This window comes from Balaenoptera physalus (genome assembly GCF_965194825.1).
Source record: "Balaenoptera physalus genome assembly, chromosome: 16".
In the NCBI taxonomy this organism is placed as follows: Eukaryota; Metazoa; Chordata; class Mammalia; order Artiodactyla; family Balaenopteridae; genus Balaenoptera; species Balaenoptera physalus.
Window position 1 is genome coordinate 12,493,062 of NC_138898.1, and position 233,932 is coordinate 12,726,993.

At 50.3% G+C, this 233,932-nt stretch overlaps 1 protein-coding gene across 2 annotated transcripts; it reads left to right on the top strand.

The window, feature by feature from the left end:
- The first annotated feature begins 10,372 nt into the window (after nt 1-10,372).
- PREX1 (phosphatidylinositol-3,4,5-trisphosphate dependent Rac exchange factor 1) lies at nt 10,373-202,752 on the top strand. 2 transcript variants are annotated; one of them, XM_082430786.1, is made up of 40 exons: nt 10,376-11,144; nt 90,608-90,679; nt 96,136-96,258; nt 104,843-104,947; nt 111,386-111,487; nt 128,230-128,391; nt 135,702-135,835; nt 141,609-141,727; nt 143,256-143,405; nt 145,012-145,159; nt 152,151-152,251; nt 152,789-152,892; nt 153,085-153,134; nt 155,399-155,474; nt 163,347-163,419; nt 168,005-168,147; nt 169,844-169,936; nt 170,871-171,019; nt 172,714-172,799; nt 174,596-174,732; nt 175,429-175,540; nt 178,814-179,001; nt 179,291-179,452; nt 180,124-180,334; nt 180,775-181,051; nt 183,637-183,843; nt 185,202-185,290; nt 186,581-186,663; nt 186,824-186,914; nt 188,845-188,973; nt 190,617-190,658; nt 191,871-192,088; nt 193,997-194,096; nt 195,863-196,006; nt 196,099-196,213; nt 197,674-197,740; nt 199,027-199,199; nt 199,636-199,738; nt 199,997-200,064; nt 201,858-202,752. In XM_082430786.1, exons 1-40 carry the CDS (start codon nt 10,932-10,934, stop codon nt 201,898-201,900), a joined length of 4,962 nt encoding a protein of 1,653 aa, XP_082286912.1. In that variant the 5' UTR covers nt 10,376-10,931; the 3' UTR covers nt 201,901-202,752. The 2 variants fall into 2 exon arrangements, 1 of the variants encoding a protein (XP_082286912.1); XR_014254955.1 differs by lacking the exons at nt 199,027-199,199; nt 199,636-199,738; nt 199,997-200,064; nt 201,858-202,752 and adding an exon at nt 197,296-197,423 and having other exon boundaries at nt 10,373-11,144; nt 197,674-197,725.
- The last annotated feature ends 31,180 nt before the right edge of the window (nt 202,753-233,932 follow it).

Genomic DNA, 233,932 nt, shown 5'->3' on the forward strand with positions numbered 1-233,932 from the left:
TATAGCATTGCTTCAAAGAGTTTGTAGTAGTTTCAATAATAGGAAATGAATAAGTAGAATATAGTTTTATCGGTTAGGGTTAATATTAGCTATAATAAATAGACCATAAAGTATGTGAAGTCTCAGACCCCATGGACATTTCATTATTTGCTCACATAAGGTGCTCTAAGGTGAACGTTATTGATCAGTGGTCTGTCTCCCCTCGGTGCAGACATTCAGACCCGGACTGAGGGTGGCTCTGCCACCTTCAACCCATGGTTTCCAAGGTCACTCTGGGGTCATCATCCCAATCAGTTTAGAAGGGAAAAGAGCATGGAGGAAAGGACATGGGAGAGGTTCCATGGGCCAGGACTGGAAGCCACGCATGGCATCTGCCGGCATCTAAAGCTCCGTTATGTAGCTCCACCTACCTGCAAAGGATGTTGGGAAATGTAGTCCTTCAGTGTGTCCTGGAAGAGGAGGAAACCACATTTGGGGAACAGCCAGCAGTCTACCACTGTGATACATGCACATAATGGAATACTAAGCAATAGTCAGAAGTAATGAGTTATATTTACAAAGAGCAACAAGGAATGATCTCAAAAAAACATGATGCTGCGTGAAAAAAGTAACATAGCATGAATGTATAACTGTACCATTTATGTAAAGTTTTAAAAACAATCATAAAACAACACTTTATCTCTTTATATATTTTTTGCTCTGTCTATTTGGATACACATATATCCAAACAAATATATGGCAGATGGGTAGAAAGAACACATTTTAAATATACCCTGGTGGGTGTCCCTGGGTGGGGGGGGGGGAGGAGGAGTAGAGATGGGTGATGAAGGCAAAAATAAGTGAAAATAAAACAAAGTAGAGGCCATATTCTGATGTCACTGATGGTGTGCCATGGCCTGAGGAGTGTTATTAACTAATCGTGTGCATTTGAGGTCCAAATTAAAAAAAAAAAAGCCGAGGAAGCTTTTTAAATGTATTAAATGTATAATGTATTAAATGTATTAAATGAATACAATGTATTCATTGTATTTAATACAATGTATTAAAGAATAAAAGTAATATATATTCATTATAGAAAATTTGGGAAATATAAGTGTAAAGAAGAAAATAGGGAATTTCCTGGTGGTCCAGTGGTTGGGACTCCATGCTTCCACTGCAGGGGACTCGGGTTCGACCCCTGGCTGGGGAACTAACATCTTGCATGCTGCGGGGAGTGGCCAAAAAAAAAAAAAGAAGAAAACAGATACCCGTAATTCCACTGCCCAGATGTAACTACTCTTGTTATTTTTGTACATTTCCTTCTTGTCTTTTTTTGTATGAATATGTAATATATATTGACAATATTAGGATCACAGTCTATATGTAATTTATTCCATGCTTTTCCTCCCCATTTATCCATGTATCATGACCATTTTTCTATTCCATTAAATATACTCTGATAGCAGACTTTTAAAGGGCTAAATAATTTTCCACATTGTGGATATACCATAATGTATGTAACTATTTACCTATTAGTGGGAATTTAGGTCCTTTCAAATCTGAGCTATTATAAGTAACACTGCAGTGAACATCTTTTTGAATTAAAGTTTGTGTGAGTGTGTGATTATTTCTGTGGTTCAGATTCCCTGAATGAGAATAACTTGGTCAAAGGGTATGAATATAGATGTGTACGCTTATTTTTAAGGCTTTTGATGCATTTTTTAGGTTCAGAAATGGAGAACACAGAGAGAAAAGTGTAGAAGACACACATGTAAATCATAATAAATTATTATAAAGTGAACCTTTGTGAAATCACAACCTAGGGTAAGAAACACAATACAGCCAGGACCTTAATGCCTCTGTACAGCTCATTCAAATCCCAGACCCCTGCTCCCTAGTCTGGGAGAAAAGCACGCCCTGACTTGTACAGTAAATGCTACACTCTTTTCTTTATAGCTTTGCCATCCAAGTGTGCACCTCTAAGTACTGTAGTTTAATACTTTCTGCTTTTGAGCACTGTATAAATGGAATCATACATAATGTGCTTTTTTATATCTGGCTTCACTGGCTCCATATTATATATATATTTTAAGGTTCTCATTAGTTATCTATTTTATACATAGTAGTGTATATATATCAATCCCAATCTCCCGATTCACCCCCCCCTTACCCCACCCCGGTATCCAATACGTTTGTTCTCTACATCTGCGTCTCTATTTCTGCTTTGCAAATAAGTTTATCTGTACCATTTTTCTAGAGTCCACATATACGCGATATTATATGATATTTGTTTTTCTCTTTCTGAGTTACTTCACTCTGTATGACAGTCTCTAGGTCCATCCATGTCTCTGCAGATGGCATATTAAATTTTAAAAATTCATCCACACGCTGTTGCATGGAGCTATAAGTAAGTCTTTCTCTGCCACAACTTTTCTTTTCTCTGAAGCTGTGTATGTTTTTTTCTCTGCTTCAGTTTCACATTTCTGAGGACCTAAATTCGGGTGGTAGGGAAAGAAATTCCTTTCATTTGTGTAGGGCTCTTCATTTTTTTGCAAGCATTTTGGGGTCTGTAAGATTTCATTGTGTCCTCACATTCCCTTGGAGAGCTGGCAGAGCAGGATTCTTAACGTCCCCATTTAACAGATGAGGAAACTAGGCTCAGGACCATGAAGGAATTGACTGAGCTGAGACTGGGAATCTGACTGTTGCTCCATTTCTCGAGGTCATGGGAGACTCCATCACTATGTCCAGTCTTCCTAGGAAAGCCAGGGAATCTCAACAAATTGGAAATGGACTCTCTGTAACATCTGTTCTGGCTGCCCCAGCTCGGAATGCTGGTGGGGGCCAGGCCTCTGTCCTTGTCCTCTTCTCCATCCACATGCCCTCCCTGGGTGATCTCCCCCAATCCCATGGCTTTTAACTATTACTTGTGTCCTGACCATGCCTACATTCTTATTTCCAGGCTGACCTCCCTCCTGAACCTTGAGATTGCGTCTCTGACTGCCCACCCGACATCTCCACCAGGCTATGGAATTTGCAGTCTCCCATGATCAAAACCAAATTCTCCATCTTCTCCCCCAAACCTGCCCCTCCCACCACCTTCCTCATCCTGGTTAATTCTAAGCCCATCCTTTCAGTTGCTCAGACCAAAAACCTTGGAGTCAAGTTGAACTCTGTCTCTCTTACCCCCAGCACTTCAGCAAACCTATAGGTTCTAGCTTTTTTTTTTTTTTTTTTTTTTGGTAAGTCCTCTTTTTTTAAATTTTTTTTAAATAAAAAAAATTTTTTTTGGCTGCGTTGGGTCTTCATTGCCGCATGCGGGCTTTCTCTAGTTGCAGTGAGCGGGGACTACTCTTCGCCGCGGTGCACGGGCCTCTCACCGCGGTGGCCTCTCCCGTTGCGGAGCACCGGCTCTAGGTGCGCAGGCTTCAGTAGTTGTGGCACGAGGGCTCAGCAGTTGTGGCCCATGGCCTCCAAGCCCTTGCACTTGCTGTTCCCTCTGCCTGGAACACATGCAGCGCCTGCTCCCTCACCTCTTTCTTCCAGTTCTTTGCTAAAATGTCACCTTCTTAGCGAGGACTTCTCTCCCCCTCCCCCCTCCCCCTGGGAGATGCTCTTGCCCAGCTCTCCCTGTCATTCTTCTTGCTTTGTTTTTCTCCATAGTCCTCACCACGATCTGGCAGACTTCGTGTTCGACGTATTAGGGTCTTAACTGGCCGTCTCTTTTGCCACTAGTGTCAGCTCCAGGAGGGCGAGGACTCCGACATGTTTTGTTTGCTATTCTCAGTGCCTAGAGCAGTGCCAGGCACTCACAGTGAGCTTTCTCCCAGCCTGGAGTCCAAACACGAGTACTGAGATATTCATTCATTCATTCATTCATTTGTTCAATTAATATTTAGGTGTGCCTGGCATTCTTCTATGATGAGGGAAACAAGATTCTCACAGTCCTCTGGCAACACCAGAGAGGTGGCTTGGCATGGATTTAGGGTCAGACACACCTGGGTGACAAAGCTCTGGCCAATCGGGTGAGAATGATGTGTGAAACTTCCGGCTTGGGGGTGTTTAAAGAACCAGGCCTTCCCTTCTCTTCTCCCTTTCTCTTTCTGCTGGTTGGAATGTGGCGCCAGAGCAGCCATCTTGGAGCACACAGTGGATACCACATGTTAAGGAAGTTGGAAAGAACCTGGGCCCTGAAACCTTGAGGCCCCCATACCTGCCTTGGGTTGTTTATGCCTGGGCTATAACATGAGAGAGAAACAAGGTCTGTTTTAAAAAATTCATTACTATTTGGGTCTTGTCACAATGTCTATCTTTATCCTAACTAATACAGCCACCTTGATCAGGCTCCTTTCTAAGCCTCAGTTTTCTCATCTGTAAAAAAGTGACAATAATAACTACCACAAAGGGCAGTTGTGAAAATTTGATGTCACTTCTTAATAGTGCTTGGTACATAGTGAGTGCTCAAAAAATGGTAACAGTTGGTATTAGAACTTTCTCCCTTTCAACGAAGGCTCCAGGCATGGAATTTGCCCAGGAAATTTGGAAGGCAGGCTGCAGTATAAATGGCATTGGAGAGGGTGTGGCTGTTTGTGTTTCTGCTGGCTAAAGAGGAAACCATAAGTTTTCAGTAAAAGTTACTACTGGGATTGCCAGGTGTCTGAAATTGGACTGGGCAGCCCTATTTTTGAGCTTTCAGTCCAGGAAACAACCTGAAAAAAAAAATAACCCAGACATATAAATGTGTGTCCAGTATGTCTGTTAAAACCATCTGGCATCCCTCGCTGCAGAATTTCAAGATACACCATTCAGGTCAATTTCCAGGCTTGACTAAGTTGTAGAATTTACCCTTCATGCACCAATCTCTTTCTGAACCTTTTTCTTAACTTTTACCCCCAATCCAGGCTTCATGTTACAAATCTTAGATCTTTGCTTCATTGGGAAAGCAATATGGTGGAGAGCAGTCCTCTCTGGGGCATCTGCATTTTAAGAGAGAAGTAGGAAGTGGGAAATGCTTATTTCAAAGGATTGGGTGACCATAATCATCCAAACAGGGATGTTATTAATAATAGTTATCCTGGGACAACAGGTACAAACTGGGAGTGTCCCGTGCAAACTGGGGTGTTTGGTCATCCTATGAACAGAAGATTCAGGTCATCCTAGTGGGGAGGAATCTAGGGGAAGGGAAGCATGTCAATTACGATGCTTTTTGTTTCAAATAAAGGAAACTTAACTGGCTTAAACAATAAGGAAATTTTATTATCTTATAATACAAGAAATGCAGAGGTAGGATGGCTCTACAGTTGGTTAATTTAGGAGCTCACTGACATCAAAGATCCAGGTTCTTTCTATCTGTCATTTTTGCCATCTTCAGCTGGTCAGCAATGTCCTCCCTCATGGTGTCAAGATGGCTGCCACACCTCCAAACATCATGGCCTCACCCAATTATAATAGCTAACACTCAATTGAATATCAGGCAGCATCCTAAGCACTTTGGAGCTATTAAGTATTTTAATCCACACAATAACCCTGTGAGGTAGGAACTCTTATTGGCCCCATTTTACAGATAGATACATCAAAGCCTGAAGAGATTAAGTCACTTGCACAAAGTAACACAATGGGAAATGGTGGGGCTGGGATTTGAACCCAGGCTGCCGGTCTCCAGAGCTACAACAATGTCCAAAGGCTGGAAAAAAAGAAGGTACCATGTCAGTGGCCAAGCCAGGATTGAAACCAAGGGTCCTAAGCATTTCCTTCTCTCTTTCCTCCGGGCTATATTTCCATTGCTTTCTGGCGGGAATATGATTTGGCAAAGCTCTGGAGCCCTGACTTAATCTGATATCTATTATGTTCGAATCAGACTTTGAACAAGAGCCTTCTGGAGATATCTGCTTCTAAGAGCAAGGCTTTCTTTGGAGAAGTTTTGACTTGGGGAGTTGGGGGTGGCTCCACCAAGAGTAGCAGGAAGAGAATTGTATTTTGGTCTGAAGAAATGAACCCCGGCCTGCATGTCCAGCCTTGCGTCGGGTTGTCCAGCTGTTCTGTCCAATACCAAGGGTATTGGGGCTGGGCCTCTCTCCTCTTCTCAGAAAGCTGCTCTTGGTGCTTGGAATGGGGAAAAGACTCTCTGGGCAGCTGGCCTGGCTTACTGAGAACTTATTTGCATTTGAGAAATGATTGGCTGTCCTGGGCAGTCCGATAACTCAGTTCTCACCTGGCTCGTTCAACTTGGGATGGAAAAAACCACCCCTTGTTTTCCCTTGCTTTATCTTAATTATTATTATCATTTTAAAAAGCAGAGCTTGGGAAGGGGGCGCCTTCAAATCCTGAGCCTGCAGAATCTGAGAGAGTCTCATCAGAGAATAAGGAACTATCTGTCTAATGTTTCCAAGCAGCATTAACTTCTTCCTCACAACTGTGAAACTTATGCAACAGAAACGAAATGGTATTTCCCGCTATTTGCAAAGTACGTGGTAACAGAAACTCTAAAATTGTCCCTGTAGAAGAGAATTTCCCTATCATTACCATTGCTTCTTTTTTCTTGCTGAACTGAGAGCCTTTTTTTTTTTTTTTTCTCCTCCTTTCTCTCTGTTCTTTTGGTGAATGTTTCCCAGCTATAGCCTATTTTAGGCCCTGCCCTGGAGATAGACAGGGATCTAAGGGCTCCCCACTGAAGATCCTGGAGGGTAGGGATGGAAGTGATGATGAAGAAGGGAGGAGAGGTCAGGCTGACACAGGGATAGATAAAGGAAATCTCCCTGAGCTTTTGATTCCTTAGTCATGTTCGGTTCAGTGAGTTGCTCTGTGCCAGGATTAGCTGGGAGGCAGCCAGCCCTGGACCAAGGGAGTCCCCATTGATCACACCAGCGCTGAGGTCTCTATCTGAGTAATGAGACCTGGGTAGGCAGTGACCTGAGGCAGAGGCCTGGAGGTGCCGCCAAAGAACTCTGGAGAAGCTGAAAGTATCCATTTATTTGCTTGCTTGTTTATTTTATTTTATTTTTTAATAAATTTATTTATTTTATTTATTTATTTTTGGCTGCGTTGGGTCTTGTTGCTGCGCGCAGGCTTTCTCTAGTTGCAGCGAGCGGGGCTACTCTTCCTTGCGGTGCGCAGGCTTCTCATTGCGGTGGCTTCTCTTGTTGCGGAGCATGGACTCTAGGCACGCAGGCTTCAGTAGTTGCGGCTCGTGGGCTCAGTAGTTGTGGCTCGCAGGCTCTAGAGCGCAGGCTCAGTAGTTGTGGTGCACGGGCTTAGTCGCTCTGTGGCATGTGGGATCTTCCTGGACCAGGGCTCGAACCCATGTCCCCTGCGTTGGCAGGCGGATTCTTAACCACTGCGCCACCAGGGAAGTCCCTGTTTGCTTGTTTATTGATTGATTGTTGATTTGGTTACTGTTTTTCTCCTCCTGCTCTGGATTGAAAGCACCAGGAGGGCAGGAACCTTACCTGCTGTGGTCACCGCTGTATCCCAGCCTGGCGCATAGTAGGCCTTCAATAAACACTCATTGAATGAATGACAGAAGGAACTTGCTGTCTTTAATTCATCACTGTCTGCTCCCCCTGCTGGAATGATGTCAGCTCCAGGAGGGCCTGAATGGTGTTAGTCTTGTTCACTTCTGCAGTCCCAGAACCTCACCCCATGCCCGGCACATAGTAGGTGCTTGTGGCAGACGCTTCTCTCTTAACAACAGAAGTCCAAGTTGCTCAGGCAGCCATGTCCCAGGAGATGGAGCAGGACTATTCTAAGTTGATGGTGACAACCCTGCTCTTGGTCAGGGGGTATTTAAAGGTGGCCACGTGACCCAGTCTGCCTGTGAAGTGTAAGGGAGAGTTTGCTTGCTGCGGGCTTTGGGGAAAGTTTTCTCCCTCTGATAAGAGAGAGGCACAGAGGAGCGCCCCCTTTACCCTCTTCTTTCCTGCTTTGGAGTTGTGTTAGCAGGTGGTGTGGCCAGTGCAGCAGCCATCTTGTGTCTCTGAGGCCCCAAACTTCGGGAGAAAAGCCACCATGATGAGGATAGCAGGGTCGCAGGTGCCTTGATCCTTGATGATGTCACCAAGTGCTCAACCAGCCTGAGGAGCCAACCTCCTCTGGACCTCTTGTTAAATAAATGACGTCCTATGGTTTAACCCATCAGTAGCCCGTTTTCCTCCTCCTCGCAGCCAAATGCATCCCAATGGATTCAGCACTCAGTCCACAAGTTGACTAAATAAACGCCTTCACTTCCAGAGCGCTTACTATCTGCTCTAAGCACTTCCCATGTACTAACTCAGGAATCTTTGCAACAACCTCACGACGTTGGTACAGTTACGATCCTCAGTTCACAAGTGATGAAAACGAGAGCTTAAGTAATTTATTAAAAGTTGTATTACCTTTCACTAGGGATGGGATGGTGGGGGAGAAGTATCCCAGAGGAATCTGAGGGAGTAAAAGAATGTAGAAGAGATGGGGTGGGCCAGAGGTGGGCTCCATGCACGGAAACGCGGAAACGTTAGGCTGGTCTTTTTGGCAGGGCGGGTCAATTCTTGGGTGAAGCATGGGATCTGTGTGTGTGTGTGTGTGTGTGTGTGTGTGTGTGTGTGTGTAATGAATATCTCTGAAGTTGAAGCTAATCTTTCTTGGTCACGGCTGGGAAGGGGACTAACATTTGTTGAAAACCTAATATGTGCTGGCTATCTGTGTCAGGTACTTTGTATCAGTGGTTCTCAACTGGGGGTGATTCTGTCCCTCTGGGGATGTTTGGCAATGTCTGGAGACACTTTTGGTTGTGACATCTGGGGAGGGAGTGCTACTGGCATCTAGTGGGTACAGTATGCCTCTAAATGTCCTACAATGCACCGGATGGTCCCTCACAACTAAGAATTATCTGGCCCCAAATGTCAATATTCTGAGGTTGAGAAACACTGCTTTACATACATTTTTCTCTTACAAAGATTCCCATTTTACAGAACAGGCAACAGGCTCAGAGAGGTGAAGTGTTTTGACCAAGGTCACCCCAGCCAGTTAGATTTGGAATTGGGAAACAAATGCAAGCCAGTTTCATTCCACAGCCAGGATGCTCCCACTATGCTCTCCCCTTGTGGTAGATAGGATTAATTTAAGGACACGGCAGCTGAGGGTCAGAGAGCTGCTGTGACCAGTTGAAGGTCACAGAGCAGAGTTACTCCGAGAACCTCGGGAGCCAATCACCTTTCGGACACAATTGATTCCACTACCCAAACCTGGCAGGTTCATCTACCTCACACGCTTGACTACCTGTGCAGAGGAACTTCAGTCACCCAAGGCCCAGATCAAATGTCATCTTGTCCAAGATCACAAAGAAACAGAGCTCTGAGAGGGCAGAAGACACCCCACTCTCTCCTTGTGTCCTTATGCACTTGCAGTATTTACCCAGAGGCCATTGGGAGACTAATCCTGGGTGTTCGGAACAGCCTAAAGGATGATTACAGTCTACAGGGGGACATTACATGAATCGGTCAATCCACTGCAGAGACACAATCTCTGGCCCTTGAACAGGGGCAGGTTAGGAACTGTGTAGACAGTATGGAGAGTGGGGCTGGGCTAAGAGGGCTGTTCATACATGCAATATTAATTAATAATAAACATTTATAGAGAAATTTCTAGGTGCTGGGCACTGTTCCAAGAACCCCTATGGATTAACACATAACCCTGTAGGACACCATTAGCTAGGTACCATGATTATTCCCACTGTAATGATAACACTGAGGCTCTTGATGTAAGGATACCAGGGCAAGGTCACCCGAGGAAACTAGCAAGTGTGGGAGCTGGGATTTTAACCTGAACAGGCCCCAGAGGAATCTTCCCTTCACACCGTCTAGTGCGGCAGGTAAAGACATTTGTCTAGCAGTTTGCTGATTATCAAGGTCACACAGAGCAGCCTAGACTAGAAGCCGGGTTTCCAAAGGCCTTATGGGGGCTGGGGGTGTATGGAAGGAGGCACGGGCAGAGCAGCTGCCACTTGATTAGTGACTGGAGAGCAGATAATAATTTCCTCTGGGAAAGGTTGGAAAGGGCAGGCTCATCTCATGGGGGGCACAGAAGTTATAAAGAAAGAGAAAAAGAGAAGAAAGAGGGAAAGAAAAAGGAAGGGGAAAGAGAAAAGAGGGGGTAAGAGAGAGAACGAGAGAGCCGTGCGTCTTCCTTCCCAAGGTCGTGGCAGCGCCCGAGGGCACCCAAAGGCCTGGGTGTCCCAAAGGCAGGGGCTGGGGTCACCGCTTTATTCCCGGGGCCGGCGGGGGCGCGCGTGGTGGGGAGGGCTTGCTCCTGAGCGGCTCCGCTGCCAGCTTTTCCAACCGGGTGTTGACTCAGCCCGAGCGGCGGCAGCCGGCGGTCGGACCTGCGTGTTTGTGCTGCGCGCGGTGGGTGTCGCGAGTGTCGAGGTGGGAGTGGCGTAGCCCGCGGCGGACGGGGGGGCGCCACGCGTCCGGGCGCGGAGTTGGTGCGTTGGCCGCGGCGGGCGCGCTGCTTCGGACTCTCGGGGCTCCGCGGGGCCCCTCGCGGAAGATTCTCGCCCAAGAGCCCCGGGCGCCCAGCTCAGGCCGAGCCGAGCTTCCGACGTAGCAGCCCAGCGCCGCGGCGCGTCTCCAAAGGGCCCAGTGCGCGCACGGAGCGCCTCTGCGGCCCGAGCGCGGCGTGGCACTTGGCAGACGCTCCCTTGGCGGCGGGGGGAGGCGGCGGCCTGGCCAGCCGTCTGGGAGCCCCGAGGGCCGGCCCCCTCCCGCCCCTCGTCCAGCCTCCGCGCGCTGCCTCCGCCCTCGGCCCGGGCCGCCCGCCCCCAGTCCCGCCTGCTCGCCCGCCGCGCCATGCGCCGGGCCCGCCGCTGAGCCCGGCCCGCCGGCGCGCCCCGTCCGGGATGGGGTGCCTGGACGCCTGAGTCGCCGCTCGGCGCGACCTCCGCGCGGGGGAAGGAGCCGGTGCCGCGCGGCCGCGCTAGGATGGAGGTGCCCGGCGGCAGCGATCCCAGCGGCGACGGGGCTGGGGACGGTGCCCACCTGGACCCCCGGGCACCCGGCGCCGCTGCGCCCATCTCCGGCCAGTGCGCGGCCGCCCGGGAGTCGGAGCGCCAGCTGCGCCTCCGCCTCTGCGTCCTCAACGAGATCTTGGGCACCGAGAGGGACTACGTGGGCACCTTGCGCTTCTTGCAGTCGGTGAGTGTAGCCCGGGGAGCGCGGGGACAGCCTCCGCTCCGGCCGCCAGCCCAGCTGCGGAGCGCAGGGGCCTCCGGCGCGGGGTGGTCCCCACAACCTGTGGCCACGGCCCCCGGGCGGCGCGGGAATCGCCTCAGACGTGGGGAGGGCGGCCTCCTCCAGAGCTGGGCTGTCGCCTCCCTGGCCGGCCCCGACCCGGGGTCTCCCTCACTCCGTTTCTCCCCACGGCACGCTGCCCTTTTGTCTTTTTCTTTCCCCCTCTCCGCCTTTCAAATAGTTTTAAAATTAGTTACATCCGTGAGGCAGGGTCTCTGGGAGCCAGGCGCCGGGAGCTTGGGTTTCTGCGTTTTTTTTCCCGGGGATTTCTTCGCCACCTAGTGCATCACAGACTACTCATCTAGGACGGACCCTAGAAATCCTAGAGCCCAGAGTCCCTAAGCGCCCAGTAGAGTAGGATAAAACCCAAAGCCCGGAGTAGGGACAGAGTCGACAAAACCCTGGGGTAGGACCCCTCTTTCCCACGCACACGCTTTTGCTGGAGCTTGGGGACAGTGGGTTTCGAACTCACGACTCCGAGGTTCAGTCCCATCCTCCCCATCCCCAACTCCAAGTTGCAAAACCACAGCGTCAGATTCTGTAAAATAACTGAGCGCTTATTATGTGCCAGGAGCCTACGTTTGTCATGAGAAGGTTGAACCTTCACAAGTGGCCCATGAAGTAGGGACGAACATTTCCCTCATTTTTTAGATGGGAGAGTTTAGCTCCAGAGAGGTTGAGTAACTTGCCCAGAATCAAACGACTGGTTAATTGGGGATACCGGATTTTGAACCAGGGCAGGCCCAGCGAGTGCTCCAAACCCCTATTCTCGGCTGCATTTCTTTTTTTGTTTCTTCTTCTTCTTCTTCTTCTTTTTTTTTTTTTCTCTGTGAGAGGGAGGAAGGGGCCACTTCCCTACTCTCCTAGGAAGTGAGAAAAGTGGCTAGGGGGTGGGAGTGGGGTGAGCCTTGCTGGAAATTAGGAGACTCTGAGGTCTTTAATCTCCAAACCTCCTGCTGGGACCTCATTTACTCCCTTCTCTGCTCTAGGAAGTCTTTTAATCCTGGTTCAGGAAGGGATGGTTGGGGGGGGGGCGGGGGCGGATGGTGTTTCCTTCAGAAACCCCAGAGCCAGGCTCTACAGCTCCCAGTCTCCGGGGGAAAGAGGGAGACTCTGGCATCCTCTGGGGTCCCCCGTGGCTTGGGGGTGCAGCTGAGGCTGTGTGAGATCCGAGTTTTAACTCAAGGAGGACAGAGCCCTTCTCTCTGTGAAAAGAGGTGTGTGTGTTGAGGGGTGGATGGGCGGGGAGGAGAGTTGTGCAGAGGCATTGAAAACCATTTGGCTAAAGGACCCTTCTAGAAAGGCCTGTGAGAATGAGGCAGCGTTGGCCTTTCTTTCCCATCCCTCCCTCTCTCACAGTTAAAAAAGAAAAGAAAAGAAAAGAAAAGAAAAGAATCTGCTCAGTTTGAAGCTGGCAGTTTCTGAATTAAAGATGTAGACAGCTCTGGTATCTCTGAGCAACATCAGATTCTAGGGAACTCCTCACTTCTCCTTCTAGCCACTGCCTGCTTCTCAGTCTGGAAGGGAAAGAGGAAAGACAAGCCGATTTTTATATTAATAGGAAAGAAAATATACGTCTTCCTCCCACATCCTTGCTCTGGATGGTGTGGTGCCTTTCAGAACAGATAGAGATGGCATTTGGGTTAACTGTGGTTTTAAATTGTCCATGTGTAGAGTCTGAGGAAGCTGGAATGATGGAAATTGATTGGAATCAACCATCCTTATTATTAAAGAAACAGGAAAAAAAAGATTTCTCTACTTCCATATTATCTCCTTGACACTTTGAATTTGCTGAGCTCATCAGTTTTGTTCTTGTTTTTTTGTATTGACCTGTCAGTTTTGAGATGAGCTGGTTCTGACTTGGACGTCTTGGATCACTCGTGCACATGTCCTGGCCTCAGTTTCCCCACTTGTCAAATGAGGGAAGGGGAATCCAGGCTTTCTTTCTGCCTTGTCCTTTTGGGTGTCCCCAAGCTGGTGCCTTGGGGACACCTGGTTGTGTAACCTGACTAGCGGTACCTCGTTTGTGAGCTGTAGGAGACCTCTCTTGTTTGGCTCCATCAGAAACGGTCCCTAAACAACCCAAGATCTTTCAGTTTTGAAAACCCAGGGCTTAGAGCTTCACCAACTGCTAATTACCAAGGCTTTCCATGGCAGCGAGGCTGGCAGCTTGCAGGCTGTGATTCTCTCCTGTCTTCCCACTCTCTCCTCCCAGCCTTTATACTTACTAAGGGGCTTGTTCCCGCTCGGAAGAATGCTGGGTAATCCCTCCCTGCTTTTAATTCCATGTGGCAGAGGCAGGTCTCGTAGGGTTGCCCTGGCCTCCTTGTGTCCCTTGTTTTAAGGTCCTGTCACCAGTAGAAATGAAGCCTTTGGGGTAGACTGAGCATTGTGCGAAATGCAGAAAAGCCAGTTCTAAGTTCCTGCTCTAGAGGAGGGCCAGGTTCTAGTCAAGGGTGGCGAAATGGGTGTTTACAGAAATCCAAGTATGAGGCTGGGCTCGAGCCAGACTGCTTGGGGTCGGGTCCTTGGGCTGTGTGAACTTAGGCAAGTGGCTTGACCTTTCTGAACCTCACTTTCCTCATCTGTGAAATGGAGAATGATAATAGATCTTATAGGGTTTTTAAGAGGATAAGTGAGTTATATAAATATATATAAAGCACTTAGAACAGTGCCTAGCAGGTAGTAAGGCATTTCTAAATATTAGTTATTATCATTAATTGTTATATGATAATTAAATATTACAGATGATTAAGATTATAGGATTCTAGCATCTAGCAAGCAGGAGTAGTCAGGGAGGGCTGCCTGGAGGAAGTGAGATATGAGTCAGCACTGAAAGGAGGACAGGAACTCTGAGTGAATTTCCTTTTGACCATCTGCACTCCGGAACCAGTGGTTTTGTTTGGTTCCAGGCCTGGGGCTCTCTGGTTCCTCTAGAGTCTCCCCATCATTGCCCACCTCCTTCAGGAACTGGATTGCACCTCCTCCCCTATTTCCGATGGGGACTGATGACTTTGGTGCCGTATTTTGTGTGTTTATTGAAGAGTCATGGAAAGGCAAGGACAGCCCTCTTGTATGGATGCTGGATTTCTCGTGGGGGACCCCATAGAGATTGTGGGAGAAAATGCCCCAGGTTTTGGCTGAACCTTGGATCTCAACATCTAGAAGCCCCAGCTGTGTTGGGTGCACCGTGTATTTTTTTTTTTAAAGATGAGTGGGTACCAAGGGGTAGGGCGTTAGGAGAGATGCACAGGTAGAGCACAAAGGATTTTCTTTTTCTTTTTTTCAAAGGAATTCCTTTATTTTATTATTATTATCTATTTATTTATTTTTGGCTGTGTTGGGTCTTCGTTTCTGTGCAAGGGCTTTCTCTAGTTGCAGCAAGTGGGGGCCACTCTTCATCGCGTTGCACGGGCCTCTCACTATCGCGGCCTCTTGTTGCGGAGCACAAGCTCCAGACGTGCAGGCTCAGTAGTTGTGGCTCACGGGCCTAGTTGCTCCGCGGCATGTGGGATCTTCCCAGACCAGAGCTCGAACCCGTGTCCCCTGCATTGGCAGGCAGATTCTCAACCACTGCACCACCAGGGAAACCCGCACCGTGTATACTCTTGGGCAGTGTTAATAATGATAATAACAGTGACAGTCATTACTGTGTAGGAGCTGACACTGATTCATCGTTTACCCTTCTATCAATTCATTTGATCTTTCCAACACCCCTATGAAGGAAGTGCTGTCCTTATCCGCATTGGCAGATGAGGAAACTGAGGCATAGATAGTTTAAGTGAGCTGCCCTGGGTCATGGAGACAGCTGCCCACCCCAGAACTCATGTCCCTAGCCACTTCGCAGACTACATCTGGCTTATAAAGGGCTTGACACCTGCCTTATTAGGGTGGCAAAACTGGGATTCGAACCCAGGTCTGTGACCCTTACCCTCTGCCTCTGCTTCCTCTGGTTACTTCCCCTCTGCGACTCCTGTTCTCTCTTCCGCACAGCGGGCAGAACTTAGAAGAATGGAAACGTCAGGCTGCTGGGTTCCTCCTTTGCACTCCGTGTCTGTTCATGGCGTGAGGGTTGAATGTGGGGCTCTGGAGCCAGGCTGCTGGTGTTCAAATCCTGGCTTTACTCCGCACCGCCTGTAGATGGCCCTGGGCAGGTCACCAGCCTACTCTGTGCCTCAGTTTCCCCATCTGTACAATGGGCATAGTACAGCACCTGCTGCATCATAGGGGTGTTGTTGAATCCTCAATGAGCCTGAGGTTAACGCTCTTAGCACTGTGCCAGGCACAAGTAGGTGCCCAGAATGCTCTGGTGGCTTTTTGGAGGATGTGCAGCAATGGGGGGCAGTTGAGGTAGTCTCTTTGGGGCTCAAAGTCTTCCCCCTTAAAGAGAGGCCGGGTGAGCCTTGAACCCACTTGCCTCTTGGTTGGATTGGTTTGGGGTCTCTGCCTGCAAGGGGGGTGGGGGGTCTGTTGTCAGGGGTAGGTGCCAGTGGGTCCCCTGATGGGTGAGCCATCCAGCCTGGGTGGATGAGCTGAGGGACTCCTGCGTGGGGAGTGAGTGGTCAGCAGCCCCCCCCCCCCCGAAGGGCTCCTCTTGCCTGAGGACAGAGACCTGTCACTCTCAGGCACCCAGAGGGTCTGCCTGAGCTGGCTGGGCCAGGGTCCCTGAGGATCAGGGGGTGTGGGCAGAAAGCTCCCAGAATATTTTCTGTGGTTCTGCTTTTTGGGGTTAGGAGACGAAAGCTTTTCTTTTCATTGGAGCTCTGCTTGCCAAAACAAGAAACTGTGGTTTTGTGTTGTCACTACTTTTTTTTTTTTTTTTTTTAAGATTTTGTAGTCCTAGTCTGACACTAGGGAGCAGTGCTGGGGAGTGGGGACGGGGGGGTACGTTTTAAATTCCGCAGTCACTGAAACAGAATGACCTAACCAGTGATGTGGGGGGTTTTCACAAGCTTGTGTTGTGCAAAGTAGGATGCTAAGAAGTTCCGCCTTGGGAAAAAAAGCACTAACCATAATATGATGTACGTTGTATGTATAACATTACAGGAGTTTGGAGAAAAAGATGGAAAGATGTATATCTTGTGAAGAAAGGCAAGCAGAAAGATGAAAAAGGAAAAAACGTTCTAAGAAAGGCTGTTTGTAATGCCCTTTCCACGTAAAATTATGCATATGTATGAGAATATATTTTTTACAAATCGCCGATGGAAGGAATTGTATTTTCAGCATGATTATTAGATGAATGCACAGCAATAGTAATAATAATTTTGCTAACACTTACGTAGTGCTAGATGTTTGTAAGCCCCCATATAAAGCATTCTCTGTGTATCAGCTCAAAAGTTCCAGGTATTATTGTGCTTACCATTTTACAAATGGAACAAAGGCACAGAGAGGCCAAGTCAGTTTCCCAAGGTCACACAGCCTGACCCAGCTGGGATTCAAACCCAAGTAGTCTGGCTGCATAGCCCCCATTCTTTACCGCTACCCTTAACTGCCCCAACATGGTGCTGTGTTCATGACCCAAATGACTGTCTTTGTGAGGCTTCTGGGCTGCCCAGGTGGGCGAGAATTAAGCCAAAAGGTCCAAATTATCTGAGCTTCAGGATGCTAGAGGGCCACGACCAGGCCACTTTGTATTGGGCTGAACATTTTCAGGAAGCAAGTGAAAATTTTGTGCTGATAAAAACCTAAGCATCAGCAAGAGTTAGATGAGGCCCATCTTTTGTGTATTGCAAACAGAGCTACGTACAGGTAAAGCCATAAAGAAATTAGACTGTTTTTCTCAGTGTGTATGTGTATAGGGAGCACCTGCTGCATATTCTGGGCAGTGTTTTAGGCCACAAAGATGCAGCCGTCAACAGGGCAAACGTGGTCCTTGTCCTTATGAGAAAGATGACTCAGGGATGCTAGAACTCGTGCATTGGAATGCGAGTGCTCTTCAAATAAGCATCCCGGACACCCATTCACTATTATTCTGGTGTTTGCTCTTGTGACCATTTCTCTGTCACTTTAAGAAGAGATGGATGGGGTTGGTGTCCCTGGCTTCTGGAGGCTTCAAGGGGCATCTCTTTCTTAGAGAGTATCCCCCTTTATCAGGCCAGCGAGCAGAAGAGCTGTTGGGCTTGGGGCCACACCCTCAGATTAAGAAACCCACATCCTTTCTGCTTTACAGCTGCTCCTCTCTTAAAGCTTTTGCAAGAGTTGAGTCTTTGAAGTAAGCCATGCCTTGCTGCAGAACTTTACCTCCCAGATTTCTGTGATTTCTCTTCTTTTTTCCAATAGACACAGGTTCTCTGGCTGGAACCCTAGTGAGAGGTGGGCAACCAGAGTATGGTGTCCCACTGGCTTTGTTTCGCAGGCACCAGGTGAGGTCAGAGCTGGTTCTTGCCCCAGAATTTAGGAGACAAAGAACTTGTGAGCAAGCCAGGGGGTGGAGGGTCTGAGACCACCCCCTGGAGGGACCCCCTGTGGAAGTTGCGGCCCCAAGGGGGAGGTGAGCCCTGGTGAAGGGTGGTGACTCTGCAGCTGGTCAGGGTTCCAACCCGAGAGTTCTGGGGAGAGAGGGCTTGGGGGCCTTCTCTGGCGATTTGTGTTTTAGCCTGGATTCAACATCCTCAAACAGGTTCTACAGGGGGCATTTCCAGCCCTACTACCTGGTCTGGGGTGAATCCCTCCATCTTCCAACCTTCGGCACTATTGACATACTGGGCGGGATTATTCTTTGTTGTGGGGTTGTCCTGTCATTGCAGGATGTTTAATAGCAGCCTTGGCTTCTACCCACTAGATGCCAGTAGCGTCCCCTTCCCCCAGTTGGGACAATCAGAAATGTCTCTAAACATTGCCACATGTCCCCTGGGGACAAAATAGCCCCGGGCTGAGAATCACTGGCTAAAACCTCCTTTGGCCACCAGCTCTGCTTTCAGACCATTTTAGGGCATTTACAGGCCTACATAGCCATGTATAGCATTGATGTGTATGTGTAAATGTGTATGTGTTTACATACATGGCATGGTACGGTTTGTTCTTTTCACTCCGCAGTGTGTCTTGGGTTCATGGTTAAGAGCACAGACTCTACAGACGAATGGCCTGGGTTTGAAACCCAGCCCTGTGACCTTGGACAAGTCCTTTTGCCGCTATGAGCCCTGGTTTCCCCATCTGTAAGATGGTCGTAGCCCTGCTAGGGTGGCTGCCAGGATTGAGTGTAGTCATGCATGCACCTGGCACAGCTGAGTGCTGAGGGAGGGTCGGCCTCCCGGAAGTACTCGCCGCAGAAGGAAGCCCTGAGGAAGGAGGGAAGCCCTCCAGCCTCCCAGCCGAGTGTGGACTTTTAGGTTTATTTTTATTTTCTCGGCTCCTGGAGGACCAGAAGAGGATCTGCCTGCCCGCCCCTCTTTTGTCTTGTGGTCAGACACACAATCTGTGTTTACCCGCCTGGTTCCTCCCCCAGGGTGGAGCTGACAGCCGATCCCTTGTTTCTGGGCCAGGGGAGGTGAGGCTATTTCAGGCTGGCGGGACTAGGGCCACTGAAGGTTGGTAGAGGCAGGTGGCCAGTTGCCACGGAGATCTGAGGTCTTTCCTCCCCTCGCTGGAGAGGGTGGGTGGCTTCTGCAAGGGGCTACTCCCAGGAGGGGTGAGGCCAGGGTCAGAGCGGGGCGTGGGCAGTCAGTGCTTTCATTCACAAATTCACTTGTTCACTCAATAAACGGACGTTAAGCACCTACTAAGTGCCAGACACTGGGCTAGGTGTCGGCATGTGGCCAGTACAAGATGGACAAGGTTCTTGCCCTCATAGAATCTTCGGACAGTACAAAAAGAGGTCACTTGGGAAAGTGACAAGAGGTGTAATAATGATAAACTAATCCACTGAGGCCCTGCTGTGTGCCAGGTACTATGTGAATTATCTCCTTGCAACAACCCTCTGAAGTAGAGACCATCATTATACCTATTTTGCAGGTGGGGAAACTAAGGCCCAGACAGGTTGAGTGACTTGCTCAAGTCCACACAGTTTGAGAGTGGGTGCATCAAGGAGGAAATAAAATGGGGATATGTTGGTGACAGGGACGGTGGCATCTTTTGAGATGGGGTGGTCAAGGGAGGCCTCTCTGAAGAGGTGGCATCTGAGCTGAGTCCTGTGACAGAGAAGGAACCAGCTGTGGAAAGAGTCGAGAGAAGTGTGTTCCAGGTAGAGGGAATGGCATGTGCCAAGGCCCTGAGGCAGGACCATGTTTGGCTTGTTTGAGGAATAGCAAGAGGCCAGGGTGACTGGAGGGGAGGTGAGGTTGGCATGGGCAGCGGGGGCCTGGTGGCATGGGCCTCACATACATGGTGAGCAGTTTGGGTTTGAGTCTTAGTGGGCTGAGGAGCCCCTGGGGGGTGAGATGGCTTCCTGCTTCCCGGGAGGGAGGGGGCACCCCTTGTTTTCTGTTCAAGAAACTGATTTGTATGATTAAAAACTGTTAGGTGGCACCTTGGACTCCACTCCACCCTCCACTCACAGCCGTCATAACAGCACTTTACCTGGTGTCAGCTCTCACCTCTGCCCTTGGGGGAAATGTCTTTTTCAGACCCACTTCACAGATGAGGAAAACTGAGGCACACAGGGTAACTTGCCCAGGGACACACCACCTGGAACTGGCCGTTGCCTCCTCTGCTCTCACCCTTGCCTCCCACGGTCTGTTCACCATACACAGCCCGAGGAGTCTAGTTAGCACTTAAGTTAGGTCATGCCGCTGTGCTGCTCAAAGCCCTCCTGTGGCTGCCACCGCCCTCAGAATAAAAGCCACGTCCTTAGAGTGGCCTGGAAGGTCCTGCATGATCTGCCCCTGTCACTTCTCCCATCCCTCTCCTAGTCATCTTTTTTTCTCATACAGTTTTTTTCCTTTAATTGAGATGTGATTCACACACGGTAAATTTTACCCCCTAAAGCGTACAATTCTGTGGTTTGGGGTGTATTCACAAGTTGTGCAATCATCACCGCCATCTAATTCCAGAATCTCCTGTTGCTCTCAGTCCCTCCCTCACTTCCCTCCAGCCACATTGGCCCTTTCTCAGATGCACCTGGCATGTTCCTGCCTCAAGGTCTTCTCACTTGTTCTTTCTGGAATGCTCTTCCTCCAGTATCCCTGTGGCTCACTCCTTCAGGCCTCTGCTCAAACGTCATGGTCTCCATGAGGTCTTTTCTGACCACCCCCCACCCCACTTCTAATTCGAAATTGTACTCCACCCCCACTCACCACTTCCTTTCTCCTTTTCTCTGGATGGTTTTTAATTTACTGTCTCTCTCCAGCACCAAGAACAATGCCTAGCACATAGTAGGTCCTCATGAAATATTTGTTGAATGACGGGAAAAAAAAGCCTCTCCTCTGTATACATGTTTATATATTTTTAAAATAATGTGATTATCTTGATTTATATAACTGCTAAATATTTTTGTGTGGACTTTTGGGGCCCAGGGTCTGGCCCAGACTGTCTGGGTCTGAATTGTGTCTCTGCCCCTCAGTGGTTGTGTGGCCCTAGGCAAGGAGCTTCCCCTCTCTGGGCCTCAGTTTCCTCATCTGTAAATGGGTTGGGACACTTTGCTCAGTGTCTGGGACATGGCCAGGCTCCAGTCAATGGTGGTCGTTCTTTCATTGAAATTATTATTATGTTTTAAATTCTTAGTATTTCCCTATTTTTTGTACAAGGACAGTTACAGGGTCTCATCTTGAAAAAAGCGCCTCAGATCATTCCTGGGGCTTGAAATAAGCAACTGAATTCATTTTGACCAAGTGGCCCCTTGGCCCGGACTCCTGGTCTCTGTACTCTGAAGGCAGCTGGGAACAAGGGCACCTCTGGGATGACTGGCATTTGGAGCTAGAAGAGATTAGCCATCTCCTTCCATAAGGAATCCACTTAAGGATAGAAAAAAAATGGTCAACTTCTCAAAAATGCGTTAAGGCCCCCCCAGCACCCCACTCTGAAATCCCTCCACAGACTTGAGTAGACATGGAATAAACCATTCCCTACTTCCTGGGTGAGGCTGTTACACATCCTGCTTCCTTTGCAGTCTCACAGTTGTGCAGATGAAGAAACTGAGGCCCAGAAATGTGAGGCCACTTGCCCAGGATCACAAGAGGATGTATCCGTTATCTATTGCTGTGTAACAAATTACTCCACAGTTACTAGTTTGAAGCAGCCCTGTTGATAATCACCTTGCAGTTTCTGTGGTCAGAATTCCGGGCATGATGTAATTGGGTTTTCTGCTCCAGGTCTCACGAGGCTGCAGTCATGGTATTGGCCAGGACTGTGGTCTTGTCTGAGTCTTGGGGGCCTCTGCTTAGGTTCTTGGTCGAATTTAGTTTCTTGTGGCTGTAGGACTGAAGTCCCCATTTTCCTGCAGGCGATTTGCTTGTGATGACTCTTACCTCCTAGAGGCTGCCCTCAGGTCCTTGTCATGTGCCCCCTTAAACATGGCCCCTTCCCATAACCTAATCACAGGAATGAACTCAGCTGCATGGTCCCACCTACTCAAAATGAGAACAGATCCTCCAGGGCATGTATACAAGGGAGCAGGACACCTGGGGGCCATCTCAGGCTTCTGCTTACCACCACGGTAGGTGGTGGATTTGAACTCAGATTGATTCCAAAGTTCATGTTCTTGACCACTGTGTGTTGTTTTTTCCCTCTCTGGCCCTGTCCAGGATGGACCCTAAGTGAGGTGCATTGATTGGTTGGTGGAGTCATTGGGTTCATTTTGAGCGAGATGGCTTAAGTGCGATGTCGGTGGGATGCCACTTCCCTCCCTGGCAGGACCTGGTCTCTCTAACATAGACTCCTGGTATGTCTTGAAGTGATTTGCTGATTGGGTTGTTGAGAATAAGCCCGGAGCATCTGCTCCCCTAGGTCCCCTCCCCACTCCTAGTGGGGGTTTAGGCTCAGACCTGGCCATGGGGCAGGTGCCTGATGGCTCCCTCCTTTAGGAGACATTTGTGTCATATGTTGTCACCCTCAGCGTGGGATAGGGATTGCGGCAGCCATGCTGGTTGGTATTGATTTCTAAATATTGGGGCTTTTTCAGATAACTTATTATTTAGTGATTTTTAATTTAATTCTGTTGTGCTCAGAGGATATGCTCTGTGGATTTCCAGCCCTTTGAAATGCTGGTTTACGACACAGCATACGTCTGCCTTAGTGACCATTCCCTGTGCACTGGAAAAGAATGTGTGTAGGCAGACCTCAGAGATATTGCGGGTTTGGTTCTAGACCACCGTAATAAAGTGAATATTCCAATTCAGGGAATCACACTAAATTTTTGGCTTCCCAGTGCATATAAAAGTTATGTTTACACTATACTGTAGTCTGTTAAGTGTGCAATAACATTATGTCTAAAAAAAACAATGTACATACCTTAATTAAAAAATATTTATTGCTAAAAAATGCCAAAACAATTGCAATAGTAACATCAAAGATCACTGATCACAGGTCACCATAACAAATATAATAATAATGAAAAGGTTTGAAATATTGTTAAGAATTACTAAAAGTGACCCAGAGACATGAAGTAAGCAAATACTGTTGGAAAAATGGTGCCTACAGTCTTGTTCGACACAGGATTGCCACAAACCTTCAATTTGTAAAAAACACAATATTTGCGAAGCATGATAAAGTGAAGCATGATAAAATGAGGTCTGCCTGGACTCCTCTGTTGTTGGGTAGAATGTTCAACAAATGTCATTTAGATCAGGGTGGTTTATAGTGTTGTTCAGGTCTTCTGTGTCCTTACCGACTTTTGGTCCCCTTGTTCTACCAGTTACTGGTAGAAGTCTCCAACTATGATTGTAGGTCTGTGTATCTCTTCCTTGAATTCTTTCAGTTTTACTTTAAAGTCCTTTGTTGGAACATACACATTTATGATTATGTCTTCCTGATGAATTGAGTCTTTTATCATCATGAAATACTGCTTTTCACCCCGATAATGCTCATTGTCTTGAAGTCTCTTTAGTCTGATATTAATATAGCCGTGCCAGCTCACTTATGCTTTCTGCTTTCCATCTCTTTCCTGTTAGCCTCTTTGTGTCTTTATATTTCAAGTCCATCTCTTATAGGCATCACAGAGCTGAATCTTGCTTTTTTATCCATACTGACAGTCTCTGCCTTTTAATTAGACTATTTACCTCACATACATTTAATGTAATTATTGACAGGGTTGGGTTTAGGTCTAATATCCTGCCATTTCATTCTGGTTTGTTTGATGAGGCAATGGCAATCAAAAAGGATCTCCTTCTTCCCCATCCCCATTGCGTAAAGGTAAGGGGAGCAGGAAATTGAGGTTGATTGAATCCAGACTCCTTGCTGTGGCTTACAAAGCCTCTGTGATCTGGACTGTGCTCACCATGCCAACCTCATCCCTCCCTGCATTCACTATGTCCTGGTCCCATCAGCTTTCTTTCTGTTCTTGAACTTGCTAGGCTGGTGAACCTTTTCATTTGCTGTTCCTCTTGCCTGCATCACCTTTTTTTTTTTTTTAAATTTTTTTTTTTAACTTCTTTGGGTTTATTTTATTTATTTATTTGTTTTATTTATGGCTGTGTTGGGTCTTCATTTCTGTGCGAGGGCTTTCTCTAGTTGCGGCGAGCGGGGGCCACTCTTCATCGCGGTGCGCGGGCCTCTCATTATCGCGGCCTCTCTTGTTGCGGAGCACAGGCTCCAGAAGCGCAGGCTCAGTAATTGTGGCTCACGGGCCTAGTTGCTCCGCGGCATGTGGGATCTTCCCAGACCAGGGCTCGAACCCGTGTCCCTTGCATTGGCAGGCAGATTCTCAACCACTGCACCACCAGGGAAGCCCGCCTGCATCACCTTTAACTGTGCCATGCATCAGGGGTCCTTCCCTCTTGTTCAGCTGTAACTCCAGTGTCACTTCCTCAGAGAGCCTTCAAGTCACAGTCTCTGTATCACCACACCTGTTTTCTTCTTGGTCACTGTCACTCCCTGAAATAATCTTGTCTGTTTACTTGATTAGCGTCTGTCTACTCCACTAGGATATAAGTCATATGGTCTGCTGTGTTCACTGACACCCCTGCAGCACCTAGCACATAATGGGCGCTCTGTTAGTGTGGGTCGAGGGAGTGAATGTGTGAGTGAAAGGGATCGAATGGGGTGCACTCTGTGGCAGAGGCCCTCCTGGTTCCTGCCACCAGGCCTCCCTGGTTCCTTGACTTTGGGGAGCATGGACCCCAGCGTGGGGAGTGGCTGCAGGCTGGCAACCTTGACCTCCTGCCCTTACCACGCTGGGAGGGCAGAGGGAGCTCTGTGTGGTCCCAGCCACTAGCTGATGGCGGGCCAGGCTGTCGATTGGGTGGTCTTTTAAGGTTTATTTCCCCTCGATCACAAAGGTAATAAATACAATGGGGGCATGTGTGTCAAAAGCTCATTCCCTTATGTCCGTTCAATTACAGGCTCTCTCTTATGGAACCAAGTATGATAAAATGATGTTTTATGTATGTACCTGGCTGTATATGTTGTACGTTTCTACATATGTTCGGGGGTCCAGACGTAGAACTCCAGTGTGCTGTATTTGTGGACATTTTAATGCATTTTTTCAAAGTTAATTTTTTGGTAACTTTTTATTTTGACATTTCAGGAATATAGAGCACCGTGTATACCTTTCACCTGAATTCACCATCTGGCCCTGGGCTACATTTGTTTTAAAATTCTCCCCTCGTCTTTCCCTTCCTTCCCACTTCCCCTGCCCTCTACATACACACATATGTGTGCATACACACACACACACACACACACACACACACACACACATTATTATTATTATTACTTTGATCCATTTGAGAGTAATTGCAGACGTGATGTCCCTAAATAATTCAGCATGTATCTCCTAAGAACACGGACATTCTCTAATATAACCACAAGACACTGAACAAAATCAGGAAATGTAACACTGATAGTAAATTATACAATCCATGGGAATTCCCTGGCTGTCCAGTGGTTGGGACTCCATGCTTTCACTACCGAGGGCCCAGGTTCAGTTCCTGGTTGGGGAACTAAGATCCCACCAGCCATGTGGTACAGCCGAAAAAAAAAAAAAAAAAAACGTATACAATCTGCAATCTATATTCAAATTTCACCTATTTTCCCAAAAATGTTCTTTGTACCTCCCCTCCTCTCCTTCCCCATCCCCAGTCCAGGGTCCAATCCTGGATCATGCATCATATTTCGTTGCCTTCTTTGGCGATTTTGACTGTGTGTGACTTTTAGCCTTGTGTGGGTAGTAGGAACTCTCCACTAAGATGTGGCTCTGCCAGTGCTTGTCCCAGGCCACTACTTACCTGCTCTGTGGCGTTGGGCAAATGCCTCTTGGGCCTCAGTTTCTTCGGCTATAAAGAGGGGAAATCTCTGTTTCTCCCCCGTAGGCTTCTTCTCGTCCACACATTTCATTGAGTGCCTGGCTTTGTTGTAGATGCTGGTGAGTCAGCAGTCACAGGGCAGGCAAACATCTGGGCCCCCGGGGGGGGCGGCTGACAGGAGAAGGTTAGGTGGAGTAAAATAGTAGGTGCTGGGCACAGAGCTGGCTTCCAGGGACGCCCTCCACGCATTGGCCGTTTTTGCTGTCTCTGCTCTTTGTAGAACATTTGGAAAATAAAGACAAGCAAAAAGATCTCACCCTTCCAAACAGTCACTTCACCTTTTGGTACATTTCCTGCTTGCTCTTTGCGTTCTGTTCGAGCTGAGGTGTGATCACACCGCACACACGATGTTTCGTCTTACTTCTCTTGCCCCTTCTGTGCAGCTCCTCGTGTGCCTGCCAAGCACTCTTCATCACTAAGCCTTTAATGGCTTCGTAGTGAAACGTGGGGCTCTGGATCCGCTCTGTCCAGGTCGAGTTGTTAGGGAACTGTTGACTGAAACCGCCCACCTTGGCCAAGCCCGCTCGCCTGAGCTGTCTCACAACCGGAGGTCCCGATAAGGAACACGGTGCCGCTGTGGAAAACTAACCGGAAGAATTTGGGAGGGGCCTGAAGAGGGAGGAGACAACCATCCTCCCAGAGTACTTCGCGCTGGAATCCATTTTGGCTGAGAGATGCGTGCGCGCCGAGGAAGGACCCAGACTCAGACTATGGGCCACGCAAGGTGACTGGCCAGAGACAACCCGGAAACTAACCCCATTACCATAAAACCTGAGACTGTGAACCACGTGACAGAGCAGTTCTCCTGGGGTCCCTGACCCTGCTGCTCTCTGCCCAGGCGCCCCTTTCCAGTAAAGTCTCTTGCTTTGTCAGCACGTGTGTCTCCTCGGACAGTTCATTTCCAGGTGTAGACAGGAGCCCACTCTCGGGACCTGGAAGGGGTCCCCCATCCTGCAACAAAATCCTGGCTACTTACCGGCTGTGTAATGTGGTCAAGCTGCTTTACCTGGGCATGCCTCACTTCCGGAAATAGTGCCCACCTCTTAGATTGATGGGGAATTAGATGAATTAAGATCCGGAAGATCTGTAAGCTCTCAAAACAGTGCCTGGCACATGGTAAGTACTCCGTATTTATTAGCTATAATTATAATAATTATTTTAATAACATAATATAATATACTAATAAAATTATTATCAGTTAACCATTCCTTTTATATTGGGCATTTACATAGATTTCAGCTTTTCACAATTACAGAGTACATGCGTCTTTGTTCAAGTTGCCAGTTCTTTTATTGATTCAGTAACTGGGGGCTGAAGAAACTTTGGTTTAGGGCCTTTTGGTATTTTTAAAAATTTTTTTTTAATTTTTGGCTGCGTTGGGTCTTCGTTGCTGCACATGGGCTTCCTCTAGTTGCGATGAGCGGGGGCTACTCTTCGTTGCGGTGCGTGGGCTTCTCATTGCAGTGGCTTCTCTTGTTGCGGAGCACGGGCTGTAGGCACGCGAGCTTCAGTAGTTGTGGCACATGGGCTCCGTAGTTGTGGCTCGCGGGCTCTAGGGCGCAGGCTCAGTAGTTGTGGCGCACAGGCTTAGTTGCTCTGTGGCACGTGGGATCTTCCTGGACCAGGGCTTGAACCCATGTCCCTTGCATTGGCAGGTGGATTCTTAACCAGTGTGCCACCAGGGGAGCCCCGGGCCTTTTGGTCTTTACTAACCCAAAGAAATCATTGGCACCTAGAATCCTAGAATCGGGTTGTAAGAGCTGAGAGAGACCATGACATCATCTCACCCATTCATTTCATTTTTCCAGAAGGGGAAACTGAGGCCCAGAACTGTTCAGTGACTTGATCCAGGCTTACCAGTTGAGTTTGTGGGTGAGATGGAACTTGAAATTGAAAGCAGACTCCTATCCCATGATTGTTCTGCTTTTGTCCAACAGCCCAGATGCTTGGAGGGCAGAGAGGGAGCTTTAAGTTGTGTCCAGACGAGTTGGAGGAATCTTGTGTGCCTAGAGGATGCCTTTGGGAAACTTTATTTTCAGATTCTGTAACTTTAGTGACCATAAATGGTATGTGTGTGTCTGTGTGTCTGTGCCTGTCTGTCTGTCTTACTATCATTCATCCTCCATGGGTCCATAGCACCATGAGTTCCAAACTGGGGGTCCTCAAGCCAGCGCAGGCCCGTAAATAGGTTTTGTCAGGCCTGTACAGTGTTTTAAAATTTTTTAATTGGTTGCCAGCATTGAAAAATCAAGAAATTTCATACAAAAATTTATATTTCTGATTTCTTAAATAATCAGAAGATCTGCCCACATCAAGCTTGCATGCCTACAGGCCAACACTTGGCTGGAGCTGAACAGCAGCTGCCTTCTTTAGACAGGGCTTGCAGTCTTCAGTTTGCCACAGTCTCCACCCTTCTGTAATGTCCCTGACATTGAAACCAATATTGGTTGCCATTTATCATTGTGCTTGCTCTGCTGTTTTTTGTTTTTTGTTTTTTTTTAAATACAGTTAAGAAGACATTGGAATATTTTTTCCAGCCCTTGTTTCTATCAAATGGAAAACTGAAAGCCAGACCAAGAGGGTTACATATTTTAAGAAACAAAGGAGGGGCAGGTTTCCCGTTGGAAGAAGGATGTGTTTAATAAGCAAAAAAGTGCTTTTTTGTTAAAAGGATGTGACTTTCATTGTCATCACGAAGGACACCCATCCAGTCCCCCCTCCTCCCCATTTAGGCAGCTGAGTTTGAGATGCATCTTGTAGTTTGTGGGTGGTCCTTCTATTCTCTGAGGTGAGTAGAGGGGGAGAAGGTGGTTGTCTCTTAGAGGGTGATTCTCTTATACTGACTTCATTTCCTGTGGCCTGTGGGCAATCATTCTCTTTTCTTTTTTGCAACATCAGCTGTTGAACTGGAGGTTGCCACATTCATCTGTCCTACTTCCTGAATCTTGTTCTGTACTTATGCTCCTTTGGAAGATCCTGGGGTGCAAATCCCAGAGAGGAAGCAGTGAGCTCCTACAAGGGTGTTAGGGGATCCCTCAGCTACCGTCTGGGGCCTCCTCTTGGACTTCAGGACCCTGGTACCATCCCAGTCAGGCTTGGTGTCTTCCTGCACTTGTGCAGCCCCGTGGAAACCTCTCCCCTGCTTTGTTTCTCCCAAATCTAGAAGGTTTTAAAACAATAATAACTATAATAACAACAGTAATAGCACTGCTCTTGCTCACAAGATCAGCAAATGCTGGTTGTCAAGATTCTTTGGTTGCAAGTGACAGAAAACCCAGCTTAAACTGCCTTCAGCAGAGATGGGAATTGCTTGGCTTGTGTTAAGGAAGGGTCTGTCTGTTGTCCTGGGGTGGCCTCTGATTGGCTGCCTTGAGTCATGTGCCCATCACTGAGACTGACTGGCCAGGTCTGGGTGAGGGGCCCACCTGTACCACATGGCAGTGGGGGAGCCATGGTTTCTGGAAGGGAGACTGCAGGGTGCTGGGACCAGAAGAAGGGGAGGGATGCCAGCTGGGAGCATTTCTCCTCCTCTGTGCTGGTACCATCATCCCAGATTGGAAGCCTTTACCTTCTCCTGAGTCTTGGGTCACAGGGAACCCTGTTGTCACTTGGGCTGCCTGCAGTGCCCCGTGGCTTTTCCACATCCTACCTCAAAGCCTTGCTCATATCCTGCTTCCTCAAGAGGTCTTCCCTGACTGTTCTGGCTCTTTCCGTGGATCTAATAATAGCATCAGCATCCACATGTGTGAGATGTCTTCAGTGGACATGTCTCAAGCAGCATAACCTCCCAGGAATCTGGCGGGGAAGATGTTCCAATGTTGCCTATTTTATGGATGAGGAAACAGAGGCTCAGAGAGGTTCAGCAACCAGAAAGGCTTGAGGGTCACACAGCATCCTTTTCTCTCATTGGAGGCTCCATCGTGTGTGTTTTGTCTTCTCTAAGGCCATACAACCTGGGTTTGAATCCAGGTTCTGCCCCTTCTAGGTGTTGTCACCTTAGGAAAATGGCTTAACCTCTGTATCTGGGGGAAGAACATTCCAGGCACAGGGAACAGCAAGTGCAAAGGCTCTGAGGCAGGAGCATGTTTCAGGAACAGCAAGGAGGCCAGAGTGGCTGGAGTAGAGTGAGCCAGGTGAAGCGTGAATTGGAGGTGAAGTCAGGGAGGTAACAGAAGGGTGGGGGAGGCTGGTGGGAAGATTGTACAGGGTCTTGTGGGCCATTGTAAGGACTTTGCATTTTACTTTGAGTGAGGTGGGAGCCCTTGGAGCTTTTGAGCAGAGGAGGGACAGAATCTCACTTAGCTGTCACAGGATCCCTCTGGCTACCAGTGGAGAATGGACTGTAGTGGGGCAGGGTGGAGGCAGAGGGAGGAGGTTGCATGGTAGCCCCGGTGGAACAACATGGCAGCTGGGGTCTGGGGTGTTCCACAGGTGGCTAGAAGTTAGTTAATTGCCCCTCCTTTGTGCTCCTGTGTTGTTCGTTAGCTGTATGACCTTGGGTCCTGGCTTTATCTCATTGAGCCTCAGTTTTCACATCTGTAAAACGGGGTTAATGGTGTTACTTCTCTTATCAGGCTGTGGGCATGAGTTACATGCGATGATAAATGTAAAGTGTTTCCCGGAGTGCCTGGCACGTTGTAAGCTCTCAGCAAATATTTGTGGAGTAAACCAGTGAGTGAACGACAGGGAGTTTGGGGCTGCTCCAGCTCTGCCCAAGGCATCTACCCATGAGGTAGCCCCAGAGCGGGAAGCATCCCGTCCCCCTGCCCAACTCTACCCTCCTCTTCCCCACACACGGAGATTTGAATGAACAGAATCCAGAATGTTCTGGCAACAGTCGCTCCCTCTTTCCTAGAGACAAAGACATCTTTGTTATGCCTGGGTGTGAAATCCATCTCAGAAATGAGGATGGTGCAGGCTCAGGAGGCAGCTCGCAAGGATGGGGAGGAGCTTGGGAGGAAGACATCTCAGGGCCCTGCAGAGGGACAGCCTGCTTCCGCACAATCATCTAGCCTCATGTGGGTCCAGAATGCTCTTGAACTGGTAGTACTTTGTGGAACGAGAACTACGTGGAGCCGCATTTCTGCTGAGAAACCACATCAGTCAACAGTACCTTCTGTAGCATTACCATTATCTCGCTCTCACACACAGAGAAAGTGATAATACCCAGTGCTGGTGTGCCTGCTGGGAAATGGACAGTTCCATAGGATTGCTGTCAGGAGTATTAATGCTGCTGTCTTTTGGGAAAAATAGTCTGGCCATGTTTTCTTATTTATTTATTTTCCTTCTCGTTTCATTGAGATGTAATTCACATACAGCACTGGATAAGTTTAAGGTGTACAGCGTCATGATTTGGCTTGCGTCATGAAATGATGATCCCAATAAGTTTAGTGAGTATCCATCGGCTCATGGAGCTACAAAATAAGAGAAATAGAAAACATTGTCCTTGTGGTGAGAACTCTTAGGATTTACTCTCTTGACAACTTTCATATCTAATGTACAGCCGTGTTAAGGATATTTATCATGTTGTAGTCTGGCAATGTTTTCAAAAGTGAAAACCCAGGATCCCCTTTGAATCAGTTCCTTTGGGAATCTCTCCTGTAGAACCAAGAAGAAAAAGTATGTAAAGATGTCAGAAAGCTGTTTGTTCCGGTTTTGTTTATCATGGCCCTCCGCCACACAAAAGGCAACCACTTGGGTATTCATTCGCAGAGAAAAGGCTAAGGTTTTTGCTTACCCATGGTTGGGATGTTGGGCAGCTGTTTAAAAGAATGAACTAGATCTCTTCTCTTGATGTGAAGGGCTGTACGTGCTGTACTGTTGAGCAAGAAAGGTTAAGTTGCGAGTCAAGTGTAGAGGGTAATCCCAGTTTTGCAGGAGAAAACCCAACAGCCAAAAGACCCTCTGGATGGGTATTTACGAATGTCGAGAGAGGCACTGTAGGATGTATCCCAGGATATTAACATTGGTGGCCTTGGGCTGAGAATGGGGAGGGTTTTAGAGAAAGATATTTTGTTTATCTTTGTATTTTTTTTTTCATTGTTCACTGGTTATAATGAACACATTATTTTTCAAATTAAGACAAACTGACAATTAAAAAAAGACAGTTGCTGGCTTCTCACTCGTGTGGCAGACCCGTACATAATATTGGGTCATATAAACCCTCCCATAGTCCTTTTTTTTTTTTAATTTTTATTTATTTATTTATTTATTTATTTATTTATTTATTTATTTATTTATGGCTGTGTTGGGTCTTCGTTTCTGTGCGAGGGCTTCCTCTATTTGCGGCAAGTGGGGGCCACTCTTCATCGCGGTGCACGGGCCTCTCACTATCGCGGCCTCTCTTGTTGCGGAGCACAGGCTCCAGTCGCGCAGGCTCAGTAGTCATGGTGCACGGGCCTAGTTGCTCCGCGGCATGTGGGATCTTCCCAGACCAGGGCTCGAACCCGTGTCCCCTGCATTGGCAGGCAGACTCCCAACCACTGCGCCACCAGGGAAGCCCCCCCATAGTCCTTTGAGAATCAGGATAACGGGGTGGTTGAACAAGATTCTGAATCCAGGCCTCTTATGTTAAATCTGGGCCTCAGATTTGACCAATGGACAAAGATCTTTGCCCCTGTGGAGCTGACATCCTGGTCAGTGAAGAACTGTGCCTAGAACAGGGGTTTCCAAACGAGGGCACGTTTTGCTCCCCAGGGGACATTTGGCAAAGCGTGCAGATGTTTTTGTTGTCATAATTGCAGAGGAAGGATGCTACTGGCATCTGGTGGGTAGAAGCCAAGGATGTTGCTCAATAACCTGCAGTGCCTTAGGACCACCTCCGTGGCATGAATTATCTGGTCCTGAATATCAGTAGTGCTGAGATTGAGAACCATGGGCTAGATCATGGCACACATTAAAAGCTCAACAAATATTAGCTGCTGTGATGAAAAGATGACATAAACATGTCTTTGTTTGCCGCCCATCTTACAGACAAGGAAATTGCGGCTTGGAGAGGTGTCGTCACCGAGGTGGGAGTGGGATGCCCCGTCCCTGGGAGAGGGAGGTGGAGTTCGGGGCTCGGGGCTGGCCTGTAAGTCCAAGAAGTGGGGAGACCTCGATGCTGGGGAGACTCTGGAGACCCAGGCCTGAGCTGGGTGCTGGCCACCCCTCCTGGCTCCCCAGCTTGGTGCCAGCACTGTCGTCTGCCAGTCACCACGATGTCTCAATGTCTCGGGCCAAGGTATGTTCTCAGCCCCCTCTCCATGTGTCAGTCTTTGTCACGTCCTCTGTGCTGGCAGCCCCGGAAGGAGGGGCGTTGGGGGGGGATCCTTTTTATTTCCGCTCAGGAAAAGCTGTGTTTGGTAGCAGCACATGGTGTCAACAGCCAGGGGCCTGATTCGGGCAGCTCTGCCAGCTGACAGCCTTTGCATTACCTTGCGACAGCCTTGTCCCTCCCCGAGCCTCAGATTCCTCAGCTGGGTGATGGAGTGGGGCGGGCAGTGCTGTATCCTCCCCTGCCTGTTTCTTGGACACAGGTGAGATGTTGGATGTGCAGCTCCTTTGTCCACAGCCGGTCATTCTAGAAGGAGGAGCTGACGTCATTATTACTCTTTATCACCGGTGGGGGTGGGAGCCCAGTGTCAGGGGGCTGGGGATGGCTCCTTCCTTCTCTCTCTCTGTCATTTTATCCTCATTCTGTGATTGAGTTTGTCTTGTTCGATCACTTTAACTGCCATCCCTTTGCTGACATTTCCCAAATTTATATTTCCTACTCTGACCTCTGCCCTGACCTCCAGGCATCTGTATCCAGATGATGACATCTCTCCTTGGGTGTCTAGCGGGCATTGCCAACACCCCATCTTCACCAGCTTGCCCTGCTCACAGCCCCTTCTGTCTAGGTAGTGGTCCCTCCATCCTTCCACCTGCTCAGACTCATCCCTGGGGCCATCTCGATTCTGTTCTTCCTCTTACATCCTGCATCCAAATGATCAGAAAGTCCAGTTGGCTCCACTTTCAACAAGCATCCAGAATATGGTTACTCCTCACCCCTCTGCGGCTGCCACCATGGTCTCAGCCGCCATCGTTTCCTGCCAGGACTGTTGTGGTCACCTCCTCCCTGGTCTCTTGCTTCTGCCCTTGTCCCTGACAGGTGGTTCTCCACACACATTGTCTGTAAGTCAGGTTATGTTCCTCCTCTGCTCAAAACCCTCCTGTGACTCCCACCTCACTTGCTGTAAATGTCAAGGCCTTGATGATGACCTAGGAGGCCCTTCAGTATCTGTTTTTCCTGCTCCACGTGCCTGTCTCTCTGACTTCACCTCCAAACATACCTGACACATTCCTGCCTCAGGGCCTTGGCACTTACTGTCTGCTTGCTCTAGAACACTTTCCAGGTATTCATGTGGTTTGTTACCTCTTTGGGTCTCTGCTCTGATATCCCACTTTCTCAGTGCAACCTTCCCTGACCTTCCCATGTAAAAGCACACCTCTTCCCCATGCTCCCTCTCCCCCTTCTCCATTGCACTTGATTTTACTTACTTGTTTGATAATTGTCTGCTCTCCCCTCACTAGAATTTAAACTCCTGGAGGGCAGGGGTTTTTGTCTCCCTGCTCCCTGCTGCTCCCAGACCGAGAGCAACGTCTGGCGTACAGAGGGTGCTCAGTGAATATTTGTGGAGTGAAGGAAGGAAGGAAGAGCCGCCCATTCATTGTCCCATATCTCTTGAGATTATTTTGTACGTCAGGCTTTCTTCTAGGCATCAGGGACAGCGCTAAATCAAACAATGGTTTGTGTCCTCAAGGAGTTCTAATCCAGGGGAGAGAATGGACACAAGTAATGACACTACAGTGTGGTAAGTGCTGTAACAGATATATTAGTCAGGACTCTTTGGGTTGTAAATGACAGAAACTCCAAGTCAGAGTCTTAAGGAAAAAAAAAAAAAAAGGCTATTATGGGCTCAGTTGACTCAGGAAAAATGGCTTCAGGCATAGCTGGATCCAGGTGCTCTCTGGCCTGACCCTTAGGATATGTACCCATCCATGAACCAAGTATTGCTTATCTAGGAGCCCAGAACTCGGATTGCCTGGCTTGGGTCACGTGTTCATCCTTATCGATGGAGGTGAGGGATCAGCTTCTCCACAGGTACATGTACCAAGAGCAGGGCTCAGGGTTGGCTTTCAGGAGGTCACATCTCCGGGAGCTGCAGAAAGGGTGGATTCACATAGATTCTAAGCAGTTTTTGGGGTGTGTGGCCCTGTCTGTTGCAGGCGGCTGGGAGGTGGAGGAGGGGGTGCTGCAGGTTTCCTGGTGACAGGTGGCCCCCTGCCTCTCCCTGCACTTACCTCCTTTGCCCCCTTGCCCTATGCTTTGTAAATATTTCCGGCTCACTGCCTCTCCACTGTCCTCCCTTCCCTGTATCACAAAGGGGCTCCAGATGGTGTGGCTCTCAGGAAGTCTGCCACACAAATCTGTTGGGTTCTAATCCCCCTTCTCCCTCCGCAGCCACATATGCAAGGCTCTGGGCTTCTTGGATCCTATTTCGGGCCTGAGGGAGGAAGGATGCTCAGGGACCCCCATGGGCCTCACCACTCTTTCTGGCCTGTGGTGCTGGGAGGCCACTTTTTATATGAGGGTGGCTTCATAGGCCTGCCCTGGGTCTTTTGGTTCCCAGGTACACCCTGAACCAGACATACCTGTTATTGCCTACTCCTCCTGGGGCCTAACCCAGGATGTCTCAAGTTTTACTCTACATAGAACTGCCTGGGGTAGGTCTAACTAAAATGCAGATTCTGGATCAGCAGGTCTGGGGTGGGGTCTGAGATGCTGCATTTGTAACAAGCTCCCAGGAGATGAGATGCCCGTGCTGCTGGTCCAGGGACCACACTCTGAGGGGCGAGGGTCTAAAGTACTTTCTACTCCTTGGCTCGTCCCTCCCCCTCCCCAGGCTGGGTCAGATTCCTGCACTGCCTGTCTTCTCTCAGAGCCCTTGTCACACAGGGAATAGGTGATCTACTGTGTTAGATACATTTTAAGCTCCAGGAATCTTATTTTCTAATGTCTTCATACTGTCAGGAAATACTGATTAAGGTCCTACTAGGTGCCAGGCATTGGAGAAACAACAGAGAGCAAAACAGACAAAATCCTTGCTCTCAAAGACCTGGCATCTAAATAGGAGGAGATGGACAATGAACAAGAAAAATCCTGCAGGTGACAAGTGCTATGAATACCGTAATACCGGGATATAAATTAGATAGTGTTAGGGACTGTTTTGATCTGATGATCAGAGAAGGCCTGTCTGGTGAGATGACTTTTGAACTGGGACCTGGTTGCCAAGAAGCCAGCCATGGGAAGAAGGGCAGGAGGAATTGTGTTCCAGGCAGAGGGAGCAGCCTGTGCAAAGGCCCTGGGGCAGGGATGAGCTTGGCCAGTTTTAGGATCAGCAGGGAGGCTGGTGTGGGGCTGGGGTGGAGTGAGTGAGGGGACAGTGGGTGCGGGAGGAGGTCTGAACAGCGTTGTGGGGTCTGCATCACACGGAGCCCAGGGGAAGAGCTGGGCTTTTATTCTAAGAGCAGCAGAGGGTTTTTGGCCAGGGGGGGGTCACAGTGAATGAGTTATCTTAGAAGAATCCGTCTGGCTGCTGTGAAGAAAGTAGATGGGTGGGGAGAAGGGGAGAGGAGTTGCCAAGTTCAGGATTTGGGCTGGTGTCTGAGCAGAAAGCCAGTTTCCATGTGGCGGAAACTGTTGCCTTGGCTCTCACCTACTAAAGGATCGTGCTTTGGCCAGAACGGATCCCATTAATGGACGGTTTTAGGAGCCTTCTGGGTGCTGCTGCGTGGTGGGCCGGTCTGGACTTGCTTCTGTGGAGACGGCTATTGCTGGGTGGGCGGCTGGGAGGGTCTCATCTCAGTGCTTGTCAGCGAGGGGGAGGGCCCGGCTGGGCCTGGCCTCTGACAGTTTGACGTCATTTATCCACACAGACATGGAGAGTTGCTGAAAGAGGGAGTGTGCCTTATCTTGCTTACATGGTGTCCATAAAACTGCGCTGCATGTGATGTCAGTACACAGTGATACCAGTACCACTACAGCCATTAATAATCATAGCTGATACTTACTGAGTGTTTCCTTTGTACATCATGTTCTGAGCCCTGCAGTGTGATCTCACAGGATGCTCACTGTCATCTGTGAGGAGAGGACTCTTATCATCCCCATTTTACAGACGAGGGAACTGAGGCCCAGAGGAGTACAGGAACTCGCCCAAAGGCCACCCAGTTTTTAAGTGGCACATTGTAAGTTCATATTTTTAGAAATCCTGTGACGATTTGCAGCCACAATAGTTTGGTCCCGTGTCATGTATGTTAAAGGCATCACTCTCATAAAGGTCAGTGTTGAAAGCGGACCATGGCTCCTGGGGTTGTTTTGGCCCAGTCCAAGAGCCTCAGGACGTGGCGAGTGGGACCCTCCTGCCATCCGAGAGGCTGTGTGCCCTCTGCTTGGTGCTGACCGTGGGCAAGTTGTGCAGCCTCCCCATCCTCAGTTTCCTCATCTGTGAAATGGGGGAGGAGGGGAGGCGAACAAAAGCTCCGCCTCCAGGCCTGTGTGGTGAGGAGTCAAGGAAAATCCTGCTTCAGGGGTTTGGACAGAGCCTGGCACATGTAAGTGCTCAGTGGTTTTCACCCGCTGTTACTTTCACTGTTATTATTATCTTTATTTTTATTGATGGGTAGAGTGGTAAATAGAGTGACCAGCTGCCTTGGTTTGCTTGAGACTGTCCTGGTTTTAAAACTAAAAGTCCCGGGCTTCCCTGTGGCACAGTGGTTAAGAATCCACCTGCCAATGCAGGGAACACAGATTCGATCCCTGGCCCGGGAAGATCCCGCATGCCGAAGAGCAACTAGGCCCGTGCACCACAACTACTGAGGCCACATGCCACAACTACTGAAGCCTGTGCGCCTAGAGCCCGTGCTGTGCAACAAGAGAAGCCACGACAATGAGAAGCCTGTGGACCGCAGTGAAGGGTAGCCCCCGCTCGCCTCAACTAGAGAAAGTCCAGCAACGAAGACCCAACACAGTGAAAAATAAAACAAACAAACAAATAAATTAAACCAAAAAAACCAAGAAAACCAAGAAAAAAACCCTAAAAGTCCCTCATCCCAGGAAGCCCCTCAGTGTTAGATAAACCAGGATGGTTGGTCACCCTCTGGTTAAAGTGCTTATAAATAAGTTTAGGCCCGCCCTGGCATCAGCTGAGCCTCGATTTGAATCCAGCTCTGCCACTTGAGCAGGTCACTTAGCCTCTCTGTGCCTCAGTTTCCCCACCTCTAAAATGGGGAGTGATTGTTGTACCTAACTCGAAGGATTTTTGTGAGGTTTAAATGCGATCAGGAGTAAAAGGGTTTGGTGGAACAGTTACACTGAAACTACCTGGGGGGCCCAAGTGGACTGGAGAGAGGCTGAGACCATGGTTGAAGGCTGGGTGTGGGTCTTCCCCTCCCCCACAGCTGGCCCCGGCTTCTGAGTCAGGCCGGCTCCATCCTCCACCACATCAAAGTTCTCCCAGGGCCCCTTTATGGCAGGGGCTGCTGGGCCCCTGGTGCAGCGGCTGATGAGAGCAAGATCCTATCTGCATGGGTGGAGGTGCCCGGCAACGGGGAGGCAGCCCCTGCCCCTCCCACACAGGCCCTCGCTGGTCCTCTTGGGGTGGACAGAAGCCTGCACGCCAGCAGGACCCCAGACAAGCTGGTCAACCTCTCTGCTCCTCATTTTCCTCCTGTCTAAATGGGGATGCTAGAGTCTCCCCATGGGGTGCACGGGAGGGCCCCTCCAGTCTTGAGCTATGTTAACAGAATGCATCTTGGACTAAACTGGGTCCCAGGTGGTGGCGTTTGAAATACTTTACTGTGAACCAACTGATGCTTTGAAAGCACACCAGCTCCAGGGCAGTGGTGGGACCGTGCTGCTCAAAGAAGGGTTACAGGATTTATAGAAGTCGCTCTTTATTCTTAGGAGGCTACAGACAGTGTGTTGGAGAGCACCTTAAAACTCGGTGGTTGCAAGGGTCTCCGTGCAGTGAGCCCCTGCCACCCCCAGCCCAGCGTGCAGGGGAGTGTTGAAAATTAAATGGAAGAAAATAAGTGGCTTCTCAAGAAATGGTAGCTGCTAATTTTTTAAAATTAGACTTTTATTTATTTATGTTTACAGATTTAAGTCAGGGTCTCGCAGAGATCTGAAAAGATTCCAATGTAATCCCAGTAGGAGGACAGATACAGAGCCCTCTGCAGACTCATTTGGTCAGATGACAGTGACTACAGGAGATACATTTTACTGAGCACGTACTATATGCGAAAGCCCCAAAGTCCTTGCTCTCCTCTGGGTTTGCTCCAGGGACTGACAGCATCCACAAGGGACTTTGGACCTACTCCAGCTCCACTGTATCAGAATCTGCTCCTAACAGGCCCCCCGATGATTTCCGAGCACGCTGCAGTTTGAGAAGTGTTGATTCGGCTGTGTTTCCTTCCTTCAGTCCCTCCAACTACCCTGTGAGGTAGAGCTCCTTAAAAAAGGGGGAACTGAGGCACGGAGAGGCTCAGTAACCTGCCCAGGCTCACGCAGCCAGCAGAGTTTCTAAGAGTCTATGACAAGAGGCAGAGGCAGGATTCGAGCTCAGGCCTCCCTGCACCAGAACCCTGCTCTTGACCGTCATGTTACCACTCAGCGGTACAGCAGCTGAGAATGTGGGAAAGGAGTGGGTGATTCTGGCGGGGGAAGGATTGGCCTCCGGGGCACCCTGATTGAGTTGGACCTGCAGAGAGGAGGAGGTCTTGGCCAGCAGAGGGGTGGGGTGATCAGTCCCCAGAGCGAGCCTTCATTTGCCCGTCCCCGCCCGGCACCTGGTAGGAGGCCCCCACCCCTTCTCTCTGCTCCAGCTTCAGGAGCTGTACGGAAACCCTGAAATGCAGACCCTCCTCATACTGCAGGGAGATCTTGGCTGGTCCAGTTAGTAGCCCAAGAGCTGGTCAGTAGCAGTTGGTTAGTAGTGCCTGCTTACTGTAACAGAGCATGAGGCAGCTCTTGAATTAAATGCAGGTAAAGAAGAATAGGAGCAATCTTTTGCTAATTAATCAAATTCCCCATCTTTATTGAGCACCTCCTTTTTTTAAAAAATAAATTTTTAAATTTTATTTATTTATCCTTGGCCTCCCTGGTTCCCCATCGCTGCGCGCGGCCCTCTCCAGTTGCGGTGAGCGGGGGCCACTGCTCACCGCGGTGTGCGGGCTTCTCATCGCGGTGCCCTCTCCTGTTACGGAGCACGGGCTCTAGGCGTGCGGGCCTCAGCAGGTGTGGCTCGCAGACTCCAGAGCGCAGGCTCAGCAGTTGTGATGCACGGGCCTAGTTGCCCCGTGGCATGTGGGATCCTCCCGGACCAGGGCTCAAACCCGTGTCCCCTGCATTGGCAGGCGGACTCTTAACCACTGTGCCACCAGGGGAGCCCTGTTGAGCACCTCCTGTGTGCCAGATGCTGTACTAGGTGCTGGGGACACAGGAGTGAACAGAACAGACAAAGTCCCTGCCCTGGTGGAGCTGATGTTCTAACGGGGGGGGCGGGTGACAGAGAATAACAAGTGCAAAGGAGCAGGACCATTCCAGATTTTAACGCCTGCACGCTGGGATGGGATCAGGGCAGGGAGGATGGTGGGTGTGATGAAGAGCGACCCGGAGGAGGTTTTCCCTTCCGCTGGGTGCTCAGGAAAGGCCTGACCTAGGAGCGAAGCCATGAATGATGTATGGGAGCCAGGTATGTGACACTTTGGGGGGAAGAGAGTTCCAGGAGGAAACGGCAAGTGCAGAGACTGGGAGGTGAGAGAGAACTTGGTGAGTTTGAAGTGCAGCAGGTGCTGGAGTGGAGGGAGGGAGGGGAGGTGATCAGGTGAGGAAGGTAATGGGCACTTGTGCAGAGCCTGGCAGGTAAAGGTGAGTGGGGATGGGGGAGGCCCTTCCTCCTGGCACGGCGGGCAGACCTGGAGGGCTGTAAGCCGGCGGGAGTATGGTCTGATTTATGTTTTAAATGGGCTGCTCGGGTCAGAGTGTGGAGGCTGGGCTGTAGGACCAGTAAGACTGATTGGGTGGCAGTAACTGGCAAAGGATGGTGGCAGCTTGCACCAGGAGGTGGTACAAAGAGAGGGCGACAAATTCAGGATGGTGATAGAGCTGGCTCAGACTTGAATTGGTGGCAGAGGAATGTGGGAGGTGAGGCTTTTCAGCAGAGGGGAAGTTAGACCTTGACTGCTGTAACCTGGAAGGCTTCCTGGAGGAGGTGTAGGCGGTCAGGATGGGCGTTACAGGCTAGGGGACATTCTGGCAGTAGGAATCCATGAACAAGGGCCAAAGTGGGTTCATGTGAAGGGCAGTGGGTTCATATGGCTTATGTAACCTCCTTCCCACCCTTAAAGGTCACCGGCTCAGAGTTGTCCCTGGGGTTTTGAAGCTAGAAGGGATTAAGGGTCAAAGGTTTAGGTCGCCCCCTTGAGTGCAGGCAAGAAGACAGCTAAGGGAAAATCAGGACACCCAGGCGGAGGAGCTTTGAGTCTCTTAGCCCTGGCCCTGGCTGGACGGCAGCCCCGTCACCCACCGTTCCTGGACCTCGGTTTCCTCAAGCATCAAGTGGGGTTGCAGGGAGGTGCAAAGCAATCCTGCGGCAGCCTGGCAGGTTGGAACAGAGGTTGCCATTACAGGGCCTGCCGCCCCCGTGCCAGGGCCCAGAGCAGCTTGGTTTGCAAGGCGGCACTTTCTGGGTGAGAACAGAGTTTTTGAGGAGGGCGTGGAGCGGGAGGAAGGGGGGCTCTTTCTTTTTTCTCTCTGGACAGATCATTGAGGAGGAGCGGGCACACAGAGGGGCAGTGAACAGAGACAGTGCTGTGGGCCTCTTTTTTGGGGGGCGGGTAGGGGAGAGGGAGCTAGGTCAGCTGTATGGGCCACTTAATACCCATGAACTTGCAATTAAATGCGGAAGTGGGAGACAGGGGGGTGGTCAAAGGGGATATTGTTCTGGCTCCGGAGAGAAGGGCGGCTGGAGCCCTGGGGAAATGGCCAGCCTCCAACATGAATGGGCTTCAGTGTCCTGGGGGGGGGCTGGAGGGGACAGGGGGCCGTCATTTGGCCCTTTGTCCTGTTCTGCTGGATCCAGCCACAAAGGCCAGCTTGATTCCCGTTTGGTTTCTTTTGGGGGGCCAAGGGGGGGGTTGCCTCGCAGCTTGGCCCCCTCCCAGGGCCCTAAGCAAAGTGTTCCCTCTGGCCATGGGGGGCTCTCTAGAAATCCCCCTCACTGTGATTGAACTTTGTTTTTTCCTGAAAATTTTTTAATTTTAATTTTTTTAGGCATGTCTTACATGCAAATTTTTTTAGGCATGTCTTACATTTTTTTAGGCATATCTTACGTACAATATTAATGTACGGCTTGATGAATTTTTACATGTAATTTATCTGTGTAACCTTCACCCACATCAGCTAGTAAATATTGCCAGCACCTCAGAGGGTGTTGCCTCCCAAGTCAGTATCCCTCAAAGTAACTACTGTTCTGATTTCAGTCATCACAGATTAGTTTTGCCTGTTTTTGAACTTTATGTAAAGTGGAATCATACAGCATATGCTCTTTTGTGCCTTTTAAATTAATTTTTAAAATATTATAACTATACACATATACATAACTATACACGTATATATGTGTGTACCTAAAAATTATATATACATATACTATATATTATTTTTATATGTATTGTATGTAATCATTTCCGTGGTTCAAATTAAAAAGGCATAAGTAATGCAGATTAAAAAGTCAGCCTCCCAGAACTATGGAGACAGTGAAAAGATCAGTAGTTGCAAGGGGTTGGGGTGTGTGGAGGGGTGAAAAGGTGGAGCACAGAGGAGTTTTAGGGCAGTGGAACTGCTCTGTGTAGTGGCATAGTGATGGTTGCATGTCATTATGCATTTGTCCAAACCTGTAGAATGTACACAACATAATGTAAGCTATGGATTCTGGGTGATTCTTGGTAATGTATCAGCGCACGTTCATTGATTGTAACAAATGCACCACTCTGGTGGGGGACGCTGATAATGGGGGAGGCTGTGCGTGTGTGGGGCAGGGGGTAGAGGGGACATTTCTGTACCTTCTGCTCCATTTTGCTGTGAAGCCAAAACTACTCTGAAAAAAAAAAAGTCAAAAAAAAAAAAAAGTCACCCTCCCAGGTCCCTCCCCAAAGCTAGCCGCTGACCTTGTGCCCTTCAGATAGTCTGGACACACCCTTTCGTTACATGAAAGTGACGGCTTGTTGTACTCACATTTCTGCACTTGGCTTTGTCCCCCTTTTCACCCTGTATCCTGGAGGTTGTTCCATAATAGCACATAGAATTCCACTGGATGGATGCATGGTGGCTTTTTTTAAGCTGGTCTCCTCTTCATAGACACTGAGGTTGTTCCCATCTTTCGCCATTACAAGCGATGGTATGACAGATGCAGACTACTTCACACCTGTAAGTTCATTTCTGGGAAGGGAACTTCTGGGTTAAAGGGTATATACATCTGTTTTAGTATTTATTTATTTAATTTTCCCTTCCAGTTTTATTGAGATGTAATTGACCTACAGCACTGTGTGTTAGACGTACAGGATAATGATTTGACTTACATCCATCAGGAAATGATGCCCACAATAAGTTTAGTGAACGCCCATCATCTCCGGCAGATACAAAACAAAAGAAACAGAAAAAAATGTTTTTCCTTGTGGTGAGAACTCAGGATTTACTGTCTTAACAACTTTCATGAATAACATACAGTGGTGCCAATTGTATTCATCATGTCGTGCATTACATCCCTAGTATTTGTATATCTTATAAGTGGAAGTTTGTGCCTTTTGACCAAATTTTCTCTTACCCCCTGCCTCTGGTAACTATGAATCTGATCTCTTTTTCTGTGAGTTTGTTTTTTGAAGTATAATTGACCTGCAACACTATGTTAGCTCCTGGTGCACATCGTAGTGATTCAGTATTTCTATACATTACCAAGTGATCACCCCAAAGGGTCTGTCCCTGTGTAATTTATCACTCATCTTTAATTGCATGACAGATATGAATGCAAAATCTCCTTGTAGAAAATTACAGACAAGGGAACCTTTTCCTTCCTATCCCTTGTTGCCCCCACCTCTAGTGTCTCTTGTTACTAGTCTACTGTGCAGCGTTCCAGATCTTTCCCTGTGTGTTTGTGTCGTTGATGTACATAAACATGAACCTGTGGAAAAGACAGGGTGTGTTTTTAAGTGTGTGCATTTGTTTAAGTAAAAGGCCTCAAACCGAGGCCATGTTTAAAGCTGTAGGCTCCGGAGCCAGGCTCCTGGTTTAAATTCTAGCTCCATCCCTTTACCTGCTCCCTGAGGGTAATCTCTTGTGATCACCCAGTATTCTGCAGCCTAGTTCACTGTCTAGGGGATCTATTTATGTTGTTTTGCACACTTCCAGCTCATTCCTTCTAACTTCTGCCTACTCTTTCACAGGACGATTATACTGGAGTTTATACATCTGTTCCCCTCTTAATAGGTATCTAGGCGGTTCTTTTTCTTTTATATTAGGAATTCTCAACCTTCACATAATTGATAGTTTGGGCTGCGTAATTGTTTGGTGTGGGGGGCTCTCCTGTGCCCTGTAGGGTGTTTAGCAGCATCCCCGGCCTCTACCCACTAGATGCCAGTAGCAACCCCCCTCCCCCCAGTTGTGACAACTGAAAATGTCTCCACACGTTGCCAAGTGTAGTGCCGAGAAGTGCTACAGGGAGCATCGTTCTTCAAGCCTCCCCGTACGCATGGGCAATGGCATCATTATTGTATTGCTCTCTCACAGATAAGGAAATGGAGGCCCAGAGAGGTCGAGTCATTTGCTTAAGGTCACACAGCAAATACATGGCAGAACCAGGATTTGAGTTCATGCTTCTTCCCATTTTGAGGGCACCCACCAAGTGCCAGGCATGGTTCTCGGCTGAGCTGGGTGTTTCATGGGTGCCAGCACCGACCCAAGCCCCTGCCCTCATAGAGCTAGCATTCTTGTGGGAACGGCAGACAGTAAGCTAGTCATCTTAATAGATACCTGACTCATCTGGTGGTGGTTGATGGGTGAGGGTGAGGAGATAGAGAGTCATAATAACAATGCCACCTGACATTTGATGATATTTTACAGTAATAACTGATGTGTAGTGAGGGTTTAAATACGTCAGTTACCGTTCTAAAGAGTTTCACAGGATTGACTCATTGAATCCCCACCAAAAACCCCTATGACATACCATTAGTCTTATTCTCATATTGCAGGTAGGGAAACTGAGGCACAGAGGTATTGAAGTCCTTTGCCAGGAAGTGGCAGGGCCGGTACAAGGAGCTGGGCTGCTAGAACGCTTAACCATTGTGCAGGCCGCCCTCATGCCTACTCTAGGACCTACTTCCTGGGTGGTCGTGAGGATCACCTGCTCTAAGAGCGTGACTCAGTGTGGTTTGCATGGAGATAAGGACAGAAACTGAGAGTAAACGTTTAAAGTTTTATAGCAATTTCACAGAGTAATTTTATGCCAGTTTAGTCCAGTACTAGAAAAATTAGGCGTGTAGTTGGCCTTTCTACTTTGTTTTTCTAGTAATTCACTTTTATTGCAATTTTCGAAAGCATTAGTCTCAAACGGATTAGAAATTAAAGACAAAAATAGTTCTTCCCAACAGATAGTTGGAGGAATGCTGTGTTAGGATGGGGAAAGTGCTAAGAGCAGGCCCTGGCCCATGGTATGACCTCCGTAAATGTGAGCTTTATGATTAATCTGTTGTTCTGACATTTGGTTCTCTCCATATAAGCTCCTTACCCCTGGGAGCTAGAATAAGCTGAGGGATCTTCTTCCCATTTAATGGATGAAAAAATTGAGGCCCAGGCAGGTTAGGTGTTTAGGATTGGCTGGCAGGGTCTAGATGCTTGGGGATCTTTTCTTTGCCGACCCTGCCTGGGCCATGATTTTCATGCCCCTCTCCAACCCAGGCAGCTGGATAGGCCCAGACCTGCAGGCTTCCCCTTGGACGTGAGGTTGGCCAACAGCCTGGAGCCCTGGTTAAGCAGGTCCTAGAGAGAGACTGGGCTTCCCTGGGGACTGTAGGCGGCTGGGGCCCCTCATCAGCCCCTCTCTTTGTCTCCGTGGCCATGACAACCTGGCTGGATGCTTGGCACATCCAAGCCCAGCCCCCAACCTGACCAGCCGGCTTCCTCCTTGGCTGAGGCCTCCCTGGCAGGCTGCTGCCTGGCTGGGGAAGCCGCCCCCCAACCCCCATTCCCCTCTCTCCCACTGATGGGGGCTCCTGGGCAGGCCTGGTGCTGCCCTTTCATGTGGGAAGGACCCCCAAACGCAGGCCTCTGGGGAGTCCTCCCTCTGCATCCGGGCCTCTTTGCTGCTGGCTTTGGGCACACTTGTGTTCATTCTCCGCATTTGCTTTTTGTCCCCAGCCCTGCCTCCAGCTTCCTCCTGGGCTCTCTGTCAACCTGGGTCTGTCCCTTCCCTTCCCTTCCCTCTGCTTTTCCTCCTCGGTCATATTCCCTGTTTCTTTCTCTTTGTCTCTCCCTCTCTCTGTCTGGCTTCTAATGCATCATCATTTGCAGGTTGGTCCCTGCATCTGAGAATGGGGCTGCCTCAGAGACCCCCAGTGCAGGGCACCCTTGGGGACCCTTCTGTGCTCAGAGAAGGACTGCACTTTCTAGGTGCTTGTTTGCAGAAAAGCTGCAGCTCCAGCCGCCACCAGCCCAGTGAGATCCTGCCGCCCCAAATGGGGTAGGGATGGTCTTCCCATCTTGCGAGGGAGGAGTTTCTGTTGTCCCATGGAGGGGTCTTCCAGGTGAGGGAGGGGTGGTCCTCCCACCCTGTGAACAAGAGGCTCCTCTTGTCTCGTGGGGTTTCCTCCTGCTGAGGGAGGTGGACTTCTAACCCGGTGGGGTAGTCTTCCTGCCTGGTGAGTAAGGCATCCTAATTAGGCAACCGCCTAATGGGACGGTCCTCCTGGTCAGACCCTCTTAGGAGGAGGTGGGCTGCTGAGCCCCCTTGCTCTGACATTTGAGCCAGCCATGTGAAGGGCTTGGACTCAGAAAACCCAGAATGTTCTCTTCCCATGCACCTGGGAGGGGGCCATTTCCCACTGTGGGTCGTTAAAGTCATCATTTATTAATGGCCACAGCTGTCCCTATGGATATGAATAAATAATGTTCCACTACAATGCCCTAGTCTTGTAGGATCCTTGAAGACCTTAGAGGGATCTAGATAAGAGTCATCTCAGTCTGGCCTTTGACTGGAGCCCGGAGAGGGGAAGTGATTTGCCTGTGTGAGGTTGCAAACCCAGATGCCCATGGGTTGACAGGTAGAGTAGCCGGGTGTAGGAAAAATTATATCACTTCACCATCTGTCTTTTTGTTTCAGCATCAGCCTGGATATCTTTAATCTCCGTGTGCCTTGGTTTTTTCATGTATAAAACAGAGATAAGAATATTTGTCTCATAGATGTTTCTTTAAATTTTTTTTAAATTGAGATACAATTCACACACTGCAAAATTTACCGTTAACGATGTCCATACCACTGGCTTTTATATAGTCACAAGGTTGTGCACCATCACTGCTTTCTAATTCCAGAACATTCCATCACCCCAAGAAGAAACCCCAAACCCATTAGCAGTCCCCCTCCATTCTTTCCCTCCCCCATCCCTGGCAACCACCAATCTATTTTCTGTCTCTACAGATTTGGAATTATACAATGTGTGGCCTTTTGTATATGGCTTCTTTCGCTTAGCATGACTTTTTCAACGTTCATCCATGTTGTAGATGTGTCAGAATTTCATTCCTTTTTATGGCTGAATATTAGTCCAGTATCTGGATATATCACCTTTTTTTATCCATTCATTAGTGGATGGACATTTGGGTTGTTTCCACTGTCTGGCTATTATGAATAATGCTCCTATGAACATTCGTGTACAAGTTTTTGTACAGACATAGGTTTTCACTTTTCTTGAGTATATATACCTAGGAGTGGCCTCATGGGTTTCTTGGGAAGATTAAATGAGCCCTTAAAAAGTACAACTCTTGGGACTTCCCTGGTGGTGCAGTGGTTAGGAATCCGCCTGCCAATGCAGGGGACACGGGTTCAAGCCCTGGTCCAGGAAGATCCCACATGCCACGGAGCAGCTAACCCCTGCGCCACAACTACTGAGCCTGTGCTCTAGAGCCCGCGAGCTACAACTACTGAGCCCACATGCCACAATTACTGAAGTCCACGCGCCTAGAGCCCGTGCTCCGCAACAAGAGAAGCCACCGCAGTGAGAAGCCCGCGCACCGCAAAGGAGGGTAGCCCCCTACTCGCCGAAACTAGAGAAAGCCCGCGTGCGGCAATGAAGACCCAATGCAGCCAAAAATAAATAAATAAATAAATTTATGAAAAAAGAAAAAAAAAAGTACAACTCTTAGGACAGGTCCAGGCAATAGCAAGTACTATATGTGTGCTAGCTCTTACTATTACAAAACAGTACCTCAAGCCTTTGGCCTTGATGTTGGAGAGACAGCGATGCTATTTAACACTTATTGAGTGCTTACTGGGTTCCAGGCACCTGTCCTATTGGGTGGCTACTCTTTTACAGATGAGGAAACTGAGGCACAGAAGCAGTAATTGGCCCACGATCACACAGTGAGGACATGGCAGGGCTCAGATAGCAGTGAGCCTGGCGGGCCAGCTCCAGAGCCCATGCTACTGACCCCATGCCTTCTGGAGAACCGGAGGTCCTGTGTCCCATGTCCTGTGTAAAGGGGCAGCTGCTCCTCATCCCCGAGCAGCAGTTCCCGTGTAGGAACACAAGCCCAGTGTTGCCAGATCTGACTTTTTAAAGGTATTTTCCAACAGCCGGAAATGTGGAGTTTTGTGTATGAAATCACTCGATTTTTAAAAGTTGGCAACTCAATCATATTTTTAACAAACACTGTGTTGGCCAAACAAAACACGTCTGTGGGCCAAGCCCGTGGGTTGCCAGTTTGCACACTCTGCCCCTGGGGTGACTTGTTGGGGGGGGCAGGGGCGTCGCTGGGCCCCCGACCTTGACTGTGGGCATTTCTGGACCTTGGACTCCCACCTTCCTTGGGGGTTTTGGGCTCATGTCTGTGCCAGTCGTGTTTAAATCTGGCCCCTCACTGGCATGGTGGGCTTGGTGAGGGCCCCAATGGCATCTGGTCATTTGGGATCCCTGCCTCTCACCCCCAGGGTCGTGAAACCACGGCTCGCTCATAACAGGTGCTCGCTGTACAGCCCCTGCCTTTGACTTTAGGAGTTAACTACCTTTCTACAGCTGGAAGCCCCCTGGCACATCAGGGCCTGGGATCTAGAGTCACTCTCTGGTTCCAACCCCAGCCCTGCCCCTTCCCAGCTGTGACCTTGGGCAAATTGTTTAACCTCTTGGTGCCTCCGTTCTCTAATCTGTACATCCACAAAATGGGGCTAATCCATTATTTCAGGAATTAATACGTCGCTGGTGATCAGTGTGCGTGTGGAGCCTGGCTGGTTGCAGCAGCATAAAGTAGTGACGTGGGTGCAGGCTTGGGACCCGGACTCCCTGGGTTTGAATTGCAGCTCTGCCACTCACCAGCAGCGTGATCTCGGGGCAAGTGACTCTGCCTCCGTGTTTCAGTTTCCTCATCTGTCAAATAGGGGTAATAAAAATACCTACGTTATGGGGTTGATGTAGCACGTAGGACAGTGCCTGGCACATGGCAGGAACCCAGTAACATCAGCCATCGTTAGTATTACACACACACACAGACGCAGACAGACGTGCAGACAGATGCAGTAACCACCAAGGCTCTGCCTTCTGGCAGAAACAGCGCGAAGGTGACTATTTCTGTGCGCGTTTCTCTGTGTGTTTACTGCAGGGAGTGATGTTAGCGTGTGATGCGCGAGCGTGAATCTGCATGGGCCTGAGCTAGTTAGCGGGGGCGCTATTTTCTGCATAGGCATCGCCATGCATCAGTAGAGTGTGTACATTATGCGTGCATGTGCTCGCTCTCTCCTTGGCACCTTTCCGGAGATAAACACACTCTGGGGTTCTCGGGCAGTGAACCCAGCCACCTGAGCAGCCAGTGATGTTTGAGCTGATTGGGGAGGGCAGGTGGCCACAGGTGGTGGGTGGATGGAGGAAGTGTTTGCTGCTTCTGAGGTCGGGATGTGGCAGGGAAAGCGTTGGGGGCGCTGAGGGCTGGGCTGTGGGCTGTGGGTGTGACCCTGCTGGCCGTGGCCTTGGGGGAAGGCTCTGTGATTTGACTTTGACCCTTTGGGCAGTCAGCGCAGGTCTGGCAGGCCCAGCAGACTCTGAGTCTTTCTCTGCTTCTCCTCACCTTCCCTTTCTTCTCTGCGGCATATTGCAGGCACTAATTTAGGCAAAAGCCCCTTGGAGGCTAAGAAAAGCTGAAGCACGCAGAAGTAGCAGAGCAGAATTTAGCTATCTGGAGAGGCAGCCTCGGCTACTGAATTTAGCCTCTTTCTCTCCCCCCCACCCCCCACCTCATGTTCTTTTTTCCCTGTTAAACTTCTCAAATTACCTTGCTGCCCACTGCCCTCCTTTTCCCATCGAGCCTGGGGGCTGTGGAGGCCTTTGTTCACCTCTTTTCTCTTTCATTCCTGGAAAACTTTCTGGGGAGGCCAGTGGGATTTCAGGCTGCTTTTGAAAAGGTGAAGTGGTGAGATTTTGGGTCATTTTCCTGTCCTGGTCTGAGGATGGATCCAATTACTTTTTCTTACTATTAGCTGATACATATCAAGCACTTAGGGTGTATCAAGCTATGTCCTGGGCATTCGACACCCATGAGCTCGCTTATTCCTTCTAACACCTTAATGGAGGTAATTCTTATTGTTTCATTTTACAGATGAGGGAACTGAGGCACAGAGAGGTTGTGTCACTTGCCCAGGGCCCCACAGGGAGGAGAGGCTGAACCAGGATGTGACCCAGCAGTGCAGTGCTAGGGCTCTGGCTCCTCACCACAGCACTGTGCTTCCTTTGCTGATGGGTGAATTCAGTATATTTTTTGAGCCCCTACTATGTGTGTGGCCCATTTTTCTTTCCTCCCTTTCACTTCATTCTTTTTCTCCTTCTTCCCTCCCTCCTGTTCATCCATCCATCCACCTATCCATTCATCCACCCATCCATCCATCCATCCATCCATCCATCCATCCATCCATCCATATCTGTCCATCCACCCATCCACCCATCCATCCGTCCATATCCATCCTCCCTCCTATCCATCCATCCACCCATCCGTCCATCCATCCATCCATCCATATCCATCCATCCGTCCATATCCATCCATCCATCCATCCATCCATCCATCCATGTCCATCCATGCATCCCCCTATCCATCCATACATCCACCCATCCATCTACCCATCCATCCATATCTATCCATCCATCCATCCATCCATCCATATCTATCCATTCATCCATCCATCCATCCATATCTATCCATCCATCCATCCATCCATCCATGTCCATCCATCCATCCCCCTATCCATCCATACATCCACCCATCCATCTACCCATCCATCCATATCCATCCATCCATCCATCCTTCCATCAATCCATCCATCCATTAGTGTTTCCTAAGACTTACTGCAATATCAGTCTCATGATTTTTGTCATATTCATATACCGGCTACAACATGATTTATATAATATTTTTACTTAATCTGACCCTCCTTCCTTTTTTAAAACTTCAGTCTCCTCTTTTTTTTTTTTTTTAATAGTTTTAAAAAATATTTATTTATTTGACTGTGCCAGGTCTTAGTTGCAGCACGCGGGATCTTTGATCTTTGTTGCGGCATGTGGGATCCCCAGTTGTGGCACGCAGGATCTTTTAGTTGTGGCATGCGGGATCCTTAGTTGTGTCATGCAGCTTCTTCGTTGTGGCATGCGAACTCTTAGTTGTGGCATGTGGGATCTAGTTCCCTGACCAGGGATTGAACTCGGGCCCCCTGCATTGGGAGCGTGGAGCCCCTGCCCCTGGACCACCAGGGAAGTCCCTAAAACTTCAGTCTGCTCTTAAGCAAGAGTGTTCATGACTCATGGATTTGATAGGATAGCCATAGTTATTAAGATCAAGATAAAAAGTATTCTTGAGTGCTGCCCCTAGGTCGCCTCTCCCTAGCCTTGCTGGGCCCACCTGGAGAATCCTGTCACGAGGTGAGACAAAGCTCGCAGCTCCACGCCAGGCCCAGGGTGGCTGGGTGTCTTTCTGACCAGAACTTCCCAGCTGGAGGACAGCGGGGAGGGTGCCATGCTGTGGTAAAGAACTCTGGGAGGCCACCAGAGATCACCTCTGGCTGGAGCGTCAGGGAGAGGTGACATTTGAGCTGGAACCCAACATAAGAGTTCAGATTTTGATTCTTTAAATATTTTTCTAGTTCCTGGTATGGGTGTATGCTGGGCATACAGGGTTAATGGGAGCGTTATTCCTGACCTTGTTGGTCTCACGGCTGGGGTGCTTGGGGTGGGTGGGAGACAGACAGAAACTGAAAGAATGAGTCACAGATCACTTCAGACTGTGTCAGGGCTGTGAAAACTGTAACGCAGGGGGTGGGTTGATAGCGTCAGGGGTGGGTCTGGATGGTCTGTGTTAGGAGGGCAGGCAGGGAGGCCCGGCAAGGAGGTGGCATTGTCACTGAGCCATGGGAGGGAGCAGCCGTGTAGAGTACCTAGAGTTGTTTGGGCAAAAGGAATAGCAAGTGCAAAGGCCCTGGGGTGCGAGGTGGGGGTGAGGAGCGGTGTGAGTGGGGGGGTGTCTGGGGCCAGATCTTTCCTGGCGAGGTAAGGAATTGGGATTTGTTTCTAGGTGCTTGGGAAGCCGGCCTTTGGAGGGGTGAGAACAGGGAAGGAACATGAGTGGGTTCTGTTTTTACAGGATCCTTCAGTTGCTGCGTGGGTTGGAGCGGAGGGGCAACAGGCTGACCAGGGAAGAGGCACTGCCGTAGTCCAGGTGGGAGATGGTGGTGGCCCTGACCAGGGAGGTGGCAGAGAGGGGACAGGTGTTTAGAAGGTGGCGCTGACAGGATTTGCTGGTGGTTGGATGTGCAGGGAGACCCAGGAGACTAGGGTGAGGCAAGGGGGGTGTCCCTTTAGGGGCTGACCCCACCTTGCAAGACCCTGAGGGTGAGCCCCTCCTCGCCCACCTCCCTCTCCCCCATAGCTGCCCCGAAGATGACTCCAGGGTTTGTCTGAGCATCTGAGTTGGAGGCTTCAGGAGGGAGAGAGGTCTTCCAGCCAGAGCTCCGTGAAGGAGTCACAGAGCATTTGTGGTTCCCACGGCGGCCCAGGGACCCCCTTCTCTGAGCTCTGCACAGGAGGGTCTTTGTGGGGCCTCCTCCTTCCATTCATCTGTGGACTAATGCTGTGGCTCTTTTTTTCTCTCATGGACAAGTGTTTTCTTCCTATGACTGATCCGTGCATGAGAGAGGCTGAGCTTGAGACAGCCCAAAATGGATTGTGAGGCCACAGAGATGCTCATGCATGCATGCATTCATTCATTCACAGACCTGCCTACCACCGTAGGTGCTATGATAGTGAACAAGGCCAGGAGTTCCCCACCCTCCTGGAACTTGGATATGGGTGGAAGGACAGACAGTGAACAAATAAACAAGTAAACACACAGAGTGCCAGCTAGTGATAAATGCTAGTGAGAAAAACAAGGCAGAGGTGGGGATAAAGGGTGCAGGGGTAGGAGTGAGTTGCTCTCCTTAGGTAGGCTGAGTGGGGATGGCTTCACAGAGGTAGTGATGTTTGAACAGGGGCCTTTAAGAAGTTAACCATGGTAGCATCCAGGGAAGGCATTCCAGGCTGAGGGAACAGTAAGTGCAAAGGCCCGGGGGCAGGGGGGTCATGCTGGTGTGGTGAAGGCTGATGTGGCTGGAGCAGCTTGCACGGAGAGTGGCAGGAGGTGAGGTCTGGTGAGAATGTTGGACTAGATTCTCAGTGAGGTGGAAGCCACTAGAGCCCTTGGAGCAGAGGAGGGACATGATCTAAGACTCAGAGAGGCTGAGGCTGCTTGACTGGACAGCAGAGAAGTAACTGATAAGAACAGAGTGAAAGAGCGGAGGAGCTCTCAGTTGTTGAGGGCTGGAGTGCTCCATGCTGGCGTGGGTCTGGGAAAGGGGAGGGGTGGGCAGTTCCTGGCAGTGGACAGGTCAGTGTTTGGGGTGGCTGGGTGTGGGCTGGCTGATAGCCTGGCCCTGCCACGGACAGGCTGTGTGACCCTGGCAAGTGACTTACCTTTCTGCAGCTCAGTTTCCTTATCTGGAGCATGAGGAAGATAACAGTACCTACCTCTGAGGGTTTTGGGAGGATTAAATGAGATACTACATCAGAGTGCTTATGCCTTATGCTTGTGGCTGCTCAGCCGTCCTGAGCTCTCAGGAAGAGCTTCCTGTTGATATTGCCCTCTTCACCCCCTCCCCTCCCCCTCCTCCCCTCTTTCACCTTCCCTCTCCCTTCTCCCCCTCTTTTTTTTTAAATTTAAATTATTTATTTATTTATTTATTTATTTATTTATGGCTGTGTTGGGTCTTCGTTTCTGTGCGAGGGTTTTCTCCAGTTGCGGCAAGTGGGGGCCACTCTTCATCGCGGTGCGCGGGCCTCTCACTATCGCGGCGTCTCTTGTTGCGGAGCACAGGCTCCAGACGCGCAGGCTCAGTAGTTGTGGCTCACGGGCCTAGTTGCTCCGCAGCATGTGGGATCTTCCCAGACCAGGGCTCGAACCTGTGTCCCCTGCATTGGCAGGCAGACTCTCAACCACTGCACCACCAGGGAAGCCCCTCCCCCTCTTCTTCTTCCTCTCTTTTCCTTCCCCTTCCCCCTCCTTTTCCAGAAAAGCACTGTGGTGAGGACTAGGGGCAGGGTCTGAGGCTCAGTAGGTTGTCCTGGCAGTGAAGGTGGATGGAGACATTGAGGAAGCCGTTGCCAGATTTCATCGCGATGCTGGGTGAAGCTGGACACTCCACGCATGACACATAAAGGACTTGTTTCATTCTGAGTTGGTGGTTATTTGGAAGGAGTGGGCATAGCCGGACTTCTAAGTTCCTAGCTAAGGTCAGGGTTGTATTTAGTCATTGGATGGTGGACTCTCTGTGTGAGTGACTGAAAACCGAAACCAAACTGACTTAAACAAGAGAGGAATGTAATAGCTCATGCAGCTGGGATGTCAGCTTCAGGTATAGTTTCATCTAGGTGCTCAGTATCTGTCTCTGTTCCACTGCCCTTCCCATTGCCTTCATTCTTATGCCCTGTGTGGCTCAGGTGGAGGTCAGGTAGCACCCCCTTAAGCTGCATTGGGGTGCTTTACTACAAAAAGGGGAAACAGAAGCTGATGGCAAAAGGCGAGATGCTTGAAAGAGGGGAGAGTCCTGTGTGAGGTGGGTGTGGGTGGGTCTTTGGATCCAAGCCCAGTGTTCCGCAACTGAGATTTCTGAAGGATATTTGAGGACTGCTTTCATGACTCATTCTTGGATGAATTCACTTTACCCAGGTTACATCATATCCTCAAACATCTGCCCTCCATCCTGCAAAAGGCTCTAGGGCACTGCCTGCTTGGTCCTTGGGTGGTGGAGAACAGGGCTTCATGGTGGATGCAGTCTTAACAGTAAAATGTTCTTGGCTTACAGAACACTTCCCATGGGCCCTTTAAACACATCAAGTGAATTGCAAGTTCCATTTGGGTTTGCACACGACCTCTCGTGGTCCCCTCTCCAGCTTTAGAGGTTTGGGTCTGGGTGCATTCACCGTGAAGCCTCTGGCAGTCCGCAAGTTAAGTTTAGTCACCACGCTGGCAATTTTCTGAGTTTTTCTTTCCCTGGGTATTTGTGACTTCCCTAATTTTTAGGTTTCTTAAAAACAAAGAAAATAAAACAAACCACAGTCGTATTTCCAGACCCCAGCATCTGGTGGCCACTTATAATTTGGGATGTTTGGGAAAAAAAAGTGTTTTGATCCTTCTTCAAAATTAGACTTTAAAAATGTATCATTGGATATTTCTATATTAAAAGTTTTTTTTTTTTCCTTTTAAAAACATTTTGCAACCAGGCTTCTTTAGGGATTTTCTTAGTCCTTCCCCTACTCTCCAGATCTGCTTATAAAATTCCTTGCAAAAATGGGTTTTTCTTTTTTGCAAGAGGTTGTTTTTTTCTTTTTTTTTTTCATTTTTTTTACCTTTGTATAAATCTATAATGTTGTAAGCAGCAGAAAGAGGAAATGAACTAGAGAAGTGCTCAGGTCTTTGAAGCAGTCTCTCGTGGACCCTGGTTGGCCAGAGGCTCTGCTGCCAGTGGATATTTGGGCATCCGTTGCCCCTTCAAACACTTGTTACGTGTGATGTTTTGGAATCAGCCTTTTTTTTTTTTTTTTAAAAGGATCTTTATGATGCCTTTTAATAGAACTCATTGGAACTGTTTCACCTGGTTAGAAGATTGGTATGTTCAGAGGTGACGTGTAGTCCCGTGGGCTAGGCAAGCAGACGCAGCTGTCAGTGTTTCCAGGGTTAAAAGAATTCTCTCTGTCCTTCTTCAGGACGCTGGTGCACTGCCCACCACCATGGTGGGGAAGGAGGGCGTCCTGAATGGCCCACCCCGCTTTGCGAGACTTGCTGGCCACCAGTGAGGCCCAAGGAGTGAATCCCCAGAGGGTCATCAGCAGGCTGTGCTCGAGGGGGTTTCTGAGAGGTTCCCGGAGTATGAGGCAGGGAGGGGGGCGGGGAGGGTCATGGGTCATCGGCCAGAGATGCTCTGACCCATCCCAGTGACCTCTTGCCCTCCCCACCCCTCCTCTCCCTCCCCTCCCCCACTCCCTTTCCTCTCTTTCTTTTCCCCTCCCCCTCCCATCTCCCTCCTCCTCTCCCCGCCTCTCTCCCTGCGTATCTGCCTTCAGAATCCTTGCTCTTCACCCCTGGGCTCTCTGCCTCCTTTGCATGTAATGTCTTGGGTCACAGGTGCTCTGGTCTCTGCAGGATTGATTCCAGAAGGGGATTGGTTTGCTTCTTCTGAGGCCATACGGATTTTAGATTTTGGTGGTTGTTGCTCATTTGTCCTGCAAAGGGGTCTCACCACTTGCCCTTCCCCTTCCAACGTGGCACCAAGGTCCCTTTCCCAGGGAACTTTGTGCAAACCTAGATTCCTGGGTCTGCCGAGTGGCTCTCCCCTCCCCCCATCCTCCCCTCTGTCTGGGGGCGCCCCGGGCACAGTCCTGCCTCCCCCTGTTCCTGCTGCCAGACCCCCTCCCCCAGGATCCACCGGACCCTCCTCCTTTAGGCCTCTCTCCCCTCAAATACCCTCTGCAGAGAGGCCCTCCCTGGCCACCCTGTCCGAGAAAACCCGCCTTCCCCAGCTTTATCCTTCCGCGTAGCACCTCTCCTCTGGGTCCATAGGGATGTTTGTCGGCTGGTTGATCATGTGTCTCCTTTCACTAGAAGTCAGCTCTGGGTTTCTCTTGTTCCTGCAACTCCATTGCCTGGCCCATGGTAGGAGGCTGATAAAATATTTGTGGAAATAATTTGGGGGAATGTACTCAAACTTTTTTCTCCTGCTGGGACGTTGGGGGATCAAAAACCTCAGAGGTACACAGGCTTAAAGGGGGGAAAGAAGAGGGGCCACTGGCCAGGGCTAATCGGGGGAGGTGAAATCTTGAAAGTTGGCCGTAAAAACCCAGAGAGGCTGGCCAGTTGGGATGAGTCCTTGTGGCCGAGGGGCTGTGACCATGGGGTGAGAGGAGGCGCCCCAGAGTTTGTATCTCAGCAGTGATTCCTGAGCTTGAAACTGGCTGGGACAGCTGTCCTGCCCTGGTTCCAGGCCCCCTGGAAGGGGTTTTGGGAGCCCTGGGTGGCACAGTGGCTGGAGCTAAGCCTGAGCACCACCAAGGGAGGTGCCCTGAAGCCAGTTTCTTGGGGCAGAGTGGACAGCAGTGGAGGACCAGTGGCTCTTAGCGTCCTTTGCATTTTTATGAATGAATCTTAATGGTGCTCTCTGGTGCTGTTGGCCCTCACCGATTACTGGTGGTGGGCTGTTACAGGAGACCCCAGGCAGGGTACTCACAGGCAGATCAACACTTCTTAAATATGTAAACTTTACTGAGATGTAATTTACGTAAAATAAAATGTACCCATTTAAAGGCATGCCTCTATCAGATTTCACCAGGCTGGGCCCACTGGCTACAGGCAGGGGAGCTGACAGCTGCTTTCTGCCCAGACAGCAGGGCAGGGAGGGGCTGCTGAGGGGTCAGATGGGTTCAGGAGAGGTGCTGGGCACTTGTCACTCAAGGTTTCACACCCAGAGGTCCACTAGGCTTTCTCTTCTGGTGGGTTTGTGGTTCCCGTGGGCAAATCAGCTTCTTGCCCCTGGTGACGAGGTTTCTCCAGGGAAGGCAGGGAGGCCTTTAGGTCCAGGAGGGCCCAGCAATCTGCAGATCTAGGACAACCTCACTGTCCCAGAATGATTTGCACCAGGAAGAGGATTGTGACCAAGAATCCCCTGGAAATAGACCCTAACATAGCAATATTGGGAGTGGGGGGGGGGGTGAAGGGCTAGATGAGGACTTTACCTTGTGGAGATATCCTAAAAAGTTGAATTTTATCCTTTCATTAATTAGGATATAGGATTTAGGATACAGTAGCAACTTTGCATGAATTCTTAGATCAGTAAAGAGGGACTCAAGTGTTGGGTTTTTTTCTCCATTGGAGGATGCATAATTTTTCTGATGAAATTAAATGGTCTGATATGATGTCATTTCACGTAAAGTTGCCCTTTTCAGTGTGATGGTAAAGAGTCATTCTGCAAAAGCATTAGAGCTGGTTTTCGGTGCTCACGCCTACCTCCCTTTGATGGTCTGATCATCTCCTGGAACTCTGCTATCTTGTCTCCTTCCTTTCTGTGTGAAGTGGTCTACCTGCTAGGTCCTTCTGTGTTTACAGCTTTGCCTGGCACCAGGTGCTGTTGCCAACATCACTTTCATCGATGTCATGAAATCTAGCATCTTTTGCAAAACTTGCAGTTTCACTTTGCAACTGATTTGCTTTCATTTTGCCTCGTATTTTGACTGTGGCATATTCGGGACAGCAGGAGCTGCAAAGATACGGAAGGGATGCTAAGTAGAGTTTGCTGTTTGGGGGATAATTTTAGAAGTGGTCAGCTTGTTTGGAATATTTTGAAGACAGGATGACCTTTCTCCCTGGGAGGACTTGGATGATGGGCAAATTGGAGTGGACCTTGGAGCATTTTAGGATGTGTCTCTGTTGTGGAGAAGTTGCAGAGTGGTTCAGGGGACCAGTCTCATTCCTGAAACGAGCGGGGACGATTAAGGGGCAGTGCCAGGATGCCGTGGGTTCCTGCTTTTCCTTCTGTGCTACTGCTCAGTCTGTTTGCTGAATCCTTCTCTTCCTCCTGGCCTCTGATTGTTGGGGTTTGCCAGGCTCAGCCCGTGGACCTCTTTCCATCTCAGTACTCTCATCTCTCCTGTGGATTTCACATTCGTGTGGCTACTGCCTCTTTACCATTGCCACGTGGATATCTTATAACATCTTACCCTAAACCTGTACCAAACGGAGTTCCTCATCTTGCCCGTGAAACCAGCTCCCCTCTGTCTTTCTATCCCAGTTAATGTCAGCTCCATCCTTCCAGGTGCTGAGGCCACAACACTCCCAGGGGTTGTGAATACCAGGAGAGGGGTTTCACTGGGGTCCATCTCAGAAGCTGCTAACCTCACGGCTCTCTTGAGCAACGTTGCTGTGAACCTTGTTGAAACATCTCCTGGTGCCTATGTGCCGGAGGAGTGGAGGTGCTGGGTTGTGAGGCCCCCTTTGCTTGTTTTTCTCTTAGTAATGTGTCTTGGAGCTTGTTCTCTATCAGTACATAAAGAGCTTCCTCATTCTTTTACACAGCTGCACAGTTTTCTGTGTCTTAAATGGACCATCATCTGTTTAGAACTGTTTAAATTGTCCTGTAGTTAATATCCTTTTTAACAGCATTTTTGTGCCTGTGTATGAGGACGTCACCACTAGGAACTGGGCTGGGTCACAGGAGATCATTGCTCTGCCCTGCATCCTTGCCTTGTAGAGTGCTGATGCCCCTGGAAAGTGCTGTAGGCGAAGTGGGATGTGACTGTGCCTGTGTTCAATTTGAATTTCCTTTTCCTCTCGTAAATCATAGATGAAATGTACCTGTCCTTTAGGCCCTGTATGTGTTGATGTAATGAGAAAATGAACAACACCCAACATTAGTGGATTGTAGCTTTCATAGCAACTTCATAGCCAGGCACTTTCATCTGAGCTTCATGATAACCCCTGAAGGTTGACCCCTGCCCCATTTTCAGAAGAAGAAGGGGAGTCCCTTATCCAGGATCCCCCAGTGAGTTTGTAGCAAGGCCTGGGTTTGAACCCAGATCTTATTTGTAGGCCACTGCCCTTTTTTGCTGCATCCTCTAAGTCTGGCCATGAAAAACCAATTGAGAGGATGGGGCTGGGGAACCTGACTTGGGGATTCTTCTCTGCACAAGTTCGGAGAGTTCTGTCTTGGGCCTCCCTGGGGAGGAGTGGTGGTGTCGGCCGTAGAGCAGTGTACTAGTCTGCTCAGGCTGCTATGACAAAACACACAGGCTGGTGGCTTGAACAAGACATCTGTTTTCTCACGGTCCGGAGTCTGGGAAGCCCAAGAGCAAAGGGTGTGCAGATTTGGTTCTTGGCGAGGGCTCTTTTCCTGGTTTGTAGATGGCTGCCTTTAGGCTGTGTCCTTACCTGGCAGAGAGAGAGCTCTGTTGTCTCTTCCTCTTATAAGGACACTAAAGCTCTGTTGAGGACCCCACCCTCATGGCCCTATCTAAACCTAATTACCTCCGAGTGCCCCACCTCTAGGTACCATCCCACTGGGGAGTAGGACTTCAGCATATGAATTGGGGGGCAGGACACAAACATTTAGCCCATAACAACCAGGATTGCAAACCTGTGGTTTCTCGGCTGCATTTGTTGCGTAGATGTGTGTTATTTGGCCAGTAGACGATTTAGCTTGGTCAGCACAGGGTTTGTTCTTTTTTTTATATTAAAAAAAATTTTTTTTAATATCTTTATTGGAGTATAATTGCTTTACAATGGTGTGTTAGTTTCTGCTTTATAACAAAATGAATCAGCTATACATACACATATATCACCATACCTCCTCCCTATCCCACCCCTCTAGGTGGTCACAAAGCACCGAGCTGATCTCCCTGTGCTATGCAGCTGCTTCCCACTAGCTCTCTAGTTTACATTTGGTAGTGTATATATGTCCATGCCACTCTCTCACTTCGTCCCAGCTTCCCCTTCCCCCTCCCCGTGTCCTCAAGTCCATTCTCTACGTCTGCGTCTTTATTCCTGTCCTGCCCCTAGGTTCTTCAGAACCATTTTTTTTTTTTTTTTTTAGATTCCATATATATGAGCGCAGGGTTTTTTAAACTTTTGATTTTGCGATAATTTTAGATGTCCAGCAAAGTTGCAAATATAGTAGAGTTCCTGTATATCCTTCACCCAACGTCCTCTTATGTTAACATTTTATATAAATGTAGTGCAATAAGCAAAACTAAGAAATCAGTCTTGATATAATACTGTTAACTAAACTACAGAATTTATTTGGATTGCACTAGTTTTCCTACTGATGTCTTTTATCTTTCCAGGATCCAAGCCATGTCACCACGTTGCAGTTACATATCAGATCTCCTTAGTCTCCTCCTAATCTGTGACAGTTCCCCAGTCTTTCCTTGTCTTCATGATCGTGACACTCTTGAAGAGTACTGGCCAGGTGTTCTATAGATTGTCCCTCATTTGGGTTTGAGGTTGTGCATTATTGGGAGGAATACCTCAGGGTGATGTGTCCTTCTCAGTACATCCTATCAGAGGCACATGGTGTCAGTATTTACTGCTGCTGATGTTAACCTGATCACTTGGCTAAGATGCTGAAAGTCAGGATTCTCCAGGGCAGTTACTGTCTTTTCCTTTGTAATGGCTAGGTATTTTGGGGGAAGACTGAGACTATGGAGATACCCAAATTAGCTTAAAGTTTCACCCACAAAGTTTAGCATCCATCAGTGTATCTTGCCTGTGTCAGTTCTTAATGGAGCGTTCTAATGGTGACTTTTTATTTCCTTCCTTCCTTCTGCTTTTATTAACTGGAGCTCTTCTGGAAGGAAGAATTCTCCCCTGTTTACTTATTTATTCATTCAGTTATTTATATCAGTATGGGCTCATACACCAGTGCTGTCATTATTTATTCTGTTCAAATTGTTTCGACTTTGGCCATTGGGAGTTTTCTCTGGTTGGCCCCTGTGCTCTTTTGATATGCCTCCATCCTTTTCATTTTTCTTTCTCTTTCTTTTGAGCATTTCTTTACTTGCTGGTACCATGTGATATTCCAGGTTCATCTTGTATTTCCCCTATTAAGATAGGGCTAAGGCTAAGGCCCTGGAATCACCTGCTGTCCAAGGAGCTCTGGTTCCTTTTATTGGAAGATGGTATTTAGAAACCAAGGTCTGGGGGCCAGGTGTGCTTGTTGCTACTCTGACTACATGTCACTGCTTCTGGGCCCTCTTGGTGGATAGAGCTAGGAAATGTACGTATATGTACTAGTCACACATGCGCACACATCTATATTTCTATAGCATTCTCTCTGTATATAGTCATCCCTTGGTATCCAGGAGGCATTGACTCCAGGACCCCCACAGATAGCAAAATCCGAGGATGCTCAAGTCCCTTATATGAAACGTCATAGTATTTGTGTGTAACCTATGCACATCCTCCCATATACTTTAAGTCATATCTAGGTTACTTACAATACCTAATACAATGTAAATGCTATGTAAATAGTTGCCAGTGCATGGCAAATTCAAGTTTTGCTTTTTAGAATTTTCTGGAATTTTGGGGGAATATTTTTGATCCATAGTTGGTTGAATCCCCAGATGCAGAACCTGTGGCAGTGGAGGAGCGACTGTACATTAAAAAAAACCCTCCAAGTTCGTATTGATACCCAATGTAAGACTTTTGAAGATTCGATTTAAAAAATTTATAAACAATAAAAATGACTTTGGGGGGTGTAGAGTTTTATGAGTTTTAACACACTTAGAGAGTCATGTTACTACTGGATATAGAACAGTTCTGTCACCACCAAAAAACTCTCTCGTGCTGCCACCCAGAGGTCACCCCCCCCACACGCACCTACAACCCTTGAAAAACACTCATCTGGTTTCTGTGCCTGTAGTTTTGCCCTTTCCAGAACGTATATCTTCCATATAAACGGAAGCACACAGCATGTAGCATTTTGAGACTGGCTTCTTTCACTTGACATAAGGCCTTTGAGATGCATCCACGCACTGTGTGTTTCCAGAGTTTGTTCCTTTTCATTGCTGCGTCGTGTTCCATTGTTTGGATAGTCCACAGTTTGTTTATCCATTCATCTGTTGAAGGACATATTATTTGTTTCCAGTTTTTGACAGTTATAAATAGAGCTGCTATAAACATTTTTGTACGGGTTTTGGTGTGAACAGAAGTCTTCATTTCTCAAGGGTGAATGCCCAGGAGTGGGACCATATGCTAAGTGGGTGTTTAACTTTATGAGAAACTGCCAAACTGTTTTCCAAAGTTGCTGTGCCGTTTCACATTCCCAATGGCAATATCTAAGAGGTCCTGTGGTTTTACATCCTCGTCAGCACTTGGTACCGTCAGGTATTTTTTTTTTTTTTCTTTAGGCCATTCCCATAGAAGATAGTGGTATCTCATTGTGGTTTTAATCTGCATTTCCCTAATGGCTAATGATGTTGAATATCTTTTCATGTGCAAATATACCATCCATATATCCTCTTTGGGGACGTGTACCCATTTTTTTTGGGGGGGGTGTTGTTTGTTTTCTTACTGTAGAATTTAGGGTTATATTCTGGATACAGATCTTTTGTCAGATATGTCATTTGCAAATGTTTTCTCCCAGTCTGTAGCTTGTTTCTTCATTCTCTTAACAGTATCTTTGGCATAGCAAACGCTTTAAATTTTAATGTATCATTTATTTTCTTTTATGGATCTTGCTTTTAATGTCATATCTAAGAACTTTTTGCTTGACCTCGGGGCACAAAGATTTTCTCTTACGTCTTCTTATAAAAGTTCTGTAGTTTTACATTTTGATCCCCCTGATCCACTTTGAGTTAACTTTCATATAAAGTGTGTAGCTTAGGTTGAGATTCATTAATTTGCATATAATGTCAGTTGTTCCAGCACCATCTATTGAAAAGACTATCCCTTCTGCATTGAATTGCCTTTGCACCTTCATCAAAAATCAAATGGTCGTATTTGTGTGGGTCTGTTTTTGGACTCTATTCCATTCCTTTGATCTATGTGTCTGTACTTCACCAGTACCGTACTGTCTTGACAACTGTAACTTTATAGTAATTCTCAAAATTTAGGTAGTGTGAACCCTCCAACATTGTTCTTCTTTTTCAAAATTGTTTTGGCTATTCTAGTTTCTTTGCCTTTCCATGTACATTTTATTTTTTTAATTTATTTTTTTGAAAATTTATTTATTTTAATTATTTTTGGCTGCATTGGGTCTTCGTTGCTGCATGCGGGCTTTCTCTAGTTGCGGCGAGGGGGGGCTACTCTTCATTGCAGTGCCTGGGCTTCTCATTGCGGTGGCTTCCCTTGTTGCCGAGCACGGGCTCTAGGCATGCGGGCTCAGTAGTTGTGATGCACGGTCTTAGTTGCTCCATGGCATGCAGGATCTTCCCGGACAAGGGCTCGAACCCGTGTCCCCTGCATTGGCAGGCGGATTCTTAACCACTGCGCCACCAGGGAAGCCCGTTTTAGATTTAGCTAGCACAGGGTTTTAAAAGTTGGAAAAATTGTTACAAATATGTAGATTTCCAATTTCTCTTGGAAACCAGAGAGATCTGCCTCTGTTTCTGTCTGGTGACAGCTGATTGGAGCGGAGTAGCGGCCGTCCTTTTAGATGAGCATCTGCTGTCCAGTTTGCCACAGTCCCTACCCTCTCCCTTTTGTCCTTCACCTGGCCAGCTTCACTCATGCACCCTTCTTGCATGGCTTCTGGTATTTGCAGTCCCTGGTGTAGACTTCTTGGGCACCTCTGGCTGTGGGATCTGATCTACTGATAATCCTGCTGCTGCTGATGGAGCAACAGAAGTTCCTCTCAGAGCTTTGTTTTTGGTGCTATTCTGAGCCCCTGGTCCATGATCTCTCCTCAGATCTTTGCCACCATAAGGTACTACTCTCATTATGCCCATTTTACAGATGTGGAAGCTGAGTCTCAGAGAGGTAGGTGAGACTGCTGGCCCCAGGCCATAACAGCTTGGGTTTGCTGTGACCTCAAACCTATGTTACATCAGAGTTCATTGTTTGTGGTTCTGGCTGCCTGGAGGCTGAGGGCGGAGACCTCATCAGCATCTCGGTTCTCACTTTCCCACCCGGCTCTACACTGTCAACGTTTGTTCTCAGATATTTGTAATGTGACATTAAGGGGCTATTCATTTCCTCATAGTAGCTATCTGTAGATAATTCTGGGTGGCAGGAGTGGGATGAATAGCCAGCCTAGTGGCCAGCCCCGAGGGACACTGGGGTTAGCAGCCTTCTGCGTGGCATCTTGAGGTTGGGGTCCACTGAAAGTATAATGGTGGGGTGTGGCCAAGGTCCCTGGGCCTCAGACTGGAACCAGGAGAGTCAGAGAACTGGGGACTTGGAGGCTTTTCCAAAGTCAGACCCAGATTGTGATTATCGAACACCTGCTAAGTGCCTAGTGTCGTCTGGCAGGTTTTGGTGTCAGAATGCCTGCGTTTTTGCTGCAGTTTCACCACTTCTTAGTGAACCTTCTGAGGCAGGTTCTTTACCTCCCTGGGCCTCAGTTTGCTCCTCTGTAAAAAGGGCCGTTCATAACGGCCACCTCGCAAGTTTGTGAGGATAAAGTGAGCCAATGCAGTCGAGTGCTTAGAAGAGTGCTTGGACCATACAACATGCTCAGTAAACATTAGCAACTATTATTACCATCATTATTAATGCTGTAGAAATACTTGCTGACTGGACCAGCGGGTGAGAGAAGCACCCCGGGCCCTTTACACACCAGAGACAGGATGGTGGCATGGGTGAGAGGCCTGGCGTGGAGGTCAGCCTCACTGACGCTGCCCCTCGCTAATTGCGTGTGATGCTGTCCCTCTCTGTGCCTCAGTGTTCTCATCTGTGAAATAGGATTAATCAGAATACCACCTACCTCAGGAGAATTAAATGAGATAGCGACACATAAAATACATAGCCCGGAGCCTGGCACACAGGCAGTGCTCCCTATAAATGCTTGCTGTTCTTATTTGTATTTATTAATGCTGAATTCTCACATGTCCCCATGGGGTAGGTGTTGGTCTTCCTTCTGGAGAGAAGCAAAGTGAACCACTCTGGGGTCCAGTGCTAGGCAGGTGAGTGAAGCCTGGGCCTCCAGTCCTGCAAGCGGTGCCTGCTGGCTTTTCTGAGGGCCCATGAGTCACGTTGCTTTAGAGAGGAGCCTGGGAACCCTCCCTTCCCCATTGACTCCCCCACTGAAGCAGTGCCCAGCCTCAGGCCCCAGCTGCCGGTTGCCATGGAGTCCGGCTGCCATCCCAGCACACCGTTGCTAGGCAGGCGCCTGGTTGCCAGGCACCACCTCCTTGGACACCTTAGCTCTCAGAGAGCCTATTTCAGGCTGTCTGAAGGGGGTTGGGTCCCTGGGGATCCAGCATTTCTGTTACACACTAGAACCTGGGAGGTTTGTTCTCGGGGGCAAAGGGGTCAGAGCAGCTGTGAGGCTGGGGTCTGGGATGCCCCAGCCTCCAGTGCCAGTGTCTCAGCATGTTCCTCATTGGGCCCCTACAGGAGGCTGGGCAGGGCTTGCATCTCTGTTTTACAGATGGGGACAAATGAGGCTTGTGGCGGGGAGGGGAGGGCCCCAAGGGGGCTGCGGAGTCCTCTGCACTGTCCTGGGGGAAATGGGGCATTATTCACCCCCCAGCACTGAGGAGTAGTGTCTTTCCCCTGCTTGTCCAAGGTGCTGGGTGACCTTCTTCCTCAGGGCCTCGCCCATCATGCTTAGAACACAGTCCGTCTCCTTAGCCTTCATGGTCCGGCTCCTGCTTACCTTTCTGCCTGAGTCCATGACCCATCCCCGCTTAGGTCACCTTGCCTAGTCCTTCTACACACCTGTTTGCTCTGCTCCAGCCACAGTGGTCTCCTTGCTGTTCCTCAGACACACCAGGCAGGCCCCTGCCTCAGGGCCTTTGCACTTGCTGTCTCTACTGCCTGGGCCATGCTGTCCCCTGGTATCCCACGGCTCACTCCCTCATTTCCTCAGGGTCTCAACTGGACGTCCCCTGATCAGGGAGGCCTTCCCTGGCCACTGCATTTAAATTAGCACCCGTCCCCCCGCCTCATATCTCCCTTTGCTGCTGAGTTTTCTTCGTAACGCTTAGTATATTGTTGTTTATTGCCTGTGCCTCACCCATCAGCTCTCTGGCAGTGGGAGCATCCTCTTTTGTTTGTTGTTCTATCCCCAGGGCCCAGAACAGTGCCTGGCCCTTAGTAGGTGCTAAATGTGTTATTTGCTGAGTGAGTGCATGAATGACTTCGTAGGGTTATCAAGAATACAGAAGCAGTGTGTTCTGGGCTGCAGAGTGGGTGTGAGCGAGAGTGTGGCAGCTGGCTTGCAGAGGAGCTGGCCCGCGGGCGTCTCGTGTCCCCAAAGCTGAGGAGACATTGGGTTCTGGTTGCCCGCTGACCAGTCCCCCTCCTCTTCCCCAAAGGGCAGTGGCCCCTGCTGCCCTGCACAGCAGTTTAAGACTAAATTCAGCCTCACTGGAGAGAACGCCCCAGCCCCAAGGAAGCTGTACATTTTCAGAGAGTCCCATTTTGAATTGACGGAAAATCCCAGCAGGACCTGCCAGGGCCGCGGGGGGCGGGAGGCTCCCCTGGAGCCAGTGCTCCCGGCTGCGGTTTTAGCCCTGCAGGTCCCGCAGCCTCCCTGACAAAGGAGCTTTCACTGAGGCTAGGGGGAGGCACGCCGTGTGGCGGGGCAGGGGGATGGCATCCCTCTCTGGGTTTCCAGAGCTTCACACCGGCCCCTCCGCAAGCAGGGACAATCACCCCCTTTCAGAGATGAGGAAACTTGAAGCCTAGAGGAGTGAAGTTGCCAGTTCAAGGCCACACAACGAGAAAGAGGTGAGTCTGGGACTTGACCTCACTCTGTCTGACCCCACAGCTCAACCACAGAAGCCACGTTGCCTTCGTTCTTGGACTCTTTCCCTACCGGGTGAGAAGTGGGAGGTGAAGCGATGGGGAAAGTGGAGAACACACGGAGGTAGCGGCTTTCACCACCTCCCTCGCGTCCCCGGCTCCTCAACCCTCGTGCCTTAGCTCTGATTGTGCCTCCTCCAGGCAGCCTTCCCTGAATGCCCCTGCCTGGGTCACCTCGCCCAGTCCTGCTTCCTGGCACTCAGCACGATTGCCGTTGAGTCCACGCTGTGCAATGTTTTGCTGACCATCTGTCTCTCTTGCCAGACTGGCTTGCATGACAGACACTTAAAATGTCCCCAATTCAACTCTTGTTCTGCATGCTCCCCCCACACCCAAACCACAGTATTTCCTGTCTCAGTAAAAGTGACCTCCATCCTGCCCGTGTCTCAGGCCAGACACCAGGGAGTCAGCCTCCTCTCCCCTCTCTCACCTCTCACATCCCATCCATTAGCACAATCCTATGGGATCTGCCTTCAGAGTACATCTGGAATCTGACCGTTTCTCCCATGCCCACGTCACCACCCTGGTCGAGTCCACCATCATCTTCCACCTGGACTCATGCTGGCGCCCCCCTCCCTGGGCTCCCTTTGTCCGCCCCACCCCGTGACAACTGCAGTCCACCAGGATGAAAAGCTTGAACTTAATCATTATGAGGGATATTTATGGAGCACATGCCGTGTGTTGGGCCCCGGGCCAGTAAGTGCTTTACAGGTATTCTCTTATTTAAATTGTCGTCGTAGCCCTGGCGCGTAGGCACCATTTGACTCGCTTTACAGATGAGTAAAACCGAGGCCACTGAAGGTAGTGAGTGACCCACCTGTGGACACAGTCTCTGAGTAGACTTGTTTGATTTCTCCAGACAACTTCTCCATCTGCCCTGGCGTGCTGCCACCTGGTCATCCCTGGCTGGACGATGGTGGCCAGATGAGCCCTCGGCCAGTCCGAGCAGCCTCTTCCTCTTTCCTCAGCAGATGTGAAATGATTTGTGTTGCTGTCACCATTCCTCCTGCTGGGAAGCTGACTTCCTTTTTAGCTTGATGCGGCGGGAAGTTCCGCAAAGAGAAAAAGGGAACTGGGCTGTTTGTGTGGAGCTGAGTACAGGATTCTGGGTCTGTGTCGCATGGCTTGTGGCTGGTGGTCGGGGTGAGATTCGGGGCACTGGGGCGCTCACCTCCAGGGGCACCGCCTCGCCCGCTGCTGTCTCTGCAGACTCATGCCTTCCTTCAGTCATTCGTTCTCTGCCGTCCTGAGGACTTGGCCCCAGGCCCTGGGCCACGGGCTTGGGCGTCTCTTCAGCAGGCAGAGTCCAGCCATGCCCACGGATACATGTCACCCAGTGTCGCAGGGACCAGGGCTGGCTTGTCACAAGGAACGGCTCTGCCACAGGTTGTAGACTGTTGACCTCTTGTCCCTTCTCGGGGGTGTGGGTGTCCTGCCAGGTTATCTCCTGTGCCACCTGAGAAACCCAGCCAGCTTCCTGGAACCCTGATTTTTGCTCAACAATGTGGTTGGACAAATCATTTTTTTTTCCATTTATTTAATTTTTATTGGAGTATAGTTGCTTTACAATGTTGTGTTAGTTTCGACCGTACAGCCAAGTGAATCAGCTATACTTATCGGCAAAGCAGAAACAGAGACACAGATGTAGAGAACAAACGTATGGATACCAAGGGGGAAGGGGGGGGTGGGATGAATTGGGAGGGAACTCTACTCAATACTCTGTGGTGACCTAAATGGGAAGGAAATCCAAAAAAGTGGACAAATGATTTTTATAGGAAAATTGAGTACAGGTGATGATGATGGTGATGAAACACGCTTACTGAGCGCTCCCTGCAGGCCAGTACGTGGTCGCCGGCCCCAGCCCACAGGGTTGTGGTGAGGGTCACAGGAATTCACGTTGGTGAATCACTGAGAACTGCATCCAGCATAAAGTCAGTTTCCAGAGAGCGTTAGCTACAGACACTTTGCTCTCTGGGCCTCGGTTCCTCCTCTGTAAGGTGGTGGGGCTGCACCTCTGATAAGGCTCTACCTTGTGGCCTTGGGCATCATTTGGGGGCAGTAAGTTGGTGCAAACTCTTTGATGAAACATTTAGCAGAGTTTGCAGGAACCTCCCAAACATGATGCCCTGGGATCCCTGGATCCCACGCTGAAAATGGAGTCCGAGAAAAGGTCCTCAGCACGCGGGAAACCCCCAGACACTTATGTTCATCAGAGCACCGTGTGTGAGAACTCAACACTGGAAACGACCTAAATGTCCCCAAATGGGGAAATGGTAAGGTGACCAGGCATGCCCCCTTTCTAGCTGCCGCAGACCGAGGAGAAGGTGACACGCCTGATAATGTACAGCCTGTGATGGCATCTGTGCTTTCAAAAGTGCACGGAAAGAACCATTGAAAGTGACACACCAAAGTATTAACGGTGGGTGTGGTTGGAATGCATGATTTCCAGTTTTCTTATTGTGATTTTATTAAGTTTCGCCTTGAAAGGCAACTGTACGCATTCAAACCAGAAGATTAGACTCAACCAGCGCTTCCTAAACTTCAGTGCCTGCCCCAGGCACCTGGGAAAGTGTATTACAAATGCAGATGCCCGGGCTCCACCCATCCCACTGCATTGGAGTCTGTGAGTAGCAGGGCCCAGGAATCGGCTTAGTCTGATTTTGGTCGTTTGTCAGGAGCCTCTCTGTCCTCCTCCTCTGAGCAGCCCTCCGTGACTGCCTGCCTGCTCCTGAGTTCCCCATGCTCCCTTGATCCCTGCAGGGTATCTGGGAGCTTCTACAAAGGTACAGGTTCCCTGGCTTTCCCATATCTCTTGAATCAGATTAGCACTTCCTGGACAAATGTGTCTTTTGAAAAGCTCCCTGGGTCATTTTTACACCACCCTTTGGACATCAGACCCCCTGACCTAGGGATTGCCCCCACTTGGCTTTTAAAACCAGACTTCTAGTTGTGCCTTAATTTTAAATTGTAGAGATGACACATGCTCATAACACTGAAAAGGATTGAAATGAGGCAGAAAATTATAGGAAAGTCAATCCTGTGATAAGCCTCTGGTTTACCTCCTTGTGCCTATAAGCAATTTATTGGGCACGTACTATGTACCAGGTGCTGTGGATGCTGCAGTGCACGAGACAGGCAAAAGCCCTCATCCCCATTGAGTTTACAGTGAAGCTAGACCACGAAAATATTAAGGAAGAAAAGTCTGTAGGGTTAGTAGGTGATAAGTGCTGTGGAAAAAAATGAAGCAAGGTAAGGGCAGTGGGGTACTGGGAAGGAGTGGTCAGGGTGGGCCTCCCTGAGGAGATGTGGAGATGTTTGAGCAAAGACCTGAAGGAGGGGAGGAAATGAGTTGTGTGGCTACCTGGGGACAGGTGTTCCAGGCAGGGGGGACAGCCAGTGCAAAGGCGCTGTGGCAGGAGCCTGCTGGGTATGTTCCTGGAATATCACGGGGGGCCCGTGTGGGAGGAGAGGAGGGAGAAGGAAGTCAGAGGGGTTAGGAAGCAAAGTTGTGTCAGGCCTTGAAGGCTGCCGTTGGGAGTGTGGTTTTATTCTGAGAGTGGTAGGTGCTGTGGGAGGGTTTTAAACAGGGAAGTGCCGTGCAGTGGCTTGTGATAGACTGTGATGCACGGGGCGTGCCTACAGCTGGGGCTCCTGGAGGTGCCCCCTCAGCAATTGTACAGCAAACGTTTGTGGATGTCTCTCTGCTCATGGTGGGTGGGGGACACCTGTCAAATACCTGGATAGCATCCTCCTACAGTATTCAAGGCACTTCTCATTCAGTGGGGACGCCTCCCTGCTCCCAGCTCCCCTCTCCCCTGCACTACCACCCCGATCTTTTTGCTTCAGAACCTCAGAGCAGACAGTCTTCCTGTTCTTGCATCTTCTCAGAAGCTGGGCCGCGGGGGGCAGTGAAGGGGTGTGTGTGGAGGGCGGCTTGTCTCTTTGGCAACAGGCCCCACTGAAGCCAGGGCCGCGTGGGCGAGGGCCCGGTCTGCCTGAAGCCAGAGGGGGGATGTGTTGGCTGCCAGAGCCTGGGAGACCCACGTGTGGGCAGGTGGATGAACCAGGGTGGACGGGAACAGTCTCCTTTCCATCCCTTTGCTGAAAAAAAAAATGTTTGGAATAATTTTTAGAGCAGTATAATTACATCCATTAAAGTACACAGTCTTAAGTGCACATCTCCATGACTTTTTACTTGTGCATCACCACCAAGTGAAGTTCTAGAACGTGTACTCACCCCAGAGGTCACTTCATGTCCCTTGCCAGTCAGCACCTGGAGAGAAAAAGTAATGTCTTTGGTTTTTTGATGAGAAAAATAACCATTTTGGTAACCTCTGTCATCAAAGATGTATTTTGCCAGTTTGTTGGCTTTTGTAGAAGTGCAGTCCCACAGGATACACCCTTCTGTGTCTGGCTTCTTTGGCTCGGGCAGTGTTTTTAGGGCACACCCATGTCGTCGTGTGTGTCAGCAGTTTTTCTTTTGATTGCGGAGGTGTATTCCACTGTGTGAATGCACTACAATTTGTGATCCACTCGCCTGTTGATGGACATCTGTGATTTTTTAAAATCTGAGTTTTTATTGTGTTCTCTTCCCTGTGCTAAGCGCTTTATGTTATACGTAATATTTCCTTTAATCCTCCAAAGAAACCTAAGAGAAAGAGGCTCTTAGTTATCCTGTAGAAAGAGGCTCAGAGGCTTATGTAACTTCCCTTCCTTTCTTCTCTTAATAAGTATTTTTTGAGCATCTTATATCTGCCTTGTACCAGTCTAAGTGCCGTGGAGACAGTAGTGAACCAGACACACAGAAATCCCAGCCCTCGTGGAGCTGGCATTCCACGGGGAGAAGGACCGCTCGTCAGTGTATAAAATAACATGTAGATTGTGATAACTGCCTTATAGAGAATTAAAGCAAGGTGTGGTGGCAGAGAGTGTCCTATGCTGTAATAACCTGGAGGAGGAGCCTTCCAGACTGAGAGAACAGCACGTGCAAAGCCCCTGAGGTGGGAATAAGCCTGGCGTGTCATAGGAAGAGGCAGATTAGCCAGTATGGTTGGAGTGGAGTGAGACACCCAGTTTCGGGGAGATCTGAGGAAAATGCATTGTGGTCTGTGTGTTGGCGGTGGGGTTTCTTCTGTCATCACGCACTGACAGATGAAAATAACATCAGTGATGGGGACGTAAGTGCTGGCATTTCACGCGGCCTCACTCTGGCACTATGCTGAAGTTGAGGTCCATTATCTGTTTCATCTCCTGAGGTAGGTGTTTGAATCTCTGTTTACAGAAGAGGAAGCCGAAGTTAACACTTACGCACCTTCTCCCGCTGGTAGGTGGGGTCTTGAACCAGAGCCTCCCCCTCCCTTCCTCTCCCCTCCCTCTCGGAGTCGCTGGGTGGTGGTTGAGTCCCCCAGGAAAGGAGCTGTCGAAAGACTCACTTGGAAAAATCTCTGGTGACCTGTCGGACCTGTCGGTCTGCGGTGGGGCTTGTTTAACTGGTAGGGTGTGGGGTGATTAAAGTGTGTGGGTCTCATCCCCAGTTCCAGATCTGGGGGATCCTTAGGAAGCCTCTCGTCCAACCCCTGCTATCCCCATTTCACAGAAGAGGGAATAGAGGATGGAATATGGGAACGGCTTCCCCAGGGTCACACAGTGAGTCCATGGCAGGGTCGCATTTGGAAACCAAGTCAGAGGGTCCTGAGCAGTGGGCACTGTGTGGTCCCCATTGTGCGGAGGGGGAAACTGAGGCCCAGAGAGGAGGAATCAGTCTCCCCAAATCACCTAGCTAGTGTGCATCATTTCTTATAATCCTCATGGTGATCTTTGTGGTTGGCACTATTACTCTTCATGTTTTATAGATGAGGAAACTGAGCCCCAGAGAAAGGGACGTCTCATTCATTCATTCATTCATTATCACCTATTCATTTATCAGAAATGTATTGAGTGCCAGGCACTAAGTGCTGGGGCTGTAGCTATGAATAAAACAGAGTGAATGAAACAGGAGTAAAACTGTGACTAAGCAAGACCTCTAGGAGTTCTGGTGAGGAAGACAGGCATGAATTGAATAATCTCGTAGGTTATTAGAGCTACGAGGGCTCTAAGAAGGGTTTACGGAGCTGCTGGAGCCTGTACGTGGGCTTTGACCTGGTTGGGAGGGCAGGGAAGGTGAATCGATGTTAACTGGGTAAAGGGAGGGCAATGAGCGTTGTGGTTGGAGGGAACCGCATGTGCAAAGGCCCAGGGGCAGGAGCAAGCTTGGTGTCTTTTTGGAACAGCCTGAAGAGCCTAAAGGCTTGGTGGTGGTGGCGAGGTGGGTTGGCCTTTTTGGTTGTTATCCTCAGAACAGTGGGGAGCCATTGGTAAGTGTGGCAAGGCAATGGGGGACCACATTTGCATGTTGTAAAGATCCCCCTTGTCACTTGCCTAGGGTCACTCCAGCCAGGGATGCCTAACTGACCTAGGCCTCCCGACTCCTGGTCATCTCACCAGGCCACACCACTCCCCCACCCCCAACTAAATTCTCCCTCCTTTTGAACCCAAGAGGCCATCTAGTCCCACGGGAAAGAGTCTTGACTCTGGAGCTCCATGGGCCTGGGCTTAGTACTGGCACCGTCCTTTCCTCCCTGCATGACCTTGAGCAAATGACCTGAGATCCCATTTCCTTGTCTGTGAACAGGGCTACAGAAGTCACCTCCTCATAGACTCTTGGTGTTGGCATACAGTAAGCACTTAATTCATGGTGCTGCTGGTTCTTGTGTGCTACTCCACTGGAAACGTGAGCATCATATAGTTCAGATAACTCGGCATCCTGAGGTTTCCCACATCTGATCTTGCTAAATGGCTTCTTGCGTTCTAAATTCAGGAACTGAACAGAGCTGGGTAGTTAAGGAGAGTTGATATTATTATAATTATTATGATAATTTTTGTTTTCAGACCACCGGTCCTTAATGAATATTTGTTAATAGAGACCATCAGTGGTGGGGAAAGAAGACATTTCACAGCTTACTAATTATAAGACTAAAAAGAAATGTATGAACTGTGTAGCTGTACTACGTAATAGTATCTATTATGTATTCGTAATAATTAACAGTGGAGTATTAGGATTGTGTCAGGCTATTGATGGAGATGTGATGAAGGTTTTGTTTTCTTTCCTATATGTGTCTCCAGGTGGGTGGTTGTAATCAGTTTCCCTTTGCTGCTGTAGCAAATTGCTACCAAATTGGTGACTTAAAAGCACCACAGATTTATTATCTTAGATTTCTGGAGGTCACATGTCTGCAATGGGACTTACAGGGCTAAAATTAAGTTGCTGGCAGGGCCTTGTTCCCCCTGGAGGCTCTAGGGGAGCATTCATTTACTTGCCTGTCCAGTTGCTAGAGGCTGCCCGCATTCCTTGGCTCCAGGCCCCCATCCATCTTCACAGCCAGGGATAGCCGGTCTTTCTCACTCTGTATCACCCGACACTCAATCTCCTGCTTCCTTCTTTCTCTTTTAAGGACCCTATGTCCTTAAAGGGCCCAGTTGGATAATCTGCCATAATTTCCCCATCTCAAGATCATTACCCAGATCACATCTGCAAGGTCCCTTTTGCCATGTAAGGTCACATATTCATAGGTTTGGGGATTACGATGTGAACATCTTCGGGGGGTCCTTACTCAGCTGACCTCGGTGGTCAAGGGCAGCAGGGGCCTCTCTGCCCCCTGGCGTCCTCAGGCTCCCCTTGCAACGTCTCCCTCCCTTTATCTCCGGACCTGGAAGGCCAGAGGCTGTGCTGGACCATGGGGACAAAGGTGACAGCCCTTGTGGCGCTAGAAGGGAGAGGACTTCAACAAAGTGGCCCCATCACAAGTGGGATGTGGGTGGGTAGTCAGGGAAGCTAAGAGCACAAGACTAGGTCAGCAGATGCAGCAGAAGGCCAGTGTTCGGACTCTGGTGGCCCAGAGGTCAGATCCCAGCTCCGTCCACTTAGCCGTGTGCTCTGGGGCTGGTGCTTCCTCCACTGAGAACCTCGGTCTCCTTTTCTGAAAGACGGGGGTGAGGTTGTCTGGGATAAGGCAGTGTGTGGCAAGCAGTGGGAGCAGAGCTGACACTCCCTGAATTTAAGACCCCAAACTCCATCTGAGCAGTAAATGTCAGTGCTCTTGAGACTGGCACGGCTGTCAGCAGCCTCTTCGAGCGCCTGAATTCCTTCCCTGGGGCCTGAGCGGGCGCTGGGAAAAATAAACCGGAGGAAACCTCCACGCTGAGACCCCTCCCCGGCCGGTCGCTGAGTGCCACTATTTTTACATTCTCTCACTTTTGTGCATTGTTTCCTGACTCTCCAAAGACAATTCTTCACAAGCCCAGGGGGGGACCGCTCCCCCACCAGCCCGAGGAACAATTGTTTAGGGAAATGGAAAAAAAAGCTGGGCCGAGGAAAAAACAAAACCTCTTGAAAGTCATTGTCCTCAGATGTCAAGTGTCAGCTCCGTGGAGAGGAGACCACATTCCACCCATTGTCCTGCCACAGACAGGCACAGGGACCCCAGGACGTCCAGCCGCCCCACCCTGCATCCTGGGGCCCCCGAGTGACTTGGTTTGCTTTGTCTGGGACATTCCGGCGGGAAATACCACCCAGAGTGGAGCCCGTTCCCAGACACCACTGTCTCAGTCATTGCGGGCTTTTCCTCGAAGCTGCCCGCCCGTCTGCATCCCCTGATCAATGTGGGCTGATGCTGATAATATGGGCTAAGACTCATTTTGCGCTCACTAAGGCACTTTATCCTAAATCATCAAATTCTCACAATACCCCTGTGAGGTAAATACTGTGTGTGTGTGTGTGTGTGTGTGTGTGTGTGTGTTACAGCTGAGATATAATTATATATATAATTATATTGAGATATAATTCACGCACCATATACTTTACCCACTTAAAGTGTGTAATTCAGTGGTTTTTAGTATATTCACAGAACTGTGCGACCATCAACTACCCATCTAATTTAAGGACATTTTCATTACCCGCAAAAGAAACTCCATACTCATTAGCAGTCAGGTACCATTTTTGTATCTGCATTTTGCAGAGAAAGAAACTGAGACAGAGAGGCTGCCCAGGGTCACACAGCCAGTCAATGACAGAGCCAGGATTGGCTTGGCTCTAGAGACATTTTCTTAACTATGATGTAATGCAGTGGTTCTTGACTGGGGGAGATTCCCCCCTTGTCCCCACAGGAGATATTGGGCAATGTTTGGAGACATTTCTGGTTGTCACAACTGAGGGTGGGGTTTGCTACTAGTTTCTAGAGGGTAGAGGCCAGGGATGCTGCTAAATATCTTATAATACACGGGACAGCCCACACAGCAAAGATTTATCTGCTCAAATATCAGTGGTTCCAGGGTTGAGATACCCTGCTCTAATCCCACTCTGATGAGCCCATTCTTCAGGAAAAAAAGCTGAGGGGCCCAAAGGAGAAGGGGGAGAAGTTGAGGTTAGAATAGGAAGGATCTCAGATCATGTTATGGGTGTGGGTGATAACAGCTAGGGGAGAGAGATTCTCAACAGTGTAGAGAAGACTCAGCAGGAAAGAGATCTGTGCTCCATCAGTGATGTCTGCTCTGGGTACCGGTATGGGGAGAATCGGTAGGCTTCACATTTGCCAGGTCTAGGATCGGGGTCTCACATTCAAATGCCCACAGGGCCTGGTAGGAAGATGACTGTAGCAAGAGGTTGGGTAGTGGAAAAGGAGCAGCACCTGCCCTGGGTAAATTTGGTAGCTGCCACTCTCCTACAGCCAGCTGTGGCTCTGTGGGCTTTTGAGACCTGTGGTCAGCTATTTCAAGAGAAGCTGAGATTTTAATGGGAAATCTGATATTCAAACTTAGGCCTGAATTTCCTCAAAGCCCATTGCTGGTCAAACTAAACATGCCTGTGGGCCACCAATTTGAGACCCATGAGAGTAAATTATAGCTTGGTAGCATGTTGGAGGCACTGGGTATATCGTTGCTGAAGGAATGATGGGTCACGGGGGAATTCAGGGAGATTGCAGGCCAAGCCCCAGCCCCTGGGGTGGGATCTGTGTGGGGAAGAGTGTTGGCTTCCCCTCTATGGCCCCCCCTCCCCCCTCTATTGCATCAGACCTGTTCACAACAGGTTGTAGCAACTCAGGCTTTGCTTTAACTTCCTCCATGGTGGGGAATGGGGTGGGGCTCCAGAGCTCGTGGGCACCTTTTTTCAGGGCCTAGAAGCTGTGTGGTGGGTAGCGGGAGTCTTTTCCAGACGATTAGTTGATTAGTCAATTAAACACGTATTTGTCAAGGGTATTCTGTGTGCTGGGCCCAATCCCAGACTCTGGGGATACAATAGTGACGCAGACAAAAACATCATTGCCTTTCTGGAACCCATATTCTGGTGGGCTAGAGGGACAATAGACAGATAAACGGACACACATAATGTCCACAGTGACCGGTGTTGTGAAGAAAACAGGCCAGGAGTAGGGACAGATATTTTAGTTAGACTGCTCTTAGATGGATTGAGTGTGCCTCAGGGACTTTGCACTGACTGTTCCCTCTACCTAGAATGCCCTTCCCTCGGATGCCTGCAGAGCTGCTGCTTCACCTCAGTCCCCGAGTATCTGCTCAAATGCTAGCTCCTCAGCGAGGCTTTCCTTGAACATCTCTGTGAAACAGCTCCCTCACCTGATCCCTCTCTGTTGCCTCATCTTGCTTTATTTTTCTTTATAGCGCTCATCCCCACCTGCCATTTAATTTTAAAACCTATTTATGGTCAGTCTCGCCACTGCTCCATGAGGGCAGATTCGGTCTGATTTGTTCATTTACTGATGTGTCGTTGGCTCCTAACAGTGCCTGGCCACAGTAGGTGTGCAGTGAGCGTTGAGTAAACAGGTGAGCTCAGGAGTAATCGATCCCCCCGTGGCAAGGTCATGTCTGTGTCTCCAGCGCCCAGCTCCATGTTTGGCACACAGTACGCCCCAGGTCATGCTTGTTGGCGTGGGTGGTCCTTGGTGACAGCCTTCTCCCCCGAGAAGACAATTATAAGCAAGTTCCTGTTCCCTTGCATAGTCCAGCCCACCTCTCTCTACCCCGCTTCTGTGCCACTTCTTCCAGGAAGTCTTCGTAGTTAGTTTTTACCTGCATCATCTTGCTTACGCCTCAGCAACTGCCTCTTTTCCTTGGACGAATAAATAAGCTCCGAGGAAGAAGTTCAGTGACTCTGAGGTCATGCGGTTGGCAGGCAGGTGGAGCAGGGTGGCGAGGTGCGGTGGCAGCAGCGGACGGCTTTGCATGGTGCCAGGCAGATGTGGTGGCACAATGCAGTCTGTAAAGCCTTCCCCCTCGTCTCACCCCGGAGCCAGGGAAGCCGTTGATAATAGGACTGTTTTTAGGATGAAAAAGACAAATAACAAGTCAACATAACGTAGGATAAATGGAAAAGTCTCTGGCGCATAGTAGGAGGTCTATAAATGGGGTTGCTCCAATTCCAGAAGCTTCCTTAAGAAACACAGTGTGTTCATGTCTGTCTCCCTATCAGATCGAGATGGGGCTGTGGAGGTTATAGCAGCTGATGCTTGATTGAGCACTTACTGTGTACCAGGCACCTTTCAAAGTGCCTGCTGTTTGTATTAGGGTCTGTAATCCTCATTGGAATCCTGTGTACTCATTTTACAGAGGTGGAAACTGAGGCAGAGAGAGGTTAAGTGAGTTGCTCAGGGTCACACAGCCTGTCAGTGGCAGAGCTGGTGTTTGAGCACTTTGCCTGTAGTATTTCATTTTAGCCGCATGGTAGCCTGTGGTGTCAGTAACTTTAGTATCCCCATCCATTTCATAGATGGGGCACAGAGAGGTGGAGTCACTAGTCTAAGTCACACAGCGGTAGGTAACAAAGGCAGGATCTGAACCAGGTGGCCGGTTCCAACCTCTGAAGCTCAGCCCTTCTCATATATACTGCTGCCTTAAGAGATGCAGGACCCTTCTGTCATTTGAGAAGGGAGAGTTTCTCAGAGCTGGAGGAGACCTTGGGATGCTGTGGCCTCATGGTGGGTATGGGCAGATGCCCTGTGACACAGCCGCTGTGCGAAATCCCCTCCAGGTCTGACTGGGCTTGCCCGCGGCTTCTCAGCTACCTCCTCTGACCTCAGCCCCCGCACCCTGAGAGATGTTGCCAGTCACCAAAGTATTTCACAACCAGGCGGGTCATCCTAGTGCAGACCAGGAGAACATCAGTTTGACCTGGGAGGCCCTCTGTCACAGTAACCAGCTGGTGCAGCCTTCGTTTTTCAGAGGCTGGCCTTGTGCCTTGGAGCAGACACAGCCGCTCCCCGACCCTCGGCGGCCCTAAGCCCTCTTTCTTCTGGAGGCTCCTTTTGGCTCCGCAGCCAGTCAGGGCACTGCAGCTGGACTTCCACTGCCAGTACCTGCAGTGCTCTGCCGGGTGGCTTTATCTGGCCAACCGAGCTGCTTCCACACCTACAGGGCAGACTGGAAGTGCCAGTGAATGAGCGCCCTGCCTCCTGCCCTCCAGCCAGTGACCAACAGGACGGGTGTATAAATGCCCCGGCTCCCTCGGCCCCCTCTCGCCCCACCCCGGGGATCGCTCAGAGGTGACCACTCTGGCTCTCAGGGTGCCTCAAAGGGATTGGGCCCCCATGGTCCACCCCGGCCACTTGCTGCCCTCTCTTCCTGGGCCCACTTCTCCCCTCCGCTGCCTGCGTTTGCCAAGGTCACCTCCCAGGTCAACTACTTGTCTCAGATCTTTGTCTCAGGGTCTGCTCCTGGCGAGCCGGCCCAGGGCCCCCGTCGTGGTAAAGCTACTAAGACATGCCCGTGCTCGCCGTGCTCCCCGTATGTGCAGCTGTGAGGGGAACGGATTGGTACTTGATGTGCTGACGCAGGTTATGCTTTGCAGACATTTAAATCAAGATTTAATAATTTTGACAACAGAGTTTTCTTTCTGTATTTGGGACCAACACCTGTATTTTTAAAGGGCCCCAGTGTTTTTGTAGGTCCAAGGAACGGTACCGCCTGTGGCCAGAGGCTGGCGGGAAGGGGCCTCTTCTTGTTCAGGGGCGACATGGAATTAAAAGTGCCCACCCTTTCCATGCTCATGTATTCACCGGGCACCTCCTGTGAGCCTGGCACCGAGCCTGATTGGGGGTCCCTGCGTGGGGTGGGGAGAGACCCTAGGCAACGGATTGTTGACCTGCAGTGTGGCATTTAATCCTTACTTCAGCACCTGGCAGGGTGGGGCTCCAGGCACAAAGTTCGACCGTCGGACTCCAGAGCCCCGTTGGTGATTCATGTCCTGGTTTCCTTTTTCCTAAAAAGGGGCTACTCACAACATACCTCATGGGATTGTTACCACGGATAGGCCGGCTGGTCACCGGTCGCCCGCTGAAGCCCTTTTTACTGAGCACCTGCTCTGTGCCAGGCGTTGGTCAGGCCCGCAAGGTGGATGCCGTATGAACAAGCCACTGCTCTGCTGGAGCTGATGTTGCAGGGGACGCGTAGCAACAAGCAGAGATGTAGATCCGTGTAGGCGGAGGCCAGTGCTGTAGCGGGGATAGAGAAGGATAAGAGGGGAGGGGGGAGGGTGGGCTTCTGCTTTAAAGCGGGTGGTGGGAGAAGGCCTCTCGGAAGTGAGCAAGGGGCCCTGCAGATTTTTGGAGAGAGTCTTCCAGGAAAAGGGAACAGCACATGCAAAGGCCCTGAGGTGGGACGGTAAGGACGGTGCCTGGGATGTTCACAGAACGGTCGGGAGGCTCATTTTTAGTGCTGAAACGGAAGTCTGTCGAAGACACAATACAAGGCAGTGTATTTGTGCTATTACTATAAAATATCATGATCTATCGATACATAACGTGCTATGTGAGATGTGATGTAAAGGAGGAAGTTTGAAGTTGTAACAGAAACGTTATCTTCTCTCAATCCTCTCAGGTAGGACTGTGTGTGAGTAGGTAACCTTCCTTGGGGATGACATCTCAAATCTGAAATTTGGGTCTCTTGGGAAAGCTAGTTCTGGGCCAGTGGCTCTGTGCTCCTGGCATAGGCCTGACGAAAGGGGGTGCTTGCGGAGAATAGAGTGGAGAGGTTTTTAATCTCCGCCTGGGTGGTGGTAGTGGCTGCGGGTGGGGGAAGCTCTTATGTTCCGCCCCAGGCCAGCTCCTGGGGGGCTCGGCCAGTATGGGCACCTTCCTGGGGAGCCTGGTGGTTTCCAGAGTCAACACGGAGAAGGAGGGGTGGGCAGCTCAGAGGCCCCACTGCGGAAGCGCAGCCTTCTCATCTCACATGTGTCTGGTTTCATCTCTGCCAGTGGGCACTACCCTTTCCACCTGGGGACACATGCCCACCAGGAGGAAAATGCAGACTAGTCTTCCTGATGCTGAAGAAGCGATAATTGGGGTGAGAGCCTGGTACGTGTAGTAACCTCTCCTGTCCAAAATTAAAAAAGGAAACCATACATTTATGTTACAAAATGACTTTTGATTTGGAAGTCGAAATTTGGAAAAAAACAGAAATGAAGAAAGGAGAAAATTGAAATTACTTCTAATTCCACTCTCAGATTAGGTTCCATGGCTAGTGATAAAACCCAAACAGTGCCTTAAATGATAGGGAATTTTCTTTCTTACTGACTTATAGGCTGCCCAGGATAGATATGTTGGCTCCACTGTCATTAGGGACATAAGCTCCTTCTGTATTGCGGCTCCATCTTCTTCAACCCCTGGCTTTTACTTCATGGTATAAGATGGCTGCCTGACCTCCAGGCATCACATTTGCTATCCAAGCAACAGGAAGGAGGAATAGCAAGAGAGAATCCCTGCCCGTTCCTCCCATCATCTACAAGGATACTTCCATGATGTCGTATGTAATACATCCAGTTATACCTCCCGAGCCCAAACTTAGTAATGGGACCACACCTAGTTGCAAGGGAAGCTGGGAAATACAGTCTTTATTCTAAAATCTGGAAAAGGAGAGACCAGATATTGGGCAACAGCTAGTAATCTTGGCCATACTCTCACACAGTTTAGGGTATTTCATTCCATACTTCTTTTTTCTATGCTTACGTGGAAATAATTTAACCAAAAATGAGACTGTATTTTATGTACTCTTCTGTAACTTGGCTTTTTTCCCCCTAGAGTTACATTAACAGTCTTTCTGTATCATTATATGGATTTCTGCAAACCATTTTTAGCACGATGTCCTTTTGTCAAGATGGACAATTTAACTAAACCCTAAGTATTAGAATTTTAAATCAGATACTAAAGTTAAATCTTGATGCCACATGTGAGATTTAGTTTTTCCTGTAGGATAAATGCTCAGAACTTAAATGGATGAAGCATAGCACTTGGGCTTTGTAGGAGTCTGCGCATTTGGGGGTCTTCCCAAGCTCTGGCCTGTGTGGGGCTGCTTAGTGCAGGCTCTCAAAAAGCCCCTGCTGCCGTTGTTATTGTTACTTTATTATTATTACTTGGATTCAAGGCTATTCTATGACACTCTGCTTCCCTGGACCCTGGGCCACCCAGATCACGTAGGGGTTTGGGGTCTTCAGGGCACCCCCTTTTCTCTGTCCTTGTTATGGTCTGGGGGCTGCCCTGCCCCCACCTCCCCTACTTCTAGCCATTCCCCTGGCCCTCTCAGGTTTCGCCATATGTCTGATGAGGTCACCCCAGCCGAGGCGGGGATGTCCTTGGCGGCAGGCGGGCCCTCTCCTCCTAGTGATCAGATTGCTGGCATCCATCTCAGAGAGTACCTTCGAGGCCTCTTTCCCTCCTTTTTATCTCCAGGGAGAGAATTATCCTCCCAAGGCTGTGGCTACAGGTTCCAGACAGATGGAGCCTCCCCAGGGGCGCCCCAAAGGGCAGCTGCTATCTGTCTTATGCTTATGTGGTTTATTGTGTACAGTTACTCACTGCGGATGCATGTTGGGAATGGATTGGAGACTTATCCTCAGGCCAGACTGCCTGGGTTTGAGGCCCAGCTCTGCTACCTACTAGCTGTGAGGCTTTGGGTAATCTCTTCACTACACTGGGCTTCAGTTCCCTCCTCTGTAAAATGGGCACAGTAATAATAGTACCTACCTCCTAGGATTGTTTGAGGAGTAAAACACTTAGAGTAGCACCTGTCACATAATAAGGTCCAAAGGTGTAAGGTATGATAATAATTGCTAAAAAATAGTAAATCTATTATTATTATTATTATTAATATACTTTTCAATTCTGTACCTGTTACTTCTGGAGCCTATTCTGGGGCTCCTTCCTCAGTTTTTCTCCCTCTCTCCCACCTTTCCTCCACATGTTTCTTGAGCACCTACTATGTGTCAGACAGTGTTCTGGGTGCAAGGGGACAGCAGTGAACGAAACCATCTTCCACTGTGAGAGGGTGGACACTCTCTGGGGAAGATGTTACCGAACAATCAAATATATACAAAACTTAGTTGATAAGAGCGCTGCCAATAGTGATAAATTCTGTGAAGGGTAACAGGGTTCAGACAGCTGTGAGGAGTGAGGCGAGTCCCTCCTTTATACGGAGTCCAAGAGGGAGACCTCCTTGATGAGGGGGCTCCCCTGCCAGTTGAACATCTTGCAGCGGTGGCTTTATAGGCAGAGAGCTGCAACGGCAAAGTCCTGGGCGGGAGGACAGGGTCAGTGTGTTCAGGAAACAAAAAGGAGCCAGCACGGCTGCACCTGAAAGAGTAAGCCCGAGTGGGGTAGGAAGGGCCCTTATCCTACAGCATCTTGTCGGCTGTAGAAGGGAGCGGATTGTTTCCTAGGTTTTAGTAAGAGCCACTTCTAAGGCAAGGGTTTCTCTGCATTGGCACTACTGACGTTTGGGACCAGATACATCTTCGTGTATTTAGTAGTATCCTTGTCCTCTACCCTTGAGACGCCAGCAGCACCCACATCCCCAATTGTGACAACTAAAAACGTCTTCAGACATTGTCACATCTCTTCTGGGGGATAAAATCACCCCCCCTGGTCAAGGACCACTGCTCTAAGGCAAAGTGGGGCAGGGACAAGGCTGGCCTGGCATCAGGAGACCTGGTTCTGAACTGTGGCTTATCACCAACTTTTTGTTTGAACTCAGACCTGTGTCTCTCACCCTCTGGCTTTCTCAGTCAAGTTGGAGCTCGCTGGACATGGCAAACGCACAACCTTGCTACTCTTCTCCTTCCCATGCCGTGGGAGACATCACTAATCAATTATGCTGTGTCTTCCTGTTCAGCTCTGAGCTCTGGGGACCATGAAGGCACTTGGGTTAGGAGCTCTATGAGCAGCCTGTCTGGTCCCCTCCTCCCAGCAGCAAGCAGGAGCCAGACAGTCCTGGGCTCAGGTTCAGCTCTCTTGGTTTCTGGCTGCGTAACTTCTGTTAGGTTACTTCACTTATGAGCCTCAGTTTTTCTCATCTGTAGAGTGGGACCAAAATAGCTACGCTGAAAGCTGATCATGGGGGTTGCAATGAACTCATGTCGGGACTTTGCAGGTCTCAGCAAATGTTTGTTGCATGAACGAATGAGAGCATGTGGGTCTTGTTCTGGGTATGGAATGGTGGGAACTCCCATCCGCAGCTGGTTGGAGTGTAGGTTGGTACAATCACGTTGGAGAGCCATTTGTCATTAACTAGTCAAGTTGAACATGTCTCTAATCTACGGCCAACCATTCCATACCTAGGTGTACACTTGGGGGAACTTGCACACCTGTGCTCAGGAGACTCAGGTGCGCCTAGAGGATCTTGAGCACCTGAGCCCCCGTGGGCCTCTTCATCACAGCATCATTTATAGAGAGAACATTTGAAACAACTTAAACATCTGCAGCCTGATAGTGGTTACTTACATCTGCTCAGCAATGAAATGGACAACTTGAGGTCTTAGTGTGGGGCTCCCCAGAAACGGATCCTGAGACTGATTCAAGGCTGAGCAGTTTCCTTGGGGGTTCACCCCAGGGAGCACCAATAGCAGAGTCGGGGAGTGAGGCAGGGAAGGGAAGGCAGCTGAGAAAGGTGTGTCATCAAGCAGGTGACCAGTGCGGGCCCCTGGGGCCCTCGAGGAAGCTTCCTCCGGGAAGCAGGCCCTCACGTGCCTCAGTCCTCGTCTGTCTTTGCAGCCTGCTCTGCATGTGAGAGAGGGTCCTCACGCCAAGAGAAGCGGGTGCTGGTGGCTGAATGGTGCTGGGGTGCACCCCAGGGCTAAGAACCAAGGCATGTGGGTGGGGTTTGCGCAGCAGGCGTTGCCAAGTGCACGTATTGATGTGGGTAAAGGTGGAAGATGTGATGTTGAGTGAGAAAAGGAAGTTGCTGAAAGGACGTCATTTATAAAAATGTCGTAAGCACGCAAAACGGTATTCTTCATTGCTCCTCAATTCACACGTGCCTGGTAAGTGGGCAAAGGCATGTGTGGGAGTGAGGACCACATATCCAGGGCAGTGGGTGCCTTGCAGGATGGGCAGGTGCACAGGTAGCTCACCTCTCTCTGTAATGATGCCTTTCTTCCTGTGTCTCCATTGAGGTTTAATATTTACAAGGTACATGGGTAAAGTGCACTGATCTTAGGTGCACACTGATTAGGCTTTGCGTACGCATTTGCCTGTGTAACCGCCACTCAGATCAAGAAGTAGAATATTTCCAGCCCCCGCCCTGAGGGCTTCCTCGTGGCCCTTCCCTGTCTACACCTCCTCCAGACTTGATGAATTTCTTTTTGAAAATGGCTTAAAGCAAATTTGACATAATGCTAATAAGATTTGCTGAAACTAGGTAGCGATGCGTTTGTGGGTGTTTGTTAAATTTTCCTCTGTCCTTTTCTGGCTCCTTGACGTATTTCATCATCATCATAAAGAGAAGAGGCGGACTTGGCCAGATGCAGGGAAGCGGCCCAGGCAGGGGTGCGGCATGGACACGGCATGGACAAAGATTCCAGGGCCGGAGGAGAGTTTCAGGCAGCCCTGGAAACCCTCAGAACGGGCTTGTCTCTAAGGGAGGTTTCCAAGATGAGAGCTGCTTTTGGCCGAGTGTTCCAAAGCTGTCAAGGTTTGGACACGGAGTCACCCCGGAGGGTCCCTTTCACCATCCTGCCTGCACAGAGGGCATTGGCGCCGCCTGGAAAAGCCAGTCATGCCGTGGGCAGCACGAGGGCTGGGCCCAGAGCCCCTGCCTGCCCATTCTTTCCGGGTCACGAGCTGCCCATTATGCCCATCACACCAGCCTGTTTGCGGCTCCTCTGTGGGTGGCCCGAGGCTCGCATTGTCCCAGCACAATAGTGGTGGCCGAGCTCTTGTGGAGAAAGTGGGACAGGAAGCTGTGATCTAGGCCAGCCGTGCTGCGCTCCCAGCTTCCTGCTCTCCCCGGCGGTGCTGGGTGAGGCTGCCTTTGTCGCTCTCCTGTCTGAGGAGGCTGGAGGCTGGAGGCTGGACTTCCCGGCAGCATCACAGGTCCTGTTAAAACATCCTCTAGGAACTCCTGTCTCCTGACCCCTCTACCCGTTGTCCTTTAAAGAGAAAGATCATCAGGCTTCCAAGTAGCCCGAGTTGAGGTTCCTGCCATGTGTCGGGCACTGTGTCAGGCAAATTGTATCCTTCCTTTGATTTGTGAGGGCTTACTGTGTTCCAGGCACTAGTCTAGGCCCTGGGGGTACAGCTGGGAAGCAGACCCTGTCCTCATGGAGCTCCCATTCACTTTATCCTAGTACATTCTGGAAGGTAGGACGACAGCACTACTATGATCTACGTATTTGCGAAGAGTAAACTGAGACTCAGAGAGGCTAATGCACTTTCCTGAGGTCACACCACACGAAGGAGGAGGAATGCAGTTTAAACCCAAATCATTAGTCTCCAAATCTGGCCTCTGTTGTTGGATTGGGATAAATGTTTCATTCCAGCCATGCTCCCTTCTTATTTTGGTCTTTCCCTTAGGCGCTGGTGTAGACTGCTTAATCTTAGTCTTTTTATCTGACAAATGGACTCTTAATGCAAGATGAGAAAGTGATAAGTGCATGAAGACAAGGAGGGCATCCTGGAGGAGGTGACATTTGAGCTAAGGTCTGATGAATGAGAAAAAGCTGGCCCAGGACAGAGCTGGGAGAGAATATCCTTGCAGGTAGGAACAGCATGTGCAAAGGTCCTGAGGTAGGGATGTGCCTGGCAGGTGGAAGGAATAGAGGGGTTGAAGATTTGGCTGAAGATTATTGAGGTGTGTGGGGGGGTGGAATGCTGGAAGGTGAGTTCAAAGAGATTAACTAGTACAGGTCATGGGGACCTGGAGCTGTGGAAAGATGTGGATTTTTTTTTTTTTATTTAAGTGTATTGAGTAGCCATGGAGAGTTTCAAGCCATGGATTGATAGGATCTGATTTACATATTTAAAAGGATCCCTCTGGCTGTGTGTGTGGAGAAAGGAATAGGGAGGAGGTGATTGCATTAGTCCAGGCAGGAGGTGTTGGTGACTTGGACCAGGTGGGTGGCTGAGGAGGTGGGGAGAAGTGGTCCAATGTTTAATACACGTTGAAGGTGAAGCTGATAGCATTTGCTGATGGATGGAAATGGAGTGTCAGAGAAAGAGGGGAGGTCGAGGACGACACGGGGGGGTTTTGGCTGGAGCACTTGCAAGGCACAGATGCCATTCCTCAGGCTGGGAAGGGCTTGGTGGTGTGTGGGTTTGGAGGGAAGTTCAGGAACTAGGTTTTGGATGCGTTAATTTGAGATGCCCCTTGGACATCCAGGTGGAGTTGTCGAGTTGTCAGAAATCCAGCTAAGTCCAGGCTGGGGATATATACTTGGGCTGCAGGGACTGGTCGAGAACACGCTGCGGTGAGTGTGGACAGAGAGGTAGGGCCGCTTTGCTGTGTGTCCCTGACTTTCCTCTCTGTGACCTGCCATGTGGAGTGTCAGCGCACCTCTTCCTAGGAAAGCAGAGTCTGCAGGTGGCCGGCTCCCCATAACATCCATGGACGTCCCTTCTCGTGATGGGAGAGGATCCAGCAACCTCCTGTCTGCTGGCCTGCCCCTGCTTCCCTCCACCCTGGGCTGTCCCTTCCACCTCCCCCCACTCGGAGATCTCCCCTTTGCTCTAACCACCCATGGCAGGGAAGGTGACTGACAGGCCACCATGCCGCATCGTGGCCAGTGGACCGTGAAGTCATTTTCGCAGGGGACTCCATGTGGTCAACCTGGGGACAAGCCCTAGAGTCAGGGCAAACCCGGCAGAGTTTGCTGTCAGCGGGGCTGGCCTCAGTCTCCCTCAGATGCTCCCATCTCCTCCTCCCCTCCCCCATGTCTGTTCTGTTCCCCCGGCCTGTCCACGGGATCTCTCAGTGGCTTGTCCTCTGCCTGCTCTGTCCCACCCACACCAGTGCCAGGCCGCTGTCATTGCTCATCAGTGGAGGGGCTGCACCCCCCCACTCTGGTCGCTCCACTTTCATGCTTGACCCCTAAAACCTAGTTCCTCACAAAAACAGATGGCTCTTTTGCCACCATTTAAAAGCTGGGAGACTTTGCTTTAAAACAAAAATCCTAATTTCTGGTTTCTCTTGGGAAATAAAAAAACCCGCAAACCCGGAACATCTGGTGATACTGGGCCTGCTGGCCTCCCACCTGGCCGCACTTGGAGGGGACGAGTAGCCGCCCCGCTTCGATGGACGTGTGCTCGCCTGTTCCGCACGATCCCTGCCAGGCCCCGCCTTTATCGTCTGTCACATCACAGAGGAGAGCAATGATTTCTCTGTTCCAAGCCCTTGAAAAAAGTGGCGGAACGACTGTGGTCTGTCCATACATTAGGATCCTGGGCAGCCGTGAAAAGAGAATGACGGTGCTCCCCAGGTAATGATATGGGGAGATCTCTAAGTGGAAAAAGCAGGTGCAGTGCGTCCTGTGTACGCTGCTATCTCTTGGTGTGTAAAAAGGGGAAAAAAAGAATATATGTGTATGTGTGTGTGTATATATGTGTATGTATATACATAAATATATTTGTGTTTTTTTCCCCAGCTTTATCGAGATACAATTGACATGTAACACTGTGTAAGTTTAAGGTGTACAGCTTGCTTTAGTACATTTGTATATTGCTAAATGATTACCACCATAGTGCAACTTTAAGTATATAATAGAGTATAATTAACCATAATCACTATGCTGTACATTAGATCTCCAGAACTTATTCATCCAATAACTGGAACTTTGTACCCTTTGATCAACCTGTGTATGTTTATTTGGAATGATACATAAGCCACTAGGAGCTGTGGATCCCATGGGGGATGGGAAGGGCTGGATGGATGGGGCCTGCGCTAAAGGAGACTTTTCATATTTTTGATTTTTGAGCCATGTGAATGGTTATTATTTAGAAGTTAAGTTTTTAAGCAAGAGGAAAAAAAAGGAAAATGAATTGTAGTCTGAGAGGGTCCTGCGGGTGATGAAGCAGGTGTGAGTGCAGCTCCTGAGGGCAGGGCTTGTGTTGGTCTCTGCAGAGCCTGGTGGAGTAGATGCTTCATAAACACATGTTGGCTGAAGGGCAGAGTAGGTTTTTGCTTATTTCCTGCCCACGTCCCTGGATCGTGGTGCCTCCCAGGGCCTAGTTGGCATTTGAACTTGTAACCCTTTTTTCGAGCCACCTCCGGGGAACTGGAGGCGTGGACGCTCACCTCTCCCTGCTTCTCTCCTCCAGGCATTCCTGCATCGCATCCGGCAGAACACGGCGGACTCGGTGGAGAAGGGCCTGACGGAGGAGAACGTCAAGGTGTGGACCCGGGGCTGGCCCCGTTCCCGACTGTCCCTGCCGCTGTGTGTGGAGCTGCCTTGTTCCTCCCGGGTGATTCTCAGAGGGTGCTCGGGTCCACCCCGCGGGCAGCCGCCTTTGGCCTCCCAATGGCTTGCTCCCTGCAGCCCCTGGAGGGCTCTGGGTCCCGCGAGCAGACAGTGCTTGGGGGATGTGAGGAGGACTCAGCCTCAGGGCCCCACTCCCCACCTTGCGGCTCTCCCCTTGCTCAATACAACCATCCTGTCTTCCAGTCTCCTCATGCCAGGGACCCTGGCTTGGAGCCAGTGGAAAATCCCTTCCCAAGTGCCCCTGGGAGCCTGGCACCTCCATCTGCCCTCCTGGCAACCCTGGCCCCTGCCCTGCCCTGGGTGTTGAGTGTCGAGGCTGGGCGGATGAGTAATTGGGTCCAGGCTAAGTCTTGGCTGTGGCTCTGGGGAGTTTTGAAAGGAAGTCAGTAGACCTTCTGTGTGCATGGTGGAGGCCCCAGCGGTCCCCAGGCCTGTCTTTCTAATGTGACCTCACTCTCTGGGAAGCCACCTCCAGTCCTTGGGGCTCCAGGGTCCTGGTCCTCAGAGAGAGGGGAGACGGGGCAGGGGCAGGGTCAGAGGTGCCAGCGTGTACAGCATATAAAGGGCTTGGTCAAGCAGGACATCCCCTTGTGTATGTCCTGGTTAATAAGGATACCTTGTACATTGACAATTCTGAGCCCAGTATTTTGGATAAGAAAGCTGAGGCTTAGAGATGTAAAGAGACCTACACAGGGCCAGTGCATGACAGGTCCCTGGTAGGTCTGGGATCAAAGCTTTATATGCATTCATTCATTCTTTAGGCAAATACTTACTGAGTACCTACTGTTTATTAGGTCTGTTTATTACAAACTATTACAACTTAAAAACTATTATAATTAAAATTTATAATTTATTACAGTTGGAAAAAATTATCTTTTTTATGAGGTATAATTCACATACAGTAAAGGGTACAATCTTAAGTGCAGGCTCCTCTGTGCCCCCCCCCCCCAGTACATGCCCCACTGACTTCTAGTGGCATTGATTAGCTTTGCCTGTTCTTGAACTATATATAAAAATTAGCTCTTTCATCATGCCCGGCATCTTTTGCTCACTGTTATGTCTCTGAGATTTGCCCATGTTGTTGTATGTAGCTGGAAGTCATTCTTTTTCATTGCTGTATAGTATTCCGTAGTATGACTGTGCCGCAATTGACTCATTCATTCTCCTGTGGGTGGATATGCGTGCAATTTCCAGTTTTTGGCTGTGATGACCGTTCTTGTCTATGTCTTTTGGGGGACACAGGCTCTAATTTCTTTGGGGTATATACTCAGGTGATAGATATTTATTTTGAAATTCTGTAGCCATTCCTTGAAGTAAGTATAACAATAGGATCTATCCTATGTGTCTTTAACATAAGCAGATTTAACCATGTGAGCTAGACAGAAGAAGAGAGAGAAAAATAACCCAACAGTGTGGGTGATTCTTCCAGCCACTTCATGTGACAAGTGTCCCTCAGGGCGAGTTCGAGGAGGACGAAGAGGAACCCTGGCCTTCTGGGACTGCAGCTTTGATGAGTGGTCTCCTGCCCCTTGGCCTTCCCTGCCCACTTTCAGGGCTCTCCCCCTGCAGACTGTCTGGTGCCTCCGCAGGGTCCATGGAGTTGGTCTTCATTCCTTGGGACCTTGACTCGAATGTCACCTTCTCAGAGAGGTTGTCCCTGGCCTCCGCGTTTATTTATTTATTTATTTATTTTTAATAACATCTTTATTGGAGTATAATTGCTTTACAATGGTGTGTTAGTTTCTGCTTTATAACAAAGTGAATCAGCTATACATATACATATATCCCCATATCCCCTCCCTCTTGCATCTCCCTCCCACCCTCCCTATCCCACCCCTCTAGGTGGTCACAAAGCACCGAGCTGATCTCCCTGTGCTATGCAGCTGCTTCCCACTAGCTATCTATTTTACATTTGGTAGTGTATATATGGCAGTGCTACTCTCTCACTTCGTCCCAGCTTACCCTTCCCCTCCCCGTGTCCTCAAGTCCATTCTCTATGTCTGCGTCATTATTCCTGTCCTACCCCTAGGTTCATCAGAACCATTTTTTCCACATATATGTGGATTCCACATATATGTGTTAGCATACGGTATTTGTTTTTCTCTTTCTGACTTACTTCACTCTGTATGACAGTCTCTAGGTCCATCCACCTCACTACAAATAACTCAGTTTTGTTTCTTTTTATGTCTGAGTAATATTCCATTGTATATATGTGCCACATCTTCTTTATCCATTCATCCGATGATGGACACTTAGGTTGCTTCCATGTCCTGGCTATTGTAAATGGAGCTGCAATGAACATTGTGGTACATGACTCTTTTTGAATTATGGTTTTCTCAGGGTATATGCCCAGTAGTGGGATTGCTGGGTCGTATGGTAGTTCTATTTTTAGTTTTTTAAGGAACCTCCATACTGTCCTCCATAGTGGCTGTATCAATTTACATTCCCACCAACACTGCAAGAGGGTTCCCTTTTCTCCACACCCTCTCCAGCATTTGTTGTTTGTAGATTTTTTGATGATGGCCATTCTGAGCAGCGTGAGGTGATACCTCATTGCAGTTTGGATTTGCATTCCTCTAATGATTAGTGATGTTGAGCATCTTTTCATGTGTTTGTTGGCAAACTGTGTATCTTCTTTGGAGAAATGTCTATTTAGGTCTTACACCCATTTTTGGATTCTGTTGTTTGTTTTTTTTGATATTGAGCTGCTTGTATATTTTGGAGATTAATCCTTTGTTGGTTGCTTTGTTTGCAAATATTTTCTCCCATTCTGAGGGTTGTCTTTTCGTCTTGTTTATGGTTTCCTTTGCTGTGCAAAAGCTTTTAAGTTTCATTAGGTCCCATTTGTTTATTTTTGTTTTTATTTCCATTTCTCTAGGAGGTGGGTCAAAAAGGATCTTGCTGTGATTTATATCATAGAGTGTTCTGCCTATGTTTTCCTCTAAGAGTTTTATAGTGTCTGGCCTTACATTTTTGGCCTCCGTGTTTAAATGTACAAATTCTTCCTCCTGCTCCACCCTGGGACTCCCTTCCTGTTTTATGTTCGTCTTTAGTGCTTCTTTTCACTTAGAAAACTATAGTTATTTGTTGGTTGTCTGTCCCCTTCCAGTAGAATGTCACCTCCATGGAGGCAGGCATGTCATTGTTCCCTGCTGTGTCCCCAGGGCCTGGCACACAGTAGGGGCTCAGTTAGTACTTGCTGAATGAATGAATGGTGAGAAACCCTAGAGGGAACCGTAGCCATAGCGACACTGGTGACCCCTGGGTGCCAGCTGCTGTGGGTGGTGAGTGGGGGGATGGGTGGGAGAGGGACTCCGTACCATATTTATTTTACTGTGTTTTGATTTTTGAACCCTGTGAATGCCTTCTTCAAAATTAAATTTAAAATGCCCCTGTTTAGGGAATTCCCTGGTGGTCCAGTAGTTAGGAATCGGCACTTTCACTGCCAGGCCCTGGGTTTGATCCCTGGTTGGGGTACTGAGATTCTGCAAGCCACGCCGTGTGGCCAAATTAAAAAGAAAAAATGCACCTGTTTAAAAAAACAAAACAAAACAGAAAAAGGAATTCATGCAGTTCAAAGGGCTTTAAGTCAGTGAAAATCTCCCCTAGTTCTTCTTAGAGGCCCTGACGGTTAGCAGCTTGTGTTATTGTCCAGTGGGGTCTCCGCTTCTGCCAGCATAGAGAGGAGTGGCCTTTGCGTGTGTTATTTTACACAAATGGGCCCGTATTGGAATCCCATGTGGCACCATGATCCCCCCTCCCCCCGCGGTATGTATCAAGGCTCATTTCAGGACTCCAGATCCGTTTCTACAGACCTGCAGATCCTTTTCACAGGCTCAAAGTATTTCAGAATATGGCATGTATTTAAATATAGCCAATCTACTTTATTTAACTATTTGACGAGTCCCCATTAATGGATATGTGGCTTTTGTCTAATCTTTTACTAGTGCAAATAAGGCTGCAGTATATGGTCTTGGCCATCCACCCAGTTCTCAGCCTCGGTGCAGTGAACAAGTTGGGCTGGACGATTCTTTGCCATGGGGGCTGTCCTGTGTGTTATAGGATGTGTAGTGGCATCGCTGGCCTCTACCTATGAGACACCGGTGGCATCCTTCTCCCCAGTTTGTGACAACTGAAAATGTCCCCAAACATTGGCAGATGTCCCCTGGGAGGCAAAACTAGCCCTGGTTGGAAATGACTGGTCAAAAGGTTAAATTCTGAAATGTAGAACTGTGGGTCAGATTGTACATTTCAAACTTTATAGGTTCCTGTGGGGAAACAGGCACTCATATATTGTTAGTGAGAGTTTAAATGGCGCATTTGGAACATCCTTCCCTATTGTATTTTCTTCTATCAGGTCATTTTAATAGGTGCCTGGAAGTACCCTCATCGTTTTAAAAATCAGTCCTATGTGTATGCCTATGGCTGATTGACTTCGCTGTGCTGCAGAAAGTAACACAAGCTTGTAAAGCAATTATACTCCAATAAAAAAAAAATCAGTCCTATGGTTGGACATACCAGGTGTGTCTGGCCGTGATGAAGATGTGATGGATGTCTTGGTATATATTCCTCTGCAGGCTGAGTGTGAAGTTCAGTTCCGCTGCTTCACTGGACCACGTGACCTTGGGAATGTTAATTATCTTCTCTGAGCATCCGTTCTTCATCTATGAATTGGGGATGATAATAGCTCCTGCCTCGTGGAGTTATAGTGAGGATTAGATGCCATAAGTGCATGTAAAGTTATTGGCACAGGATTAGGCATTAATCCTGTTTAGTAAATGTTGGCAGTATTTTTGTTAGTATCATGATTTCTGTTAGCTCCCGGCGTATGAGAGTGCCCGTTTTCCTACGCCCTCCTCGCCTGCACCGGGGGGTTATGTATTTTTTTTTAAAGATTTATTTATTATTTATTATTTATTTATTTATGGCTGTGTCAGGTCTTAGTTGCGGCATGTGGGATCTTTGTTGAGGCATACAGGATCTTTTGTTGTGGCACGCGGGCTTCTCTCTAGTTGTGGCATGCGGGTTTTCTCTTCTCTAGTTGTGGCGTGCAGGCTGGGCGGGTGGGCTCTGTAGCCGTGGCACGTGGGTTCCAGAGCGCGTGGGCTCTGTAGTTTGCGGCACGCAGGGTCTCTAGTTGAGGTGCGCGAGCTCAGTAGTTGTGGTGCATGGGCTTAGTTGCCCTGCGGCATGTGGGATCTTAGTTCCCTGACCAGGGATCAAATCCACGTCCCCTGCATTGCAAGGTGGATTCTTCACCACTGGACCACAAGGGAAGTCCCTATGTATTTTTTTTTTTTGTGCTTCATTTTGGTCTCCTCTACACCTCGATTAATGTTCTCCTTGGGCCTCATATTTCCCTCGCAGATCCTGTTCTCAAACATTGAAGACATCCTGGAAGTTCATAAGGATTTCTTGGCTGCCTTGGAGTTTTGTTTACATCCGGAGCCTCAGTCTCAGCATGAACTTGGGAATGTTTTCTTAAAATTCGTGAGTACGATGCCCCAGCCTCTACGGGAGCCTGCAGCTTTTGGGGAGTGGGCTTCTCCCCCGGGTCCCCATTCCGTCCACCCTTGGCCAGCTTCGTCTGCAGGTCTGTCTGGGAGAGGGAGAGACAGGTGGGCAGGCGGGTCCAGCCTCCACCCCCCGGGAACAATGGGCAGAGGGTTGGACCCAGCAGACTGGGGCTCTTTTTAGTTGGCTCTCCCTCCCTTTAATGTCATGTAGAGTGTGGTCCCCTTTTCCTCAGAGCTCTTTGCTGAATGACTGCGTCCTGGGGCTCCTGTGACCTCCTGGCTTGGCGGGGCCCCTCTGCTGCAGCATGACCAAGAGGATGGACTCGGGTCAGACACACCTGCATTTGAGTCCCGGTCTGGCCACCCACTGGCCACCGAGGGTGTCTGACCCTTGGGTGCCCCCTTGGGCTGCTGGACAGGGAGATTGATCCTTGTTGCAATAGCCACTCTCTTCCCAAGTCACTTAGAATCGTGAGGGGACAGCTGGAGGAAGGGGGGCAGCCTAGCCCACAGCAGGCAACTGCTTTCCTCCACCCGTGCTGCGCGGGACCCTCCCCACTGGGAGGAAACCCGCACTGGCCTCACGGGCGTGAGGCCTGGGCCAGACTCCTGTCCTCTCTGAGCCTCAGTTTCCTCCTCTGATGGAGCAGTAGGGATAATGGTGCCTCCTTGGGTTGATGGAAGGACTCAAAGAGGTAAAGCAACAAAGTGTGTAGCCGAGAGCAGCAGTTCTCAACCAGGGGGTGATTTTGCCCCCAGGGGACATTTGGCCACGTCTGGAGACATTTTTGGTTGTCACAGCTTGGAGAGGGGGCCGTGCTACTGGCTTCTAGTGCGTGGAGGCCAGCGATGCTACTAAATAGCCCGTAATGTGCAGGACGGTCCCCACAGCAGAGGATTATCCGACCTCAAGTGTCAGCAGTGCTGAGATGAGAGACCTTGGCCTGGAGCAAGCACTCGGTCCATGTCGGTGCTGACTTTCGTTGTCATTGTCATCGTTACTGACTCCCTTCTCCAGGGAATCACATCTGTATGGTCCGAGATTAGCATGGCAGAGCCGGGCTGCTGATGGGCTGTGTCACCCTTGGCAAGTTGTTTTAACTTGTCTGTGCCTCAGTGTCCTCACCTGTAAAATGGGTAAAAAACTAGACCTGACCCTTGATGTCCTTGAGGATCGAGTGAGCTAATACAAGGAAGGAGAGGGCTCCGAACAGCTCCTGGCCCACAGTAAGTGCTCACTAAATGTTGGCTATTAGCTCTTCACGTGGCCACCATTCCTGAGCGTTTGAAATAGGATGAATGTGAGAGCGAGACAGGTGAGATGGGCACTAATGGAGGGCGTGGTGCAGGGCAGGGATGTGATCTGCTTTGCATTTAAAGGGCTGCTGCTGGGGAAGTGGAGAGACCAGGAAGAGGACACTGCGCGTCTGAGATGATGGTGCCCATCGGGCAGGGTGGTAGCCATGCATGTGGTGAGAGGGGCTAGTGGCAGTACTGGTTAAGGACACATCATTTTTTTTTTTTTCTCTTGCCGAGCCGTGAGGCTGGCAGGATCTTAGTTCCCCAACCAGGGATTGAACCCAGGCCCCAGCAGTGAAAGCACCGAGTCCTAACCACTGGACCGCCAGGGAATTCCCCAGGACAAGTATCTTGAATAGGAAAATAGAAAGGATGGGAGGGACAGTCTTCCCTTTGGGTTCAGAGGAAGGAGTGAGCCCCCATTTCTCTGGAGCCAGGCTGCTTAGGTTCCATTCCCTGTTCCATCACTGAAAAGCTGAGTGACCTTGGGCAAGTCACGTCACCTCTCCAGGCCTCAGTCTCCAACTCTGTAAAATGGGAGTAATGATAGTACCTGCCGTATGGTGCTGTCATGAGGATGAAATGAGTTAATTCGAGTAAAGCACTGAGATCTGGCCTGGCTCCAAGCTGGTGCTGCATGAGTGTCAGCAGTGGGTGTTATTCCAGCTGGGGCACCAAGGAAGGCTTTTGGGAGGTGGTGGCATAGTTGGGGATGCCTGTGAAGTGATGACATCTGAGCTGAAAGTGGAATAGTCCATACTTTAGACGAAGCGGGGAAGGGGTCCTCAGGGTGCATTTTCCAGCTTGCCAGTAACTCCAGGCCCCATGTGTCCCCCGACTTCTCTGCCTGAGCCGCAGAGGTGTGGTAAGCAGGTTTAACGCACTGGCCAGTGAGGGTCTCTGGATCCTGAGTCCCCACTTGGGCTAATTTGCTCAGAGATGCAGGGGACGGCTGGAGGAAGGAAGGTGGGGATTTTAGAGCCCAGGAGGCAGCCTCTTTTCTATACCCTCTCCTGTGCTGCCCGGAGCCCTCCTCATGTAGCCTCATCAAACTAGACATCCATGAGGGCAGTGCCTACCCACAGAATCCTGATGTGCCGACGGTGGATGTTCAGGCCTTTGTGGGGAGTCAAAAAAACTTATTTAAAAGGGAAATTTGCATCATTATTGGACGTGGAAAATGAGTGTCTCTTGCTATTACAAATAAATGCAATAGAAACCAAGCTGTGTTACAGCATTCCATCTAGAAACTCTTGCCCACCTGAGTCTCTGAGCCTGAGACCTGCACTGGGTTTGATCAAAAGGAAGATGAACAGTGTCAGACTGGCTTTGGTGTCACAGCACACCTTGCTGAGACCTTTCCTTGAGGTAATTGGAATAGCTGAAAAAGGAGTCAGCTTTCTCCACGTATGATTCAGTGTTTTTAATTTAAAGTCATCTTTTTCATTTAACACTTGCAGTCATCACCCCGCTCCCCCAAGGCTCATGGAAGACGGTGCTGAGTTCTTTTTAAAAGCGGCCGCTGCTGTAGGTTGGGTTCCAGGAGCTGGAGGCCTGCATACAGGTGGCCTGTTGGAAGCAGCTGAAGAAGGTTGCACAGTCTCCACCTGGCCTGACCCCACCTGGGGTTGGGGGAACTCTGGAGCTGGCGTGCCTCTTCCTTCAGGTCGCCCTGAATCGCCATGAGGTAGCGGGGCCTTTGCACCCCCGTTGGACGTGGGCTGTCCCGGGGAGTGGGTGGACAGCCTCGGGCCGGCCAGGCAGCTGTCTCAGGCTGAGGGCGGTCCCTGGGGAGGGACTCACGGATAGGACACACTCACCACAGCATCCCCCGGCAGCCCCAAAGGGAGGGGGCACCAGGGCCAGCCAGACAGCATCGGGGTTGTAAGGTGGTGACTGGGAACAGAGCTCTGTGGACAGGCTTTCCAGGAGAGGAAGGGGCACATCAGACCCTGTGAGGGGCCCTGGCTTACAGACCAGCCCACCGCTGCTGCCCAGCCAGTGGACAGTGGGGGACTCCCTCACACCCTCACCCCCAAACGCAACCACTGACGACTGAGGTGATTGCAAACTAGCACTCAGTGAACCTTCTCTTTGTGCCGGGTGCTGGTCTGAGTGCTTCACGTATATTAATTCATTACAACGTCACAACAACCTTTAACGGTGGGTGCTGTTATTGTACCCACTCTACAGATGAGGAAACTGAGGCCCAGAGAGGGTAAGTCAGTGCGCAAGCTTACCCAGGCAGTGAGTGTTGGAGCCGGGATTTGAGCCAATGTCGTCTGACTCCTGGACTTGTGTTTTTCACCGTCTTACATGATAAAGTCTCTTTATATCATTATTAAGCACCTACTGTGCACCAGGCACTGTACTTGGCCCTGAGGATGGTGCCCTAAATAAGACAGACTTGCTTTTTGCTGCCATGAGGCTCCATGAGGAAGGTTAGTCAGTTGAGAAAGGAGGTCGTTTCAGATGTGGACCTGGGTTTGTGAAGAATATAAAATGCAGATGTGAGGAGTGACTCTCCTTGAGGTTGTCTGAAGTTGGGAAGTCAGGTTCAGGGTTGCTAGATTGAGCAAATAACAACACCCAGAACGGTGGGTGTTTGGATGAATTTGGATTTCAGGTAAGCGACAAATAATATTTTAGCATAAGTACGTCTCATACAATGTTTGGGACATACTTCTACTGAAACACGGTTTGTTGTTTATCTGACATGAGCACTCAGCTGAGTGTCTTGTGTTTTATCTGGTGATCCTGGTCAGGGAAGGCGTCTGTGAGGTGGTGACGTAGGGGATCTTGGAGAAGGATATTCCACGTGGAGAGGAAGCCAGGGCAGGGGCCCTGGATGGAGCAGGCTTGGTCCACTGGAGGAAGGCAGGGAGGCCGGAGTGGTTGGAGCAGAGTCAGTGATGGAGGGAATCCAGGGATGTCATGGGGGGCCCTGTCCTGCAGGGACTGCATTATGAGAGTTGGAGGGTTTAGCAAGAAGTGGTGTGGTCTGTGTTATTAGGTTTTAGCCTCTTCTCCCCACAACTGTGTGGACAGGCGGAAGATAGCTTGCAGAAAGTGACCTGAATCTCATACTCCCCTCCCCACCAGAGAGGTCTACATGGCCAGCTCCTTCCCTTCTCCAAGTCTCAGTCTTTGTGGGTGTGAAATGAGTGGTGGGGAGCAGATGGTCTCCGTGGAGCTAGTGTCACCCCCTGGGTACTGTGGACGGCAGCCACCACTTCTGACAATCCTCGAGCCCTCTCTGGGGGCTAGAGCCTCTTCCCCAGCTGTCCCCAGCTGGCAGCTGTCCCCTTCTCCTCCTTCACAGCCCAAATCCACGGCCACACGCCCCCCCACCCCCACATCTGTGTGTGTGCACAACGGTTTGTCCATTTCCTCCAAGCCAAACAAGCAAAGCCCCACGGGGCGCCCCTAGGAGGAAATTGAACACTTGGCCTCTTAGCTGTCAAGGGTGGCATTTCCACATTTGCTGCATCTTCGGCCTGCGATGCAGTTGGGGTTGAGCTCAATGAAAGGCGATGGGAGTGATGAAGCTCGGCGGGGTTTTGAAGAGGGGTGTTGCCATTTGCTAAATTTAACTTCTCCAAGTCTCAAGCCTTCTCCCCTGCCCTTTTCACAGGCCGAAGGAGAGGATGACATTGCACAGTGTGTCAGAGGAGGGGCTCAGGGAATGAGGAATGACAAACCTGTGGCGCTCTTATGACTTATTCCCCTCTCCTGCATCCATGGCAGACATTGCTAGTCAATCACAGCATTCCCCATGGGGTTCCAGAATTCTTCTCACTAGTGTTCCAGCCAGCACTTCTTATTGATTGGGGTTGGCATGTGAGAATGAACAGATTTGGCTGTGCTTTTTGGTCCAACCCCTTCATGGTACAGATGGAGATGAACAGGGAGACTGTCATCACACCAGACTTGGGTCCATTTTTTTCATTTTCTTCCCCTTTTAGAGTGTGCATGTATTAGTACTGTCTTCACTGCGAGTGACAAAAACAACTCAAATAGGCTTAAACAAAGAAAGGACTTTATTGGCTTCTACAAATGAAATATTCAGGGTGTGTTGGCATCAGGTATAGCTGGATCCAGGACCTCATATGATGTTTTCAGAACTTGTTTTTTCTTTGTCTCTAGGCTCTGCTTTCCTCTGTTTTGGCTTAATTCTTAGTGTGGTGGCAGAGGTGGCCCTCAGCAGTTTCAGGGTGACAGTCTGCTAGCTTAGTAACAAAAGTTCAAAGAGAGCTTCTCTTCACAGCAGTTCCAACCTGAGTCCTTAAGGGCTCTCACTGGCCCAGTTTGGGTCGCATGGCCATTGCTGCCAGGACCGGGAGCTCTTTGATTGGTTTGGCCTGGGTCACACGCTCACCCATGGTGCCTGGGAGTGGAGTGGAGTCAGTGGGGTCAGAGTGTAGGAGGCAGATTCCCCAGGGGAAAAACTGGGGGCTGTGACCAGAACAAGGGGGAGTGGATGCTGGGTGGGTAAAACAACACACGGGCCAGGGAAAAGCCGAGGCTGCATTGCGGTGCACCCGGGTTGTCCTGAAGAAACGTGGGGCTGGTGTGAGGGTCTCGGGCACCACTCAGTTCCTCCCTCTGCTCTCTTGCTTCATTCATCAGATAGTCACGAGGCCTGCGCTCTGTCTGGGACTTCAGTCCCCACTGGCCATAGCCGTGACCTCATCAGTTTGCAAAGCCTGCCTCCATGGAGCTCATGGTCCAGGGGGTGGTTGGGGGGAGGTGGACAGTGCAAGAATGAGAAATCAAATATACCGGGAGGCGAGAGCCACCACAGTCCTCAAAATCTGCCTGGTGCCTTCCCTGGTGGCCTTCCCCAGACCTATGAGTCCATTCAGCTCCCTTCCTCCTGACTCTGCCTGTCTCTCTTTTGCCATCAAAACCTACCCATCCACTGTCCCACCTGTCATAGATGGATTCACCAATGGGATAATGAATTTGCTGAAATAGTAACCATGGTAATAATAGCAACATCAACAACAGCAATAACAATAGTGGCTAATAGTTAAGGAGCCCTTACTATGCACTGTTTTACGCATTTACTATGAATTCACCTGATAACCCTCACAGCGACCTTATGACGGGGAGGTCATTACTGTCTATAATTTATAGGCACGAATGCAGAGGCTCTGAAACATTACATGCCTTGCCCAAGGTCACAGAGCTGGTGAGCTGGGGAGTCGGGCTGTGAACCTGCGTGGTCTGGCTGTAGAACCTGGACTTGCACTTATGAGGCTGATGCTGATCGTAGCCATGGGGGCTTTGGTGTCGTATCTTGGAGCTGTGCTAATAGCAGGGCCTCTAGGCTCTTGGCTGCAGAGCCGGACGTCAGCATGGGGGTTAAGAGAGGTCGGATCCTCCTGCCACTTCGCTAGGTGTGAGACCCTGGGCTCATGACCTTTCATTGGTTTCCCATGTGTGAGTGGGTTGAATACAGTGACTACCGTGTCAGGTTATTGTGAGGTGTGAGTGAGTCTCCCACATTCCAGGAGAGCAGAGGGTGGTGTGTCCTAACTGCTCTGTACATACTCTGTGTTGGCCATCAGCTCTGGCTGTGGGCACTTCGCTGCTCAGGGCATCTGCTCAGATGGTGTACACGGAGCCCCAGGGGGAGCTGGGCTGGGTTGGGGTGGCTTACTGATTCTGAAACCCATTCTCTCTCCTCACTGGTTTCCTCTTTCCTGCAGCCACCCACCGGCAGGATGACTGGGGGCTTGTGCAGAAGCAAGACGAGCTGCTTACTTTGCAGACCCACCTTTTCCTTCCTTAGCTTCTTGGGGTCTCCTGGCCGCCCCACAGCCCCAGGTCAAGGCCCTTCAGCCACCTTCAGCCCTTCCTGTCCTGCGGCCTTCCCCAGGACATCCTTGTTTGGGGTTTGGTGGGTTGGGGGGAGGTGTTCAGTGAGCCTTTGGGAACCGAGTATGCTCAGTGGAGACCTTCCTGCTAATAACTAAGACGGCTCCTGTCCCTTTCAGTCCCGGAAACCCTGACTGATGGTTACAGACCTGGTGACTCACAGGTGACCTCTAGGCTGGAAAGAGTCCAGCTTTGGGCTCAGGGGTATCTGGAGGTCAAGAGAGCTATCCCCCTGCCTCAGCAGTGCCACTGCTGTGTGGCAGTGACCAGAGATCTACTTGTTCCCCCAAATTCCTGAGTCTTATTTAGACTCTTCTGGTTCATATATACAGGGCATTGCATCTAGTAGGTGTGTAGAGTTCATTCATTTAGTAAGTATTTATTGAGGGCCTACTGTGTGCCAGGCATTGTGCTAGGACCTGGGGACACCTCAGTGAACAAGAGGATGTGGTCACTGCCTTCAGGGAGCCAACTGCCAAGTGGGAAAAGACAGATGATGAACAAATAATCTGGATAATTCCAGATTGTGAGAATGCTATAAAGAAAATGAAGACGGGGGTTGGGGGGGGGGTGATAGAGTACACCTGAGTGGCCACTTTAGCTAGGGTAGTCCAGGGGTCATTTGAGGAGGTGGCGTTTGAGTTGAGACCCGAATGCTGGGGAGTAGCCAGGCTTTGGGCAGAAGTGTTCCAGGTAGAAAGAACAGCAAGAGCAAAGGCCCTGAGGTAGGAACAGGCTTGGCAAATTCAAGGAGCAGATAGAAGGCCAGTGAGATGAGATCAGAGAAACTCAGGGTCACATTGTCTGGCCCTTGAAAGGTATAATAAAGTGTTGGATTTCATTCCTAGTGTAATAGAACACCATTGGAGGGTTTTAAGCAGTGGGGTGACACAACCTGACTTGTGTTTTGATTCTAAAGACATTTATTGAGCACTTCTTGTATGCTGAAACCTCACCTATTAAATCATTTAATTTCAGTAACAATCCCATGAGTTAGGGACTATAATTAACTCCACCTTAACAGATGAGGAAACCAAGGCATAGAGAGGTCTGGTAACTTGCCCAAGTTCACAGCTGGAAATGCACAGCCAGGGTTCAAGTCCAGGCTGCCTGGCTTGAGTCTGTGTACTTGACCCTGGGCCCTGCTGCTTCCTGAGAGGTCACTGGGTGCAGAACTGGGGCAAGAGTGGAGGCTGAGAGGCCTGTAGCGAGTGGGAGCGACTTCATCTGAAATCCCGCCTTGTGGTTATGTCTCAGGGTCAGGGTGTGGGGTAGGCCTTTCCTCCCGGGCCTGCTGGCCCAGGCGTCCGCACATCTCAGAGTGTCTGCCTTCCTGCCGTGACCTGTCTCCCACAGGCTCTGTCCTTGTCTTGCAGAAGGACAAGTTCTGCGTATATGAAGAATATTGCAGTAACCACGAGAAGGCCCTGCGTCTGCTTGTGGAGCTGAACAAGATCCCCACCGTGCGGGCCTTCCTTTTGGTGAGTTAACTGTCACCCCTGCTTCTCCCTTCCTCTCTGCCTCAGCCTTGCGAATCCACACAGACCCATGGTACCTGATCCCTTCCTCAGCTAGGGCAGTCTGTGTACAGCAGGTATCGCAAATGTTTTCTGTAAAGGGCTAGATAGTGAATAATTTTTGCCTTTTTGCGTCATACAGCCCTGTCATCACGACTCTACTCTGCTGCTGTAGCATGAAAACAGCCATAAGTAATATGTAAGAAATGAGCATGGCTGCATTCCAATAAAACTTTATTTATAAAAATAGGCATAGAGGGCTGGATTGGCTCTAGGGCCAAATTTGCCAATTCCTGTTCTAAAGTAATGATCCTGATAAGACTGATAACAATAGTAGTAATAATTGTATTCAATATTATTAGTATTATTTAATTATAAGTGAAAGAAAATCTGGTTAAAATTGGCTTAAGGAAAAAAAAAAAGATTTACTGGTTCACTTTCTTGGAAAGTTTAAGACCTGAGAGAGCTTCAGGTACAGCAGAATCTGGGTGTTCCAGTGACATCATCAGGAGTGTGTCTCTTGGTTCTGCTTTTCTCACCTTGGCTCCGTTCCCAGGCAGGCTCTCCCCATGTGGTGGCAACGTAGCCTCCAGTGGCTCCACGCTTATACCTCTCATAGCCGAGCAACTCCAGGATAAAGAGGGCTCCTCTTTTCTAATGGTAACAACAAAAATTCTGGGTCTGGTGCTTATTGGCTCAGCTTGGCTCAAGACCATATCCGTGAACCAGTTGCTGTAGACGAAGGGATTGGCTGGTGCTCGGATTGGTCACTTCTGGAGCTGGAGGGCGGGGTCAACTCCATTCATACTACAGGCCCTAAGGCTGTGGGTGGATCCCTAAAGGATGTTGGTTTGCACTTGTGGAAGTAAGTTGGGAATGGACGTTGGTCAGGCAAAACCATAGACACCCACGATGGTCTTTCCTACAATCGCACGATTCACTTGTGTATAAAACGGGTTCTCATTTGTGATCTCCTTGGAGCTTTACCGGCCGCTGTCTGTTGTGTATGAGTTGGGGTATACATTTGTCTGCCTTACAGACATCCCAAGTAACAGTGGTCTAAACAAGGTAGACATTTATTTCTCTCCCATGTTAAGAACATGGAAGTAGGCAGTCTGGGGGTGGCATGGGGGTCCCAGTGTCAGGGGCCAGTGCCCTAGTATGTGCCCTCATTGGCATGGTCCAAGACGACTTCTCACTTGGTGGGATGCAGTAAGGGTGGGAAGGAGGGCCTGCCCCTCCCCTTGTAAGGGCACAGTAGGAAGCTGCACACATCTGCTGATATCCTGTTGGCCAGAACTTAGTCACGTGGTCACACCTAGCTGCAAGGGAGGCTGGGAAATGTAGGCTTTATTCTGGGCAGCCCTGTGCCCAGCTGAAAATTCTGTCGCTTTGGAAGAAGAATACATTCAGGAACACCGCATAGCCTTTGCCACAGGTGGTTTTGACGACTCCAAAATATTAAGTGACTTCCTGAGAGTACATACTTGAAAAGTGATTGAGCTTCTCATGGGTTCAAGTCTCCGTCTTTCGCCTCTAAATTCCCTGCTCATTCAGTCACAGACCACCCACGCCCTGAGCCCCCATGCTGTTTTATTTCCCAGCGGCACACACAGGATTCAGCACACAAAAGTAGAACAGTTAACTGCCATGGCATAAGGAGTCTTAACCGTGTGCCCAGAGAGCTAAACTATATAGTACAGTTCTTAACTGCACTTCTCCCTAATGCACGGTCTCCAAGAAAATACTTCCAGGATTTTGATTCAAAATGTGTGTTTCCTTTACCCGTGAGTTCGTGTTGCTTGGCCCACTTCCAGTAAGCATCTGAGGCGGGGGAGCTTGGCCAGCTGATTGCCACTTTTGTCTCAAGCGTCTTAGGTGTTCAGGACTGGTGCATTTTTTGTTGGTATCTGCATCTTTACATTTCTGGTTTTTCACTTATATTCATAAGAGTCTGGGCACAAAGCAAAGTCTGGTAGTGTAAAGTCACACACGCGGCCACGTTTCTGTGGTTGGTCCGGGACTTTGAGGCAGCACCGCTCTGCAGTGGTCCTGCTGCCCAGGCTTGGGCTCCCTGAGTCCCACCGTCTGGACTCAGCTGTGTCTTGGGAGGCAGGAAGATGCCCAGAAGGTGTTTGCAGGGGTGCAGGAAGGAAGCGCTTCACTTCTTCTTTTTTCCTTCCTCTCTCTCCTGCAGTCTTCCTGGTAGGCCAGGCTGCCCTTTTCCTGGCAGCAGCTGGGCTGGGCCGGATTGGGCAAGGGGAGGAGGTATGGGGTGCCAGCACACACGCCATCTGTCTCCCTCCTTGCTGGCATCTCCCAGCTTCTGGCCACCTGCAGAAGAGCCGTCTCGAGTCTATTATGGGATGTTAAGGCATTGGGAACAGACACAATCTGGCTTTCCATTCATGATGTACTGTACACTAGCAGAGAGATGGGGCGGGGACTTCGTCTTTCTGTGCCTCAGTTTCTTGTCTATAAAATGGGGATAATTGATTCATTTATTCATTCACCAGCTTCGTTTTGAGCACCTACCAAGTGGTAGGGATCATTCTAAGTACTGGCGATATAACAGTGACCAAGGCTAGAAAAGTCCCTGCTCTCACGGAGTGGCCATTCTCGTAGAGGGGACTTCCATGATATGTCACATGGCATTTAGTTCTCTGCAGGAAATAAAGTGAGTTAAGGATGATGGGAGTTTTGAGCAAGTTTGGGTGGTGGCTGCTATTTTAGATGGCTCTTTGGGAACACAGTGTCTTAGGTGACATTCAAGCAGAGACCTGGGTAAAGTTAAGTGAGAGAGGCAAGGAGTATCTAGAGGGAAAGCACTCTAGGTAGAGGACCTGCAAGTGCAAAGGTCCTGAGGTCCTAGTGTGTTTGAGGAATAGCAAGAAGGCCAGGGTGGCTGGATTGGAGAGTATGAGAGGAAAAGTAGAAGGACATGGGGTCAGAAAGATTGAAAGAGGCCAGATAATGAAGGAGCATTTAGACAATGGGACGAATCTGAGAGTTTTAGAAAGCTTTGTTATTGCTGCGTAGCACGTGTGATGAATGTACTCACAGCATAATGAATATTTGCATATGTGTGCACCCATGGAACCACCCCCTGAGATCAAGATTTAGAACACTCCACTCCAGAAGGTCCACTCCAGAAGGTTCCCTGTGCCCTTTCCCAGGCATGCCGCTCTGTGCAGCCAGAGGTAACCTCTATGCCGATTTCTCTCACTAAAGGTTAGGTTTGCCTGTTCTAGAATGTTTCACGAATGGAATCACACAGGAGGCTTTTGTGTCTGCCTTCTTTCACTCAACATAATGTCTGTGAGGTTCGTCCAGGTTGGAGCATGTGACAGTACTTTCAATAGAATAGTCAGTTTTAGTCTGAGTGGGATGGCAAACCGTGGGATGGTTTTGAGCAGAGGAATGATGTGAACTAATTTGCATTTTGAGCGGCTCCCCTTGGCCGTGTGAGGGTAGGAGCAAGGAGACCAGGGTGGAGGCTTGTGTGAGTTTCCCAGGGCTGCTGTGACAATGACCACAAACTGTGTGGCTTAAAACAAAATTTATTCTCACAGTTCTGAGGCCCGAAGTCTGAGATCAAGGTGTCAGCAGGGCTCTGCTTCCTCCAAAGGCTCTGGGGAAGGGTCCTGCCTTTCCTCTTCCAGCTTCGGGTGGCCTCACGTGTTTCTTGCCTTTTGGAACCAGAACTCCAGTCTCCGCCTCCCTCTTCACACAGCTGCCTTCTCTGTGTCCTGTCCTCTTCTTATAAGGAGCCTGTTGATTTCAGGCCCACCCTAATCCGGAATGAGAATGACCTCATCTTAATTGGACTAATTATATCTGTAAAGACCTTATTTCCAAATAAGGTCACATTCTGAGTTTCCGGGTGGACATGGCATTTGGGGGGACACTATTCAACCCACTCTGGGGCTGCTGCAGTGGTCCAGGCAGGAGATGACGGTGGTGAGGGTGGGGCAGTAGCGCTTTGAGAGGTGGTTGGATTTACACAGAGTCTGATTGTCCAGCTGACACGATGTGCCATGTGGTTGGCTTTGGGGTATTAACGAATGGGAAGAATCAAAGATGTCTCCAGGGCTTAGGGCCCAAACAACTGTAAGAATGGAGGTACAATTTCCTGAAATGGTGAAGTTTGGGTAGGAGCATGTAGGAGAGATAAATTAAAAGATTCCCTTTTGGGGAATTCCCTGGCCGTCCAGTGGTTAGGACTCAGCGCTTTCACTGCTGAGGCCGGGTTTGATCCCTGGTTGGGGAACTAAGATTTTGCAAGCTGTGGGGTGTGGCCAAAAAAAAAATTCCCTTTTGGATGTGTGAGGTTTAAGGATGCCTGTTAGATGTCCAGGTGGGGATTTGGGCCTAGAAGCAGAGATGTGAGTCTCGGGTTTTGGGAAGGGAGGGGCCAGGCTGGAGATAGAAAGCTGAGTGTTTCTGCGTAAAGGATGGTTAAAGTGGTGAAAGTGATGGGTCTGGATGAGGTCAGCGGGGAATGAGTGTGGATGGAAAGGACGACCCAGGGGCATGGCTGCCATTAGGAGGTCGGGAAGAGGATGAGGATGACACCTCACCTGAATCAGTTCTGTGAAATTAGGATGGTTTAAAGAGAGGATTCTCAGAAGTTCTTCCCATAGTGCCTGGGGCATAATCTTATTAGAATAGTGAATAGCTCTGTATGTGCTGGCTTTTTTTTTTTTTTTTTTCTTTTTAAATGAAAATCTAGGGTGTTTGGGGTGAAGAGGAATTGGTGGCTGTGACAGTCCTGTGAAAACTTCTTGTTCCTGGACAAAGAGGCAGGCCTTTCTCCAGCCAAGCCCTGGGGGCGTCTGGAAAGCACACCCCACTCCCAGGCTCCCTCTCTCTGCCTGGAGCTGACATCATCAGGGCAGCTTGTGGGGAGCGCTGTCTTGGAGGACAAAGGCCTGAGTGTGAGCAGTGTGGGACCTGGCACATCCCAGCTGCTGCAGCCCTGATCCCCCATCTGTGCCAGGGCTGGATGTGGGGCTGGGAGCCATGCAGCTCCTGCTAGAGCAGGGACCCAGGGTCCCTGGGACTATTTCTCTAAGGAGAGGGTCCCCGAAAGATCCCCGAGAGGCAGAGGACTGAGCTCTGAGACTTGGGCCAGTGCTTCTGGCTCTGAGTGCCAGTTTGCCCATCTGGGATAGGGATCTTGCTTATTCTAGGGCTGTGAGGATGAACTTTACCTATGGGTGAAACACAAGGCACAGAGCCTTAGGCATGGTAAGCACACGGTAAATGTTCTCTGGTCTTATTTTACCTTGACTATAAGCAGGGAAGTTGTCTGCTTTGTTGGGAAGTTCCCAAGTGCTTGGAACTGTGCCCAGCACATAGTAAGCATACAATGTGTATTTGGAGAATGAATGAATGAATAAATGATTGGATGGGAATCCCTTTTCCCAAGAGTCCCGTTCCATTTCCATTCTGCTAGCATGGTGTTGAGGCGGAAGGCTGAGACCCCTTCATTGCTGGATGTGCTGGCAGTTTGTTCATTCATTCATTAGTCCATTCATTCATTAGTCTCTTCATTCATTCATTCATACATTGGGCACACAGTGAGCCCTAGGGACCCAGGACTGTGAGGGGCGTGGTGGGAGACCATAGACATGTAACTTGGTACACTTCTTTCCCATGCATGACTTTCTACTTTACTACCGATAGGTTCTCCATAAACAATGCCTAGTTTTGTTTTGTGTGTCATTAAAAGGTTTATGTAAATGGGTTCACACCATACATATCCTTTTGTTTTCCTTTTTTGCTCAAGAGCGTGTTTTTGAGGTTCACCCACATTGCTATACATAGCTTTAGTTCTCCCATTTTCACCACTGCGTAGTGTACCATTGTGGAAATCTGCTGCAAACATTTTTCATTCTCCAGCTGATGGATATTTAGGTTGCTGTGCACTTTTTGCTGTTTTCAACAAGGCAGTTTTCAGTGTCCATGTTCCTGTGTCCTGTGCATGTGTGTGAGTTTCTGTAGAACGAAGGTTGGCAGACTTTTCTGTAAAAGGCCAGATAGTAAATATTTTAGGTTTTGCAACTATAAGGTCTTTGTTACAACTACTCAGCTCTCAGATGCAGCCATGGACATTGTGTAAACAAATGGGTATGGCTGTGTTCCAGTAAAAATTTAATTGCCAAAACAGGGAGTAGGCAGGATTTGGCCCACGGGCAATAGTTTGCCAGCCTCTGATCTAGGCTTTGTGCTGGGTTGTAGAATATACACATTTCTTCCTCCCCTAGGTATTGTTAAGTTGCTTCCAAAGTGATTGTCTTTAGCTGCATTTTGAGAGTGCTTCCCATGATTATTTGAGGGTGGCCAAATTCCTTTGCTGTCCTTGGTGAGTTCTAACGAAGGTCTCCTGTCCCTTTTCAGAGCTGCATGCTCCTGGGAGGCCGGAAGACCACGGACATCCCTCTGGAGGGCTACCTGTTATCTCCTATTCAGAGGATCTGCAAGTACCCCCTCCTCCTCAAGGTGAGACGTTCCCCCTGTTCCTTTCCCCGATTTTGAAGCGACAGAAAATTCAGCTTTGCCTGGCTTAATCAAAAAAAATAAAACTTGTTAGTTCAGGTAGCTGAGAAGTTTAGGGGCAGCATTGGTTTTGGGCCAGGCTGCATCCAGGCCAGGACCCTGCCTCTTTCTCCCTGGTTCAATTCTGCTTCCCACCTTTCAGCGCTTATTTTCAGCATGGTAGCAGATGGCTGTAGTTACTGTGGCTTTGCACCCTCTCAAGTTCAAAGACAATGGGAAAGAGTGAGCCTCTCTTCCAGTAGCTCTGACAGAAGTCCTGAGAGTCACTCAGGCTTTGGTCATCTGTGAGGAGAATGCAATATTAGGAATGCTTTGGTCCTGAGTCATGTGCTTTAATTTGAACCAATTACAGGAAGCCTTTGCTTGTGCTGTTTGCCCTCCTCTCATATGCTTGGACTTGCCTCTACCCCTGACCCAATCACTATGAGCTGGGTAGTGTTGTGCTTTGATTGGCTGAGATACAGTCCAGTGACAGTGAGCAGGGCAGTGTCGTGTTCTGATTGGCTGAGACCACAGTCGGGTGCTCCACCCCTGAACCAATCAACCTTGAGCAAGCAAGCTCTGATTGGCACAGACTTGTGTCATGTGCTCCCACCAGTCACTGGATCCCACAGGCCAAAAGTCCAGTGATGGAGAGAGAGGGACCCCCTCACCCAGATCTGGGCTCTTGGTGGAAGAGGGATGCGGGTGCAGATGCTGGGGGGGACAAACCAGAGCCATCGACACACCTGCTGTCTCCCTCCCCGCCCAGCCACATTTGACTTAGTCTTGGTCAGGCAGACCAGGGGACGATGTGCTGCTTGTGGGAGGGCCCAAGAAGTCTCGATCCTCAACTTCAGGGTCAGCTTCCAGGCAGATCTCCAGCTGGGTGGATGGCTCTGCCGCCATCCACTGCTTTCAGCCCAGGCTTTTCCGCCCTTGGAGACGGTGGCCATTGGCCTGAGCCTGCCCTGGCTCCATCCTGAAGGCCTTCTGTCTGACAGCTGTTTCCTGGGGTCCCTGCTGGTGGATTAATTTGGCTGGTGGTGCCTCATTCATGCACCTGCGCACTGGGGCCACATGCATCTTTGCTCCATGAGCTGAAAGGGAGAGGGAAGGGGAAAAGTACTAGGGATTCTTGAACTTGCCTTTCTGCTGGAGACAGTGTTTGACAAGACCCTCGTGGGGGCCATCAGCTCTGCCTGTGAACACAGGCCTTTAACGTGCGTATCCGTGGGTGGTGGGACCCAGCTCTCCCTGCGCCTCCTCTGGCCTGCTGCTGTTTATGCCTCCCAGGGAGGTGAAAGAACCATCTGCAGTTGTTCTTGCAGCTGCTTTGATCCCCAGACAGGTGTTGGAAATGCCATAAGTAGCTCAGCTCTTCATCTTGGTGCTGAAGAAGCTCCAGGTGGAACTTGTAAATTGGTAACCTGTGGACTGCAGTGGACCTGCAGATGTGCTTCACTTGATTTGTTTGGTGTGTTTTCCAAACTTGAATCAGTTGCCGGCATTTAAGAGGTAGTATTCTGCAGTGGTTTAGGGCAGGGGTTGGCAAAACTGTGGCCTGTGAGCCAGATCCAGCCCATGGGCTGTTTTCGTACAATCCATGAGCTAAGAATGGTGTTCACATTTTTTTAAGGGTTGTTAAAAAAGCCCCCAAAACAAGCAAAGAAGAATATGTGACAGAGACCAGATGTGGCCAGCAAAGCCTAAAATATTTAGTCTGGCCATTTACAGAAAAAATTTGCTGACCCCTGGATTAGAGCCAGGCTTTGCAGTCACAGGCTGTCTGGGTTTGAATTCTAGCTCTGCCATTTACTGGCTGCTTAACCTTGGGAAAGTCACTTCCCTGGACCTCAGTTTCCCTGTCTGTAATACAGTGTTTGTATTAATAGTACTGATAGGGTTGATATGATGATTAAACCTTTATTTACTTAATTCTTACAGCAACTCAGTGAAGTAGGCACTGTATCAGCCCCCTTTTAGAGATGAGGCACAGAGGCACAGACGAGGGAAGTGGCCCGTTCAAGGTCTCACGTTAGGTAAGCAGGATGAGCCATGATTGGAACCTGGGCAGTCTGATTCTAGGGTTCTGCGCCCTAACCATCAGGCTACACTGCCTGTTGGGAAGCACTTTGGAGAGTTAAGCCGCCGAAGTGCTGGGGTGTCAGGGATGCTGACCTTCTCAGTTCCCTAGGTGGGGGTCTGGGAAGGTTGGTGGCCTTGTGTTTTGTGGCTTGGTGGCTAGTTTGCTCCTTCTTTCCTGGGTTTCAAAACCTTGAATATCTGACCCATTGGAAGAATCGCCAGCTATAGCCCCAGACCCCATCCAAGGTTCCCTAGGTATTAACACTTTGGTTTCTGGATCTTGGGAAAGTCTGGTATCCCAGTGGCCACTTGGAGTGGCAGTTTCCGTAATGTATTTTGGGGAATATACATTATACATATAATGTTATATATGCATATAACATTATGTATGTTATACATATATAACATTGTATGTATAATATGTATAAATGTATAAATTATGTACATATATATAAATTATATGTATAACATTATACATATAATTTGGGGAATATGCATATACATATAATGTATTTTGGGGAACCACCCCGGCAGTGGGGCTGGACCTGTATGTCCTGGCGGACTCTAAGCTCTCGATGTGAAGTCCAGGTGTTTCTGAGGCCTGCTCAGCCCCAGGGGCCACAGTCTGGCCCGGTGAGATTCCTGGGCTCTGGATTCCCAGGAGAGCAGAGAGAGAGAGAGACAGAGCCCGCTGGCAATTGATGGAGGAGTAACTGCCCACAGGAAACAATGAGGAAGCGGAGCTGTGAGTTTTCCTCCAGACCAAATGGCTGTTTACACGTCCCGTTTCCTCCATCTCCAGCTGTGTTTATCCGGGGCTCAGAGAGCACTGGGGCACCTGCCAGCAGGGCCTGAGATTCCTGTGGGGACATGCCATGCTCCCCGCCCGACAGAATTGCTCAGAGTGTCCTGGCCTTTGGCACCCACAGCTGGAATGTTTGCATCAGAAAACAGCTGGGATTGAGGGGAACGCTACGTACCCCTCCTGAGTTCCTTTTTTCTGTCACATTTTCCAGTGGATTTTCAAAGATGATCCTATGAGCTTGGGGCAGCTGAGCCCGAACCCTCAGTCCTGCCCACACCCCCTCCGATTCTGACGCCCTCACAGATGTCCCTGTGGCCTTCTGAGCCCCCTTGTTTGAGCTGAACTTTGAATTGAGTAGGCGAAAAGGGTCAAGGAGCCTGGGTGGGAAGGGGGACGAGGCGAAAATGAAAGTCTCTTTGGGAATAGCCCCAAAAAGCTGAACTTGAAACATTGCCTAAGAATAGCCGGAACATTCTATTTCAGCCTTCGGCCCAGGTCTGGGATAGCCAGTTGGCATTTTCAGGCTTTGCTGAGTTTTCCATCACCGTTTCCCAGAAAATGATTCAGGTTTGGGGTGATGCCCCTGGTGCTCAAATGGCAAGTGCCCGAGGGGAGACCCACTGTCACGGACCCTTTTAGCTATTGCCTGGTGACGTGCAGATCTCGCTGGCGTGCGCACCAGCTGCTGGCACGGCTCAGGGCCACAGTCGTGAGCAAGACAGACCCGGTGCCTGTCTCTTGGAGCTTCAGTCTCGGACTGGACCCACAAGGGCCTGGTATGTAATGGAAGCGGGTTGAGGCCGGCAGAGGGCAAACAGGAGGGGCACGTGTGTCTAAAGGGGCAGCTTCCCCTCCAGTCCCCTGTTCCCTTTGTCTCCTGCCTCTCTGACGCCTTCCTTTCAGTCTCCTTTGCTGATTCGTCACCTTCCAGGCCTCCAAGTGTAGGTGGGCTCAGTCCATGGGCCTTTTTTCTATCCAGATTTGCACCTGCGGTGGCCTCATCCATTCCATGCCCCACCCCCCTTTTAAAGTATATTCCAAAGTTGTGCAACCATCACCACAGTAATTTTAGAACATTTGCATCACCCCCAAGAGAAACTCTGGATCCACGAACAGTCACTTCCCTTTTCCCTCCTCCCTGCAGCCCCCGGCAAGCACTCATCTACTTTCTGTCTCTGTGAATTTGCCTACTCTGGGCATTTCATATGAGTGGAATCATATAATGTGTAGCTTTTTGTGTCTGGCTTCTTTCACTTAGCGCAGTGTTTTCAAGGTTCATCCATGTTGTAGTATACATCACCACTTTATTCCTTTCTGTGGCGGAATAATATTCCATTGTGTGGGTATACCATGTTTTGTTTATCCGTTCATCAGTTGATGGGCGCTTGGGTTGTTTCCACTTTCTGGAGATTATGAATAATGCTGCTGTGAACATCCACGTAGAAGTTTCTAGGTGGACATTCCCATGGCTTTAGACCCCGTCTCTGTCCGATGACTTCCAGCCTGGACCTCTCGCCTAAACCTGGTCTTGTTCTCCTGCCCACTTGACTTCTCCGCTTGAAAGTCTCACAGGCACCTTTTACCTAGCATATCCCAAACCAAATGCTCAGCTCTCTCCTTCCCCCAGACCTGTCTCCCCTCCCACCTACCGCCTCGTCCTCATCTCCGTAAATGGCCAGATCAAACATTCTGGGCCCAAACTGGGCACGTCCTGGGAACCATCTTCTGGGACAGCAGCTGCAGAGGGGTCGTGTCAGGGATGCTTTTGCAGGATCTCTGCTCAGGGTATAGCCTCGGGACCCTGCATAGGCTCCGGTGTCTTCTGCACCTCCCACGTCTGTCTATGGGTGATGCAGCTGTCACCTACACACAGTGTGAGGACCTTGCCATTTGGTTGTCACGTCTGTCTCCTTGGCCGTCAGGAGTGTGGTGCCCCTGGGGATGGCCCGTGGTCCATCACTAAGGAGGTGTCGGCATCAGTTCTTGGTGCAGGAGGATGACTGGGGAGTGGTGTGTTTCCCAGAGTGTGGGATGTGTACCGCTCACAGCTCACCAAAGGATTTTAGGCGGCACAGGAGGAAACTTTACGTGGGGTGGGTGGTGGGAGAGGGGAGAACATAACACCAAGCACAGTGAATCACACCGTGAGACTAGTACTTTCTTAACAAATCTCTTTCCGTCTTCCTGATTATCTCCAGGAGGAGAGCCACAGTGGGTGCTGCAGTGTCTAGGGTTTTTGGAGCCATTCATGCATTTACCAACCATTTATTGAGCAGCTATTATATGTCAGGCATTATAGTAGGTGCTGGAGATACAAAGTGAACAAAAACTGCCCAAACCCCTTCTTCTGTGGTCTGACATTCTACTGGGGGGGGTAGAAACAGACAACAAATGAATGAATAGGAAATGTATGTACTTGTTTAGATGGCATGAATACTATGGAAAAAAAAATATGAGGGTTAGTAAGGTCCAGGAGTGATGGATGGAGAAAGTGACATTTGTGCCAAGACCTCAAGGAGGTGAGGAAGGGGGCCCTATAGGTACCTGGGGGAAGAGTCTTCCAGACAGAGGGAAGAGCCAGTGCAAAGGCCCTGAGGCAGGAGTGCATATGAGGAACAGTGAGGAGGCCCGTGTGACCAGAGGGGAGGACCTGAGGGAGAGAGTCGGGGAGTGAGGTTAGAGAGGTGATGGGCCCAGATTATGTGGGGCCTTGTGGGGTCTTTGTCTGCTCTGAGTGAGGTGGGCACCGTGGGAAGGTTTTGAGCAGAGGAGGGACAGGATCTTAGTTCTCACGGGATCTCTCAGGCTGTTTGTGGAGAAGGGACTGTGGGGTGATGAGGGTGGAGGCGAGGGGCGGGGAGACCAGGGAGGCATTGATACGAGTGGTCCAGGCAGGAGGTGACTGGACCAGGGTGGTGGCAGTGGAGACAGAGGCATTTTATGAGAACTGCCTCTTCGCGTCATTTGCTCATTTTCTGTTGGATAGTTGTCTTTTGTGTTGATTTGCCAGAGTTCTTTCTCTTCATTCTGGCTACCTCGGGTCATCTCTTTGGAATTCTTCTCTGACCCTGATGTTACGAAGTGAGTTCCTAATCTGCTGGCGATCTGGCATTGTTACCGTCTTGCCGAGAAGGCACAGGAAGTCACAGGTCTCTTTTCTGTGGCCCCCTTTGCCCCCGCTCTCGTCTTTCCCCCAACCACAGTGCCCGCCCTGCATCTTGCCTCTTGGGCTGAGCGCTGACACCTTGCCCACAGATGCTTCAGCACCTCTGACTGCACCAGCCCCAATTCAGGCTCTTTCCGTGTGGTGAGCAGCAATAGCCTCGGGCTGCTCTACTCCCTCAGGGTGGGGGACCTGCTCTCTCCTCTCCCTTTCAAAGCCAAGCTCCGATTCCTGATCTTACTAGGGGCCTCCCAGACCACTCTTCCTCGGAGTCCTGCCTGCATTCTGCTTTCTGCCACGCTCTGCGTGATGGTTAAGAGTCTAAGTTTGAAAATCCAGCTCCACCTCTTCTTAGCTGTGTGACTGAGGGCAAGTTGCTGAACCTCTCTGTGCCCCCATTACCCTATCTGTAAAGTCGCTCCCTCCCAGGCTTGCTGCAAAGATCAATGAGACAATGCCTGAGAAAACCCATGAGAGCACTTTGCATTTTACTAGGTATAGTCAGTCATGCTTGGTAAATGTTAGCTACTCTAATAATGTAATGATTTTTATTTTTATTGATCCCAACTCCTCCTCTTACTAGTATCACCTCTTTGAGAAATGACAAACTCTCTGTGCCTCAGTCTGCTCCTCTGTCAAATAGTGCCTTATCATTGGTTATTGTGAAGATTAAATGAAATAATACCTATAAAAGGCTTATAAGTGCCTAGTAAGTATGAGCTATTTTTATTGTCTCAAAGTCTGTTTTGTTCAGTATTAATAAGCTACCATAGGTTTCTTTTGATTAGTCTTTTCATGATATATCTTATTTCATCCTCTTACTATTAACAATTCTGTACCCTTAGATTTTTTTAAAATTAATTTTTATTGGAGTATAGTTGCTTTACAATGTTGTGTTAGTTTCTGCTGTGCAGCAAAGTGAATCAGCTATATGCATACATATATCCCCTCTTTTTTGGATTTCCTTCCCATTTAGGTCGCCACAGAGCACTGAGTAGAGTTCCCTGTGCTATACAGTAGGTTCTCATTAGTTATTTATTTTATACATATACATTCATCCCACCCCTCCTTTCCCCCTGCCACCCCCCTCCCCATACCCGTACATCTGTTCTCTACGTCTGTGTCTCTATTTCTGCTTTGCAGATAAGTTCATCTCTGTCATTTTTCTAGATTCCACATATAAGCGATATTGTACGATATTTGTTTTTCTCTTTCTGACTTACTTCACTCTGTACGACAGTCTCTAGGTCCATCCACGTCTCTGCAAATTGCACAATTTCATTCCTTGTTATGGCTGAATAATATTCCATTGTATATATGTACCACATCTTCTTTATTCATTCTTCTGTTGATGCACACTTAGGTTACTTCCATGTCCTGGCTATTGTAAATAGCGCTGCAGTGAACATTGGGGTGCATGTATCTTTTTGAATTATGTTTTTCTCCAGGTACATGCCGAGGAGTGGGATTGCTGGGTCATACAGTAGTTCTGGTAGTTCCGTCTTTAGTTTTTTAACGAACCTCCATATTGTTCTCCTTAGTGGCTGTATCAGTTTATTGATACCTTCCCACCAACAGCGTAAGAGGGTTCCCTTTTCTCCACACCGTCTCCAGCATTTATTGTTTGTAGATTTTTTGATGATGGCCATTCTGACCGGTGTGAGGTGATACCTCATTATAATTTTATTTGCATTTCTCTAATAATTAGTGACGTTGAGCATCTTTTCATGTGTTTGTTGGCCATCTGTATCGTACCCTTAGATTTTAGATACTTCTTTTGTAAGCAGTATGAAGTTAAAGTTTTAAAATCTGTCCTGTCAGTCTCTATCTTTGAACAGGAGAGTTTATTTAGTCTACTTATATTTATTTATTGATATATTTGATCTTGTTTCTACCACCTTTATAAAATTTTTTTATTTGTCCTCTTTTTTTTTAATGCTTCTTTTTTTCCCTCTTTCTTGCTTTATTTTGGATAGTTTTAGTTTTTTTGGTTTAGTTACTCTTGTTTTCTTCCTTCCTTTCTCCTTCCCTCCCCCCCTTCCTTCCTTTCTTTCTTTTTTTTCTTCTACTAAATTGGAATTTAAAACTACCACTACCACCATCATTATCTCTCCCAATTTTACCCTCTCCTCTGTAGAACCTGGAATTGGGAGTGCAGGATGTAGACTTTTGCAGTAAGGTGTGCTAGGACCTCCTTTGGAAGTTGGATATAGAGTCACTGCATGTTGGAGCCCCACCACTGAATGTCAGTAGACACCAACCCAGGGTGTTAAACATGGGTGCCTGCAGGGCAGGTGAAAGAAGTGAGTGAGTAGATTGGATGTAACCCAGTGGGTTGGGATGGGGATTGTAACAGACTATATAGCACACATGTTCCGTCTATGGGGGTGGCCACCAGTCAGGTCAGCCAATTGCTGTTGTCTGGTGGAAACACAGACCAAAGGTGGCTAGAACTTCTGCTTTGCTGAGAGAGCCTGGCAATAGCATTTGGCCTGCAGCGTCCGGATTGTGACCCAGGCTCTGATCCAGTCATGCATTGCGTAGCCAGGAGACCAAGGCTCGGAAAGGGGATGAGACTTGCCCAAGGTCACATAGCATGTCCTCGTCAAAGCCAGAATGTGAACTCCCAGAACTGAGCCCTCTTCCTGCTGTCTCCCCCCATCTCTCCAAGTGGAAGGAAGGAGTTTTTAAGACCCATGAGCATTATTTCCTTTCCCCCATTAATTCCTAATCCAAGGGGCTACAGTTTTCAACCTGCAGCAGGGGCTGGAATTGTTAAAATCGGAAATACATTGGCATGAAATATATTTCATATAGTTGGCATGCACGGAGGTTTTCTTTACCATGCTGAGCAGCTTTTCAGTTCTGGGTTTTCATGGACTTACAGATGATTTTCGTTTCTCGTTTTTTTTTTTTTTTCTTTTCTTTTTTCTTTTTCTTCTTCTTTCAAGTGGTGGTGGGTCTTGCTAGTGCCTCTTCATTTGCATCTTGCTGTCACCCTAGACGGGGCATGCAGGGACCCAGAACTGAAATACCAGGAAGTTTTGATAACGAGCTCAGAGCTTGGCTTCCTGAGCTTTGATGGTGGTGCCTTGGGCAGAGGTCTGTGGACAGAGCCACAGCTGGTGCAGGATCAGCCCCTCCTGGAGCTGGGTGAGGTGTCCCTAGAAAGTGGGTGTGCTCCATGGGATCCAGCCCCCACTGGTGACATTCCCAACCTCAAGGCTGCCTTTTTCTCTTTGTAGAGAAGACAGCATGACTTTCTAACCCCATGTCTCCTTTTGAGCCTCCAGGAACCCCAAGTCACAGCAAGTAATGGGTATTGTCACTTCTTCCAGTGACAAGTCCAGCTGTGTTTTCACTCTGTGGTTTTATGGATCCATCTTCTTATGGCTGCATCCAGGAGCTCAAATGATGCCATTGAGAATCAGTCTCTTCCCATCTCCTGGCTCAGATTTCCTCTGTGTCAGCTTTATTCCTGGGAGGCTCCCTTCTCATGGTGGCAACATGGGCCTCCAGCAACCTCAGGCCTGTGTCTGATCAGCACGGCTACCAAGGGAGAAGGGAGCGTGTCTTTCCCGAATGTCCCAGGGCTCGTTGGGTCAGCTCGGGTCCCACAGGGATCAAACCCACACCCGTAGCAGTGAAAGCATGGAGTCCTAACCACTGGACTGCCAGGGAGTTCCCCACTATGCTCTCCTTGAGCCGGTAGCTACGGCTGGGAGATGGAAGGCTCTTGAACACGCCCTGGGAGCTGGCCAGGAGTGGCCCCTCTTGGACTCCAGGACGGGAGAGAGGACAGGGGAAAACCTGGGTCCCATCGCCTCCCTGTCTCGTCCTCTGCACCCCTCTCTTCCTCTGCCTCTGGGCCCTGTGTTTTTCTCCTGGTCCTTTTCTGAATCTCAAGCAAAGCTGAGCAAGAAAGGGGGAGTTGGCTGCAGCCACGTTTCCTTGATGCCCAGTTTGGCCTGGAGTTTGAGGCCCAGTGCCCACACCTCCGGGGACACGATGGGGCCGCACAGAGCAGACACCAGCGGTCACCCTTTTGGTAAATGTGATGGGAGGGGAGCGGAAGCGGTGGGTTCCTCTGCTCTGACATCCTCTCTTCCAGGAAGCCCTCACCTCGAGCCCTGCTTGCGAAACCACACGGGGCTGTCAGGACGGATGTTGGGGAAAGGTTACCCAGCCTGGCTCTAGAGGGGCTTCCGCTGCTGATTTACTGGGTGACCCCTGCACACCCCCTCCCTTCTCTGCCCTCAGTGTTTTTAAGGAATACCCAGGGCCTGCCCCTGCTCAGATGTTTCGTGTTTGTTCTAAGAGCCTACTTTTGGGCGTGTTCACGCCCTACTGGTACTGTTTCTGGAGGGGCCTGTGGGTGTGGTGAGACGTCTACCAGGTCCTGCTTTCTGGCTCTGTGGCCTTGGGCAAGAGGCCTTGCTTCTTTGTGCCTCACCTGTAGAGTGAAGATAAAAACAGTACCTACCTCTTTGGGATGGTTTGAGGATGAAATGACTTATGAAACTGAAGTTTGGAACAGTGCTTGGTACACTTAGTAAGTGCAAATGCTAGCTATTATGATTACTACTATGACTACAGCTTTTACTGTTATTATTGCTAGAAATAATAGTAAATGTAACAGCTATGATTAGTATAGAAATAATTATGATGATAAATATTGTGTCCTTACTGATTACCAACACTTTAACATTCATCATTCCATTCGATCCACACAACAACCTTAGGATCTGATTGTGATCCCATTTCACAGATGTGCACACTTGGTCCACTTGGACCCTCTGAGGTCTTACAGATCCAGAGGGTTTCTTCTTAGTTATGTGGTTCTCCCAAGATTCTTAACAAGCAGCTTTTGGGTTCCTTCCAGAAATACTGTTCTCTGGGCCAAGCCCTGTAAGTTCATGTAGCTATTCCACCTTGGATATGGATTCCAGGGTTTTCAACACCATAGTCTGTCTCTTTTGAACTTGACTCTGTTGTAACTTATTAAGACAGTGTGTTAAGTTCTGAATTGGGCAGGAGCCTCCTCACCTCCCTCCTTTTGCATGTGAGGCCTTTGTTAGCGCAGCTCAAGCTTCCATTAATTTTGAAGATACCCATATTTTATGCTTGTCTGGGACTGACGGGGGACACCTTTGGGATTCCAAATTCTTGCAGTCTCTCTGGGATTGTGAAGCAGTAGAGACTCTTTCAAATACAAGGGATGGAAAAACTAGCTCAAACAGGCTTAAGAAAAAAAGAAAAAAAAATGAGCCCATGTAACTGAAAAGTATGTGGCTAGATGGTTTCGGGTGTGGCTAAATCCAGCTGTCCTTAGGGAATTGCCAAACTCTTTTCCAAAGCTGCTGCACCATTTTATATTTTCTCCTGCAATGTATGAGGATTCCAGTTTCTCTACATCCTCAAGAACACTTGTTATTGTTTGTCTTTTTGATTATAGCCATTCTAGGGGGTGTGAAGTGATATCTCATTGTGGTTTTGTTTTGCATTTCTGTAATGACTAATGATATTGAGCATCTTTTCATGAGCTTATTGGCCATTTGTGTATCGTCTTTGGAGAAATGTCTGTTTAAATCCTTTGCTTATTTTTTAATTGAGTTGTCTTTTTTTTTAATCAATCAATCAATTAATTAATTAAATTTTTGGCTGCGTTGGGTCCTCGTTGCTGTGTGTGGACTTCCTTTTAGTTGCGGCGAAAGAGGGCTACTCTTTGTTATGGTACGCAGGCTTCTCATTGCGGTGGCTTCTCGTTGTGGAGCACGGACTCTAGGCGTGTGGGCATCAGGAGTTGTGGCACGCAGGCTCAGTAGTTGTGGCACGCGGGCTCAGTAGTTGTGGCACACGGGCTTAGTTGCTCCATGGCATGTGGGATCTTCCCGGACCAGGGATCGAACCTGTGTCCCCTGCATTGGCAGGCGGATTCTTAACCACTGTGCCACCAGGGAAGTCCCTATGACCCACTTTGAGTTAATTTTTGTGTATAGTGTGAGGAAGGGGTCCAATTTTATTTTTTTGCATGTGGATACCCAGTTTTCCCAGCAGCATTTGTTGAAAAGACTGTCCTTTCCCCATTTAATTGTCTTAGCACCTTGTTAAAAATTTAGTGACTATAAATGTAAGGATTTATTTCTGGACTCTCACTTCTTTTCCATTGACCTATATGCCTATCCTTATGCCAGTACTGTACCACCTCTTACGATTTGGAGAAAGAGTATGCCAGTAAAGGGCACAGCAAGTGCAAAGGCCCAGAGGCAGGAATGGACCCTGAGTTTGTGGCTGGGCAGAGCAGAGTCAACACTCCCTTGTGAACCAAGACACCAAAGCCAATACCTTCCCCTCAGTTTCGGCCCAGCCAGGAACCTAGCCAGAAGGTCCTGCTCGGTTTCAATTCTCCATGCCCAGCAGTGATCTCAGGCAGGAGGAGAGGTGGAAGCAGCCCGACGGAAGAGGGAAATAACCTTTTTCTCATTTTTACTAGCTACTGGGTGTTGGCAGCCCCTCAGGGAACCCATCAGTGGAGGATCGCTGAAATTCCAACTTCCAGGGGTTTGGGATGTGGTGGCAGTGCCTCCCAGGGTGTGACAGGCCCTAAAGCTCTTAGTCTCAAGAATAAGAGAGCTGAGGGCTTCGCCCTTGTGGATGGAGGTGAGAGGAGGTAGGATCCCAGGGACACAGGCTGGAGAAGCATGGAGTAGCAGTTAAAAACATGGGCTCTGGGCTTCAGTTGCATGGGTTTGAATTTTGGCTCCACCCCTTAGCAATCTTCGACCTTGGACAAGTGACCTCGCCTCTGGGTCCACCTCAGCTTCCTCATCTGTCATATGTATCAGGATATATTTTAGCTACAGTGACGGAGACCCGAAATAACAGTGACTTAACGTGTAATTTTATTTCTGTACAAGGCAGTCCAGGGTTTATGTTCTTCCACCCCTGGGTTCTCAGATGTTCACACCGTGTCCACGTTCCAGCCCAGGGAAAGGGGAGATGGGCAAGGAAGACGGAAGCTGCACACACCCCAGAGATCAGAACCTGTGTCCAGGTGGACGGGAATGCTGCCTTTATTCCGGGTGGCCTTGTGCTCAGCTAAGAATCTGTTCTGTTGCTTTTGACCAGGGGTCAGCAAGCTTCTCCTTTAAAGGACCAGATAGTAAATATTACAGGCTTCACAGGCCGTATGGTCTCTGTCGCGACGATTCCACTCTGATGATGTGGCTACAAAGAAGTGAGGACAGCGGGGAAATGACTGAGCGTAAAGCTTCGTTTATTGCAACAGGTGGTGGGTTGGACTTGGTCCTCAGGCTTTCATTTGACCCCCCGCTTTTAGAAGGAGAGGATGCTGGATCTGCTTTGGCGGGTTGAGCCTCTGTCACTGCTCACTCGGAGGAAACAGGGAGCTGGCTGGGTACACTCGCCTTTCGTGCCTTGGCTGGCTTGGCAGAGGTTCAGATGCTCAAAATTACTTATATTGGAGCACGGGGCTGGGGGTGCTTTGGGGAGTTCAACTGAATTCCCCACCATAGGTCACAGGCTTCTATTGTAGTTTTATCTGTGGACATGTCTACAAGCAGGCCGTCAGCTCCAGGAGAGCTGGGGCAGTGTCTGTGTCATCTGTGTCCTCAACAGAGGGCCCAGCCTGAGGCCAGGTACACAGGAGGCCTCACTGGTTGGATGAATGGGGCACAGAGCTTCCTGGATCCAGCCTTGAGCTTCTCTTGCCTGGCCCATTGCAGTAGCCACTAGCCAGTCTTCCTGCTTTTACATTCACTTTATGTTCCCTCCAGTACATCTTCCACTTGGCAGTCAGAGGGGTTTTTTAAAGGCTAAATAAATTGGATGGCATTAGGCCTCAGCTTATAACCCCCCATCACCTCCCCGTGGCTCTTGGGATGAAACCCAGAGACCACACCCAGGCCTTACCTCATCTGTGTTTGGTGTGTGCCTCCGACCTCATCACCCATCCTTCTCCTTGCTCACTCTGCTGCAGCTTCCCTGGCCTCCTTGCTGTTTCTCACTGCCTCAGGGCCTTTGCTTGTGCTCTTCTCTTGCCTGGAGTGCTGTTCCCACAGATGTGTGTATAGCCTGTGCCCTTACTTCATTCAGGTCTCCACCCTGAGGCCCTTCTCCTCAGAGAGACCTTCTCGGACCACTGCACCTCCCTCACTCTCTGTCCCTTCACTTGCCTGATTTTTCACCTAGCACTTAATCAATAATATAAATTATATTTACCAGAGAGGAAAGTATTCCTATTTAACTATCTGAAAGGTTATAAATAGTATAGATGTTCAGAGCGCTAACCTCAGAGCCAGACTGGTTAGGCTCAAGTCTGCTCCGTGACCTCAGGCAGATGACCTGACCTCTCTGTGCCTCAGTTCTCAAGTCTGTCAAATGAGGATAATAATAACTACCTCATAGGGTTGATGTGAGGACTGAGTGAGCTCAGAAAGAGTGTAAGCACTCACTAAATGCTAGCTCTTATTATTACTGTTAGTGGTAACACTCAACTTTTGGACTGTTCTCTTGACTGTGAGCTCCCTGAGGGTCGTCTCAGTCTCCGTCCAGACCCCGGTGCTCCGGCACATACCTGTTGCTCAGTCTGTGTTTGTTGAGTGAGGGGTGAATGGAAATACGTCCCCTTTGTACAAAAAGCTCAACCCTCAGTGACCCGCCTGCCTCTGTCTTACTTCCTCCTTGAAGCCTTTCCGGCCACACTGTCCTTCCCCTTCTCTGATTTATCACGAGCACTTTCACCACTTGGGGCTGTTGTTTGTGCCCACCCCCCTTCCTCCCTTCCTTCCTCCCTCCCCCTTCCCTGTGAGCACCTTTCCCAGCTCAGTTGCCTCCAGAGAGAGGGCTCCATTCTTCCCCACCCCTTGCTTCCTTTCTGGTCTGTCCCTGGGCCTAAGGCAGGTGCTCAGCAAACCCACAGGGTCCTGATGTAACAGAACATCTGGTCCTCGGGCCATTAGGATCCGCTCTCCAGAAAAGAGGCTGTTCATATTCAGGCAGAGAAGAAATGAAGTGACTAGAGAAGACCTATTTTTGGAGCTGGTGATCCGCAGGGCATTCTCAGAACAACACCTGCCTGGCCTGTTGCTGCTTGCGGGCCCTGCCAACGTGTATTGTCCTACGGAAGCAGGACTGATAATGGCCAGCGTAGACTGAGTGCTTATGAGGCTGTACTTTCCCCCGGAGCTGCTTTTCCTGCAGTGCCTGATTTACCCCTCACCATGACCACGAGCAGAACCAGATGGCTGGGTTCAAATCCACTTTCCTCCTCTTACTTCTTGGAGACTTTGGACCATCCCGCGGAGCCTCCATCTCCTCCTCTGTTAAATGGATAATAACAGAACCTACCTCCCAGGCACAGAGTAAAGGCTCATCGTCACCATCCTCCCCCACGTCACTGGTTTTCAGTTGATGAACCTGAGGCTTGGCATGGAGGGCATCTGGCCCAAGGTCACCCAGCCACAGAGGCCCAAGGTCATCCAGCCGCCCAGGGGCGGAGCTAGCCCTGGAACCCATGTGAGACTGTACTGGGAACCAGCCCACTGGAGCGTCATATCTGTGATTTTTGAGGGAGCAGAGAGATGGAGAGATACTGGAACATCTGGGCATGTCAGGGCCAGATGATTAGAGAAACTTATCTCTGCCGGCGCGGTCCTGTCAGTTGAGTGACGCGGCCTGAAAATCTTCTCTGATATCTTGAGGCCCAGCTGGTCTCTGCTGTCTCAGTTCCTTTCTCATCACACTTACTATGGGGCTGAAACCCTCTGATTAAGACTGGCCTGACCTTTAGAGTGTCCCAGCCTGTGCCGGTGGTGAGGTGCGAGAGGAGAGTGAGAAACAGTGGGGGAGGGGCTTGCAGATTAAGCCCCCGACTGGCCTCTTTGTCCTCTTTACATGTTTCCTCCACGTCCCTGTGAAGGCAAGGGGTTCTTTATACCCATTTTACAGATGAGAAAAACTGGGGGCTAGGGAGAGGCAGTGTCTATGGCCACCTCTCTGGCCGACCGGTCTCTCTCTGTCTCTGTCTCTGTCTCTTTCTTTCTCCTTCTCTCTCGCATTTACTCTCCTCCAGCCACACTGCCTCCTGGCTGTTTCCCTTACAGACCCCATACGCTCCCACCATGCCCCTTTGCGTTTGCTGTTCCCGTTACCAGGCATGCCCTTCCCCCAGATTTTTGCAGGACTCTCTCCCTTGCTTTATCCAGACTCTCTGTTCAAATGTCACCCCCTCAGAGGGGCTTCCTTGACCTCCCTATTTGAAAGAACACCTCCTTTCCCAAGACCTTCTAGCCCCTCGTTCTGATGTGTCTTTGTAATATTTGTCACTGATTTTTCTTTATTTTGGCCCACCTCCTTTATTAGAATGTAATAGCCACCAGATGAGGAATTTTTCTGTTTTATTAACAAATTTGTCCGCAGACTCTAGAACACTTCCTGTTGTGGAGGAGCTGCTCAGGGGACATTTATTAAATGAATGAATGAATGAATGAATGAGTGATGTTCTCCAGCTCCAGATCGCACAGTTTGTCCAGAGTAGAGCTGGGACTTGGTTCAGGCCCGGGTGTCCTGGAGGCTGTTTGGTGCCCTCTGGGTTGATGCCCCTCATTCCTGCCCTCTCCTCTACCCTAGGAACTCGCCAAGAGGACCCCCGGCAAGCACCCCGACCAGCCCGCGGTCCAGAGCGCCCTGCAGGCCATGAAGACCGTCTGTTCCAACATCAACGAGACCAAGAGGCAGATGGAGAAGCTGGAGGCCCTGGAGCAGCTGCAGTCGCACATCGAAGGCTGGGAGGTGTGTCTGGGGCAGGAGGAACCTTCTGGGCTGGGGATGGGCCCGGGGGGGGTGCACAACTTGGGTTCAGACTGTGGTCTGGGCACCAGATTTGGCCTGTAGCATATTTTGTTTGTCCTCCATGGTGTTTGCAAAAAAAAAAAAAAAAAAAAAGTTTAATTATTTTTCAATTAGGTCCACATAAAAGTCTAGATTTAAAGTTTCTCTTAAAAAATTGGTAACACTGGGTCCCCATTTTCCATGGCGACAGCCTCTGGAGCCTCTAGTTTTCCTCCATCCCCACCACTCCCCAGTCACTCTCCTTCACATGTTGCCTGCCTGCCTGGTGTCCCTTGAGCTTTGGATGCCAAGGTCAAGGGTAGCTTTTAAGGGTTCACTCCAGGATAGAATTCTGGCATTGACACTCCCTTACTGGGTGACTGTAGGCAAGTGTCTTAACTTCTCTGAACTTTGGTTTCCTTATCTATACCTGCATATAGTTGGTACTCAGTAAGTGATAGGTATGGATATTACTATGATGATTATCAAGGGATGGGATTCTTGAGATCTTCTGTTGTGTCTTCCTTAAATTATTAGAGCTGTCCTAAAAAATCTTCAGAATGAAATGGGAAAATCTGAATAAATAAAAAAGTCAATATCTGAGTAAGTACAGCTGGAATGGGAGATTAAGACTAAAGAGGAAAGACTCTTGGACACATAATTCTCTGAATCATCTGCCTTAGACCCTTTGGATTTTCTGGCCCTTGCTACATTTGGGATTTCCACTTCATCTCCCTGGGTTGGGGAGTCCTAAATGAGACTGTATAGCTACGAGGTTGAGGGTATGGCTGCAGAGGGGAGGGACCTGTGTTCTGGAGGAGGTGGGTGTTGTGGGTTAGCGTTTGTCATGTACCCACTCTCCTCTGCCTGGCCTTCCTGCCCGGCTGAGGCTGGAGAACAAATAGTTGCATTTCTCAGACTCCTTTGTAGCTCAGGTTTGGGATACGATTGGCCAAGATCAGATCCAGCTGCTCGAGATTTGGAAAGCAGGAGTGGGACGGAGGCTACCCTTGTGCTGTTTATGCAGCGAAGCACAGCCGTGGTTGTGTTTGGCTTTCTGTGATAGCGTTTGCAGAGGGCCCGGTTTCCAGCTCCTGAGTGTCAAGAGGAAGGGCATCCACTGTCTTGTTGTTGGTGTGTATCTAGCAGGATGGGGTGGCTTTGTAGCTGATAGTCGAGGCAACAGCTTCTGAGGGCCTGGAAGCAACTTGGGCAGCGTTTCCCTAGAATATCAGCTCGGGCAGGTGGTGCTCTGATTCTCCTTTTCCCCAGTTGGAGCAGAGGCAGTGGCTCCCCTGGAGGGCCAGCTCTACAGTGTTCTTGGTTTTCTGGCAGCTGTGATTCTAGGCTCTTCTAACCCCTCCAAGGATTGGATAAGGCCTCCATTTCTTTCTGCTTAAAATGCATAGCTTGGTTTCTGTTCCTGCACCTGAAAATTGTGTCAGGATGTGTCCTCTAAGGAATCACATTTCACCTTCATGATGTCAGAGCTCTGATTTGGTTTCTTGTGATCCTCTCAGCCTTCCCCTCTATGGTTCCATGATGGCAGCAGCTCCAGGCATCATGTGTTCCAAAGCAGGAGGAGACAGGGGCTCAGCCAGGGCAGTGAGGGGGAGCGCTCCTCCCTAGTGGAGGAAAACCTTTCCCAGAAGCCCCTTTCCAACTCATTGGCCAGAAGTGCATCACTTGGCCACTCTCAGCAAATATGCTAACCTAAAGAGCACATAGAGTGGACACATTTAAACATCTGCCTGTTTGGGCTTTGAGCTTCCTGGCAGCCAAGGTAAAAAGAGCAGGACACCTAAGTTACTTAACATTCATTGCCAAAAAAGGAACAAGCTGAGCAATTCTTCTGGGTGATGGAGAGTTTCCTGGCATCCAGCTAGAAGGGAAATTTCTCACGTGAGCCCCTGTGAAGAGAGTATTAAGCAAGCAATTTGGCAACCAGAGCAGAAGTGATTTCCAGATGCCTCCTGGTAAGGGCCTAGGGAAATAGGAACTTGGGGCCCTTGTTGACCCTGAAATATCTGCAATTTGAGAGTGGCCCTTATTTTGATCTCTGTCGCTGGGTACAGTAGGAAATAAAGTGACCTAGAATAAGAATTGCTGGCAATTTATTGAGCACCTATTACACATTTTCAACACTAGAAGACAGGGCAGTTGTTATCCCTATTTTACAGATGAGAAAACTGAGGTGCAGGGTCTTGGCTTTGGGGCCCAGCCTTTTTTTTTTTTTTTAGTTTATTTAATTAATTTATTTATTTTTGGCTGCATTGGGTCTTCGTTGCTGCACGTGGGCTTTCTCTAGTTGCGGCAAGCAGGGGCTACTCTTTGTTGCGGTGCACACGCTTCTCATTGCGGTGGCTTCTCTTGTTGTGGAGCACGGGCTCTAGGCACGTGGGCTTCAGTAGTTGAGGCACATGGGCTCAATAGTTGTGGCTTGTGGGCTCTAGAGCACAGGCTCAGTAGTTGTGGCACACAGGCTTAGTTGCTCTGCGGCATGTGAGATCTTCCCGGACCAGGGCTCAAACCTGTGTCCCCTGCATTGGTAGGCGGATTCTTAACCACTGCGCCACCAGGGAAGCCCCCAGCCTTTTAACTTACAGATTATCCTGCCTTACGCAAGTTTGTCCTACTCTCCTGGCCTCATTTTCCCCTACTTGTCTAATTTCAGAAATACCATCTCTGAAGTTATCTCCTGGCGTCATTGTGAGGGTCAAGCGAAGGGTAGAACACGAATGTTCTTTGGAAAATGTGAAATGGTTTTCTGAATAGTAGAAAGGTTTTTAAGTTTAATCCTCAAGGTGGCTTGGGAAAATAATACGTTCTAGCTAGAAAAAATAATGTTTAACAGTGAAGCTGCTTGTAATAGCTTCATGCCCTCAGTAGTTAGAACCTTAGGGGACAGTATGACTTACAGGTGTAGTTCACAGTGAATGATGGTGGTTGCAAATCCTGATTTCTGATTCTCTCCTTGATCCTTTCTAATCTTTTTGTTTGACCTCTTGCCAGTCTGATTAGAGGGCTGTCATCTCTCTTGGAATATGGCTGACAAGGGACTTATTTCTGGAGGAAGGGGAGTCTTTTCTTGGCTACTTTCTTGCTGTGGGCTTGGGCTCGCATCATTAGTTTGATCTCCAATCTCTGGGGTTTTTTTTTTTTGTTTTTTGTTTTGGCCTGATCCTCTGTAAGCCAATTGTCCTTTTTAGTTGTGGGACTGGTTTAGTTAAAACCGGATAAGTTAATCCATAAATCCATTTTACTGAGCACAAGTAAACGGGAGTATGTCGCAATACTGTGGATGTGAGTGTATGAGCCCACCCCCTCTGCTTGGTGGGGTACCTTTGCCTCAGTTTCCTCATCTGTACAGTCTGGCTAATGGCAGGATGCCCCATGGGTCACTTGAGGATTCAGGGAGTGGATACATGCAAAGCGCTCAGAACGGTGCTTTCTTTATTGGATCAGAGTAAACGCTCAATAAACGTCAGGAGGAGCTGTGGCAGCAAAGCAGGATTTCTTTCTTCATTTTTTTTAGATGAGAAAACATCATGCAACTTTGCCTAGGGCTCATACCAGTGTGGGCTGACCCTCCTGCAGAGGGACACTCCGGACGTGGGCCCCGCAGACTTTCGTGAGAAGCTCACGGTCATAAAAAGAAGTGCATGTTCTTAATAAGAAAGAAATAGAACACACCACTCTTGCTGGCTCTGGAAGCCCTGCTTTAAGAGACCATCAACTGCACTCACCCACGAGGGACAGAAGGAAATAGGGGTGAGAAAACATAAGACCATTAAAAAGAAGGACCATAAATAGAAGTTCTTGTATGTTCTTCCCACCCTCCCTGGGATGCCTTGTGCTCTCGCCCCTTCGAAGACCCCTGCTCTAGACCAACAACTGCATAAGAAAACCTTCAGGTTACCTTCTAGGAGGCAGCACAGGGTAGTAGAGGTGAGTGGATAGGATGGTGGGACCACCTGTCTGGGTTCAGGTCCCAGCGCACTCACTGACCAACTCTATGACCTTGAACAAGTCCCTTCACTGCTCTGTGCCTCAGCTTCCTCATCTGTAAAATGAGAGTTGTAAGGATTAACGGAGTTTTGTAAGATCCTTAGAACAGGAGTTGGTGGGTGGAAAGCCCTCTGCCTGTGTTAGCTTTTGTCATCTTCTCTGACTGTCACCACTTCAGTTCTGCACTGTCTGAAGGAGGACTCCAGCCCTGACTGGTGGACGCCTTGGTGCTCAGCCTCTTCCCTGTGTATCTGATCCTTAGCACCACCCCTGACCTGGGTTCAAGGATTCCGGGGAAACCGAGTGTCAGCCGGGCTTTGTAGCAGGCCTGGGGTGGAAGGGGCCTCCCCCTGTAGTGTCCTTGGCATTTCAGATGCAGTTTGCTGGGTGGTCCTTGGCCAAGGCCTGGGAGGCAGCTTCCCAGGCTGGGTGTGCTTCTTCTCTGCCGTCCCCTGACATTGGTCTAGGTCTGTGTGACCTCCAGGCTCTTGGGCCCTACAGCTGGGCCAGGTACTAGGTTCATATACAGTAAGTCTCCTACATATGAACGAGTTCCGTTCCAAGAGTGCATTTGTAAGTCCAGTTTGTTCATGAGTCCAACAAAGTTAGCCTAGGTACCCAACTTTTTTTTTTTTTAATTTATTTAATTTATTTATTTTTGGCTGCGTTGGGTCTTCATTGCTGTGCGTGGGCTTTCTCTAGTTGAGGCGAGCAGGGGCTACTCTTCACTGCAGTGCGCGGGCTTCTCGTTGCGGTGGCTTCTCTTGTTGCGGCTTACGGGCTCTAGAGCGCAGGCTCAGCAGTTGTGGCGCATGGGCTTAGTTGCTCCGCGGCATGTGGGATCTTCCCAGACCAGGGCTCGAACCCGTGTCCCCTGCATTGGCAGGCAGATTCCTAACCACTGCGCCACCAGGGAAGCCCGGTACCCAACTTTTACAGATAACGCCAGACACGAAAACTAAGTTACGTGATTGGACATGCAAACACATGTTCGCATCTTTGAAAGTTCGCAACTTGAAGGCTCGTATGTAGGAGACTTACTGTACAAGCAGCCAAAATCTCCCTTTGGAGCCTGGAAGGGCTGGTGGGTGGACATGAGTGAGGTGGAGGAGACAGGAAGCACATGGTCTCGAAGGAACTGTCGAGTTGCTCTGTGCTCTGAGCTGGCCCATGGGCCACTGATGGAGTCTCATCAGCCAGGGAGTCACACTCTCCCTGTTTGCAAGGATGCTGGGGCTCCAAGGGGCTCTTCATCCCCTAGCCCCAGGGCAGCAGGGGCGCTACCTCGCTGGGTCGCTGTGCTGTGGGCATCACATATCTGCCTGTGGCACGCGAGCGTCCAGGCTGTGATTTCTGTTAACGGGTGTGTGCCTCTGTCCTGGGCTGCACAGCTCTTGATTGCAAAGAAGCTGGTTTCCCAGGACCCCGAGTGGGCCCCAAAGGGGGTCTCTGGCACCATTGGCCAAATGGATTTGCTGCTTCTAGCCGGCCCGTGGGCACAGAGCAAACCAGCTCTGACAGCAGTTGGGGAGACTGCAGTGGGCAGTTAGAAAACACCCTGATTTCTGAGTTGCCAAAACCAGTTTCCCATACTGGGTATCAGAAATAATTGAGTTAGCAGATCTTTCTGGGGTATGAACTCCTTGTCAGTTCTGGGCGTTGAGTGTCTGGGGAAAGAGATTCTATGAAGAATTCTCCTTCTTTCCTCCCGAAGTTCATTTCCAGGCAGAGATAGCATCACGTCTCTTTGTTTCTCCCTTCACCGTGATCTGCAGGTTGGTGAAATGAATTTCCCCTAAAATGCCACTTTTGCATAATATCCCCTGGGCCTAAATGTCAGAGGCACCCCCTTGCCCACCTATTGATGGGGTCTCCAACCTTATCTTGATGTATTTAAAAGTACATCAAGTATTTAAAGTTGGCGGCTGTAAGAAAGAGAGACTTCAGTGGCTTAAATGAGATAAAAGTTTATTACTCAGTAGTGATGCAGGCTTGGGGTGGGTCACCTCTGCTCCATTTGGGCCCTGGTCCCTTCCAACGCCTTCCTCCGTCCTTTGCTACGGTGTATTCCACTACCGTGGCCATCTTCCAGCCTATGGCAAGAGGAGGGAAGAGAGGAAAGGGAGGGAGGCAGTTTTCTCAAGGAAATGATGTAGAAGTGGGGCATACTGGCCATAATGTAGTCACGTGACCACGCCTGGCGCAAGGGATGCTGGGAAGTGGACACTGTGGTTGGGCAGCCATGTGCCAGCTGAAACTCCATTCCTGTGACGGAAGAGGAGCACGGATTTGGGGACCCTCCAGGGGCTTCCTTAGCCGGCATTCTGTGCCCTCCAAGGTCTCTTTCCAGCTTCCTCTCTGTTAGCACTTTGGGCTCTCTCTGCCCCTGCCTTGGTCCCCCCAGAGTTCCAGATGGACCTGTGTGGTCCCTGGCTCTGAGGACTCTTCCCAGCAGGGACCTTGCCTATCCCTATGCTCAGCCTCTTTATCTTCGCCATCCTCCCAGGCCCACCTTGCCCCTCCCCGGTGCCTTTCCTGACCACATCGCCCTGAACCCCATGGAGGTTCAGTGAACGTCATGCACACCTAACATCTTGGTCATTTAGCGTAGATGACCAGGTAGAATTTGGGAACTGTTCCCATCTATTCTCACATCCTGAGCTAGAGAGGGTGCTCTCAGAACCCTCTGCCCCTGGTGGAGCTCACATTGCCTTGGTCACCTGTTCTGCAAGCATTTATTGAGCACCTACTGTGTGCCAGAGAGTGCAGTAGGTGCTGGGAATACCGTGGCAAACGCTTGATAGATGCTTGATAACGCTTTCTGTCCTTATGGAAGTGGCATTCTTGTGGAGGAGATGAAGTAACAAGTCGAGACACAAATAAATAAGGGGGGGGAGGAGAGAGGCAAAAACCCAACCAAGCAAAAAACCAACAAAACCCATAACAAAACCAGATGTCAACTAGGGCCGTGTGAGCTGAGTGAGTCCTTTCACCTCGCTGAGCCCCAAGTCCCTGTTCTGTGAAATGGTCATCTCTGTATGCTCCTGCCAGCATTGTTCTGGCACACTCACCAGAGGGAAGCCGTCGATCAGGTTGTGTTGGGTTTCCGTCGGATCACAGATGTGCCTCCAGTGGTGCATTGAGATTTTGGGGGTGCGAGGGAGGCAGGTGCAGGTTCTGTCTGTGGGAAGGAAGGGGGGCATTCCCAAGGGAGCTCCTGGATTTGCCAGCTCATGCACCGCAACCCCCCATCACTCTCCCAGGGCTCCAACCTCACGGACATCTGCACCCAGCTCCTCCTGCAAGGGACTTTGTTAAAAATCTCCGCGGGCAATATCCAGGAGAGAGCCTTCTTCCTCTTTGACAACCTCCTTGTCTATTGCAAGCGGAAATCCAGGTGAGTTGCTGGGGAGACTGGGACTGGGCTGCCCGGGTGGGCTGGGAGGCTGGGACAGGGCTGCCTGGGTGGGTCAGGAGGCTGGGATTGGGTTGAACTCTTGACATAGGCTTGTCACTTCCCTCTCTGGGCCTCCCTTTTCTCTTCCGAGTTGAGGGATTTGTTCTAGATCAGCACTATCCAAGAACATCGGTTATTTAAAATTTTCTGGTAGTCACATTAAAAAGAGCAAAAGAAATAGGTGGAATGAATTTAAATAACGTATTTCATTTACCCCAATATATCCCCAAATATTATTATTTCAACTTAATCAACTTACAAAATTTATTAAATAGGTATTTTGCATTCTTTTTAAAAATTTACACTAAAGCTTCAAAATCTGGTCTGTATGTTACACTTACAGCACATCTCAATTTGTACTAGGCACCTTTTAAGTGCTCAGTAGACACCTGTGGCTTGTGGCTGCCACAGTGGACAGTGTAGGTCGAGACGGTCATGGAAGTTTGGAGAGTCTTTGTGCCACCAGAATCCTGTGATTCTAAGATCCAAAGGTAGATGGTTTGAGGGGAGGGAAGTCCTCTCCTGTTAAGTTTTTTGAGGGAAAGATAGTATCTCTGTCATCTTTGTGTCTTTCACTGGAGCTTCTTAAACTTTGTAGAGTGAATGGATGGGTGGATGAGTGGTAGACTGGTGCGGATGTATGTATGATTGGATGTCTGGGCAGATGGGAGGAGGGATAGATGGGTAGTTGCAGGTTTGGGAGATGAATGGGAGTGATTGTGGATGTGTGTATGAACTGATTCGTGGATGGATGAACGAGTAGATGAATGAGTGAGCAGTCAAGTGGTTGGAGGTTTAGGAGATGGCTGGATGGAGGGGTAGATAGAAAGTTGGGGGAATCTGTGAATGTTTGGGTAGTTGGAGAAATGGAAATGAAGACATGATGAGCTGGCAGAGGTTGTATTTATTTATTTATTTAAATATTTATTTATTTATTTTCATTTGGTTGTGCCGGGTCTTAGTTATGGCTCGCGGGCTCCTTAGTTGTGGCACGCGAACTCTTAGTTGTGGGATCTAGTTCCCTGACCAGGGATTGAACCCAGGCCCCCTGCATTGGGAGCACAGAGTCTTAACCACTGCACTACCGTGGAAGTCCCTAGGAGAGGTGTATTTAAATGAAAGGTGTGTTGGGGCCTTTATGTATGGTTTGTTGAGTGAATGGGTAGATGGATGGATGGTTGGATGGTCATAAAATTGGGAGGCTGAGTGGGTGGTGGAGGTTTGGAGATTAGTGGATGGATGATCAGTTGGATGGGTGTGTTGAAGGATGATTGGTTGATAGTTGCCAGGGTGGTTGGACTCTGGTATGGAGGTTGGTTAATAGGATGGTTGAGTTGATGGATAGGTGGATGAATGATTGGAGAGAGGGAAAGTTGGGAGACGGAGGGGTAGGGGCACGAGTGGATGGTTGGATGCATGAGTGGGTGGGTAGATTGGTGGACCAAGAGAATTCTTGCCTTTCAGTTTTCTCGCTGAGGAGGTAGAGGACAACTGACCAGTGCAGCCCTTTTTGAATTAAGCTTCCTGTTATTTTGTTTTAGGGATGAAATGGTGACTTTCCAGAGGCTTCTTTACTCTTTTATCTAGCAAAAGTTAGGGCTGAGGGTAGGTCCAGCTCCTGGGTCCTACTGTCAGCATCACCTCCAACTTCCATTGTGGCTCTGGGCTTGTCACTTACTGTCTGTCTGAGCCTCGTTTTCCTTGTCTGATTCTGCTGGCCTCCTAAGGTGGTGGTGAGGAACCTTTCCACAGGATGAATGATGGGCTTTCCGTGTGAGTGTGGGGAAGCTTCTCATTGTCTTCCTCCTCCAGCCTGACCTCTCTGAGCCTCAGTTTTCTCTTCTGTAAAATGGGGTTGATAAACCCCTTCTTACAGTAGCGTTTGCTTAAGAGCCAAGCTCCTTACTGTTGAATCCCTGTTCAGCCATTTCTCTAGCTCTGTGACTTTGCCTCTCTTTGCTTCAGTTTCCTCATCTGTAAACCAGGATGAATTATCATGTATCTTGTACCATGTACAAGGGCAAACATGTTAAGTGTGCCTGGCACATAGTAAGTGCCCAGAATAAGGAGTAGCTGCTATTACTGTTCACTTACCTCCACATGTGATGTATTCCTAATTCGGTGCGATCCCACGGGTGCACCACCTGGCACATAGTAGGTGCTTTAGCCACAGGCCCCTCCCCTTCCCCCCTTTCCTCCCTGTTCTGGGACTTGGCCCTTCTGGTCAGAGACCTCCATCTCCCTCTTTCACCATCTCTGAGTGGCTGGGTCAGTGTGTCTCTTTCTCATTTGATATTTTATTCCCGTTAGTCTGTCTGCATCTGTCTCATGTCCTCCTATCCCCCCATCAATGCCCCCCCTTCTCCTTCCTCCTTGCTTCCTGCCTGTTCTCACTGGAGCCATCCTGAGAGTCCTTCGGCAATACCAAGGCCACTGCCAGCGTCCACCCCTAGTCCTTCCCCACCACCCGCTGTGGGCTGTCTGAAGCAGGCACTTTTCCCAGAACACTGGGGTTTAGAAAGCAGAATGTCCCTTCAGGCCTCTGTGACCTCCCAGCCTGGGCCACGTTTGCTCAGCCTTCAGCCACCCTAGCGTGGGCCCTTCCTCCGTTGGAGCAGCAGCAGCTGATGCCGATCGTACTGGACACCCAGTGGGTCGTCTAGGGCGCACGCACTCTTGTAAGGCCGTTTCCTGCCTCAGGCCTGCAAATGAGCTGGGCTGGCTGGAAGGAGAGGGCACATCTGTCGCCTGGGAGAACCTGGCAGGCGGCCTCCGTCCCTGCTCTGGGTGAGGAACCAGAGGGCTGGGCTCTGAGAGGTGTCAGAGGGATTGGGCAATGGTGGATGGAACTCCCAGCCTGGCTCTAATGTATCACAGGAAACGCCTGACGCTGGTAGGTGTCTGTCTACGGTCGTGTCTTTGCCTGGGTCATGCCAGGCACTGCCTGTCTGGGTTGTGGGTCAGGGGAGGTCTCTGACTCAGAGTGCTTCTGGTCTGATTCAAAAGCAGAGGCTCCTTGGATATCAGAAGTGGAAGGGAGAGTTTTAAAAACGCACCTCCCCGTTCTTCAGAAGGCAAAACTGAGACACAGAAGAGCTAAGTCTCATGTATCTCGACTGCTTGTTTAACATCTTAGAGGCGTCAGCAGCGTGTAGTGGTTAAAGACTCAGAGACGCTGCTGCTTGCAAGCTGTGTGACCTTGGGCAAGTTATGTCAGCTCTTTGTGCCTCTGTTTTCCTGTCTGGTTAATGGGGATGAAAGCAGTCTCCATCTCATGAGGTGGTTTTTATAGATTAAGATAAAACATGTAACATGGTTAGAATGATGCCTGGCACATGGTATGTAAGGTAGAAGAAATCTAAATCTGTATCTTCCCTTGGGTGTGTCACAGACAGCTTACACTTAACTTGGGTCTAAAACAAGACTCTTCATTTTCATTGTAACTCCTGCTCCAAACTTCTTCCTCGAGTCGTCGTCATTCCCAGTAAATGGCACCATCATTTACCTAGGATCTCAGGCCAGAATCTTAGTTGTCCTTGATTCTGACCTGCCTCACCCCCCATCACCAGCAAGTGCTTTGCATTCTCTCATCAAACGTTGGTCAGAACTTCAATGTAATTATGATAAAAATTCCAGGAGGGAGGTTGTGTGTATATGTACGTAAATGATTTTAAAATTTACATGGAAACAGAAAGAGACAAAAATAGCTAAGACAGTTTTGAAGAAGGACAAAGCTGGAGGACTTTTATTACTGATACCACGGCTTACTATAAAGCTATAGTAATTAAGACAACGTAGTATTGGTGTAAAAACAGAGAAAAAGATTAATGGAATGGAGTAGTGAGTCCAGAAGCAGACATACATGTAAGCGGTCATTTGAATTTCAACAGAAGCACCAATGAGGTTCAATAAATGGTGCTTGGTCAGTTTGATATCCAGTGGGAAAAACGAGTCTTGACCCCTTACTTCACACAGTATACAAAAGTCTTCCTCAGATGGATTATTGATTTAACTGTGAAAGATAAAACAATAAAGCTTCTAGAAGAAGGCATAGGAAGCTATCTTCATGATCTGGGGGTAAGCAAAGATTTCTTAAATTGGACAGAAAGTATAATTATAAAGGAAAAATAGATTTATCAGACTACCTTAAAATTAAGAACTTCTGTTCATCAAAAGACACCAAGATGAGAGTAAAAAGGCAAGCCACAGAGGAGGAGAAGATCTTTGCAATCCACTTTGCAAAGGACTCATATCCAAAATATATAGGCAAATTTGGCCCTCTGCCTATTTTTATAAATAAAGTTTTATTGGCACACAGCCATGCCCATTCATTTTTGTGTTGTCTGTGGATGCTCTCATGCCTCAAGGGCTGAGTTAAGTAGCTGTAACAGAGACCATATGGCCCACACAATTGAAAATGTTTACTCTCTGGCCCTTTTTCAGATGACATTTGCCGAGCCCTGCTATAAATCATTAAGAAAAAGACAGACAACCCAACAGAAAAATGGTCAAGGGACAGTCATTTCACAGGTGGAAGACACCAGATGGCCAATAAACATGAAAAAGTGCTCGGCCTCATTACTCATCAGGGAAATACAGATGAAATCTTTATTAGAGACACTCCTCTCTGCCGCCAGAATGGCCAAAATGAGAAATTCAATACCAGTTATAGAGGATGTGGAGCAACTGGAATGTCCCTATGCTGCTAGGGGTGGGAGAATTGATACGGCTTGGCAGTATCTACCAAAGCCGATCGTATGCATTCCTTTTAACTGAGCAATTCAACTCCTAGGTAGATAACCCGAAGAAATGCACACATATGTTCTTCATAAGACATGTGCCAGAACATTCACAGCAGCACCAAACTGGAAGCAACCCAAATGTCCATCACCATCACCCTGTGTGATTTCACGTATGTGAAGTTCCAAAACAGGCAGAGTGAATCCATGAGTTTAGACGTCAGGCTAGTGGTTACCCTTGCAAGGGGTAGTGACCAGAAGGGGGCGTGATGGAGGGCTTTTGGGGTACCTTCTGCCCTCCTGTATTGGAAGGTATATTCTCAGAGACTTTGTTTTGTTCCCTGCTGCAGCCCTAGCACCTAGAATAGAGCTTGGTGCCCAGTAGGTATTTTCTTGAGTGCCTATTGAATGCGTGGGTGAGTGACTCCCCTGGTCCCAACTTGGTATCCTTCCCATACGAAGCACTGGTCAGATTGTTTGTTGAGTGACTAAATGGGTGGGCAAGAGAATTCACCTGAATGAATGAACGAATGGTGGGTAGGTAGATGTAAGTGGATGGATGGATGGACTTCCTACTCCAAGTTCCTTTCCATTCTGCTTTTATTTCAGGAAGTTCCTGTTTGTCAGACACCCTGAGAGTCTCTACCCATTTTCTAGCCTAGAAGAGTGGGTTTCTTTTGCTTCTTGTTGGTTTCACATCCACATCTCCTGTTGGCTCAGAAGTAGCTCTGGGAGGTCAGCAAGGCTATTAGCCCATTTTCCAGATGAGGAAGCTGTGGCTGAGAGTGGAAAAGTGACTTGCTCAAGTCACCCAACCACCAGCCAAAATGCCATACTTCTGACCTGGTTCCCGCACTTCTCGTGTCCCCGGGCGCCCTTCTGTGTTACTGCCTTGCTTCCCTTTGCTCTATTGAAGACGGTTGAGCCCCAAGGAGAGGAGGCATAGGGGACATTGACTTCCCACTGTCTTTCAGGGTCACTGGGAGCAAGAAATCCACCAAGAGGACCAAATCCATCAACGGCTCCCTGTATATCTTCCGGGGTCGAATCAACACTGAAGTCATGGAGGTGGAGAATGTGGAGGATGGGACAGGTAGGTCCCCACCCATGCCCTGCCTGAGCCCAGCCCCCCTGCACCACAGCACAGTCTCTGCTGCGGTTCACCAGTTTTTTCCTTTGATCGGGAAAGATAACCTGTTCACAGAAAAGTGCCTAAAACATATGCACATAAAGCAAACCCCGGGGTGGTCACCATTCAGGTTAAGAAATAAACTGCTGCCTGCACCCCAGAAACCCCCTCACACGCCCCTCCCTGGCCACAGTGCCTCCTTCCCCCCAGAAGTAACCACTCTCTGAATTTTGTGATGATTATTTTCTTGCTTTTTAAACACATTTTTACCTCCTAAATGTGTATTGCTAAACATTTTAATTAAAATTTCTGTTTTCGAACCTTATTTAAATGGTTATATGATTACAAATACATATAAAATTATATATATGTATTTATTATTATTATTGCTTCTCACTGTGTTTCTCTGGGTAGCACTGGCCCAGAATGTGGATTCTTTTTTTTTTTTTAAATTGAGGTTTAGTTGATTTACAACATTTTATTAGTTTCAGGTGTACAACATAGTGATTCAATATTTGTATAGATTGTACTCCATTTAGTTACTACAAAATAGTGGCTATATTCCCCTGTGCTGTACAGTATATCCGTGTTGCTTATCTATTTTATACATAGTAGTTTGTATCTCTTAATCCCATACCCCTATCTTGTTCCTTCCCCCTTTCCTCTCCCCACTGGTAACCACTAGTTTGTTCTCTATATTATATAAATGGTCATAAAATATACTGTATATTCTTCCGCATCTTGCTTCTTTCACTCAACCCCATGGTGGTGAGAGTCATCCGCGTTTCTGCATGTAGCTCTCTGTAGCTTGTCAGTTTCCATTGCTGTGTAGTTTTCTCTTGCACAGATAGTCCCCAGTTTACCCATTCCTTTTGTGAGGGACGTTTGGGTTGTTTCTGTTGTTCACCATTATAAACAGTGATCCTGTGAGTATTCTTGTGTGTACACCTCTTGGTGTATTTGTCCTTGAGCTTGTCCAGGACAGGGGTTCTGGATTGGTTTTGAGATACAGACCCCTTTGGCAGTCTCACGAAACCTGTGGACCCCTCCTCAGATTCAGGGTATCGCTGGCTGCAACATTCCTGGATAATGTCGGTCTGTTTTCAGAGAGGTTTGCCAATTCCCATCCCAGCCAACAGTTTGTAAGGGCCCGTGACTTGGCATCATCAGGCTTACACTAGGGTTTTATGTAGCCCAAGTGCCAGCATGAGATGGGCAAGGAGGCATCAGGTGTCTCCCTTTGCAACTGAGGGGTTGGGAGGGTTCTTTGCTTGAGGTCTTCGTTGCCCACCAGAGAATAGATAGGAGAGGGAGCATCTGGAGGATAGTAAGTTCAACTCCCAAATCCCGATCCCATCGATGCCTCTGCCGCCCTGTCTTTCTGGAGCAGGAGGGGCTGGTCCTGTGACCTCACTCGTAAGCATGTAATGATGAATGTTGGGTTGTATGGCTGAGCTCTTGCTGACCCCGCTTCGCCTCCTTCCCTTGCCAGCGGATTATCACAGCAATGGCTACACCGTCACCAATGGCTGGAAGATCCACAACACGGCCAAGAACAAGTGGTTTGTCTGCATGGCCAAGACAGCGGAGGAGAAGCAGAAGTGGCTGGATGCCATTATCCGTGAGCGGGAGCAGCGTGAGAGTGAGTGGCTGGGGTCTTTCCCAGATCCCCGGACCGTATATGGCTTCCTGCAGTCTGGTCTCTTCTGTAGAGTGAGCTGTGTCTAGGGGAGGGGTGTAGGATCCTTTCCAGAAAGGTCAGAGCTTCAGAAAGCAGGTCTTTGAAGGGGCAGGGAGCTCTGGGACTGTTACAAGCTGATCTCAGCTCATCTGGTTTAGCCCACCAGACAGATGGGCAAACTGAGGCCCCATGGAAGGGAATTGCCCAAGGTCATGCCAGTGTAGTTGATCGTCCTGAGATTCTTTGCTTCCTTCACCCTTGAGGGTTAGTAGTCAAGATGCTCCCTACGTGCCTCTGTCACCTCCACGGTTCTGTTCCCTTCACCTGGGGTTCTTTTTGTTTGACATTCACCAAGTCTTTGGGAGGAGGGTCCGTGGGGGCTGCCCCTTAACTGTCCCTTTAATTCTGCCTTCCACTTACATGCCAAGTCCATCCACTTCTGTCCTCTCCCTGCTTCCACCCAAGTACAAGTCACCATCATCTCTCAGGAATGAGTGTGGGCCCAGCATGGCCAGGTCCATTGAATTTTTTTTTTTTTTTTTTTTTGAGCAGTTAGACATCAGGATTTTTAGGTGACATGTCTTCCTTTTAAATATTGCATCAAAATTTATTAAAATGCCATTAGGCCAGGTAAACAACTGAACTTAGCCCCTGCTGGGGCAGGTTTTTGACTTCTGACACTGATCAGGGCTGGGTGTGTGGTCAGGACTGGGGGTGGGGATCAGGGGTGTGGCCTCGCCTGGGTGGGGCTGATCAGTATCTTTGTGGTCGGAATGGATGGCTGTGGTCAGTGCTGGACATATGTGATCCTGAGTGGAGTGTGGCCTGAGTAGGCCTTCGTTGTTAGAATCAGGGTATCGCCCAAACCCTGAGCTCAGGGCTGAGTTTCCAGGGGTGGTACATGCTGTGGTCAAGAGCACAGGTCTGGAGCCAAGCTTGAGGGTCTAAATCCTGGTTCCACTACTTCTAGATGGGCAACCTTGGACAAGAACTTAATTTCTCTGGACCTCAGTTTCTTCATCTGTAAAATAGGGATAATGGAACTTGCCTTGTAGGTTTCCTGTGAGGATTAAGTGGCATAGAGTAGGCACTATAAAAGCATTTGCTATTATTATTTGTCATTGCTCTTATTGTCAGGATTGGATGGGGTCCAGGTAGAAAATATGGGGCAGTGACTGGGATCATAGTTCTGTGTGAATTGTCTAGAGAAACCGGGAAATTTCCATCCCTGGCCTGGAAGGAAGGTCTCAATAGGTTTTCTCATAACCTCAGAATTTGGAAACCCATCCTCAGATTGAAGGGTCGACTGCTTATTACCCTGGGACTTAGCCTCTCTGGACCTCAACTTTGCAATCTGTGAAATGGGGGACTTACCCACCCTCCTCTACAAGGTCTTGTGTGGGGTCACTGGCAGGTGCGTAGAACAGTGTCCGACATGCAGGGAGTGCTCTATGGGTGACCACTGGCTGTGGCGGTAGTTGGGGGCAGCTGGGGGAAAGGCTTTCAGGAACCACATGCCCGCCTGCTCTGCTCCCCAGCGCTGGTGCTGACCGTGTCCCCTCCGTAGGCCTGAAGCTGGGCATGGAAAGGGATGCCTACGTCATGATCGCGGAGAAGGGGGAGAAGCTTTACCACATGATGATGAACAAGAAGGTGAACCTGATCAAGGACCGTCGAAGAAAGCTGAGCACCGTCCCCAAGTGCTTCCTTGGCAAGTGAGTGACCCCATCCTGGCTTCCGCTGTGTCCCTGGGTCTCGGCTGGAGGCTGGAGGTGGGCAGACCATCTGCACCCACGTGGCTTTTCCCAGCCCTGCCCCTTCCGCCATGAGCCCTCCTGGGCAGAGCCACTAAAGCACCTCAAATCCTTGTGGAACAGCCCTTGGAGATCAAGGATAGTGGGGTGCCCATATCAGGGCTTTCAAATGTTTTGATCACAACTCACTGCAAAATATAAGTTTTATATTGTGACCTGGTACACACATCCATGTAATATATGATTGAAGCCAAAGTTTCACAACATTTACTGTGCTTGTTACACTCTGAAAATATCTGTGTCTATTCTGTTCTAGTCTATTCTATTCTACTCATTTCTTAATTCATTTCAAAAATAGTGTGAGTGAAACCCATGAAATTGATTTCACAAACTGTGAGTGGGTTTTCCACCATGGATTGAAAGACGCTGCTCTAGCATTCAAGCAAAGAGAAGCCCCTATAGATATGTCAAGCAGAAAGGTATTTAATGCAGGGAGTTGATTTTAAAGGTTTTGGAAGAGCAAATGTAGACCTTTGAATTAGCCTTTTTGGACTGTCATAACAAAGTATCACAGTCTTGGCAGCTTAAACAGTAGAAATTTATTTTCTCATAGTTCTAGAGGCTAGAAGTCTGAGATCAAGATGTTAGCTGGGTTGGTGTCTGGTGAGGCCTCCCTTCCTGAGATACACAAGGGGAAGGGGAGGTCCATATGGTTTCAGTACTTAGGGCTTCCAATTTCTCTGTCTGGGAATTACATTATTTCCTAATAATAAAACATTATTACCCCCGCCCCTATTTTATAACCAAGGATCAAAGGGTCAGAGCACAGGTGAGATGGGATTGGATCCTAAACCCAGGTTTAAATCTCATTCACCTGGAGGAGGGAGAAGCAGGAGAAATGCAGTCCCTGTAAAACCATCAGGCTGTTTCCAGGCCCTACTGTGTGTTAGACCTAGTGGTCGGTGCTCTGGAGAGGGTAGAAGAATGCCCAGGGCTCCTGACCGCACGAAGCTTGTGGGGAGAGAAGCTTGCCTGTGAGGCTGGGATTTTGTTGAGAATTTATTAACTTACACCCCACCCGCTTCCCGAAAGATTTTGAAGAGTCCTGGGGTAAAAGTGGCTGTAATTATTATACTGCCATAGACCAGGTGAGAGGTGCCATGGACTAAGGTAGTCCCCGTGGAGATGGGGGCAAGTAGTTGCATTCTGGATCGTGTGGAAGGTGACAGCATTGGCTGATGGGGTGGAGAAAAAGGGAATTAAGGATCGTGAGCACCTGGAAGGGCTGGTGTGCTGATTGCTGCGAAAGGGGAGGCAGAGGCAGGTTTCAGAGGGTGGGAGTAGAGCCGAGAGGCTCCATTTGGATGCTTACACTGAGACAGGCTCCCGGACGGAGATGTCGACTTGTTAGTTGGATATGAAATCTTGACTCGGGGAGAAAAGTCTGGCTTGGAGGCCTAAGTGCAGGGGATGTGGGCATTTAGATGGTTTTCAAAGCCATGAGACTGAATGAAATCTGCAGGCGGATGGGTAGAGAGGGATGAGGCAGGGACTGGGCGCTGGGGAGGAGGAGGAAGCAGCAAAGGAGGCTGAGAGGGAGCGGGCAGAGAGGTGGGAGGCACGCTGGCGAGCGCAGTGATCTGGAAGCCAGCTGAGGGAAGATGCAGAGACCGTTTGGACGTGTTGAGGGCGAGATGCCCAGGAGACGTTCGCATATTGAACAGATGTTGGATGGGCAGTTGGAGACCAGTGTGAAGCCGGGGGCAGGGGGCCAGGGGGAGCTGATTGGTCATGGCTTGAGGCTTATGGTTGGCGGGGCAGCAGGCAGGGGATTTTGGGGTGGTTGGGCCCCTGGGGTTGGCCTGGATGCCTTGGAGTCAGGCTGCCCTTTTGCGCTCAGGGTTAGTTGACCCCAGCTCCATGTTCCCTGGGAGGGTCCGTGGAGGGGAGAGTGTGGGCCCCAGACCTGTGGGAAGCAGGGAAGGAGCAGCCGGGCTGGGCTCCATCAGCTAATTCCTAATCCCTGGGCAGAAAGGAGGTTTTTCTCGAGGAGGGGTTTGCTTCCGGCCCCTCAGGGTCAGAGGACCTCTCCGCCTCTTGCCAAACCCTCTGGAGAGCTTAGTCCAGCTGGATGGGCTAACCTGTGTGTGATTAGGGCTTCAGCAGGGTGTTCTGTCTCCTCAGGAAGGATTAGGGGAGATTTCTTTTACTGCCCATTTGAAACAGGGCCAGGATTGAAGCTGGTTTGGCAATCATCAGGCCCTTAAGGACCAGACTTCCTGCAGGAGATCGTGCTAATAAAAACTCTCCTCCTTGCGCGGCTTTGCTCTGCATCCAGCCCCGGGCTTGTGGTTCTCCTCCTTCCTGGTCAGGACCCAGCTCCTCCTCCAGGAGCAGCCGGGCCCCCTCCGATGGAAGGAACCAGCAGCCACAGAGACACAATCGTGGAGCCTTTCTCTGCTCCAGGTGCTGCCATGTGACCGTGCTTTTAATCTTTGTGTGACACTGTGAGGCAGTTTACTGCCATTGTTCCCATTTTAAGGGTGAGGACACTGAGGCACAGAGAGGGAAAAGGTCCTGCACAAGGTCACATGGACACAAGTTGGGGGCTGGGATTTGAACCCAGGACTTTCTCTCACCACACTCTGCTGCGTTTATCCATTTTTATCTCTATTCAGCACATTTCGTTTTTCCTTGATCGTTACCTGTCTCTACAACTAGATGGGGGACTCCAGGAATACAAAAAGTGTCTGATTTATCTTTATAACCTTCAAGGGTTAGGCTTTGAATCAGACTTGGACTCAAGTCCTGCTTGCCCTGCCTTCTAGCTGTGTGACTTTGGGTAAGTTTCTTAACCTCTCTGAGCCTCAGTAAATGACCAATTAATGAGAGAGAATGAAATGTTTGCCTTGCTGGATTGTCGGAGGATACAGAGAGAAAACACATGTGACATGCTCAGCACATTGTGGGCAAGAGTGATGGAAATGTGATGGAGCTTAAGGAGTGGCCTGTTTCTGCCCTCATCAGAGACAAAACTCATGGATGCCGTGTGAAGAAAAACCAAGGAATAAAATCTGTGTATTTTTGTGGAGGCTTCATGGGAGGAACATGGCGTTTGCCCTCTAGGATCCTCGGATTCCAGGGAGACAAAATTGATTCCTTCATCTATCCCAGTCATTGTTTATTGAGCCCTTACTGTGTGCAAGCGGTGAACAGGACAGAGGAAACCCCTGCCCTCGTGGAGATAACTGGCCAGTAGGGGAATCAGAAAGTAGATAAATACAAATAAGGGGATTTCAGTGACTTGATGAGTGCTTTAAGGAAATAAGTAGGTTGATGTGAGGAGGTGAGGAAAGGGGGTGTGATTTCAGCCAGGGTGGTCAGGAAGGGCCTCTTGGGGGAGGTGACATTTTAGCCAAGATCTGGATGACAAGCAAGAGCCAACCATGAGAAGATCTGGGGGAACAACAGCATTCCTGGCAGAGGGAACGGCAGGCGTGAAAGCCCCAAGGCTGCAATGAGCCTTGAGTAAATTGAGGAACAGCGAGGAGGCCAGCGTGGCTGGAGGGAGTGAGTGGCTGGGGGGTGTTGAGATGAGGCCACAGACGGTAGCAGGGGCCAAATCAGGTAGGTAAGGGGTGAGGGGTTCAGATTCTATCCCAGGTGCTCTGGAAATCCATTGAAAGAGTTTGTGCAGGAGAGTGAGGCAAGCGAGGATGAACTCATTATACAGGCCCGGAATGAGGGCAGTGTCAGAGCTTTAAGAACTCAAGGCACAAGGTGTGATGGTCTGTCTGGCAGGGCAGTCAGGGAAGGCTTCCTGGAAGGAGAAGACCTTTGGTTGTACTCTAGACAGAGTTAGATGTCATTCATTAATTGAAGTCTGCCAGAATGGGAGCACCCAGGTGCAAGAGGCCGCACTGTTTCATCCACCTGTGGGCATAGGTACAGGGTATTAGTGTGTAATAGCTGATCAATAATGATTCGTCAGGCATTGCTGCAGACACCACCCGGAAGCATCTCAGGCAGTGGAGTCACAGGGATGAACATAAAACCCCCAGTTCCTGCCCTTGTGGAGCTCAAGGCCATGGAAGAGACAGGCAGGAGAAATGGGATTCTTGTATTGGGGGTGAGTGGACATTGGATCTCAGCTTGGGGGCTTTCCCGGGAAGACTGCCAGGGTGTACCTGTGTGTCCCCTGTGCCTAGCCTTGGACTTGACACTTGAAATTCATGTTTACTGGGTGCACGATACTGGGGGACAGGAAGGAAGAGGGATGAAGGCTGACACATGCTAACTCTCAACTAGTCCCCCATTCCCTGCATCTCAGACTCCCCGCCAAAGCAGGCTGACCTGCTCCCTGTGTCCGCAGCGTACCTCACGCTGCTCCCGGTTAGGTCTTTCTGGAAGACTGGATCTCACTTCTCTCTGCCCCCACCCCCACCAACTGGCAGATTGCCGGTTCCCTAACGTTACTTCTTACTCAGGGCCTTTGTATATGCTGACCCTCCTGCCTGTAACACATTTCCTTGCACCCAGCGGTAGCACATGGCGCCCCACTGACACAGCGTGGTTCGCAGATGTGTTTTCCATGGGCCACACGGTGCTTTCAGAAAATTTTGGATTCAATATCAACATTTAACAGTTGGGAGATTTCACAGGAAATGCTGGATCTCCAGCTTCTCTTGAAAAGTCGTAAGATGCTTTAGTCTCCCCACGCGGCCACAGTTGGCCGCAGCGAGTGGCTGCCGTCTTCAGAAGCTCTGGCTGGTTCAGCAGAGTTTCCACCTGGCCCCTTTTACTCATTTATGAGAGTTTAAGGTCCCTGCATTAGAGGTGAATTTTGTCTGGTTTTGTAGGCTGGATCCCAGCTTAGGATTCAACATGATTTGAAAGTTACCGACGAAATCCAGAAGACCCCTGAATGAACCACTTGCCAGATGGACCCTGCTGAGGCCCAGAGAGGGACAGCAGTTTGCCCAAACTTGCCCAGTAAATTGATCCTCAAAAAGGCTCAAGACTCAGCTCAGGGCAGAAACCTGGGTCACAGTTGCTGTCCTCTGGGCTGCATTTTTCTGCCCTTGCAGCTGCTGTGGGCAACTCCCTGTCCCCACACCCTGGCCACAGGGCTGCCGGTCCGTGCCAGAGGTGGCCCCCGATGGGACAGCTGGTGGGCAGCCGGAGGCCGAGTTTCCAGCGTCCGAGAGTGGGCACTCAACATCTGTTCACCTCCCCCAGCTGCCGGCAGCTTTCATTCTGCCTCTGATTTTTGGGACTTCAAGAATAGAACTGGGGGAGGACAGGACCCAGAACAATCTCTTCCCCACTCGGGGCTCCTGCTCCACAGAATAGATCCATTTCTTCTACGCGCCCCCCCCCCCCCTCGGCTCTCACTGGAGTTCCCTGAATGCCTTGGCACACACCGCTACCTACACACAGGGCAGGTCTTTGCTCAGCCAAACACTGCAAAGCTAAAAATAGCCCTGCCCCCTTCTGGCCCTGTAATTGGAGGCAGGACAGCTGGTTTTGATAAGCTCCCCACTCTGGCCAGCTGCCACCCGCTTTCATTGAGTACAGAATGACCACATCCCCAGCTCTCCCCTGGCCCGCTGACTTCCAGTGGGTTGAGCTCTGCATGGAGGCCAAACGCTACTCCGAGAACCAGGACCCGGGCTCTGGCTGAGCCTCTGCCCCTCTGGGTAGTCACGTTGGATTTGCCTCATTTCCTCTGGGCTTTTGAGCACTTCTTTCTTGCTGAGATGTTCCTGCTTACCCCAGAACATTCCTTCTTGTTTGATGGTTCATTCCTTTATTTGTTCAAAAGAATATTGAGCCTTGCTGTGCTTTGGACCGTCTTCCAGGTGCGGGGCTGTAGAGCTGTGAATCAGTCAAAGCTCCCCATCAGCATGGAGGTGACATTCTGGTTCGGGGAGATAGTTGATAAACACATAAATAAATCTGTAAATAGTATAATACAACTCCAGTGATAAGTGCTAAAAAGGAAGTAAAACGGAAAGATGGGGATGGTTTGTGTGGGTGTGGGGTGTCTTGATGAGGTGGTCAGGGAAGGCTTCTCCGAGGAGGTGATATTTGAGCTGAGACCTAAAGATGAAAGAGAAAGGCTGTGTGAAGAGCTGGGGAAGGGTGTTTCTAGGCAGTGGGAACAGCAAGTGCAAAGGCCCTGAGGCAGGCAGGAGTCTGGCAATTTTTTTTAAGCAGGGGAAGATGGTGGGTGAGGCTAAAGCAGAATAAATGAAAGGTATAGGAGATGAGGAGGGGGCAGTTCATGTCAGGGCCTTGTCATCATGTGGGCAGAGTTTGGATGTTTTTCTGAGAGTAACCAGGAAGCCCGCCGGAGGGTTTTAAGTGGGAGAATGATATGACTTGATCACCCTTAGCTCTTCTGACTCTCCACAATCATCTTTCTGGGTCTGTATTTCTTCCGGCTTATTGGTTTCTTCATTCCTTCTGTCTGTCCATCCATCCATCCAGCCGTCATCCATCTCCCCACTCATCTACCCAGTAATCTCTCCACTTATCACCCGCCCATCTGTTCCCCTCCCCACCCACCTACCCACTAATTTTCCCAGCCACCTAGTCATTTATCTGTCTGTCAAATCATCCAGTCATCTCACTTTTCATTCATTTATCCACTCATGTGTCCATCCTCTCTCTCTGTCTCTCTCATCCATCCTCCTATCCACCCATCCATCCAGTGATCCTGAGGCGGGGCCTGGGGTTTGCTCACACCTGCCTCTCTGCCACTGGTCTAGGGGAAAAGCAGCTGGCCTCAGCACGACCCCCAGGCCTGTGGTGTCCTAAGCTCTGCTTTCCTGTGGGCAGTTCTGGCTGTCACTTCTGGGAGTTGGAGGGGGCCAGGCCAGTTCAGTGCTGGCCCCTGTGGTCTCAGGACTGAGGAGGTCCTCTCAACTGCATGTTATGTTCCTGGCAGTGAATTTGTTGCCTGGCTCCTGGAAATTGGCGAAATCAGCAAGACGGAAGAAGGCGTGAACCTGGGCCAAGCCTTGCTGGAGAATGGTATTATCCACCATGGTGAGTGTGGGCCAGGCCTGGGGGGCCGAGCAGTAGGACCAGGTCAGACCTCCACAGTGCTGTGCTTCCACTAACTCAGAGGCCATTTCTGCACTTCTGTGTGGCCACCTGTTCCTTCATGCTTTGAAGGAAGAGCCTACAGGATCGGCTAATGGATCCAAAGTGGGGAGTGAGAGAGAGAAGCACTAGGGGTGACTCGGGCCCGTTGTGTAGAGATAGATTCATAAATCTTGACAGTGGGGTCTCACACCCCAGCCTGCTTCGTGATCTAGCTCCAGGGAGATGCTGGGCAGGTGGGCCTCAGGGCAGACTGGAGCGGGCATTTCTGGGCCTCTGATGAGACCGGCAGATGCCCCAGCCCCCAGCTGTGGGTCTCAGCGGGGCCCTGCACGTAGCAGGAGGACCTGGAGTGTGGGCACGGGCTTTGGTGAAATGGCGCTTGGCACGGAGCCTGGCCGAGTGGAGGGTGAGGATGGTGGGCGTGGGTCAGGAGGGACCGAGGGGGCGCCCAGCCTCACCAGCCCTGGGTCCCTCCAGTCTCTGACAAGCACCAGTTCAAGAATGAGCAGGTGATGTACCGCTTCCGCTACGATGACGGCACCTACAAGGCCCGGAGTGAACTGGAGGACATCATGTCCAAGGTGGGAACCCCTCCACCCTGACCCCATGACCTTGACCCCACAGTCACCGCAGAGCAGGCCTGTGCCCCAGTGGCCTGTTCTCCACTGCCCTCACCAGTCTCCCCTCTCCCTCCACCCTCCCTCCCAGCAGCCTGGATTTGGAGGCCCCTGAAGGATGTGGCCTGATCCCAGACTCCGTTTTTTCTCTTTCAGGGTGTGAGGCTTTACTGCCGTCTTCACAGCCTCTATACCCCTGTGATCAAGTAAGTTACTCTCTCCAAGCTTCAGTTTCACCTCTGTCTCTTCTCAGCTGTGTGGCCTTGGGCCAATAACTTAACCTCTCTGAGCCTCAGTCTCCTTCTCCATCAAATGGGGCTAATAACTGTACCTACCCTGTAGGTTTGTCATGAGGGTCAAGTGAGTTAATTTGTGGGAAACACTGCAGTGTGGTGGTGAAGGGTGTTAGTTCTGGATCTCAGCCTGCTAGTCAGCAGCTATGTGCTCTTGGGCAGTTATTTAACCTGCTGGGGCCTCAACTTTTCCCTCTGTGGAATGGGGATAATAATAAGATACACCTCAGGGCCTTTGTACTTGCTGTTTCCTCTGCCTGGGGTGTTCTTCCCCTACGTATCTGCATATCTACTTCCTTACTTACTTCAAATGTCTCCAAGTCAGAGGGGCCCTCCCTGACCATGTGTCTAAAACATCACCATCTGGAACACGCTACCCTCCTTACTTCACTTTGGTTTTCTTCTTGAAGCTTGTCAGTAGCTGACATGGTTTTCTTCTTGAAGCTTGTCAGTAGCTGACATACTATATATTTATTTCTTAGTCTGTATACTGTCTGTACCCCAGGGAATTGTACACTCACCAAGGGCAGGGAATTTGCTCACTGCTGTGTCCCCAGACCCTTGACAACACCTAGAGCGGTGCTGGCCAGTAGAACTTCCCACACTGATAGAGATGCTCTGTGCCTGTGCTGTCCAATACAGTAGCCACTAGTCACACGTGGGTTTCACACTCTTGAGACTGAAGAGTGTAATCTTAACTCTGATTTAACATTAATTGGTTGAAAAACCGCCATGTACTGGAGAACACAGTCCAGGGCAAAGGAGCCCTCAGTAAATGTTTGTTGAGTGATTGTTGAAAGGTAATTAACTTCTTTTGCCTCTGTTTCTGCATCTGTGAAATGGGCATAAGAATAGCTCACACCCCTTGGCTTGTCATGAAGATTAAATTTGACTGGTGCCTGGCACTGGTGAAGGCTCTATCAGTGCCAGTGACTGGTGGTTGTCTTTACCTTGAAGCTTGTGGCTGTGGATGAAGGGACAGGGAGGGTGACCTGGTCCTTACCAGCTGCAGAGGCCTCTGCCCTCTGTCTTGACAGCTCTTGTCACCTCTCAGGAGCGGAGAGGAAGGGTCTTTTCCCAGTATTCGCTGGAGGCTAGGCCCAGGGAGCCCCTTTCACCTCCAGACCTGCCCCGTTGGCTCCGCCCCTGCTGCCTTTGTGCAGGCCCAGAAGGCAGGTGGGGCCGCCCCGGTCCAGCCTTGGCCCTTGCAGGAGAGGCCTCTCTATCAGCCCCCAGAGGAGGAAGTGACTGGGCTGGCAGCGGGTCCCCACTTACCGCACACGTGACCTGCTGGGCTCCTCAGTTCCTGAAAGCCTGAGAAGAACTCCCCAACTGGCCTTTCTCAGCCCCGACAGGGGCTGGCCGCAGAAACTCACTTTTGTCAGCTTCAAAGGCTGAGAAATTGTTGCCGTTTGGCGTCAAGGTCCGCACAACCCTTTGTACCAAGACTTGGCAGGAATTAGATGCTACAACAGGTCAAAGCAAAGAACCAGGACCGTCACAGCCCCCTGCATTCTGCTCTGTCCTGATTGCCCACACCAGCCCACGGAGAAGCGTTTCCATGTCGGTATAGTTTTGTTACCTTTAGACACATGAATGTTAACAGCAAAACAAAAGAAAAAAGGAAAGAATTGGAAATTTTTCTCATTACTCAGAGTAAATCAGGGTTCTGCAGGCTCAGCGTTTTTGACGTTTTGGTCTGGATAATTGTTTGGGGGCTGTTCTGGGCAGTTTTGAATGTTTAACAGCATCCTGGTGTCTATCTGCTGGTTGCTGGTAGTACCTCCACACTCCACCCCCCCCCCAGCCTGGTCATGGCAGCCAAAAATGTCACTAGACACAGCCAAGTGTTCCTTGGGGGGCATAGCCATCCCTGCTTGAGAACCCCAGGCTGGGGAAAGCTTCCAGAGCCCTAGAGCCACCTACTCCTGCCCCTTGATGCTGTTGGTGACGATGGGGTCCTGGGTTGGGACAGACCTGCCCTCAGTGACACTGCGAGTGAGGTGTGGAGTCAGGGCTGGACTCCCTGCCTGGTGCTCTCTCCCCGGCCCCCCTGCCTCTGACCCGTGGCTGGAGAGCCTGGAAATCCTCGGACCCCGAGCTCTTTGAGTAGGGACATTGGGACTGTTTCCCCTCCCTCCTCCCCCATCCGCTCACGGCCTGCTTCCTCTCCACAGGGACCGCGATTACCACCTGAAGACGTACAAGTCGGTGCTGCCCGGGAGCAAGCTGGTGGACTGGCTGCTGGCCCAGGTGGGAGCCCCTCCGAGCAAGTGTGCCCCATCGTCCCCCTCTGCCCAGGCCTGAGGGGCTAACCAGGATGTGGGCCTTTGAGGTCTAAAACAAAATTTTTTTAAATTATTTTTTTAAATTGCGGTAAAATACGCATAATATAACATTGATCATCTTAACCATTTTTAAGTGTACAGTCCAGTAGCCCTAAGTCCATTTCCATTATTACACAGCCATCACCCCCATGCACTTCCAGAGCTCTTTCCATCTTGCAAAACTGAAACTCTGTCCCCATTAAACAGTAACTTCCCATTCCTCCCTCCCCCCGGCCCCTGGCAGCCATCCTTCCACTTCCTCTCTCTGAGTTTGCCTGCTCTAGGTGCCCTGTGTAGGTGGAATCATGCAGTGTTTGTACTTCTGTGTCTGGCTTGTTTCACTCAGCATAATGTCTTCAGGGTTCATCCACGTTGTAGCCTGTATCAGAATTTCCTTCCTTTTAAAGGCTGAATAATATTCTGTTGTGAGGATAGAGCACATTTTATTTATCTGTCAGTTAAGGGACACTTGGGTGGCTGCCACCTTGAGGCTTTCCTGTTTAAAAGTGGGACAGTCCCGGGCAAACTGGGACAAGCTGGTCTCATCCTGCCATCAAACCGGAGCCTCCATATGAGGCTTGCCGAGTTATTCCCTTATCCCAGGTTCCCAGTGAGTGGGGGCCGGGCAGAGTCTTGGAGAAATCTCTGTGCTGATTTTGCTGCAACTTCCCAAAGGTGATGGTTCCATCGAGGTGCCATGGACACCTTTACCTACCTGCCTCATATACTTTGTGGCTTCTGTTTGCAGGGCGCTTACTCTGGGCCAGGCCCTGTCTGGGCTTTGTGTAGTATCTCATTGAGTCCTCCAACCCATTTCCAGACAGGGAACTGGGGCCCAGAGAGGCCAAGTGCCTGGTTCAAGGGCACACAGCCTGGCAGCAGTAAAGCTGGGACTCGGATGGGCGCATCTTACGTACTTAGGCCTCATTTCTGCAAACTTCTCAGGGAGCCTGCAAGAATGTTCATTCATAGTCTATAAGAAGAATGTAATGTCTCCAAAGACAAGAAGACAACTGTGAAATCTAAATGTTTAAACTTTCATAGAGTGCAGCTTTACGGCAACCTTATTAATTGTTAAGTTTAGCATTCATAGAAACTTCATTCCATTCAAAAACAATTTGCTGCCTGGATTTTCTCATGTCGAACAGATTCCTGATGATTGCCTAGAAATATCATAGCCAATCTATGTAAAGTAAATGCTTCTTGGCGTCAAATAACTTCAAAAGCAAGTTTAGAAAAATTCTTGAAAAAAAAATTTCAAGCCCCCAAAACGTATTTAATGTAGGATGTGGGTGCATTTTAATATGTTTGCTATGATGTGGGGCCCTAAGACGCGGGAGGTCTTAAAATGACCTTGGATTTGAATTCAGATTTGCACAGCTGGGAAGCACAGAGGTGCTAACCATTGTACTACACCGCACACTGCCCCCTCCTTAGGATCCCCTGAAGCCAGCTCAGAGCATGTGCTTTATTTATAGCCAGGCAGACCTGGGTTCAAATCTCAGCACTTCCACTTCTCAGCTGAGTGATCTTGGACAAGCCACTTAACCTCTCTGTGCCTCAGTTTCCACACCAGTAAAATGAAGCTCAAAACAATACCTTCCCCTTTAGATTATTTTGAGGATTCAGTGAGTTAATCATCTAAAGTGCTTAGAACAGTGCCTGGCACAGAGTAATTGCTTAGTAAATGGAACTGTTATTGTAATAATTCCTCATTTCCTTCCCAAAGGATTCAAGGTGCCTCAAAATTCCATGCAGTGTGGAAGGAAGGCTGAAGAAATTACAGAGGGACTTGGGGGTGCAGGGACAGCTGGGGAGGGCCGAGGGGCGATCTGTTCGGGGTCCCATCTTCTGAGTGGGCTGTGACAGGGGAGGGGTGATTTCTTTTGTGGTTTAGGTTCTTCGTTCAGACCCCAGACATGCCGGGGTGTAGGGCTCTCTGAAACGCTGCTTCTCCCCACCTTGGACCTTTGTGGCCTCATGTTTCCTGAGCTCCACAGCTGACTGTTGGTTTCAAAGTGCGATGTGGACTTTGCCTTAAGTGGCGAATCCCAGGCCTGAGCTGGGAGTGGGGTGGGTTACCAAGCTGACCAGAAGTCAGTGAACCTGGGTAATATCTGGAGATGGAATGCACAGGATGCACCACTCTGGGGCTGGGAAGGGGTCACGGATGGGTCCCGGGGTTTTGGTGCGGTGGGTTTTCCCTTCGTTCACAGTGATGGGAAGGCGGGGGGGAGAAGTTGAGCGTTCTCCTTGGCTGTGGGAAGGCGCTGCCTTTGGGGTGCCCACTGTACTCCCCAGTGGAGTGGAGGAGGTGGGCGGGGGAGGGGCAGGCTTTGCACACCTGCTGCTCAGGAGGCATCTCTGCTGCAGATACTCTGTTCCTTGTCAGCTCCTGGGTGGTATTTACAATGAGGGGGCAGAAGAGAGTGTAGAAAAATCCGACAAGAGGGCTCACGGGCTCATCCCTTTTTTCCTCCTAGCACCTGCTGTGTATAAGGCACTGTTTTAGGTTCTGGGGGGACAGCAGTGGACAAGACAGACAACGCTCCTGCCCTCGTGGATGTTAAATTCTGGTGAGGGGTAGGAGAGGCATTTAATAAACAAGGAAAAGTAGTAACATACTTTGTTAGCTGGTGCTAGGTGCCAGCTCGGTGGGAGCTATGGGGGGGGAAGTCAACCTTTCACATGGGTGGGTGGTGATGTGGTTTTCCACAGGGGGCAGAGAAGGTGGTGTTTCGAGCAGGGACCTTTGACTAGAGACCGGAGGGAGGTGGGGAACGAGCCAGGGGGACGTCTGGGGCTGGAGCTTTCTCTGAGGGGACAGCAGCTTGGAGGCTCTGAGTGGGGTGAGCTTGGAGGGTCTGGGGGTGGGGAGAGGCCAGTGCGGCTGGAGTGGCGTGAGCGAGAGGGAGGGTGGTGGGGAAGCTGGTGGGCAGCCAGCCCCAGGAGGCCTTGTGAGCTCTTGGGCGGTTTTGGGCCAGTGCAGGGCTCTGAGCACAGATGGGACAGCATCTGACTTCGGTGGGCTAAGATGCTCGGGCTGTCGGGGGACGAGGCTGGCAATCGGGAGACCAGCGAGGCGGCGGCTTCAGAACTGCAGGTGGGGAGCGCGGTGTCTGAGAGCCGGGTGGCCGTGGGGGAGGTGGGAGGAGTGGTCAGGCTTTGGAATTTTTGAAGGTAGACCTAACGGAGTCTGCTGTTGAATGGACGGAGTGGGCGGGCAGTGGTGAGAGACACGGGAGTCTTGAATGACTGCAAGGCCCTTGGCCGAGCTGGGGAGGCTCGAGTGCGCCCTGGACCCCGGCAAGGAGGAGAACCAGCCAGAGCAACGGCCTCTGGTGGTTTCTCTTTATGATCGGTGTTGGGCACGGCGGGGGCCTGCTTGTCGCCACTGCTGTCACATTAGCTGTGATCCTGGCCGAAGGCCCCCTGGAGTAGCCTGAGTCATTGTCAGTTGGTCCAGAGGACCCCCCCCCACCCCGCCTCCCTGCCGCCATCCCCCAGCATCCAGTCACAGTGGAGGCAGGGGGCGGACGGTGGAGTGAAGGTTGCAGCTGACCCTCTGTCCACTTCAGCAGGCCTCGCATGGCTTGGCCTGGTCTGGGGACACAGGGAAGCTAATTGGAGTTGACATAGGATGGCTTCCATGAGATTGACCGAACGACAGCTGGCATCTGGCTCCGGGTCAGGGAAAGGGGGGGGACGGTGTGCGTGTGGGTCTCTCTGTGGGGGAGAGGTTGGTGATGAGGATGTGACCTTGAAGACTGCTTACAGCAAGTCTTGATTCCAAGAGTCATCCCCACCTGCACTTTAGCAGGAAAGTCAAGAAGAAAACATAGAATTGTGTAGTTCAGCAGGGTTATTTTGCTTTGAACACATCTTCATTTCTAACTCTAGGTCATTCTGCTCCTTGAAACAAAATGTTGATTGAAACCCCCTAGATCAGCTAGAAATACTTTTGGCTGCACATAGTAGGAAACCTGACTTACACAGTCAAGACATCTCTCACATAATAGGAAATCTAAATTATACAATAAAGACATGTTTTGCTCATATAACTAGGCGTCCAGAGTTCATGGTCCTAGAGCTCAACAATGCCATTTATACCCATGCTCTTTCCATCTTTTTGTTCCGCCATCTTGCCAGCTGCCTCATTGTCATCAGACGGCTGCCACAGCTCCAGATATCACATGTATGTAGACCTATGGCCAAAGGCAGGCAGCAGGGGCAGTTGGAAAGAGCTTTCTCACTATGTTTATTAGGAGAGGAAACTTCCCCCAGTCCCCTCCCTTGCCCAGTGGTCTTCCCCTTAGGTCTCATGGCCAGGTGGGTCCCTCATGTACCCCTAAACCACTCTCTAGGGAAAACAACAAGGATTGCTGAGAGTACCTTAGAATTCCTCAGAATTCATCCCTTGAGGCTGGGGGAAGGGCTCCCTACCAACTACTCAGATGAATGAGAATTCTTTTAGCTCAGAGGATAAGGAGGGTATTAGTCCTTTGATTGACAAGCTATGTACTGTATCACTTCTGATCTTCTGTGTGTATTATCTCATTTAGTCTTCAGAAAACAGTTGTTATCCCCATTGTACTGATGAGGAAACTGAGGCTCAGGTTATGTAACTTGCCTCAGGACACACAGAAATGAGGTACTCCTATAAGATTGTGCGTGGGGGGGGCCTTCATGATGCCTTGGTAGTCAATAATAATAGAAATTGTAATAATAATCCTCTGTATTGATTATAGCTTGTACTGTGGAGTCTGAGTGGGGAATACCACTGAGAGGTGGCAGAGGCCTTGGAAAGTCAAGGGCAAATCTGGGGATAAAAAGTACAAATGAGGAAATGAAAGTCAGAGAGGTTAAGGAATTGCCTACGGTCACGGCTTGGCCAAACAGGGGTTTGAACCCGGGGGATCCAGCTCCAGGGTTTGCTCTCCTCACCCCTCTGCTCATGGTTTTTTGGCCTGTGCTGCTTGGGCTCCGAGATGCCCTAGGCTATGGCCGTCAAAAGGAGGGCGGGGGTCGGTGGGCTGGGGCAGGAGAGAGCAGGGACAGGCCAGGAGCCAGGTGCGGGAGGGCTCATATCTGCTGGCTCCCGTGCCGGCTCCGCAGAAATGTGCCCTGAGCGCCCGCTACGCTGACCCCCATGCTCAGGCAGATGGCAGTGCTGACGGCGGCGGGGTTTCTAGCGCCCGGGGTGGGGTGGCAAGGCTGGGGTGGGTGAGCAGGCAAAGGGCCAGGCCGGCAGCTCAAGGCACCAGCAGAGGAAACAAAGGATAAACAAGGACAGGACAGGAGCCCTGGCCGTAACCCTGGGTAACTCTCCTCCCCTCTTGGAGCCTCAGTTTCCCTATTTGTAACTTGGAGGGAAGGTCCGGTTGTAAAAGGATTCCATTCTCATGCTGTAAACTTGGGCAAGTGCCAAGCCTGTCTGTGCCTCAGTTTCTTCATCTGTCAAATGGGGTTAATAAGAGCGATTGCCTCTGGGTTGACCATCAAGGTAGTTAGGAGGAGCTGACATGGGCACTGAGACCTGAAAAGCCAGGGCAGGGCATGCCAGGGGGAAGAAGGAGTAGGTGCAAAGGCCGTGAGGTGGGGTCACATGTAGTGTGTGGAAGGAGCAGCAAGGAGGCCGTCGTGGATGGAGCCCCCAGTGAGGGGGGCTGGTGGGTGAGTGGGGGATGAAAGGGAAGTGTGCTGGTGAGGTTGATTGCACAGGGCTGTGTGTGCCTGTGCCTTCCTCTGGGAGGGGAGAAAATGGGGACTGGATGATTTTCGGTTTCCCCACGGCTGGCAGGATGTGGGGTGGGGGCTTGCTTTTCAGGCGGTGGACACATCCAGGGTTGGCGTATTTCACTCTTGACCAGAGAATCCCTCTGCTGTTCTCACTTTGGGAGCCACCCCATGGGTCACCCCAGGGCCCTTTGGAGAGAAGAGAGGCCGGGACGGGCTGGGATGGGCTGGGAGCCCAGGTTGTGAGAGCTTCAGAAAGCTAGGTGGGCTCCAGACGCCTGCCCGGGCCCCCTGGGCTGCAGAGCTGGGCCTGCCCGCCTCCTGGGCCCCTCACAGCTGGGGGCGGCTGCTCCGGATGCGGCCTCTTGCATGGATGGCCGCCCCGCTGGCAGGGCTGTGAGTGTGCTGGCTCTCCAGCCGCCGGCCCGCGGTCCCACAGGACAGATTTGTCATCTGTGAGTCAGCTGGGGCAGCTAGAGCAGCTGAGGCCAGTGGCTCCCCCAGGCTCTGCTCTGGGGCCTTGGCAGGCTGAGGCCTGCAGCTCTGAATTCATTTCTCCTGTAGCTGAGGAATTCCCTCCCTGGCCCCTCCGCTGCTGGCAGGGGCCTGGGGGGGATACACCAACAGTGGAGGCCTCTGGCCTGGCTGTGTCGGGCCAGTGCCTCTTGGAATAACTTCTCACTTGGGCAGTATTTTAAACGAGAGGCCGGCTGAGCGGAGCGAAGCTCATTGACCTGGCTACAGACTAATGCATGAGTTAGTCCCTGCTGACAATGTCTTTATTCAGTCAGCAAGTATGTACTGAGCACCTACTGCATGCCAGGCTCTGTTCTAAGCACTTAGGATTCAGCAGGGAACACAGTAGATCAAAGGCCTTTTCCTTAAAGAGCTGACCTTCTCACTCACCCTGTTTTTGCCGGCCATGTTATTCTCTGTACTCTAAGCTTTGTCCACCTCTGGACCTTTGTCCGTGCTGTTTCCTTTGCCTGTCACTTCCCCTACGTACACACACAACTCACATACTTTGCCTGGATATACTGAGATTATTTGGGTGGCAAGAAACAGAAACAGAATCTGGCTAACTTAAGGAAAGTAAAAAAGAGAAGATGACTTATTGAGAAGGCCGTGGCGCACCCACAGAGTCAGGGGGAGACCCAGGAGCCAGGTCCCAGGAGGAACTGGCACCAGGAGACTCCCAGCTTCTCGGGAGCAGGCATGGAGGGGCACCGTCTCCAGGGCACACTCTCGGGGAGAATCGGCACCAGCTGTTCCCTGACCTTGGGTTCCTCTGCTCAGGGAGGAGCCAGGTCAGTTAGGAGTTGAACTTGATTTCTAGTATCAGAGAGCCAACTACAGAGGCTGAAACAAATTAGGGGTTTATTTTTCTTTGGTATGAGAGGAGCCCGGTGGTTGGTGGTCCAGAGCTGCTAGTACAATCTCATGATATCTTTGAAGACCACCCCTGCGCTTTCTTTTTGCTCTGCCATCCTTAGTATGTTTCTATTTTTGAGGTCACATTGTGCTCTAGGATGACTGCAGGAGCTCCAGCCATCACACCTTTGTTCCAGGCAGGAGGAAGAGAAAGGAAGGGCCGGGGACAAAGAGTGTTTTGCCAGAGCTCCCTATCAGTGATTTCTGCTTATATCTCATTGTCCACCTCTAGCTGTAAAGGAGGCTGGGATCTGTGGTTGTCTAGGTAGATGAATTGCTGTCTGTAAGAGTGAGGGTTTCAGTACTAGGGTGAGATGTGGCCGGGGAGGGTTGTTGCTGGGCAACCAGCAGTGTCTGCCACGTAAAATCTCCATTTCTCGTTTGTGGTGTTTATGCCATGCATTTCTCACATGTAAATAATTAACATGCAATTAAATACTTTTCTTGTTTGGGATTTATTAATAACAATCAGAGACATGGTTGGGGGATACCACAGTAAACCAGACAGACACACATCCCTGCCCTCGTGGAGTCTCCATTCCCAGGGTGGTGGTGGGCTTTTCCCCAGCCTGGCTCAGCCCCTCGGCTCAGCGGGTCCACCTAACACGCTCTGCTTCTTGTTCTGTTCCAGGGTGATTGCCAGACACGCGAGGAGGCGGTGGCGCTTGGTGTGGGCCTGTGTAACAATGGCTTCATGCACCACGGTAATCCGCCCCTTCCCCTTCAGCCCAGCCTCCCCGGGGTGGGGTGGGGGTCCTGTCCTGGAACAGAAGAGCTGGCAGGGACCCTGGTCCCTGGTGCATTTTACGGCGGGGGGAAACTGAGGCCCAGAGAGAGCAAGTGGTGGGCTGGCGGCTGCCCAGCGTGCCCGTGGGTGAGCCCGGGCTGGATGCCGGGTGGGCCTGCGCGGCAGCTCGTGGATTCCACCCTTCCCCACCCCACCCGCCCCGTTCTGCACTGATGGGGACATCACTTCAGGTGGCCAGTGGGGACCAAGGTGGCTGGTAAAGATTGGCTGCAAAAAACAGACCGGATGTGAGGTCAAATCCATGGGCTTCCTAAGCCCTTCCTCCCTCATGGGATGTGGCCTTCCAGGGTGGGCAGTGAGGATGGACGACACGGACCTGGCCCACAGGCTTCCGGGGAGGAGAGGAGAGGAGAGGAGAGGGGTCCGTGGGGACAGAGGACGGGCGGGTTGTGAGCATGAGAGGAAGGAGGCCGGGCGGGGCCTCGCCCCTCAGACGCCTCACTCCTCCCCGCACAGGGAGACGCACCTAAGAGGGGAGAGAGGCGGAAGGTCCGAGATGGTCCTGGGGCAGGAAGCTGGGGAGAGGGAGGGAGAAAATGGTTCCACTGACGCGATTTTCAGTTCACAGAGAAGTGATACTCTGTGTGCCTGGCCTCCTCCTAAGAACTCTCCATGTAGTAATGAGTTTCGTCCTTGGGACGATCGATCCTTTGATGTTGGTATGAATGTCGTCCCCTTCTGTAAATGAGGAATGGAAGCTCAGGCAGCTGGGACACTTGCTCAAGGTCACCTGACAAGGAGGGGCTGGGATTTGAACCCACGCAGGCCGGCGTCGCAGGCCACATGTCAACCACTGAGCTCTGTGGCCTGTCCTTGCGGCCCCGGGGGAGCCCTGAGGCTCCCACCCTTTTGGGACGAGTGGACTTTGAAGGCCCACCGAGGAGCCTTTCTCCTGTTTCCAGAACACTCCCCAGGGCCTTGTCACTTGCAGTTTCTCTCGCCCGGGTGTCCCTCCCTGCCTCGCCCCCTCACTTATTCAGTGTTTCTGCTCAATTCACGCCTCCTCAGGGAGGTCGCCTGACCACCTGCTGGAATAGCTCCTCTCTTTCCTCACCCCCTGGACCAGCTCAGATTCACTTTTCTTCCTGGAGCTGCTCTGTCCCTGCGAGGCTGATTCCACACCTCCATCCGTCTTTGTGCATCCTGCCGTCTTCCAGAGGGTGCTTTCTGCGTGCAGGCACCGTGCTAGGCTCCGGGGACCGGGGTGAACACGATAGATGCACGTCTTGCCCTCGTGTGCCTGTACGCGCGTGTGTGAATCACACAACAGTAAATAAGGACATTTTCTGGACTATTATGAGCATGTGAGGAGGACTTTGGCTCTTACTCCAGTGAGGTGGGCATCCCGGGAGGGTTCTAAGCAGGGAAGGACGTGCCTGACTGGGCTTGTTACAGGTCCCCTCTGGCTGCCTGTGGAGAGCGTCTGTGAGGGTGAGGGCGGAAGCAGGGAGGCCAGGGGGAAGGCGGCCGTCATAGTCCAGAGGAGGGACCGCGCTGCTTGGATGCATGGGGTGGCAGCGGAGGCCTGAGACTCGGGAAGGGCTTCTGGCCATTCCTCCTCCCGGCATCTGCTCTGTGCTCCAGCTCAGGGGTTGGCAAACTCTGTCTCCAGAGGGTCAGACACTAAATACCTTAGTCCTTGTAGGCCACACGGTCTCTGTCACAGCCCAGCTCTGCCCCTGTAGCCTAAAAGCAGCTACAGGCGATGTGTAAACAAGTGGGTGTGGCTCGGAGCCAGTAAAACTTTATTTAGAAAAACAAGTGTTCTACCCCTGGTCTAGCTGCTGGATTTACTCTCCCTTCAGCAGGGAGAGAGAGGCGCCCCTGGGGTGACAGGTCATCGGATTTGCCCCCTGCCTCGTAGCCGGCAGGCCTGGTTCTGGGCCTGACTCGGCGGACTGCCGGCAAAGCCCTGCTCTTCCCCGGCCTCAGTTTCCCCATCTTCCCCTTCCCATCTGAGCTCAGCGTGGCCATGGCTCTGTGGGGTTGGGACTCACTCTGGGGCAGGTCGGGAGCCCGGCAGCCTCGGTCATTCCCGAAAGCCGCTCTGTTCCCTGCGGGGGGCCCTCGCAGCTCCATCCCCCCCTCCCGTCAGCTGGGCAGAGCCTCTCATTTGTGGGTGAGAGTAATTAGGGGTCCACCCCAGCTACTATTTCGGGAAGGCGGCTGGCTGAGGACATCGTGGAGGGGGTGACCCCGGGCAACAGCACCACCCTCAGGGTCGCTCAGGGAGACAAACTGCAGGGCGTGGCCCTTGCTCCCTTGTTCCTGCCACGAACTCAGAAATAGGCTGAAAGGGGAAAGGGCCAGATCCTAGGGTTGTGGCCGCTGCAGAGTGCAGGTTAGGGTGCCGGGTGGAGCGTGGGGCGGGGCCTGTGTGGCGCCTCCTGTGGTGTCCGACCCGAGCTCCCGGGGCTCTGAGGTGTCCCCGGGGAGGGACCCAGAGGCCAGCGGTCCAGCGCCTTAGGCACATACAGGGAAACTGAGGCTCACCATTTAATCCTCGCAGCCACCCCGGGAAGTTGGTGCTGTTATTATCCCCACAGATGAGGAACCTGAGGCTCAGAGAGGCTAAACGGCCGTGAAGTTGGGAGGGGCCGGGCAGGGATTTGAACGTGGATCTGTGCCCGTCTCACGAAGCCTGGCCAGTGGCCTCGACTGGAAGTTGGGAGTGGTTGGCTCTCACCTGGCTGAGCTCCCGGACTCCGGGATTCCAGATGTTTCCCCACATATTTCAGCCGAGACACGAGACACAACACGGTGCTTCCTCTTCCCACTCCCTGAGTCTTTTAGCCTCGTGTTTACAGTGGAGGGGAAGCCAGCCGGCCTCCTGGGGCCTGGCTCCCAGCTCTGGGGAAAGCAGCAATCTGTGTGTCTGTTGTCTCCAAGGAGGTAATAGAGGTGGCCTGAGAACGATGCTCACCAACAGCTAGCTGTCCCGGGAAAGGCAGGAGACAGGAAGGAAGGGCTCCTGATGCTTTTCACGTCACCAAAGGTCTTTGGGGACGGTGGGGACATCGCGAAGCTAAGGCAGCTGCTTGTCCTTCTTTCAGGGGCCTGCTGACTTCAGACGACTGCCTCGATTTCTCCCCTTTATTTAATTTGTCCTCGCCCCCATCTATCAGGCCAGGCTGGGCAGTATGGTGAAGAGGAGGAGCCTGGGCTCTGTGACCTTGGGCAGTTTATTTAGCTCCTCTGGGCTTCAGTCTTCCTATCTTTAAAAGGGGTGCAGCAGGTCCTTCTTTGTCTGCGGAGTAAGTGAACTTAAGCCTGTATCTCCGGCGTGCCCTGCACGAGAAGGTATTTAGTTAAATTGTAATCCACGGGGACCACATCACATGCTGATTGTTACTGGTTCTTTTTATTCATTTTCCTGCCTTGTCTCAGAACAGAGGTCAGAAGACTCTTTCTGTAAAGGCCCAGATAGTAAATATTTTAGATTTTGTGGACCATACAGTCTCTTGCAATTATTTAATTCTGTCATTGTGGCCCCAAAGCATCCCCAGACAATATGTAAATAAATGGGTGTGGCTGTGTCCCAATAAAACTTTATTTATAAAAAGCAGGAGTGGGCCACATTTGGCCCACAGGGACTGAGTGTGTTAGTCCCTGGTCTAAAGGGTTTCACTGTGGTCTGTTTCTGATTATCAGTGAGGGTGAGTTCCTTTTCATATAATTGCTGCCCACTTAGATTTTCCCATATGTTAATTGCCCATTCATACCCTTTGCCCTTTTATCTATGAGTTTCCCAGCTTTCTCTGGTTGATTTGTTGGAGTTTCCTGTATATTCTAGGTATTTATTCTTTGTTGGTTTTAGACAGTACAGTTAGTTTGGAATCTGTGGCCTGCCTATGGCCTTCCTACTGAATGGAAGTCTTTAATTTTATCATAGTGCTTTTTGGGCGGTCTTGTATATGAACTCCTTTTCTGCTCTAGGGCAGAGATATTCTCCTGCATTTTGTTTGGTGAGCTTTAGCTTTTCTGTTCCTATTTAGGTCTTTAATCCTAAAGGAGTTTATTGTTACATATGGTATGAGGTAGGGATCCGGTTTTATTTTTTTTTCCTGTGAGTCAGTTTTCCCTGTACCATCTGTGGAATACTCCACGAGATCGTTCATCATCCATCACATGCTGAGTTCCCATAAACAGTGTCCTCTTATGTGATTGCTGTTCTCTTCTGCTGGCTTTTAATCTGCTTCTGCTGTGGTTCCACACAGGTTTTGTTACCATGGCTTTGTAATATGCCTTTATAGCAGGTGGGGTGAGTTCAGATTTTTCAAGGGAAGTCAGAAAGCCAGGCTTTTATGTTGAATATCCTAATATGTTAGTATTGGCACAGGATTTTACTTAAAAGAGCACCGTGCTGGCCAAACCAAACTTGTCCAGGGGCTGGTTCCGGCCCGTGGCTGCCAGTTGGCAGGTGCTCCTGAAAGCTTCCCGTGTGAGCCTGACCTTGCGCTTGCATGTCTGTGGGTTCACAGTGCTGGAGAAGAGCGAGTTCAAGGATGAGTCCCAGTACTTCCGTTTCCACGCAGACGAGGAGATGGAGGGAACCAGCAGCAAGAACAAACAGCTTCGCAGCGACTTCAAGCTGGTGGAGAACATTCTGGCCAAGCGCCTGCTGGTAGGAGCAGAGCTGTGCTGCCGCATCTTCCTTCCCAGACCCGCCTGCAGGCCCGGGAACTGGGCAACCTTCAGGTTATGGCTGGAGAAGTTGCGGTCAGCTTGGAATACCCGAGAGTACGGGGGATTCTAGGTGGTGGCTGGCAACACTGCCCAGAGGCCAGGTTGCTTTACTGGACAGACTACCCTCTTGACAGATGAGACTGGGCTCGCTGGGCTCCTTTTCTTTTCCTTCCCATCTCCCCTTGTCTGCCCCACACCCTAGCCTAGCCTTGTGCAGGGAGGATGGCCTCCTGAAATGACTCCTCCTGCACACCAAAACCTTGTGTCTTCTGGGCTGTCACCCTGCCCTTGTTCAGTTGCTGTAAATAGCCTTGCAGTTAAGGTAGAACTTACCAGCCTGTTGAGATATTTTACTAGCCCAGCCCACCGAATCCTGTTTCTCTCCCGCTGGCGAGCAGCAGCCTCCATCTTAAGGCCTGGCCCACAGCAGGCAACCGGGAGAGAGGCTTGGAGAGGTTAGGTCTCTTGTCATTGCCAGAGTTGAGGCCGAAGTCCACCTGATGGGAAGGCAGCTCCATTGACTTCTTTCCTATAGTACTTATGGGGGCTGCTGTTCCAATTCCCGTTTATTGCACAGCAAAGCCCTCCAGTACTCCCCATCACACTTAGGATAAATCCAGTCTCTCACCATGGCCTTCAAGACTCGTCATGCCTCTCCAGCTTCATCTCCTGTGCTCTCCCCTTCCTCATCCCACCCACTCCAGCCACCCTGATCTTCTTTCTTATCCTCCAGTACCTTGGAGCCTGACTCAGGGCCTTTGCACACGCTGTGCCCTCCACCTGAAGCACTTTCTCCACGCTTTATAAGCTTCTGTTCCTCACTTCATTCAGGTCTCAGCTCAGATATCACCTTCTCTGGCCCCGCTGCCACACCACATCCTGTCCCTTTAAGTCATTTGTTTTAATTCAAACGACATACACTCCCTGCACCACATTCTATAGTTCTTTATTTGTTTGTAGTCTGTCTCCCCCAGTAGATAGTCAGCTGCACGAGGGCAGGAACCGTCTGTCTTGTTCAGTGCTGTTTCCGGAACAGTAAAGTACCTGGCCCATATAATAGGCAGCAGCTCAACAAATATTTATTGAACTAATAAATGCATTTCCCTGTATCCCCTCCACCACTGACCCCCCCGAACCCACCAACCTGCCTGTCATCCTGTGATGGGGAGGGATGGCTCCTCCCTAAACCCCCTTCCTGTCCCCAAGTTCTTGGTGGCTGGATTCCTTTGGATCTATTTTATTCATTAAGTCAGTAGGTTGTTATTGAGCACCTACTGTATGCCAGCAGATGGGGAGACAGTGGTGCATAAATAAGGAGGCTCTGTCCTCAGGTTGGGGAGAGGAAGGGGAGACAGGCAATGAAAAGTAAACAAATACGTGTGGTCAGCACCAGGCTGAAGCATGAGCCCAGTGGCGGGTCTTCACGTGACAGATACGTATTGAGCATCTTCTGCATCCTGGGTGCTGCTAGTGTTTAAATCCATCCTGCCGCACTCCACCCCCCAATCTGTACCCTGAGTAGATCTGGGGCACGAGGAGCTGGCAGGATCACGGTTCTCACCATGGGGGCCAAGGTGGGGTTGGCTCCAGGCCCCCCTCCCTGCCTCACCATCTCTCTTGCCTCGGACCCTCAGATCCTGCCCCAGGAGGACGACTATGGCTTCGACATCGAGGAGAAGAACAAGGCCGTGGTGGTGAAATCAGTCCAGAGGGGCTCGCTGGCAGAGGTGAGGCCGCTCAGAGGGGCCACCCTGGCTTGGGCTGGGTGCGGATGGGAAAGTGGGGCATCTCTCCTCGTTTCTTGAGGCAGGCCAGCTCAGAAAGCCCTGGGATGTCAGTGGTCCCTCCTTGTTCATTGCCCTGGTGGGGAAACTGAGTGTGGGGCGGTCTTGTCTGCAGAGCCCACGGCTTGGGGCTGCCCTCCCAGCATGTGCCACCAGCTCCCTCTGCTGGCCTTATGGGGTGGTGCATGAAAACGACCCGAGGGTCTGAATCAGCTCCGATTATGGAAAAAATATGCAGGGTTGCTGTGACATGGATACAAGGTCTGGAGGAGGACAGCCAAGGATTCAGCCCCGGGTCCTCTCAGCTGTTCGCAGGGGGTGTGCAGGTGGGTGGGAGAGAGGCACCTGCCGCTTTGTCCAGGGGCTCTGGTTGCTTCCTCGTAGCGATTAGCAATGTGTACGGCTGCAAGTAGCCACGTGCCTCACAGTGGCAGGAACCGTGGGGCTTCATTTCTCTAATAACGTAAGCAGTGAGAAGGAGGTGGTTGTGTCTTGTTCGAGGTCGATGCCTCTTTGACTTTCCTGGCCAAGCCCTCGTGGTCACAAGGTGGCTGCCCCGGGTCCACGCCTCGTGTCCTCACTCGGCTGGGCGGGAAGCACGGGCGGACTGACAGCTCCTCCTCAGGGGAAAAGCGTCTTTCCCGTTAGCGCCGCCTGTAGGCCTCCCTCCATAGCTCGTTGGCCAGAACGGGTCTCCCCAGCCCCCTAACCGCTTACCACAGAGGGGAGCGAGGTTGCCCCGGGGGGCTCCCGCTGGTTGTGCCTGGTGCCGGCTCTGTGCTGCCTGAATGCGTTCAAGGCTCCTTAGCGAGGAGGAGAAGGGAGGGGAGGGGGCCAGTTAGCCGGTGCGCTTGTCTCCCGCTCCACCGCCGCCCAGATGGCCGGCCTGCAGGTGGGGAGGAAGATCTACTCGGTCAACGAGGACCTGGTGCTCCTGCGGCCGTTCGCAGAGGTGGAGTCCGTCCTCAGCCAGGCCTCCTGCTCCCGCCGCCCGCTGCGCCTCCTGGTAGCCACCAAGGCCAAAGAGTGAGTGTCCCCCCGGGTGGGGTGTCTGGTGACCTTCCTGTCAGGTTGAGGAGTTGCCCGAGTCCTAGGGGTGTTGGTGGGGGCCCGAGCCGTCCCGCTTCCCCGTGGTTCGGGCTCCTTCTGCAGGCACGTGACACGGTGCTGCTGCCTCTGTTCAGTCGACAGATGTTCGAGCGCCTGCTCTCTGCCCACTAGTGTTTCAGGCTCTGAGGATGCAGCCCCGTCTGGATAGATTCATTTCTACCCTCGTAGATCTCAGTCTGTTTGGAGGGTAGAGCAGGAGACAGACAAAAACAAAGCAGAAAAGTAAGAGACATACCGAGCCAGGGAGTTCAGGTAGTAGTGAGTGTGGACCAATGTATAAAGCTGGGACGGGAGACGGGCATGGGGAGGGGTGGTGGTCAGGGAGATGCCACTGAGAACTGAGGTGAAGACCTGAAGGAGGTAAGGGAGCGAGTCAAGGGGACTTCCGGAGGAGGAGGGTTCCAGGCAGAGGAGACAGCGAGTGCAAAGGCCCTGGGGTGGAACTGTGGCTGGTGTGTTTGAAGAACAATGAGGAAGCTGATGGGGCTGGAAGAGAGTGAATGAGAAAGAGGGGTGGGCAGTGAGGTCAGCCAGGCCCAATAGGGCCTGTGCCCACGGTAAGGACCATGGAGCCACTGGAAGGTTCTGAGCAGAGGGGCGGCATGATCTGATGTAGGTTCTGGCCGAATCTCTCTGGCTGCAGGTGGAGACTAGATTGTCAGGGGCAGAGGTAGAAGCAGGGGGAGTGGTAAGGAGGCTGGTGGCCCAGCCCCGCGTGGCAATGGTGGGGTGGTGAGAAGCGGTCGGGTACCAGATATAGGTACAGGGAGAAGCATTTTCTGTTTTATAACCTGTGGATTTGGTTTTCACTTCTCCTTTCTATTTAAGGCAGTTGCTCTCTGTTTTGTATTGATGAGAGTGATGGAAAGTTTTAAATAGGATTATTTCAGTAAAAAGACATGTCAATTTAAGGAAAACGATTGATAGTTTGGTTGGTATGTAAAAGTGGCAGAAATCACCAAGGTGGAACGTTCCTGCTTCAAGTTCCAGAAATACCCGGGGTTTGAGAACAGGCTCTCAAGACGACTTTTTCTGGCAGGTGGGGACGATCCAAGGCCCAATGTAGGGGTCACGCCCTTGGTAGGGAAGCCCCTGGATTAATGACACCTGCTGTATGACCCTGGGCAGGTGTTGCCCACTCTGCCCTGGTGACCCACTGCAGAATGGCCAACACCTGGGCTTTCAAATCATGCTCTCTGGGGGACACATGGGCATTTTTCTAGAGTCAGCATCAAGATGTGCTGGGTCAGTTGTCACTCTCCCAAATCTGTGATTATTGAATAAAATGTTCACTGGCCAAGGTGCTGGTCTGGCTGCCACGAGGCCTCCTCTCACCAAGAGAATGATGGAGAGGGGGTAGGAGAGTGATTGGGAATTTCTGTGCATGGACTGAATCTCCAGGGGTGGGCCAGCTGGTTCTGATCAATCAAAGATCCTGCTGCCGTGGGCTTTGGTTAGACGAGGTTTCTCTATACATTTGGACAGCGTGGTGCTGCTGCTATTTGGGGTTTGATTTCCCAAAAGCCTGTGGGGCAGGGGCTCCCAGGGTGGCCCCCTGGGCTGTCGGGAGTGGTACTGCTTTACCTTATGGTTGCTTTTGCTTCATGCAGGATCATCAAAGTCCCCGATCGTCCAGAGGCTCTGTGCTTCCAGATCCGTGGAGCTGCCCCACCGTACGTCTATGCTGTGGGGAGAGGTGAGCGGGAGCCTAAGAGGTGGAGAGGGGAGCTTTGGGAGGTGGGTCTGTGTGTGTGTGGAAGGAGTTCAGAGGCGCCCAAACCATTACCTCCAGGCCTGTGCCTCTTAGTGCACCATTAGCACTTACCGTCTTTGCTTGAAGCCAAGGCTTGCAAACGCTTGTGGAGGGGGGTCAGGCAGTTACAAATGGGCAACTAAAAGGAAGGCACTAGGGAGTGGTGAGGACTATGGCAAAGTGAGAAAAATACATGTTCACTCAAAAAGGGGCAGTTTTTCTTCAGCTGAAACTCATTATTGCCAGGCAGGAATGTGGACCTCCTCCTGCCAGGTTTGATTTTTTTAAAGAAACCAGAAATAGGAATTTTGGCCACACTTCTGTGGCCAGATAGATCCAGCCCATAGGCCAGCAGTTTGAGACCTCTGATTTCTTATTGCCTTCTCCTTGTGTGCTGTTTAAGAGGTTACTCTGTCCAGGAGATGAAACCAAATTGACCTGAGATACGGGGTTCCCAGCCCTTTTTGCATCTGAGGGCCCTGTTTTTAAAGTTCAAACATTCATTGCCCACTCTTGTGGTCATAGCTGTACTTTTAATATGTATTGATCGAAAATGCATGTCACGATAGAAAGCTACTGAGAATTTGTTAATATCTTAAAGTAGGTTTTAATTTTATTTATCCCTAAAGCAGTGGTTCTCAACTGGGGGCAGTTTCACTCTCCAGAGACATCTGACAATGTCTGGAGACATCTTTGGTTGTTATAACTTGGGTGCGGGCGCTACTGACATCTCATGGGTAGAGACCAGGGATGGTGCTAAACATCCTACAGTGCCCAGGACAGCTCCCCAGAACAGAGAATTATGCAGCCCAGAATGTCAGTAGTGTTGAGGTGAGAAACCCTGCCTTAGAGCAGAATAGGTGTTTATAGGCAAACTAGGCAAAAATAGTAAGACAGCTGATATTTCTTGAGTCCTTACTGAGAGCCAGGCACGGGGCTAAATGTTTAACATGTTTCAACTCACCAAATCTCTCAAGAACCCTATGAGTAGATATTATTAGTGTCTTCATTTTACAGATGAGGCAGCCAAGACACAGAGAGGTTATGGAACTTGCCTGAGGTCACACACTTGGTCAATGACAGAGCCAGAATTTGAACCCAGGCTCCTGGGGTCCAGGCCTGTACTTGTCCCCATCACACCACGCAGGCCTGATGTTTTCCTGTGTACGAAGCTTGACATTCACTTGCATTTCTAGACCCTTCATATTAACCACACAAAACCCTGGGGTCCAAGCCCTGCAGTTTGGGAGTTGTGGTATAGCTGAGAAAACATGCCCTTAGAGTCTGGTAGACCTGGGTTCGAAACCTGCCTTATCCTAGGCACGTGACCTTGAGAGAGTCACTTTGCCTCTCCGAGCCTCTGTCTCCCTGTCTGCAAAATGGGGCTGATCCTGGCCCCAGTATCATGGGTTGTAGTGGGACTTTAAAGGAGATGAAGCTCTAGAGTGAAACGTTGCTGGGTTCAAGTCCAGCCCCCCTTGCTGCGTGACCTTGGGCTAGCTGCTACTTCTCTGAACCTCAGTCTCTTCTTCTGCAAAATGGGAATGCCAGTCCCTGTCCTGCCCACTGGCATGGGGTGGAGAGTGGCTGCAGGGTGCGGGGGATGGAGGTGGCGTTTGGGGGAGTTGGGGTGGCGGGTGGGGTGGGGGACAGGTTCATCTGTTTACTTGCCCTTGCCTGGCACTGCCCCACGCTCTCTTCGCCTGGCATCCAGCCTCGAGCACTCTTGTCCCCCTTAGGCTCTGAGGCTGCGGCCGCAGGCCTCTGTGCTGGCCAGTGCATCCTGAAGGTCAACGGCAACAATGTGATGAACGATGGAGCCCCAGAGGTCCTAGAGCACTTCCAGGCTTTCCGGAGCCACCGAGAAGAGGCCCTGGTGAGCCACCCGGCAGCTAAGGGGATCAGGGAAGCCCTGCTCATTGGGGTAGGGGCTGAGGACCACGTTCCCTTCTCTGGGGAAAAGCCTGAAGGCACCACAGCGTTTTAGGTGGGGCGGGGTGGGGCTGCCTACCTGGCAGGGCTGAGCTGGGCTTGGGCTCTAGGACCCCTCTGCTTCCTAAACCTCATGGCCTCAGTTTTCACAGCTGTGAAATGGGTGTGATAAGACCCTCTTTTCTTACCACATGGGCACGTTGGGCAAATAGTCACGTCAGGTAAAAAACTGATGTTATACTTGGGTTGGGGACCAGAGTTCTGTGGAGGGTGATCCTCACTGGTTCATTTAATAAGTGTTTATTGAGCACCTGCTGTGTGCCTGGCATGTTTCGAGGCCCTGGGGCCACGGGAGAGACAAGGTTTCTGCTCCCATGGAGCTGACTTACATTTTCTAAGGCTCCTCCTTCCCTGGCTTCTGTGTGGAGCATAGACTATAGACAGTGAGGGCTGAGTGTGACTGCAGGTCCCTCAGGAAGGTTCCAGAGTGAAGTCTGGGAGGGCTTTCTGAAGGTGGTGTCACCGACAGGCTAAAAGCCTGAGCTTTTGGAATTAGAGAACAGTGTGCACCTTGGCCCCTTCCCTTCCTCCCTGGGCTCCTGGCGTCGTGGCCGCCCCTCTTACTCTGCTCCCTGCACAGGGCCTGTACCAGTGGGTCTACCACACCCACGAGGATGCCCAGGAGGCCCGGGAGGCCCCCAGCGAGGACCCTAGTGGCGAGGGGGCCCGAGAGGAAGACCAGTCCAACTCAGGTAACAGGACAGGTGGGCCGTGTGACGGAGATGCCAGCAGGGACCGGGTCCTCCTCTGTGTCCACACTCCTCCCGATCCCATCCAATCCATCCCGACGCCACGGGTTCTGTGTTAGTCTCTGACTGCTGCTGTAACAAAGTACCGCAGACCTGATGGTTTAAAACAACACACGTTTATTATGTTACGGTTCTGGAGGTCAGGAGTCCGAAATGAGACTCACCAGGCTATAATCAAGGTGTCAGCAGGGCTGCATTCCTTTCTGTGGCTCTATGGGAGAATCCATTCACTTGCCTGTTTCAGGTTCTAGAAGCTTGGCTCGTGGCCCCCTTCGTCCATCTTCAGAGCCAGCAGTGTTGGCCTGCGTCCTTCTCACACTGCCATCTCCCTAATTCTAACTCTCCTGATTCCATCTTCCCCATTTAAGAACCCTTGTGATTACACTGGGTTCACCTGGATCATCTGGAATACCCTTACTGTAAAGTCAGCTGATTAGCAACCCTATTTCCAGCTGCAACCCTAATTCCTCCTTGCCAGGTAACATAGTGTACACACAGGGCCCAGGGGTGGGATGTGGGTATTTTTAGGGGGGTTGTTATTTTTCTTTTAATATCTTGTTGCAGTGTTTTGTTTTGTTTTATAGATTTATTTATTTTATTTTTGGCTGCGTTGGGTCTTCGTTGCTGCGTGCGGGCTTTCTCTAGGTGCAGCGAGCGGGGGCTACTCTTTGTTGCAGTGCGCGGGTTTCTCATTGCGGTGGCTTCTCTTGTTGCGGAGCACAGACTCTAGGCACGCGGGCTTCAGTAGTTGTGGCTCGTGGACTCTAGAGCGCAGGCCCAGTAGTTGTGGCCCACGGGCTTAGTTTCTCCACACACAGCATGTGGGATCTTCCCGGACCAGGGCTCGAACCTGTGTCCCCTGCATTGGCAGGCAGATTCTTAACCACTGCGCCACCAAGGAAGCCCCAGGGGCTGTTATTCTGTCCACCACGAGCTCCCATGTTTTTCTCTCTGCCCAGCCTCAGCCCTGGACCCCCAGACCTGTCATTCTACCTGACATCCCCGGATGTCTAACAGGCATCTTGGCCAAAATTGAACTCCTGACCTTCCTCTGAAGCCTGTTGCTCCCCTCAGGGTCCCCTCTCCATCCTTCCAGATTCTCAGGCCCCGAACTCAGAGTTCTCCCTGACTGTTCTTTCTCCTGTATCCCGCCACCTTGCCTTCAGCATCCAGGCTCATTGCCTGTACCTTCCCCTTGCAACCAGAATCACCACCTCCATCGCTGCCTGGTCCGAGCCACCATCGTTTCTCACCAGGACTATTGTAGTAGCCTGCTCACTCTTCTCCCTGCCCTGCCTTACCTCTCCTCCTATAGGCTAGTCTCAAAAAATAGAACAGAACCTTCCAGTGGCTTCCACCCTATGCAGGGCAAAGACCATGTCCTCGTCATGGTCTTCCAGGCCCAGCCTTGCTCCCCAGCCTCACCTCTCGTCACTTTCCCACTTGCCCTCGCTGCTCCATCCACTCCAGCCTCTTGTTCTTAAATACCAAATGGACTCCTGCCCCAGGGCCTTTGCACTTGCAGTTCCCTCCGCCTGGAATGCTCTCCCCCTGAGTACTTCTTACCTCATGCTCTTCACCTCACTCAGCTCTCTGCTCAAATGTCACCTCCTCAGAGAGGCCACCTTGAGTGCTGTAATTAAATAAGCCCTTTCTGTCCCTCAGTGTCTCCTCATCCTGTTTTATTTTTCTTCACCATGTGTATTAGTTGACATGTATCATACAGTTATTTATTGCTTTCCTCTGTTTTCCCCACTAGCGTAAGCTCCCCGAGGGCAGGGATTTTGTTTGTTTTATTCCTTGCTGTACGCTCCGAGCCTTGAACTGTGCCTGGCGCATAGTAGGCGCTGAGTGAATACTTGTAGTTTGAATAATAGCCCCTCCTCTCCGGTTGCTTCTCTGGACTCTGCCCCGTACTTCTGCTGGGCTGGGGGTGGGGGCAGACGCCATGGGTAGACCAGGGGCTTTGGGTGCCTCTGTGTCCAACAGCTCTGGGCTCCTGGCTGCTGACTTTGGGGTCAACAAAGAACCAGGGTTTATGGGGTTGGCTGGGGAGCTGTCCCGCGCTGCTGAAACACCCACAGCCTGGCAGAGGGGTCCTAAAGGGGACAGGCTGATGGGGAGGGGGGAGAGGCCAGCTGGCAGCTGTGAGCTCAGTTTGTGCCCCTCTGAGAGGAAAGGGCTGTGGCCCTCCTTCCCCAACATGTGGGCGACCCCTGATGATGACCGTAAACCACGCTGAGAGGAGCTGGCGGTTTCTACTCTTCTGTTCGACAAGTAGAAGCACCTACTATGTGCCAGGTTCTGTTCTAGGAGCTGGGGAGACACAAGTGAGCAAGGCAGACAGGGTCCCTGCCCTCAGGACACTGATGTGAGGGGAGCCAGACAATGAACAAAAGAACGAAAAAACTGACAAGTGGCGACACAGTATGAGGGTGAGGGGAGAAAGAGTGATGGGGTGTGTGTTGAGAGGTCCTCTTTGGAGCAGGTGGGGAGGAAAGCAGTTCACTCCAATAAAGTGTCTACTTTCTCCTTAGATACATCACTACCTAGCTGTGTGGCTCTGAGGAGTCACAGCCTCTCTGGGCCCATATTAATCAGAACTGAAACTGAGCTACATAAAAACATTGGCTCAGCAAACTAAAAGGTCTGAGTAGGGTCAACAAGCTTCAGGTCTGGCTCAATCCAGCACTTTATATAGTGAGGAGGCTCTTTCTTTTTCTCCAGTTCTCAGCTCTGCTCCCTCTGTGTTGGTTTCCCTCTTACATGCTGTTTTTCCCACCTGGTGGCTCTAGTAACTTGGAATCCAGTTGAAAAAGAGAATGTCCCCTTCTCTTTGTAGATCCAACAAAAGTGCCAGACTTTACTCTCATTGACTCAGCTTGGGTCACATGCTCACTCCTGAACCAATCACTATGAATAGAGGAAATCAAACATGCTGATTGGCCAGGCCTTTGCCTCTGGGGGAGGGTATGGTTGGGGGGGGGCCTTTTCTGAGCCACATAGACTGAGAAAGGGGCTCAAGGGTAGATTCCTAGAAGGAAAATCTTCTAGAACAAGAGGTGAATGATAGCGGGCTGGCAAAAATGAACAGAGCTGCAGCACTTTAGTCCCCCCATCTGTCCAACACAAGCCATCTGCGGTGCTGGGTCAGGAGGCTGGCTTGGTGTGGGGTGGTGCCCCCTCCTCAGGGTTGCCTGTCCCTCTGGCTTCCAGCCTTCCCCCTGCTGTCCCTGGGTCCCCAACTGAGCCTGCACGAGGACAGCGCTGTGGTCAGCCTGACGGTGGACAACGTGCACCTGGAGCATGGTGTGGTGTACGAGTACGTGAGCACAGCAGGCATCAAGTGCCACGTGCTGGAGAAGATCGTGGAGCCCCGTGGCTGCTTCCGCCTCACTGCCAAGGTCTTGCTGGGTGCTGCCCTGCCCTGGGGGTGGGGCAGCCTGATTCCCATGTCCTCAGAGTTAGCCTGGAGCCCTGCATCCTAGTTCCTCCCCCTCCACTTGGTAGCTGTGGGGCTTAGGAGACTGACTTGTTATCTCTTAGCCTCATTTTACTCATCTGCTAAATGGGCCAGTAATAGAGCTGACCTCACATATGTATTATGAGGCATATAGTAGTCACCCCAGATAAACCCATTAAGACCCTCCCAGGTGCACAGCGAGTGCTCAGTCGCTGTTAATATTTCTGCAGATCCTTGAGGCCTTTGCCACCGATGACAGTGTCTTTGTGCAGAACTGTGGGCGGCTTATGGCCCTGAGCAACAACATAAGGACCATGTCCCACTATGAGTTCCGCAACATCTGTGACACCAAGCTGGAGAGCATCAGCCAGAGGATCGCCTTATACCAGGAGGTGCCTGCACCCTACAGGGTCTCAACTCGGGGTATTTTGGTCATAACTGTCAAAACCCAACCCAATTTAGCTTAAACAAACAGGAGAATTTATTGGTTTATATTACTGAAGCGTCCAGAGGTTAGCTTCAGGCATGGTTGTATCCAGGCACTCAAACAACTATCACACTATTACAAGAACGGGGCCTCTCTCTTTCTCTTGACTTTATTTTCCTGTATTGGCTTCGCTCTCAGGCAGGTCCTTTTCGTGTGGTGACAAAATGGCCCCCAATGGCTCTAGCCTTAGCAACCCCAGTAGAAAAGGAACTCGAAGAGAGCTTTCGTTGGCTTGGCTTGGGTCCCTTGCCTAGACCTGTACCAGTGTCTGCAAGGATGGGGAGGTAGCCTTACCTGAACCTCACAGACTGTGGGTCAGGGAGAGATGTTCCTCAAGAACAGCTCAGGTGCAGCTAAAATGGAGAGGTACTTGGAGGCCTCACGTTTCTCCAGGCCTCCCCTGAAATCTGGGTCCAGTAAAAGGCACTGCAGGGCAATTTACTTTTCCATTTGGAACTATTGGCATTTTGTCCAATTTTGGATTGTCTGACCTAGGCCAGGATAAAGTGGGTACTGGTGGTGGGCCAGAATTTCCAGACCCCTGTATCACGACTCCATGTCCCCCACCTTTCTCAGTTTGCAGCTCAGCTAAAGAGCAGGGTCAGCCCGCCCTTCAAACAAGCACCCCTGGAACCCCATCCGCTGTGTGGCCTGGACTTTTGCCCCACCAATTGCCACGTCAACCTCATGGAAGTGTCCTACCCCAAGACTACTCCCTCGGTTGGCAGGTCCTTCAGCATCCGCTTTGGTCGCAAACCCTCCCTCATCGGCCTTGACCCAGAGCAAGGTAACTGTGTGTCTGTCAAAAACTGTGTCCAGATCTCACACTACGGATACTTACAGAAGCATGTCTGAAGGCCAGCAGTCCAGAGCTGGAATGATAGCTCCACGGTCATCAGGGATCCAGGCTCCTTCTATCTTTCTGTGCCACCATCTCTAGATGTTGCTTTTATCCTGAAGGATGCCTCATGGTATATAGAATAGCTGCTGGAGGACCAGCCATCATGTCTACATTCCAGGCAGGAAAAAGATCACAGTAGTTAAAAGCATATTAGCACCAAACCGAAACTTTCTTATTGAAGTAATTTAATGTATTAAAAGAATGTTTAAAAGAGAAATCTCTCTCATTGATTGAGATCCTTAAAATGAGTTTGTATACCTCTGTCTAAGGGGCTTGTGGGTGTCTGGGGGCTGTTTCCAAGTGAACTCTCCCTCCCTCCACTGTAGGTCACCTGAACCCCATGTCCTACACCCAACACTGCATCACCACCATGGCTGCCCCATCCTGGAAGTGCCTACCTGCTGCAGATGGGGACCCCCAAAGCCAGGGTCCCAACGACAGCAGCTTTGGGTCAGCCAATGGAACCCTTGGCCAGGAGGACCGGGGTTTGAGCTTCCTACTCAAGCAGGAGGACCGTGAGATCCAGGATGCCTACCTGCAGCTCTTTACCAGACTGGATGTGGCCCTGAAGGAGATGAAGCAATATGTTACCCAGATCAACAGGTGAGCCCCGGGCCCAGGAGGGAATGGCCCGAGTGTCAGGGTCAGGATTTCTCAATATCAGCGGCCTCAACATTTTGGGTAGGATCATTCTTCGGAGTTGGGGGCTGTCCTGTACATTATAGGCTATTAGTGGTATCCCTGGCTTCTACCCACTAGATGCCAGTAGCACCCCTTTCCCCAGTTGTGACAATCACAAATGTCTTCAGACCTTGTCAAATGCCCTCTGGGGGGCAAAATCTCCCCTGACTGAGAACCACTGATCTAATGAAAGGATGGATGTAGGCGGCATCATCAGTAGAGGCTAAAACTATTTGTTGAGAGGTTTGGGGGGAACTTTATCATTTTAATGTTGCAGAAAGAGAGACGGCTAGATGTGATGTCCCTTTTGGTGCGAAGCAGCAGGACACACACACCGCACCACCTACAAAGCGTTCTTGCCAACACAAGTCGCACCGTTCTCTGATCAAAGTTCTAGGTCTCACTACTCAGCTAGAGGACTGGGTTTTAAGGGAGGGTGAAATGCCACCTCAGGGACGCAGTTGGCTAAATCCAGAGGGTGGGTGATTCTAGATGACAAATGACCCAGTTTCTTTAACAAATAAATGATTGGAGGGGAAGCAGGTACAGGGAGGGGGAGGAGGAACTGTTAGGGAAGGGACTTGAGAGACACATCAACCAAATACAGTGTCTGGACCAGGTTCGGGTTCTGTTTCTAACATACCATCTGTGAGAAGACACTTTGGGGAGCATCAGGGATCCTGTGGACTGGGAACCAGATGGTATTATGGAATGACTGATTTTGTTAGGTGTGGTAATAGTGACTGGTTATGTTTACAACAGTGTTTCTCAGCCTCAGTACTGTTGACATTTTGGGCCCGATAATTCTTTGTTGTGGGGTACTTAGTGGCATTCCTGGCCTCTACTCCTTTGATGCCAGTAGCTAGCCCACCCCTCCCCGCCCTGCTTCAGTTGTGACAACTAAAAATGTCTCTGGACGTTGCTAAATGTTTGCGCCTGAGGAAACTTGCTAAATTGCTAACCGTTTCCTGGGGTGGAGGAGTGGGGGACAGAAAGCACCCTCAGTTGAGAACCGTTGCTTTAAAAATAAATCCTTATGTGCTAGAGACACATATGGAAGTGTTTATAGGGGAAATTATATATCTTAGGTTTGTTTTAAACACTCCAGAAAAAGAAAAAGCAACACAAAAGATGGAGGAAAGAAAAGTGGATCCTGAGTTGCCACTGTTGAACCTGGCAGCTGGGTACCTGGGGTCCATCATACTGGTCCCTCTCCTTTTGTGTATGATAGAAATTGTCAATGAGAATAGGAAAAATAATGTAGGGTCTGGAGGCAGGAGGCCTGGGTTTGATCCTGGCCCTGCCACTTATTAGCTGTGTGACCTTAGGCAAGTCACTTAACCTCTCTGAGCCTTGATGGTCTCACCTGTTAAAATGGGGCTGATCATAATACTGACCTCATTGAGATGTAGTGGGATTACATCAGCCAGGGTTTACTGATCACTTACAAGGCCTTACAAGGCACCAGACACTCTTCTAAGCACTTTACATATTTTAACTCCCTTAATCTTTACAGCATCTTAGGACATAGATAGTGATATTACTCCAGATGAGGAAACTGAGTCTCAGAGAGGTTTAATAATTAGCTTTAGGTCTCTGAACTAGGAAATGGTAGCATCGGGATTTGAACCTGGGGTCTGTCTGTCTTAAAAACCTATAGTCTTAACAATTATACTCTATGCCAGGGATTGACACACTAGGGCCTATGGGCCAAATCCAGCCCACTGCTTTTTTTTTTAAAAAATAAAGATTTATTGGAACACAGCCATGCGCATTTCTTTACATGTTGTCTATGGTGCTGTCACAGTACAGCAGCAGAGTTGAGTGTATAGTTGTAACAGACCATATGGCCCTTATAGACCACGTTTCCCAGTTGCCTTCTTTTCTCTGGAGCCTGTGTATCTTGGCTGTGAAATAGAGTATCCATATGTCACGCCCCCTACAGGAGGGACAATGTATACGCATCTGCAGAGTTGCTGGTGGGATTTTCTTTCTTATTAATTAATTAATTAATTTATTTATTTTTGGCTGTGTTGGGTCTTCGTTGCTGCGCACGGGCTTTCTCTAGTTGCGGCAAGCAGGGGCCACTCTTCGTTGTGGTGCGCAGGCTTCTCATCGCAGTGGCTTCTCTTGTTGCAGAGCACGGGCTCTAGGCGTGCAGGCTTCAGTAGTCGTGGCATAAGGGCTCAGTAGTTGTGGCTCGCGGGCTCTAGAGCGCAGGCTCAGTAGTTGTGGTGCACGGGCTTAGTTGCTCCGCAGCATGTGGGATTTTCCCAGACCAGGGCTCGAACCCGTGTCCCCTGCATTGGCAGGCGGATTCTTAACCACTGCGCCACCAGGGAAGCCCTGCTGGTGGGATTTTCAGGGAAGGGATGCAGAGCATTTGACGGCTCCCTCTGCTTAGGATCAAAGGTGAGGCCTGAGGTCAGAGCCTTGCCTGGGGCCTCCATGGAGGCAAGTGACGCCACGGGCCTCTGCCTTTAAGTTCAAAGTCTTTGCTCCTGCAGGCTGCTGTCCACCATCACGGAGCCCACCTCGGGTGGGTCCTGCGATCCGCCCTTGGCCGAGGACGCCTCATCCCCCCAGCTGGTCAGCGAAGAGAGCGAGATGGACAGGACCGACCACGGGGGCAGCAAGAAAGTGTGCTTCAAGGTGTCAGAGGAGGATCAGGAGGACTCGGGTCATGACACCATGAGCTACCGGGACTCCTACAGGTGGGGGCAAGCTGGGGGTCTCGGGGGGTTTGGTGTGAATGGCCAGTGGCACAGTTGAGGCCCCCGCCGTGGGAAAGAATCAGAGGACATTTCCCAGGAAGCAGTGGGACGGGGCGCTGTTGCCTAGCCACGTGGTTCTGGGGGGTTAGGCCGAGCCCCACAGCACGCCCCAGATGCCCCCTTCGGCTCCCCTGCCCCTGCGCTAACGTTGCAGGGCCCGTCCCCTGGTGGACACCACCCATCCTTTCTGCCTTGGTTCCACTCCACACACGTTGATGGAATGTGGTCCAAGGAAAAGTCAAGATCTGCAGTGTGTTTTAAAATCAGCATAAGACCTCTGGTTTCTGCAACAAACACTATTTTTACTTGATCCAGGGAGTAAGACCATTTTTTTTCCCTGCTGACTCAGAGGATCTGAATTGTTTTTTCCTGGTTAGGTTAACTATTAACAAGATCAGTGAAGTTTTAATTAGTGGGTTAAATGACTAAAAACCCAATTTCCTGTAATAAACCATAGAGTGAGTGAATGGAATTCCTTACCACAAATAAACAAGCACCATGGCCTCCGGTGAAAGGTTATATAACATCTGACCATTGTGGTTAAAGTAGAATCTTGGAGGGGCACTTCAATTGTTCGTGGGCAAAATACAGAACTGATAAGAACTTGGCAAGAAAGGCCTTGGGCCCCATTCTCCCAGCTTTTATATCCTTTCAGTCTTCAAGGGACCGGATTGGTTGGTGTTTCTTGGTGTCTGTGTTACGAGATGGTCTGGCTGACTGGGTACCGTGTGTTCTTGGAGCCTCTTGTCCACAGACCAAGATCTCTCCATCTCTCTGGGTTTCCATTCTGACATTTTTGGGTCCTCCGATTTTTCTTTTAGTTGTCAGAAAGGTGAAGGAAAGAACTTCAGGGTTGTGGTTTTTGATTCCCCGTACCTTCTGAGTTCCTGGGATACAAGCCAAGCAAACACAGTCCTTGTTCATAGGAGGTTTCCAGCCGGGCTGGGGAGACAAAACATGGAACCACGTGGCCAAGCGTGGCGAATGCAGGTGTGTCCGGGGACAAGGCTGTCCCACGAAGACAGTGACAGGAGTTACAGCCGAACGAAAATGATTCTTTGTCCACCTACCACTTCTGTACTGAGGCCTGGAAACGTTTCCCCAGCGCCAGACCTGGAGAACGCACCAGGGCAACCCTGCCCGTCTCTGGCTCTGGCGGTTGGCGCATGGTGCCTCCTCTGGGCCAGTCGTCCACCCAAGGGTTTTTTGTCTACGCTCCAGAAAGTGGGTTCCGGGTGCTGGGAGCAGAGGCTGTGAGTGGGAGGGTGACTCATGCCTTCCTGTCTGCTGCTTTGCAGTGAGTGTAACAGCAATCGCGACTCCGTCCTGTCCTCCACCAGCGTGAGAAGTAACAGCTCCTACCTGGGCAGCGACGAGATGGGGTCTGGTGAGTGCAAGGCTCGTGCCCCAGGAGAGGGGTCCCCCAGCGCGATTCCGTTTTGTTTATTTTTATTTTGTTATGCTTTACTCCGTGTTATATTGTCTTCTATTACTTTGCCTGGTGTGGTAGTGGTTTTCCTTCTGTCCTTTAGCAAACATTTATTGCGCACCCGTTATGTGCTGGGACCACAGCAGTGAATGAAAAGACAAAGATCCCGGCCCTCACGTTCTCCGTGAATGCCACGGACACGGGACAAATAAAAACATACACGATGCAGTTACATGTTGTGGTGAGGGCCCCAACGTTACTAAAATAGGGCGACCTGATGGTTGCCGTGAATGACACATGCTTGAACCAAAAATTCAGACAACACAGGAAAGTTCAAAAGAAGTACATGAAAATAAGTCAGAATCTCAACCTCTCCCCCGGAAATGACTGTTGATTATATTTGGGGATTGCTGGTGAACATGTATTTCTGCACAGATGTGGAGAAATGTGGGTGGACGGCTGGAGGGACAGACAGACATAAATAAGATTTTATAAATTAGATTCTGTTACTTGGAACTTTTACTGAAAGACTGAAATTTGTTTTTATTTTAGTTTTATTGATTTCAGCCTTTAAAATTTTTATTTTGTGAATAGGACAGACATCCACATGGTTCATAATTCAAAAGGCATGAGAGGGTGGGTGGTGACAAACCTCCCTCCCACCCTTGTTACCCGGCCTCCCGGTTCCCAAGCTCCCACTGTCACTGCTGCCCTATGTGTCTTTCCAGAGGTAGAATCTGTGCATAAAAATTTAATTTTAATTGTACTTCAGTTTAACAGAAGAAAAAGAAGCTCAGGTAAAATCAGAGATATTTCTGAACTTTAGATAAATATTTCATCACATAAGATATTCAGCTGCAAAAACTATCCCTGGGGAGGTTTTAGGAAGGCGCTTACATGTGGCAGCTGATTTAAATGAAATGGCTGCGGGATGAATCAGGAGACTGGAATCCGGTTCCTTATCTCTGGCTTTCTGTCTCCTCGTCTGCAGAGTGCAAACTAATAACATTGACTTACAATTGTGTAATGTTTTAGTTCCTGTTGCCCATTTTGCAGATGAAGAAACCGAGGTGCAGAGAGGTCAAGTGATTTGTGCAGTGTCACACAGCCAGGACCTGGGTCTATCAGACTCCAAGTCCACTGTGGGTTTTGGAGCTCTGTAGCTACATTGCTTTCTTGAGAAAGAGGCTGGGAAGGTGTGAGATGGGGCAGGAATAGTTGATGGCTGTGGTTTCTTCCTTCTGCAAGGGGACGAGCTGCCCTGTGACATGAGGATCCCGTCAGACAAGCAGGACAAGCTTCATGGCTGCCTGGAGCACCTCTTTAACCAGGTAGGACCTTTGTCCCAACCCTGGCCTGACCTTGAGTTCTTCCCATCACCCCTGGTAAGAACCCATAAGCCAGGAGCCGGGGCAGCAGCTATGAGTAATGGGTCCCTGCAGCTTGGAGGGCCCTGTGGGCCAAACTAACCCAGAGCTTCCTGCCACCCAGGTGGACTCCATCCATGCACTCCTCAAGGGGCCAGTCATGAGCAGAGCTTTTGAAGAGACCAGGCATTTCCCCATGGACCACAGCTTACAAGGTGAGCAGAGAAGAGTCCCCAGGCAGGGCGAGGGATGACATCCAGCATCCGTCAGGGAGACAGGCTGCAACGGGTGACGTGTGCTGGACAGGCGGCAGGCCACCTGGGCCACGTTCTCAGCTTTGCCCCTCACCTGTTGAATGGCCGTGGGTCAGTCCAGGGGCAGTCAGCAGGTTCATCCCGTGGGCCAAATCCAGCCCACGGCCTGTTTTTGTACAGACTGTGAGCTGAGAATGATTTTTCACGTATAATGGATTGTCAAAACGGAACGAAAGAAAGAAAGAAAGAATATGTGACAGAGACTGTATGCCCTGCAAAGCCTAAATCAGTTCCTATCTGACTCTTTACAGAAAAAGTGTGTGGACCCCTGGGCTGGTCCCTGAGCCTTTCTGGGTCTCCGTCTGCCTGTTTATAACATGAGGGGAAGGACTGGAGCACAATTTGCCAAACCTCAGACACCCCCAGCCCCCTTCATCGTTTTAGACATATTCATAGAATCTGCCAACATCTTTACATTTTTTAAACCATATTCATTTGCTGCCCATATTATTGATAGATCAAAGTGCCTCCCTTTAAAAAATTCAATTTTGAAAGGAATTTATTTAACTCCCCGTAAATGGAAAACCAGTATAAAATGTCATAAAATAATGATAAATCCAATGGAAACGGCAACAAAAAATGTTGTTGTACTGTAGTTAGGCACTGTTGCCTGTCCAGAGCTCTTTGTTCTTTATTCCTGAGGGGGATTAGTGAGTAAAAGAAGTGTTAAGGACATACCAGCACCAAATTGAGACCTTCTTCTTGAAATGATTGAGAGAAAAAGATTGACTTTTATGTCCCTCTATTTACTTCTCCTCCCATTTACCCATCTACCCACCTACCCATCCACCCACCCATTTATCTATCCACCCATCCGTCCATCCATCCCATCCCATCCATCCCATCCATCCATCCATCATCCATCCAATCCATCCATCCATTCATCTATCCATCCATCCATCCACCCATCCACCTACCCACTCATCCACCCATCTGTCTACTCCATGCATCCGTGCATTCATACATCCAGTAAATAATTTCCAAGAACCAGCTTGTGTCAGGCCTTGTGCTGGGCCCTGGGGCCCATGAGATGAAAGTGACACTGCCTCTGACCTCAAGGAGCTTCCAGTAGAGTTCAGGAGATAGGAAGAGAAACAAGCAGTTGCTCCTAAGTGAGGGTCGGAAGTGGTGAGGAGTTGGGGTGCCCTAGCTCAGCTCTCCCTCCTGCTGTCTCAGGATCATCTCTCCCTGGGCTGAACCTTAGAAAGAAGAAATGTCAAACTCAGAGGAAACAAAACCACAAATATCTCAGAAACCTGGGACTTTGTAGCAGGGAAGAGGCCAAAGGAGTGGGGACCTGTGTATGCTTGTCTGGGGCCAGGTTCAAGTCCCTTTTCTGTCACTACCCTGCTGTGTGACTTTAGGCAAGTCACTTTTCCACTCTGTGCCTGGACTTCCTCCTCTGTGTAGGATAAAGGTTACGCTAGGTTACAACTCATGTGCCAGCTCGATTGGTTGTGGCTGTGAGGAGGTAGTACCCAAGAATCCTTCCGTGACTACATCCAGGCTTAGGAGACAAGAATGCCCTGATTGATTTGTGATGTCTGCATTGGATTTGTTGCACCTGTGAGGAGTCACAGCCTCAGACGAGTGGGAAGGAGTGCTGAGATTGATCAGCAATGTCTGCCATGAGTGTGATACTATGAATTCGTAGCACACTGACCATGTATTTGCCTTCCGTGGACCAGATAGTACCCTAGAGTCCTGCCAGTATCCTTGACCTAAGATTCTGAGCTTTGGAATCTAGTGATGGAACAGAGGACTTTGTGCCACCATTTTCCAAAGCTATCTAATTGTCCCTTTCCTGCCCTCCTGTCACTTTCTGCCCCAGAGTTCAAACAGAAAGAGGAGTGTACAATTCGTGGCCGGAGCTTGATCCAGATCAGCATCCAGGAGGACCCCTGGAACCTCCCCAATTCCATCAAGACCCTGGTGGACAACATTCAGAGATACGTGGAAGGTCAGTTGGGCAGGGAAGGCTGTAATGTGGAGGTTTTGTGGCCTTTGGTTCCTGATGTGGAATGTGGAAGGATCAGGAGTGGGTCCATCTCCGTGCCCCATGTCTCTCCAGGCCCAGGGAGAGGACAGGAAGAGCAAGTGTCCCTTTCTCAGCTGTGTCCTGCCCCGGGCAAGGCCCTGGGACAGTACACACTTGATCAAGGAACCGCTGATTTGGGGTGCCTGGGGCTTCCTTGCAGAGTCAGGAGGCTAAGAAGGCTGAACTTGTTCCTTCTCAGCTTCCAAAATTGTGGATGTAGTTCAGTTCCTTTTGTTTACTAACCAGGTTACAAGTTGGGGGGGGTGGGTGGGTCCTGATCGGACTTGGGCCCCCAGGTAATTTTTGATGCTACAGCATTAAAAAAATGTGAATCTGCTGCCAGCATTTATAATCTGAGACCCCACATAAAAGTCTAGATTTCTGGCTGTTCTTGAACAATCAGAAGATCTGGCAATAACAGGCCTGCGATTCCGCATTCACACTTGGCTGGAGATGAGTGGTGGCCACCCCTTTTAGGTGGGGGAGGGGTGCCTTCCAGTGCACATGGATCCCACCATGCCCTGTGGCCTGGGGTCTGCTTCATGCACCTTATGTTACCTGCCTGGCCCTTGGCAGCATTTGAGCCTGGGACTCCTGGGTTAGAAGGATCCCAGGCCAGGGAGACATCTGACCAGGACAGCAGGAGGTGCTTGGCCCCAGGGTCATGACCCCAGGAACAGCACCCTCTGAGTTGGAAGTCTGTGTTGGCCCTGAGATGTCCTGTCTTCCAAAATTGTCATTGGTGAAGAGCATGGACTCTGGAGCCAGATGGCCAGTGCTCAAACCCCAGCTCTCCCACTTATTGGCTGTGCGACCTTAGCAAGTTCCTTGACTTCTCTGTGCTTCAGTCTCTTCATGTGTAAAATGGGTTCATAGTGTTGTTGTGAGGGGTGAATGAGTCAGTACAAACAAGGCACTTAGTACAGTGCCTGGCACACAGTTAAGTCCTCAGTAAGCACATGCTGGTGTTACTACCACACCCTGCCCTGCATCTTAGTGCCTCCCCAGGACAGAATATATCACAAGAGGGCAAATCCAGGGGCCCTTCAGATTTTTCTTTTAAGCCCCTTCTGGCCCCAAGAGCCTTTATTTGAAGGAAAGAGACCAGGCTGTTAGGCCTGTGTCTGGAAGGTCTGAGCTTTGTCTACACGTGGGCAGGGCTTGGCTGTGTAGGACGATGTGAATAAGTACCTGAGTACACGTGTGAGTGTACGTGGTCTGAGTGTGCTCCCACATGTACGTACACGCGTGTGTCAGGGTGTGCCCACGCACAGGTACAAGGTGTGGGCTGGGGGCTCTGGCCCAGGAATTGGAGGGGCTGGTGTCAGTCTCTGTGTGGAGGGTATATATAGACAGTTGGGGTGCAGCGAACAGTTGGGGTTTCATCCCCTGGATGTCCAAGGGTTTCTGGAATCTGCTCAACATTCAGCCAGAGCTTCTTGAGCACGGCTCTGTGTACCCAGAGCTTCACTACAAGAAGGGGTCAGGCACGTGGGCTGTGGGGAGGCCTGGCTCGGCTTGCTCCTTCTGCTAACCCCTCTCAGCCCATCTCCTTCTCCTTCCAGATGGAAAGAACCAGCTGCTCCTGGCCTTGCTGAAATGCACAGGTGAGGGCTTTGAAGGGGCAGCTGTCTGTGATTTGCACACACCCAGGTGCATCCAGGAGAGGCCACCCTGGCAGCCAGTGCCCATGACCGCAGCCCGGGGAAGGCCTCTTCTGCCGGCCAAGGTTGACTTTCCCCTGGTCATCGGAGTCTGCACAGGGGGAGGTAACACCATGGCCTCTAGCCCCTCCAAGAACTACTCAGACCTCACTTCTTCCTCTTGTGTCCAGGGGACAAGTCTCAGGGCCCTGGAGCCAGGAACACTATCTCTTGTCACTTCCCAGGCCTGGGCTGATCTTGATGAGGACACAGGATAGAGTACCGACAATTAGGGAGGCTCTTTGCTGGTAGAGCCCTCAGCCCCAGCCTGGGGCTTCCTACCCTGAAGACGGTGGGGAGGAGGAGGGACTGACAAGGGCCTAGGGGAATCTTAGAGGTGTTCTCTGTCCCTCCCTTCCTTCCAGAAATTCCCAGCCAAGGGGCAGCTAGAATAGGATCTGGGTCAAAATTGGTCACTGAAAACCCATTGGCTAGAGCCAGTCATCAAAAATAATCCCTTCCAGGGAATTCCCTGGTGGTCCAGTGGTTAGGACTCGGTGCTTTCACTGCTGGGGCCCGGGTTCGATCCCTGGTCAGGGAACTAAGATCCCGAAAGCTGCGTGGCACAGCCAAAAGGAAAAAAAAAAAAAAATCCCTTCCAGAATATTAGAACCCTGAATGACTGATTGCCCAAAATTGGCCAGTTCTGTAAATCACATCACAAGCAGAGGGCAAGGAAGTTGGTGGTGGGGGAATGATAAGAAGAAGGCATACTTCTCAAAAATAGAGAAAATGCTAAACTGCATTTCTTAAAACATGGAGCTGGCGTCATCACTCTCAATCAATGCCGAGAAATATCCTAATAAATAAATAGCTGAGGGTAAGGGTTTGGGGAAAGCCTTTGGAAAATCACAAGTTGTTTTGTTTTTTTACATAGGGAGATGGGTCATTGAGAGAGTTGAGTTTTTCCACAGATTGGCTTGCTTTTGGAGAGCTGAGTTTTGTGGAGTTGCCTTTGGTGCCTGGGATGAATTAATGCTGTCTGCCAAGTTGGCCCCGGATGGGTGGTCGCGTCGGGGAGAGGAGGCTGGTCCCGGGCCCCGGGTTGTGGGGTACAGGCCTGCTGATGGCGCAGGAGCCCCCCGCCCAGCACGGCCCCGCCCCCTCTGCCCACAGACACGGAGCTGCAGCTGCGGAGGGACAGCATCTTCTGCCAGGCGCTGGTGGCCGCGGTGTGCACCTTCTCCGAGCAGCTGCTGGCGGCCCTGAGCTACCGCTACAACAACAACGGCGAGTATGAGGAGAGCAGCCGGGACGCCAGCCGCAAGTGGCTGGAGCAGGTGGCGGCCACTGGCGTCCTCCTGCACTGCCAGTCTCTGCTGTCGCCGGCCGCGGTGAGTGGGGGGTGGGGGAGGTCTTGCTCAGGCTGTCGCTCACCCCGTTCATTCGTTCAGCGGCTGTTTATCGAGCACCTACTGTGTGTCACTGTTACAGGGACTGGGGACCCAGCAGTGGACAAAACAGAGAGTTCGTTTACTCAGGGACCTTATACCCTGATTTTGGGGAGATAGACATAAACAACTAAGGACCAGGGATGGTATAGACCAGTGGTTCTCACCAGGGCAGTTTTGCCCCCCAGGGTACACTCGGCAATCCCTGGAGACGTTTTTGGTTGTCACAACTGAGGGAAGAGGAAGTACTACTGGCATCTGGTGTGTAGAGGCCAGGGAAGGCTGCTAAACCTCCTACAGCACGGAATGCTCACCCCCGTCCCCACCCCCCAGCACAGAATTCTCTGGCCCCAAGTGTCAGTAGTCCTGCAGTTGAGAAACCCTCATTTATAGTGTTAAGGGCTAAGGGGAAAAACTAAGCAGGGAAGGGGACGGGAAGGGGACAGGAAGGTCTGGGGTGGTGGCAGTTGAAAGTTTTGATAAGGCAGCCACTGAGGACCTCAGTGAGAGGTGACATCTGACCTAAGAACCGAAGGAGGGGAGGGGGTGAGCCATGAGGACACTGGGGAGGAGCCCTCCAGGCAGAGAGAACAGCAGGTGCAAAGGTCCTGAGGCAGGAGGATGCATGCAGTGTTTGAGATACAGCGAGGTACCCAGTGTGGCTGGAATAGAGTGAGTGAGCCAGGGGAAGGTGGGGGAGGCGAGTCCTGAGAATTAACTGGGGTCTGACTGTTCGGGGTCTTGCAGGCTGTTGTAGGACTTTGGCTGTTGCTCTGAGTGGGTGGCAGTCAGGGGAGGGTTTTGAGAAGAGGAGGGACAGGATCTGACTTTGATACTTAAAGGATCACCCAGGCTGCGGGGTGGGGAAGAGTGTAGAGGGGCAAGGGCAGAAACTGGGAGACCAGTGAGCAGGCTTTTGTGGTAATCCAGGTGAACTTTGTTGGTGCAAATAGCATCTTGTTTAGTCCTTGCAGTAGCCCCCAGGCAGGTGCTTTACCACCCACTTTTTAAGGATGAGAACACTGAGGCCCAGGGAACCTGTGTGAACCTGGGAGTCTGACTCTAGGCCTGGTTGCCCCAGACTGCCCTGCCTTCTCCACATCTCTTTTATCTCTGAGTGCCCTGTCCATCCACTCTCAGGGCTCAGAATCAGGGTGGGTCCTTCTACCAGCCCCGGGAGGAGGCAGAGCCAACGAACGACTCAGCATTTCGGGGTACTGGTACCCAGAGCTGATGCCCCCCCAGAAATCCAGTCAGCAGCAGCACTTGCTCTGTGCTGTTTGCTCCTCCACCCGTGTGCCCAGGCCTGAGCTCCCCCCACCTTGCAGCCCTGAGCCTCCTAGACATTTTCCCAGGCCGAACAGGAAGCCACAGCTGCAGCGGTTTGGGAAAGAGTGGCCGTGGTGCGCCCTCTGCTGGCCGATGTTGCAGACAGGTGCCTGCCTGGTGGGAGACACCCTCCCATTGGTTTCTGGAACTGAGCGCCCAGCCCTCACTTTCTTCTTCTCTGATGAGGACACCGGGACCCAGTGTGTTAATTCAGCAGTTGCCAGGATATGCAGGCTCTGAGCTGGGTGCTGTGTTGGAATGGTTCAGTGGGATTGGTGGATTGACCCGGGTAAGAGGGCCACCCAGCATGTTAGAGCAGAGATGGGCTCTGACCTGGGAGGTGCAGGACAGGCCTGGAGCAAACATGATCTCACGTCCAGCCCCAGAGAGACCTGCGCAAGACCTCATGCCTGGTAGCGCCACATCCTGGTGTGTCAAGTAGAGTTGAATCCCAGCATCTTGAAGTGAAACCTGGGGCAGGGGTGGCACCTGTGACTCCTCCACTCTGTCTTGCTCTTGCAGAAAGAGGAACGGACCATGTTGGAGGACATCTGGGTGACCCTGTCGGAGCTGGACAACGTCACCTTCTCCTTCAAGCAGCTGGACGAGAACTACGTGGCCAGTGAGTGATTCCTCCCACCCCACCGTGAGAGTCGGGGTTCTGGGGTCACCCTGTCCCTCCCCCTGCCACCAGGCCAGCTGCCTAAAGTCGACCCAGGACCCAGTGCTTTCAAACCCCATGCTCCCAACATACAGGGAAGGAGAGGGTCTCTTTTTTTTAATAAACCCAACCGTCTCCAACAGCGCGTAAGAGGGAAAAACAGCCAGTACCCAGTTCTTATTAAAACTCCTAGAGATAACCTTCTGTGGGATGAAGACGTGTTAAGATTTTCTAAGAACTTACACCATAATTTTCTTCTTTCCTTTCTTTCTCCCTCCCTCCCACCCATCTTTCCACTCGCCTACCCACTCATCCACTCATTCATCTACTTATCCATCCACCCATGCATTTATCCATCCATCCATCCATCCATCACCCATCCACCCACACACTCATCCGTCTATCCACATACCCATAATTACGAGCACATGATACGTGTCAGGCTCAGTTTTAGGTTCTGGGCCACAGTGGAGAGATATACGGCCATGGTTTCTGCCCTCCTGGAGCTCACATTGTGGTCCAGTGGGTCTCAGCCCTGGCTGCACTGGGATCACCCAGGGAGCTTTTCAGATACTGATGCCTCAGTCCCAGTCCCAGCCCTGGTGATTTGGATTCAGTCTGTGGGGTGGATCCTGGGCATTGGGATTCAAGATAAGCTTTCCAGGTGACTTTGATGTATAGCCAGGACTGAGAATCACTGCGCTCGGTTCTAGAGCCATGGTTCTCTGAGCATGATCCCTGGACCAGCGGCACCTGGAAGCTTGTTAGCCTAATTTTCAGGCCCCATCCCAGACCTGCTGACTCCAAAACTGGAAGTAGAGCCCAGAAATGTGTGTCAACAAGCCCTCCTGGTGATTTTGAAGCATGCTAGTTTGAGAACCTCTGCTTTTTTTGTTGTTGTTTTTTATTATCACCTCCCTAAGGAGCTTGTTTAGACAATTTTTTCCTAATCGCCACACCCCCATGAAATTTTTATATCATGGATATACTATATATCTGTTTATGTACTATATGTATATATGTGCTTTACATATAAAAAGAGTAAGTTTTTTTTTTTTTTGCCTTTGCCCCCAAAACCAATTTTTACCTCCTCGGAGGTGATATCACCCTGTTGAGAATGTGTAAACTAGAGTCTAGAAGCACAATGGGTTTCATTTCGGGTACCAGTTGGACTTGGTTGGCAGTGGCTGCCTGTCTGTAGGCCAGCTTGGGCTCAGGGAGAATTATCCATCAATTAGTGATGTCTGCTATGGGTGCAGGATGGGGTGTTAGTGCCACCCCTGCCACAAGCTCTTCGCTATGGGTGTAAATAAGATGCAGGTGCTGTTTGAGGGTAGCTCTTGCCAGGTAGAGGCCCTGGGCTACCAGGTGAGGGGTAGAAGGAGCATTGGTGTGGCTCTGAAGATAAACACAACAACTCCGCAGCTGGGCAGAATCAATGTCAGGTGTAAGAATTAAGCAGTAGAAACTGGGACCTGTCAAGGGAGATGAAAAGGGAGGTCAGAGGCTGCTCCTCTGAGTGGTAGGGGGACAGGGCTATCTGAGGTGCCCCGAGACTGTGGGAGGGCAGGAAGGTCTGAAGCTGCGGCTCTGGGGTAGGCAGACAGGGAGGTCCTGGGACATCACAGTGGCGATCTGAAGGAGGTCTATAGCTGCCCTCGCGGAGGTGGGGCAGGGCCCCTCCAGCCTTGATGGTGAGCCCTCTGCCCCACCATGGCCCCCAACAGACACCAACGTCTTCTACCACATCGAGGGCAGCCGGCAGGCACTGAAGGTCATCTTCTACCTGGATAGCTATCACTTCTCCAAGCTGCCCTCCCGCCTGGAGAGCGGGGCCAGCCTAAGGCTGCACACCGTGCTCTTCACGAAAGGTGAGCCGCAGCGACGGGCTGAGTGGGGCCCACTGGGGATGGCCGTGCACGCCGGGAGCCAAGCACCTGCCCTCGCTCTTCTTCCTTCACAGCTCTGGAGAACATGGAGACGCCGCCTCCTCCAGGCAGCCAGATGGTGGAAGATTTGCAGCAGGAGATCAATGCCCAGTCCCTGGAGAAGGTTCAGCAGTATTACCGCAAACTCAGGTATCTGCACGGGCTACATGATGGGGGCAGGATTCTGAACACTGTCACGGGGAGTGAGCATTAGCGTGTAAGGCACCAGACAGGCCCCCAGTGCAGGGGTAGGCAATGCCCTTTCTTGAGCACCTACTGTGCGCCAGGCCCTCTGCCTACACGAGCTCATCAGATTCTCACAACAGTCACTGGCAGCCATTCTCACCCAGCCATTCTAACCCACTTTGCAGATGAGGAAACCGATGCCCAGAGAGCACACCCAGCTTGCCCAAGTCACGCAGCTAGACTGGGTCTGCTTGGCTTCAAAGCAGGCCCTTCCATCTGGGAGGAGATGCCTGTTTCATTCTGCATGGGGGTGGGAGCTGGGACAGGGGCCCTGGGATTCTTGAGCCTGTGAGTGAGGGACATGACCCCAGAGCCTCAGCCTTGCTCAGGGGAGACCCCCAGAGAGAAGAGAAGAGTAGGGGTCACATCCGCCAGGAGGAAGCCTGGGGCCCAAGGAGGCAGCTCCCACTACTGCCGCCCCCATCCCAGCCCCTTCCTACTTCTGCCTCACCTTCTCCCTCCGTGAAGAAGGTGGGCTGGGAATTAGGAGACCGGGGTTTCAGGGTGTGGTAAGGGCTTTACCATTTGGAAATGGGAGAATGATGCTTTCATATGTCTGTTCAGGGAAAACATCTACCTGTATTATTATAACTGGCATCTCTTTGGATCATTCGATGCCATCAGTCTGTTCTGTGCCGTTCACTGAATATTTAAAAAATTGCCTCTGTAATCATTCATTCATCTCCTCTTTGATTCAGCACCTGTCAGTCACGGCCTTTCATAGGCCGGGTTCTGTTCTGGGTGCTCACTTAGGAGTCAGTAGTGACCAAACAAAGCCTGTTCTTCTGGAGGGTAGATTCTAGAGCTGCTGTGGTCTGGCCCGCCCCCTGTTTTGTCAATAAAGTTTTATTAGCACACAGCCACGTTCATCCGTGTGTGTATCGTCTCTGGCTGCTTTTGTGTTGCAACAGCAGAGCTGAGTAGCATCTTGATAGAGACTGACTGGTCTACACAGCCTAAAATATTTACTCTTTGGCTCTTTACAGAAAAAGTTGGCCAAGCGCTGTTCTAGAAGGGGAGATAAGCAATAGCCCAGTAAACAGAGCCGCGTGACGTGTCAAGTGATGAGGGCGCTCGGAGGAGAGACACAGCAGGATGGGAGAGAGAGTGGGGTGTCAGTGCCGATTCTGACGGCCAGTCGGGGGGAGGTGGCATTTGAGGAGTGCCCGGGGGGCCCCTTCCTGCTTCCCCCAGGGCTGCTGGAGGAACAGGTGACTGTGGGCGTGGAGAGCTGTGCCAGCCGCTTTTAATGATTTGTTTCCTCCGGTTGTTGGAGGGCAAAGCGGCTGCGGCTGCAGTGGGGCAGGGGCTGGGAGGACGGTGGGCGTGGTGGCCCTACCCTCACCCCCGTCTTTCTCTCTCAGGGCATTTTACCTGGAACGGTCTAACCTGCCCACGGACGCCAGCACCACAGCGGTGAAGATAGACCAGGTGTGCCCTCCTTCCCCTCACCTGCCGTGGAGCTTGGGCAGGGCTGGGGGTTCACGCGGTCAGACAGGGCCCAGGGTCACACCCCAGCCAGAATCCTGGCTGAGATGCCCCGGAGGCCTCTGCAGTCCCTCCTCCAGGAAGTCTTCTGGGATAACTCCTTCCCCATTCGAGAAATCCTGACATCTTATCTTCCCCACCCACTTCAGAATTCCTTAGATGATGTATTCTCACTGGCACCCACTCACCTGTGCCTCTTGCATCTCCCTTGTTCACCACAGCATCTCTCTGAGGCTGGAGCCCCACACCAGATGCGGCCATGCAGTGCTCTTTTTGTGTGTTTCCAGTTTGTTGCCAGCATTTAAAAGTCAAAAGATTTCCCACAAAACGGAGGCTTCTAGTTTATTTTGAGCAGTGGAAATACCTGGCTGTCTGGGCCACATTCCCACGTGCTGCAGGCCTTTCCCCCTCTGCCCAGGGTCTATCAGGCCTCGATTTCTTTTTTTTTTTAATTAATTAATTAATTAATTTGGTTGCATTGGGTCTTCACTGCGGCACACAGGATCTTCGTTGCAGCGCTTGTTGTGGCGCGCGAGCTTCTCTCTAGTTGTGGCGTGCGGGTTTTCTCTTCTCTCGTTGTGGTGCGGGTTCCAGAGCGTGTGGGCTCTGCAGTTTGCGGCACGCGGGCTCCAGTTGAGGCGTGCGAGCTCAGTAGTTGTGGCGCACAGGCTGAGGTGCCCTGCGGCGTGTGGGATCTTAGTTCCCCGACCAGGGATCGAACCCGCGTCCCCTCATTGGAAGGCAGATTCTTTACCACTGGACCACCAGGGAAGTCCCTATCAGGCCTTGATTTTGACAGTGGTTTTGGGGCTCCTGGCCTCGGACCGTGAGGCTGGGCTCCGAGAGAAGGGCTGGGCACAGACCTCCGAGAGTTTGTATAATAGTCTGGCTGGCAGCGTCTTGAGATGACACAGGAAGCAGTGGCCAGTGTTCTGTGCCTGCATAGGCGATGCAGGAAAGGGGAGGTGGGGCAGAGCAGAAGGGACGCTGTTCCTGGGGAGGTGCTGCTATTTGGAGAGGACAGAAGTGGGTATTTGCTGAGGCTTGGTCGTGGGCACACCTGGGCAGGTGAAGAGAATTAGATGGGAGGGTTAGACCTGAAATATATCGTGAGCACAGGAGGTGAGCCGAGAGGACAGCTGCTGTAACGGAGCTGGATTGGAGGTGATGACGGGGAGGAAGGACAGGTGGGGGCCTCCTCCGACCGTCCGGGTGTGTGTGCCTCGCAGCTGATCCGCCCCATCAACGCCCTGGACGAGCTCTGCCGCCTCATGAAGTCCTTCGTCTACCCCAAGCCTGGTGCCGCTGGGAGCTTGGGCGCCGGCCTCATCCCCATCTCCTCCGAGCTCTGCTACCGCTTGGGGGCCTGCCAGATCACCATGTGCGGCACGGGCATGCAGAGGTGCGCGGGCCCTGAGCAGGGGCGGGCCTCTGGGCGGTTTGGGGGCCCAGGATGGGAGGACGAAAGCCAGGTTTGAATCCTGGTTCTGCCGCTGCCTGTTGAGCCCAGACGAGGCTGTGGCTGCCCCCGCCCCCCGCTGAGCCTCAGTTTGTCTGCTGTGAAATGGGACCTCGGGAGGAGGTGGTCCTGGGAGGGCTGCTGAACTTCCCGGTTCTCCCACCCTGGTTGGTGTGACTGAGCGTCTCTGCAGCCTGGTTCTGCTGGAGCATCCATTCAACCTGAGCAGGAATGATCGCGCCTCTTGGTTGGGGCAGATCTGGACACTTTCCCACTTCTGTCCTTTGTCCCTGCTGCTCTGATTGGGGTCTTGGGGGCCGTGGGGGGGCAGGCAGTCGCCCCCGTCTCACCTGCCGCCCCTGTGGCCGCCCCCCTGCAGGAGCACCCTGAGCCTCTCCCTGGAGCAGGCGGCCATCCTGGCGCGGAGCCACGGGCTGCTGCCCAAGTGCATCATGCAGGCCACGGACATCATGCGGAAGCAGGTGAGGGGACCCATCCCCCGGGGCCCCGCCAGGCTGCGTGCGGGGCACCCAGATCCGGGCCCGGTGGGCACAGGGAGAGGTGGACTCACAGCCCGGGTGGGATGAGCGGCCGTCTGGGCACTGGGCTGATGCCCGTCTCCCCATCTAGAGGGCTGAGGACTTCAGCTCCCGTTACGCCCACCCACACCCACATGCTTCCTCAAGCGCCCTGGGCTCCGTGCAGAGGCAGCCCAGGGCCTCACCGTTCTTTCTTCCCAGGGCCCCAGGGTGGAGATTCTGGCCAAAAACCTCCGAGTCAAGGACCAGATGCCCCAGGGTGCACCGCGGTGAGTGGCTGTCCCTCCCCGTCTCCTTTCCTCTCCTCCCTTCCCTGAAGGCCAGGACTTGGGCTGGGCTTCACCCCAGACAGACCCGCTGGTGTTCAGATGGGGCTTCCCCTCTCATTTACGGGACCCCATTTGGGAAACAACAAATACGACTCAGTCTGTTACCTCCCAGAGCTCCCACTTTGACTGGGAAAGTGCGGCAGGGCCCCCAGAGTGAGCCATGGGGCAGTAATTTGTGTGCCCCCCACCGGCTCACCCACCGCCCTTCTCTGCCGCCCTGCTGCCCTCAGAGCCCTCAGCCCACCTGCTTTATCCTGTCCTCACGGCCCATCATCTCCACGTTGATGTCAGACCTTCTCGTGGTACTGTGTGCAGCCCCGTTTCCCAGGAATAACTCATTTTTGTGCGTCTTCCCTCTCCATCCACACTGCCCTGCTTTGCTGTTGACATAGACCCACAATTTTTAAATAACTTTTTAATTTTGAAATAGTTTGACTCGCAAGAAGTTGCAAAAATTGTACAGGGAGTTTCCATGTGGTCCTTCACTCAGCTCCCGCCGCCAAGAATAATGTCTCACGTAACCACAGGACATTGTCAAGACCAGGAAACGGTGTTGGAGCAATACAAGGACTCATACAGATCTTATATACGTTTCACTAGTTTTTGCATGCACTCTGTTAGCCCTCGTTATTGTTACTAGTATTTTTAGGCCACGTGGCGTGGCTTGTGGGATCTTAGTTCCCCGGCCAGGGATTGAACCCGGGCCCTCAGCAGTGGAAGTGCGGAGTCCTAACCACTGGACTGAGAGGGAATTCCCCTCATTACTTTTACTTTTTTTTATTTTTAATTTTTATTTTTTGGCCTCACTGTTTGGCATGCGAGATCTTAGTTCCCTGACTGAACCCGTGCCCCTTGCAGTGGAAGCATGGACTCTTAACCACTGGACCGCCAGGGAGGTCCCTCCCCTCATTACTTTTAAATACTTTTATATGTCGCTTCCCCCGCTCCAGGCACCATTCTAGTATCTTTACCTATATTAACTTATTTGCTCGAAACAACAACTCTGTGAGCAAGGTACTATTACTATCCCCCATTGGCAGGTGGGGACACTGAGGCCCAGAGAGGTTAAGTATCTTGTCCAAGGTCACACAGCTAGCACACAGATTCACAGAGTTGCGCTTCTGAACCCAGGCATTCTAGGCCCAGAGGCCACGCTCCTGACCACTGTGCCACCTTGCTTCCCTGTCTTGTCCGTGTCACCACAGCAGCCTCCTGTCTGGTCCGGTCCCGCTGCCATCATTCTCCCCACAGCAGATCTACCGTCTCCCCTGCTTGAAACCCATTAGTGGCTCCTCCTTACTTGAGGGTAGAGCTCAGAATCCTTCCAATGCAGAAAGGAAACCAAGGTAGCTCCCCACGTGCTGCAGAGAGAGGCCGCAAGATATATTAAGTAAAAGACTCCAGTGGCAGAGTGCTGGGTCTACTTTGCCACCATTAGCATTGAAAAATGCACACACACCCACACAAGTATCTTAACACAAACATGCGCATGTATATGTGTCTGTTTTTGTAAACCCCTTGCCAGTCTGGAGGGAGTAAGACTCCTGTGGGGCGGGGACGGTACCACTAGGGGAATGTGGGCGGCATCAGTAATTTTTCACTCTGCATCTTTTTACACCTGTTGAGTTTTGCTGTCTGGGCATGGATTACATGTTCACATAAATCACATGTTGCAATAATAATAATAGGCCTTGGCTTGCCGGGCTGCTCCTCATCCTCTTCACCTCCACCAGGCTCTACCGCCTCTGCCAGCCGCCGGTGGACGGAGACCTCTAGACACTGAGGTGCCTCGTGCTTGGCTGCGTCCTCTGGAGCTGGGATTTGGGAGGACACAGGGGGCCGTGTGGCCTTCTCCAGAGCTGGCCCGAGACCTCCTCTCCCACCTGCTTCAAGATCTGTCCGGCCTCCTCCATCACCTCCTGGGAGGATAAGCAGTGCCCCCACTCTTGGATGAGATGGTGGATCGGCCCTGGGCTGGCATGTTCTTCACACTTCTGCCAGAAGCCCGAGGGGTGCTGGGGACCCACAGAACTGATGGGTGCAGCCAGGGCCTGGGCTCCGGCCTGCAAGTCCGCAGAACACAGGGGAGAAGTCACGGGCACTGCAGCTGGAGGCCCGCGGCCCCAGCTCCCTCGGGCTGGCTCAACCTGCACTTTGGAAACCTCTGGTTTCCTTCTCTGTCCACATTCCAGGCGACCACATGTGTCTGCTCCTCTTCCTCACCTTAGCTTCCAGATTCCCCCCTAACCCTGTACTAATCTGCCCGATGGACTCGGAGAAGCCGGGCCTCTGCCGGTAAAGACAGAGGGACAGGGCACAACGCCTGTTACCAAGAGGACGGTCGAAAGCCACACCAGCTTCCGCCATCAGCGCCATTGGAACTGGAGCCATCAGCCCTGGGCACGAGATTTGCTCTGACTTTATTTATAGGGCGTGGACTCTCTATGGTTTATTTTGGGGTTTTTATGTTGTCGTTGATATCGTTGAGATTTTTTTCCCCCCAGGTTGCGTGATTATATATTTGACATTTTAAATTTCAAAGAAAGCTATATTGTCTAACAGGGGACCAGCATAAGGTAGTATTGACAACTTTTCCCAGTTCTACTAAAAAAAAAAAAAAAAGAAAAACTAAGTTATTGAAAATTCAAAAGATGTCAGTATTTCATCTTTTTAATATTAGGGTCTTACGATATGGCTTACAGGTATCGACTAGGGTTCCTTTTCCCACCCACCCTCGGTTCTCCAGCAATTGGTCTGTATCAGGGTGAATTACTTTGTTCTTTGAACGACTGCCTACAAGGGTTTGAGAGGTGGCTGGGCCAGGCCTGGGGGCTGGAGGGGGTTGAACCATCCATTGGAGAGGCAGTCCCACACTGGTGCCTGCCCTCTGCAGGTAGAAGGGCCGCCGGGGAACACTGAGTGGTACCTTCTGTAATTTATTTTTTGATGTTAACTCAGAGCAGGGCATTTGGGACTTCTCAGCCAGCTAGAGAGACAGGAAGCTACCCTGCCCACCTGGGCACAGGGACCCACACAGGATCCCCCCTCTGCCCCCCAGCAGTTTGTCCCCTCTAGGTTCTGTTGCCAGCAGGGAAATGTCACAGCTGGGACAGAAGGGAGGAGTCTTTCCAGCCTTGGCTGATGGGTGAAATCAGGTGTGGGTTTCCCACTGCCCTGGAGGCTTGAAGACCCATCAGCATCTTGGCTCCCTGTACCCCCAGGGGCCGCCTTCCCTCTCTTGCCACCCTGCACCAGATTGCAAGAGGTGGGCTTGTTGCAGGATAGAGGTGGCACAGATACAAACGAGGACCCTGTGGCAGAAACGGAGAGGGGGCCTCCGAGGACAAGGGCGTCGTGCACTGGTTTACTTTGAAATGTACAGATCTTCTCATTCAATTCATGATAGATTTTTTATTATTATTATTAAAAGTCGGTTTATAATACAAAGATCCTGATCTGTGGCGAGTTCCTTTGGGGCCAACCCTGGTCGTGTGGAGGTGGTTAGGCCGGCCAGCATCACAGGCGGAGTGAGCAACGGTTTTGAAGATTGCACGGAGGACGATCGCTTCGATACCGTCAGGGTCCTTGAGGCAGCGACCCCTGCTCAGTGAGTTACCACTCTGAACCTCAGTTTCCTTCTCTAAAATGGCAGTATATATATTCCCTTGCAGGGGACTGGTGAGGAATACCCGAGATTGTACCGCGGCTCTGCCATTCAGGTGTGCCAGGAAAATTACCGTCTTTATATGTATTTCACCTTTATTTTGGATTCTCAGTTCCTATTTCACTGTGATGGTGGAAAAATGTGACTGTTCTTCCAGGCATTCCCTTGCCTCCTTCTGATGTCATGCCAGGACTCTCTGTCTCACATGTGCCCGCGGATCAGGGTGGGTCTGAGGGATGAGCCATCCTCCGCCCCAACTTGCAAGGCCCGTTTGGTCTGGAATCCGCGGGAGTGGAGTTCCAAGTACTCAACACGTGGTTGGGCTGGTTCCTGGCCAATCAGAATCCACGCTGGCCATAAACGGACCAATCAGAACAGACGCCAGCACAGATGCTGTTCCTGCATACCGGGACCTGTGGTCTCGGTCCCATGCTGTGAGCGCCTTATCACCGGCCCAAGCCCGAGCCATGTTTATAAAGCTGCCTGAGTCCGTCTGCCGTGTCAGAGAAATCTCATTCCCCGGGCCGAATTGGCCTGCAGACCTGTTTTGCCAGGCCTGCCCCATGCCTGTCTTTCTCCGTCTCCCTCCCTCCTTGCCTCCCCACTCCTTCATCCCGACCTCTTCCCTCCTTCATTTCTTTCCCTCCTTTACCACGCTTTGGAAAACACTGACCTCTATGAAAGGCTTCTTTTGCGTTCCTTCCTCTTGAAGGCCCCCCACTATCATGGCCACACTTGGGACTCCCCTGAGTCCTGCCATTTTGGAAGAGACCCCTTCTCTTTTAATCTCTTTTCCTTCTAAACGACCTGTCCCAGACCTCATTCTCTCCAGGCCCAGACTGGGTTCCTCCCAGAGAGAGAGCCTTGTGTCTTTCAATTACAGGTTTCAAAAGACTCAATACTGTAGTTGATGAGAGTGAATCCTGGTGGGATTTCGGGCACAGTGATGGACTGATTGCTTGGATTATCTGAAGTCAGTGTTTGGATACAGGGAAAATCACTCTAAGGGGAGAGCCACCACCTCGATCTGTATTTGGGGTCAAACAGGGAGGGTTTGATGCCTTCCTCCAGGCAGACACTTTCACAGGAAGCAGGAGTGTCTGCCTGTCCTGCATCCTGAGGGCCTGCAGTGAGGAAAGTGGGTTCTCCTGCGGTGATGGACAGGAGCAGCTTTGGTTTAGGAGCTGAGAAGTGGGGTCTCTGCGGCCTTGAGCGAGCCACTTTCCTTCTTAGACAACAGAGCTGCATCAGCAAACAGGGTGGAAGCCCAGGGCTGTTTCTTTCTCTGGAAGGCCTTTCTCTCAGTACAAAGTGGAGTACGAAGGGCTGCTTACAGCAGGAGAGTGTTTTGTAAGAGACAAGAGATCTCAAACTGGCAGCCAGTGGACTGAAACTTGGAAATTGATGTGGGGTTTGTTTTTGTTTTCCCGATATGGTGTTTTTATTATTTTGAATTAGTTACTCATACTTAAGAACCAGCAGCTTTCACTTCCAAATTCTGATTTGGGGTTTGTCTTGAAAATTCAGAAGCTCTGGTCCCAGTGGCCCTTGTGGTACCACGTGTCCTGCCTGGTCACATATCCACTGGAACTGAGGAGTGGCCACTGCTTTTGGGCAATGTGCCAGCTTTCCATCCCCCACCTGGCCCAACACACTCCTTTACCTGACCTGCTCGGCTCCAGGATGGCCCTGCCAGCGCTGGCCTCTTGACCATTCAGATCTTCAGCTCTGGAGTTGCCATGGTGATGTTGGCTAAGAGAGGAGCTGGTGACCAGGAGTTGCAGTGCTGACCAATGGAGCATCAAGAGGTGGGTGAATCCCCGCAGCTGATGGGTCTCTAGAACCCTGGTTCTCTGCTCCCTTTGAGCCTCAGAGCTGACTCGGATAAGGTCCTTTGGTGTAGGTTGTGTTAGGGGCCACTCAGGAAACCAAAGGTAGGATGGAGTGTGTTGGCCACTTTGTGATTTTATCTAAATTTAACTGTTTATATATTTACCATCTTCCTCTTCCATGAGTGAAGCACCCTGAGAGAAGGAGTCACATCAGTCCTGTCTGCTGTGTCCCAGTGTCTGGCCCAGTACCGGGCATCAGTGAACCATGGCTAAATGAAAGAAAGAAGGCTCATACTATTAGAGCCAGGAACCCACACCCCAGCTGTGTGCGGCCAAGGCACATGCCTCTAACCATGTGCTCTGCACCTGGCTTTGTTCCGGGACTGGGCTGGATTGTTGAGAACTGGGAAGGCCTGGGCTGAGACCTTTGAAGTCAGGTACCCTCACCTGCCCACTGGCCTGGCAGGCTGCTGTACTTGCGGGAAGTCACCATCTCTCTCAGAGCCTCAGTTTCCTTCTCTGAGAAATGCAGACGTTCACACCCAAATTTAACTTTCAGGGGGTAAATGCCATGCCCTATCTGTCCAGCAGATGGCGCTAGGGACCGTGTAGTGCCCAGAGCTTGCGGTTACCTGGGTTTGAGTCCAGACGCGTCCTGCCTACCTGACTTCCAACCCAAACACTTGTTCCTGGGTGCCCACATTTGGGACAGAGGCAGCCTGGAGGCAGGGGCTGGGACTGTCTGGATGATGGGTACTGGCCCCTGCCCTTCTGGGCTGGGCTTGACCTAACTCGGTATGGGTATTTTCTTTTTCTCTATTAAACATTTTTTTTCTTTATTTCTCTTTCTTATTTTTATTTCTTTCCTCTCCATTTTCTTTCCTTCCTAACGTTTTAGTTTTTTTTTTCTTTGTCCCGTAACATGTCTGTGAGCTGCACTCTGTTTTAATATTCTCTTCCCTTGTGTGCTTTTCCTTCTCTCCCTTCTTTCTTCCCTTGCAATTGGATGTATGAGAAAGATCTGAAAGACCCTTGTAAACTGTAAAGTGAGGTGCTCATGAGGGCTGTGACCAGGAACCTGCAGTTACTAATGTCCACCCCTCCACTGCCGTGAGCCCTGACCTGCCTGGAATCGCTGACCACCAGGTGGCGCTTTGGGCCGGGCTGTCCTGACCGAGCCTCTGAGAGCAACTGCAGGGGCTTCGGTTTTAAGTCCCCAGGGTTTTGGGGCTTTGAGGGGAGGTGAATCAGAAAGCCTAGCCAAAAGCTGCCCCTCTCTGGGCACTAGTAACATCCCTGGAGGGTTGGGAGAAGGAGAGGACAGCAGGGCCCAAGTTAGAGTCCCCTGATGAGCTGTGTGACCTTGCGCAGGGCCCTGTCCTTCTCTGTGCCTCAGTTCTCCCACCTATGATGAGAGGACATACAACTCAGTTCCTCAAAAAGGACTTCTGGTCTTCTAGCCAGCCTGTCCTAGACTTCTCTGAAGGACCAATAGCAATGTTCAGAATCTCTCACGTGTTTTGGTTTTTTTTTGAATTTTATTTTATTGCATTTTTTAATACAGCAGGTTTTTATTAGTTACCTATTTTATACATATTAGTGTAAATATGTCAATCCCAATCTCCCACTTCATCCCACCTCACCCCCCCCCCCCACTTTCCCCTCTTGGTGTCCATACGTTTGTTCTCTACATCTGTGTCTCTATTTCTGCCCTGCAAACCAGTTCATCTGTACCATTTTCTAGATTCCACATATATGCGTTAATATACGATATTTGTTTTTCTCTTTCTGACTTACTTCAGTCTGTATGACAGTCTCTAGGTCCATCCACGTCTCTACAAATGACCCAATTTCGTTCCTTTTTATGGCTGAGTAATATTCCATTGTATACATGTACCACATCTTCTTTATCCATTCGTCTGTCGATGGGCATTTAGGTTGCTTCCATGACCTGGCTATTGTAAATAGTGCTGCAATGAACATTGGGGTGCATGTGTCTTTTTGAACTATGGTTTTCTCTGGGTATATGCCCAGTAGTGGGATTGCTGGGTCATATGGTGATTCTATTTTTAGTTTTTTAAGGAACCTCCATACTGTTCTCCACAGTAGCTGTATCAATTTACATTCCCACAAACAGTGCAAGAAGGTTCCCTTTTCTTCACACCCTCTCCAGCATTTATTGTTTATAGATTTTCTGATGATGCCCATTCTAACTGGTGTGAGGTGATACCTCATTGTAGTTTTGATTTGCATTTCTCTAATAATTAGTGATGTTGAGCAGCTTTTCATGTGCCTCTTGGCCATCTGTATGTCTTCTTTGGAGAAATGTCTATTTAGGTCTTCTGCCCATTTTTTGATTGGGTTGTTTTTTTTTTAATATTGAGCCGCATGAGCTGCTTATATATTTTGGAGATTCTTTGTCCGTTGGTTCATTTGAAAATATTTTCTCCCATTCTGAGGGTTGTCTTTTTGTCTTGTGCAAAAGCTTTTAAGTTTCATTAGGTCCAATTTATTTATTTTTGTTTTTATTTCCATTACTCTAGGAGGTGGGTCAAAAAAGATTTTGCTGTAATTTATGTCAAAGAGTGTTTTTCCTATGTTTTCCTCTAAGAGTTTTATTTTTTTGTGTATGGTGTTAGAGGGTGTTCTAATTTCATTCTTTTACATGTAGCTGTCCAGTTTTCCAGCACCACTTATTGAAGAGACTGTCTTTTCTCCATTGTATATCCTTGCCTCCATTGTCATAGATTAGTTGACCATAGGTACGTGGGTTTATCTCTGGGCTTTCTATCCTGTTCCTTTGATCTATATTTCTGTTTTTGTGCCAATACCATATCGTCTTGATTACTGTAGCTTTGTAGTGTAGTCTGAAGTCAGGGAGTCTGATTCCTCTAGCTCTCTTTTTTTCCCTCAAGATTGCTTTGGCTATTCGGAGTCTTTTGTGTCTCCATACAAATTTTAAGATTTTTTGTTCTAGTTCTGTAAAAAATGCCATTGGTAGTTTGATAGGGATTGCATTGAATCTATAGATTGCTTTGGGTAGTATAGTCATTTTCACAATATTGATTCTTCCAGTCCAAGAACATGGTATATCTCTCCATCTGTTTGTGTCATCTTTGATTTCTTTCAGCATTGTCTTATAGTTTCCTGAGTACAGGTCTTTTACCTCCTTAGGTAGGTTTATTCCTAGGTATTTTATTCCTTTTGTTGCAATGGTAAATGGGATTGTTTCCTTAATTTCTCTTTCTGATCTTTTGTTGTTAGTGTATAGGAATGCAAAAGATTTCTGTGCATTAATTTTGTATGGCGCAACTTTACCACATTCATTGATTAGCTCTAGTAGTTTTCTGGTGGCATCTCTAGGATTCTCTATGTGTAGTATCATGTCATCTGCAAACAGTGACAGTTTTACTTCTTCTTTTCCAATTTGTATTCCTTTTATTTCTTTTTCTTCTCTGATTGCCGTGGCTAGGACTTTCAAAGCTATGTTGAATAATAGTGGTGAGAGTGGACATCCTTGTCTTGTTCCCGATCTTAGAGGAAATGCTTTCACTGTTTCACCATTGAGAATGATGTTTGCTGTGGCTTTGTCGTATATGGCCTTTGTTATGTTGAGGTAGGTTCTCTCTATGCCTATTTTCTGGAGTTTTTTTTTTTTATCATAAATGGGTGTTGAATTTTGTCAAAAGCTTTTTCTGCATCTATTGAGATGGTCATATGGTTTTTCTTCTTCAGTTTGTTAATATAGTGTATCACATTGATTGATTTGCATATATTGAAGAATCCTTGCATCCCTGGGATAAATCCCGCTTGATTATGGTGTATCATCCTTTTAATGTGTTGTTGGATTCTGTTTGCTAGTATTTTGTTGAGGATTTTTGCGTCTATATTCATCAGTGATATTGGTCTGTAATTTTCTTTTTTTGTAGTATCTTTGTCTGGTTTTGGTATCAGGGTGATGGTGGCCTTGTAGAATGACTTTGGGAGTGTTCCATCCTCTGCAATTTTTTGGAAGAGTTTGAGAAGGATGGGTGTTAGCTCTTTTCTAAATGTTTGATAGAATTCACTTGTGAAGCCACCTGGTCCTGGACTTTGGTTTGTTGGAAGATTTTAAATCACAGTTTCAATTTCATTACTTGTGACTGGTCTGTTCATGTTTTCTATTTCTTCTTGGTTCAGTCTTGCAAGGTTATACCTATCTAAGAATTTGTCCATTTCTTCCAGGTTGTCCGTTTTATTGGCATAGAGTTGCTTGTAGTAGTCTCTTAGGATGCTTTGTATTTCTGAGGTGTCTGTTGTAACTTCTCCTTTTTCATTTCTAATTTTATTGATTTGAGTCCTCTCCCTCTTTTTCCTGATGAGTCTGGCTAATGGTTTATCAATTTTGTTTATCTTCTCAAAGAACCAGCTTTTAGTTTTATTGATCTTTGTTACTGTTTTCTTTGCTTCTATTTCATTTATTTCTGCTCTGATCTTTATGGTTTCTTTCCTTCTCCTAACTTTGGGTTTTGTTTGTTCTTCTTTCTCTAGTTCCTTTAGGTGTAAGGTTAGATTGTTCATTTGAGATGTTTGTTGTTTATTGAGGTAGGATTATATTGCTATAAACTCTCCTCTTAGAACTGCTTTTGCTGCATCCCATAGGTTTTGGATCGTCGTGCTTTCGTTGTCGTTTGTCTCTAGGTATTTTTTGATTTTCTCTTAGATTTCTTCAGTGATCTCTTGGTTATTTAGTAACATATCGTTTAGTCTCCATGTGTTTCTGTTTTTTATGTTTTTTCCCTGTAATTTATTTCTAATCTCATAGTGTTGTGTTGGAAAAGATGCTTCCTATGATTTCAGTCATATCAAGAGAGGCATGCGGGCTCTGGGCTGCCCCCACCATGTGTCCCAAATGATGTGCCTGTCACCAAAGCGGAGGGAGAGGAAACCCACTTGAGACCTGGCAGAGTGGGAAGGGCCACAGACGCTGACAGCAGCTGTGCCGTGAGCACCTATTGTGTACCTGCTGCTGTGCTGGGCGTGTTAGCACAGTGCCCGGTCAGTACTTGTTGTAGATGCTCAAGCAGTACATGTTGACTTTAGTGGAATGAATCAGTGAATGAGTGGCCGTGGCCAGGAGAACAGCTCAGCCCCACGGACAAGGATTCTGATCACTAAACCTCACCAGTTCTCATGGTGACTGTGAGAAGAAGACAATTATTAGTCCCATTTTACAGATGAGAAAACAGAGACCAAGAGTGTAAGTGACCTGCTTGACGTCATGTAGCCTTGGGGTTTGAACCGAGAGTGACTGACTCCAATGCACCAGCTGTTTCAACACCACCAAGGCCTCCTGGGCCTGCCGAACAGCCAGCAGGTGGCGCTGACTTTCCAGCCTTACCCCTCACCCTCTGCCTCGCTGCCTCACTGGGCTGGCTGTTATCTGCCAGGGCCTTGTTTCTGTTCCTCAAGCTCTCTGGTCTCATTTCTTGTTCCACCGCAGGAGTTTTGCCCTTGCTGTTTTTTCTGCCTGGAACCCTCTTCCCACCTGACTCTCCCATGGCTGCCTCCTTCCTGCAATTCAGGTCTCAGTTGGAACCACCTCCTCTGAGAAGCCTTCCTGACTGAGTAAAAATAGCATCACTTATTGACTCCGTAACACAGCACGCTGTTTCCTTCTACCATGGCACAGATCCCAGTCTTTAGTTTACTTTTGTATTTTTAACCCCATGTATTGTCCGTCTGCTCCAACCAGACTGCAGGTTTCAGCGGGGCAGCGGCCCAGCCTGCCTTGCTCCCAGCCATATCGCAGCTCCTAGCACAGCGGCTGGCGCATCATAGGGGCTCAGTCAATCCTTGCTGACTTTGGTGGAGTGAATCCCGTGCATGAGGGAGGATTCCGATCAATATACCACCACCCCCCGCCCCACCCACGAGAGGTGTTGATGCTAGTTTTATCTTCAGGTTTTGGAAAGTCCATGATTATGTCTCTACTGGCTGCAACAGTTCGGGCCCTCACCCACCTTCCTTGAAGTCTTTCTGCTCTGTTTCCCTCACTGGTGATCGACAGCTGAGCTGCCACCCTGACCGAGGCCTCAAGGCCCTTGCAGGAAACCAAGATGGAGCTGAGTGTCCCCACAATAATATTGCTCCTTCAGGCTGGGTCTGAGTCACTGAGTGCTGCGTCTAATTTGGCAGGAGCGCACAGCTGATGATGCAAAGCCATTTGGGCTGAGGACACCCACTGTGGGCTGAGGACACCCACTGTGTCCGGAATGTGTTAGCAGAAACCTATACAGGCTTTTTATCGAGCTTTGCTTTATTGCACTTCGCAGATACTGCGTTTTTTACAAATGGAAGGTTTGTGGCAACTCTGCATTGTCAGATGATGGTTAGCACTTTTTATCAATAGAGTATTTTTAAATTAAGTCCCGTGCATTGTTTTTTTAGACATAATGCTATTGCACACTTAATAGACTTCAGTATAGGGTAAATACAACTGTTATATACACTGGGAAACCAAAAATTCACGTGACTCACATTATTGCGATGGTCTGGAACCCAACCCACAGTATCTCCGAGGTTTGCCTGTATGTCATTCTAGGTCTATTGCAGCAGCTCATTTGGGCTCACCTCTTACCCTCATCGGCATCATTAAAAAATATTTATTGAGGGCCTACTGAGTGCCAGGCACTGTTCTAGGCCCACAGTCACATCAGTGAAGAGTTTGTGGAGTTTATTTTCTGCTGGAAGGAGACAGACAAAAAAGCCAATGTACACATGGGTGTGTAATATGTCAGATGGCATAAATGCCAGTAAGATAAATCAGGCAGGAGGAAGGACAGGGGCAGATGTGGGAGCTATTTTAATAAATGGTCAAGGAAGGCCTCTCTGGGGCAGACCCATGAATGGAGACGTAAGGAGCAGATAGCTTGTTCCAGGCGGAAGAAACAGCAGGTGTAAAGGCCCGGAGGTGGGAATTCTCCTGGTGAGTTGGAGGAGGAGTGAGAAGGCCACTGGAGCAGGGAGGCTGGTGAGGAGGATATGACAGAGCAGGCAGGGACCAGGGCACATAGGTGGCTGGTGGTTTTGGAGTTCACGTCTAGAATCGGGAAGGCATGGGGGGTTTTGAGCAAAGGACAAGCAGTTTTCTCATATGAAAACAGAGCAATCATAGCTCCCCACCTGCCAGGCCTGTCCATTTGAGTGCTTTCAAAAGTAAGCCGAGAGTACTCTCCAGAGTGAAAGTGGTATTATAACATTTTATTTCTATAATACGTTGTGCTTTTCCTATTGTGTTTTATGAAATATGTATCATTATGGTGACATATAATTATATATCTGTCTATTCTCTGCGGCCACCTCTCTGATGAACTCCAAAGCAGGGGCTTTAAGGCTCTTCTGGAAATGACGTACGTGACTGATTGGGGAGTTGCACTCAGGCTGGTGGTGGGGTGGAGAAGAGGAATTCTCCTGGAGTCCTGGGGTTACAACTGAGTGACACCAATAGGCTGGGAACAAGGCAGATCTCGTCCCTAGAGGTAACGAAAATAATAAGTGACACTGTTCTAAACACTTGATATGTGTCGCTCACGTCTTCCCAGCAGCTCCCTGGGCCATTACCCCATTATAGGGACCAGCAAAGCCGGGCACAGTAACTCATGTACCCGGATCTCATGCTGCTGAGGCTGCAGCCGACACGGGCGTCACCTCCCCACTGCCCTCCCTCCTGCAGTCTGTCTCGGCGGTGGGGGGGGGCATGCTCAGCCCAGGGGGTGAATCATGGGGTCAGGGCTGCCTTCACTGGTATGTGACCTAGTCAGTTCCACAGGGATCTGTGCTTAGAAGAGCCCGTGATTGGCTTAAGGCTCTGCTGTCACAGTCTTCAAATTCATAATAATTTTTGAACACGCGGCTCTACATTTTTAAAATTAATTAATTAATTTTTTGGCTGCTTTGGGTCTCTGCTGCTATATGCGGGCTTTCTCTAGTTGCGGCGAGCGGGGGCTACTCTTTGTTGTGCGTGGTGCGCGGGCTTCTCATTGCGGTGGTTTATCTTGTTGCGGAGCAGGGACTCTAGGCTTGTAGGCTTCAGTAGTTGTGGCATTTGGGCTCAGTAGTTGTGGCTCGCGGGCTCTAGAGCGCAGGCTCAGTAGTTGTGGTGCACTGGCTTAGTTGCTCCGCGGCATGTGGGATCTTCCCGGACCAGGGATCGAACCTGTGTCCTCTGCATTGGCAGGCGGGATTCTTAACCACTGCACCACCAGGGAAGTCCCAGGGGCTGTACATTTTTATTTTGGATTGGACCCCACAAATTATGAAGGTGGTCTTGCATGAGGATACAAGCCAATTATAGGATCCCTCCCCTTTGCTGGGATTGGTGGATGTTAACCCACGTCTGACCAATGAGATGTAAGCATTGTGCTCTGGGGGATTCTGGGAAAGTCTTTTCTCCCTGGAAAGAGACGGCTCGTGAGGAACATTCCTTTTCTCTCTGTGCCCAGTGCCTTTCTGCTTTGGATATTGGACTCTTGGATACTTCTGTCCACATCTACTGCTACCACTCTGATCTAAACTATCATTTTTGCCTAGAATATTCCAGTCTCCTCACTGGTATCCCTGCTGCCACGCTCACCCATCACCCCCACTGCAGCCAGAGGGATCCTGTTAAGTCTAAGTCAGGCCATGTCCCTCCTCACTCAGACCCTCCAGGGACTTCCCATCTCACTCTGAGTGAGAGCCCAACCCCCATCCCCTACAAGACCCCACTCGACCCCTGTCCCACCCCCTCCCTGACCTCCTGTCCTGCTTCTTTCCCCCTCACTCACTCTGTTCCAGCCACTCTGGCCTCACTGAAATCACCAGGCAGCTGTCTCAGGGCCTTTGCAAGAGCTGTTCCCTCTGCTGGGAATACTCTTCCCCAGGAATCCCCTCGGCTCCCTCCCCCGCTCCTTCAGGTCTCTGTTCTCGAGTCAGGCAGAGCTGAATGGGGAGCCTGGGCGGGGACCCCGATGACTCAGCAGAGCTCCTGCCAGCCATGGCCCTCGTGTTCCAGATTCTCCTTGATGGAGGTGAGGAAGTGCAGTGGGTCAGCACCTTCACCAGTTTCATCTCCTGTTATTGCCGCTGAAATCCTCTCACAGGCACAGTGGCTGGGATTTGAGCCCAGGGTTCCGGTTGGGGTGTGGCCCAGGGGCAGTTCCTGGGGTGTAAGGGGCGGGGGAGGTCGGTTGGGGTGTGGCCCAGGGGCAGGTCCTGGGTGTAAGGGGTGGGGGGAGGTCAGAGGCTCCTCTCCCTGAATCCCTGCAGCAGCGGTCAGCCCTTCTGCCTTCCTGCCCAGAAGTCCCGAGGGGCCCCAGTGAGGGGCCCGGTCCCACAAGTCACTCCCCTCCTGGGCAGGCCTTAGCCAGCCTCTGCCCAGCATGTGGGGAGGGCACTGCCCTGTCCTCCCTGCTGTTTGCCTTCCAGCAGTTTCCAGGCCCATGTTCCCAGGACAGAGCTGCCCCAGAATCCCCACCGTGGGGTCCATCCCTGCTGCCCTGGGTTTGGCCTCCAGATCTTTCCAGATGCTTTTGGCCATGTCACCCTCTCTCCAGTCAAAGCCTATCCATCCTCTGTCCCCCTCCCTCTGGCCCTGCTGAGAGACATGTACATCACAGCGCACGGGGGCCCATGGGTAACGGGGCGCTGCCCCCAGTTACCTATCTGTGCCTCACCAGAGCCCCGCTTGACTGTGGGAGTGACAAATGGGGGTCTTTCAGACACTGTGACAGGGCGGGGGATGGGCCGCTCCGGGGACAGGAAACCGCAGGCCAACAGGCTGGAGGAGGGCCAGCCCTGGGGGCCTGCACAGACTTGCCGCTCTCTTTCTTGGCTTTTGGCCCAAACAGCTCTTAGGAAAAGAACACGGGGTGACCGTGGCAGGTGGGACTTGCTTCCATGGTGTGTGGCTGACACTGGAGGACGATGGAGCTACAGGCTCCTGGGGACCAGCCCGCCAGGAGCCGGGGCGGGGGGAGCGCAGGTGCGGGCGGCAGGGCTGCCCCGCCATCCATCGTGCCACCCGCTGTCGGGGAGCTGGCGGGGGTCCTGGCCGCCGTCGCCTGGGGGGCCGTGGGAAGGGCTGCCAAGCCTGTGTCCTGGCAGGGGCCAAGCCAGACCAGGGTCCTGTGGGCAGAGCCTCAGCTGTAAGAAGGGGCCCAGACCACAGTGCCTCCCTCACCCATGAACCGCTTCTCTGTTCCAACTGGGTCCGACTCAGTGGCAGCGGCCCAGAGTGTCTGACCCTGCCTGATAGGCATCAGAGGAAATCTAGCTTCTCTCCTCCTGATTAATAAAGGAGTGGGATCCCCGTGCCTGTCTGGGACTGGAGAGTCGATGTGATATGCAGTGTTATTTGAACACCTACTATGTGCTGGGCTTGGTGTTCACATGTGCATGTCACTTCCTTGATTCCTCCCAAGGAAGGGGCACTGTGATCACCACCTTCCTGCTGTGGAGGAGGAGGTGGAGGAGGGGGAGGAGGGGGAGGAGGAGATGGAGGAGGGGGAGGAGATGGAGGAGGGGGAGGAGATGGAGGAGGGGGAGGAGATGGAGGAGATGGAGGAGGGGGAGGAGATGGAGGAGATGGAGGAGGGGGAGGAGGTAGAGGAGATGGAGGAGGTGGAAGAGATGGAGGAGATGGAGGAGGTGGAGGAGGTGGGGGGCTGGAGGGTTCACTCAGGGTCACAAGGTTCAGGAGCATCAGAGCCGAAGTTTGAGAGCATGGCGTCTGGTCCCAGGATCTTGCTCCCAGTCCCCAGGCCTGCCCGCCTCTCGTGGAATGAGAGTCGCTGCTGCTGAGCACAGGGTCCATCAGAGAGGGGAGCCTCAGCGTGGTTCTCTCCTGGGGGCCTCCTGGTATATAAAAAAAGAAGAAATGGCAAAACAGGGTGGTGAAAACCATGGGCTGTCTGAAATGTTGAGGTGGACAAATGAACACTTTCCGTGGTGCTGTTCACAGAGTAAGAACTACATTGATTAAAAACAACCACACTAATTCCAGGTGCGCTCAGGCATGAGGACGGGGATGGAGGGACAGGTGAAGATGGAGAGACGGGTGAAGACGTAGGTGATTTAGCGCTTGAACTCTGTGGCTGGACTTCCTGGGTTCAAATTCCTGGGTAAGTGACTTGACCTTCTGTGCCTCAGTCTCCCCATCTGTAGCATGGGCTCACAGCAGCATGTTTCTCACGGGGCTGGTTTGGGGCTTGGCTGAGTGAGCACAGGTAAAGCCTCAGCAGCGCTGGGTCACAGGAACTGCTCAGGTTGCTGTGATGGTTATTCGGCCACACAGCCCACAGTTTGTTTCTCTTTGACTCAAGATGAAGCCTCATTTGGAGGCAACTCCAAAAGTCTACGATTCACGCCTTTTGTGAAAGTGAAGCCCAGGGCCTGGGATACGCTTGGGCCCTGGGGACTAATTGCATTCATTTATTTTACAAAGAGGTGTGTTTATCTGCATTTTCCACCTGAATGCTCCAGGGAAACATTTGTGAGGTTGCTGCGCCCAAAATAACCCATGATTTCATTTGAGGAGCTAATTAGGAGGAATCAATGAGGTTAACTCCAAGGAGGGGTCCATTCCAGACCAGGAGGCGTGGAGATTAGTGGAGGAACACCGCTTGGCTGAATGCAAAGTGGGTGAAGGGTTGTGCTGACCACACAGCCCCCTGCCCATGGGTGTCACCTCCTTCCAGTCACCAGGAACTGCAAGATTCAAGCCTGTGCTGCTCCTGGTGGGCACCCTCAGGGTTGAATGTGGCAGAGGGTGTAGAACACACAGCCCCTGGGCATCTGCACCCTACAGCCTGCCCCAGCCCTCAGGTCACCTCCAGTGCCCCAGGGTGACTTCAGCAGGAACCAGAAATGAGGAGTCAGATGGGCCTTGGTTCAGAGTCCAGCTCTGCTACTTACTGGCTCTGTGGTCCTGGGTACATGCATGACCGTTCTGAGCCTCAGTTTCCTCCTCTGTAAAATGGGAATAAATAAAAGCACTTCCCTCCCAGGCCTATCGTGAGGCTTGAAGAAGTTCTGTTAAAGTGCGTAGCAAGTCCCTGCCACGTCGTCACTGCTTCGTGGATGTGGGCTGTTATTGTTATTTCCTCCTTTGTAAAATGGAGAAGACTAATTACCACGCCGATATTTGTCATACATATTATATCCATTATATGACCGAGCACAGTGTCTGCACCCTGTGGAGGGCTCAGCAAATGGGGATGGTTCTCCTCTTGGGGGGGTGGATCTGTCTGAACACCCGATACCCAGTCAGGTGGGCTGGGTTATGCCGCATAACAAACAGCCTCCCGAGCTAGAAGGCCTGAACCATCAAGGCTGATTTCTTGCTCAAACTGCAGGTCCCCAGAGGGGCGGCTGGGGCCGTGCTCAATCTCCTCCTCGTGACCCAGGGTGAAGGGGCAGCTGCCCTCTCCAGCGTCGCCACTGCCTTGGCGGGAGGAGGACGAGCTTGGGGGAGGAGTCTCACCCTGGCAGTTAAGCGCCCCCGCCTGTGGGCGACGTGATCACTGCTCACAGCTCACTGGCCAGAAGGAGTCCCATGGCCACAGTCACAGGGGACCAGGAAGCAGCCCTGTGTGTGCCCGGAGTGGGGACAGCGCCACTGACTTCCACCTTCCCTGGGAACTAGAACTTGGTAGCTCCCTGCAAGAGCACGACCAGCGGTAGACGGTGCGGTCCTGCTCCATCAGGGCGAGCAGAGGAGGGCAGCGGGGGCTCCACCTCCTTCTCCTCACTCGTGCCGCAGGTTCAACAACAGACGCCTCAGTGGAGAGCAGCGTGGCCTGTAGCTGATTCTCCCTCAGGTCTCCCCTCCTGGATAATCCCTTTAATGTCGAAAAGCTAACCTTGTGAGGAGGCAAAAACAGGATTTGTTTGATTCTGCAGGAATCATGCTCTGTCTACATGTCAGTTCCCAAAGAGAAGTGTTTGCTGCAGAAAGAGCTTCTGTTTTAATTACAGCAATTAATAAATAGTCTCACTCATGGCTGTGTGTGTGTGTGTGAGTGTGTGTGTGTGTGTGTGTGTGTACATATGGGGGTGTGCGTTGAGACTTTCACAAGCCTTCCGAGCTTGCACAACCCCTGCCTCTCATCAGTGCCCCTGGCTCTCGGAGGCCCGATTAAACACACACAAGAGCCCCGAGAGCAGACGTGGTAAAGGAGCCCCGTGGAGATGTTGCTTATTCCTCCTCACTTTGGACAGTGAATCTCCGGCTCCACTCTGCACACTGGAGATGCCAGCTTGGGTGCAGAAAATTCCAGAGCAGAGACAGTTCAGCCTGGCTCTGGGTTGCTCTGGTGCTCCTTCCTGACCCCTCAGTGCTCCCAAATTCCAAGCCCCTCGTGGAAGTGTAGATGAGGGGGCTCGTCTCTGGCCTCCTGTGTCACCCTTTATATCGCTTCCCCCCCTGCCTGGCATCACCCGCTCATTCCTCAGGCCAGGCTCCCTGGGCACAAGGGGCCATTCTCAGAGGCCCACCTTGACATGGGAGAGGGGCCTGCCCATTAGGTGGGTCTTAGCTCCTCCAGCTGGGGTCTCCCTGACCACCTTGTCTAAGGAAGCCCCTGTCTCCTGTGGAGTCTCTTCCTGTTCCGTCACGCTGTACCATTTTCTTCATGGGGTTTATCAAATCTGTGATCCTACTCACGTGACTCTTGACCATCTCCCACTTGAAAGCCAGCTCTGTGAGGGTGGAACTGTGGCTGGCCCAAGGCTGGGACTACAGGACATAGGATGCACTTAATAAATTTTCACTGAGTGAGTGAGTGTAGGAATGAATGAATGAATGAAAACTCACCCTGATACTATAAGTAGATTCAGCTCAAAACTTACCTGTCCCATGTCCTGTTTCTTTCAAAGCTTGCCATATCTGAGAACGAATGAAGAACTCATTTGTGCTAATAAATATGTATTAGTTCTTTCAAGATGAAACATACATATTTTAATGAGGACTGTCTAGAGACTCAGGTTTTTAATCCAGGGAAGTTTCCCCGCTAATGAGAATGTAAAGTGGTGATGATGAGGGGATGTGGATATTTCGGGCATGGAGGCCTGGAAGACACATCAAATCACAGGACTGAGGAAGCCTCCTGGGTGCAGTGTGGGGTGGGAGGAGCTCTGCAGTGGGACTCAGCACAGGACCAGAGCAAATCCCAGCTCAGCCTCTGCCTGTGTGTCTGACTTCCTTGGCCTCAACATTCCTACCTATAAGTGGGGATCATAAGCCACACCTCACAGAGTGATAGGAATGTAATTCTGGTGCTTTCTAAATTACAATCTTTGCTCACCAAACAGAAGGGATTATGGTAATGAGCAGAAGTGGCCCTGCCTATCACAGATGGGATATTTTTGGCTTCAAGGAACAGAGAACTCCCAAACAAGTAGCTAAATAATAAGGACAATTTATTACATCATAAACCAAGAAATCCAGGGGGCATTCCAGGTAGCTCTGGGTTTGGCTGGCTCAGAGGCCATGTCTCAAGTACCCAGGTTCTTTCCAGTTTCCGGCTGTGCTGTCTTCCTTACGTTGGCTAGATTCTCAGGCTTTCCCCCGGATCACTGCAGGAAGGTTCCACAGCTCCAGGTATCATAACCTCATGCGACAGTGTCCAGAAGCAGAAAGAGAAGAAAAATGTGTTTCTTCTTACTGATTCTTTATAAGACTCAGGACACCTGTCCCAGAAGCCCTCAGCAGGTTTTTTCTCAGGTTACTTCAGCCAAACTTGCATCCCGTGCTTATTCCTGGACCAGCTGTTGGCAAGAGAAATGGACTGAGCACGATTGGCCAGTGGTTTCCTACCAGAGAGGTAACCCCCCAAAGACGTGTTAGAAATAGGGGGTGTTTTGGCTGGTCTCAATGATTGGTGACACTGCTGGCATTTAGGAGGGTGGGGCTAGGAATGCTGGATGTCCTACAATGTGTAGGACAGTCTACACAGGACGGACTGGTCGTTCACCTGTGTGAAGAGCCACTTTAATCATCTTAGCCTAGAACCTGTGTCAACTTTATATCCAAACAAAATATTTTTGCAAGATTTTAATATATACAGAATATGCTATTTATATTTTAGTATCTCTTTCATTTTCCTGCCCTTCTGTTGTGGGTGACTCCTGATCTTAACTTCTGTTACATCCAAACTTATTCTCCAGATGTCGGTAAGGATCTAACTATTCATCATGTGTTTTTGTGTGTCTGTGCCTGTTCATTTGCATACTGAAGTATGATTTATTTTATTACAAATTATTTTCCTTTTATTTCTTTTTTATAATCCACTTAGAGCATTATAATTGGTTTTTAAGTACTTGTGATGTTGTAGGTTAATTATTTATGACTTTCATTTCAAGGAGGTAGAAAGGTCATTAAGTACATTTCTTCTTTGGAGAGGTCATTGGGTCTGATGGGATTGAGAACCACTGGCTTGAGTCCATCAAGATTCACATCCTGGGGCTGGGAGGGGAGTCTGCGTTCTGAAACTTGTGGCTTCCTGGTACCTGAACCACGTCAGAGTTGGGTTGAGATTGGAGGCTGGGAGTAGCTGTTGGCTTGGCACGCATGATGTCAGACCTTATCACCCATGTACAGCCCCTTAGCTGCCACTGAGTCACAGTACATGTCTGGGAGGGAGCGCCATGGAGAGGCTTCAGGATGCCAAAAGGGCCACTGAGGCAGGTCTGGGTTTGCGTTAAGCCCTGAGACCCGACAGTGGAAACCCATCACGCTCATGGCCTGCCAGCTGTTGATCGTAGAACTGCAACAGTTTACACCTAGGAGAGAACTTGCTGGTGGAAATGAAAGATTAGTTTATCTCTTTGAGTACGACCCAAAGAAGACAGGGCAGCAAAGGTGTGACCAATACCCAGCAGAGATGGATGGTTCTGGAAGAGGCCTCTGGAAGCAATCCCCCACATTCATTCACTCAGCCATTACTGAGGATCTATTAGGTGCCAAGAATGATGTTCCCAGATGTGAAAGTTTGGGAGGCACCAGGTCTGAGCCTGCCCTATAGGGGCTTCTCATTAGTCAGAGAGAGGACTTCTGAGGAGCTGGACAGTTGGGGGTTCTGTTTAAAGGAGGTTTAGCTAGAGGAAAAGGCTAAGTTTTGGTAGTTGCTTTATTACAAATTAAAAATAAAATAGAATTTCAAATGCTTGACTCTTACCTTAAAATGTTATTAATCCACCCAAACAATATTTATTGTGTGCCTACCAAGTGCCTGCCCTTGTAGTGAGCACTGGAAATCACACAAACATTGAAAAGAAGGAACAGGGACCAAATAGAAGCAGGTAGAACTAAGTAGAAGCAGCCTCCTTCCCAGGTCTCCCTACAAGGTTGTTACAAGGTTTTCTTGCAAGCAACTACCTACTCCCATCAAGCCCCACCCCCAACTACCCTTGTTGCTCCTAAACTAGGGTCAGAGGTCAGCATGTTCCAGGGGGACAAGTACAAAGTCTTGCCTGGGAGGAAACAGCATATACACCAAAGTGATTGCAAGATTGGCTGATTCACACTGGCAGAAACCTGGGGAGTATGTCTACGAATTATAAGAGTGTTAGACTAAGGAGGACAGCTAATAACATTGGATCAAGGGAAATTTTTGATATGGATACACTTAGTAGGTTAAATTTAACGGTTAGCTCGTGAAGCTGAAAATTGCCTGTTCATTTTGGTGGCGACGAACCTCGGTTTCAATGGTTGCTGTCATTTAACGAGGTTGGGATGACGTAAAGGAAGAAATGCAAAGGCTTGGGGATACAAGGATGCTGGAGTGACTTCATCGTGAATGACATGCACAACCATTCCCCCAGCCCACTGTGTGCCCCCAAGGGTCTGGCGGACACTCCGTTCACTAAGGCATTAAGGAGTACGGCAGCAGGGGGGCACCTGCATCCTTGAGAGTCTCCCTGTGTCTGTTCTCAGTAGGTCGGATGTAATGGTGGAGACGCCAGAGGGAGATGCCAGATGGGAGGTGTAGGGATGAGGACAAGTGGCAGCATTTGTCCCCCAGACACAAGATGGGCACAGTTACCGTATTTTCCAGAAGAAAAGAGGTGGTAATCAGAATGTCTCAGGAAATCTTTTCACGGCTTACTCATCATGGTGTCCTTAGAAATGAAATAGATGGGCAGTGAATCAAAATATAATTTGAGCTGTATAATAGAAAAAGATCTGGTGGCCAGAAACCACTACAGTGGAGAGTCATGACCTCTTGTCTAATTGTTTTTGAGAGATCAGGTAATAAATTGAATTTTGACCCACGTTCAAATCCCAGTGGACCCAGTAGGTCTGCAGATCCACCCTATGCCATTTCCCGAGCTTCTTGGCAACTAGAAGGACTCATGGAGTAAAGTCCATGATAGTAATAAGACCCAAGTGAAACCCTTTGGTAATTTTCTTCCTAACCAGGATAGCATTTCGGGGTGAATTGCAGAGATCAGTGCCACCCTCAAAGACTTGAAAGATGCAGGGGTGGGGAATCCAATCACGTCTCCATTTCACTTGCCTGTTTGGCCGATCCAGAAGCAGATGGTCCTTGGAGAATGACCGTGGATTACCATAAACCTAGTCAGGTGGTGACTTCAGTTGCAGCTGCTGTTGCAGACATATTATCTTTGTCTGAGTAGATCAACAACCCCCCTGACACCTCCTATGCAGCTATTGACCTGGCAGATGCTTTACTTTTTCTAGACCAGTTTGCCAGGACCTAAGAAGCAGTTTGCTTTTATTGCTCAGAGCCAGCAGTACACATTCAAAATCTTGCCCCTGATCTATGGCAACTCTCCTGCTTTTTGCCACAGTATTGTCTTCAGAGATTCTTTTCACTGTACCAAACATCACACTGCTCCACTACATTGTTGGCATTCTGCTGTTTGGACTCAATGGGCAGAAAGTAGCAAGCACATTAAATGCCTTATTTAGTAAGTCAATTATGAACCCTAATCTTGGTTCCAGTATCCGTAGGAGGAAGAGTCCAGTCAGGAGACAGAAACCATGCCAGTTATTTTAAGAACAGTAAAAATAGTATATTTGTATAGTTGTTAACCAGGTGTTGAAGGGTTACAATGCAAAGAGAGGCAGGGATCAGCAAACCACTGGTCACGGGTGAGCAGTCTGCCTTTGTAAATAAAGTTTTATTGGCACACAGCCACGCCCACAAATTGTCTGTGGTATGTAAAGTATTTACTGTATGGCTCTTAAAAAAACTTGCCACCCTTACACTAAGGTGTCACAGAGGTGGCAACTGCAGGAATCAGCTACTGCTTTAGGGCTGGGGAACCAAAGACAGAGCTGTAATGAGTAAAACAGAAGCTTGGAAGAGGGACCTTGCAGAACTAGAACTGTGGGGCTCAGAATCATCTAGCCCTGGCTGGTTGGTGCTGGTATGCCTGAGGGCGCAAAGGTGATATTAACAAGGACAGTAAAACAAACAGGAAGAAGCAGCAAAACTGGGGCAGGAAGCAGACAGGAAAGAGCACATCCTTTCTTCCAGTCTCCAGGTCTTCCTCTAGCCCCCCCTGCTGGAGCGCTAACAAAGCCGAAACATGGTTTGCAGAGACAACCCCAGTATCCCAGAGTAACACATAGAAGGGAGGGTTCTCAGCTGAGGCAATAGTTTAAGAACTGGTAAAAGGAGCAAGGCATTCCTTTCCTTAGTCGTCCAGGCAAATGAATTTAGAGATGGAAGATAGGTATGTATCAAATAGGAATGTCTTGCTGGTTATAGATTCCACAGTAGGTCTCAGTTTCCTCATCTGTAAAATGGTCGTGAAAATAGTAACGATAATAATATATCTGTTAATGAATATATTTGGTAGCATTCAGTCCTGACACCCAGGAACAGAAGCCAGCACACCCGTAGCTGGTGGCTGCTGGAGACCAGATCTGCATGGATTTATGGCTCTAACAGGCTCTGACGACCTGGGCCAGCACAGAGGGCTGTTCTCACCCACACTCACTGTCACATTCCTGGGCCTGACATGTTATCTGGCTAATGTTACTGTCCCTCTCCCTAGTCACTGTCACAGGTCCTGTTGCACTCACTTCCCAGACCTTATCACTGTCTGTGCTTCCCCAGGCAGCAGGCTTCTTCCCTGGTCTCTTCTCTCCAAGCACCCTGAGGTCAGGGGCCTTGTCCATCCTGGTGTGTCCTGCTTCCCCAGAGGATAGACCAGGGCCTGACACAGAGAAAGTGCCCAACAAAGATTCCATTCAGAACTGCATTTAACCCTCCACCACCTGTTTTGGTAGGTTTTGTTGTCCCCAGTGCCAGGTGAGGAAACTCAAGCCCAGAGGGGTTCAGTCACCTGCCTGATGTCACAAAGCAATGAACGTGCACAGCTGGTCTACAAAGCCGTATCTCTCATACTGTGCTCTTGCTACAACCCTGAGCATCCCCCTTTCCTGTCTTACCTTCCAGGGGCCTTTCTTAGGCCAGATTGCCCCTGGTTCACAGAGGACCAGGCCCGCCCCAGACAGCACAGGAGTTTGCCTGAGACAGAAGTCCACTGTCCTTTTCAAGTTTATAGCTGAATGAAGGCCATAAATCCAGCAATATGTGTGTGGTCAGCTGCCCCATTTTTTCCCCGAAGAAGCAGATTTATAGGGCATCCACACTCAGGGATGATTATTCCCCAATAGTTCATAGTATCAAGGCTCCTTTATTTTCCCCCAGTAAATCTAATTTATACGGACAGGCAGATTACGCCGTGCGTTTCCTGGAGGCAGAAGGCCGTGGATCATCCAGGGGGCTTTCAGAAACTTGAGATTAAGGTTTTGCATAATGCAAATTGGGAAGAGAAGATGATTGCTCTGCCTCACGGTGGATGCAATTAGAGCAGTGAACACCAGGAGAAATTCATTTTCCGGGGACAGAGAAAGGTCTGCTTCGTATGCAAAAGAGCAGAGTTATTTGCAACACAGGAGCCTGGAACTTGGTGAGCAAAGCACCCAGTGACTGTTTGATTTGCGGCTTTAAAGAATTTAAGGATGAATAAAACACTGAATAAATTTTCAAAGAACTGTTGTCAGACAGCATAAGATCTAAGCATCTGAGGTGGGGACAAAAAGGAAGTCTGTACCCGTGATATCCCAGCTCCAGGCCCTGGGGAAACTGCGTTTGGTTTTGAATCCTTTATGCTGCCTGGAATTTTCTCCCACCAACTTTATGCCTTTCCTAATCCCATCAGTCCCAACTAAAGTCCCCTCTTCCAGGAAGTCCTCTCTGTTTACCCCAGCCTACTTACCCCAGCTCCTTTGTCTTGCCTCCAGTTCACTCATTCATGCGGCAAGTTTTTTTGTTTGTTTGTTTGTTTTTTAATTTTTTAAAATTTATTTATATTTATTTTTGGCTGTGTTGGGTCTTGTTTCTGTGCGAGGGCTTTCTGCAGTTGCGGCGAGTGGGGGCCACTCTTCATCGCAGTGCGCGGGCCTCTCACTGTCGCGGCCTCTCTTGTTGCGGAGCACGAGCTCCAGACGCGCAGGCTCAGTAGTTGTGGCTCACAGGCCCAGTTGCTCCGTGGCATGTGGGATCTTCCCAGACCAGGGCTTGAACCCGTGTCCCCTGCATTGGCAGGCAGATTCTCAACCACTGCGCCCCCAGGGAAGCCCATGCGGCAAGTTTTTACTGACCGTCTACTGTGTTCAAAGAGCATGGGATAGAACAGCCAATAAAACAGACAAAAATCCCTTCCTTCTTGGAGCTGATGTTCTCATGGAGAGTGAGAAGCAATAAACAAAGTAGAGAAGTTATTATTACATTAGAAAGTGCTATGGAGAAAACAAAGCCGAAGTGGGGGTGGGAGGGTAGGAAATGCCAGAAGTTGGGGGTCCTTTGCGATTTTAGGCAAGGTGGTCAGAGAGGGCGTGAGATGATGGCAGTTAAACAGACACCTGAAGGAGGTAAGGAGTGGGGCGTGAATATGTCTGGGGAAGAGTGTTCCGGGAGCAGGAAAAGCAGGTGTGCCTGGGTGGTCCTGAGGCAGGAGTAGGTGAGGGGGAGGGAGAATGGCGTGTGCTTGGTCCAGGTCAGGAGCAAGGCCAAGCTTGTATAAAGCCCTTCATTCATTCATTTATTCATCCATTTACTTAATCATTCCTTCAACAAATACCTTTGTAGCCTCACTATGTGCCAGGACTTGCTGTTCTAGAGCCTGGAAATCCAACTGTAGACACAACAGACAAGGTCTCTACTCTCAGGGGGCTCATTCTGGTGGGAAAATAGAGAATAAGCAAATAAACAAATAAGGTAATTTCAGGGAGTGACAAGCTAGAGAAGGTAGATAGGGGAATCCAATCACCATCGGCTTCCAGGAGAGCTTGGGCCTGAGAGGACACGCTAGCGACCTCGCCCTCGGAGCCAGGCCGTGCCAGGGGCTCCCAGCACCTTCGAGTTAACCCTCCAACTGCCCTTCAGTGGGGACTGTCGTCCTCCTCCCCTTCTGGTTGGGGAGCCCCCATAGCACTTGTTGAATGAATGCATGATAGAATGAATGAATGAATGAACGAATGAACAGTGGGGTGACCCCCTTCTCCGCTGCCCCGGGGGCTTGTGAGGGAGCAGAGGAGGGGCTTGTGATGGGCTCGGGAAGGAGTCCCTCCTTGGGGGCTGTTTCTGCTCCAGCAGAGATGCCCGCTCTGCTCTTCACTATGTCGGGGGCACTGGGTATCCCCTCACAATGGGAGGCCCTGCTCACACTCACCGGGCCCCAGCCAGTCCGGCCCACTGGGTGATCCCATCCTGTGGCCTCAGAGGCAGGGCTGGGGTTGGGGGAGGGGGAGGAAACAGGTGTGATTTTTCTGGGTAGAGGATGGACAGGGCTGGGAGGGAGCGAGGCCACGGGCAGGAGAAGCACCGACCAGAGGCCGTTTGTCCAGGGGCCCCTCCAGGCACCCGGTGTGGACGTGGCCTCGGGTCCCCACTGCCCGGCCAGGCCAGCTTGGTGGACATCTGTCTGGCTGTCTCCCCCCATTTTCATGTGAAAGGCAGGCGGGACGTGCCACGGGGACTGGGGGCCGCCATCTGCTGGTGGAGCACATTGTGCTGAGACCCCAGGTCCCACCACAAGGGCGGAGGGTCGAGGATGACGAGGAAGCCGACAGAAGGCGCTTTCAGGGACGAGGGTGGCTTTCAGGGACGGGGCCACTCGGGGCCGCTGTCACCATCTGTGCCCATCCCTCCCAGGTGGTTCTGGGCTCAGCCCTGCTCAGATGTCCCCTCCCCGCCCAGGGCCAGGCTGCTCCGATGCAGGGGCTGCTCAGCCCTTCTCAGGGGCAGCCACGGAGCCAGGATCTGCACAGGCTCCCTCTGGCTGCAGGGTCTGCCCACCAGGCCATCCTGCCTCAGTCACTTGGTGGCCAGAGCTGGGGACAGTCCCCAGGAAGCACTTGCTGGCTGCCCCCCTGGGAGTCTCCCTGTGGCACTGACCTGGCCTGGAGCCTGGACACTCCAGCCAGGGGCGGCCCAGGTCAAGGGCGCAGGGAGGGGCTCTCCCAGGGAGCGAGCAGGAGGGGACGGTCCGTCCTCTGCCAGCGTCACTGCAGACCCGCGTCTCCAGGAAGGAAGGTCCCTCTCTCTGCAGGCACTCTGCACACTGGGGCGGGCTCCCCACTGGCTTCAGACGCCCCTGGGTCAGGATGACCCGCTCCCTCACTGCGGACGCCCCTCTGGGCCGGAGCCTGAGCCCATCTGACAGCGCCGACCTCAGAGTGATTGCTTTTCCCTGTTTTAGCTGAAACTCGGCGGTGCTCCCTCTGGAGCTGTTGCAGGCCTTAGCAGGAGGCGGGCTGCGGGGAGGATGTGTTGCCCACGTGGAGCAGAGCCCGAGGGAAGATCTGAGGGGTCTGACTGGTGACCGGCAGGAGGGGCACCTGGACACGCTCACGACCTTCAGACACGACGGAGGAAGGGACCGTTCTCGCTGGGCCCCAGCAGGGCGGCCCGTGTTGATTCTGACGTGCGGGAAAGAGGACGGGAAGTGCCAGCCTGGCCCCTTCCTGCTTAGCTGTCTTCATTTCTCTCCCCTCCACACCCGCCTGAGCCCGCTCAGGGGAATGCACACATATTCTGTTTGTAATTAAAAAGTAACTTAATTATCTGCTGAAAATGAGGTTCCAGAATTCGTATTGAAATGAATTCTAGCTCTGCTCTCCAACGTCTTTCCTCCCTGCTTGTTAGAAAATTGGGGGGTGGCGGGAGAGGAGCCCCAGGGGGAAGCGTGCGGGGTCCTCCGCTCCTTCCTGGCAGCTGCTGCAGCGCCCCAGACCTGGGGAGGGGGGAGACGCAGCCCATGACACCCCCAGACCTGGAGCACCCCGAGGGTCTGAGGGAGACAGAGGAGGAGCAGAGTCACAGCCAGTCTGCAGGGGCTGGAACGGGCTCTGTCCCTCAGCGGCTGTGTGGCTGTGGGATAGTAACTGACCCCCTCTGAGCCTCACTTTCCTCACGTGGAAAATAAGGATGGTGGTGGTCTCTCCCTCATAGGATTGTTGGAAGGAGCCAACAGCCTCCTTGAGGTCTTGACTCAAAAATCACTTCTGAGCGAGACTGTCCCTGGCCACCCCATTTAAAGTCCCAAACCTGCCCCTTGATACTTCTTCCCCCCTCCCCCCCTCAGTTTTCTCCATGGCCCTGACCCCCATCGGACACACCGTGTGTTGTACTTCTCTCTGTGTTGCTCTTTGTCTGGCTTCCACCACCAATGTAAAGGGAATTTTGTCTATTTTGCTCATTGTTTTAACTCTAGAACCAATAATAATTGCTGGCATGTAATAGGTGCTCAGTAAAGACTTGTTTGGGTGAAATAATGAATGAATAGTGAATGAATGAATAAGACGTAGAGCCCTCTTAGGGCTGCACGTAATAGGCTCCATAGGAGTGTTACCCAAAGCGCCATCCATATCCTGCTCCCTCTGTATTCATTTTCCTCCCTTCATTTATTCCATTATTGTCTGCTGACCTCCTACTAAGTGCCAGGTGCTGTTTCTAAGCACTGTGTGAATACAGCAGTGGGGGAAAAAGCCTTAAATTCCTGCTCCAGCAGCTTGAGATCCAGGACCTGCAAGTTCCTGTCCCTGGACTCCAGGCATTTGTAAAGCACAGAGAGTAAATTGCTGCTCCTATTAATTATTTATAATAAAGATTGAAAAGTAAGAATACCAACCTTTGGGGCCCAGATGGTGGCAGGGCAGAATCCCAGGTTTTGACTCCCCTGGGGTCCTCTTCCTGTGCCCACCTGCCTCCTACAGAAGCCTCCAGAATGCTCCCCTGGCCCTGAGAGGACGGTCTCCTGGAGCAGAGGGTCACAGAGGTCTAGCAGGAAGCCTGGGCAGTTTAAGGCTCCCATCGACCAGTACTCTGATCAATACTCTGTCAAGTGAAGCTTCCCGGCAGGGGACTGCTTCCCAGAACTGGGCACTTAGGGCAAGGGCTGTGACAGGCAGGGACACTGGGGACCTGGCTTCCTGGATGCCCTGGCAGGTGGGTGGACACAGGTCTCTGAAAGTGGCTCTGACAAGGGCCTCATCAGTTACAACTAGAGGGTCCCAGAATCTGCAGGCAAATGAGGGCAGGACCACAGGGCATAGGGCAGAGCAGGTACTTACACGGTGGGCACCCGCTGGGCAGTGCCACTTATTTAGGACTGCTGTCCATCTTGATATACCTGTTGTCTGAGTGTTGAACACCCTCTACCCCTCGCACACCCGAGGGTTAGATTTGCCCCTGGGATGCCCAGCCGTGACCCCTGCACATCGGGCATTCGGTAAATGTAATTGTGTTGGTGGTGAGGCCTGTCACGGGGCACCACGGGCCCCAACACCTGCCGAAGGGGGGCCTTCTCCAGGGCCTCCGAGGGTTTTCTGCCCGTCTTCTCTTTCTCACTCTGCCCTCCCCCACCTCCCTCTCTGATCAGGCACAACTGACACTTGAGCCCCCAAAGGTCAGGGATTGTGGAGTCTGGGCAGACACATGCCTGGGGCTGAGGAATTACCTGGCAGCTGTTGGGCCCCAGGCAGCTGCCGGGGGTGGGGTGGCGCCACCTCTCAGTCTTGGGGTTGGGGGGATGTGGCCTGCAGACCCCTCACTGGGATGTGCCACGTGGAGACAGTGTGTGCGCACCCCGGGGCTGGGGCTGGGCTGGGAGCTGGGGACGCAAGGAAGAAAGGGACTCTGTCCCCACCCTCGTGACAGTCCCGTCCCACAGGTATGAGCGTGAGTCAGGCTGTGGGTTGAAAGCAGGTCCATACAGCTGGGTGAGCAGGAAATGCATCCTGTTCCCCTCCTGACCTCAATTTACCTTCTTATTCCAAGCCACCATTCCAGTGGAAGTGAGAGAATTTTATAGTTTTCTGTTTTACATTTAGATCTATGATCTATTCTGAGTCAGTTTTTATACAGGATGTGAGGCTTAGGTTGAGGTCCATTTTTTTTTTCCCCATACGTATAACCAGTTGTTCCAACACTATTTGTGGAATGAACTGTCTGTTCTCCATTGACTTGTTTTCGTACTTCGTCAAATACAATTGGTGATATTTATGTGGGACTGATCTGGACTCTCTGTTCTCTTTCATGGATCTGTGTGTCCATTCCTTCATCAATACCACACTGTAGCTTTATAGTTAGTCTTAAAATGGAGTAGTGAGTCTTCAAACCTTATTATTCCTTTTCAAAATTGTTTTAGCTTGTCTAGTTCCTTTGCGTCTGCCTATACATTTCATGATTAGCTTATCTATATGAATAAAAACCCTGCTGCATTTTGATTGATACTGTGTTAAATCTGTAAATAAATTTGGGAGAATTGACATTTTACTATGTCAAGTCTTCCCATCCATGAACGTGGTATATCTTTTCATTTATCTAGGTCTTCTTTAATTTCTTTCATCAGTGTTTTGTAGTTTAAAGCGTAAAATTTTGTACATGTTTGTTAGATTTATACCTAAGTATTCCATTTTTGGAGAGTTTCGTAAATAGTATTTAAATTGTTTTTTAATTGTACATTGCTGTTGTACAGAAATATGATTGATATTTGTGTGCTGGCCTTGCTAACCTCACTATCAACTTGTAGGAGATTTTTGTGTGTGTGTGTATACATTTTTTGGTATTGTTTATATAAGCAATCATATGAATGCAAATAAGGACAGTTTTATTTCTTCTTTTCTAATCTGTATGCCATTTATTCTTGCCTTCACATGCTGCTTTTTAAGATTGTGTTTTTGCCAATATTGACAAAAACGAGTTTATTTTGCATCAAAATCCCTGGCTTCATTCAAAACCAGAGGAGTAAGCAGCACAGGGCCTGGTTTCCCTTACACAACAGCCTGGCAGAGTTGAGGAGCAGCCACTCATATACACGGGGCACATGCCCTCCTGCACCCCCTCACTGGCCCATTCACTAGCCCATCCCTTCAGGCATTTGCAAACTTTGCCCTGAGCAGTCAAGTATTGGAGCATGGCAAAGAGTGCCTGTTCCTCCCAATGCCAGAGCTGTGGGGTGATTTCCATGTGCCCCAGATATCATGGAGATAGAGTGAATGGTCAGGCGAGGAGGGATAGGCAAAAGGAGTGTCTCCATGGCAACCACTTGAGCCATCACTCAGGACCCTGTCTGAAGGGTGGATGTCTCATTGAGTTCTGGCTCAGAGAGATGGTGCCTGAGGACCATGCTGGTCCCCTTATCATCTGCTACCAGGTAAATCCTCAGAAAAGGGGAAGCGTCAGCTGCAAATTATCTGAGGTCAAGTCGCCACCATCCATGCAGAAATGGGACTCAGATAGAAATAAAAATAGCCAACGTGGCAGGCGTTGTTCTAAGTGATTTTATGGGAACATGTTTTTAATCCTCTCAGCCACACTAAGAAAAAATATTATTGCCCCATTTCATAGGAGAGGAAACTGAGGCACGGAGCATTCAAGTAAAGGTGGCCAAGTTCACATAGCTGGGAGGAAACGGATGCAAACCAGGTGTTCTGGATCCAGAATCGGTGCCCTCAGAGGTAATGGGCTTCTCAACACTCCATGTCAGCTGCCTGCCCTTCCCCTCCACACCTGCTCTAGGGTCCTGGGATCCTTGCCCTAGAAGCCTGACTCAGTGTCTGCTTCTGAGGAGACCAAACCAAGACCCAGTTGAGTGAGACTGTGGCTCAGATCTTTAGGGTGCGTTCACTTCCGTGAATGTCTGTCGGGTATGGGAAGTCCAGTGGGCTGGACACAGGTCCTGGTTGTGCAGGACTGCCCTGCACACACTAAGGGCATTGATGTCTGTCTCCCCGCCCCCACCCATGCTTGTCAGTGGGGTCCCCTATTATTAAGATGATCAAAAATGTCTCTACAATTCTCAAACCGTCCTGGGGGTCAGGACCACCCAGCTGAGAATTCCTACAACTGAGCCCTCCCAGCTAGGAATATGGAATCCACAACCAGCATCAGGCGTTCGTGAGTTCTGGTCCCCCCCACTTGCAGCTGTCTCCTTCTCCTGTCCCCTCCCGCACTTCAGGCAGGAGGGGAGACTCACTTCTACCTGCACACCTTTGCCTGCGCTGTTCTGCTGGGGACCAGGACACACACTTATACCAGGCGCTTTTATACACATCGGCCCCCTCCACCCTGTGGGGTCGATGTTCCCATCATCCCCGTTTCACAGAGCAGCACCCCGAGGCTCGGAGGGGGGGTCACACAGCCACCCCGGGTCACACAGCCAGTGAGTGCCAGAGGGAGGCCACGCACTCAGGTGTGTTCGGAGCTAAATCCCGGCTCTGCTCGCATCTCCGCCCAGCGTCTCCTCCGGGTGTGAGTGGGAGGCCAGGCTCGTCCCCAGGGGGGCTGTGGGCTCAGGGAAGGTTGCGGTGAGGCTGTGAGGGCAGCGTTTGGGGTTCCCCCCTCCCCATAAGCTCCACTGGAGAGACTCCAGACAAGGAGACTGGACCCGCGCGGCGGACGCGGCTCGCTCACACGTTGGCAAAGTGACTCTGAGGCTCTGACGATAAAGCATCAGATGCATCTTTTTACAGATGGGGAGACTGAGTCCTCAGAGGGGAGGCGACTCCTCCGGGTCACACGGCGGCAAGGGGTGGGGCTGGGGTTTGAACCCGAGTCAGGCGGACGGTGCGGCTCCAGTCCACGCTGCAGCGGGTCACCTTCCTGCAGGGCGGGGCGGCCCTCGGCGAGGCTGCCGGGCCCCGGGGCTGAGCGGGGGCCCTGCCAGTGCGGCCCCGTAGGGAGGACCTAGGTCCGGCCAGCGGTCCCTCCGCAGGTGGAGTCTTGCTCGGTCCAGGCCTGTTCTGGTG

Coding starts and splice junctions, on each gene's coding strand:
- PREX1 (XM_082430786.1), top strand. CDS start 10,932: ATGGAGGTGCCCGGCGGCAGCGATCCCAGCGGCGACGGGGCTGGGGAC. Junction 96,259..104,842: donor GGAATGTTTTCTTAAAATTC/GTGAGTACGATG, acceptor CTTGTCTTGCAG/AAGGACAAGTTCTGCGTATA. Junction 155,475..163,346: donor TGGACTGGCTGCTGGCCCAG/GTGGGAGCCCCT, acceptor GTTCTGTTCCAG/GGTGATTGCCAGACACGCGA.